Source organism: Cynocephalus volans, chromosome 9 (genome assembly GCF_027409185.1).
Source record: "Cynocephalus volans isolate mCynVol1 chromosome 9, mCynVol1.pri, whole genome shotgun sequence".
Taxonomy (NCBI): Eukaryota; Metazoa; Chordata; class Mammalia; order Dermoptera; family Cynocephalidae; genus Cynocephalus; species Cynocephalus volans.
The window spans coordinates 10701981-10979359 of record NC_084468.1 but is presented as its reverse complement, the minus strand read 5'-3'; the positions used below and the strand labels follow the sequence as shown (position 1 = coordinate 10979359).

Genomic DNA, 277379 nt, shown 5'->3' with positions numbered 1-277379 from the left:
AACCCGGGAGCCGGTTCCTAGGATTCCTTTTGTCCTCGCGGGCGTTGGTTGCAGAGTCTGGGAAGGGCCCCCAGTTGCACCCGCAGCCCATTTCCATCCCCGCCGTCACCTGCTGACACGTCTCCCTTTGCATCTCTCTCTGCTTTCGATTTTCGGGATGTTTCTGTAAGCGATCCGTTCTTTATTTCGTTCCAAAAATTACCTTAGTAAAAACTCTCGCTAAACGTCTGAAGCGATTAGGGGCGAGTCCCGCTGGGAGGGTCACCTGCGCGTTCACCACTGCCCGGTGCGAGTGGCGCTCTGCGGTGTCTCAAAGCGCTTCCACTCCGTCGATGACACGGCGTCGTCCACCGCACTGAAGGCCACCAGGGGAACAGAGGACAGGCAGGGCGAGGGTTATGCATTACCCCACCTTACAGATGCATGTGCTCAGCGGTGGCTCCAAGACTCCCCGGAATACCGCAGGGTCACCGGAGCGAAATGCTCCCCTCCACACGCCCCTGACGCCGGGTCCCCGGCGAGCGAGGACGAGTTAACGCCACACCGCAGGCTCCGAGGCCTCCAGGCCGCTGGCCCGAGCCGGGACACACCGAAAGCCAGGCCAGGGCTTCTTTCAATGTCACCTAGAGTGGAAAGGCCCATTTGCGCTGCCTCCACCCCAAGGCGGGATCTTTCCTGGCCTCAGGGCCTCCAGGCCTTGTCACCCCAATGGCCCTGGCCGGGAGTCCCGCAACCCCTGGGACCGGCAAGGGCGGACCGTGTAGACCAGCGCTTTGCAAAACGATTCCCGCTTCCGGAAACAGCGAAATGTGAAGGGAAAGGGCAAGGCCCTGGGGGAGTGCACAGCCCGCCCCCACCCCCGGCCCCGTCCAGCCGCCTTCCATGTGGTTCTTGCAATCATTTTGTTTCTTTTTGAAGTGTTTTAAAATTCCATTTTTAATTTTACAATTAATCATGGATGCATTTTCCTTGTAGAAAGTTGGAATATTTCTGATAATGCTGGAATCTCCTTCTTTCCTCTCCCCAGAGGTTGCTGCTTATTGGGGGTTTGGGGTGGGGGGTTCCACTGTTTTCCCCTTTCTGAAAATGGTACTTGTTTGTGGCTGCGCTCGAAGAGGGTGGATTGTTCTCGATCTTCGCGGATGTGGAGGCGAGCAAACCGGCAAGGTTCTTCCTGGAGCTGGGAGGAGGAAACTGACAAAGGTTCAGGGTTGCACCCGAGGAAGCGTCCTCGACCGCGGCGAGCCCCGTTAGTGGTGCTTCTTCCTCCGTCTCCTGCTCCCCGCTCCCCGCCTGGGCCGGCTCTGCGGGGCCAGATCGAGCCGCCCGGGGAGAAGCACTCGAATGAATTCAGTTTGATCCTTCTCGGGGCAGTTTCCCTCCGAGCCGCCGCGCTGCTTGCGTTGGCGCGAATGTCTTGAGGTCTGATGGCGGCTCCAGTCCGGCCTCCGAGGATTTCCCACCGCATTTCACCACCCAAGTCGGGTGTCTTTACCTGGATCTCCAGCCTCAGGCGCGGGTCTTGTTCGAAATTCTCAGTATTGCTTTTCCTTTCTTTTCTCCACTCTTAGCTACCCCAACTTTTTTTTTTTTTTTTTTTTTTTTTGCCTCCTTGAACTACGAAAAGCAGTCCCGCTCCTGCGCACCCTGCTCCCTGCTCCAGACGATCTTCGTTCGCTTACTCTCCTGCACCCCCGCACTGCGCTGAGCTCTCTCGGCCTCCTCCGTGCCTGGTGGCCAGAGCGGTCGCAGCTGCCGCCTGATCTCAGTGGATATTCGATCTCTTCAACTCGCTCAGTCCCTTCGGCCCTTAGCGAATCTTAAAGCTGGTCATGGGGCTCTCCGGTCAAACCCACCCACTTTACAGATGGGTAAACCAACGTGAGGGGAATGGCTGGCAAAGGGGGAGGAACATGTTGTGACCTGCCCTGAAGCAGCAAATCTGAGATCAATCGTCTGATAAAGGTCGGTGTGTGTGTGTGTGTGTGTGTGTGTGTGTGTGTGTGTGAGAGAGAGAGAGAGAGAGAGCGAGAGAGAGAGACAAGCACCTGGGCCTTCTGGCCTCACTTATCCCAAACTGAGTCTCATTCCAAGAGATTAGGTTTAAGGGGCTCTCGCTCTCCGCACGGAACACTGGATAAGCAGGGACAGAGCACGGGGAGTTGAGGTTGGGTCCATTTTCGAAAATAAATTTCTTCCAGGCTGCAGCGAATCCCAGTACCCTCTCTACTCCCCAACGCTGGAGAGGGTGACAGTGAATTTGACTTCATTGAGAAGGTCCAAAGTGGGTTCACAACCTGGCATATCGGGGCAGTTAAGTTGTGTCAGTGTCCAGAGCTCCAAGAGGCTAGGCCCGTGGAGGGTGGCATGTGGGGGCTTCTCAGGAATGGGGAATGCCCTGAAGTGTCCGGCTCCTGATTCCCTCCTCTCAGCCAGCCTAGAGCTTGTCAACGCCATAGGGTCGGAACCTCCTCCCAGGCCTGCAGACAGTCCGCCAAGCAGGGGTCCTGGGACTCTAACTTCCCAACTGGCCACCGGAGCTTGGTACTTACTAGTCAGGCTGACAATCCACGCTCTTCAACCCACATTCCGGAGGAAAATGTAGAATCTGGCCTTCCTCAGGCAAAAGCCACAGAGTTCAACTCACTTTACAGAAAGGCCCCTGCCATGAGGGAAGGCCACTCCTGACTGAGCATGAGCAAGGGAGAGAATCAGACATTTCCCCCAAACCCGGAAACTGGCAGAGAGCTCTCCTGGTCCCTAAAACACGAATCGGGGGCGTCCCCCCGGCGCTCTTTAGGGAAAGCGAGCCATGCACGCGCTGGGACCCAGGTCGCTGCCGGGCGCTGCAGGGTTTCAACCTCCAGGCCACCTAACTCATTCATCACCAATCATTTTAATTGAGCACCAAACAGAGCGGCGTGGGGACTGTAAGAGACGGGAGTAAATGCTCGGAAACTCTCTGAAAGTTGGAGATCGCTAAGGGCACTCGGGGCGCGCCTCTGCTGTAGAAGCCACTGCGGCTGGTGAAGGCTGTGCCCGAGAAGCTCCTAGCCCAAGGGAGGCCTGGAATAGCAACCAAACAATATGTAACAATTCTAATAATAACGATAACAACTGCATTCGTTTGTCTGGATTGTGACACATGAAGTATCCTTCCGGATCCTGTTCTGCTGTGGTTAGCTGAGGTTGCCGGTAGCCTAGTAGACATGACTTCCATTTTAAAGATGGGGAAACTGAGGTTTACGGAGGTGATGTGACTTTTTCACTGTCACAAGGCACTAAGAGGCCAAGTCAGGATCGTTAAAAGACCAGAAGTATATTTTAGGATTTGGCAACAAGATGGATTGTCCTTTAGCACTGGCATCCACTAGGTTTGGCTCTGGGATGGTTAAATAGAAAAGTGTGGGTGCTCTTTGAAAACCATTAAACACATAATTGGTATGAGCTTATTATTGTTGCCGTTATTATTATTATTATTATTATTACGAACTTCTGGGCAATACTGAGTTGGTTGACCTGAAACAGTCTGCCTGGAACTTCTATATCCTTCCAAGTGTCCTGTGGCCTGCTGAGCTTAGGGTCTCTCAGAGGTGTAGAGACTCAGGGCCTCTGCCAGTTTTCTGTCTCCTGATATAAATGTTTTAAAAATGAAGAAATGCCAAATCGGGGTTGCAAAAAATTATTGTGTTATATTGTAAATGGTTACATCATCTAATAAATTGGTTTTTTTCCCTGTAGTCACACATAGGAGTTATTCAACACAAATTGGGTTGTTCAAATCATTAAAGCATTTATGAAATAAGATTGATTCCCAGGGTCCTGCAAGCAGGGGTGGTCCAATACAGGGTAGAGGTTTAAGTTGAACTATGAACTTCTTTCAAGCCTGTTGGGTGTGTATTTGAGAATGGGCCTCCGCACGAAGGAAACGTCAAAAGTCAAAATCTGGGGCAATTCTCGAATGTGAGAACTGGGCAAACGGCCCCACAGCCCCGCAGCCCTCCCCAAGTCCTGTCGTTGCTGTTGCGGCTTTTTGCTTTGAGGCCCGAGGGAAAGGCAGGAACGTGGCTTCTGGCCCACCAGGAGCCGACCGACCCGGAATCCGCGGCCACCGCAAAGAGCACCTCTCTGTTCCTGTTGAAAAGTGTAGTTCAAAGGGAACACACAGTAGCTGTGGGGGTGAAGGTGTCACCTTCCCCGCAGCCCCCTGCGAGGGAAGCTCGCTCCAAGCGCACACATTTCCTGCGAGCTTGCGTGAGCGCGCGTGGCGAGCTCTCCAGGCTCCAGGCCAGCCCACCTCCGCTCTCCCTCCTGCAGGCACCGTCGTCCCCTCTCTCCATGCCCCCGCTCCCAGTCCCCGGTGCGTCCCACGGCTCTGTGGTTTGTGCGCCCTGCTGAGCTGAGAGCACGTAGTCTCTACACAGACCACGCAGTCTCCTGCGCGCTCCTGCCTCGATCCATGCTGTTTCTGCAACTCCAGCTTTAGGCTCCCGGAGTGAGGACCCAGCGCAGGGGTTCTGCGCAGACCCGGGGGCTTCTTGGTGAGTACTTCTTGTCCCCGTCCCAGTCCCCTCCTGTCACCACACTCCGACCTCCGCGCTGAGCCTCCCTCCCTAGGACCTGGGCGTGTGCCCAGGCTCTTGGAAGAGGATGCGGTAGGGAAGAGCTTCCCTGCGGCCGGCACACCGAGGATGGAAGGTGGTAGAATCGGTCTCAAGGGCCCTATAGGTCCACAGAGCAATGAGGCCTGCACTTCTCGGGCCTGGCACGGCTCTGCCACTGACCTGGTGAATCTTCGGCAATAAACTTCTCTGGGCGTCTATTAAACAAATAAACAAAAAACGTTCTAAGGCTCCTGGGGAACGTTTGGAGGCCACACTCACCTCTTAACTTGGAGTGGAGGTAAAGGACAAAGCATTTCCACTCTAACTAATGCGTTGTGCCCCTCCCGCATAGTTTTAGTCTTTATTTGCAAGGTAAGGGGATATTTAGATTTTAAAGATTTGGGTCGCCCCAAGTTGCTACCCTGCAGGCCTCCCCAGGAAGGTCATTATCTCTGGGCCTATTTTATCTGCTCTCCCGGGCTAGGGTGGTAAGCTGCTTTGGAAAGACCAACTTTTCCTAGCAGATGACTTCTCCCCACCCACCACGATGGGGGCGGGGACCTAAGGCTATTCCACCTCTATGGCCGCTCTGAGCTCCAGAGAGTCCTCTGTCCTTGGATGGAAAATAAGTTAAGAAAAAAAAAAATTAATGCCACAAGTGCTTTCTCGCCCATAGTCCACCAGAGAGCGAGGGTGGGAGGCTCGTTGTAAAACCAGAGCCAGTAAAGCTGCTCATTTTAATAAGCTTATTAACATTTTTCAATGGCTTCCCTTGTGTGGGCCAAGGCCTCCATGGGAGGCGCGGCAGAGCTGTGCCGCCGGGATTTTTGCGCACCGACATCCACAAACACAGGAGCCGCGGTGCCCTCTAGGCATAGGGGCCCTAGTGGGGTAGGTGTGCCTGGGCGGTGCCCACAGTACCAATTCAGGGATTCGGCGTCCCCCAAATGTTCAGCCTCGCTGTGCGCCGCCTGTGGGACTACAGACATCGGAGGTTACACGGCTGCGTGGGTTCAGAGGTCGCAGAGGAGCTCGGGTGACCATAGAAGTGGCCCTGGATTGTCCCTGCATCTCTGAGGGATCTGCAGGCCTGGGGGCTGTCTTCCTCTACCTCCTATTTGCTTGTGTTTTTGGAAAGGCCGTCAATGGATTTGATCCCCCAGAGGATTCAAAAAGTAAATAGTAAACCCTCCACTCCTGCACACGTGTAGCGTCTATTCCTACCAGTGTCGGGCAGCAGCTGTACTTCCTCTGTGCGCGTCCTGGACGGGGTGCAGAGCTGTCACCAGGGTGACTGACTTTTGGGAGTCCCTCTTCCCAGAAGGACCTGGGACCCTGCCCTTTCTCTTTCCGGGGAAGTTGAGAGATGCATCCTTCACCCCTGGTTGTATAGGAGAGGAAGATAGAGACACACCCACACAGAGATGATGAAAAGGGTAGAGAAGAGACGTGCAGGGACTCAGGGCAGATGAGAGAGAAAGCGGGCTGAAGGGAAGACGTGACTGACGGAATCCTCTGCCACCTTCAGGTCTCGGCTTGCAGGCTTTGGGCTGGATAAACCATCCTCCGAGTTTGCATTAAAAGTCTCTCCTGAGTAGGTCCCACTGTCCAGGTTCTTGTCACCTGGGCACAGTGATAAGTGCCAGTGGGCGCAGCGTCGTGCTCTGGCTCTGTCCAGCCTAGCATCTCCTGGGAAAACAAGGCTGGGAGCGCATGCACTCGCGGAGGCCCAGAGCCTAGCACGGGGCCTGTAGCTCTTTGACGACCAATGCATACTGGAGAGACTAATGAATAAGGTCCACTATTCTTCAGCATTGTCCATGTCTGTCCTCATCGCATCCTTTCCCACCTCGGGCTCCGAGTGCATGGAGACCCGTGCCAAGCTGGTGCGGCGGTTGCAGGGCTAGCGGGTGCCCTCCAGATCCGAGCTCTCGTTTTTGTTCTTCCGACTCGCTGGCTGTGGGTCCTGGGGCAAAGGCCGAGCGCAATAGCCAGGCTTGTCTCAAGGTCAAGTTCTCGGGCCTCAGCACTCAGGATTCTTTGTGACACCTCGACAGCCGGCTCCACCGCGAGCAAACCTTACAAACGTCCTATCACATCACGCTTGACAGTATTAAAATGCATTTTAACTTCCCCTGATCAGTTAAGGGCTGAAAAAACTAGGGCTCTGAAAAAACACTTTCCGTTTCGGATTCATATGGAAAAATGGTCCAATTTCGAAATTAACAGACGCTGTGATGTGCAGAGCCAGCTGGCCAGCAGAGCACAGAGACACGGGCTGTGTGGGAGGAGACACCTTGAAGAGGTGGCAGCAGTTGGTTTGGGGGGGGGCGCTGTGCCGAGGAGGGGCTCAGCCTTAGCAGATCCCTGCAGAGCGGCTTCGCCCAGACCCTTTGCTGGAGTGAGCAGGGCTCACGTGTCAGTGCTGGGCTGGGGTCGCTACTTTAAGGCAGTGCTGCTTGTTGGGATAGCTGCTTTCCAGAGATTGCCCTTGCTCTCTGGGTTCTCAGTGCAGGGCTTGGCACATAGTAAGTCCTCAAAAGTTTTTGGATGAAACATCCCTACTGTAGAGCCTCTTATGTTTCATGAACGGATTCTCTGCACCACTTCCTTTGAATCTCAGGGCAGGTAGTTCTGGTTCTATAAGTCAGAGGAGCGGGAGAAGCTGGTGACTCATCCAGGAGCGATCAGCTGGAAAAGCTGAACCCAGGACTCAGGCCTGAGGTTTTTTGAAGCTCCAAGAGGGAAGCCTGTGAGAGCTTCCTACTGAAAAATCCCCATGGGAACAGAATGGATCTGAAGCCACCCTTTCATGAAGACTTAGCTGGCACGTCTCTGCCGAAAACATGAATAATTAGTCCAGTAAAAATGGAATAGTGAAAGAAACGTCTGCTCCTCATGCAGTACACACCACTAAATGTCTAACTGGTAGTATGCTTTGCAAAGTTAAACAAGGACATGGACTATTTTTTAAAAATTTATCTATGGAGATGGTAAGGGGTAGACAGGGGATGTTGACTGATCATAGCCACTAAAACAGTGACAACAGTCAGCTTCCACTGGAAACCTTCAAAGCAACAGCTTCTGTGCATACTGCAACTGCAATTGTTATTATTAAATACGTTCACTAAACTTTAAAGGTTAAGGAAAGAAATACATGAGGGGGGAATTTGCTTTCCAGCGCATTCTTTCGGTCGAAAAGAATATGCAGGATTCCTTTAAAGTGATGCTTTCCTAAGATGTCTAATATTTATTTGATTTACAGTAATTGTTCTGCATGCAATGCTGCTCGGGGTGAGGCACTTCCTGGGCACGCTGGTCCTGCCTTCAGGATTCAGTCCCGAGGAGATGGCAACCACAGCACACGGTTTGTGACGACAGCCACAGGCTGTAGGGAAGAGAACTGGAGGCGTATCCTTTCGCACGTGCTCAGCGACCTGAAAACCTCAGCAGTGAGCTTCAACGGGAAGCATCAATGTAGAGATTTTTTAAAAAGAGAAACACTTTTGTGGAATCACTGTCTGTCCTCTTTCCTTCTTTTTTCCTTTTTCATTCATTTATCTGTCCAGATATTCATCAATAATAGTTGAATGCCCACTCTGGGCCACAGAGACAGAGGAGAAAGGCCCCGCCCTGGTGGAGTTGACCGTAGTGGGAGACACGGAGGACAGTGTCAAAAGAAAAACAAAGCTTTGCTGCGGGTTAGCGCAGGCGAGCACGGGACAGTGCTTGGGGGGTTAGCGAAGGAAGGTCACTGGAAAGCCAAACATTTGTGAGAGCGTCTTCAGTGCGCGCTGATCGCTCCCGCGTCGCTACCTCTCTGTCTTCATTTGTCTGTCTGGCAGAAGATCTCTATTCTGGGCTCAGTCTCTGTCCCTCCGTGTCCCCACGTTTAGGTCCCTCTCCGAGCCTTCCCTACTCTGCGTGTGCAAAAAGCAGGGCGGTGGGGACAGAAACCAGCCCCGGAGCTCTGAGTGCCGGCCGCTCCCTGTCCACACGCCCTCCCTCTCTTAGCGACGGGGCCTCTCTGCGAGGCCTGCGGGAGGGTCGCCGGGGGCGCTGAATGGACCGCAGGCCCAGGACCCAGGCTTCGGCGGGAGGCGGGGTCTGAGGCCCTGATCACTAGCGCTCGGAGGTGCTGGAAACGCCGAGACGTTTCCGGAAGGGACGGGTGAGGCTTTTCGCTGTGCCTGGGCAGCAACCCTCGAAGCCTGTGCGGGCCCATCGCTGGATCCTGGTACCCAGAGCTTTACTTAGCGCTAATCTAGTTCCCGCGCTGTGCTAACTGCTTTCCTTGGATTGTTTCATTCATTGCTCTCAGCAGCTCGATTCCTGTTACCCAACATTGGGGATCAAGGCTGCGATGCGGCTATTTTTGGCGGAGCTGGGGGGTTCGAACCTAGACTCTCTGGCTCTAACCTACCAGCGCTGGCCACACTGGCGTGGGTTCCCCAGCACAGAGCCTTGGCGATGCGATCCCGTGTACGGAGGAAAACACGAGGCCCGAAGAGAGTGACTAAATGAGCGTCAACGCTCTGTCAGGCACCGAGCCACACGTACTACGCTCGTTAGCTCATTTCGTTTTCACGAGCTCTCGGAGAGGCAGAATTCGCGGACCGGTAGGAACGACGAAGGAGAGCTGGGCGGGAGTGGGGTTGGTGGTCCAGGGCTGTGCAGGTCGGGATGGAAGCGTGGAGTTACGGTGTTGGAGGCAGGGCCAAGCTTGGCTCCCACTTCTGCTTCTTTCCAGCCTCTTGGAGCCTGGGCGACTTCCCTGACCCCTGATAATGGGGGTAAAGGAGATAATGGAGGTAAAGCCCTTCGCAGTTGGTACTTTAGCTTGGCACTGAGCTAGCTCTCAAAAGGTTATTAGACGACAATAAAAGGCTGGGTGGGAACCAGCCTTTCTAGACTCCCTGTCTTTCCCATCTGCAGAAGGAGGAGACTCTTCCCCCAATTCCCAGCTGGGGAGGCAGCAGAGGAGGGTGAATTGCCTTTTTGTCTCCAGGCAGGACCGAGGCAGCAGCCTGCAAAGCTTCTTAATCCTGAATCCATTTTCCATGTGCCAGTCCTTGGATACTAGTGACATCGTGGATTCTAGTGGGCTGGTAGCTGGGGCAGGCTCAGAGTGTCAGGATGGAGAACCCAGTGCCTTTTTCCTATCTGGGGTAATGGGGGAGGGGTGTATAAAGCCTACCAAGGCACATCAGTGGCTCTGAGGTCAACCCTCCCCATTTTTCAGAGATTCTGGGTTCTTTTCTACACTTGATCTTAGCCAAAAGGCCGAGAAGCGATGGGTTCTTTTCTCAGGGCTGCTCAACCCCAATCCCCCCTCCCACAACGCACTCAGTGCAGCCCCCATCACCTCACCAGAGTTCTCAGCTCGGATGGGAGTTTAGGAAGTGAAAGGGGGTCGCTCAGAGTCTGAGGCCTCTACTGCTCCGCGCTGACCCGACCTGATTTCGTTTAATCCTCAGGAGAACCCCATGAAGTGGGTGGGATTATACCTCTTTTATAGACCAGCGAGCAAAGTTCAGGAGGGTCAAGTGACTCGGGCAGGATCACACAGCTTGGAAGTGGTGAGCAGGGAACTAGCCCACGGGACTTCGAAGCCTGCAGCTACTGGCTGCGGCGCCTCCATTCCAACTGCTAGGGCGAGGACTGGCCTCGGGAGAGAATCGCACCGCGGGGGCGGCGGCGGGAGTATTAATTCTCCGGGCGGTTTCCGATTAAGAAAACACCCGACTCTGGCCCACCTCCTCCCCAGGGCCGCTGCTCGGCCTCCTGAAGGCGAGGCCTGTATATTTGTAGTTTGATTCCGCCCGTCAAGGCTAATTTCTCCCTACAACTTAATGGACTCGGCTTGACGTGCGTAATGATTCCTAATCACCAACGTTATTTTCGCTAGCGCGGAGACATGTTCCAGTTGTTGTGACAGATCGCGTTTCAGCCATAATGACGGAAAATTACCATTTCTAATTCTCCGGTTTTTGACACCTAAATCCACAGACCATATGTGGCGGCGGGAACTCTGGGCCGGGCGAAGCTGTCTTCCACCCCAGTGCTTCCACCCCAAGCCGTGCCCAAACGGGTGGAGGGGCCCTCCAGATGCACCCGACTTTGCTGGCTCTTCGGCCTCCCTCCAACACGAGGGGCCCCAACCATCGAAGGCGAAAACCAGAGCCTGGGAAGGTCCTCAGAGACTGACGCATCGTCAGGGACCCATTTTACAGATGGGGACACAGAGGTGCAACGAAGGTCGTGTAGCTTGTCCCAGATCTCATGGCTAGTGAGTAATTGGGGGGTAAGTTTTGCTCACACCGTTTCTGGATTTCCCAGCGGTGAGACTGTTTTGTCTTTCAGCCGGAGAGAGGGAGATCTGGCTTGTTATTTGCAAGCCTCGAAGCCATCAGCGAGGCAAGGCTTGTTAGGGAGCATTGACGACGCGCGTGGGCTAAGTGCAGAGGGAGAAATCGAGGCACAGAGAGGTTAAATAACTTGCCCAAGATCACAGCGTTCGTACGAGATGGAGTCGCGCCCAGAAGCTTTCTAGGGGACGCATCTCACCTTAATCTCTTTCACCAGACAAGGGTGGATTATTATGGCCACCTTAGGTGTAAGGAAACAAGCTAGTAGGTTGAGAGCAGAAGCCAAGATTCCCATGTCCACGTCCCCGCGTCTTGCCCGATTTAGAGTCCCAGGAGACCCAGCGAACCCTGTCTGCCAACATTCTCCTGTTTGTCTTGGGAATCGCTTCTTTGGCTCGCCCCTCGCTACACGCACCTCACGCTCGGCTCTGGGCGAGGCCCTGGAGACAGAAGTAAAGAGACATTGGGATTCTCAGTCCAGAGAAAACATCCTAATACCGACCCACGCACCTTATTCTTCGGGCGTAGAGAGGCCCACGAGGCCGGGGGAGTGTCAGCTCAGAATTTACCAACCCTGTCTATATGTCACAGAACCTCAGATCCTGCGTCTATAAAATTTTATGGGGCCTAAGAATGCCCATTTCCGAAGATGGTTGAGAGACCCATAGGCCTTGTGTCCCGGCACCCGGAAGGCACCAACCTTCTCTGGGACTCCACTCACGCAAACGGGGGACGCGGTTGCGCCACTCCTGCAGGGGCTGGTGGAGGAACGCTGCAGGTGCTAAGGCACGCGTGCCATCAGGCAAGGAAGCAGGACCAGGGCCCCCAGCTTCCCCAGAGGGTTCCAGTGTCGTCCTTGCAGAGTCCTTAGCAGGGGTGGGGCGAGCCGTCGGCCCTAGCTGCCTAGTCCACCCTGAGTTTGCGGACATGGCTCGGGTCTAAGAGCGCTTCTCCTTGCACGGAAGCAGGAGAGTCGACGAGACCAGGCGCCCAGTAGGGAAACTGAGAGCTGAAAAAGAAAAATGGCCCGCCGAAGTCTGAAAGCCAGGCTCGGCTCTCGGCTCCCCGTCTCTGCATCCGTGCCACTCGTGCTCCCGCCTGCCCGGGCGCACTTGGCGCCACGCTGCACCTCCCTCCCGGCGTCTGCCCCGCGCGCCACTCCCCGCGGGTCTTATAGTTGGGGACGTCCCTTACCGTCCCCGAGGTTTGCTGGGGACTACAGAGGTCACTGCCGCAGCCTCGATTGTTGATTCTGACCCAACGCCTTTGGGGACTCCTGTGCGGAGGTGGGCGGAGAAGATGTGGCGGAGTGCGCCAGGCAGTGTAAATGCTAAAGAATCTGGCTTCTCTGTAACACCTACCCTTCCCCGCCCCCAAAGTCGGGCTCTTGGGAATACTTATTTAAGTTGGAAGTTCCCACGGAGGGAGGCTGAAGACATTTAACTATCAGGACAGAAGCCTGTTTGGCTCATCTCCACGGCCAACTCTGAAGCAGAAGTGGGTCAGGTCGCTGCAATTTTGGGTTTTGGTTCCTCAATAAGTCAAAGTATAACAGGTTCCCAGCCACCTTCATCAACGGAAGGCGCAATTGGAAGGATGTTTGTTAAAGCGCTTTGTAACTGGCAAAGACTAGGGAAAGAACCGTCTGTGGATGTAGCTGCGTCACTGGTACCTATAAGAACATGTCCAAAAGCCCTGGAGCGCAGCCCCGATCTTCCTGCCATTCAGGTTCCAGGCACAAGTGGCAAACTTCAAACCTCCAAGAGTTTCTTGGGCTGCTCATTTTACCAATTTGGAGACTGTGGCCAAGCCCTGGGGCAGTGGCTCCTCTTCTTTAGGCTGCTTGAAGCTTTAGCTCAGCAGGAAAACTCCATTTTAAAAGACATCATTGTGAGTCAATTTTGGGGGAAAGAGATGTCAGATATTGGCCTCTGAGCAAAGGGATCCTCCATTGTTGTACCCAGTATAGAATCATTTGCAGCCAGACAACCTGGGAGTCAACCCCAACTTTGCCTTCTACTGATTGTATGACGCTGGGCCTCAGTTTGCTCATCTGTAAATTGGGGGTAGTAACAGAACCTATACCATAAGATTTTGTTGAGCACTACACAAGTTAAAACCCATAAATGGCTTAAAATAGTGCCTGGCATATAATAAGTACTCAAATACTGGTGCCTGGCATATAGTAAGCATTTAATACATGTTAGCTATTTTTCACGGACACCACAGCTCACCTGGGAAGGATTCTTAGGTCTTTGGCTGAGTTCATAGAAACAAATATGGGGCTACCATGGACCCATGGACCTGAAGGAGCCTTGCAGTGAGACGCTCTAAGTGCTATGTAGGATGGTGGTTTGGAGGGAGTCCACCCAGTCAGAAGTCTGATGCCAATTTTAGCTCTGCCACTTACTGACCAGGTAACCTTGAACTAATAGATGCTTCATCTCGGTACCTCTATTTCTTCTTGTGTAGAATGAGACTAGTAATATGCCTATGTCATAATGTTGTTATGAAGATTAAACAAATACATGTGAAACATTTAAAACCATACCTGGCACAAAGTGAGTGCTTTACATTTGCTTAAATAAGCATATATATGTGAAGCATTTATCTCAGTGCCTGCCACTCAGTAAGAACTCAGTATCATTGGTTTTTATTCCTTCTTAGTATATAAACTGCCTTTACAGACACTGTAGTATAGAGGAAGATGAGGTAAATGCTCTGGTAACTAGCTGTGATTGCTCAGAGACAAGGACTTTAGGGATGATCTGAGTTCAAGACTGACAAGACCACTCACTAGGTGGGTGGCCTTGCATCAGTCACAGCCTCTCTGAGCCAGTTACCATCTGTTCAAGGAGGATAATTTCCACTTACCTGAGGAGGCTCTGGAATTTCCCCATAGGAAGGGCTCTGGGACCTGCATGGGGGGACACTTGGAAGGTTGTCTTAAAGCTGTTCTGGCAGAGAAAGCTGATTCTTGACTTGGATTAAATATGTGCTTGTGATACGCTGGAGAAAGAACTGCAGGCCACGGTGCTTTGCTGCCCAGCTCACTCATAAAGGGCAAAATGCTATCTTAGTGTTTCTATTGTAATTCCCTAGGTCTGTGGGTGGGTCAGAAAAGCTGGCTTAGAGTCTGATTGGTAAATTGAGTGGGCCATTTGATACTCAGTCCTTCCTAAAATGCCAACAGAAGAGCAGAATTCATCTGGGGTTCACAAATGCCCCTTCTGGAAGGCAATCTTGATCCAACATCCTGACTACTTACTGCATCTTACAAACCACTCACTGTGTGCCAGCAACGTACTGAAGAGCCACAGGCTCAGGAGCTACGTTGTAGATTTAGATTTAGAGCATGTAAAATGACTGGAAAAATGGGAGCCCCTATTATTAGGTCAGATTATGAAAGCCTGAAAACAAAAGGACCTAAGAAGGACATTTCACTGAAAGACATCCTGTGACTGAGAGGCCTTTTCTGCAGCAATTTCCCATTCTATCCAAGGCTAGCCTAGGAATTAATTCAAGAAGTGGTGCGAGCAAAGGGCCTCTTGGCGCTTGCCTCCCTCCCGGCTGTCCGCCGCTCAGCGCCGGTGCTCGGGAAAGCTGGGTACAACTGCGGCCTCTCCCGGCCCCTCTGCGTCTGCACCGGTGCTTAGTTCTGGGACCCTTGAGTCTGCGTTGCGGGTGGGACGCACTGGAGCGCAGCCCTGATCTTCCTGCTATTCAGGTTCCAGGCACAAGTCTACGCCTTGGCTCGTAGCCTGGACACCGAGGCCTGGGAGAGCGAAGGGGCTGTCTGTGTTTTCGGCTTTCAGGGCCTGTTGGCAGGGGCTCATCCGCGGGAGCGCCCAGCGTGCCAACCCCTCCTCCTGTTCTTCACGTCTGCACCCCTTCCCTGTGGTCTGAAGGAAAGGCTGTTGGCAAGACTGGTGGACATCACGCGCAGTCTGAAGCAGGACAGTGAAAGTGACATTGATTGTTGAGCTCTCAATAGGGGCCAGCTACGGCGGCAAGCTATCCATGCCCATTAGATAATTTAGATTAGATAATCTATTCTATGGGTGACATATGTCACCCGCATTTTACAGTTGAGGGGACTGAGGTACAAAGGGCTGATTTCTCCGTGGCCCTACAGCCAACCAAGTGATGGGACCTAGATTTGAACGTCAGCCTGGCTGGAGAGCTCGCGTTTCTAACCACGCCTGTATCTTGACTTTCCTTGCGTTCCTGGGGCCCAAAACGGTGCCTGAGATTGGGTAGGCTTCTCTGAATATTTACAGAAAGAGGAGAAGGCATTGTTATCCGTTGGTGAAAAAGAGCATGCAGAGCGAAAATCGCTTGCTTGTTGGTACAGAGCGAGCAGGCACGATTGCTGGGCCAACTCCCACGTGTCCAAAGGGGAGAGGCCGGGAAGGAGCCCGAGGCCGCATTGGCCCATGTCTTCCCCCTGCTCTCAGGTGGAGGCGGGGACCGCAATCGCAATGGCCCTGGGTTACTAACAGAATACACCTTGTCTTCAATACCCGAGTCCTTCGGTTCTAAGCAGAGCGCTGGGTCTGTGAATCACAGGCGAAGAAAAACAGCCGCTTAATTCGAGCCCCGGCTCCTCGACGCTTTGAGGCCTCCTGGTCTGGCGGGCGGAGCACGCGGATTTAGTTTTATTTCTGGCACGCTCCATTCGCAAGGCCATCGCATGACTCAACATTGACTCTTTCTTCCCCTTCCCCAAACAAGGGACCCATCCAGAATGCAGAAGGCCGAGGCGCACCAGCCGGGGGTGTGGTGGTGCCCGGCGCAGCGGAACCGGCGGCGGCAGAGATGCTATCCGCATTCCCCGGCAGCGCGGGCAGGACCAGGCCGGGAGCACGGACGCCGCGTGGAGGCTGGAGTAGCCGGCGCTGGTGGGGTGCGTGTGTGAACGGCTTAGGCCGGCGTGGGTGGAGTGAGACTCTCGGGGGGCAGAGACTCAGCGCGAGTGGGATGAGACGGGGTGGGGGCTGAAGGCGGGGCGTGATTTGATTTGGGTCGTGGAGATCGTCTGGGGTTCCTACGAAGGCCACGTGGCCGCAGCTAAGAGCCAGGCCACGTCCTCCCACCTCCACGTCTCTCTCAGCAGGAGCAGCCCACTGTGAATCTGGCTGCACCTGGTCTCTGCCCGCCATGCTGGGCGCTCTGTGCCCGCTCCGGCAGCAACCGCAGCAGCAGCGCTCCCTGAACCGCCAGCCATCGAGAAGGGGGGCGGGGTAAGTGGGAGAGGAGTGAGACCAAGTACGCGGGACTGGGGAAGGGGGTCCCCCAAATCCTAGCATCACTTTGTCCTGCCTGATGCTGCTCTTGGGCGGACAGAACCCCAGCCACCCAGAGCCACTTCTTGTGTGGGGCTTTGGGTAGCCCCAACCCTCTTGGTGCTTCAGGTCCTTCCGACAAGACGGAGCTGATGTTGTCTACCTGGTTGCAAAGCTAAAGAGCGAAGAAGGCGCATTGAAAATGGAAAAGGTCCGTGCGGTGTCAGGGCCTAGCAAGCCACAAAGATCAGCATGTGTGAAAATTTAGTGGGGAGTGTTCTTGGTCTTAGTGGATGAGGTTGGGGCCCAGAGATCTGCGTTTTTACTTCTCGGGTGGTCCTGGTGCAGGTGGTTGGTGACCTCACAACAGTAAGAGGCCGAGAGCTGCAGGGCGTGTAGTAGGCAAGGGGAGTGGAACCTGGCCTCTGCTCGATCAATATGTTCTGGGAGTCACTGTGCAAGGGCACTGGGTACACAGGGATGGCCAGAGACCTGCTCTTAGGGAGGTGACCATTTAGCAGCTGGGCGTCAGACCTGGGACCAGGACTCTGCATTGAAGCCACTTCTCCGGCGAGGCCACCACACCGCGAAATCCGCACCGTCAATGTGCCGCCTCTGGCCCGGCTCCCAGGACCTCTCTCCGTCTCCGAGTGCCTTTCGTGTCCTCGAGTCTCCAGGAGCACGCTGTGCTGGGCCCTGGGCAGCGCTGGCGTCCCCAGATCCCCAGCAGGGGAGGGAGCCTCCGGGCGCCGCGGCTCTGCTGGGGCTCCCGAGCGCTTTGGCGAGCGTCTTCGCAGCCACCCAATCCGGGCGCGACCTTAAGAGCGGCGGCCAGGCCTCTGCCAGCTTGGGGAGTGGGTGGGTGGGAGGTGGTCACGCGGCCGGGGAGTGTGGGGGGTCGAGTATTGCCTCACTCGGGCCTTGCCACGGTTTGCCCCGAAGCACAGGATCCCGGCTGCGGCTGACGCGCGGAGAACCGAGGCGTCGCTTCCTGCCACCCTCGGCGGGGTCACGTCAGGCTTCCCAAGCCGCGGGGTTTGCGCCTGGCCTTGCTGCCAAGGAGAGCCACCTGCGGAGGCCACTGGCGAGTGCCGAGCCGAACCCACAGCTGGAACGTGCACCGCGGCAGTTCCCTTCCCCAAGCCTTTTCCTCGCGCGTCTGAAATGGAGCGAGGCTCCGCCTCTCCCTCGGGTAGAAGGTTATGGAGTTGTCAGGGATTCACAAGCAAACAGTGTTTGCTCTCCTTTACCTATCCAGGTGAATTATTTGCGGTGACTGCTAATTTCCTTCCCCAAAGAAAACCATGTCTTCCCATCTTTCCATCCTTTTTTCCCTCTTTAGCTTAAATGCTTATGAAAAATTGATGGAAAAACATCTTCAGTGGCCTTTGGATTCTCCTAGAAAAACAACCCAAACCCAGACCTCACTAGGAATAGTGAAAACGTTAAAATTCAACTCTTTATCCCAGACTTCTCTAGTTTTCAAACTGACAAACATGTTTGGACTTCAAAATGTCAAACTTGATGTCTGGCGGTTTTACAGAGATAACTTGAAGAATGACTGAAAATGTAGCCCTAAAATTTTAACTCTGATAAATTTGAAACTCTCCCTCTTTCCTTTTTCTTTGCTAAACCGTCTATTGGCTTGCTGAATGATCATGCCAGGATTAAAAGTTTGTTGTCAATATATTGGCAGTTTATAGGGGGAAAAAAAGGTGGAATATCGAACTCATGAAATTCAATAGGAATACCATTAGAATTTTCCCTTATTTGTCATTCCCCCTTGGTTTCTTTTACATGAAATTCCATATAAAATATAAACTATTTATATAAAAGTTTGCAGAGTGTAACATTAACCAAAAATACAAGGAATGAGACAATTAAAGAGCACATATAGGCATATTAATTAGCCCACCTTGCACATGCAGCTATATGTTCTACATGGCATTTTTCATTACTACATGAGCTATTAAATGTATAAAGTAGGTACATTTGTGGGCACATTAACACACTATGAGAACTTGAACTTGTTCATTTCCTGGCTTTTATGGGCCTGGTTGGGCTGTATGGGTGTGCTTTACACATGTTCACGTGCCCTGAACTCCCATTGACTTCTAGAGTCCCACCTCCATGGAGGGAGGCGGCAAGCAGAAAATGGCATTCAGTGTAAACTGGCCAAATCTACAGTGTCTGTTTATGCCTAAAGTTAACTGCATCCCACAGTGGCCCTGGCCTCAGGACAGAAGGAAGCTCTTGACTGCTCATGAAACTGGTCCAGGGTCCCTTTATTCAACCAGTCGTCCTTTCAGAGACTGAATGGCACGTTAGATATATTGGAAATATTTTTTCACCATTAGCTTGCCGGGGCTGTCCTCCCAACTTTGTTATGAATATGAAACCTAAATTGAAGCTGTCCTGCTCCCTTAACGGAGTACCCAGCTCTCTCCATTAATGTAAATGAGTTTCAAATAATTCTCACCTCCTCCTAAACAATGAACCACTGTGGCTTTCACCTTGAATTTCTATACTCTTTTATTCTCAATCATAAAAATGAAAATAATTCTAATTAGATCCCTAGAAATGGATTGCTTGGTAAAGAACAGGTAGCCTGACATAGAAATAAATAATCTTGGGTCCTGATGGGTGTTGTAATGTAAGAGAACTAATTTATATTACCTGTATTGGAAAAAAAATTGCTTATATGTTCAAGAGAACTTAAAAAAAAAACAAAACTGTACATTCCCCCACCTTTCGTATATATACTGTACTTTCTTAGTTGTTTTTTTTTTTTTTTTTTTTAATGTTTTTTAAGTAGGAATCTAGCAAAAAAGTAACACGTTTGAATCTGGAATTAGAAAAAGGAGCAAGGCTCTAGAATTCTACTCGACAGTAGGCTATGTAAGGAAAAGTTAAAGTCAACTTCAAGATGAATCTTGAAATAAATGTTAAAATACTGTTTGGTTTAAATGCTAGGGGCATAAGAAGAAAAATACCACATTTGTTTTAAGATGGCAAAGGACTTTGGAAAAAAGTGAAAAATGCCATGTGTCATTTTTATGTCCTTTTGACAGGAACAGATAACCAGATATTTTTGGAAGGAAAAAACCTGTCTTTTGTTTGTAGGAAAGCATATTTTAAATGATTTAGGTTTTCACATTTTATCTGGTGGTATAGGCAGTCTATGATGAATCAGTTGACATCTGAATTAAATATCGATGGGTAAAGTTTTAAAAGATGTTACTGGTCATTTTGGTCTAAAACTATTTTATTTAGTTTAAAAATTGTTAAATTAAACATGGAGGTAGCAGCTACCATAACTGAGTGCTTGTTATGTGCTAAGCACCATGCTTTGTGCCCTGCAAACATTATTTTGTTTCCTCCTTATGAAAGTCTTTGATACTCACACTAGTAGATGAGGAAATTGAGCCTTAGAGAATATGTGATTTGCTTACAGTCATAGATAGTAAATGGTAAAATTGAAATCAATTAACTTTAAGACCCAAATTTTAGCCAGTACTCTAAACTTCATCTCTCCATTCATATAAATAGCCATGTTTAACTGAACAGACACATTAATTCACAGAACATTGTATTAAAAAAAAAAGTTTACTAAATTAAAATTTAGTTGAAATGGTAGAACTGGCTATGAATTTAGACTTTGAGAAAAATTACCTGGCTTTCAAGAAGGTGGTCTTATTTGCTAGGCCCCAAATGTTTTACTTTACAGTTCTGTTTTGAAACGTTATTTTTTGGAACAAAACCAGTGGTAAGGTTTAGATGTGGAAATGCCAATATAAAAGACGAAATTCTGGAACTTTTTCAAGCTGTAAACCAGAGGGAGCTCAATTGGGGGAGTTTACATACATATCAATTTCATATCAGACAATTCATAAGTCTGATAGATTTTGTGTGGTCTCTCTATTGAAAATATACATTTTTAAACATTTGTTTGCTAAAAAGCGTAACTCTAAGGGCCAAATTCCCTGGCTTGTGTACTGAAGATATTCAGCATTTCAAGTGTTAAGAAGAGCTGAAAATTAATCCGAGAAAAATTCCTTCCATTTCCAAGTCTGCCAGTACAGGATTTTCAGAAAGGATAGTTGACCAAAGAAACTAAATTCCCTTTTACTATGCAGATGTCAAGAAACAGCATACTCTTCAAAGCAAAGCTATGAAACAAGAATTTTTTCTTCAATTTGAAATATATTTCCTGTTGGTGTTGATATCTAAATTAAGTTTGAGTTCCTTACAAAAGTTTTAGTTTCTTTATTCTTTGTTACTGTGTAGTACTGATTGTTTATAACCAAGGAACAACATTATGTAAAGGAAATTCAGAAGTTTGGCTGTAATCTCCAATTCTCTACAATTGAAAAAAGAGTAAACTGGAATTAACATACATGTCATTGAGTGTTGGAATTTAAAATTTGGAACTAATAGTCCCAATACTTAGAGATAGCAGAGTGTTTTGCAGTTGAAAATTCTTTATTTAGTAGTGTTTGTCAAATGTGGTGAATGCTGGTTGAGCAGGTTAATGTGCTGCCTTTTAAACAGGGAGCTATGCGACCAGCTTACCATCTGTAGGCACGCACTTGGAGTTGTTTTTCAGTGCTGGGAGAGCTAATGAAGGCCAATTTAAAGCAATTTTCTTGAAGACTGCTGCTCAGCCTTGTCTGACTTGTAATTCCAACATTCATGCCGAGCAGGAGAGAGTAGCAAGAGGTTAGTAAATACAATTATATTAATATTGATGTTATTTTAGTTACTTAGAGTTTGGTTATCTTGAAGGCAACCAGTCAGATTAATAGAGATCTGATATATTCAATGCATATATTATGCCTATGAGCTTATCATTTAAATAGACATTGAAACTAGATGTTTGAGGAAGAGTGAGTGTGAAAATAGAGTATTTAGACTGAACGTGCTCTGAGCTGATGAATGAGGGCAAAGGATCCTCTTTTTCAAGCCCAAACTGTAGTAGATGAGTCATTGGTATTTATCTTAGATACGTCACTACAATGTTTACTATAAAATTATTATGTTGTTAGTTTTTTTGAGAGGTGAAATTATTTTACTCTGTTATAGATATTATTTTTGTCCACATACTCTGAGCAGTGTGTACTTTTGAGAATGGATTTATTAACAGGGAAATCAAGTAGCTCAGGTTGGATGTAATGAACGTACGTTATTCATGTAGATGCTAGTTCAGTATCTTTGCACAGTGAAAACTCAGTAAGGTCCTTCTAGCTCAGTGACTTCATTATTGGGGGGGGGACCCAGAAAGGATGACTTTTACACATTCTTCTGTCATTTTGCAGCCTTTCAGCCATTTGCAGGTTTCACTTTTCATTTTAAAAACAATTTCATAGGCTTCTTTCCAGATTATTTAAGTTCACCTCTGGAAACTAAAAATAAAAAATGAGGCATAAATTGCTTTTGAAACTTAGAAAGGTACCTAAATTACTGAACATATTATTGCATGGGACTTAATTGGGTATAATATATTATACCTTCAATTCCCTTGAGAGGAAAATGAAAAAAAAAAAAAAAATTCTCTTAGGGGCAAAAGATTAAAAAAAAAAAAAAAAGATTTCAAAGACAATGACTAAAAGATAATTATACAAAAGAGGGTATTTCTTTTATTTGCTCTTATTTTTAATTATGTCATCTTGTCTAAGAAACAATAAAAAGTTTTAGGGAGAAAAGTTTAAAGATATCTAAGTTGCAATCAAAACTAATTTGTTGATATTTATAAGTTGTTTTGCAATTATTGCGTTGTAAAATGGAGATTATTTGGTTTATCAAAGACATTCTGTGGGACTTAACATACTGAAAATGAAATGAATGATAAATGCTAAATAAATTTTGACGTTTGAATAAATTACTTAATCTGTTTCTTCTCCAAAATTCTATTTATATCAACATATTACAACTTGCCCTTTTATAAAATGCCACAATTATAGAGATAATTTAAATGAAATTTAGAATGAGGCAATTTGAATTTTCAAGGTTACGTCAGTAATTTGCATTTGGGACATTAATTTATTTTTTCATATTTGAATAACGGCAAAAGTAAGGTTGAATTTTCCACCTTGGGCCTTTTTTCCCCAGTTTTTATTTTGACTTGAATATAAAACAAATGCATTCTAAAAATTAAAACTTTGAGGTTGGCATTCAAAATTTCTCTATTTAAAAAAATAGATATTTTATAAGTGTAGTAAGCATTTTTTCTGATGCTCATTTGAAAAAATACCTGATTTACATTGATAGCAAACAAGTAGAAGAGATTTTATTAAAGCTGGTCCTTATAAAGCTGTGAAAACACATCCTCTCTGAGTTTCTCTTTGTCTTTCCATTTACGTGGAGAATAGGAAGTGTGTATAATTTATTACTATTAAGGAACTTTATGAATGGTCTTTCTCATATTTCCCCCTTGGAGCCATTAGATAATCTGTTTTTGTAATAGTGAGTCAAACATTTAGTTTAATATTCTTTTTCAGAACAGCCCACATAATCATAGGATTATTAGACATCTCATAAATTTTAGAGGTGTCTTAAACCCATGCATGTTTATTCCTGTGCTGAGAGTTTCCTAAAGTTACAATCTTTAATTCTTGTTCTCAAAAGCAAACAAACAAAAAAATGTTACCCAAGATGCACATAAAACATGCATTAAAGGGGTTTCCTACTCTATGTTTTTTTATTATCCCTCTACCTTACCACCCACCAGTGCTGTGGATTTAAGAGAGTGGGCATAATTGAGTAAGTAAATTACCAAAAACCTGGGCAGCTGCTGCAGACACCTAGCAATAGGCTGTACCTTGGTTCTAATATTCTCGTATTAGCACATTACAACAACCAGAAAGAGGGTTCTTAATTACGCTTTGCTTTATGGGAGCACAATAAATTCCTTTTGTTGACCTTACTGCAAACTCAATAGCGTTTTTGTGCAGTGTTGAATTAAGAGATATCAAAAGTCACAGGTCGAAGGATTATTCTGAGTATTTAAGGAACGTGTAAGTAGGTAGTAATGGACCCCCAAAACAACCAAATCTGCTTGTCTGAATGCAAAAGCATCAGTTATTCAACATTTCAAACTGACAGCTTGTAAATGTAAATTTTATTAAATGCATAGCAATAAAAATTTGTAGGTTTCTGTCACTTTGAATTTTAGTGGCTTAAAATGAGGCCTCTAGCCTTTTAAATCACAGCAGGTAAAAGCAGAGCTCTCAAGCATTCAGCATTTAAAAAGTGGAACCTTTTTAGGTTTTCACTATGTGCATTTGCTCACATAATATCCTTTGCAAGATTAAAGCATGGATGTGTTATGTCACTAGCAGGCCTGCATTTTCCACTACCTTTATATCACAGCTCAGAAAATGTTTCTCTTACAACCCTGGATTGATTTAAAAGGAAATAAATATATTAAACAGATAAAAAGAAAAATATATTAAGAAAAAAATACACAGTATTATATAATATTTCACACCATGGATGAATTTGTACATTTTTAAAAAAACGTAGTCAAGCTCATTCTTATGAAGGTTATGGAAAATATAAAACCTATTGAAGTCATATAATATGCACAGAATGATAAAATGTTGTGGGGAATAAAGTTTTGGTTAAAATTTCATAAAGATTTCTAAAACATAGAAGGAAAATGAAAAACATGCATATATCAAGACTTAGTTTATTGGCCAGAATGATAGTTGGTTCTTCATTTAAGGAAAGTCCAATGCTAGATTTAAATAACAATTATTTCTCATGTTCTAACCCTGCTTAATAACAGAAGCGTTTCATTTCTGTATTTATTGTCCTAAAGAGAGGCGGTTTCAATTGATACCTGACAGTCTATGGCCATACCACCCTGAACGCGCCCAATCTCGTCAATTGATACCTGACAAATGTCAGAGTTTAAACACAGTAATTGAATATGCAGTTTGTCAAGTAATATTACTTTACCTTGGTGAATATTGTTGCTATAAATGACTTTTCTGATGAGACTTATAAGAAAGCCTTTGGCCACCTGCAGTTGTTAAATATCCCCCTGGCACTTTTTCTAAGAGTTGGAGTATTACCCCGTGTTTTGGCCACATTCCAGTTTGGGCTAATGGCATTCGTCCTCTCGAAGTTTCCTTTGCAATTTTAATTGGATTTGACCGCTTTCTTCACTTTAAGGAGCCTTCCCCCTGAAACATTCCCAATTCTGGCAGAAAGAGAGGAGACAATCATCCTTTCTTTGGTTAAATTTCTGGAGAATATTAAATGTTCTGTGCATTAGCAAAGTGAATTTCAACACTGTGCATTTATAAGTATTAGAGGGCTTTAGCATTGATAACTGTAAATATTATTTGGTGTATGCATAGACTCTTTCTTTAAAAGATTTCCTTTTAGGGTACATTACAAGATGATGTAAAGCAAGATGACGTAAAACTTTTTTAACTTCAGAAACTCAACAGCTAATTTTTAAAATGGTGGAAATCAAGTATGTCTTATAATAATTTATACATATTTAAAGAATATGATAACCAAGATAGTAATCATATTAAGGAGGCTAACTTTCCTTTCCATATTAAAAGTCAAAGTCCTCTCTCAAAGACTTGTATGAATCAGTTAATATCTATTTGAAACTACTACATTTTTTTTTAGTACTTCTTGCTATTGGTACATCTACTGAATTGCAAATTAATTATAGAGGACATATCACTCAAATAGTTCTTCAGGTTTCCTTAGCTAACACATTTTAATTTGTGAGGCAGTCACTTTTGGAATATTTCTATTTCTGGTTTCTCACTTTCCCCTATCACTTCTGGTTGAATCAGCTGCCAAGGTCAACTCCTTGTCTTGTTAGGATTACCAGTGTTTTGGTGGACCACTGTGGTAGGGAGGGAGGTGAAATAAAAATAGAGGAGTCGTCCTTAAAATCGTGAAATTTCAGAGCTCACATTTAGTCACCTTCCTTTAATCTACTTTATATTTATTCTTTTTATCTCAAATTACTTAGGTAATATGTAACTATTAAAAATGCATAAATTATATAAAGTACAATAATTTCCTCTTTCCTCCCTTGCCCTGCTCCCCACAGCAGTCCTAGATCCTTCCCAGTGGTGATTACTGAGGTTATATTGGTGTTGGTCCTTCCAGACACAAATACATTTTTATACATAGTTTTGTTTTGTGTGATTTATTTCATACATAAGGGAAATCATACTATACCTCTCATGCAACCTGCAGGGTTTTTTTTTTTTTTTGCCTTGTAATATTACTTAAAGAGCTTTCTATATTAGTTCATATAGATATACCTAATTCTTTTTAATTGAGGCATATAAGTTTGTACTATTAAGCATCTCCCCTCCATTGCTGAATGTTTCATTATTATAACGTTTCTTGCACGCCCCTCTTTATGTACATGTGGAATTATTGCTCTAGAATAAATAGCTGTGGACTGTGCTGCAGTTATCTTATTTTGTAATTGAGGCAACCAGGGTCCATAGAGATAAAGTGAGTTGTCCAAGGATACATAGTTTTGGCAATGCCAGGACCAAAGCCCAGGTCTCCCAACTTTTAGTTTACTGACCTATCTGTTTGATATGATTTATAGTGGCTACTCTGGTGCTCTGCTTATATCCTTTCTTCATTGTAAATGTAAATTCTCAAGGGCTGGGGCATCAGCTTCTGACAGCTCATAGCTGCATCCCTCACTGAGAATTGCTCTTGGCTGCAGGGCACTGCTTTGGCCAAGGTTATGTCCCCTTACACCTCCCAGAGGTTGTCCCATGATTAGTGACTAATTGATGCAGGAATACAAAGTTCTGGCTCCCTTGTATGAATTTGGGACAACTCTTCAGAGCCACCCCAGCTCCAGAGCACCTTGTAGGATGGGCTGAGGCCTCAGAGGCAACTGCATTCAGAGTCAGATTGTCGCTCTGCCCAATCCAGGCTTCATACAGGAATATCTCACAGGAGCACTCACCAATAAAACTTCTGCAAATGATTCTCTGGCCAGAGTCTTTCTACAGTGTAGGGGAGGAAAAAATCTTTTCCTTCTACCCTTCTAGGTTCTTGGCTGGACCCCTGTAACAAAAGACAGATTAATGAGAAAAAACCAAACAGAAGATTATTAACATGTATATCTCATCTACACATGGGAGAAACTCAGGGATGAGCAACTGAAAATGGTGACTGGAACTTGGGCTTAAATACCATCTTCAGGTAAAACAAAGGAAAAAGGGCACATAGTGGTAAGTTACAGGAAGGTGACCAGTAAAAGTATGATAAACAAGAGGAAGGCTTATTATGCATATTTAAATTGGTGCCTTCTCTATTCTTTTCTTTTTTGCTGTGAATAGCAGGATTTCATTCCTTTTCATGGCTACATAGCATTCTATTGTATGTGTGTGTGTGTGTGTGTGTGTGTGTGTGTATATATATATATATATATATACACCACATTTTCTTTCTTTTTTTAAAAAAAATTGAAACATATTAATTGTAAATATTTATGGGGTATAGGGTTATATTTCAATACATATATACAATGTGTAGTGATCAAATCGAGGTAATTAATAAATTCACCATCACAAAAAATGTATTATTTCTTTGTGATGAGAACACTTAAGCTCCTCTCTTTTAGCCATCTGACAACATACAATAAATCATTGTTGATGGTACCTTAGGTATTGATGAGTCTCTTGTGATTTATAGTCATTTTTCTCTTCCTGTCAAAGAGAGGGATACATCCTTACAAATGGCAATTTTCTTTATAATTGTAAGTTTCCTTTACAAAAGGATTGCTTATACTCTGTTCTCACAGTTTCTCCTGTGTATGCTATTCCTCAAAATAATCAGCTCAAAATAATTCTCAGGCCAAAGAGGTCTGTTTGAGGTGCCATATTCTGGTCTCCCAAAGCTATATTTTGGCATGCCATATTCTAGGAAACCCAAACCAAGACACCATATGGCTTCCCATATACCTTCCCCAAATGTGAATTTGGAAGTTCAGAGACAGAACAAGAAATGTTGTCCAAAACTGGGAGTGTCAATGGCGCAAGTAATTCCCGTAGACTTTACAGCCACTAATAAGAGCAATGGCATAGTTACTACTGGAAGAGGTTCAGAAAGAAAAGAAGGAATGAAAAGAGGGATGTAGAGATTAGGGCAACTGTTCTAAATCACTTTTAAGTAGAGAGAGGATAGACATGAAGGATAAATAAGTGAATAGATATACTAAGATGGAGAAACTGTATTCAGCAGAGCTCCTTTTAGGTATAGTACTATCTTCTAGGGATAACATAATTATAAGTGTGATGCTTTACTGTGAGGAAAATAGAACAGTTTAGTCAGGTCCCCTGCCTCAGGCCTGGTTGGGGGTGGTGCAGCACATTCTTTGTAAACAAGTCGTGTGTGGGTGGAGTTAGTGTGCATGCTTGCCAATGTATCTTTTTAGTTTTGTTGCTATTCTTGTGTGCTCTTCAGTTTGTGAAGCAGCTGGCTGGCCAGCAGAGAGCTCGTGTCTAAAAATAAAGGCTGTTTACTTTGCTGGCAGTTGCTCAGTTTTTCTTTGGACTTTGCCGGGAGCAGTGGAGTTTCTCTTTGGACTGGCTAGCTCTTAGATGTGTGTGTGCTGAATAAAGCTTACTATTCTTTCTTCAACCAAGGCTGCAAGGATCCTTTTTCTTGTTACCTAGCTTGTAGACCTGCATATGAAGGGTTTGTGACCCAGTCTGGACAATGGGCTTGAGGGGTCTGTGAGCTCCAGACCCAGCCATAGCTCTCCATTTACCATTCCCCATCCCTAAATACACACACACAGCCCCAGTACATGGATATAGGTTGGCACCAAGAGCGCAGGGAGGAAGTGTAGGACAGAGATGGAAAAATCTAAAGTTTTAAGGGAAATCAAGAAAAAGAAAAGAAAAAATAAAGGCAAGGTTAGCTGCATGCTGCATGGAAGAACAAGACCAAACGGAGAGACCCGGGTTACAAGGGAGGCTGAAACATAACCTTTGAAGGTCAAGAAAGTGCAAAAGGAGTTTTGTCAACTTGTTCCTGGTGCAGTGTGCAATTTAAACCATATTTCCCTCACTTTTTCTCAGATCATTGTCCTCTGCCACACATGACCCTGTCTAGTGACCCTGCCCCCCAGCTCGGTTGAGTAGCTCTGGAATGGACCCCTGAACCAAATTGAGCCAGCCACATTCTCTCAGTCAGTAATTTGGAATTGGGCTTTACTTGGAGATAGAAAATTTATTTCTGCATGCAATTGGAATTACAGTAATGTAAGCCTAGGAGCTGGGGCATGGCTGTCTTCCAGGATGGGAAAAGGAAGCAGAGAATACCAAACTAAATAGAGAGAGTAATATAAATTACATGCATAGAGTAAAAATTAATATGAGAGAGTACTCTCTGGCTTCCTTGTGCATGGCTATCTAGGTCCTACTCAACGTCCATTGTGAGGCTTAGCTCCATTCTTGTCCCTTGGTTCTGTAGAACACTCCTGTATCCTGGTAACAATTTACTAAGTCTAATTAAAGTTATCATCTAATACTTAAATAAAAAAGAGGTTTAACTAGGAATATTGGTATCAGGAGTTGATTTGCAAAAAATGGCCCCTTAAAGAAAATGTAGAATTGGCCCAGTTGAAGTAATATAAAATGGTAGTGAATAAGGAGGATTTCTCCAGAGTGGGACAGGAAAATAGCTTGATTTTGTTACTTTCAACCTTACAAATTTGACTAATCATGATTAGAGGGAGAAGAAGAAAACTGCCCAGAAGAAACCATTTAGCAAAATCCTATAAAGACCAATAGAAAAAAGTACTGGACATGGAAAGAAAAATCCAGTGTTTCTCCGGTAAAAGTGTTCAGGAAGTGAGTTTATGTCTTCAGATAAAGAAAATCTTAAGAAGTAAAGCAAATTTTATATTTTAATGTAATTGAATTATGAGCACAAATAAAGGAAAAATGCAAAATATAGAATGGTATGTGCAATATTGCGTTAAAAAAAAAATAGACAGATTTTGTGTTAGTTTTCTAGGGCTGTCATAACACAGTACCACAAACTAAGTGACTTACAAAAACATAAACTTGTTGTCTCACAGGTTTGAAGGTGAGAAATGTAAAATCAAGTTGTCTAAGAACCACACTCCCTCTGAAGGCTGTACAGAGAATCCATCCTTGCTTCTTCTGGCTTCTGAAAGCTCCAGGTGAACCTTGGCTTTTGTGGCAGCATAAACTCCAGTCTCTGCCTCTGATTCTAATGAATGTCTTCTCCCTGTGTCTCTGTGACTTCACATGGCATTCTCCTCTTTCTGCTTTTTATAAGGACACCAGTTATATTGAATTAAGGGCCCACCCTGATGACTTCATCTTAACTTTACAAAGATCCTATTTCTAAATAAGGCCACATTCACAGGTACCAGGGGTTAGAGCTTCGATAAACCTTTTTTGGGGTATGCAATTCAACCTGAAACAAATTGCATGTGAATATATGCTTCATTATTCAGTAGACAAATGTTTTTCACACTGTGGATTTTGTAGATCATATTTTCCAAAGAGTGCTGCAACCATGTCTCCAATCCTAGGTCCTCTTCTGCAGTGTGCTCTTGCCACTCTCACATTAATAGATGGAGCAAAATTCTCTTCCTCCTGAATCTGGGCCAGCCTTAGTGACTTGCTTGTAACTAGTAGAAGGCAGCAGAAGTGCTATCAGATGATTTCTGAGGCTCCCTCAGAAGAAACTTTGCAGCTTATGCCTAGGCCTTTAGAAATGCCTGCATTCTGGTCAAACCTCCGCAGGAGGCTTTTTCTGAGAACACAGCCCCTGTGCTGTGAGAAGCCCAAGACACACTGAGAGGCTACATGTACGTGTTCCCACTGACAGTCCCAGCTGAGCCAAGTCTTCAAGTTATTTTCGAACAGAATCCAGACATCGAGTGAAGAAGCCTCCAGAACATTTCAGACCCTTGGCATTTGTGTCATTTCCAATCATTTGAGTCTTCCTAGCTGTAGTGCCAGACATGACAAAGCAGTGACAAGCCACCTGTGCTGTGCTCTGCCCAAATTGCTGACCTATGGAATCCCTGACATAAGAAAATGGATGTCGTCTTTTGCCACTAGTTTGTGTAAATTTGTTATGTAGCAACAGTAATTTGAACAGTGGCTCACAACTCATTAACGGGTTTAAATTGAATTTTAGTGGGTCACTAAAAATTAAACTAAAAATTAAAAGTTTTGTATTTTATTGTCTTAGTCTGTTTTGTGTTGCTATACAGAATACAACAGACTAGGTAATTTATTATTATTATTATTATTTTTATTTTTAAATTTATTTTTTATTATACATATTTGTGGGTACAAACTTGGCTATCCAGAGTTATGTACAATGAGTAGTGGTGAAACCAGGATAGTTAGCTTATGCATCATTACAATATGTAACCATTCTTTGTGTCTGTAACCAGTTTCTCATTAACCCCCTTCCCTGGGTCCCTCCGCTCCCCCATTCCACCTCTAGTAACCACAGTTCTGTTCTCTCCTTCTAAAAGTTCAATGTATTATTGTAATTGATGTTTCTTTCTCTCTCTTTCTTTATTGTTTATTTGCTTATTTATGAATTCAGCTCTGACTTACGAGAAAGGACATGCAGTATTTCTCTCTCTGTACCTGGGTTGTTTCACTCAGCATTAATCCCATCATGAACTCTCATACCTAAGCACCTCCCACTAGGCTCCACATCTCTAGGCTGCATTGGGAATTAAGTTTCAACATGAGTTTTGGAGAAGACAAAAACATTCAAATCATAGCATCTAACTTTTGGGGTTTTATATAAAAATATAAACAGGATAAATTTGCTACTAAAAGTGATTACACTCGTTCACTGCAGTTTGGAAGGCTGTGATCCAAACATACAATTGTTCAAATGAAATAGCCAGTAGGAGAGTTGTGAAGGGAAATCCACAAACTCAAGGACAAATGTGTGAAAGATAATTTTTGCCAATGAAAAATAGAGAAAGAAGAATAACCATTTGTTGTGTGAACAGATTCCAGTTTGCATGGCTAGCTGGGGATAAGAGGAATTTGTTCGTGACAGATTACATGTAGGAACACTGGCAAAAGGGGGGGGAGTTAGGAGAGTGATTAAGAAGGAGGACTCTGAAGATAGACGGCTTGATTTGAATGCTTATTCTGCTACAAGTATTTTTATCCAGGTAACCATTATGAATCTAAAATTTAGTAATCTCATCTATAAAATAGGGATAATAGTGCCTATTTTATAGAGTTGTTAAGACATTAAATAAACTAACATGCATCACCTAGTCCATAATATGAGCTCACATGTAGATAAATTAAAAAGTAGAAAAATCAATGGTGTAGCTTAATTCTAAACAACTAAGAGAAATTATTTGAGAGAAATTAGAATTTTAAGACAGCTCTCAAGATTCCTACCCACACCCTGGTGTACACACTCTGTATGTGACTATTATGAGATAGTCACTTTCAGAATTAGGTTATGTTCTATGGTACAGTTGACCTTGAGAATAGGAGACTATTCAGGGTAGGCCTAACCTAATGAGATGAATTCTTATATAGGACTGGGCTCTTCTTAATGAAAGAAAATCGGAGCATAAGAGAGATTCAACACAAGAGGGATTCTCTTGTTGTTGGCTTTGAAGATGGAGGAAGCCAAACTGTAAGGGAAACAGATGGGAGAGTTGCCCCAAGCTGCTGGCCAGCAAGGAAATGAGGACCTGTTCTACAACCATGAAAAACTGAATCCTGCCACAACCACATATGCTTGTAAGAGGACACCAGGCTTCAGATAGGAGTGTAGCCTAGCCTCCACCTTGATTTTAGCCTTGTGAGACCCTGAGTAGAGAACTTAGCTATATTGTGAACAGACTTCTGATCAACAGGACTGTGAGCACATAAATGAATGTTGTTTTAAGCCACAAAGTTTGTGGTCTCTGGTACGCTCAGATGGAAAAATACTTCAGTTGTGTTTCATGACTGATGAGAACTTTGGAAGAAAGTGACTGTGTCCTTTCAGAATTTGTAATTTGGAGGTGATATTGGGCACGGCAGGCATCCTAGTTTAAAGAAAAACAAATGTTTAAAAATTCAAGATAAATTATTTATAATCCCATGATTTAAACTCTGAAAAAAAAAAAAGGGTTTCAAGAGGTAGGAGCTAGTCATGAAATTCTAGGGTGAAATTTTGGTAGTTCACTTGTGAATAATGCTAATAGGTATAAAAGAAACCCCTTTTAAAGTGACTATTTATATAGAGAACTTCCTGAGGACCTTAGATATAAAAATAACATATACAACAAACGATGGAAGTGGATCCATAATTAATGATAAATGTGAAATGAGCAGCATGAAATTGTAAGAATATGAGGAAGACTGCAGAATGGAAATTTGTTTCAAAATTTAAAAAGTTCTAAAAGTATGTTTTGGGGTAGAATCAAAAAAAGGAAAAACAAACCACCCAGTGAAGAGATGGTTTAAGGTTATGCCTTTATTTATTATGCCATTATTTCTCTGACTTATATGTTATTGTTGTCATGTATTTTAATTTTACTCTTTTAAACATCACAGGATATTATTATTTTCATCTTATATACTCAATGTTATTTATTTACCCACATAATTATCACTTTCTTGGCTCTCCTTACATGTCATTCCATATGGGACCACCTTTTCCCTGCCTTAAGTATATCCTTTAAAATTTCCTTTAGAGGTCTAATGGTTGTAAATAATTTTTTATTAGCCTGAAAATATCTTTATTTTATCTCCTCTCTTGTATAATATTTTCTCTGTCTTACGAAATCTAGCATGGCAGTTATTTTCTTGTAGAACATTGAAGAGTCCATTCCCTAGCCTGACTTTCATTCTGGTTATTGAGAAGTCAAGGGTTAGGATGCCAATCCTTTAATAATAATCTAACTTTAAGAAACTCTCTTTGTATCTGAGGTTCTTCATTTTCACATGATGTGTCTGTGTGGTAATTTCTTCTTATTTAACTTATTTGAGATTCATTGTGATTATTGAATCAGTGGATAAATGTCTTTAATCAGTTTTTGAAAAACTCTCACTCTTTATTACTGGAAATATTGCATCTGCCCTGTTTTCTCTTTCATTGTGTTTTGAAACTCAGATTTGTTAGACTTTTTCATTTTATTCTACATGTATCTTAACATTTATTTCATCTTTTTTCTTTCTGTGCTCCATTCTGGATACTGTCATTGGGATCATCTCCTAATTCACAAATTTTTTTTTTATCTGTATCAAATTTGTTGTGTTTTTAATATTAATTATTTTAATTTAATGTTAGGAATACCATTTCATTGTTTTATATCTGCTATGTTATTTTTAATAAATTCCTCTTCCCTGCAAATATATTTAAGGTTGCTTTTATTTCTAAACACAATAAGCACATTTTGTTCATAATCTGTGTTAATAATTTCATTGTATTAGTCATGTTAGATCTGTTCATTCTATCTGTGGCTTCAGCTGATGTCTTGCACAATGCCTTATTCCTTTGTGTTTAGATATATCTTTGTCTGTGAAATGCCCATTTTTCTTGGAAAATTAATTGTGGAGATTCTTTGCGGCACAGCGTAAATGTGCTTTCCTCTAGAGATGTTTGTTTTTGTTTCTTCCATGTGCCTAAGGGCACCAAGATTGGACATCCACTTTAGGCTAAATTCTTTGCTTAAATTTTATCAGTTATATAAGTGTCATGTCTTTCCCTATAGCATGCCTTTTAACTTTGTTTACCATGTGTTTTTTTAAAAATTGAACTAAAGTTTAGTTTTTAATTTTAGGTAAGCATTAACATTGTCATTTATAGCATTGTTTTTATCCCTTAAGATTGTCTTCTATACTTCAAGCTATGTGTTCTTTATTGTCATGTAGAATATTATAACGTTTTGATTTTTGTATCTGTAAATCATTTTCAGTTATATTGTGAGATAGAAAATGTATTTTTTTTTCCATGTGGGTATTCAGTAGTCCAAGCTCCATTTACTAAACACTTTTTACTGACTTGAAATACCATGTTACCATGTATGTATGAGTCTATTTCTGGGCTCTCTTAATTCTGTTTCTCTGGTGCCTTTATTTCTATACTGTCTTCCTGCCTTTTTCAAAATTATTTAATGGTCAAAATTCAGGATCGTCCTGTCAAACACTGCATTAAAACCTATTTGAAACTTTAATTGCAATTAAATTTATGCATATTTTATGTAGATTTGGGACTATTATACGGTAATAACTTTTTAGAAATATTGAGTCTTTCCATCTACGAATATAGTTCATATCTTCATCTATTTCTTCAATGATGTGTTACAGTTCTGTTTTTTTTTTTTTTTTTTTTTTTGCATTTAAGTTAGGTGCTTTTATTAACTCCATTTTACAAACGAAGAAGGAGCACAGAGGCATTAAATGACTTGTTGAAGGTTATCCAGTGAGTGTATTAGTCAGGGTTCTCCAGAGAGACAGAATCAATAGGATACGTTATAAATATATGAGAGGGGAAGAGATCTGTTGCAGAGGCAGAGTCACCGCATAGAGCTTTCACTAGAGCAATGCAGAGCAGAAATGTAGGATCAGAGTTGCAGCAGAAAAACCCCAACAGTGCCTAGTGGAGCTGTGAGAATAGGACCACCATGGAGACCCCAAACTTGTGGAGCTACCAGAGTGGAACACCAGACTAGAAGAGCTGAAGTGTGGCCTGAGACCAGGAAAGCCACAGGAGCAGAGCTGTCCAAGGATTTGGAGACCCAACCCCACACTAGTGTGCAGAGGACACAGAACATGGAATCAAGAATCAGGGTAGGTGATTTGCCAGCTGTTAGATTTATTGCCTGCCCTGCTGTGTTTTGGACTTGTTTAGGACCTGTTACCCCATTCTTTTGGCCTATTTCTCCCTTTTTGAATGGAAATATGTACCCTATGCTTGTCCTACCATTGTATCTTGGAAACACATAACTTGTTATTATTTCACAGTTGGGACTTTGTACTTTTGAGGTGAAACAAGTTAAGACTTTGGGGATGGAATGAATGTATTTGTATGTGAAAAGGACATTAATTTTTTGGGGGGGCCAGGGGTGGAATGCCTTGGATTGAGTGTCCTCCGAAAACTTGACCCCCACTATGACAGTGTTAAGAAGGTGGGAAATCTTATTACGGTGATTGAAAGGTGGATCTTGAAGAGATGATTAGATTCATCATGCCGTAATGAATGGATTGATAACGGTGGTCAGGGGTGTGGTTCTGAGGGCTTTAAAAGGAGAGCACTCGAGAACCTCTTTCTCTATTCCACCATTTTCTGCCATGTGAGACCCCTACATTGCTGTAGAGCCACAACCAAAGAAAACTCTCACCAGATGAGTTTCCCAGACTTTGGACTTCCCAGTCTCTGAAACTGTAAGCAATAAATTTCATTTTCTTAAAAATTGCCCAGTTCAGGTATTTTGTTATAGGCAACAAAAACTGACTAATACAGTGAGTGAGTGGGGTAGACAGGATCTGGGCCCAGCTGCCTCCTGCCTTGGAGACGTTCAGTGTGTTATAATTTTCTCCATAAAGTTTTTGAACATCTTTTGTTCCTTATTATCTTATAGTTTTTGTGTTTGTTTGTTAGTGGGATTTTTTTCTTTATGCTTTCTAGTTGATAGTTGATTTAGATGATGTTTAGAAATATCATTATTTATTTATTTTTTTAAATTTTGACTTTGTATCCAGCAACCCTAATGAATTCTTTTTAGGTCTAGGAGATATTCTTGTTTGTTCATTTGTTTGTTTTCCTATGTAGGCAATCATATCATCCAAGGGACAGTTTTGTCCTTTCCTTTCCAATGTTTATTCCTCTTACGGTGATGAATACAGAAGATAACAAAAGAATCCTTGCTTGCTTATTGCCAATTTAGGAATGCTTCAAAATTGTATGATTTAGTGTGATGTTGAAGGCTTTCATACCTTGTTACAGCAGGCCTAGGAAAGCCTAGTAAAGTAGGCATTCTTGTTTATTCTGGTTATTAATTTTCTATTTTACATTGCAAGCCTCTTCTATTAGTGTCCCTTGATTTTTAACTTTGACTGGAGTTAACTGTCATCTCTTTTCACACAACGAGAGTCCCATTGTTTTCTAAAATGTCTCCTATTTTTTTTCCAGAAATATTTGAATTTTTTTTTTTTTTTCTGAAATTAAGGGAAAGTTGGAGTCATAGTGGTCAGATGAAAAGGTATGCTTAGTTAGAGATACTTACAGTAGGGAAGTTAACATCGTCTCTTGGCATAAACACAAATCGACTTCATATTTGATTTAATATTATCGACAGTGTCAAATAAGGAAGAACTGCACCTTCATGTGGAAGGTGAACACAAAATTTCTATTATCCTAGAAGTATCAAGGAGGGAAAATAAATCTATAAGAGTTATGGAAGGGTAGCTGAAATCTATACATTCAACTAGTGCTCAGGTGAAAAATTCTGTGTGTTATGTGTGTGTTTTAAAGTGCCATTGTTTCTAGTCTTTAAGATGTAACCTTTTGTAATTCACTGTATTTTGTGTTTCTTAGTCTAATATATAACCTTATATTTATACATATTTCCCTTTAGAATAATTTTATCTACAAAATATCAAACAAATAATATGTTTCCACTAACTATTAATAGATGACTATTCAGTAGCTCAGAAATTAAGTGCTTGCCTAATAAACAAAAAATCATTTTCAAGATTTCTAAGATAGGTTTTTAGTTCTCAGTACTCTCTCTGAAAGCTTGGATATTTCCCTGCCATGGGTCACCAGCAGAAGACCTTCACATGTATTCACATCATTAGGTATTTTTCTCATTAACCAACAAGAATATTGATCTTTTGGGTGATGGTTTTGGAGGGGAGAAGCAGGAGTTTCTTAGCTTAGTGTGTCATACAGTGGAGCTCAGAGATAGGCATTTTTCCCTCAAGTACTTCAGCTGTGACCTGAACTACTGGAGTTCAGCTTCAACATAATTGCAGCACAGCAAGGAGCCCCTTCTGGAAACCAGCTGCTTGATCAGGGATTCATTTATCAGGGGGATTATGACTCCAAACATTTTTCTAGACTGTTGTGGCCATTTAAAGGGGGAAAAAAGAGGAGTCTGGGGAACTAATTAGGAAGGAGTGGCTCCCCTCAGAGTCTTGACCTTAACCCCACTGAGAAAGCATGGGATTTGCTTTACCTAAGTAAGGAAAGAACATAAATAGCTGGTAAAAATGCTTTGTGGTATGACTTTCAGCAAGTAATGAATTGGCCTAATACAGAGAGAAAGAGAAAAAGACAAAAAACATAAGAAAACCACCAAATACTTTTAAAGTAGCAATTAAATGCATCATTATGATGCATTATTTTTCACTTTCCTGGTTACAAGAAAATAAATTAATTTGAATCTGTGGTTAGCATATACAAAATACAATATGAAAAACATTTTTTTTTCAGTTTTTGGTAGGTTATTAAGTATTACCACAGTGAATCAAGGTGTTATTCTCTATCATTTTGCTTATTATATTGTGTTTTCTTTTAAATCTGCATTTTAATGTTTTTAGTTAGTTTTGGAAAATCTTCAGGCTTTGCCTTTTAGAATATTGCCTCTTCCATATCTTTTCTCTCCTCTCTTTCTCCAACTCTAGTTGTATGTCACATCTTCTCATCTAATTCTACATGTTTCATTTTTTCAAATGTCCTGATATATTTGTGTTATATTCTGGGTAATTTCATTATACTTATTTTCTAGTTACTGAGCTATTTTAAATGTACTGTATTATCTATTCACTAAAATTTTAATTTCAACTATTGTAATTTTCATTTCTAAAAGTTCTATTTAAAAAAAATCTCTTTAGTATTTGAGTCTTCAGTTTTGTGTTGGATGATATAAAATTTATCGTTTGTAAAAGTGCTAGAAGCAGAAATTTAGTCTCTTTTCAAGTCTATCTCTAAGTAAACTATAGAAAAAAAGAAAATGTAATAGCTAGGAAAATCAAATGAACAAAACTAACAAGTACTTGCATATCCTAGTACAGTTTCCAGAGCCCTTTAAAATACTTGTATTTAATTTGATCTTCATAGTACCCTTGTGAGGTGTTCACTCTTATTTCCAATTTATGGGTAACAAAACTGAGGTTAAGATGCCTCCCCAAGGCCTCCAACTTAGTAAGAAGATGAGCTGAAATTAAACCCATGTTTTGTGACTCTCATTATATTCATACACTTTCTAGTATATATATTTAAATAATTTTCTTGAATGTGCAATAGGGTAGTGGAGAGTTAAGTAATTAGGGAAAGGTTTTCTTCATTTCATTACCTAGAAATTAAACTTCCTTTGGAAAAAGCTAATTAGGCTCAGCCCAAGAAAACTCAAAATGTTTCCTGAGTAAATGACAATGGTTTTTTGAAATAATTTCTTTTTGCTACTTATTTTTTTCATTTCCATATTTCTTTACTTCCTGCTTTATTTTTTCTGTATTTCCACCCCTTTTTTCAGTGTCCTATGTTGTGTAAAGCAACTTATAAATTGCAGTATATAATAATTTACGATCTATTCCTTTTTACTTTTGTTGGATCACTATGGGGATGAAATTAGATAATGTCTGTCCAAGTATCTGGTTCATAATGGGTGCTCAAAAAAAAAAAAAAAGGATTTGGGAAATTGGAAATTATTTTATTTGTAAACGTAGCATAAATACTAATCAAATAAAGTAATAATTCATTTTTGTATTGCTCACAGCGAGTATCAGTCAGAGTTCTTCAGGGTTCTTTAGAGAAAAAGAACCACTAGTATGTGCTCGTGTGTGTGTGTGTGTGTGTGTGTGTGTGTGTGTGTGTGTGTGTGTGTGTAGAGAGAGAGATTTTAAAGAACTGGTTCATGTGATTGTGGGTGCTGGCAAATCTTAAATTTGTAGGGAAAGACAGCTGGCTGGAAACTCAGGGGGGATTTCTAGACTGTTGCAGTCTTGAGTCTTAGAACTTCTTCTTTTCCAGGAAACCTCAGTTTTTGAAAATTAACTGTCACACAGTATGAAGTATTAATCCACAGCTTCGTGTGTACTGTATTCAATGACTTTACTGAATTCAGTTAAATTTCTTTAGGAAAATGGTTCTCCCATATCACATCAAACTTTAATTTATCCATATTTAGTCATAAAGTTTACTCTTTCTTCCTTCACTCATCTTGCAAAAAAGATATTTGAAAAATATCACCATCACTGCTTAACTGTAGAGCTTGTCGTGGTGACTGCTTTGTCAACAAATCCCATTTTAATGTTTATGTTCTGATGTTCTTACTTGATATCAAAATGCAACACTTTAAATAATAGGCTGTAACACAGATTTAGTGTTATTCTAAGCACCGTATATGTACTGTTGATAAGCTTCATAACAATCCTATGAAGTACTATTACTATAATCTTCACTTTATAGATGAAGAAACTGAAACTCATAGAATTTAAATTATTTGTTCAAGATCATAAACATGACTATAAATGAAAATCAAATTTATTCAAATCTAGGCTGCTGCTTTAACCACTATGATTGAGCAGCTCTTTATGTTCTTATGAGACTTATTTTAGTAATAATGACTAAGGTACTGAGAAAGCTTTAAACACATTCTGAATCAAAACATTTGTATATCATAAAACTGAACTGCTCATATATTTGAGGAGAAATTGAGGCCTTTTGCATATGAACCCTTCTGTAATGAAGATTTAAGTATTAGAAATCAGTTTTTACACTACTTGCAATATTAATTTATTTCCTGGAATTTTTTAGTTTTAAAGTATGGTTTCTGAAATGTTTTTTATACAATATTAGTTCTATATATTAGTTAATATTACTTGGAAAAGGGGTTCATTGGTCAAATAAGTTTGGGAAATTTTGGTACTTTGGTATTTGGGTTACTTTTTCCAAGTAATATTTGGAAGTTTATGAAAAGGTCTAGAAAGATTGTTTATAGCAATATTGCTCAGAGTATGATACTCTCAAGTGCATGTCATTTTCCAAGAGTGGATTAGCTATAGCTATTTTCAAATTTCATTTAAACAGCAATTCATGGGACTAGTATCCCAAATAACTCACTTTTGGGAAATGCCATCCCAAAGGTTAAGATAATGCTTTATAATAGCATCTCTCTTGTCTGAATATCCTAAACCTAAATTTAACAACATAGGTAGACTGGAAACCCAGATGACACAGCTAATGAGTATCACAGGTAAAGCCATTAGGCAACAGAAGAGAGCTGTATAAAACAAGGTTTCAGAAGAGATCAAATAAAGAATATTATGCCTTGCAGAACATTTGTAGCACTGCCATCCCGTGGAATCTGGAAATGCAGAGTTTCTCTAAGATCACTGAATTCTCTATGCTGGTTCTTGATGGTCAGGAAAATTCACACCCTAAAAGCTCCCACAATCAAGGTTCAAATAATATTTTGCATTTTACCAAAACTCCTGTTTTTCAAGACGCTTCCACACATATTACCTTATTTAACCATGCTCGTCTCGCTGGTGAGTTGTGATAGGTCTGGTTTTCACAGCTGTAGAGGTGATTTGAGAACTCTCTTGCTCTACAGAATTTTGGTTTTGTCTGGAGCTATGCTTTAGGAATCAATGAAGCACATCCCCAAGCAATGAGGCAGAACTGTGGACAGCTGGGAAATTGCAGCTCACAAACCAGCCTGGGGTTCTGTTACAACCAAGAGCTTTTTCTTTTCAAACAAAGGCTTTTAGATGATTATGAAACTAACAGGTTTTGTATGTATCAGCAGAATACACTAATCACATGACAAAGTTCTCATCTGCCCACTGTGAAGAGGACTGTTGTTTTATTATTAGTTTTTTGTTATTGTTGACATATTTTTTCATCCTTTCTTTTCCAATTTCAATCAAATTTGTTCACTGTAAAAAATTCATAAAATACCCAAATGTGTAAGGATAGCTCTCTGTAATCTCACTACTATTAATAGCTATTTATTATTTGATTTTATTCTCTAGATTTAATTTTACTATGCATTTACTACCAACCATATGTGCATAGATTTATGATTTTAATATAATTAAAACATACAAAAAGTCACACAAATATGTATTTGTGTGTGTGTGTGTGTGTGTGTGTGTGTGTGTGTGTGTGTATGTGTGTATATATATATTTTGGTGGCTAGCCAGTACTGGGATGGAACACTGGACCTTGGTGTTATCAGCACCATGCTCTAACCAATTGAACTAACTGGTCAGCTACACAAATATTAAGTCTATAATTCTTAATTCTAAGAAAGTAGACATACCATGTGACCACCACCCATGTCAAGAAACAGAATCTTACCAGTACTCCAAAAGCATTCCCCCCAGAGGTACTGGAATCATTTTATTCCACTTTACTTACTATTTTCTCACCTTTACTAGTGATGAATAATAATGTTCAGATATTCTATTCCGTCCATCAGTGGCTTTAATACCTTTTTAATGTATATGAATCTGGAATTTTTTTGTTGATTTATTAAATATCTGTGTCCCTCCTTGTACTAGTTTCCTGTGGCTTTTGTAACAAATTACCATAAACTTGGTAGCTTAAACAACATAAGTTTATTCTCTCACAGTTCTGGAGGCCAGAAGTCCTAAATCATTGTCACTGGACTGAAATCAAGATGTTGGCAGGGCTGCATTCCCTCCAAAAGCTCCAGGAGAGAATTCGTTCTTTGCCTCTTCCAGCTTCTAGCGGCTGCCAGCATTCCTTGGTTGTAGTGGCATCACTGCAGTCTCTGTCTCTGAGGTTAAAGTACCTTTTTCTTTCCTGTCTGGGCCAAATCTCCTTCCACTTCTCTCTTTTAAGGATACATGTGATTGCATTGATGGTCCACTCAGATAATCCAGGACAATCTCTCCATCTCGATCTCCTTAACTTAATCAGATCTTAAAGATGCTTTTTCCAAATAATGTAACATTTACAGGTTCCAAGGATTAGGACCTGCTATCTTTGCATGGCCATTATCCATCCTGACACACCCCTCCACCACACTGTAAATTCCAAGGGAACAGAACCTTCCTATGTTTTCTTCACTTCTGTGTCCTTAGTGCTTAGAAGAGTTGTAAACAAGAATGCCTTGTACACAGCAGACATTCACTAAATTTTTGCCAAATTAATCATTAAGTATTAATGAATCAATTTGAACATTTTCCTTTAGAATGGAGAGTTTTTGTCTTTCTCTAGAAAATATACCTAATACCATTAGCTGGAATTTATAGTGAGAAACTTTGGCTCATCATCAGAGAAAATATTCTAATAATCAGGCCTATTCATCCATAGTCCAGGTTACTTCAAGAAGGAATAAACTCCTTGAATGTGGATGTACTCAAATAAAGTTTGGATGATCATTTCTTAGGGATGCTGGAAAAGATATTTTAAAATTAGGGTTCTCTGGAAATGTCTAGAATTCTTCTCTAACCCTTTTGTTTATTAATTTTAAGACATTCCTCTAGTTTGTGACCCTGCTATGGATATTGTACTCGAGAAAAAAAACATTTTTCTTTTTGGTGGTTCAGTCGTATTTCTCTTTAGAATGTCGAGTACTATAGTGGAAGCTCTCAATGCTAACACGGTCCTCCACACAAGAAGATTTGTTTTTCCTTTTAATTTACGAAAATGGCTCTAAGTTTTCAAATTCTAATTTTAAGCCTAGAAACTTGCGACAGATATATAACATTATAATTAAAATAGTGAAACTGACTTCTAGTTTTAAATAACAACACGGTCCTCCCGATGTGCCCATATCTAAATAAATATTGTTTCTCCATCAAAGCAGTCATTTCAGAAATTAATGATTGGAAAATGGGGAGTTTTTGCTAGATTTCCCTTTATGTGAAACCACCCATAAAAATATCAGTCCTGTGGCTTTAGCTAAATGTATTTTTTAGCCAAAGTAGTTGTGCCAAATGGGATGTTTTTGTTTGCATGTAATGGAATACATCACTAAAGAGTCTTGGTATTATTCAAAACCATAACAAGAAGCCTAGATGCTACTCGTAGGTAGTAGAAGGCTGTAGTACTTCCAAACACCACCTTCTCACCCAATAATGACAGCAAAGAAGGGAGGGGGAGGGCTCTCCTTCTTCATCTTTCCTTTTTTTCCTTTTAGATCGGAAGGAACATCTTTTCCAAATGTCTCCTGAAGGACACTGTCTTCTGTCTCATTAGTTGGGCGGGTCACATAGCCATCTCCATCAAGGAAGAGTGGAAAAGCAAATTTCTGGCATATTCACTCCCCTCATGGACAAAAAGGGGTTAAGTCTGTCCCAATAGAAACAGATTCCTCAAACTAACAATTACAAGGAACATTAAAAAGCCCTTTCAAATACTCTCTTTTAATCCTCATTAACAAATCCAGTGATGTAGAAAAATGGTAGTGGTGGTGTTGGGGGTGTGTGTGCAATGGGGAGCGATCTGGGAATACCTACTGGGTACCTGCTGTTGTGGACCAGCCCAATTTACAGAAGAAGAGACTGAGGCTGTACATAAGATACTTGACTAAGGTAACATGACTACAAAACAGCGATATTTCCAACATGGACCAGCATCTAATAGTGATGGTATGAGTGTGATAATTACTCTGGTTAATACTGAGTACTTATTACACGCCAGGCATTGTGATATCCATGCTACTTTACACCGATTATTTCATTTAATTCTCAACCTTATGAAGAAGGTAGTCTATTTTATAGATGAGGACACTGTGGCTCAAGATCACATATCTAGTAAGGACAGGTCTGTGATTACAACTCCGATGCTACCTCCAGGGCTGGGCACTTCTTTACACCGTCCTGCTTTCCTATTCTAATCCCCATATTTCTTAGAGGACAGCTGCGTCTGAGCCAAGCTTTTTGTGACTTAAGCTTCTGCATCTGTGAAGTGGTGATACTTTCACCTACGAAAGTACCAGCAGTAAAGGTGATAATCCATGTAAAGTGATGAGCAATGAGACAAACATAGCAGTCTGGCATCATTATGACATGACTTATCACACTATATTGTAATTTTCAGTTATGTCATTCATGACTGAGATCATCCGGGGCAGCAGGTTACACATTTTTTGGACTCAGGGCCCTTCTATACTTTAAAGAATTACTGTGGACTCCAAAGAGCTTATGTTTATGTGGGTTATACTCATCAGTGCTGCATTGAAATTAAAATTGAGAAATGTTTTAAAACAGAGTAGCAAGCTCCAATAGCTGCCAGAGTGATGACGTCATACACAAGTCTCTTCTGGGAAAACTGTATACTTGTGAGACAATGAACGTGGAAAAGGCAAACGAGGTGTCTGTATTATTATGACAATTGTTTTGATTTCATCCGGAGCCCCAGGGGTCCCCGGGCCACACTTTGAGAACTGCTGCCATCGGGTAAAGATCGTGTGCCAGGAGGCTGGCGCTCAGGAGCGCTTGATGAATGTTGTTCAGACGAGGAAACTGAGGCTTGGAGAAGTCAAAATGAGCAGCAGCGCCAGAGCTCCATCACACTCACGGCCACTACAGCGGCCTCCCAGCCCAGCAGCGCGGCCCTCCGCAACCGCCCCCACCTCTGCCCCGCTGCCCCTCTTCCCCGCGGGGGCTTTCCCGCGCGCGACCCACGGAGCCCACACCAGCTCCGGGGGCCCCTGCCCTGCGCTCGCCGCCTGGCAACCGGCGTCCCGGCGCCCAGAGACAGGCCCCGCCCCCTGCCTCGCCTCCGACGCCTGGCTTCCATGGCAACGGCGGCGCGCAGCCCAGGCGTCACCCCTCCGCCCCTTCGGTCTAAACCATTCGCTTCAGGGACCCTCTCACGGGAGGAGAGGAAACTAGGAAATTTGATAGAATGCCTGCGAGCTGTTCTGCTCCCATTTTTTCTACTTTGTACTATACACTTTCTTTTTACCTCTAGCCAATTACCTCTGTGAGGGCAGCGCAGAGCGTTACCTTTGCGGCTCGAACGCCCCTCCCCGCCCGGACCCGCGAGTGGTTCGCCTCGCCAGGGAGGCCGCGGTCAGCGCGGGTTGGCGCAGAGCAGGGGGCGCGCCCGAAGTGACGCGCATGGGGCGGGACGGAGCGCGGGGCGAGGGGAGCAGGCAAGATGGCGCCCGGCGATTGATTCTCCTCAGATCCCTCCAACGGCTGCTGAGACACCGGGGTGGGGGGTCCTGCCCCCACTGCCTCCCTTCCTCCTCGCCACCGTCCCCGGAGGCCTTCTCCTTCCCTTCTTCCCTCCACCTCGGGGGGTGGGCCTGGTTCCCGGGACACCATGTCGGACTCTGAGGAGGAGAGCCAGGACCGGCAACTGAAAATCGTCCTGCTGGGGGATGGCACCTCCGGGAAGGTCAGTCCTTGAGCGGGCCCGCCGTCCCAGGCCTGCAGGAACCGCGGCGCGGCCCCGGGCACCCCCCAGCCTCCTCCCCGCTGCCCGGCGTCGCCTCATTACCCCGAGCCCGGGGCCTCCAGGTCCAGGCCCTCCTGGTCGTGGCGTGGGGTCGGACACGAAGTGGGCTCTTGGTGGAGGCCGACGAGAGCTGTCCAGCTCCTCCTTAAGAAAACAAAAACAAAAACCAGCTTCCCAATTCCCTGCCTGGATTGCGAACTCCTTCAAGACTCGGGCTGGCATCGCCTCCCTCGGAAGCTTTCCAGCTTCTCGCCTGTCAGCACTGGCAGGGATCTATCTGCCAAGGCATTAGACCTCCTTTTAATTTATTTGTAGCTCAGGACACACCTTGCTCCCTTACCCACCCACCCCCCTTTACCGTTTCTGATGCCTCCACTGCAGAGTGAGCTCCCCAGAGCTTGGCTCTCGAGTCAGAGTCCCCGGATGAGTACTGGGGCTCCGTCACTTACTGGTGAGGTCATCGGAGGGCAAAGTGCTAACCCGTTTGTGCTACATACTTTATCGGGTGAATACATGTGTTGTCTGTCACATGGGTATTGATAGATGTCACGGCCAGGGGTGAAATGTAAAAATACACATTAAATGTGAAAATACACATAGAGATTTTGTGACGCTGTGTGCACTCAATAAACGTTAGTTGCTACTTTAGTGTGATACCTGTTCATATCTGCTTCCAGCCCAGCTCCTGTTAGTACAAGCATTCATTCAACAAGTGTTTATTGAGCTCCTGTTACGGGCGGGATGCTGAGGGAGAGCTGGCAGCATGGCAGAGGGCATGCCCACTGCCTTAAAATCTAGCCCTCGGTGAGAGTCGGTTGAATGAATGAATGAGTGCATGTGTGAGAATATCCGGTAGCCAGTCAGCCCCTTACCTCCTAGGCGGGGGATCTTATCACAAGGTTGTGGAACTTCTGGAATAGAATAAACACCGGCCGGTACTTGCTCTAGGGAGATGGTCCATAGCATCTTAAAGCGGCCTGTGAATCGGTTCCTTCTCCCCTTTTACCCTCAAGTAAAAGGAAGAACTACCGCCCGTGCTGCACTTGTCCTTTCTGTCAAAGACGTTAACACTCTCCTTGGGAGTATTGCTAAAGTTTGTCTCCTTTCTACTCCTCTCCCTTTTCCCAGCCAGTCTTTAGAAACGTAGGCTCTTAGTGCTGCCCGTTTCCCATTTTCGGCTTCACATTTCCGTATAACTGGTGTAGTTTGGACTCTGGTTTCTGTGGTGACGACTTGTCTTTGCGTCCTCCTTGGCAATTGGCACTGAACCGCTGTTCCTGCCTTTGGCTCTGAAATTTGAGTTTGTAAGCCCTCTGGGAAAGAGGTCATTCATATGCAAAATTTGGAGTATTCTGTTAATTTCTTTCTTGGATACTTTGTTATTGATTTTTATTGCTGAGGAAAACAACTCAATATGCTCTGACAACTCAATATGCTTTTCCCCAAAATGTTTAAATGTTGTTTTCTGAGGAAAACAACTCAGTATGCTCTTCCCCAAAATGTTTAAAGGTAATCAACCTTTAAACATTTTGGGGAAGAAAAGAACTTGGGGTCCCTTTTTAAAAAATGAAGTATTGTATGAACTTTTGTATACAAACTTTTTGAATGCGTGAATTGTTATAAATAAATCAGCATTGTTTCTAACATCTTTATTCAATAAAATTTTTAAGTTAGATTTTTATAGTTTTCTCATTATTTAGATTTTCTTTGGAAGGCTGCCTATATTTTCCCCCTAAATCTTATTGCATTCAGTTCATAATCAAGCTTATCTCCCATCTAAAATTATAACAACAGCATATAACACTAATACGTTTGTAAAAATACTTAAAAATTGTCCATTATCCTACATGCTATCATAATTCTTTGAACTTCTGTTCATTTTTCTTCCAGTATTTATCCGTTGTACATGTATTACTCAGTTGAAATTTGTTTATAATTTTGTATCTAGGTTTTTTAGTTAGCCCATCATGCATGTTTTCCCCTGTTGCTAATTTAGTGTGGATAATTATGGTTTTCATCTCTTTAAAATTCTGTCTAATGTACGACAAAGCATAATTTTACACTTCTGTATTGTTGAATTAGGACTATCATTCTGCTTTAAAGAATAACCGTGGTATTTTATATGGTGCACTTAGTCTTTGTCATCTTGACTAAATAATCTATTTTAAAACCATAGCAGCTTTTCCCCCCCCCAGAAATTTCCTGACACAAGCATCTGAAACCTAACCTTTTATTATTATGTCAAGCATTTTTTTCCCCTCCATACTCTATTCAGCTTTTAAATTATTGGCAGCTATCAGCATTCCCATTTTTTCCTTTACTGTCCTTTTCTTTTATGAACTCAGCCTTTCGTACTTATTTGTACTCTGATGTAATTCTTGGCCATTTTTTCTAGCATTAGTTTTTCCTGTTCATTCTACTGTGGGCATTTTTATAGACATAGACAGAAGCAATAGATTATTGAGATGACTACTAGCAGTTTCTCCAAAAGAAACTTAGCTCCTCCCTCTAATAACACGTGTTTCTATTTCTTTCCTGTTATGATTCATACTTTTGATTTTATTACCTGTTTTTTAAAGATTTTTTTAGGCAGAATATTCTTGGTATCTTTTTAGTGCTAGTAAATGTAGTATGGTTAAAAAATGTTAGTAGACATTTTTCAAACAAAAAAATAAAAAGAATCAGGTAAAAGTGTTTCAGGTGTGGCAGCTGGTTGTTTACTTCATAATTGTTTAAGAAGAGTATTTATGGAGTGACTTGAGAAATTACTGAATGTGAAAGGTGGCATGAAGGCTATCTAGATAATTGAAGAGTAAGGGCCCCCCCCCCATTAAGTTGACTCTCTGTTCAACTTTTACAGCAAGATGTTAGGAGATGATATTATTAGTACCCTTTTAATATTCTATGCGTTCCCAATGACGTATACTTTATACAGTTTATACTCTATTCCAGTTAAAAATCCTAGCTTTCTGTTTGCTTCAAAAGTTTGAGAGCAGGACTTTCAACATCTAGAAGTCCTGTTTCTAAGAAAAGACAGAATTTTTCTAAATATTCATTAATGTAAAATATTGAACTTTGAGAATCTTTAATGAAAGTGATACTTCTAATGACATTCTGCTGATGTTACATGTGCCTTGAGTTTCTCTTTGACTTTTCAGTGTTTTGAACGTCCATACATTAAGCATTTTGAAATACTTGTTAATAGTATAAGTGGTGAATGCTTACCTTTTTTATTCTGTTCTCTCAGTTTTGAGATTGTTACAGACTTCAGGGATGTAACAAATGTAGTAAGTTTATTTGTAAATGTCTAGCAGAACATCTTTCATATGGTAGTGTTCAATAAATACTTGACCAAATATCTTAGAAATTTATTACAAATGCTACGTATTTAAATATTTAAGAATTTGGAGTTAGGGTATGCAAATTGCTGTTTGTGTGAAAAGTATGGTTCCTGTGTAAAAGGAATTTTAGGACATCTTATTAAAAGAAATTGAAGTTTGGCCAAGTTTTCTTTTGCACTGCTGTACTTATGACATAACTAACTATAATAAGCTATCTTGGAAATTTTATCTTAGTTTTCATTATTTTCGGAATTGACATCTAATTTTAACTGTTTAAAATAAAAATTTTTTCCCTAATTGGGAGTTTGTCTTGAAGACCATGAAAGCAAAGCTGCCTTTCTCTCCTTTTGGGGGAAGTTTACAAGTAAGAAGAGTGCATTAAAAATGTTTAAGAAGTCTTTGAGTTATTGAGTTATTTCAGTTGTTAGCAGAATGTTTAATTATTCTTTTGTTTTGATAAGAAATAGTACTCTAAAAGAAAGCTCCAGAGTTTTTGAATAAAACTTTGAGTTTTTATTAAAAAAAAAGTAGATGTATAATCTGTTCTGGTATAATATCTTGTGACTTTTTATCTTTATATTTTTCAATGGAAAGTATTTATTTTGCATGCTTTATATTAATCTTAAAAATTCCAACTTCTTTATTTAAAAGATGCGTATTATCAGAGTCATTCTATTGAATCACTTTCATTTAACATCTTTAATATGAAGAAAAATTAGATACTGAAGGTATTTTTCATGTGGGAAAAAAGAAAAGAAACTTTATAAGCAGGTTTTCCCCTCCTTAATTTGTGCTTCTTATTATTAGCTAAGGGCACAGCTACCCTAAGAATATTTAACATCAATATGTATAATCAATTATATTTCAAATAAAAAAGAGTATTTAACCTCAGGGTTGAAACGTAGAGGTCTCTGGAATCTTTATGAACCGTTATGAAAGATACAGATATTTAATCATGTTTTAGTTTTTTCTGTTGATAATTCTCAAATTCTAACTTGCAGCAAGGAGAAGGAGCTTAGCAATCAGGGGATTTAAAGAGATCTAAGTGATTAGTCTGTTGTCCCTACTGATAGCTGGCTAGTGAAATTTACCTAGTGGTGTTAAGTCCCTCCTCTCCTTGTAACTGATTAGAACTGCTTAAAGTTGCCTGTTGGATTAATTGGAGTATAAATGTTAAGATTACTTAAGTTTTAGTAGTGGTCTTATGTTTATATTTATTAAGCAAATTAATTTTGATATTCTGTGCATCAATTTTTTAGACCTCCTTAGCTACGTGTTTTGCTCAAGAAACTTTTGGGAAACAGTACAAACAAACTATAGGACTGGATTTCTTTTTGAGAAGGATAACATTGCCAGGTAAGAGACTACAAAGTCTTAACATAGAAGATTGTATAAATCTTACAATTAGAGGCATAAGACAAATATATGTAAAATTAATTTTGGGACTGCTTTTGTATGAAAATATATGTAATCAGTAAGTTTATCTTAGGAAGGTTAACTTTCCTCAGCATCTACCATGAAGGCATATTGTCCATGGGTGTCAGAAAAAGTTTATACACGTTCTTACATACATACTCACTGTTTTTGGCCACTGTACATTTTTCAAGGATAAACAATAGTTGCTTATAAAATTCTAAAAAACTTTAAAATATTAAATGCTATACATTTGTCAACAGATATTGTATTAAGTAAATGTGAAAAGCTTGGGAAGGATTATTTTTTAAAATATTATTTTGATTAACCTAAGCTTCACTTTGTTTGGAATTTGGAAAAGAAGTATAATGTAGCTATGGAACTTCTGTGCTCTAATATGTGAATGCTGTTTTATGCAAGGCAGCATGAAATTGCTGGCATTTAATAGACCACTAAAATTTAGGGTCCCTAGGCACTCATAAAAATACAGTTTGAGCATTCAAGATGTTTCAGTTCACCATGCAAAGAAACTATTTAGATGCCAGTTGCAGGACATTTTGTGGGAAATACAGGGAAATAATAACAAAAAAAGAGTGGTTTATGTTTTAAGTTAGTTTCTGAACAATTAGGGCTTTAAAATGCTCTTTCTGTTCAATTTCAATGGTTAAATTATACGTTTAAAATATTTTATTAAAAGCAGTTTATCTTGATTGACTTTATAAACTGTCCATCGCTCTCCTCTATGTGTGGAAACACATTTGAATAAAATAGTTGCAAGTGTAATGTCAGATTCATATACTGGAATGTGAGTGATATAGTGAGAAAGGGTTTAATAAATTCCAATATTATTGAAATATGTTAACCTCTCAAACACCCCATCTATCAGACAACTCTCTATGAAAATTTTAGAGCAGCTAATGAAAACTTGGTAATTGGGAGTATTCTTCGTGTTTCATTAGCAATATACTTTGTTATATTTTGTAATTGTTTATATTCGACTACCAATGAAAAATAGGAGAAAAAAAAGAATCCCAATTTTTTTATTACTAAGTTTTTGTTCAGCAAGAGATTTAATGAGACACATATGTGTTTTTTGTTTGATTTATTTTATTTTGATGTAATCAGTACTGAAAATCTCATTTTTATTTTTCTCACCCTTATGGATAATCAGTGCTACATTCAAAATATTTACAGCAGTCAGTAGTAGAATACATGCACAAATCACATAATATACATGCTGAAAACTTATTTTTGCAATGCTTTTTTCAAAGATGCCAGTTGCTGTACACAGAGAACCTCAATATAGTATTTAACTATTAGGTATTTTGTTTTGGTGCTTAATTAGCAAAAGCATCATTTTTGTCTCATTTTTTAAAAATCTTTTTGATTTTTTTAGTTGAAAACCTTAAATAAAAGAGCAAGCACTCAAATATTAAAAACAAAGACTGTTTTTAGACATTCTGTATATGTGATATATGGGATGATTTCTGACCTATTGCACAGTAAAATTTTGATTACTTTGTGAAAAATATTTGGTATTCTTGAAATCCAAATTTCAAGAATTATATGTCAAGAATAAATTTCAAGAATAATATGTAGTATAATATTTTAGACTTAAAAAGTATTTATGCTAAAAAATGACATTAGGACATGTATACTCTTAATGAATGTATATTTTAATTTTCCTGATTAAGATTTTATTTTCATGGGCAGAGTTCCAGAAAAAAAAATTTCTATATTTTTTTAAAGGCAGTTGGTTTTCTGCTTCTTAATGGACTCAACATTATGGTAAAAATTTCAGTAAGAAAAGATTGTTTTAATATGTCTTGATTTTATATGTTTAGTAGATATATTAAGAAATGAGGTGAATAAATTACAGGGTTCATTGTATGTCCTTTATATACTATAAACCTAATTATAATTTATTGTAAGTGTCAAGTATAGCATGATTAATATTTGTATCATTTGCTAAATAAAACATTACAGACAGCATTTTTGAATTTATAGTAAAGCCGCATAGTAGGTGGTTCTAATATTTATTAGTAGTCTAGTAAGTCTTCTGACCAGGCAGATTGTTAGGGGTGTAAACCTCCTGTCCATCTATGCACATTCTCTTCATGCAAGTTTTCAAGGTCATTACTTTGCAAATACTCATCCATTTTAGTATGTTTCATGATCCGGTATGCTGTATAGTCTGGATGCAACCACTGTGCAGATTTTACTGCTTAAAACAGTGTATCTGTTAGTCAGAGATTCTGCTGATAGAGCTTCTTAAGAGCCTTAGTCAAAATACTTTCAGGAAGCTTGTGGGTACAGTCCAGTAAACAGCGTTCTACTGTGAAAAGGATTTCTAAGTCTTTAGTAGAAGAAGTGGGCAGACTTGTGTTTTTAGTTCCATCTTGACCATGCAGCACTTTAAGTAAGGTTAACCAAGGCACCAAGTGTACTTTCATAAGGTCACTGTTGAATCCTCTTGGTGGCTTTGATTCATACCAAAGACAACTTTACCTGTATTTTGTCACCTCATTTATTTTGTTTTTTTCCCTACATACATATAATTTCTTAGGAGGAGGAATTTTTTAGCGTTTTGCATTTGGGATTAGATTGCCAATAATTTTCTTAATGTTCTTTATATATTAGATGGATTCTTGATTTTTAAAAAGAATTTGTAATATTCATTATTTGAATATTATTAGATAGCTTTATAGGTATGTCATCTTGAAAATATACTAAAAGACCTTATATGTTTATGCCTGTAAAAACCAAAATGAATATTGATTTGAATCACAGCTTTGATTTTATTCTTCAAAAATCCACATTTTATTTTTAGTTTTATGTATTAATAAGCCGAAAATTCAAATGTGGCAGTTAAAAATGTATTTCTATATATATGAAATAACAATAAAGTTAATATTATTTGTTGAAGCTATAATGATTTTTTGGTTAATTTTAAAAAATCCTGTATTAGTGGATTATCAGTAATACATTATCATTTTTATTTCTGAGTCATTAGAATCTATTTATTAAAAAAAATCAAACAAGCAAACAAACAACAAACAATGTGTATTTGGAAAGGTATGGATTTAAAAAGTACCCTCAAAATATTAGCATAAACCTCTTAGATGGGAGACAATTGAGTAGATGATTTAGGGTCTTGAAATTATTGGGGTCAGAATTTGAAAACAGGTAATGACGATCATATTCCTGAAGTTATAGTTGAAGTGTTCACAACACCTAATTCAGATAGGATCTGAATATCAGAACTTAAAGAAAGAAAAAGAAAGGAGGAAATCTTTATATTTCTTGATGCGAGGTTTAGTCAGAGGATTATTGGCCATGAAGAAATGGGATTAAATACCTTCTAATAATTATTAAGTGTTGCCTAATGTCTTACTCTATAAAAATTAATATTGTTAAGCACTGTCTTTTGAAGTACACAAATGACTATAAAGAATTTTGCAAGTAAAATGGATAGACTACTGCCTGTTTATCTAGGGGCTTCTGAAACTATTTTATATACCTCTAGTGACGGCTAGCCCTTTCTTACCTGCTCAATTTGAGACGGCATTTTAGGAGAATGATTTCAGCTTTGATCTAAAAAAGTTTAGATTTTTAAGAATTTGGGTTTATACAAGTTGTTGGACAAATCTTAGTCTGTGACGTTTTGGTTTTCGAGTTCGCAGGGCTTTAAGAACATTTCGGTCATTACTCTGAGTATGTCTGTGGGAATGATGACGGGTGATAAACTTCAGTAGCTCTCATTAAGGCTAATGGAAGTTCCTCATGGAAATCCTCTGCACGGTGGCAGAAAGAGCAGACCTAAGTACGAATAATGGAAAGATTGTAATACAAGCCTATCAAAATTTTTAGTTAAGGGTAAAACTTTGCTGGTTAATCCAGTATCGTTTCTTTTCAGATGTGTAGTTAAATGGTGTGACTAATGTTCTCTAATTTTATTGTTATATTGGTATAAAAATCCATGTTTTTATATTCCTTTTTTGTTTTTGAAATGATATCTTTTTTTTCAGTTTAAAAGTTTTTACTTTTACCTTTTGTGATTTGCAGATCATTCAGAAGGTGCTAATTGGCACTTTGGACAAAACTACATAGTTTTATGAGGAGAAATAGTTTGAAACGTTAAACTAAAAAGCATGTCAGACATGGTCATTGACTTGTAGCTCAATCATTACTTGCATCGATAAAAGAGAATAGCTTATTGTGAATTAAATGTTTTGCAAAATTCACAAAAGAATTTTAAAGATTGCCTTTTAGTGGTTTAGAATGCTTTTATAATGCTTCTATGGGGAAGAAGAATAGTTATGCTATTTCATTAAGGCTTTGGAGCACATAAATTGTTGCAATGGATATAACTTCGAACAGGTATGAATGCATATTATTTAGTGATATACTGGTTATGTATCCTACATTAGTTCTGAACAGGGCTATCAAATGAGTTTATATTTTATGAGTTAAATTTGAAAATGTAATTTTTTGATTATGTTTTATTACTATTTTACGAGCATATAGTAGGTAACATTCAAATCAAAAAGTTTCATTTATTCGTGTTGAAATTATAGGTACATTTTTGTAGTCTGTTATTATTCTGTGAGTTTTAGAACCCATAGAGTTTAGAACCTATAGCAAAATTCATATGTGCAATTGCGTGGATTAGTATATAAAACTTTAATTGTTACTTTTAAAGTATATATTTTACTTCATGCACGTGTGCTTTTTTATACTATTCTCTGAAACAATTGTTTTTTTTAAGGCTTATGTTTATAAACCAAATCTTACTTTACTTTCTTTTGTTGTGAAGGAAATTGTAAATGTGGTTACGTGGAAATGAAGTAAAAGGATAAACCTGGATTCCCTACTATAATTTCTGACAACATTATTTTCGTAATTCCAAATGTCTGACCACAGGAGCCTGCAAAATAAAAGAAAATTTGGGTTCAGAGTTTATCATTGTGACCCAGGGTTCTGTGAAAGTATATTCAGTTGTTACATTGCTACTTAATTTTTTGTATTCTTATGTTTATATATTTTTTATATTCTAGGAAACTTGAATGTTACTCTTCAGGTTTGGGATATAGGAGGGCAGACAATAGGAGGCAAGATGTTGGATAAATATATCTATGGAGCACAGGTATGACAAGGATTATATGATTATTCCAATATTGAAAAGACTCCCCTTTCAAACATACACATACACCCACATACACTTACACATGTACATACACATTCTTTCTAACTTGAGTCTTATCTGATATGTAGAGAGACTAATTTTACATTTGTGCTCATTCTTTGGGTTCATTCTCTCCAGATTATGTTTGGAATGATTTGGGTGAGTGAGCTGGTGACAGTAATTGGTAAGAACTAGAAAACTCTTAACTTTCATATGCTACTTACGAGATCTTCAAAAAGTTCATGGAAAGATTTTTATTATTTTTTAATTCTGTTTTTCCATGAATTTTTTGAAATACCCTTATGTGTTATTAGGTATTATTGTCAGCAGTTGAATAAATGCAGTGAAAAATGATATTTTGATATTTACTAGCTGATTTGGTTAGTGACTACTTTCATATGAACTGAATGAAAAATATAGAAGAGGAAAATATAATTTAAAGTTTCAAGGACAAAAAGCATGTCTGTATATCTATATTTTTGTGCTATGAATTGGTCTACTAAATATTTATAGTTTTTTGTATTTAATAGATATATTGATATTTTGTATCAGATATCTAACTATGACTAATTATATGTATGAAGCAATGGAATAATGTAATATGATAATATATTTTCAGAAGAAAGTCTATGTATAGCAATGGAATAATGTAATATGATAATATATTTTCAGAAGAAAGTCTATGTATAGCAAGAAAAATCAGAGTCTGGCTGGTTAGCTCAGTTGGTTAGAGCTTGGTGTTACACCACCAAGGTTGAGGATTTGGATCCCCATACCAACCAACTGCAAAAAAATAAAAAGAAAAAAGAAAAAGCACTTGAATAGTTACATAAAAATGCTTTGGCAACATCAGTTTATATAGACAGAATTTACAAGTTTTTAGATAAAATTATTATACAAGTAGAAAATATGCATGATAGTAATACATGTAAAAAAAGTTAATTTCTCTCTGAACATGTTCAGTGAAGAATAATTGTCTTTTTAATGCTTTGGCAGATTGCTTTTGATTTAATGACAGAGACTTTAGAAATACAGTAATTCCATTGAATGTAATCATCTGATGAAGTAGCGTATATGGTATATAGCTAAATATGAAGTACCTGGTACTTACTGAGCTCTATGTAACACTCGATGTGCAGTTTTTATTTTTTTTATTTTTGCCTTTTTTCCTACTTTTAATTAGTGTGTATCTTCCACGTCATCACGAGACATTGCAAGGATAATACTCAGAATGTTTATTTAGTTCTTTATTGAAGTTTGGTGTTTTAAGTGGGAGAAGCATAACTTGGTTGTGTAGAACTATGTTGCTTTTAAGAAATGAATCCGTTGGGCAGAGATAGAGAATGTTAAACACTCCACCACGCAAAGGTTTGTTCTTAATCAATACCGTTGCCTTAATTTTGGATGAAAAATAGACTCTGATTTATTTATTTGTTTGTTTGTTTTTGGGTTTTTTTTTTTGGCAGCTGGCTGACATGGGATCTGAACTCTTAACCTTTGTATTACAAGGTGGTGCTCTAACCAATTGGGCTAACCGGACAGCCCCAGATTCTGATTTTTTTTGTAAAATATTCAGAGAAAGATACATGATGCTAATCTGGTTCTGAGCCATGTATAAAGGTCCTAGAGTTTTTTTATGTTACTGACATATAGATTTGGATCTTAAAAGTCTTTCTTGTTTGTCTTTTCTTCTGCGTTGTTCTTAGTCTCCTGCAAAACCTTTCTGCTCATGTTTAACATATTCATCTGTGATCGTATAATTTTGATATTTAATGCTTGTTCATTTTTCTCTTGAAAGGTACATCTCTGATGGTTGTGTCTGGCTTTTTTGTTTAATTTTTTCTGTTTTAAAGTGATTAGGTTTAAAGTGGATACTAAGCTAAAGAAAATTTGCTGGACAGAGATTTGTGGGAAGCCACAGTCCTTATTTCTTTCCTCTTGGCTCCATAAAATCTATTTTCAAGGCCACATATAGGATTTTTTGAAAAGAGAAAATTAGATTGGTCTAACTTCTAATGATATTTGACTGTAGGATTCAAATAGAATAGCTTTTAATGATTTATAGGTATAGTTAGATTTAGTGGAGGACAGGACAACTTTATACATCACAGGGTAAATAATCATATAAAATTCAATTAATACATTTTTCTTCACTTAAAAATTAGGGATATAATATAATGCTCATGAGTTGGATTCTGTTAATTTGATCTTATTTCAAATCAATTAAGATTTTATCATTTAATTTATTTAAATTATTTAAAATTTATTACTATTATAATAAAATTACTATTGATACGAAAGTCACATAATATGAAATTAACCATTCTAAAGTGTATAATCAGTGGCATTTAGTACATTCACAGTATTGTATAACCATCCCTTAAATCAGTTTTTGACAGTGTATATTTTATGTTATTACATAGCTGCTTACAATCAGCAGTCATTAATGGTAAGATTTATAGAAATTTCAAAAATTTCCATCATTTCTGAGAGTAATTGAGTTTAGGAAGATGTTTGTATTCTTTTCTAATGTGCTTCATTTCTTGAGAGAAAGTGAGTGTTAATTCTCTTTCTCAGAACTTGTCATTACAAGGCTTCTATCTTGAAGGTACCTTTTTTTTCTTTTTTGCTGATGCTTTATATTTTTTACATTTTACAGTTTCTGTGACTGTTTTAAGCATATGCCCTGTTTTATTAAACAACAGTGTGGTACAGTATTTCTGAGAAATTCATGAACATTTTTATGAAATTACCTTAGGAAACTGGGCATTCTCAGATGATGACATAAATTGATGATAATGTAATAAGTTTTTTCTGCTTTCCAGAGATTCTAAATTAAATGCTATGTAAAATACATAAAGTACATTTACCAGTAGTCTATTTTGTTAAAATATATATAAATTTTATATCCAGGCCAGAGAGCTCTGACTCATTATTTATTAGCATAATATGGACAAAATGTTACTTTTCAAAAACAATGCTTCCAAAAACATTCTAATAGCATTTTAATATATTTAGTGACATTAAATGATATAAACATATCATTATTCTTTGAGGTAGATCTGTATTACTTCTAGAGTTGTAGATGCTTTTATTTCCCAACTCATGAAGATTGTTGATTTTGGTACACATGCCAGGACAGAAATCTTTCACAAATAGTGTTTTACAAACTGTTATGAGGACATCAGTTTAGTGTATTATTTAGGATTTTGTTTTAGGTTCTCTAATTTCTGTATTGTGTGTAGAAAGAATTATCTTATACATGTCTACGTTATGAAATAGCAAATCTGATTTTTTTAAAGCATTTCTTAACATCTAGGAAGAAGCTTAATTGTATGCAGGGAGTTAATTTAAATACAAATAAAACTAATTATTTTACTCTCTTCACTTTTCCCCCCAGGAACATTAAACTTTAGTAATAGTCTATTGCTCAAAACCAAATTGAATTGACACCCAAAAAATAATCAGTGAGGTATTTTGACAAGAATAATTTCAAAGAATTGAAATATGTCCCAGTTAAATTTCTAGATTTTAAGTTAACTTAAACATTTTTTGGAGTTTTCAGAAAGATGTTATAGGCTATTTTTCATAGTGGTTAGGAGCAAATACACAGTGCATAGTGTTTAGTGCCCTGTAACCTGTGGCTAACAGAGGCTAATAACAAACCTCAGAGAAGGACTGGATGTTTCATTTTTGTAGCTCTTTCCATCCTGGAATCTAAGTGGTTTGCAAACACTGCCCCACTGAGCATAAACTCAATGAAATGTAGTCATTTGTGAGGTAGAACATAACTACTGTTGTGTGCCAGTGCCCCGCACAGATGAGCCTGCCTGGTAACCACCAACAGAAGGGTGCCTGTATGACAATTGGGGAGAGAACACATCTCAAAACTGTACTCCCTGAGACCCTCTGCTGTCTTTTACATTGAATTTTTTAGTTGGGTATTTGCCAATTTATAATTGATTGTATATATAGACCTCTTTTGCAGGAATGTTTCTTACAGGTTGTACATATACAGCAGGGTGTAGATGTTGTATGGCTATTGTATAATCTCCATGATTTAATTTATTTCTATATATAACTAAAAACTTAAGTAGATTATTTGTCTTGTAGATAAGCAAGAAAAAAATTACCTTTATTTGAGAGAACTTTTTAGTTTTGAGAAGGTTAAATCGTGTATGTACTGTGTTTAGCACCTATTAACTTGTACATGTTTCCATCAGTGCTTGTTCTTTTAAAACTCTATCAATCATTACTTTGAAAATGTTATCCATTTGATTTACTGACTTATTATGCTTAGTAGATATGGTGATAAGAGAAATAGATGAAAACAAGGTACTACATAAAGAAACCTTATATAATTACTAAATGTCTTGATGTTTACAAGGATAAGGGTTGATAGTATCTTCTCGAAACTGAAGGACAACAGAAGGGAAAAAGTGCAGTTAAGAAATAAAAAAAATGGAAGAAATTATAGTTGAAAAATTTGAAGATATAGAAGGACTTACCAAACTTGAAATCTGATTTCCAAAGGTTATGTCAAAAGTTTTGGAAAGAAGAGGAGCAGTTGGAAGGTAAATTGGGAAGAAGCACAACAGGGTGGTATGGGGATGAAGACCATAGGAGAAAGATAAATGGCAGATAGAGGAGTGATAACAACAAATATTTAGGACGTGAGGTATGGTGATGGGTTTAGAAGGCCGTGAGATTGCCATGAAAATTAGATCCAGGAGTCTTCAAGTATGGTTCTTAGACTGCAGTTGAGGCCAAAATGTGTTGTGTTTCTGAGGGAGTTGTACTTTCTTGTGGCTGGGAAGATTTTGATAGTTTTATGGAAGAAGTCAGAAGAGTTCTAGATTGATGTGATGAAAGACTCAGAGATTTGAGGGTGTTCCTATTATAGGCTCCCTAAGAGGTGAGCGAGTACTTAGAGGTCTGGTTTTTTTGCACGAGTGGTGGTGGGTAGAGGCCCTGGGAGTAAATAGTTTTGGTAATGTGTATCTTTCAAAGAATCAATCCATTTCATTTATATTAAAATATGTGGCCATAGAGTTGTTCATGTTATTATGCTTTTAATGTCTTTGAGATTAGTAGTGATGACCCTTCCTTCATTTCTGATATTGGTAATTTGTGTCTTTTTCTTTTTTCTTTGGTTAGTCTGGTTAGAGGTTTCTAATTTTTTGATCTTTTTAAGGAAACAACTTTTGGTTTTGTTGGTTTTGTCTATAGTTTTTCTCTTTTCAATTTTATTGATTTCTGCTCTAAATTTTATCATTATTTTCTTCTGCTTGCTTTATGCTGAAATTGCTCTTTTTCTCTAGTTTCCTACAGTGGAAGCTTAGATTATTGATCTTCTTTTCTAATATATGAACATAATGCTAAACATTTTTCTGTAAGCACTGCTTTTGCTGCATCCCACAAGTTTTGATAAGTTGTATTTTTATTAGTTCTAAATATTTTAAAATTTCTTTTGAGCCTGCTTTGATCCATGTTATTCAGAAGTATGTTGTTATTCTCCAAATATTTTGAGTTGTTCAGGCTATCTTTCTGTTATAGATTTCTGATTTAATTATATTGCAGTTTGAGAACATGCTTTGTATGATTTCTATTCTTATAAATTTGTTAAGGTATGTTTTATGGCCCAGAATGTAGTCTGTCTTGGTATTTCATGAAAGCTTGAGAAGAGTGTGTATTCTGATGTTACTGGATGGAGTGTTCTGTAAACGACAATTAGATGAAGTTGATCGTTAGTGTTGTTCAGGTAAACTGTATACGTACTGATTTTCTGTTTGCTTTATGTGTCAATTGATGAAAAAAGGGAATTGAAGTCTCCCAACTGTAATAGTGGATCTGTTGATTTGGAACTCCTTACAGTTCTATTAATTTTAGCCTCAGATATTTTGATGCTATTGTTAGGTGCGTAAACATTGAGGCTTGTTATGTTTTCTTGGAGAACGGACCTCTTTATCATTCTGCCAGTCTTTATACTTGATAATTTTGCTTATTATGAAGTCTGATTTGTCTGAAATTCATATGGCTACTCCAGCTTTGTTTTTATTAATGTTTTCATGGTATATTTGTAGCCCTTTACTTTTAATCTGTGTGTGAGTTTCCTGTAGGCAATGTATATTTTAGTCTCATTTTTAATCCACTCTGACAATCTTTGTCTTTCAATTGGTGTATTTAGATCATTCACATTTAAAGTGATTATTGATACATTTGAGTTAACATCTGTCATTCTTGTTTTCTATGCACTTGTTTTTTTCCCCCCTCACTTTTTCTGCCTTCTCTGGCTTTATCTGAGCATTTTATCTCCTCTCTTATGTCAAGTATACTTAAAAAAAACTTTTTTTTAGTGGTTTCTGTATAGTTTGCAATATACATTTTTAACTAATCTAAGTCTACCTTCAAATAACATTATATTGCTTCATGTGTAGTGCAGGTACCTCATAAAAGAATATTCTCAATTCACCTTCTGTTCCTTCCGGCATAGCTGTTATTCATCTCAATTATCCCTGTGCTATAATTAGCGAATACATTGTTACTATTTTTACTTTACACAGTTACATTTTAGATTAATTAACAATAAGAAAAATAAATGATTTATTTTACCATAATTTATTCCTTCTCTAATACTCTTTTTTTCTTTCTTTCCTTCCTTCCTTCGTTTCTTCCTTCGTTCCTTCTTTCTTTCATATTCTGTATGATTCCATTTTTTTAATTTTTAAATTTATAGTGGATTGACAATTTATAATTGTATATATTTATGGGGTACAAAGTGATGTTATGAATTATGACTACAATGTGGAGTAATTAATTCAAATAGTTAACATATTCATCACTCCAAATACTTATCATTTTTTTGTGTTGAGAACATCTGAAATTTACACTTTTAGTAATGTTGAAATGTACAGTACAATATTGTTAACTATATTCACCATCCTGGGCAATAGATCTAAAAAAAAGGAAACTGTACTCCTCCTGTCTAACTGAGATTTTATACTCTTTGACCATCATCTTGCTGTTCCCCCACCCCCCAGCTGCTGTAATCACCACTCTGCTGTCTGCTTCTATGAGTTCAACTGTTTCAGATTTCACATATAAGTGAGAAGATATGTATTTGTTTTTCTGTACCTGGCTTATTTCACTTAGCATAACATTTTCTAATTCTATGCATGTTGTTGCAAATGACAGAATTTACTTTTTTAAGGCTGAATAGTATTCCATTTGTATATGTACCACATTGTCTTTCTTTCTTTCTCTGTTGGTGAACACTTAGGTTGATTCCATAACTTGGCTATTGTGAGTAGTGCTGCAGTGAACATGGGATTGCAGACATCTCTTTGACAAATTGATTTCAAATCTTTTGGGTAAAGGAGTGGGTTTAATGGATCATATGGTAATTCAGTTTTTAGTTTTTTTGAGGAGGCTCCATACAGTTTTTCATAATGTCTGTACTAATTTATATTCTCACCAACAATGTACAGTGGTTCACTTTTGTTCATATCCTGGCCAACATTTGTTATCTTTTGTCTTTGATACTAACCATTCTGACAAGTGCGAGGTGTCTTCTGAGAAATGTCTCTTCAGGTCCCTTGCCCATTTTTTAATTGGGCTTTTTCTTTTTTTGCTGTTGGGTTGTTTGAGCTTCTTGTATATTTTGAATATTGGTCCCTTTATTGGATGTATTTTTTCCCAATCTATAGGTTGTCTCTGCACACTGTTAATTGTTTTTTTTTCCACCTGTGCAGAAGCTTTTTATTTATTTATTTAATTTTTATTTATTTTTATTGAAACATGATTGATTATGTATATCTGTGGGGTACAGCATTGAGTAACAATTCCTGTGTGCAATATATGTTGCTCAAATCAAGATAATTAAGGTATTCAGCATTACAAAATGTACTCTTTCTTTGTGGCCCTTTATCCATTTCTCGCTAACCCCTCATGGTCTCCCACTTTCCCACCTCTGGTAACTTCAGTTCTGTTTTCTCCTTTTGGAAGTTCAATGTATTATTGTGATTGTTATATCTTCCTTTTCTTTCTTTTTTTAAAATTTATTTGTTTATTTTTTTGGCTCCCATTTATGAGTGAGGACATGTGGTATTTCTCTTTCTGTGCCTAACTTATTTCATTTAACATAATTCTCTCTAAGTTCATCCATGTTGCTGCTAATGGCAGGATTTCGTTATTTTTTTTGTGGCAGAATAGTATTCCATTGAGTATATGTACCACATTTTCTTTATCCAAGCATCCGTCTATGGACATTTAGGTTGGTTCCAACTCTTGGCTAATGTAAATGGAGCTGTGATAAACATGGAAGTGCAGGTATCCCTTCGATATGATGATCCAGTCCTTTGGGTATACACCCAGCAGTGAGATTGCTGGATCATATGGCAGTTCTACCTGTAGTTGTTTGAGGATCCTCCATAAGTTTTCCATAATGGCTGCACTAATTTACAATCCCATCAACAGTGTAGGAGGGTTCCCCTTTTTCTGCCTCCTTGTCAGTGTTTGTTATTCTCTGTCATTTTCATTATAGCCACTCTAACAGGGTTGAGATGTTATTTCAGAGTGGTTTTGATTTGCATTTCCCTGATGCTTACTGATGTTCAGCAGTTTTCCATATGTCTATTGACCATTGGTATATCTTCCTCTGAGAAATGCCTATTCAGCTCCATTGTCCATTTTTTAGTTGGGTTACATGTATTTTTGTTGTTGAGTTCCTTGTATATTCTGGATAGTAATCACTTGTCAGATACATAGTTTGCAAATATTTTCTCCCATGCTGTAGGTTGTCTTTTTGCTCTGAGAATTGTTTCTTTTGTGCGGAAGCTTTTTATTTTTATTTTTATTTATTTATTTTTTGTCTTTTTGTGACTGGCCGCACCACGCTCAGCCAGTGAACACACCGGCCATCCCTATATAGGATCTGAACCTGCGGCGGGAGCACTGCTGCGCTCCCAGCGCTGCACTCTCCCGAGTGCGCCATGGGGTCAGCCCTGTGCAGAAGCTTTTTAATTTGATAGAATCCCATTTGTTTATTTTTTGTTTTGTTGCCTGTGCTTTTGGGGTCTTATTCATAAAGTCTTTGCCCAGTCCTACTTCCTGAACTGTTTCCCCTGGTTTTTTTTTTTTTTTTTTTTTTTAGGAATTTTATAGTTTCAGGTCTTATATTTAAGTCTTTAATCCATTTTGAGTTGATTTTGGTGTATGTTGAGTGATATGTGTGTACATTCATTCTTCTACATGTGGATGCTCAGTTATCCCAACACCATTTATTGAAGAGGCAGTCTTTTTACTGATGTGTGTTCTTGCTGACTTTGTCAAAGATCAGTATGCTGTAAGTATGTGGGTTGAATTCTGGGTTTTCTAATCTGTTCCATTGGTCTGAGTGTCTGTTTTTATGCCAGTGCCATGTTGTTTTGGTTACTATAGCTTTGTATTATAATTTGAAGTCAGTTGGTATTACATCACTGGCTTTATTTTTTTTTTTGCTCAAGATTGCTTTGGCTATTCGGGGCCATTCCATATTACTGCTAGGATTATTTTTTCTATTTCTGTGAAGAATGTCTTTGCTATTTTGATGGGGATTGCATTGAGTCTGTAGGTCACTTTGCGTAGGATGGACAATTTTACAGTGTTAATTCTTCCAATCCAAGAATGTGGAATGTCTTTCCATCTTTTTGTGTCCTCTTTAATTTCCTTCAACAGTGTTTTGTAGTTCTTGTACAGATTTTTCACTTACTTGATTAAGTTTATTCCTTGGTATTTTACTTTTTTGGTGACTATTGTCAGTTGACTTGCTTTCTGGGTTTCTTTTTCTGCTAGTTCATTATTGTAGTATAAAAAGACTACTGATTTTTGCATGTTGATTTTGTATCCTGCAACTTTACTGAAATTGTTTGTCAGTTCTAAGAGTTTTTGGTAGAGTCTAGGTTTTTCTATATATGGGATCACATCATCTGCAGACAGGGACAGTCTGACTTTATTTTTTCCAATCTAGATGCCCTTTATTTCTTTCTGTTGCCTGATTGCTCTGGCTAGTACTTCCAATACTTTGTTAAATAGGAGTGGTGAGAGTGGGCATCCTTGTCTTGTTCCTGTTCTTAAAGGAAAAGCTTTCAGCTTTTTCCCATTCAGGATGATATTGGTGGTGGATTTGTTGTATATGGCTTCTATTTTGTTATTTTCCTTCTGTAACTAATTTTTGGAAAGTCCTTATAATGAAGGGGTGTTGAATTTTGTCAAATGCTTTTTCTGTATCTATTGATATAATCATATGGTTCTTGTCCTTGATTGTGTTGATGTGATATATCACATTTATTGATTTGTGTATGTTGAACCATCATTGCATCCCTGGGATGGATCCCACTTCATCATGGTGTATAATTTGTTTGATTGATGTGTTACTGTATTCTGATTGCTGATATTTTGTTAAGGATTTTTGCATCTTTGTTCAACAAAGTTATCATCCTGTAGTTTGTTTTTTTGTTGTATCTTTGTCTGATTTTGTTATCATGGGGATGCTAGCCTCATAGAATGAGTTTGGGAGAATGGCCTTTGTTTTAATTTTTTGGAATTGTTTGAAGAGAATTGGTATTAATTCCTCTTTAAAGGTTTGACAGAATTCAGCAGTAAAGCCATCTGGTCCTGGGCTTTTCTTTGTTGGGTGACTGCTGATTACTGCTTCAGTCACATTGCTTGTATTGTTTTATTTAGTTTTTCTCCATCTTTATATTTCAGCCCTGGTAGTTTGCACAGGTCTAGAGATTTATCCATTTCCTCCAGGTTTTCAAATTTGTTGGCATATAGTCATTTATGGTAGTCTCTTTGTACATAAGAGGGACATGAGTTTTGGAGGGTCAGGGGTGGAATGATAGAGTTTGGATATATTGTCCCTTCAAAGTTCATGTAGAAATTTGATCCCCAATCAGTGGCTGTATTGGGAGCAGTTTGGGTTATGGGGGCAGATCCCTTGTGAATAGATTAACACCCTGGGTAGGATTTTGAGTGAGTTCTCACTGTTTGTTCGAGTGAGAGCTGGTTGTTTAAAGGACCTTGGCACATCCCCTCTCCCTCTCTCGCTCTCTTTTGCCATGTGATTTGTTTGTACTTGCCTGCTGCCCTGCTGCTTTCTGCCATGAGTAGAAGCAGCCTGAAGCCTGTGCCTGATGTAACTGTCCCAGAATCATAAACCAAATAAACTTCTTTTCTGTGTAAATTACCCAGTCTCAGGTATTTTGTTATAGCAACACAAAAATGTACTAGTGCAGTCTCTAATGATTCTTTGTATTTCTGTGGTATCAGGTGTAATGTCTCCTTTTTCATTTTTGATTTTTGTTATTTGGGTCATCTCTCTTCATTTTTTAGTTAGCCTAGTTCATGGTTTGTCTATTTTATTTACCTTCTCAAAACAATTTTTTGTTTCATCGAGTTTTTTTGTCTGTTTGTTTGTTTTTTTAGGTCTTACTTGGGTCTCTATTTCATGAAGTTCTATATTATTTCTTTTTGTCTACTGATTTGGAGTTTAGATTGTTCTTGTTTTTCTCTTTCTTTGAGGTGTAGCATTAGTATGTTTATTTGAAATCTTTCTATTCTTATGATGTAATGATGTGAGCATTTAGTATAATGAACTTCTCTCTTAGTATTGCTTTTGTTGTATCCCACAGGTTTTGGTATGATCCATCTTTATTTTCATTAGTTTCAAGAAATTTTTTGATTGCCTGTTTAATTTCTTCTTCCATTCAGGAGAATATTGTTTTTTTTCCATTTATAGTTCTCAGAATTTCACTTGTTATTGATTTCTAACTTTAATCCTTTGTGGTCTGAAAAGATATTTGAAATGATTTCAGTTTTTTAAAATTTGTTGAGACTTGATTTATGACCTAATGTGTGGTCTATCCTGGAGAATGTTCCATATGCTGTTGAGAAGAATATATATTCTGTAGTTGTCGGATGAAATGTTCTGTAGATATCTGAAAAGTCCAATTGGTCTAACCTGTAGTTTAAACCCTGTGTTTCTATGTTGATTTGTTGCCTAGGTGACCTGTTAAGTGTTGAGAGAGGGATGTTCAAGTTGTCAGCTATTATCATATTGGGATCTATGTCTATCTTTCTGTCTAATGGTCTTTGTTTTATATATGTTGGTGGCTCTGGTGTTGGGTGCATATGTACTTAAGATTGTTATGACTTCTTGCTGGATAGATCCATTTATCATTACACAATGGTCTTCTTTGTCTTTTTATGGTTTTTGGTTTAATGTCTGTTTTATCCAGTATAGGAATAGCTACCCCTGCTTGTTTTTGGTTTTCATTTGCATGGTGTATTAGGTGGAATTATGTCCCCCCAAAACTCACTGAAACTTGAATTGTGTCCCGCAGGTTTTATGTATTAGAAACTTGGTCCCCACTGTGACTGTTAAGAGGGTTGAAGTCCTATTATGGTAATCGAAAGGTGGAGCTTGAAGAGATGATTAGATTGTAGAACCATGCCATAGTGAATGGATTAAAAATGGTAGTCAGGGGCATGGTTCTAAGGGCTTTAAAAGAAGAGAGAAGAGAATCTCTGCTCTCTCTGCTTCCACCATCTTGCAATGTGAGATCCCTGGGTACTGTTGCCACCACTAGATGGACTTTGGACTTCCCAGCCTCAGAAACTGTAAGTAATACATTTTATTTTCTTTGTAAATCACCCAGTGTTAGGTATTTTGTTATATGCAACAGAAACAGGCCTATATAGATGGTGTATTTTTTTCCGTCCCTTCTCTTTTAGTCTGTATGTATCTTTAGAGGTGAAGTGAGTCTCTTGTAGACAGCATACAGTTGGGGCTAATTTTTATTCCAGTAAGTCAGTCTGTGTCTTTTGAGTGTGAAATTTAATCCATTTACATATAGTATTGTTATTGAAAGGTACTGTCTTACTCCTCGCCTTTAATTGCTTTTTATATGGTTGATTTAAATATATTTTGTTCCTTTCTTTTTCTTATATTGTTAGTCTTTGTTGTTGTTTTTTGATGTATGGTTTCTTTCTCTTTCTTGTTTGTACTATCTGATCCACTAATGGTGTTTGTGTTTTTTCATTTATTCATGGTGGTGGTTATTGTTGTTTGGATTCCAGATGCAGGACTCCCTTAAGGATTTCTTGTAGAGCTGGTTGTGTGGTGATGAACTCCCACAGGTTTTTTTTGGTCTGCAAAATACACTTTTTCCCCTTTCTTTCTGAATGATAGCCTTGGTGGGTATAGAATTCCTGGCTGACAGATTTTTTGTTTTAGTACATTTAATATATCATTCCATGTCTTCTTGTCTGTAGGATTTCTGCTGAGAAGTCTGCTGTTAGTTTTATGGTGACTCCCTTATAGGTGACTTGACACTTTTCTCTTGCTCTTTTTAGGATTCTCTCTTTGTCTTTGACTTTTGACAGTTTGACTACAGTGTGTCTTGGACAGGACCTTGTTGGATTGAATCTGTTAATCTGTTCGGAGATCTTTGAGCTCTGGGATCTGGAAGTCTGTATCTCTAATAATACTGGGAAGTTTTCTGCCTTTATTTCATTGAATATGTTCTCATTGCCTTTTCCTTCCTCCTTCACTTTCGGAACACTCATGATTTGGATGTGTGTGTGTGTGTGTGTGTGTGTGGTTAAGGTTGTCTGCTAGCTCTCAGATTTTCTTAATTTTTTTTTTTATTCTCTTTTCTTTTTATTTGTCTGCTTAGGTTATTAAAACAAAAGAAAAACTGTCTTTGAGAGCAGAAATTCTTTCTTCTGTTTCCTCTGGCCTTCTGCTTGTGCTCTCTGTTGTAGTTTTTATTTTGTTTTATGAGTCTTTCAGTTCCAGAAGTTCTGCTACATCCTTTTTTATAGTTTTATCTCTTTGTAAATTTTCCCCTTCATGTCCTGGATTGTTTTTCTAATTTCATTGTATTGTCTGGGACTTCTTGTTTCTCACTGAGTTTCAGTAAGATTGTTACTCAGAGTTCCTTTTCATATATTTTAAGATTTTCATGTTGTTTGGGGTCTGGTATTTGAGGATTATAGTTTCCTTTGGTAGTGTCATATTTTCTTTTCTGGTATTTCTAGTATCCCTGTGTTGATGTCTAGTCATCTGGTGAAGCAGTTTCTTTTTCTTTCATTCCGGGGTTCCCTTTGAAGAGAGAGACTCTATCCTGTAGAAGTGTTATATATTGCCCATTGGGTGGGGTGTTTTAGTTTTGATTCTGGGTAAACTCCATAGTTTAAGTAGTTCTGGGTAGACTCATTTGTTCCCATTAGACTCGGTAGTTCTGGGTAGTCTCAGTAGTTCCAAGGGGGGCCGGCAGGTAAGTCTGTGTCTGGGGCATGTGGACAGCTGTGGCACCTGAGGCTGCGTGGGCAACTGGGACCATGAGGGTGCCTGGGACTGTGTGGTGGCTGGATGTCTGGGGCCGTGTGGGTCGTTGCAGTGGCAGGGGCTGTGTGTGCAGCTGGATGACTATATCCATGCAGGTGGGCTGTGCCCTTGCAGGCAGGTGGAGCCATGCAGGCAACTGGGGAGTTGGGGCCACGTGAGTGGCTAGACGTTTGGGCCCACCTGGGTGCATGGGGCTGCACTGGTGGCCTTGTGGGTGGAGCTGTGTTGACAGCTGGATGGCTGGGCCAGTGTGGGTGGGTGGGGCCATGTGAGCAGCTCAGCAGTTGGGGTCACATGTGCAGTTAGATGGCTGGGCTTACATAGGTGGGAGGGGTCACATGTATGGCTGGGGCAGTGTGGGCCATGGGGGTAGCTAAATGGCTGGACTGATGCAGGCTGTTGGAGCTGCATGGGCAGTTGGGTAGTTGGGGCCACAAGATGGCAGTTGGTGGCTAGATGGCTGGGCCCAGGTGGGCAGGTCGGTGGGTCTGTGTGGATAGTCTGGGCTGCATGGTAGGATGAGTTGCACAGGATGGACTCCTGTGTGGGGAGTATGGCCACGACTTTGGGATTAGACAATGGCACAGGCTACTGCAGCAGTAGTGGGGGTAGTTGAGGCAGGAGCATGCTGAGGTTTACCACTGGGATGTTCTCATGTCCAAGTAGATTCTTTCTGTTGCAAAGGGGAATTCCTTCTGGAAGACCCTGGTCTTGCGAGCCATGGCATCAGCTGAAGCTGCATGCCTCTTTCTCTTCTATACCACCCTGCTTGGTTTTCATGCTCTATAGGGTTCTCACCAGGCTCTTGCTGCCCTCACACGCTCTCCCCCAAATGCACTTTCTCCCAGAAGCTTTTTAGTTTGATTTAATCCCATTTTTTCTTTTTGCTTTTGTCCCTGTGCTTTTGAGGTCAAATTCAAAAAATCATTGCCCAGACCAATGTTATATACTTTTCCTTATGTTTTCTTCTAGTAGTTTTACAGTTTCTGGTTTTACATTTATATCTTTAATTTATTTTGAGTTGATTTTTGTATATGGTGTGAGATGAAGGTCCAATTTTATTCTTCATGTCAATATCTAGTTTTCGCAGTACCATTTATTGAAGAGTGTATCCTTTTCCTATTGTGTATTCTTGGCACCTTGACTGTACATGCATGGTTCATTTCTGGGTTTTCCATTCTGTTTCATTCGTCCGTGTGTGTGTGTGTGTGTGTGTGTGTGTGTGTGTGTGTGTGTGTGTGTGTGTCAAGTACCATGCTGTTTTAATTACTATAGCTTTCTCTTATAGTTTGAAATCAGGTAGTAGGATGCTTCCAGTTTTGTTCTTTTTGCTTATGATTGCCTTGGTTATTTTTTTCTTTATTTATTTTTGGTACTTATTTTTTCTGATGTGAAACTTAGTTTCTGACCCATATTATTTTCCTTCTCCTTGATGGACCTCTTTTGATATTTCTTGCAGAGCAGTTTGCTAGCAATGAATTACCTCAGTTTTTATTTTTCTGAGAAAGTCTTTATTTCTCCTTCTCTTCTGAAAGATAGTTTTACTGGATATAGAATTCTAGATTGGTTGGTTTCTTTCTGTCGACACTTTAAATATTTCACTTCATTGTCTTATTTGTGTGATTTCTGATGTGAAATTTTAATAATTTTTATCCTTTTTTTTTTATATGGATAAGGCATTTTTCCCCTCCTAGCTTCTTTCAAGATTTTCTCTGTCTTTAGTACACTTTAAATACATGGTATGCCTAGGTATAGAATTTTGTTGGTATTTATCATATTTGGTGTTCTCTGAGATTCTTCTGAGATTCTTGGATATGGGCTTTGGTTTCTATAGTTAATTTTGACCATTTCTTGGCCAGTATTACTTCAAATATTTGTTTAGCTCAATTCTCTTTTCTTCTGGTATTCCAATTATGCGTATGATGCACCACTTGGAATTGTTTAACTGTTCTTTGATGGTCTGTTTATTATTATTATTATAATTATTATTATAATAATTATTATTATTATTATTTTTCATTTAAGTTTTGGAAGTTTCTATTTAACCATCTTCAAGCTCAAGGATTCTTTCCTAGGCTGTATCCAGTCTACCAATTTGTCCAACAATGGCATTCTTAATTTCTGCTACAGTATTTTTGATATCTAGCATTTTCTTTTTATTCCTTAGAGTTTCAGTCTCTCTGCTTACATTATCCACCTGTTCTTGCATATTGTCTACCTTTTGTATTAGAATCCTTAACATACTAGTTATAGTTATTTTAAATTCCTTGTCTGGTAATTGCAAAATCTGTGTTATATCTTCATCTGGTTCTGATGCTTGCATTCTCTCTTCAAACTGTCTTTTGGAATACTTGTCCTTTTTTACTGAAAGTTGGACATAATGTATTCAGTAATAAGGATTCAAGTAAATTGCCTTTAGTATGTATGAGGTTTTATGTTGATTTGGCCAAGGTTGTGGTGCATTTAATGTTTGTTGTAGCTGTAGGTACCAGAGGCATCAAATTTCTCTAGTGTTCTTGTTTTTCCTCACCTTCATTTTTGTATATTTAAAAAAAAAAAAAAAAAAGCAAAACAAAAAACCTTAGTTGAAGTGTGTGTCTGGCTGCTTTTAGCTGAAATCCACTGCTGTTGCACTGGAGCCTGCTGATGTGTTGGTAAAGTATGGGGGAGGGAAGCATTCTGTATTCTTAAAATATAGTATCCATCTTTTATTGGGACAATATTGCTGGGCTGTGACCTTCACAAGTGTTTCTTAGCTCTTCCCACTTACGTGAGAAAGAATGGCTAAAAGGGGCTGGAGTTGGAAACTTCTCCTTCCCATGTGATATATGACTCTGATTAAGCCTTTCTCTTAGAAACTATGCCTTTTTTATGGATAACACTCTGGGCATATTTCACAATGATTACTTTCTCCCTCCTCATGCCAGAGCCATGAGGGGATCTTTCTTGGCTCTTTAGCATGAGGATCTGGTAGAGTTCTTGGAGGTAAAATCCATGGAAGTGTGGAGGTGTCCCTGAGACTGGGCCCCTGGGAGTTTCCCACTGTCAAGTTAAACTACACAGTCAGCTTCCAGCAGTTTGCCAGAATTACCATTTAGGTGTTCCTATCATTTGCTGCCTCTAGTGGCTTCTGCTTCGTGTATGCAGATATGGGCTGTGACTCTCTAGTTGTCTATCTCTCCAGATATCAGGGTGGCAAGTTGCCCTGCAATTTCAGTTCTCTGATGAGTCCAAGAAAAGTCACTGAGACTTCCAAGTTCCTTACATGTTGGAGCCGAAATCACAGAAGTTCTAGAATTTCTTTTGTATCTTAATATTTTTGATTTTCTAATTTTTCCTTCTACGATTTTCACCACTGGTGAAAGGTCAAAACTGGTACTAATTATGATGGTAAGGGCAAAGACGAAATAATAGTTTTTACATTAAGTGATATTGAGAGTACAAACAGAGATGTTTGGGTTGGTAGATTGCTAGATTGGTGAATAGGAGTTTATCCTTCTATATTTTTTTACGAGTCCTGAAAGGTTCATAGGAATCATTGACTGGAAAATATTGGGACACATTGATTTACATCAGGGATTGGCAGACTTTTATTATACGGAGCTAGATAGTAAATATTTTAGGCTTTGCATGCCATATTATCTTTGTTTCAATTACTCATCTCTACAGTTGTAGCACAAAAGCAACCATTGATAGTTTTTAAACAAATGAGTGTGACTATGTTTCAGTAAAAGTTTATCTACAAATATAGAGTAGGGCTAAATTTTACCCATGGGCCAGTTTACCAACCTCTGGTTTAGATCAATGGATTTTAATTTTTGTTGCATATCTGCGATCTAGTACTGATTATCAATAGATGATGGCCATGTTTATTTGTAAGTATTTTATCATATTCAGATATTGTCACATTTTTGGGATGAAGATTTTCCTGTTTTAACAGAGGGTTCCAAAAATCTTAAGGCATCATAGTTCTAGGCTCTATTTATGAGTGTAAAACCAATCTCAAAAGAAGCCATGAGAATGCAATTCTTGTTCATTCAGAATAATAATAGCAACTAAAAAATCCCCTGCAATTGTGTAGTATGTTACTTTAAAAATAAGTCTACTTTTATTATTTCACTTTATCATGTAGGCATTTCAGGTATTTTAAATGTGAGATTATAGAAGCATTGTCCAAGATCAGTAGATGGTGGGTCCAGAACTGGAATCCAACAGCAACCTGACTTCCAGGGGAGAGCTCTTTTCAACAAACAATATATAAGTATCACTCATGGCAACTGGAGGTTGGCTCAGTCGATTGAAGATTAGCCTTCTTCAGAGGTCAGTTCTGGGGCTTTATTCTTAGTAAGGAAAGTGAGATTATGCTCATTATTTCAGATAATTCTTGTGTTGGGTGTTATTTCAAAGCACCTTGGAAGACAGACAGAAATAGATGTCTCGATTACCAAAATCGATCAGACAAGTGATTTTGCATAAAAATTATAGAATATTTAAACTGAAAGGAATCTTAGAGACTAACTCAAAGATCTCAATTTAAAGACAAGAAAACCAAGACCCAGAGAAGCTAGGTGACACAGGGCCCAGTGTGGTTAAATAGAAGATCATAGTATTGCAGGCCATAACAGCAGTAAGCTAGAGCTGGCTTGTTCTAGCTTCAGAGAGTCAATTGTTAAATTTTCAGCAATTTTTGTGAGTCAGATGTTGAATACATTCATGAATAAAAATTATATGTAAGGTACTATATGCTCAAAATGCATCACTTGCTAATTATTTTACTATATATTTCTGTTGTCTATGCTCTAGAGGTTATTTACATCTAGCATATCTGTATAGTGGAAATGCTATGTAATGGTGTCTTACCCAACTCTATGTTCAGTTTGATACTTCAAAATGGCCACAGGGGAGTATTTATATCACAGAAATTGGCAAACATTACAAATAATACTCCCACCTCTACCCCTGATGTGTTCTGAACCCTAAGCCAGTTAATTGATATTTACTAGCATATTACTGGCCATGCCTACTGTGTCATGTACTTGTCTATGTGTCTGGTTTTGCTTCAAGATGGTGAGCTCCTTGTGGTTTAGAGCTTATATCCCTAGCATCCAGCACAGTGCTTATAGTTGGCAGACAAATGTTTTTAGTCATTTAGTCCTTGACTCAAATCCTGGCTTCATCACTTACCTATCTATTTGCGTGACCTTGGTTACTTTGACCTCTGTTTAACAGTAAAATAGGAATAATAATACCAGCCTTTCATAATTGTTGTGAGGGTTAATGAAAAGATCTGGTGTCTGGTACATAGTAGGTGCAAAAAAAGTAGTTGACATTTATTACTATAGAAATAATGATAACAGGGTCCAGACTTATACTGTATGTAGAGCTTTGTATTAAGTGTTTGATAACAAACTGGATGAGAATCAAGAATGCGGTACTGTTATATTTTGTGTGTGTATACTTCTCCTTCCCCCACAAAATAATGGGATAAATTAAAAGGAATATGAGATATAAGAGGCAGGAAGTAATCCCTCTGTTATATTTGGCTTTGCTCAGACTCTTATTACAGACTCTTATCACATCCAGTTTTACATTGCTCATTTTAAAGAGGATGTCAAAAAACTATATGTGGGGTGCCCTGGGAAGAATCAACAACTATGATTAAAGGGATGGAAAATAGGCCCTTTGAGGCAAGTTTAAGGAACTGAGTTTGTTTACCCTGGAAAGGAGACAGTAAAGGGGTTACTTAACTATCTTCAAGTGTGAGAAGGATTATTATAAGGAGGATACTCTCAAGATGTTCTCCAAATGCACACAGGACCGAAAGAGGAAATCAACATTTTATTTAAAGAAAATTGTGTTAGACACTGAAATTGACTATCAAGGGATGTCATGGAATCTGCAGTTTTGAAAAAATAAAATTTAAAAAGTGGCAGCAGATGGTTATTTATTGAAAGGTTTAAATATTTGACCTCCTGAAAGTGAGAGGCAGGATTGTAGACCTTGCAGCCTTTTCCACTTCTGTGATGTGATTTTCTTATATTTACTGTAATTTACCAAGTATATCCCAGATATCTTATTGGGAAACCACTTACAATTTTGATAAAATTATATTTTAGCTTGCTTTGTATCTTAATTGCTGAATTTATCTTGAATGTAAACATTTAGTATTATCTGTCTGCTAGTAACTAATTTAAGTTGAAATCAGTTTGTATATAAAACACTCCACATTTGTATTTCTACACTCTACATGATGTATTTGAAGCATTACTCAAGATGATTTTTTTAATTAATGTATCTTTTTTAAGTAGTGCATTACAAATATTCTGTAACTCTTTTGTGACAGGGAATCCTCTTGGTATATGACATTACAAATTATCAAAGTTTTGAGAATTTAGAAGATTGGTATACTATGGTGAAGAAAGTGAGCGAGGAGTCAGAAACTGAGCCACTGGTTGCCTTGGTGGGCAATAAAAGTAAGTTATTACTGCTTATTATGTATAGTAGAGTTTAATAGTTGCTGTGGACTGAATGCTTGTGTTTCCCATCAATTAATATGTTGAAGCCCTAATCTCCAAAGGCATGGTATTTGGAGATGAACTTTTTTCTGCTGTTTGAGGATACAGCAACAAGGTGGCTGTCTGAATATCAGGAAGAGTACCCTCACCAAACACTGAATCTGCTGGCATCTTGATCTTAGACTTCCCAGTCTCCAGAACTGTGAGGAATGATGTTTGTTGTTTAGGCCACCAGTTCATGGCATTTTGTTATAGCAGCCCTAACTGAGAACTTACTAAGACATTTACCTATTCTGTAGTTTTTATTCCTGGAAAAAAGATTTGAGATTTTGAAACAGATTTTCTGGAGCAAGCAAATTGAGTAGAAAATTCCTAAGGGTGTGTATAATATTTTAAATAACTGTCTTGATGCGTGGTCTATCATAACCACTCTGCTGCTTTGGCCAGTTCCTGTGAAGATAAGTTAATTTCTGATACTGTATGTTTTGGCTTCTTGTGGTCCAAAGAAGCAGCATGGACTATGAAGAACAGCAGCACAGTTGCAGATTTTATGATATTTCATTGCAGATTCAACTGTGTCCCAGAGGTTTTGAGTGATACATTTCATTAAATGACACCCTATTCTAGGGAAGGAAGCATTGCCTACATGGAATTTTATATGCATTGTTCCTGACTCCCATCTATTATAAACTTCCTTTTCCAAATTTTTGGAGTTTGTTCTGAAATATAGATAGTCTTTTTTTTTTTTTTTTTTTTTTTTGAGAAAAAGTGTATTATATTAGAAGGAGGAATAGTCCTTGGTAAAAATAATGGATTAGTACTTTTTGAGATCTGTTATGATATGTAGTATATAAAAATCATAAAATGGAACTCAGTACATGACTGTTTTTTGGTTCATCCTCCTGGAATGCAGTAACCTGGAAAAGGAGACATTAATAAGGGGTTTCAAATATATGAAACATTATGATATGAAGTGATCTTCTCCAATTAATTTGAGGTCAGAAAAGGAGAAAATGAATTCCATTTATATCATGGAGGATTTAGGTCAAGACCTGTTTCTTGACTAAGAGGGCTGTTAAATCAACACTTATGTATATACTACCAAGAGAATTATCTTCTCCACAGGTCTTTAAAAAATAGTAAATTATTTCTCTGTAATTGTTTAGGAAAAAGTGCTTCCTGAAGGACCAAACCAAGATTTTTGCATTATATAGTTTTGCACACTGAGATGAGTATTTAATAAATCCAAGTCTTAATTTAAAATCATTACAAAATGGTTGTGAATGTCATTTTTTTTGAAGAGTTAAAAACACAAACATTATCGTACTCTCTAGAAAACAGTATTACATATCATACAATGTCAGAGTTTGGATAGAAATTGTAGAGTTTTTTAAGGTTTAGTTAAATTTTGCTTATCTGTTTTGTAAATAATTCATTTCTTTCTTTCTTTTTTTTTTGTGACCAGTAAGGGGATCGCAACCCGTGGCATGGTGTGGTCCGCACCACGCTCAGCCAGTGAGTGCACTGGCCATCCCTATATAGGATCCGAACCCATGGCCTTGGCGCTATCAGTGCCACACTCTCCCGAGTGAGCCACGGGGCCGGCCCAATAATTCATTTCAGTTGAGTGAATCTGATGCTTTTTAGTTCATTGAAAATCTCCCTGTACAAATCATAAGTTTTGATGAGCTTAAGTTCTATTTCTGGGTGCAGCTTTTCATTTTAGGAGATTATTTCTTAGTTGTCGTGTTACCAAAGCATTGGCTTATATTATGATTAGATTTGTGCTTTAAATTGGAGGTTACCTATCACCTTATGGGGAATTATAGAGTAGAGGAGGGAGGGGGGGTTGGATTTATTTTTGTCTTTCAGGGTATAATCTAACTACCATCTGGGGTAATGGTGTAGCGGTATATAATTATGTATATTATGTTACGTGTTTATGCTGTCCTATGAGGAATCCCCCATTGGTCACTGTCAAAGATAGAATGTCAGACTAGATGGGCTATTGGACTGGGCTGGTAGTGCCATGCCCAGGTTTTAAAAACAATTATTTATAAAAGTTATTTGATTTTATGCCAAAAATTAATACAGTGTTATGTTTGAGATTTAGTATCATAAAAGTCAAAAGTTTTTTTACTTTTGGTTTAGCTATGACCGCTTCTTGTGTGTGTTTGCAATACTCTCTTTCAGAATGAGATCATATAACAGAGTATGCAGAGATATAGAATGTTATATATGTAAAATGAAGAGGTTATAGATGAATATTTTCCTGGATATTATTTGTTGCACAATCTGTCACTGGCTTAGTTTCACATGATCATGTAATGAAAGATCCTTCTGTAGTTAGCCTATTAGGACTTTAACTCTGTCTCCTGAATATTTTATGATTTCTGTTTCCAAATTGATGTTATGTTAGTATAGTATAGTAGTACGTACTCGTTTTCTTTTGGGGAGATATAATTTTCTGAAAAAGCAATAAAATTAACAAAGACTTCACACACTGGTTAAAGGTAAAGCAAGAGTAACATGATGTAAAGACATCTGAAACAGGATTATTATGCTCATTATCTAGTCATCTTCTGCCTAAATCTGCTTTTTTTTTTTTTGCATCATTGTGTCCTATTCTTTGCAATTTAAATAGAAAGCATACTTTGAAAAGAAATATGTGTAGGCTGTGAAAATATTGGCAGCTGTAGCCAGCTTTCCGCCTAAGTTAGTAGGAGAGAGACAGAGGGTAATATACATTTCCTTATAAAGAGTGTGTGGGTATATGTGAGAGAGAATTGATTCCATACTAAGAGCTTATAATTAGTAAGTTTTAAGATCATTTACTTTTTATTTAAATATAGTAAACTCATAAATTTTGGCTGAAAATAGAGGATAGTCTGATATAAAGATGAATTATGGGTTTATTCTTATAAAAAAATGTTTTATTTTTAACTATTAAAAGTAACTACAGTAGGTTAATGAAATGGCCAGCAGGAGGGACTTGCTTTAATGAGATGGATAAGTTGATTGGTAATTAGTACATTAATTATTTCAATATACAATTCTTAAAAGTATACAATAATTAAAGCAAATTAATTTTATTCTACATTTTATTCAGAAAGGCTATCAGATACTAGTTAGTGTTATTTCTTTGCACTACTTAAGATATTAAATGAAGTACTGAGTAGTTGTTAAGATCACAGGACTTTGGATTTAGGTAGACTTTGCTTAAAAGCCCGGTTTCTTCACTTAATAGCAGCATGACATCAGATAAGTTACTTTACATCTTTAAGTCTCAATTTCCCTCATGTGAAAATGAGGGTAATAGTTTCTGCCTATACAGCTGGTTTAAAGATTAAATGAGATATTGCATGAAAAGCACTAAACATGTGGTCTTATGTATAATAGGTGCTCAATAACTATTAGTTATTATTATTAACCATGATAGCGTTTTAAAAGTGCTGTGTATGGGTAGCTTCAATTTGAATGATCACAATTTACAAATTAGTAGAGCTGAAATAGATGTTTTTTGAAGCTGGCCTGGAGAAAATGGTTCTAGGAGAATTTTCTTGTCACCAACTTATTCCTTGTTTTTTTTTTTCCAGATTGGTAGTTCTCGTATTATGTGTTGAGTGGGACCATTCATTCAACAAACATTTTTTTTTTTTGTCTTTTTTGTGACCAGCACTCAGCCAGTGAGTGCACCGGCCATTCCCATATAGGATCCAAACCCGCGGCGGGAGCGTCGCTGCACTCCCAGCACCACACTCTCCCGAGTGCGCTGCGGGCTCGGCCCTCAACAAACATTTTTGAGTGCCAGCTACGTGTATTAAGCCAACCATTATTAATTTGCTCAAAGGCTGAGCCAAGGAAAGTCCTTAAGGAGTGATTGGGACCTGCCAACCTAGGTTTTAGTTTTATTCTTTTTCTCTGCAATCTTCAAGTTTTCTGAAAACTTGACTGCCTTTCTTTTGCTCTTTCTGGTTGGTGAGATTACTAAATGCAGTTAATGTCCACATCTTCATGGAAGGACATACTTTTGCTTAGCGTGGTAAAAAATAAATTCCTGGTAGGTAAATTTCAAAATGGAGAAGATGGTAAGTCATTTACTATTCTGTGCATATTACAGATGTTTGCCTGAAATTTAATGATCTCTGTAGCCCCATGTGGAGCAAGATGTCTGAAATGCTACGTACAGATTCAGTCACATAATCACCCAGAAACAATTATATTGCTATATAAGGCAACTTTTGCATGGCAGAGAGCCAAATCTACCCATCCTAACTACCTGGTTTATTGGCTTCGAAAGTTTTGCTCTTCCAGCATTGGGGTACTCTCAGTTAATCAGGCTCTGCACTGCAGAGCCTAGAGGTTTTTAATTTATGTCCACCTAAAATCTTACCATGAGTGGAACTAGCCATGGCCTAGCATACCACCATCACCTCTCATGTAAACTGCTACAGCACGTTCTGAACTGGTCTTCCAGCTTTTAGCTTTGCTCTTCTATTATCCAGTTCCCAAACGGTAAATCATATTATATCTTCTGCTTAAAACCTTTTAGCACTTTCTCATCACACTTAGAATAAAATCCACACTCCTCATCCAAGTTCCCTACTCTCTAGGTGATGTGGTTTTTACCTGCCTCTCAGACTTCATCTTCTACATACTTCCTTGCCCACTCACTATATGTACAGGCAACATTTATGTTTTTTTCTGTTCTGGAAACATTCCAAGTTCATTTGTACCTTAGAGTTTCTTCTGCTTGAAATGCTTTTCCCTCTAATCTTTGCTTTTGGCTAGCTTCATTTTGCCATTCGCATCTCTTCTTAAATGTCATCTCCTTAAAGTTGCCTTCTTTGACCACTCAATGTAAAGGAGCTATCCATTTTCCTTTTCTTTCAGGTCATTATGCTTAAGTTATCTGCAACATCTCATTGCCATCAAATGTTTATTGTCTGTTTTTCCCCACTAAAATCTCAGCCCTATGAAATCTAAGGAACTCATCATTTAGAACAGTTGAATGAATGAATACCAAATGAATGAATAAAAAACCTTTTCATGAAGAATGCTGAAATTAGAAGTGTTTATGGTCCAAGATAGTATTCAGAAAAAGTGGTTTTCTTAATGAGGAAAAATGCATACGTAGATATAGGGAATCTATTAGATGGTCTTCAGGGCCAACTGGCTTACTGATTTTCATCCTGGTGAATAATGTCACAGGGAGTTTTTTAGGAAATAACATCATGGTTATATTATGCTAGATCATATTTGAAATAAAATGTCATAGATCTTATGTCATGATTGTAGGCTAAATAAATATAAAAGATTTAGAAAGTTTGCTTTTTTCCCTCACTTGTTACTTTTACATAATGTTAGAAAACTACAAATTTGACTTTTGATTTACATGGTTTTTAATTTTGTATTTAATTTAAAAAAATCATTAATCTTCACTGAAGTACAGTTTTAATTTTTCTTTCAGTGTTTCAGGCAAGGGTATAATTGAAATGAAATGAAAATTTAGGAATGTTAATGTTTTAGAAGTTTAATTTTAATTCAATCCATGTTTTATAACCACATGGTATTTTAATTTGTCATTCTGATATTTTTTTCTTTAATCTGTTATGCTTTCTACTATCTGATCCATCAGCTAGTTTCTCCCGTGACTAGCTAACATTCTCAGTTGGATAGATTGTAAACAGAATTAACAGGGGTTGCATAGAAGCTGCCCTCTTCCTGATTTATAGCTTCTTAGTTAGTAGAGGGGTAGTGGTTATCAGTAACTTGTATTGGGGGTAGGAATTATCACGCTCCAGTATAGAGTGGATGGATGAATGATTTCTACTCTTAAAGATATTAACCAGATCCTTCCCCAAATAAAGACTAATAACTCAGATTTTTAAACAATCTTCATGACAGATGAAGGCATAGAGAAGAGTGCATCAACACTAATTAACTATGTTGAGTGTATATTCTTCTTAACAGTGATTGATTGTTCTTGGAGTACTATCTCTGCCCAGGAAGTGATGTTTTACATTGGGAGGTTTAAAGGTTACATTTTTATGTACCCTGTAAGTTGGGTTCCCTGAACTCAGTGGAAATGTATTAGTAATACAAGTAAATTTCAAGTTGAAAATTTTACTGATGCTCTCAGTAAAACTTTCACAAAGCTTTTAAAAGACTATTCTTTTTTTTTTTCAGTAATAGAGGAGTATAAAAAATGTATGTTCAGTTTGAAAAATTTCGTTGGAATTTCCATGAAAGTACTTGCCTATTCTGTAACTCTTTTGAGTCTCCAAAAATTCGTATTTTTATCTGGAGAGTAGACATGTGAAACTATTAAGTAGGTAGCATTTAATTTGATTCTTAGTTTGAAGGATTCATATTAGCTTTTATGAAATTTATTACCTACAGTATTATACCAGAGGGAACAAGTCATTATTACCAATTTGTTTAAGAAACCTTATAATTTATAAAGCATAAACAAAACTTCTTTTGAGGATTTGAAAAGTTTATTATGTTTGTACATTTTAAACTAATGGGTCCAAAACTGTTCTATCTACTCTGAATCATTGAGTAGTATATGCATGTATTAAAACAACACACTGTACCCAACAGAAATAAGTATAAATAAAACTGAAAAACAAAACCAAAAGTATCCTGCCCTTTTCCTTATTTCTTTTTAATACTTTGCTTCTTTTTTGGTCTAGATAATAGTAATCCCAAAGTATCAAATCCAAGTGTCTTTTTCAGAGGGACCTAATATTTCCATTTTTGTTGCTGCCGCTGCTACTGCTGCTTCTTTTTAACTTTTTTTTCTCTTCACATGTAAATTTTTCAAGTAGAGCTATGATCATTTACTTACTGGAGGATATTGAGAGCATTTCTATATATTGAGTGAGAAAGTATTTTAATATATACACTTAAAGCTGTATTCTTATGTGAAACTTTATACTCCTACTATACTTTCAGTACGTGTTGGTAGCATTTCAAGTTAAATTGGTTAAGTAGTATCTTCAAATCAAATGCATAAACTTGCCTAAAGACTAGTGTTGGGGCTGACAGTTGTTGGGGAAGAAAATGTCAAATAGCTGTTATTTCATAATATTAGTTGAAAAGTAGTTTTCTTCTAATGGTTGTTGTAGTGATATTATTTTGTTATTTCATAGTTACTTTTTTAGATAGCCTACCTCAAATCATTTTGGCAGTACTGTAGTTAGCCTAAGAAGTATTAGGCTTTTTGGGCTTTTTTTGTGGGGGTGGGTGGTTTTGGGGGAGTTGTGTAAGCATTTCAATCGTAACAGTCTGTTTATGTGATTTCTATACATCTTTGTTGTGATTGAGGTTTATTAAATGCTAGGGAAAGAATAATCTATCTTATTTTTGTTTCTTTTATGGTGAATCTTTGATTTTAAATTTTTGGAAAAAAATTATTAAATATTAAATTAATATTAAATAAAAGTACACAGAGCTAGAAAAACATTTCTTTGTGAAAAGCTTTGAAATTTTTATTAAAATAATTTAAGCTCCTTTAATGATGTATTTTAATTTATATTTGCAGTGATTGTGGAACAAAGCCAATATAATTTAAAGGAACACTAAACTCAGGATCAGAAAACTTCAACTTTTTTCCTGGTGCTGTCATTTTATCTAGCGATGTGACCTTTAGTAAATTCTCTTAACCACTTAGGGTCATCCTTAGTCTAAAATGAGGGAATTGTACTGGGTAATACCCAAGCACCTTCCATTCCTTTATTTATTTATTTATTTATTTTAATTGAAGCATAATTGATTATACATATTTTGGGGGTACAGTGTTGACTATCTTTGTGTAGAATTTGTGATGATCAAGTCAATATTATTAGCATATTCATTGTTACAATTTGTAATTATTCTATGTTCCCCTTACCCAATATCTCCCTAACCCCCCTCTCACTTCCCTTTTACCACTGCTAGTCACCATAGATTTGTTCTCTACTGAAAGTTCAACATATTATTGTGGTCTTTCTCTTTTTTACTTTCCCTCCCACCCTCCCTTCCTGCTGCCTTCCTTCCTTTCTTCCTTCTTTTGTAACAACCACTTATGAGTGAGTACATGTGGTATTCCTCTTTCTGTGTCTGGTTTATTTCACTTAACATAATTTTCTCCAAGCTTATTCATGTTGCTGCAAATGGAAGAATTTTATTCTTTTTTATGGCTGAGGAGTTGTCCATTGTGTATATATGCCACATTTTCTTTATCCAGTCATCTGTTGATGGACATTTAGATTGGTTCCATATGTTGGCTGTTGTAAATAGAGCTGTGATGAACATGGGAGTGCAGGTGTCCCTTGGACATGATGATTTCCATTCCTTTGTATATACCCACAAATGAGATTGCTGGATCATATGGTAGTTCTGTCTGTAATGGTTTGAGAAACCTGTTTTCCACAGTGGTTGTACTATTTTATAGTCCCACCAACAGTGTAGAAGAGTTCCCCTTTCTCCACATCCTCACCAATATTTGTTAATCTCAGTCTTTTTAATAATGACCAGTCTAACGGGGGTGAGATGATATCTCTGTGTGGTTTTCATTTGCATTTCCCTGATGATTAGTGATGTTGAGCATTTTTTCATGTACCTGTTGGCCATTTGTATGTCTTCCTTTGAAAAATGTCTGTTCAGCTCCTTTGTCCATTTTTTAATTGGTAACTTGTTCTTATTTCACTGTGAAGTTGTTTGAGTTCCTTGAATATTTCGGATGTTAATCCCTTGTTGGATGTATAGTTTGCAAATATTTTCTCTCATTCTGTAGGTTGTTTTTTTAAAATTCTGTTGATTGTTTCCTTTGCTGTGCAGAAGCTTTTTAGCTTGTTATAATCCCACTTGTTTTATTTTTTCTTTCATTGCTTGTGCTTTTGTGGTTTTACTCATAAAGTCTTTGCCCAGTCCTATTTCCTAGAGTGTTTCCACTATGTTTCCTTTTAGTAGATTTACGGTTTCAGGTCTCATACTTAAGTCTTTAATTCATTTTGAGTTTATTTTGGTTATGGCAAGAGGTACAGGTCCAGTTTAATTCTTCTGCATATGGATGTCCAGTTTTCCCAGCACCATTTATTGAAGAGGCAGTTTTTTCCCCTGTGTATGTTCTTGTTACCTTTGTCAAAGAGACAGTTGGCTATAAGTATGTATGTCGATTTCTGGGTTTTCTATTCTGTTCCATTGGTCTACGTGTCTGTTTTTATGCCAGTACCATGCTGTTTTGGTTAATATAGCTTTGTAGTATAATTTCAAGTCAGATAGTGTTATACCTCTGGCTTTATTTATTTATTTATTTTTTTCTCAGGATTGTTTTGGCTAGTCATGATCTTTTTTTTACTCCATATGAATGTTAGGATTGTTTTTTCTATTTCTGTGAAGAATGTCCTTGGTATTTTGATGGGGATTGCATTGAATCTGTATATCACTTTGGGTAGTATGGACATTTTTACAATGTTAATTGTTCCGATTCAGGAACATGGAATGTCTTTCCATCTTTTTGTGTCTTCTTTAATTTCTTTCATTAGTGTTTTGTAGTTGTCATTGTAGAGATCTTTTTCCTCCTTGGTGAAGTCAATTACTAGGTATTTTATTTTTCTGGTGACTATCATAAATGGGCTTGCTTTCTTGATTTCTTTTTCTGCCAGTTCTTTATTGGAGTATAAAAAGACTACTGATTTTTGCATGTTGATTTTGTATCCTGCAGCATTACTGAGATTGTTTATCAGCTCTAAGAGTTTTTTTGTAGAATCTTTATATTTTTCTATATGTAGGATCATGTCATCTGCAAGCAGTGACATTTGACTTTGTCTTTTCAAAACTGGATGCCCTTTATTTCTTTCGCTTACCTGATTTCTCTGGCTAGTACTTCCAATACTTTGTTAAATAGGAGTGGTGAAAGTAGGCATCCTTCTTTTATTCCATTCAGGATGATATTGGCAATTGGTTTGTTATATATGGCTTTCATTGTGTTGAGATACTTCCTTTCAATACCTAATTTGCTAAGAGTCTTAATCAGGAAGGTATGTTGAATTATGTCAAATGCATTTTCTACATCTACTGAGATAATCATATGTTTTTTGTCCTTGATTTTGTTGATGTGGTGTATCACATTTATTGACCTGTGTAGGTTGAAGCATTATTGCATCCTTGGGATAAGTCTCATTTGATCATGATGTGTAATTTTTTTGATATGTTGCTACATTCTGATTGCTAATATTTTATTGAGGATTTTTCATCATATTCATCAGAGATATTGATCTGTAGTGTTCATTTTTTTGTTGTATCTCTTTCTGGTTTTTGTATCATGATGATGCTGGCCTCATTTGGGAGAATGACCTCTGTTTCAGATTTTTGGAATAGTTTGAAAAGAATTGGTATTAATTCCTCTTTGAAGGTTTGACAGAATTCAGCAATAAAGTCATCCAGTCCTAGGCTTTTCTTTGTTGGTAGACTGCTGATTGCTTCTTCAGTCTCATTGCTGTTATTGGTCTGTTCAGGTTTTTTCTTTCTTCTTGGTTCAGTCTTGGTAGTCTGTATGTGACCAAAATTTATTCATTTCCTCTGGATTTTCTTTGTATTTCTGTGGTTTGGTTGTAATGTTTCTTTTTTCATTTCTCATCCTTATTATTTGGTCTTCTCTCTCTCTCTCTCTCTTTTTTTTTTAAACCCATCTAATGGTTTGTCTATTTTGTTCATCTTCTCAAAAAATCTACTTTTCATTTCATTGATGTTTTGTATCATTTTTTGGGTCTCCATTTCATTTAGTTCTGCTGTGATCTTAATTATTTCTTTCCATCTCCTACTTTTAGGATTGAATTTTTCTTTTCTTCTCTTTGAGGTGTAAAGATTGTTTACTTGAAGTCTTTCTGTTCTTTTGATGTGTTTGTTGCAATAAACTTCCCTCTTAGTACTGCTTTTGCAGTATCCCCCACGTTTTGGTAAGATGTGTCTTTATTTTCTTTAATTTTTTGATTTCCTGTTTAATATTTTCTTGGACCCACAGATCATTCAGGAGCCTGTTTTTTAATTCCATGTATTTGTGTAGATTCCATAGTTTTGCTTGTTATTGCTTTCCAGTTTCAATCTGTCTGGTCTGCAAAGATACTTGAAATGGTTTACTTCAGTTCTTTAAAATTTGCTGAGACATGATGGTGACCTAACATGGTTTATCCTGGAGAATGTTCCATGTGCTCATAAGAAGAATATATATTCTGTGGTTGTTGGATGCAATGTTCTGTAGATATCTGCCAGGTCCAGTTTTTCTAAGGTATAGTTTAAATCCTGTATTTCTCTGTTGATTTGTTGCCTACATGATCTGCCTAATGCTGAGAGAGTGGTGTTCAGGTCCCCCCCTATTGTTGTATTAGGGCTTTCTCTTTCTTTTGGTCTAATAGTGTTTGTTTTATATATTTGGGTGCTCTGGTGTTGGGTGCATACATATTTATGATTGTTATGTCTTCTTGCAGGATAGATTCTTTTATTATTACATAGTGGTCTTCTTTGTCTGTCTTTATGGTTTTTGATTTCAAGTCTATTGTATCCAGTATAAGAATGGCTGCTGCTGCTTATTTTTGCTTTCTGTTTGCATGTTATCCTTTCACTTTTAGTCTGTATGTGTCTTTAGAGGTGAGATGACTTTCTTCAAGATAGCATATAGTTGAGTCTAGCTCTTCTAATCCAGTTAGTCAGTCTGTGTCTTTTGAATGAGGTGTTTAATCCATTTACATTTCAGGTTGTTATTGACAAGTATTGTCTTACTCCTGGCCTTTTATTGCTTTTAATTTTTTTTAGATGTTTTAAATATCTTTTGTTCCTTTCTTCTCCTTTTATTACATCTTCAATGTTTGTTGGTTTTTTGGAGGTCTTAAGATTAGTTTCTTTCTGTTTCTCATTTGCATTTTTGTTTTACCAGTGGGTTTTATTTTTTATTATGTATTCATGATAGTGATTATTATTTTTGGATTCCACATGCAGCACTCCCTTGAGAATTTCTTGCAGGGCTGATTGTGTGGTGGTGAACACCTGTAGCTTTTGTTTGTCTGGGAAATACACTATTTCTCCTTCATTTCTAAAGGATAGCCTTGCCAGGTATATTATTCTTGGCTGGCCTTTTTTGTTTTTTTTTTCCTTTAGCATTTTGAATATATCATCCTATTTTCTTCTGGCCTGTACAGTTTTAATTCAGAAGTCTTTTCTTTCAGTTTGATAGGGGCTCCCTTATAGGTAACTTGATGCTTTTCTCTTGCTGCTTTTAGAATTTTCTCTTTGTCTTTGGGCTTTGCCAGTTTGAGCCTCAGTGAGGATCTTTTTGGATTGTATCTGTTTGGGTATCTTTGAACTTCTTAGATCTGAAGGTTCATGTTTGTCCTTATACTTGGGAGGTTTTCCATTATTATTTCATTGGATACATTTTCCATGTCTTTTCCTTTTTCCTCCCCTTCTGGAATACCCATGATTTGGAAGTTTGTGCAGTTAAGGTTGTCTGCTAGCTCTCTTAGATTTTCTTTATTTTTAAAATTCTTTTTTTTTTTTTTGTCTGTCTGGGTTATTTTGCAAAGACTCTCTTAGAGATCTGAAATTCTTTCTACTACCTGCTGCTGAAGATATTAGTTGTGTTTTTATTTCATTGAATGAATCCTTCAGTTCCAGGAATTCTGCTACATTCTTTTTTAAGGTATTAATGTCTTCGTAAATTTCCTTCTTCATATCTTGGATATTTTTTTCTCATTTCATTGTGTTCTGTAGTTGAATCTTCTCTTATCTCTTTGAGTTTCTTTAAGATTACTGCTTATAATTCCTTTTCAGTCATTTCAAGGGTTTCCTGCTCTATGGGGTCTGCTATTTGAGAAGTACTGTATTCATTTGGGGTGTTATATTTTCTTGTTTATTCATATTTTCTTTATCTTTGTGTTGATGTCTGGTCATCTGGTAGAACAGTTGTTTCTTCTATTACTCTGGAGTGGGCTTTGAGGAGAAAGACTACCACCTCTACCTGCAGGCTCTGCTGGTGACTCTCCTTGTGTCAGTGAAGTCGAGTGTGCATTAGGCTGCCTGCAGGGTGGTCCTGGCTGCTACTGTGGCAATGAGCTGTCCTTGCAGTGACTCTGGTGGGCCACCTATGCAGAAGTTGTGTTTGTGGCACACTCTTTCCTTCTGTTCAGGCTGTGGGAAAGACTACCTGGGGCTTCCACCTGTGTCTCCTGTCATGAGATGTTCTCTTACTCCTGTTTGGGTGGTGCAGCCCTTTCTCAGGTTTACAATCTTTCTGTAATTGTTATTAGAGATCCAAGATTTATTAGAAGATCAGGGGCTGGTTGGTTAGCTCAGTTTTTTAGAGCATGGTGCTGATAACACCAAGGTCCATGGCTCCATCCCTGTACTTGCCAGCTGGAGGGCGAGTGGTGGCACTGCATATCCTGCAGTGGGAAGCAGGAGATGACTCCAGTGGGTGGAAGGGCACACGGGTTGTTGGAGCGAAGGGACGGGCTCTGTGTGCACTGAGCCATGATCTCCATTACTGACAGTGGCAGTGGCAGCAGTGCTGCACCTCTAGTACTCCTAAAATTTGATGACCCAAACTATGTTTCATTGTATGGTTGTTTAATTGCCATACAGTTTTAAGAGAGTTTAATTTTAAGTTCATGTGTTGTTTAAACTTTGTCTTCTTATCTTTGTAGAGATTTCTTTGGCTCATTTTATCATTTTATTGTTAGATTATTAAAAAACTAGTTTGTATATACATGGATAGGTGCATATACCTAATAAGAATAATAATAAACCTAGCTAAGATATATTGAATTCTTACTATTTGCCAGGCACATCTGGAAATATGGCCAACTTTGGAGTGTTCTTTGGAGCTGTAAAAATAGCATTTAAAAAAAAAAACTTAAAATTGTTCTTGAACTTAGAATTTAATTACTTTTCATTTTATGTGACATTGTTTTTTAAAAATTTAAAATGATTGTCCAGTTTTGCAGTGTAAATAAAGCAATTCAGCCAGTATTTTCTTGGTTTCTTTCTTATTTCTTCTCTCATTCATTTATTTATTGAATAAATATTCATTGAACACATACCAGTCTAGGTGTTAGGGATACAGAAGTGAACAGACAAAAATCCCTGCCCTCATCTAGCTGTGTCTCAATGGAGAAGACATGCAATAAATAAATAAGTAAAATATACAATATGTCAAATGGTGATAAGTACTGTAGAAATTGATGAAGCAGAAAAGAGTGACAAAAAAAGTCTTGGGAGATAGTGATATGATTTTAAATAGGATATTCAGGGAAAGTCTGTGATGATGATATTCAACCAAAAACAAAGGAAGAGAGAGAGTGAGCCACATAGTTACCTGGGAAATGAGTTATCCAAGCAGAGGGATACAATCGGTGAAAAGGCCTTGAGGTAGTGCTACCCCCCACCCCCAACGTGTAGCTGTATAGGTGATGAAGTTAAAGAGGGAAGGATCTAGGAAGAGGACAGATCAAGAAAGACTTTAAGGCCATTGTAAGGACTTTTGATTCCATGGGAGATGGAAAGCCACTGAGGCAGAGTGGAGTGATTTAACTTGTATTTAAGCAGAGTGAAGTGATTTAACTTGTATTTGGAAAGGATCACTACAGCTCTTATTATGAGAGTATGCTATAGTGGATAAAAGTGGAAACAGGAAGACCAGATAGGAGACTTTTGATATATAATACAGGCATGAAATAATGGTGGCATGGACCAGGGTGATAGCAATGGAAGTAGGGAGAAGTGATTGGCTTCTGGTATATTCTAAAGGTAGGCCTGATGGATTTTTTCATAAATTGATTATACAGGAGTGGGTAGAAGAAGCAACATACTGCCAAGATTTTTGGCCTAAGCTTCTGGAAGGCTGAAGTTCTATCTACTGAGATGAAGAAGACTGTGGGAGGAATAGGTTTTGGGCAAGGTTCCAAAGTTTGGTTTTTGACATAATAAGTTTGAGGCACTTATTAGGCATCTATGTGGAGAAGTTTAGTAGGCAGTTGGATATATGAGCCTGGAATTCACGGGCAAGATTCATTCCAGAGACAAAATCTGCGAGTCAACAGCATGTTGATGGTATGTAAAATCATGAGAGTGGGTGAACTTTACAAAAGGAGTGATTATAAAAAGAGCCATCCAAAGATTAAGCCTTGGGTTACACCCATGTTTACGAGTTTGGGGAAATGAAGAGAGATCAGCAAAAGAATTGAGATATGGCCTGCAGAGGTAGGAGAAAAATCATGAGAGTGAAGTATTCTGGAAGCCAAATATAAAGGTGTTTTAAGAAGGGGCTGATCGACAGATAAAGATGGAGAATGATTATTAGATTAAGCAGTGTAGAGGTAATTGGTGGTGGCCTAGGCAAAGAAATTCGTTGGAATTATGGGGGTGAGAGGTGTAGTGGTTCAAGGAGAATGGAAGGAGGTATCACAGTGAATAGAAGCAACATGTACAGTCATGTGTTGCTTAATGATGGGGATACATTCTGAGAAATGCATTATTAGGTAATTCCATCATTGTGCAAGCATCATAGATTGTACTTACACAAACCTAGATGGTACAGCCTACTACACACGTAGGCTACGTGGTATAGCCTATTGCTGCAGCCACACTTGGATATGTTGTCCATCGTTGACCAAAAGTTATGTGACACATGACTGTATATGTAATGCTGCTGTAAAAGGTAGTCAGTTGATAAACTGGTAGAGATGGTTCAGGACTCCTTTGGTGTTGTTTTTAAAGGATGGAAGATATTACAGTATGTTTTATACTGATGAGAATTATGAGAAAGGGAAAGGGTTGGGGGAGAGAGTAGGGAAGAATGCAAACACCTGATTATATAAAAAACACATGCCTTTTAAAATGTTTCGAACTTGTTCCATTTTTAGATATAGTTTCAAATGTGTCATGTCCATTCCTTACTCTGCAGTTTATTGCATTGATTCTGATTAATGGAGATAGTAGGATATGAGGGGTCTGTAAGAATTTTCCCAATTCCTAAATTGTTTATACAGGGTCCGAGGTAAATGATCAAATAGAAACAGACTGGGACAGAATGCTAGATAATTCCTCACCAGTTTTTCATAATTCTTAGCTGTTTTTTGCTTTTTAAATCATGTGACTCTTCTGAAAAAGTCACCTTTTTAGAGCAAATCTACCTCGCCACCCACACCCCACGCTTGGGGTCATCTACATGATGTGTTGTATAATTCAAGCTTCATGAAGACTGGTGCTTTCTGTCCTGTTTACTAGTGTTACTCTAGTTTCTAGCTGAGTCCCTGGTATGTAGAATGTGCTCAAATAAATATTCATTACATGAATGATAGAAAATTATTTTTTTACCTCAGTAAAAGATGAAACTACAGACCCTTTAGATGACAATGTGAGAATAATACTGTTCTTTTTCTACCTTTTGCATAGTTCTGAGCCCAGGTTTTTCATCCCCAAAAGGGGTTGAATAATAACAGTCTCTGTTGAAGATCAGTTTACCATAAATTTGTGGATTTATATCTGGGCTCTCCATTTTGTTCCATTTGTATGTGTGCTTGTTTTTATGCTGGTATGCTGTTTTGATCACTATAATTTTGTAGTATATTCTGAAATCAGGTAGTATGATAACTCCAGCTTTGTTGTTTTTGTTCAAGATTGTTTTGGCCATTTGGGGTCTTTTGTGGTTCCATGAGAATTTTAGGATATTTTTTTTTCTATATCTGTGAAAAATATCATTGGAATTTTGATAGGGATTGTGTTGAATCTGTAGGTTGCTTTGGATAGTATGGATGTTTTAACAATATTGATTTTTCTAATCTATAAGCATGGGGTATCTTTCCATTTATTTGTATCTTCTTTGATTTCTTTCATTAGTGTTTCTTAAACCACTGTTTTCAGTGTACAGGCCTTTCACCTCTTTAAATTTATTCCTTAGTATTTTATTTATTGATTTTTGGCTGCTATTGTAATTGGAATTGTTTTCTTTTCTTTTCTTCCTTTTTTTTGGATAGTTTGTTAGTTTACAGAAATGTTACCAATTTTTGCATTTTTTTTGTATCCAGTAACTTTATTGAATTTGTGCCCTGGTTCTAACAGTTTTTTGGTAGAGTCTTTAGAGTTTTATATATGTAAGATCATGTTATCTGCAAATAGAGACAATTTTACTTCTTGCTTTTCAATTTGGATGCTTTTTATTTCTTTTTCTTGCTTAATTGCTCTGGCTTGGAATTCCAGCATTATATTGAATAGAAGTGGCAAGACTGGGCATCCTTGTATTGTTACTGAGCTTAAAGGAAAATTTTTCATCTGTTCACCATTGAGTGTGATGTTAGCTGTGGGCTTGCCATATGTGGCCTTTATTATGTTGAGGTGCATTTTTTCTATACCTAATTCATTGAGAGTTTTTATCATGAAAGAATATTGAATTTGCTTTTTCTGCATATATTGCGATGATCGTATGACTTTTATCCTTTGCTCTGTTAATGTGGTATATCATGTTTATTGATTTGCATATATTGAACCATCCTTGCATCCCTGGGATAAATTCCACTTCAACATGGTGTATGACCTTTTAATATGCTGTTGAATTTGGTTTACTAGTATTTTGTTGAGGATTTTTTCATGTATGTTCATCAGGGTTGTTGGCCTCTAATTTTCTTTTCTTATAGTGTCTTTCTTTGCCTGGCTCTGGTATCAGAGTAATGCTGGCCTTGTAAAATGAGTTGGAAGTATTCCCCCCTATTTGACTTTGAGAGGGATTGAAGCTAATTCTTCTTTAAATATTTAGTAGTATTCACCAGTAAAGCTGTCAGGTCTTGGGCTTTTCTTTGGGGAGGTTTTTGATTACAGATTCAATCTTCTTACTCATTACTGGTCTGTTCAGATTTTCTATTTCTTCATGATTCAGTCTTAGATAGTTGTATGTTTATAGAAATTTATCCATTTCTTCTAGGTCATCCAGTTTATTGTTGTATAACAACAGTTCATAGTAGTCTCTTGTGTTCCTTTGCATTTCTGTGACATCAGTTATAGTGTATCCTCTTTCATTTATAATTTTATTTATTTGATACACAATCAGAGAAATGGCAGTCTCTTCAATAAATAGTGTTATATGTGTTCATTGCTATTGTCTTTCCCATTCTTTCTCAGATCCTCTCTTCTAATTATGGGTAATGGGAGGAGGGCCTGCTAAATACATATATTTTTTCCAGTGTAAGGATTTTAAAATATTTAAAAAATTTTGTAGAGTTTTGAGATACATAAATAATGATTACAATTTTGTTTCTAATCAGTGTTTGGAATCCAAACCTTTATTTAACTTATAGTTTAGCAGTATGTTTTTCTGAAGAGTTGTTTAAATTCAATTTTTGAAAGTGATATAATGTTGATACCTAATCTGAATGGTGAAAGCTGTTGTACTGTTCCCATGAATTTTTATCTCAAGTTTATTTTGCTATGTAGACATGTGCCTAATAAAGAAAAAAGATGCTGCGTAAACTAGCATTTGAGTTTGAATGTGCTTCTGTTTTTCGTTGAGGTATAAATGTTATTTCTGGCTGTGTTCTTTATACTTAGCTCTTCTTACAACAAATGGAAAGTCCTTAATTGTACCTAAGGGAATAGTTAATCCACAGTGGACATATGGTGGACAAAAGCTGAGTCTAGTAAATGAAATAAAATTATAAATGGTAAACATTTGAATGCCTACAGAGTCTGGCAGCTATAAAAGATAGAGTATTTGAGGTTTAGCAAATTTTTTGTGCAGCATAATTCTTTTTATTGAGCATGTTTGTGTTATACATGTATGTATATATATTTGATTCAAAGATGTGCTCTCAAGTTATGTATTTGTCTTTTTTTTATCTTCATTAAGCTTTCTGATGTGACTTTGATGTCAATAATAGAGGCTGATGATATCACATTTTTGGAAAGTTACTGCTCTTTTGATTGGGGGCAGTTAATTAGCATTAACCCAGAACAGCTCTTGGGCTTTGTGGATTTGAGCGTTATATGTGGTTGCACTGCTCCAGCAAAAGGTTAAGTATTAATGGAAAATGGTCACAGCCCTTTTACTTAAAGAAAACATGTTACTTGTAAGTTTTCTTTTGATTTTACTTTTACAGTTACATTGAATGTCTTCATTCATTTAGCCATCCATAAAGCAAATATTGTTGCACATGCAATGGATAATAAGTCTTTTTAGGACTACTTGTGAGGTATGTCACAGATCATTAACTGCAAGTAACCACCTGACTTGAGGGAAGCCTGGAAGCATCATTATAGTGAAATAAGCTTTTATTTAGGTATCACTGCAGCACATTGATTTATAGAAATGTCACCAATTGCTACTGTAAAAATATATCTTATTATCATTCAGGGAATGGTAGAGATTAACTGCCGTAGACTGTAAAAGATATATGACAAACAATGGAAAAAATAAGAATAAGTATTATTGTGTTCTGTGTTTTATTTAATAATTACTTTAAAAGAATTATTATGTGATTAAATTAGGCTAAATAAGGTTATTCTTTAAGATACTTTCAACTCTGTATGTAATTCTGTGAGTGAATATTTATTAAAGGCATGTTCTGAGTTTTTTCTTATTTGAAATACTTTAAAATTAAGCAGCATAGAAGGACAATAGCAAACTTTATGTAACTCTTTAACACAGTCAATGCATCAAGCACTAAGTTCTCTCTGTGAGTACACGGCTGCTTCCTAGGCACATATGTCATGAGTCCTGCCTTCAGGAGAATTGAAGTCTTGTTGTGGAAACAAGATGAGCATAATGGTTTTTGTCCATTATGTTTATCTTACTTCCACAACAAGACTTTAGTCTACAAAAGAAAGGCAAGATTTAATTTAGTGCTGTTTTGTCATAGGGAGGAAAAATTGTCAGCTAAGGATTAAGAGGAATGTGGAACTTAAACTGGGACTTTGCAAAATTAGTAGGGTTTGGATACATAAATGAAAGGACTGAATTTCAGGCAAAATGCTACATTTTAGACAGAGAGAACTCTAGCTTGAGGAAGTAACCACTTGAGCTAAAGCTCACCTGCAAAATGTTACATTTTAAAATAAGGCCTAGTTAGAGAGAACTAGACAAAACCCTGAATCCTTCTTAAATATTCGATCCATTAAATAGAGTCTATTGCCAGGAATTTACTGTTTCTTCATAGCTTTAATATAGCTATTGCGTTAATTTTGATTTTATTTGGGCTATGTTATTTAAGCTATATTATTGTAAAAATTAGATAATAGCACTTGAGCACATGGTACAATTTCTTTTTATTTTTTCAGTAGTGTTTATATAGATAGCCTGCTAATTTTTTTGTGGCCAATTCTGTGTTGTTAATGATGTCCTCTTTTATAAAGCATTTGTTATGTGCTAGGCATCATGCTAAGTGATCTCCCTTTGCAAGACTCAAGAAACTGAGTCTCAGAGAGTAACTTATCTATTGTTAATTAGCTAGTAAGATGGACCTATGATTTTAACCCAGCTCTGTTTTTCTCTGAAGCATGTCTACTGCTTTCCATTTTGTTACAGGTAGGTCTTGAGCCAATTCAAGGACGTTCTCTCCATTTGGAATTCAGTGTTGGCTCTTTTGCAACTAAAACAATCATGTGTATACATATACCATAATACAGAAAGATAGTAGAAAGCTAACTTTTGCTTTAGGAATGTAGTATTTACTATTCCTAAAGTCCCACTGAACCCAGAGTAATTCAGCCTGTTTGAAAGGAGATCCAGAATCCTTTTACACATTTATATCTCCAAAGAACTAATTTTAGAATTTCCTGAAATGTGAGTTTCACTTCTGTATTTTGGTGTTTGTTTCCATGCTAGAGAATCTAAATAACTGAAGAATATTAGAGCCTCCATTATTTTGATAATGCTGCTATAACAAAGTATTGCAGTCTGGGTGGCTTAACCAGCAGAAATTTATTTCTTTACAGTTCTGGAGACTAGAACTTCAAGATCAAGGTGTCAGCAGGCTTGGTTTCATTCTGAGGCCTCTCTCCTTGGCTCATAGATAGCAGTCTTCTCACTTTTGTCTTCACATGATCTTTCCTTCATGCATGTCTGTGTTTTAATATCTTCTTTCAATAAGGATAGTAGTCATAGTGGATTAGGGCCCATTCATATGACCTCATTTTACCTTAATTATCTCTTTAAAATGCCCTGTCTCCAAATATATTCACATTCTAAGGTACTGTGTGTTAGAATGTCATGTATTGAAATATAACTCTGTACCCCATAAATATTATAATCAATATGTTTCAATAATTCTTGTAATTAAAAGTTAAAAATAAAATATCTAGAATAACTAAATCCATAAAGACAGAAAATGGGTAAGAAGGGGAGGGAAAGGTAAGTGTCTGCTAATAGCTATAGGTTTTCTTTTTGGGGTGATAAAAATGTTCTGTAATTAGATCATGGTGATGGTTGCACAACCTAATGAATATCTGTTTGCTTGAATCTCCTGTGAAGCCCCTCTAGTGCATTTTTCATCTAAAAAGTGCTTGTTGGTTAATTCTATGATTTTTGTCATTCCTAAATCTGTTTCTTTGATTTTTAGCCTTGTTATTGCTCCTATTTTTGTTTCTTCACATGTGTAAATACTCTTTCATTGGGTCTTGGATATTTTACATTCTTGAGTCCTGAATTTTCTTATATTCTTTTGTACTTTGGCGGAAACTTAAAGTATTTGTGGCTTGATATTTCCAGCTTATTTTTATTGTTTGTTAGAGAGCCTGTACTCTAGGCCTTGTTTAGCCCCATTCCAAGGTGTTACTCTTCTCCTTTCTCCACTGAATGCCCTGGGCATTCAGTGAGCACTTTCTTCTCTCCCAGTTGAGTATCTACCAGGTGTGTTTGCATTCTGGGAATTTTTCTGGTCGCAGCTTCCTGGTTCTTCTTTGCACAGCATCATGGAGTTTTGCTGTATGCAGGTACAGTGTAGTAGTCAAGGACAGACTAAAGGAAACTCTTATAAAGATTTCAGGACCTTTTTCTCTTTGTAGATCCCTCCTTTCTGGTACTCTACTCCACAAAAATCCCAGGTGCTTTTCCTAATTTGAAACTGCAATCTCAGTGTCCTCTACTGAGCAAGCTCATCATACTCTTTTTGGGTTTTGCCTCTCTTTAGTATGGTGTAGAAAGTACCTCCAGGTAGAAAGTCAGAGTGAATGTAAAGCTCACCTTGTTTGTTTCTCACCTCTCAGGGATCATGTGTTTGTCCTGCCTTACATTTAGTGTCTGAAAATAATTGCTTTATATATTTTATACAATTTTCTAGTTTACAACAAGAGGAAAATCTTGTCCTAGTTATTCTGTCAATGCTGGAAGTAGTAATATTTTAAGAAGATTTTTAATTCTTCAAACGTTTTATATCTTAAAAATATTTTACGTCTTCAAATTTGCATATAAAATAAAATATAGACTATAACTACCAACATTTTGGGTTAGCTGTTTTCATGAAGAGAATTTTAAAAATTAGAAGCATTTAGAAAAGCTAAATAATAGATCAGTTCATTTTAGAATATCAGGTCTCTGGAGAATTCTGATTAGTTAGATTATGAGGCTACTGTACATGCAAAATAAAAAAATAAAAACCCACACAAACCAAGACTTTTTTTTTAGGGACTGGCCTTGAAAACCCAAGCCTCTAATGTAACATGTTGCAGCCTTGAAGTCAAATTACACTAGCCACAGGGTGAAAATATTCTCATTAGTTATAATCTTCAGAGTGAAATCTACCTAGAATAAAACTAAAAGTAAAATTTTTAAAGGTAAACCAAATGATTTATTAACACTGTTGAGTGAGTATAATTTCATCAGTATAGTAAGGTAGTATGTTTATTTAGCAAACATCCTTGAAATATATCTCTGTACCCCATAAATACATACAATCAATACGTGTCAAATAAATAAGTAAGTAAATACATGAAAACATCTGTTGAGGGCCTGTTATGTCCAGAAATCATGCTAAATACTGGGAATTAAAAAATAATAAGAAATGGTTTCTACCCTTAAGGACCTAATAGTTTTCAAGTTATAGTCATAAAACTATGGTGAAATTTGGATTTATAGGATTAAAAATGGACAGTGGTCATTTTATGGACAGATGGGGAAGGTGGGATGTTAAACAGTAAAGATAAAGGATACCATGTAAACAAAGTCAAAGTTATAGACATGGATGAAACATTGTTTGGGGTCACATGAAAGCATCTAATCTTTTTTTACATGGTTCTTGTTGAATCAATGGCTCCCTTCATGGTCCCCTCCTCAGATTTTCTTTTCCAAGATTGTGTTTTCATCAGTGCATGAATCCTGTCAGACTGGGTGAGACTAGGTGTTAACCTGAGATGAAGAAGAGGATGAATTCTCCTCTACCCTACCCTCTCCGTTTAGGCTTTTGCACTAAATATTTATGAAAGTTTCACAAGGATTTTGTCAAAAGATGGGAATGTCAGAGATGATCTCCAGGTTGAAACTAAGGAATTAGGCAAATTTTCCCCCTCTTCATTTTAAAACATTATCTCAAGTTTAAATCTACAGATATCTCCATATAAACTTGATAGTAATATGACAGTCATAAAACTTAAACTTATCAGTGTGGCATTTTAAATACTCCTTGCCTTTAACCTAAGCTTTTATTTCTTTTTCTTTCATATTTCACTGCTATAATAGAAGCAGGTATGGAGTGGGAGTGAAAGGAGGGAGTAGTACCTCTAAGTGCTAATCCTGTGAGGGTAGTCACTTTGTATTGTTTAGAGTTGATATAGCTCCACGTGTGATTGCTACAGAACTCTGTATACATGTGTTAAATTAAAACAAAACAAAACAGCCAGGATCTGTAAAAGCCAAGAACTCTACAGGAGGTTAAAAGTTTCTCTTAATCTTCCTATAATGCCAAGACCATCAAGATCTTGAAATAATGTATATGGGCCAAATTTGGCTTTCTCTAAGAATTCTTTCTTTTCAATTGAATGTGCAAACACACAGGTATGCGTGCATGTGCATGCGTGTGCACACACACTCATGGATACAGCTTTAATGTAGGATCTTGAGTCCTTTTCATGATGTTAGAAATTGATTTGCTGATTGAATTTGCTAATAGGGGAGTTTCTGAAACAGAAATATCTGTATTAAATGACTGTGAATGATTTCAGGAAAACAGCATTTGTTGAGATAGTTTTATATGAGATTCAGTTCTTAATTTTAGCATTATCCAAAGGAGTGTCTTTAATTCCAGAATCAATGGACTTCCTGCTGATATTCTTGATAAAATTGATATTGTAACTTCAAAGAATGCTTTAACAAGTACAGTCGGCCTTCTGTATCTGTGAGTTCCACAACCATGGATTCCAATAATCATAGATCAAAACTATTTTAAAAAATTGTATCTATACTGAACATGTTCATACATTTTTTCCATGTCATTATTACTTCAACAATACAGTAGAACAACTATTTTACATAGCAGTTACATTGTATTAGGTATCATGAGTAATCTAGAAATGATTTAAAGTGTATGGGAGGATGTGCATAAGTTATATGCAAATACTACACCATTTTATATCAGGGACTTGAGCATCTGTGGATTTTGGTATCTGTGGAAGTTCCTGGCACCACTTCCCCATGGATACTGAGGGATGACTGTACTACATTTCATTGTACTTCAAGAACATATCAAAAAATGTGTCTTGTCTGGTTTAGGTACCAAGAATGTGATATTTTAGAAGCCAAGTGAAGGGAATGTTCAAATGAGGGAGGAATCGATTATGTTAAATGCTGCCGATAGATAAATAAAAAGAGGATCAATAATTTACTGTTGGATTTAGCAACACACTATTGCTTATCTTTGTAAGAACAGTTTTGGTGAAGTGAGAACAAAAGCCAGATTGGAAGCAGTAAGTATAGATGACTCTTCTTAGGAATTTGTAATAAAGAAGGCAGAGAAATGGAAGGGGGGAAATGGAGTCAAGAGTTTTAAAATTGTTTTTGCTTTCATTTTTGAGATCTGAGAAATATGGTTTATGCTGATAGAAATGAATTAGTAGAGAAAGTAAAATTGATGATGTAGGAGAGAGAGATTAGAATTGCCAGAACGATGTCATTAAGTAGTTGAGAAGGGGATAGGATCTTTTGTACGAAAAGAGGTTTCCTTTCTAGGAAGAGGCAAGGAAGGATTCTTCCCTAGAGCCTCTGAACATGGCTCTGTCACCACCTCAATTTTTGACTTCTAGCCTCTGAAACTATGAGAGGATAAATTTTTGTTGTTTTAAGCCACCTAGTTTGTGGTACTTTGTTATGATAGCCCTAAAAACTAATACAGTCTCCAACTGAGAATGAGAATGGGGACAGGCTTGATGTTTTTATTTTTCATGGATATTAAAAAATTTTTTTTTCTTTCATCTAGGACTTCACGTAATGGCAAGCTTCCTTGACACTTTCGTTGGCTGATGGAATGTTTTTAGGCCTATTTTTAAAAGATAGATCATTCTGTTAGAGATTCCTGGCTTTATATTAGAGTCTTCATTATAGTATTCTCACCTTTTGCAGCTCCAAGCATTTTTTCAGATAGGTTTTAGAAAAGCCGACTGCAGTACTTAGAACTGATAGAAACCCCCTTCCTCTCTCCAGTGGGCCTTTGTAGAATCCACTTATGATTATTGCTCTGATTTTTTTCAACATTCTATTGTAAAAAAATATTGAACATGGAAAAGTTGAAAGATTTTTACAGTACACTCATACAGAACACTCGTATACTCACTGTTTAGAGCAGGAGTTGGCAAGCTTTTTCTGAAAAGGGCCAAATAGTAAATATTTTAGTCTTTGAAGTCCACACAGTATCTGTTGCACCTTAGTGCAAAAGCAGTCATGGACAATACCTAAATGAATGAGTATGGCTGTTTTTCAACAAATATTTAGACACTGAAATTTGAATTTTGAATTTCACATTTCACATGTCATGAATTATTCTTTTAATTTATTTTCAACTTTTTTAAAATGTAAAAACTGTTCTTAGTTCATGGGCCATACCAAAAGGATGTAGCAGGCCAGATTTGGCCCACAGGCTACTGTTTGCTGACTGATCTAGAGTCTACAATTAAAATACTGCTATGTTTGCTTTGTCACATATCTATCCGTCTATCCATTCTTCTATAACTCTAGCAGTGAAATGAAAAACTCACCAAATCGTACACAAATTTTTTGTATGTAAATTTTACCTTAAAAAAATCAAACTCTAAGTAATGATATGTACAATGAAGTTAAGTGTACTGTCTGCAGCTTATTTTCAAATGCATCAAAGACTAGAATCATACATACCATATTATTTTATTTATATGAACTTCTAGTAGAGGCCAAAATCTATGAAGTAAATAAGAGTGGGGGTAGGAAGAATTACATGAAAACCTTTTGGAGTAATGATAATATTCTATATCTATCTTCATCTGTCCATTCTTTTATCAGTTTATTTTCTGGCTTTAAATTTTCTCTGTATTGCTATTTCCTTATGAGTAATTTTTCTTTTAAACTTGGCTGTGTTGTTAAACAAGTCATTTAATTTTTTTTTTTTTGCAACGTGTGTGATTGCGATGGGAGTCAGGACATGTTTTTAAAAATCAGTCTGATAGTTTTTTGTTGTTGTTTTGTGTTTTTTTGACGATGATTGTGCCTTTTTTGGTGAAGCAGGCTTCATGAGGAGGATGAAGCGGAAAGAGTGGGTGGCCCCTTTGCCCGGCGGGCCGTGCTTCACAGGCTTATAGGTGATGGAGCACTCGCCCAGGTAGTGGCTGATCAACTCGGGCTTCATCTCCACCTGGTTGAAGGTCTTGCTGTTGTAGACGCCCACCATGCTGCCCATATCTCAGGCAGGATGATCATGTCCCGCAGATGAGTCTTCACCATCTCTGGCTTCTCCATGGGCGGCTCCTCCTACTTGGCCTTACACAGGAGCTTCAGCAGCCAGTGCTGCTTCCACCGAAGGCCACGGTTCAGGCGGGTACTGTACAACTGCTTCAATTGCTGTAGTGCACGTTGCGCCCCGGTCAAGGTCCACACCCGGTAGGTGAACTTGCAGAAGGTCCGCTGCTGCTTCTGCTCCACTTCCGCCTTCTTGTCTGTTCCTTGCAGACATCTCACAGTTTCTGTTGATGGACAGTCATATCTGCAGTTAATGATGGTTCTCGTCCATGCCTATAGCTTCCCTCTTACTTGTTTTTCTTGTCTTATTGAATCGTCTAAGACTCTTGAACAGTTTTGAATAATTACTGATACGAAGCAGGCTTATCTTCATCCTGACTTTGTAAGAATATCTTTTAATATTTTACTATTAGGTAAAAATTTTGCTATTGGCTTCTAATTGATATTCTTCATCAAGTTAAAGAAGTTTGTTTTCATTCTGGCTTATTAATCTGAGATAACTGGCCACCTATTAACCTATATATTAAGAATGTAAGTTGAATTTTATTTAATAAAGATGTATATGATGTTTTCCTCCGATTGCATATTCATAGTGGATCACATACAAAGATCTCCTAGTTTTAAACCAGCCTTGTAATTCCTGAATTAAACTCTCTATGGTTACAGCATATTTTCTTTTCATATACTATTAGATTCAATTTAATATTTCATTTATAATCCTTGCTTTTAAATGAGGTTGACTTGAAGTTTATGATTTTTGTGCCACCTTTGTCTGGATTTAGTACCAAGATTATGTCAGCTTTATAAATGAATTGGGAATTTCCCTTATGCTTCGGTGTGCTGAATTGATTGAAATGACATAGGAACTATCTGTTTTTGGAAGGTGTGGTATATAACTTGTTTGTAAAATTGTTAGGATTTTGGGTCCTCTTTCAGAGTTAGGTCTTTTACTACATGTTCCATATCCTCTTTGATATTGAAATTTGGTGCTCCTTTTTTGTTCCCAGTCAGTTTTGGTTATTTATATTTTCATGGATGATTTCATGTAATTTTTGAATTGTAAATGAGTAGGTTAAGAAGCTGGATGAGAATCTGATCTTCAATTAAACAATATATCTGTGTTCCCTTGGTAACCTGATGAGGTAGTATGTGTCAGCAACATTACTGCAAAGCATTTTTATGTTAAAAATGACTCACTCCTGGGCCGAGCCCGTGGCGCACTTGGTAGAGTGCTGCGCTGGGAGCGCGGCGACGCTCCCGCCGCGGGTTCGGATCCTATATAGGACTGACCGGTGCACTCACTGGCTGAGTGCCGGTCACGGAAAAAAAAAAAAAAAAAAAAAAAAAATGACTCCTGACTAGTAAGTTGCAGTTGGACTGGGAAGTACCAAAAACGAACTATAAATACTGATAAAAATCATAGCTTTTAGACTTCTCTGATTGTGGAGGCTCATGTACTTAGCTTATCATCTGTAGGGAATGTTACAAAAAATATTGGCTCCTGTGAACAGGGGGCTTCTAAACTAACCCTGTACCAATGTGTGACTTATATACTTGTATCTGGGCTGTCATTTGGGGAGAAGATAGCTCCTGGATTGCTGTGTAATCTGCAAGCATTCCTGCTGAGAGAAATACTTGATGCTGCCTTGCTGGAAGGCTGTATCTTGTCTTCTACTTTTCTGAATAGTCTTTTACTGAGTAGGACAAATGTGGCCTGTGGTAATTTTGTGGGTCTGAACATTTAGTTGAACCTATTAGCATCCCCTGGTAAGTATAACACAACTTTATTTGAATAAAGTTGTGTTTGGCATTCTTTTTTAAAAAATCTCTTCCACATCTGGTATTATATCTTTCTTTCTATTCCTAATTTACAGAGAATGCTCGTGTTTTTTTTTTTTATTTATAACTATCTTTTGGTTTTATTCATGATGTATACTTTTGAAAACATTTATTTTCTTTCTTAAAACATTCTGCTTTTTTCTCTATCAGTTTATTAATTAGTTTTGGGGGGAACTATTAAAGTGTGACAGGGGCCCAATAAATAGTACTCTTTTTCTTAAAGAAGGACTCTTAGTATCTTTATTCCTTTAGTTGTTGCACGTACAGAAATGTTCTTGACTTTAATTTGAGTAACATACTGGCTGGACATCAAATAATTTTGTTACACTTTATTTTCTTGAGAGTTCTGTGAGTCTGTGAATATTGGTATGCTGTCTTTAGTATAAAGTGTTAAGAAGGTGTCTGAGGCAAGTTCGTTTTTTTTTTAAATTATTGATTTAAACTTTGTCTGGATTCCTCAAAGCCCCGAAGACTCTTTTTTGAGTTTCAAGATAAGAGCAGTTGCATCATTTTCTTTTTTTTGGGGGGGGGGGGCAGGGAAGAGTGGAGGAGGTGGCTAAAATATACCCCAGTAATTGATTCAATCCTTGAATTTTTTATTGTAATTTTATTTTTTAGTTCCATTATTTTTTCTGCGACATTATGTGTATATTGGATCTTCTTTGCTTGTCTTCCATATCATTTTCTCTCTATTCCCTTTACACTCTTGTCGAGCTAGGGCTGGGTCTGGAGCTCACAGACCCAGACCCCTCAAGCCCATAGTCCATACTGGGTCACAAACCCTTCATGTGCAGGTGTATGAGCTAGGTAACTGGCAAAAAGGTCCTTGGAAGCATAGGTTCGAGAGCATGGCCACGGGCGGCAGAGGCAGTAAACACCAGCCAGTGGCGACACCGTGCACGTGCACTAACTCCACTCACACACAACTTACTTAGAAAGAATGCACTGCACCACCCCCAACCAGACCTAAGGCGAGGGGGCCTGATTAAATTATTCTATTTTCCCACAATTCTTTTTCATTTTTTTCCCCTTGTGGTTGCTTTTCTCAATTATGTCCTCTATGTCTCATATGTTTTCAGGAGTGTCTATTTTTGCTGCTTCCAATTTGGCTTGTATTTCTTCAACGTTTTTATTTTATTTTATTTTATTTTAGCTGTTTGCTCAGGTTTCATCACTTTGTTATCTTGCTATAACTTCTCTGCTTTCTTGTATCTCTGCTTTTTTGTTTTACAGAGGTGGCTGGTTGATAGTTTTAAAAATATGTGCTGATATTTGGTGACAACTTTTATTTGCTGCATAGCAACTTATTTCCTTTGAGTCTCTTTGTCTTTAGTGTTTTTCTTTATTCTATTTGCCTTTTTGTTGTGCCTTTGTATGAGGGTACTTCAGAAAGTTCATGGAAAAATAAAATTAAAAGATAATATGAATCTTTCCATGAACTTTTTGAAGACCCCTCATATAAAAACTGTGCTGGTTCCTTTATTATTATCATTATTATTATTTACTTTTGAGAAGTGAATTATTATTCAGTTTTAAGGGAGGTGAATTTTTCCTGCAACGATCATTCCTCCCTCCTTCCCTCTCTCTCTTAGAAAGTGTAAACTAAAAGAATGTATGTGTAAAACCAAGAAAGGATGACTATGGCTAAGAATTCAAAAACTGATAGAAGAGAGTTATCCAGAGTGCATGACACACAAAACAGTCCTTTGGAACATTTAGAACTCTGCAGGACTCTCTCAGTAACAGAAGGCTCTTAGGATAGAGAGGTAAAGACCATGTTCTAGGCTAAGAATAATTTTTCTTATGATAACAGGTTTGTTTGTGTGAGAATACATATTTTAATTTTTTCCCCACAGCCACAGATTGACATTGCATGGTTGCTTACAATGTGTAGTTCCCCACTTCCACTCCTACCCCCAGCTCTCTTGGATACATCAGCCCATTGCTTCCTGCAATTAGAACGAGTCTGTGTTAAGCCCTTCCTTTTCAGCTTTTTGATGCTTTGTTCATTGTGATCTAGGGAAACTCTTGCTGCCATCTGGATTGTTTGAATTCTAAGTGTTCCAAAGGACTGTTTTGTGTGTCATACACTCTGGATAACTCTCCGCTGTCAGGTTTTGAATTCTTAGCCGTAGGCATCCTTTCTTGGTTTTCCACACACACATTCTTTTAATTTACCTTTTCTGAATTTGCTCCCTTCTTCAACAAATTGTGGTGTGGGCGTTACAGATGTCCCTTAGGTATAGCAAAAGAGGTTTTTTTTGTTTTTTTTCTCTTTTCCTTTTTAAAAAAATTTGACCTTTAAATAGAAAACTAAACTATTTGAACTAACCCTGTCATCATAAAACAATGTCTTTTTGTCTCTCATAATCCATATAGTTTTATATTTTTAAAAACCTTTTTTTCATGTCTTTGCCTTTTAAGTGGCTTATTTAATTCATTTCATTAACTAGATCATAGTATATTTGATCTTATTTTTTCATATTATTTTGTCTAAAGAGTTTTCCTTTTTCTCCTCTTTCCCCTTCTTGTCTTTTGTAGATCAATGAATATTTTTTTTTAAAATTTTATTTTGTCGATATACATTGTGGTTGATTATTGTTGCCCCTTAATAAAACATCCCTCCCTCCTCCCGCTCCTCCCTCCCCCTCAACAATGTCCTTTCTGTTTGCTTGTCGTATCAACTTCAAGTAATTGTGGTTGTTATATCTTCTTCCCCCGGCACCCGGTTTGTGTGTGTGTGTGTGTGTGTGTGTGTGTGTGTGTGTGTGTGTGTGTGTGTGTGTGTGAATTTATATATTAATTTTTAGCTCCCACCAATAAGTGAGAACATGTAGTATTTCTCTTTCTGTGCCTGACTCGTTTCACTTAATATAATTCTCTCAGGGCCCATCCATGTTGTTGCAAATGGCAGTATTTCATTCGTTTTTATAGCTGAGTAGTATTCCATTGTGTAGATGTACCACATTTTCTGTATCCATTCATCCGATGATGGACATTTGGGCTGGTTCCAACTCTTGGCTATTGTAAAGAGTGCTGCAATGAACATTGGGGAACAGGTATACCTTCGACTTGATGATTTCCATTCCTCTGGGTATATTCCCAGCACTAGGATAGCTGGGTCATATGGTAGATCTATCTGCAATTGTTTGAGGAACCTCCATACCTTTTTCCATAGAGACTGCACCATTTTGCTGTCCCACCAACAATGTATGAGAGTTCCTTTTTCTCCGCAACCTCACCAGCATTTATTGTTCAGAGTCTTTTGGATTTTAGCCATCCTAACTGGGGTTAGATGGTATCTCAGTGTGGTTTTGATTTGCATTTCCCGGATGCTGAGTGATGTTGAGCATTTTTTCATATGTCTGTTGGTCATTTGTATATCTTCCTTAGAGAAATGCCTACTTAGCTCTTTTGCCCATTTTTTAATTGGGTTGCTTGTTTTCTTCTTGTACAGTTGTTTGAGTTCCTTATATATTCTGGATATTAATCGTTTGTCAGATGTATATTTTGCAAATATTTTCTCCCACTCTGTTGGTTGTCTTTTAACTCTGTTAATTGTTTCTTTTGCTGTGCAGAAGCTTTTTAGTTTGATATAATCCCATTTGTTTATTTTTCCTTTGGTTGCCCGTGCTTTTGGGGTCATATTCATGAAGTCTGTGCCCAGCCCTATTTCCTGAAGTGTTTCTCCTATGTTTTCTTTAAGAAGTTTTATTGTTTCAGGGTGTATATTTAAATCCTTAATCCATTTTGAGTTGATTTTAGTATACGGTGAGAGGTATGGATCTAGTTTCATTCTCCTGCAAATGGATATCCAGTTATCCCAGCACCATTTGCTGAAGAGGCAGTCCCTTCCCCAGTGAATAGGCTTGGTGCCTTTGTCAAAGATCAGATGGCAGTAAGTGTGTGGGTTGATTTCTGGATTCTCTATTCTATTCCATTGATCGGTGTGTCTGTTTTTATGCCAGTACCATACTGTTTGGGTTATTATAGCTTTGTAGTATAGCTTAAAGTCAGATAGTGTTATGCCTCCAGCTTTATTTTTTTTACTCAGCATTGCTTTGGCTATGTGTGGTCTTTTATTATTCCATATCAATGTCTGGATAGTTCTTTCCATTTCTGAGAAAAATGTCTTTGGAATTTTGATGGGGATTGCATTGAATTTGTATATCACTTTGGGTAGTATGGACATTTTCACTATGTTGATTCTTCCAGTCCAAGAGCATGGGATATCTTTCAATCTTCTTGTATCCTCTCTGATTTCTCTCAGCAGTGGTTTGTAGTTCTCATTATAGAGATTTTTCACATCCTTAGTTAACTCAATTCATAAGTATTTTATTTTTTTGGTGTGTATTGTAAATGGGCAGGCTTTCTTGATTTCTCGTTCTGCATGTTCACTAATGGAGAATAGAAATGCTACTGATTTTTGTGTGTTGATTTTGTATCCTGCTACTGTGCTGAAATCATTTATCAATTCCAAGAGTTTTTTTGTAGAGGTTTTAGGCTGTTCGATATATAGGATCATGTCATCTTTCCATGCCCTTTATTTCCTTCTCTTCTCTGATTGCTCTGGCTAGTACTTCCAACATTATGTTGTATAGGAGTGGTGAGAGTGGGCATCCTTGTCTAGCTCCTGTTCTTAAAGGAAAAGCTTTCAGCTTTTCCCCATTAGGATGATATTGGCAGTGGGTTTTTCATATATGGCTTTAATTATGTTGAGATACTTTCCCTCTGTACCTAACTTATAGAGGGTCTTTGTCATGAATGAGTGCTGAATTTTATCAAATGCTTTTTCAGCATCTATAGAGATGATCATATGGTCCTTGTGTTTGACTTTATTAATATGGTGTATGACATTTATTGATTTGCATATGTTGAACCAACCTTGCATCCCTGGGATGAATCCCACTTGATTGTGGTGAATAATTTTACATATGTGTTGCTGTATTCTGTTTGCTAGTATTTTAGTGAGGATTTTTGCATCTATATTCATCAAGGATATTGGCCTGTAGTTTTCTTTTTTAGTTGTGTCTTTACTTGGTTTTGGGATCAGGATGCTGTTTGCTTCATAGAATGAGTTTGGGAGATTTGCGTCTGTTCCAATCTGTCTAATATTGACAGTGGGGTGTTCAGGTCCCCTGCTATTATGGTATTAGTGTCGATTTCTTTCTTTAGGTCTAATAGAGTTTGTTTTATAAATCTGGCTGCTCCAACTTTGGGTGCGTACATATTTATGATTGTTATGTCTTCTTGATGCATCTGTCCTTTTATCATTAAGTAGTGTCCCTCATTTTCTCTTTTTATGGTTTTTAGTTTAACGTCTATCTTGTCAGATATAAGAATAGCTATACCAGCTCGTTTTTCTTTTCTGTTTGCATGGTAAATCTTTTTCCCTCCTTTCACTCTTAGTCTATGTGACTCTTTATGGGTGAGGTGGGTCTCTTGTAAACAGTATATTGTTGGGTCCCCCTTTTTATTCCAGTCAGCCAGTCTGTGTCTTTTGATTGGGGAATTTAAGCCTTTTACATTAAGAGTTGTTATTGAAAGGTGTTGATTTATTCCTAGCATTTTATTGGTTGTTTGGTTGTCTTAGGTGTCTTTTGTTCCTTGCTTTCTGATTTACTGTTTGGTTTCTGTGTTTCTTGGTTCCTTAGGTTGCAGATAGCGTTTTTGTTTGTTTGTTTTCTCTTCATGAATGCCATTTTTATTATACTAGTGGGTTTTGATTTTTCTTGGGTTTTTAGTGCAGTGGTAGTTATTTTTCAGGAACCATACCCAGTACTCCCTTGAGGATTTCTTGTAAGGGTGGTCTTGTGGTAGTGAACTCCCGCAGTTTTTGTTTGTCTGAGAAATGTACTATTTGCCCTTCATTTTGGAAGGATAGCCTTGCAGGGTACAGTATTCTTGGCTGGCAATCTTTGTCTTTTAGTATTCTGAATATATCATCCCATTCCTTTCTAGCTTTTAGGGTTTGTGATGAAAAGTCTGATGTTAGCCTGATTGGGGCTCCCTTATAGGTGATTTGACGCTTCTCTCTTGCAGTTTTTAAGATTCTCTGTTTGTCTCTGAGTTTTGCCAGTTTGACTATAACATGTCTTGGAGAAGGCCTTTTTGGGTTGAATACGTTTGGAGATCGTTGAGCTTCCTGGATCTGAAGATCTGTGATTTTTCGTATACCTGGGAAGTTTTCTGCCACTATTTTGTTGAATATGTTTTCAATGCAATCTCCTTTTTCCTCCTCTTCTGGAATACCCATGACTCGGATATTTGAGCGCTTAAGTTTGTCTGATATCTCTCTCAGATTTTCTTCAATATCTTTGATTCTTTTTTCTTTCTTTTTGTCTGCTTGTGTTATTTCAAACAGCCCATCTTCAAGTTCAGAGGTTCTCTCTCTTCAACTTCGACAAGCCTGCTGGTTAAACTCTCCATTGTGTTTTTTATTTCGCTGAATAACTTCTTCAGTTCAGCAAGTTCTGCTTCCTTTTTTTTTCAGGGCATTGATTTCTTTGTACATTTCCTCTTTCAGGTCCTGTATACTTTTCCTTGTTTCATCATGATGTCTAGCTGAGTTTTCTTGTATCTCATTCAGTTTCCTTAGAATTATCAATCGAAATTCCTTGTCAGTCATTTCAAGGGCTTCTTGTTCTATAGGATCTAGAGTTTGAGATTTATTAACTTTTGGTGGTGTACTTTCTTGATTTTTTGTATTTCTGGTATCTTTTTTTTGATGTTTATTCATTGTGGCAGGGGTTTTCACAGTCCACCGGTTTGAGACTATTGACTAACTAAGATGTTGCTGTGGTTGCCAATTTGGTATGGCTACCTCCGTGACTGCTCAGTTGGCCTCTAGTGCCTTGTGTGTGTGGTTGCCTCGGGTCTTGGGCCTCTCCAGGGAGCCACCTCTGTGGTCATCTTGGACTCTGCTGGGCTGCTGGATCATGGGGCGGTACCGCAGGGTGTGTGGTCTCTGCTAAGCTTCCATTTCCCATGCAGGACTTCTCCCTGTTCTGTGCGCACTGGCCTAGGCTGCTGGATCATGCAGTGGCGGCCCCACAGGGTGTGTGGTTTCTTTCGAGTCTCCACCTCCCTAGCCGGATGTCTCCCCACTCTGTGCGCAGTGGGCTGGGCTGGGACGTGTCTTCTGCAACCCTCGTCTATCAGCTGGGCCTTCAAGACCCTGCTCGGCACTGCCTCGCCCCGGAAGTCTACCAAGTTTCTGCTAGGCGCAGACGACTGGTCGCTCTGGGTGCCTTTGTAGCACTGTGTAGATCTTTCTCGGGACTTATCACCTTTCTCCTGGTATCGTGGTTATTTGTGTACTTGTCTTATCTCCCACACCAGAGCGTGAGCTCCTTGGGGGAGGAGCCCACAGCACACGGTTCACCTTTGAATACACCCGGCGTGGACCGAGTCCGGTGCCCGCCCGCAGTGAGCTCTCTGGCAGGTTCAAGTGAACTCGGGAACTCTCCGACCACACTTTTCCTAACCAGAAATCAGTTAGGTGTTTTCCGAACTGGTGGCCGCAGAGATGGTATCTGCCTCCAGGTAACAGGAAGTTTACCGGGGGCCGGACCGAGGGTGCTGTGGAGTGATAGTCAACCCAGCCCGTACTTCCTTGCCCTCCCGACACTGGCCGGAGACGCCCCACGCCACCAGCCCCACCAGAGAACCGCGGAGGGAGTGGGAGGGGAGGCCTGCCCGCTGGCCCCGGGAAGCCCCGCGCCAGGGCAAGCAAGTGGGAAGGCTCAGTGAGGAGTCGAGCCGGGCGAGAAGGACAGGCTTGGCCGAGCCGGGCCAGAGCCGCCACCACCTGAGAAAATGGAGGCAGCCCCGGGGCCGGTGCGTGGCCCGGTGGGGCAGGCGGAAGTCGGGTGGGTGTCCACCCCCCCCCCAGCAGTGCCAGGCCGGGGGTCACTTACGGGGCTGTGCCGGGCCAGGTGGCTCCCTCTCTGCCTCTGTGTTTTTGCTATCCCTGTCCTTGGCCGCCGCTGCCTCGGGCTGCTCACTCGGTCCTGCGGCGTGGCTCGGGCGCTCCCAGGAATCTTCTTTATGCCGGCCTGAAACCTCGAATCCTGAATAGGGCAGCTGGCCGCCTTCAGCGCGGCCCCGGCCTCCAGGATCCTGGCTGCATCAACAGCAGCCCTGGCACCATGTTCCCTGTTTAGAGACTCGCTTTTGCAGCTAAGAAACAGTTCTTTTCCTGCTCCATACTTCAAAGCTGTTGCCTGTAAACGAGGCAGCCTCTCCTGCCAAGGGCAAAGTGGCGGTCAGCCCCCACAACCAGCCACCAGCAGTGGTCCTCCCTTAAGAGACGGCAAGAGGAAGGTCCACAAGTTTCCCGGCTGCCTAAGGCCCAGTGGCCGCCTTTTCTACCTCAGCTACTCCGCGCCAACCGCCGCAGCCACCGCCATCTTAGGATCCACTGAACTCCTCAATGAACATTTTAAAAACGATTTTTCCCCCTAGAGATTTGGAAATTTTTCTTTCTAATTATATTCTTTATTTTCTAATTATAGTCAATCTAATTTTATTTTAAAACTATGTTTTATGTGATTACCCTTAAAAAATATTTAATATTAGTATTGAATTAATTAAATTTAATATATGACCTAGAATTTCTCTAACAACATAAACAATTAGTATCTATACCCTTCTACCCAAATAACACAAATATTTGTTTAGTTTTCCTTTTTCCTTTCTACTTCATCTTTAGATTTTCTTTTAATCTTAAATTTTTGTGTCAGATTATTGTTAAATTTACATTGGTTTTACTGTGTACTTTATTTCATAGTTACATATCACCACATTTTCCTGGTTTCCATTTTTTATCAGCTTTTCTTGCATTCAATGAATTTTCTAGTGGACCAACTCTTTGTTTCGCCTGAATATATCAGTTATTCATTTATTCACAAAAGTTTTATTAGGTAGTGTACCTTGCATCTTTGTTGTCTGAAAATTTGTTATTTTGCTGACATTTGAACAATAGTTTAGGTTATTTTTTGTTCAAAGTCCTTTTTCCCTTGTAACCTTGTAGTCATTATTCTGTTGTGTTTTGACATTTAATATTGAAAATGGAAAGTCTGATGCTAGTCTTGATAATCATTCCTTGTATTTTTTTCTTCTCATTGAGTTTATAGGATTTTTCTCTATTTCTTTGGAGTGTTGGAAATTTACTATGCTGTTTGGTTTTTTTTTTTTTTTTTTAACTAATACCTTGTAGTAGTTGGATGGTTAAGTCTTTAAAACTTACGTCTTTATTTCAGCTAAGGAAAATTTAGATGTATTTGTTTTATTATTTTTTTCTCTTTTCTCTCTTCCCAGGACCTCTGTTAGATAGATATTTGAGGTGCCTCATATGTTCTTTATAGCTCTTATCTTTCAAATATTTCTCTCTATTTGGATTTTATTTATTTTTTATGTCTGAAAGAACGTCTCAGTTTTTTCTTCTTGATCAATAAGATTTATCCCATATCCATTTTTTTATTTAGCCTTTCTCTTATTTATTTTATTCTGGAAATTATATTTTGAACTTCTAAGAACTCTTTCTTATTTTCCCCATATTCTTTTCCTTAACTTAGCTCGTTTTTGTTTTATTTTTACAATGTTGATCCTAAATCCACCACACACTTATGCTTGCATGTTTTTTTGTTTTTATTTTTTCTTTCTTTTATTTTCTTTACTGACTGTTTTCTTGAGGATCAGCAGCTCTATGGTCTTGCAGGGGCGTGCCTGGGGTCCTCTCGCAGACCCAGAAGGAGAAGGAGTCGACAGGATTACCCCCAGTGTTGGGATCGAGGGATCTCGGGGAAAAGTGAGCCTGCTGCCCTCCAACCCAGCCCCATGAAAGAGACACTCAGACACGGCAGGGGTTCTGTCAGGGCAGTTCCACTTTATTGCCGTTACACTGCAATTTATTTATATTAGGGGCTTTCCATGAACTAACCAATCAATTAAAGGATCACGCGGGCATGCATTTTGTACTAACATGTTGAGCATAGCGATCACGCAGGGTTCACGAGTGCGGAAATACTGGAGGACCAATAGAAACCTTTTGGAGCTATCTTGGGTTACGCCTCCCCTACTTCCCGTGGGCGCCATCTTCATCCTCCACCCATAGGCACCATGTGGCTCACAGATAATGTTTGCTCCTAAAAATGGGCCCAACATGGTCTCGTGTTTATATTATTGATTCTTTAAAATCTGTAGATGCTTATTCCTATTTAAATATGAAGATAGAATTGAATAGTATTAGTAGCCAATCTGGGTTTTAGAATTTATTACAAAGGCTGCTGTTGAATTTTCTTAGCAGTTCTTCCCTTGAATGTGAACCTTCTAAGTTCTTACCTTACCTTAGAAGTTCTTACCCAAATGCAAAATTCAGCACTTGCGATATATTCCACCCTGACCACAGAGTATTGGTAGCGTATTGGCAGTCAGGCTTCTAATATAGATAAGTAGACAGACAACAGGTTGGCAAACTGAGACCCCCCCTCTCCATTGTAGAAGTTAGGAAGGAATTACTTTGGATTGATTTATGGGATTTTACCACTCTGTCCAGCTGTCCACCTCTCTTCATACCTTTGTAGCAGCAAGGTTACGTAGGAGCACTGACCTGTTTCACTCTCTGGTGGCACTATACTAGGTTAACTTAGCTAAACTGGAAATACATTTTCCAAAATTTCCTTCTCTGTATTGTTCTGGTTAGCACTGGCCACAAGAGACATTTTGCACAAGGTTTGTAAGGAGAAAGTGCAGTGTCAGGCATACTTTTTGACTCTGTGAGGGTCAGTGCTAAGTAGCAGGCACTGTAGCGACTCTCACATCTTGGCACTGATTTGCTAGCTCACCTTGTAGGTGTGAGAAAGCATATGAACCAACAGTTCCTTTAGTTTCTGCCAGATCTCCCCTTCAGCTTCTCTGAATAATTGCCCTGCATGTTCAGCTCTCTAGTGAAGGTGCAAGTTTCTCCCATAGGTCAACCTTGTCATCATGGTTGGAGTTATTAAGAGACAGGTGTGAGTACCAGTTTGTCACTACTAGTGTCTATTGTTCTCAGGTTCTGGTTTGCTCTTGTGGATTTCAGTTGTCTTTATCGGATACAGCTTATTCTCAAAGGTTCTAATTTGTCCTTTCTCTTCTCCCATGCCCAGTTCCCTTCCTGACTACTTCTCTGGCTGATTTATAGTTACTTCAAGCTCAAAAACATATGTAGAAGCAACAGCCTCCTCCTACTGCTTGCCAGATCTCAGTTATGGAAGGTCTAACTTCTATAATAAATCTCACTCATAGTAGTTCTGCCTTTTTGATTGAACCCTAATTGATAGACTTTTCCTGTTTCCAGGGTTCATACTAGAAGCTTTGTATATTCAATCCCATCTTTAGGGGGCTATTTCTATCAGCTCATTTTATCTTCCAGAATTTTTTGTTTCTTTTTTACTCTTGGCACCTTTTCCTTTTTTTTTTAAAGTTTTTTTTTTTTTTTTTTTTTTTAGTGTTGCTATGTATTCTCATTTTTAGTATTTCATCTGGCTGATCAGTGGTATTTTGAACCTTAAGTAATAGTTTGGATTACAGAAATTCTTATTGTGCTTGAATATTAGCTTTAAAAACATTTAAACCGATGTAACAGTCTTTAAAAAAAATGTCAACTATCCTGATTTGATCATCATATATTGTATACAAACACTGATAGTAAAACTGATAAATGTATAATCAATTACGTTTCAATTGAAAAAAACAAAACTAAACAGTTGAAGTCTTTTTGCCATAAAGACTCATTTAACAGAACAGTGAGCTAATGCGTGTAAAAAGAAACCCAAAGAAGCTTTATATTTAAATGGCCTAGAGTGAGACAGAAATGTCATTTTAAATCAGTTCTATGGTAAAATCATAGCAAGAGATGTTTGACAACGAACATTCAGAAATATTTTCGCAGTATGCTACAGACACGTAATGTAGTGGGATCAGTTATAAAGTAATGTCTAAGAATTTTCTTTTTGGCAACTTTTAAGTTTGAGCACCTGTTTCAGTGACATGTGATGCTTCATGGAAATTGGTTTCAGTATCTTTTGTTTTCAGCATGATTATTTGCTATCAGAGGTAGTATTTTTTGCTTTTTGGAGGTGACTTTGATTTGTTGGAAATAGGCAGAATTGTTTGTAGCCATAAAGGTTAATGAATTCCGCTTTTGGCCCCAAATGAGATTTTATTATATGCTTTATTTTCTTCTGAAGAATTTATGTTTTAAAGACAATGTAATAAATAATTGTTGAATGGATTTATCCCAAAAGAGGAGGTTAAAAAATGTTATTAAATTTTAATTAAAAATACTATTTAAACATTGGTAACTTCATAACTCCTTAGAGGAGAAGATATGCTCATTTAAAAAATCACTTTTATTTCCATATATTTATATCATATGAAATATTAGCATAGAATATTATTTAAAATATATCACTTGTGTAATGCATTCTAAGGCATTGATGCAGTGGGAATTTTTCATGAATTGTTCTGTAAAATACATTTTTGAGAATTCTAAAATACGGAATGATCAGTACATATTCCATTTATAAAATCTGGAAAATATAGAAGCCTATGAAGAAAAAAAAATTCTCATAGTTCTGGCTCACAGAACCAACCACTTTTTTAACACGTGTGTATTCTTTCAGTCTTTTTCCAAACATAATTTTTTTTCACTTAAGGTTTTTAGGCCACATATTTTTTTCTTATTATGCAGAATTTTTTTAAAGCTTTCTTTTGAAGAGCTACCTCAGTTTATTTTTTATGATTATCTCTTTGTGATTATTTCTGAATTAAAAAATGACTTTTATAATATATTATGTGGGGGGAAAGTGAATCAGGAGTCAAACTTAAATGAATAATAAATCTCAGTAAATTGAGAAAATGAGAGAATTGACAAGGAAAGGAAAACTTTTGTTAGTACACTAAACTGAAAAGCTATAATGCTTATTCATTCTAAATTCTCATAGCACAGTCTTACTCTATTCTTCCAATAGTGACTATTCTAAAAAGTGGTAGAGTTTAGTAGTTCCCCTTTCATCGCTCTTACATGATTACAGTATTTATTAAGAAATTTATTATAATGCTTTATTTTCTTTATGAATTTTATCTATAAATACTGATTGTATTTCTGACATATAATGAGAAGGGAGTTATCAGTTTTTGTGATTAAAAGTTTTTATCTTGAAGTAGTTGTTAAAAGGAGTCTATTTTATGACACTCAGAAGGAAATGATTCATTAACATAACAGTTACCTATTCAACGAACTATAGTTTTCAATTGGATTTTCTGTAGTCTCTCTAATTTACTATATATTCCATATAGAATGACAGCTTTCTTTTAAATGTAAATTATATGTTTATTGTTTCAAGTTCACAGAACATATTGCACCCATAAAATATGGGGTTTAATTTCAAGTAAGAAGCAACATGTGCTAAATTGAATGTATTTCAAAAGGCAGAGTATCATTTAGTAACATACCCCGGTAAAAGAAAGACTGCTAGTTTTAAGTCAGATATTCTTTGATTGGGAATTTGGCTATGTGTATTTATTTCCTTCCAAGTCTGAAAATTTTCAGTTAATCTTTCAGCACAAGCCATTTACTTCTCAAATATGGGTTTAAATTCTCATTAGGAGACAGATACTCTACAGAAAAATGCTGGATCTTTTGAAAATGAATACCTGAATGTGGAGTTTTAAAAACCTTTAGGAGTGATTATTAAATCCTATTTTAGAATTTTGTGTAATTTTGGACTAACCAAAATGCACAGTGGCCAGTTCAGTCTTAACAGAAACAAAACAAAATCTAGGCATCTGGATACAAGCAGAAAACAGGTTAGTATTGTTAAAAACTTATCAACTGAATTTGTCCATTTTAGTTTCTGTAAAAAAGTACTTTTTGGTTTAAAACCAGATACCAAAGTTATATTGCAATTTTGTTTCCTTCATTTTTTCAACTTCTTCCCCACCACTGCCATTTATATCCATAGACTTATAATTTGCTATGCTAATATATTGAGACTATGAACTGAATTCTTTGTGGTAGAGATGTTTCAAACTTAGAATGTTTTCTAGGTTTGAAATTAAGCTTCCCTCTTTCTTCAGGATATCTTCTTTTTTTAAGCACTAAAGTTTACTGATCACTATTCTATGTTTTCATAAGACTTGGTGAAAATTGATTAAATTCTGTATTTAGTTTTAGGTTCAGGAATGAATTTTTTCTCTTTCAAAGAGGTTTTCTGTTTTGAATTATCTTTACTTGTGCCTTTTCCTTAAGTAGATTCATTATTTTTTTTAGAGGGAGAATTTTTTCTTTTTGGACAGTTGTCTTATTATTTATTTATTTCTTTGCTTATTGACATATTGGGCTAGCACCATCTTCTGAGGGTTTGCTACATTGCAGTTTAATATTAAAATCTAAGGGACATTTTATAATTGAGATAATGATTTTAGTTTTTATGGAAATTTTACTTTTTTAGAAATTAGTTCTATTAAAATGCATTTTGATGATTATACATAACGTCATGTGTTATTTAACAACAGGGATACGTTCTGAGAAATGAAATCTCAGGTGATTTTGTCATTGTGCAAACATCATAGAGTGTACTTACTTAGACAAACCTAGATGGTTTAGCTGACTACATACGTGGTTTATACGGTAGAGCCTTTTACTCCTAGGCTCCAAACCTGTACAACATGTTACTGTACTGAATAACATAGACAGTTTTAACACAATGGCAACAATATCACTAGGCAGTAGGAACTTTTCAGCTCCATTGTAATCTTCTGGGACCACCATTATATATGTGGTTGGCCACTGACCGAAACATATAGCACATGACTGTACATAACTACATGTTAGAACTTGACTTTGTTCTTATGTATTGTAAATATTTGCACACATTCAGTTTCCTTTTATATTTTAAAGTATGCGTTTATTCATTTACTCATTCACCAGTGTCTTTTATATACCAAGCACAATGGTAGGAGAGACAGTATGATAGTGTTCTTAGAGTGATTTACTTGTGCACAGGGGGACTTTACAGGATGAAGAGGTCAGAGAATATTTTACAGCAGAGGTAATATGTAAACAGAATCTTAAGGAATATTCTGGAGTGTGCCATAAAGAGAAAGATGAGAAAGGGCAGTCCAGGAAGAAGTAAAAGAATGAATAAAGCCATACAAATTAGAAAATAGTTGGGAATGTAAGGGGAACTTACAAAATTTTGCAGTTGGAGCATAGGGTACAAGGTAGGAAGAGATGAGAAACAGAGACAAAATGTCTCTTGCAGTCTGTATGTTATCATAAGAGCCACAGAAAGCCACTAAAGGCTTTTAAGCAGAAGAGTGATTTGAGCAGTAGTGTAGAGCAAAGGGCAGTAAAGTCTGGCCCTGTTTTTGTATGGCCCACTCTCCAAGAATAGTTTTTATATTTTTTAAGTGATTGGAAAAACAAATATTTGGAATTTTTTTTTTTTTTTTTTTTTTAAATAGCCTTTGGGTCAAAGTGGAAATCACAGAAAATTAAAAAATATTTTGAATTGAACAAAAATGAAAACACTCCCTTTCAATACTTACAGTATACAGCTAAAGCAGTGTTTAGAGGAATACACTTAGAATTATTAAATGCTTATATTTCAAAAAAAGTTCTCAAAATCAATGATCTAAGCTTCCACCTTAAGAAAATAGAAAATGAAAGACAAATTAAACCCAAAGCAAGCAGAAGAAAGGAAGAATAAAGGTAAGTAGGAATAAAAAAACAGGGTAGGGAAATCAATGAAACTAAAAATTGGTCCTTTGAAATGATTAATAAAATTGATGAACCTCTAGCCAAAATGACCATGAAAAGAGGAAAGAAGATAAAAATTACAGTATCAGGAATAAAAGAGGGAAAATCACTACAGATTCTTCAAGCATTAGAAGGAGTGTAAGGGATTATTATTAAAATTTTTGCTTTCATTAATTTGACAATTTAGATTAAATGAACAAATTCCTTTGAAGACAGAAACTACCAGAGTTTTCTCAAGAAGAAATAGGTAATCGAAATACTGCTATATTTAAGAGTAAAAAAAATTGAATTTATAATTTAAAATGTTCCCACAAAGAAAAGTACAGGTCCACATGATTTTACTGCTGAATTCTATCAAACGTATATGGAAGAAATAATATCAATTGTATGCAAACTCTTCCAGGAAATCAAAGATAATGGGGTACTTTCCAACTCATTTTATGACATGATTGTTAATCTGATGTTAAAACCAGATAAAGACAGTATAAGAAAACTACAGCCTAATACCTCTCATAAACGTGGATCAAACAAACCCTAACAAAATATTAACAGATTGAATTCAGCAGTATTTAAAATATTTATGACCAAGTGGTGTTTATTCTGGAATGTCAAGACTGATTTAATATTCAAAATCAATGTATGTAATGTACCATATCAATGGGCTAAGGAAGAAAAGCCATATGATGATCTTAATAGATGCATAAAAAGCATTTGATAAAATCCAACGTCCATTCATAATTAAAAAATCTCTCAGCAAACTAGAAGAAACTTCTTCAACTTGGTAAATGATCTGTATGAAAAACCTACAGTTAATATCATACTTAATGGTGGAAGATTGAATGCTTTCCACCTAAGGTTCGGTACAAGCCAAGGAAATCCACTTTCGCCACTCTTATTCAACACTATTCTTAAGGTCCTGGCTATTATGGAATAGCAAGAAAAAGGCATATAATACATACAGATTGAAAAAGAAATAGAACTACTGGATTCTCATATGATATGATTAGCTATATAGAAATCACTGTATTGAGAAAATTATACAACTTTAATATAGGGCATAAAAACATGAAAAGAAGACCTAATGAAAGATGGCAACTTATTACCATATTCCAGGATACAAAGACTCAATATTATAAAGATGTTAATTCTCAAATTGACTTATTGATTCAGCATAATTTCAGTCAAAAGCCTACATGGTATTTGTGTGTGTGTGGTGTTAAAGCAAGCTGAATCTAAAATGTATATGGAGGAATAGAGGGGCAAAAAGAGTCAATGTGCTCCTGAAATACAAGGTAAATAGCATTTGCCATGCCAGTTATCAAGATTTATTGTAAAGAGCTTTTTATAAAGACAATGTGGAATTCACCCAAGGAAACAATTGAGACACTGGAAACAAATCCTCACATAAATGGAGCTTTGATATTATAATGGAGATGGTATAGAAGATCTTTGGGAAAGAGGGAATGTTTAATAAGTAGTCCTGGGACAGCTATTTATTTTTATGAAGAAAAAGGAAAGGGATTCCTGTATTGCACCACATACAAAAATCAATTCCAAATGGATTAAAGACTGCAATATTAACGGCACAACTTTTTAGAAGAAGAAAAAATGAAAGAATATCTTTCCTATGTTGGAATGTGGAAGGATTTCTTAATCAAGATGTAATTGCTAGGGCCGACCCCGTGGCTCACTTGGGAGAGTGCGGTTCTGGGAGCGCAGTGGCGCTCCTGCCGCGGGTTCAGATCCTATATAGGGATGGCCAGTTCGCTCACTGGCTAAGCACGGTCACGAAAAAGGACAAAAAAAAAAAAAAAAAAAAAGATGTAATTGCTAAATTTAAATATTGAATATATCAATCACATAAGATAAACATGTTTGTTTCTATGAAATGGCACAGTAAAGAATTAGAAAAGACAAACACACCACTGGGAGTGGTGTGTGTTACACAAATAACTGACAAAAGATTAGTATACTCTTACAAATCTACAAGAAAAAGTCAACTCGTTAAAATAAATGGACATAAAACATAATAGTAATTTCACAGAAGAAGACAAATGGCCCAAAGACATATGAAAATAAGTGCAATCTCATCACAAATCAAGGAAATGCAAAATAAGACTTCAGTGACATACTTATGTTTGCTAGATTGGCATAAATAAACAAGCTTAAGAATAACAAGTGATAGAGATATAATGTGAATCTACAGGAACTCATATTTACTACTAGATGGATTAGAAAAAAACACTTTGAAAACAATTTGGCATTATTCTGTAAAGTTGAACATTCATAGACTTCGATTCAGCTGTTCTACTCTGCTGTATGTCTTAGAACATTAAACATGTTATCGGATGACATGTGCTAAGAATATTCACAGCTTCATTGTTGATAGCAGCTAACAGCTGAAAACAACTAAAGTGTCCATCAGTTGGAGAAAAGATGTGTGTATTGCGATAGATTCATATAAAGGTGTGTTATATGGCAATGAAAATGAATGAATTTCATTGGTATGACATGTATAGAACAATGTGTGAAACTGCCAGTCCCAGAAGTCTGCACGTATAAAGAGAAAGCAGTGTGGTACAGAGATTGCCTGGGGGTTGAGATTTGGCTCTACCACTTAGTAGATATGTGCGCTTACATAAGTCATTTGTCCTCTCTACTCCTTAGTTTTCTCATCTGTCAAATGATGGTGATTGTGAGGGTGAAATGATTTAATATGTACCTATAAAACAGTGTGGTGCTATGCAAGTGTAAGTATTTCTATTACTCTGAATTCTGTTGCTATTGGGCCAGTTTTCTTTTTACTCTTTACTTTTTATTGTTATTTTTAGATCATGTTCTATCACTCCTCCTCTCTCAATAGATATAATATATGGTCATTGTTGCTAATTGGAAAATAGGGGAAAATATAAAGAAGAATTAAATAATCATAATATAATTGTTCAATTGAGGCAGTTCTTACTGTGGCTTCTGTTCTTTGCAAGATGCCAGGTATGCTAGTGCCTAGGCAAGACAATTGCTGGTCTTTTTTTCATGCAAGTCTATGTAGGAGTAGTATAATTGCTTGGGCCTTATATCTATTATACTGAACTTTGCAAATAAACCTATATAGTATTGTATTAGTATGAAATTGTCCAATAAGAATTGCTATGAGCAGTGCCCAAAACATGAATTAAAATAAGAAAAAGCAGCTTATTAATTTTCCAGTTCCTTTAAGCTTTTGGCATGTGGGAAAATGCTAATTTTCATGATGGATTTATGCACAAATATTACAGAAAGCAACAAAAGTTGTAGAAAGCCACAAATAGAGAGCAATTTACCTACTAGTTAGTGATATGCCCTCATTTAGACCCATTATTTCATTTTTACCCTGAGGTTAAAGGAGAAGCAGTTATACATCTATCACCAGAAGGAACTTAGGTAATCTTAATTAATGGTGCTTAATCATTTGAGGATCCTCTTGATACTGGCTGCTGTTGGTGGTGGTTTGGTGACTCTACAAGAGTTAAGAGTATTCATTATAATCCCCTCAGAATCTTTATAGGTCAGTGTGTGGTTTTGTATGTGACCATACAATACAAACACAATGCAAATTGATTAGGCAAATCTTGCAGCAATATGTAGAATCTATAAAGCATTGGAGAATTGCTAGAAGCAAAGGAATTAACAAATGAGGACCTGGCAGAGTCAGGTGATAAATAATTGAAGAAAAAAATCTACAAAGTTCATGACATATCTAGATAGGTCAAAGAGCATAATTTGATGATTAAAGGATTAATTGAGGTCTTTGGGAAAAATGATGAAAACCACAAATAATTTTGCAACCGTACCTTTTCTTATGATCATATGAAAAATTAGGTCTGTACAAAAGAATGTCATATTATTATTTTAGTAGCAATTTTTAATATAATGAGATATACGTACAGATGAGTATGTAAAATATGAGTATAGTTTAAAGAATAACTATTCCCAGGTCGGGAAATATAGCATTGCCAGCACCCTAGAGGCCTACCAGGTACCTTTATCCACCCCTTTCTACCTTCAGAAGTAACTGTTATCCTTTGTCCTGATCTTTTCCTTGCCTTTTTTTTTCATTATCTGCATAAGCTTCACCAAGTAATATTTAATTTTGCCATTTAAAAATTTTATATAAATGCAGTTGTGTGTGTATATCACATTTGTGATATTCATTCTTATGTGTCATGAAACTGTAGTTCTTTAATTTTCAGTCCTGTGTAGTATTCCTGTAAAAATGAAGGAATAAATACTTGTATTATTTAGACACAATTGATACTTTATATTATTTTAAGATCCTAAAAATATTTTTTTCACTCAACAAATACTTTGTGAGTGGCAACTGTATTATGTGCTTTTTGTCCATTTGTTTGTTTTTGTTTTTAGCTGCATGTAACAAAAGAACCAAATAAACATAGCTTAAACAATAACAAGCTCATTATTTCAGAATATTTGACTTCATAAAATCTTAATTTCCTTGTCTCAAAAGCACCATGAAACGTTTAAAAGGAAAGTCCTAACTTGAGGGAAATGTTTGGAACATTCCTTATTATAGAAAGCACTTACACAAATTGATAAGATAAACACTTAAAATCCAGTGTAAAATGGAGAGGAAAGAAGAGACATTTCATGAAGAAATATAGAAACTGGTATACAGGAAAAATGTTAAATTGCACTGAGGTCTTTAAATTTATAATAGAAATTAATTTCTTAGATGACACTGTTTTTCTATATCTGTTTGTGGAACCCAGTGATTTTCAGGCGGTTTTATTTTGTCAGAAGGTTACTTTAAGAATCTACAAAGTCAAAGTCAAGTTCTGGCAATTTTTTATTTTCTTGTATTAGCAATTCTAATACGGCATGATTTACTATGTCATCATAGAAAGACAGCATTAGAGAGTGTACATGGCAGAGTAAAATTAAACACATGCTCACAATCAAATTAATGTATTTCATCTGTCTTCAACTAATAACAATCTGTCATGTTATCTATCTGAATAGGGGCATAAACAGTTTATTTTGTGTTTGGAGTAACTTCCTGGAGGTAGTTAATGTGACAAGTAGTTTGTTTGAATTGAGTATAACCAGATCAACACTCTAGATGTTTCCTTGATAACCTAAAAATTACTGTGAAAATCTGTACAAGTGCTATATTTATATTTTGCTTTTACTCCTTTTAAGTTAGACAGTGACATTTTTTTACAGTCGTTTCTCTGAGAATATTCTGTTCCTGCCATTATATATGAACTGAAGAGCAAAAATAGTTTATACTTTTAATAAAGCTTTCTTTACATTGACAGGGAGTTGACATTAATAATATAATTAATTAGCATCATATAATAGTTTCCCTTTTTTACAAACATGAGGTAACATTCTGGTTTGAATGAAAAGAGTCGTTCATTATAGAATGTATTCTTACAGCATGTTGAAAAATAAATATTTGGGAAAATAGGAACAATGTTGTGAAGTCTCAGGCTAATATAAAAATAATATAGATTCTTTTATAACGTGTTTTAGAATTTTAAAATTTTCCTTAAAATTTTATATCATTTAGTCTGATGAGTAGCTCTGATTATGGTATATTTGATGTATCTAGTTTTTTAAACTTATTTATTACATTTAATACTGTATCTTTGAAGACTATTCTGCCCATTGTTATCAGTAATCATATAGGTAGATGCAGTGAAGATCCTGAATAAGGAATCCTGAATGCTAGTAAACAAATAGGACTTAAAAAGAGAAGTTGTTATGTACTTGGCTAATTAGCATTAGTGTGTGTGGTTTAGAAGTCAAAATATATACATAATTTTAGGCACATCTAAATAAAATTTAATTAATTATTAAGGGAATTTTTCTTGTCATGTTTGGCTTAATCATGATGGATCATTTTTAAACACTATGTAATTTCACAACTTGTATGTACAGCTGCAAGTACTTTGTAAAGGACCTTATATAATCAAGTGCTAAGGCAAAGCATGTCATATTCTTCTATAATGCTTATAGGTTCAGTTTTGTGATTTATTGTTATTAGTTACTACTTTTAAAGTTCTGACAAGTAAATAACCAGCTATATAATAGTTCACTGTTTCTTATAATAGTGACCGTGTAAAGTTTGTATGTCTTTATTATTAATTAAAATTCTAAATAAAAGTTAGTCTGGTAAGTAATCATCCCCAGAGCTGATGCCCTTTCTTCTTTGAGAGACTGTAACAGGATTTAAATCATATAACATGGTCCTAATTCTGGTGCTACTGATGACTAACTTTGGGACTTTTGTTAAATCACTCTGAACCTCAGGTTTTTTAAAAAAATAAGTTTATTTATTTATTAATATTATTATTTTTTTACATTCTAAAATGTTGCAGAGCAGCTGGGGGGGAGGGGAGGAGAGAAAGGGGGAAGGAAATAGGGTGGGACATGGAGGAAGAGGGGGTGTGGTTGAGGCCTGTGACACTCCCTCATTCCTGCAGTGGATACAAGGGGGCTTCCAGCAGTGGCTAGGTCATTGCTGGGCTGGATGCAGATGTCAGGGGTGTGTGGCTGAAGCCCTTGGCACCTCACTGCCCCAGCTTGGGAGAACAGGGAGTTTTCAGTGGTGGCTTGGTGGTGGTTGGCGCTGGGCTGGTTACGGGTGTCAAGGGGCATGGCTGAGGCCCCTGGCCCTCCCTGCTCCTTGGCTTGGGAGCCCAGGGGGTTGCCAGTAATTCTAGGTTTTATAGGTGTTCTTTGGTGTGATGTAAGACCTTTATTAGTTAATGTCAAACTTTGTTTCTGATCTGTGGGTATTTTGTTTTTTCTTTCAGTTCTGTGTTGGATTATTTACTGTTCCCACCACTTAAACTCTGCACTGGAACTAATTTGTTTTCCTTTGCTTACTTCTAAAATGGAGGAACTTCCTGTGGGGACTGGCACTTGAGCCCTGTATTTGAGCTAAATTGCTGTTTTGCTGCTGATTCCCTGGGGAAGGCTTTTTGTGCAGCTCAGATTTTTTTTTTTTTTTTTTTTTTTTTTTTTTTTTGTCTTTTTCGTGACCGGCACTCAGCCAGTGAGTGCACCGGCCATTCCTATATAGGATCCGAACCCGCGGCGGGAGCGTCGCAGCGCTCCTAGCGCCGCACTCTACCAAGTGCGCCACGGGCTCGGCCCTGCAGCTCAGATTTTGATTGCTTACCTTGTATGTACTTCTGGATCTTGCGAGTTCCAGTACACCTGGGTTGTGTGGAAGCTCTGGTCTGGGCTTGAGACTTTTCAGCAAACTGCACTCCCTGTAGATCTGTATTTCTGACCAGTTTGCACTGAGTGGTCCTGCGCTGATTGGGGGGCAGATCAGCTGTCCATGTTGTGCCCCAGCGTTCCCCCAGTGGGCCCATCTCCCCCACTGCCCATACTCCAAACACTTCCCATGGGATGGGCCTTGTACTTGTCACTTGCAATGACTCACCAGCCTCTGAGTGGATCCTTTTTTCAGTTGTTTTGGCTCCTTGCTCCTATGTGGGTCCATGGCAACCCTGTTGGTGGTCTTGCTGGCCTGGGGCCCAAGGCCCTCTTCTCCCCTGCTGCCTCCAAGCAACTTCATCTGAAGGGCACAGCTGCAGCTTTTGCCAGCCCTTGTTTCCTGTGCTTACCAGCTCCAGCCTTGAAGTGACCAGGATTTGAAATGGTGGGAGTTATCCTTTCTTTCTCTCATCGTGGCTTCTCTCACCTTCATGAACTCCATAGGTCTCTCCGCCTCCTCACCTGAGCTCTAGCAGCCTCAGCTTGGCTATTGTTGCTTTTTAATAGTTGTAAATTTTTTGATTTGTGGGAGAGGATGACACTGGGGACCATCTGTTCTGCCATCTTGATTGGAAGGCTGAACCTCAGTTTTTTGTATGTGAAATTAGAATAATGCTTACCAATTCACTGAGGTTGTTATGAGGCTCCAAAGTTTGTAAATTCTGAAACAGGTTTTGCTGCTTTTCTTTTTGCCCTCCAATATCCTTTCTCTTCGTAGCAGAAAGTATAATTTTTTTCAAAATGCAAAGATCATATTGTGCCATTGGTTACAACCTTCCAATGACTTCCCATTGCTGTATTTGAATAATAACCTCATTATATTACAGATCTCCATTCTTGCTCATCATGCTTCTTTGTTTTCCTCAATCTTTTTTTTCTTCCAGGTTTCTGTTCTTGTTGTCTTAGTGACTGAAACATTTTTTTCCTTCAACTTTTTCTTGACTTGTTTAGCTTATTCTTATCCTTTAGCTCTCAGATCAAAGAGGACTTCCATGGCTTCCCTGTATAAAATTGTCATAACTGCCATACTGGTTCCTGTCCCTCTCTCCCACTCTGTTACTTTACATACTTTGTATCTGGTCACCTTTTTTCCCTCCCCATTTCAGATTATGATGATTGTTTTAATTGCTTCATTTATTTAAGCATTTACTTGTTTATCATTCTTTTCTTCTTACTAATGTAAAGGTAGGGATTATGTCTCTTTTGTTTCCCAATTTATTATTTGACACATATAATAAGTGCTCATATTTGCTTAATAAATTATTTGAAGGTGTTGCTTTACCTCTTTTAAAGAAGTCATGGAGCTATCTTTTTCTGTAACCTGTGATCTTCATAGCTATATAGTTAATCTGAATCCTCCTTAGGGTAATTAATGTGTAGGACTGTAATGACTTGTAGAAGGAAGAATAATCAGCTGCATGTGTGTAAGTATAAAACTTGCCATTTTCTGAAAGTTATGTTATAGATAATGGTAATTATGTATACAGTATAGCTGAACTGAAAAATGTCATATTCATGAAACCTATAGGAGTACAATATTTTTTATCATTTGTAGTTTTCTTTTGAGTACTTTCTGAATTTACGAAAAAGGAGTTGTCACTCTGTGTAGTCAGTGGAGGTGGTTTGACTCTAACAGTGAAGGCTTTCTAATATATGTCACCAATAAGGATTTTCTTTTTGTGCTGGCTGGTACAGGGATCCAAACCCTTGACCTTGGTGTTATCAGCACTGTGTTCCCCAAGTGAGCTAACAGCCAGCCTTTGGGCTTATATTTTTTTGCTCAGGTAGACTGGAATGTGTGAGGTAAGATGGGTGAAAAGTGTAGCTGCATAGATGATTACCTTTGTGCATGTAAACTTCTAAGCATCGCATGCCAGACAATCATGTGTAGGCCCTGCTGCTTTCACCAACTCTTGGAAGCCAGATTCTTTCAGATGCATTTGCACACATTCCTTTTGTAAGAAATGTACACCCTCTCTACTCTCAAGGCTTTCTAATTTTTCCTCATCCTTCAGTAGTTAGCTGAAGCAATACCTTCTTTGTGAGATCTTTACTGTCACCCCTAAGCAGTTTTAGAAATTTCCTTTTTCTATATTCCTGTTGTACCTTGTCTTACACAGATCTCTGCACAGTGTTGTCTGCACCACGCTCAGCCAGTGAGCGCGCCGGCCATCCCTATATAGGATCCGAACCCGCGGCCTCGGCTCTTCAGCGCCGCACTCTCCTGAGTGAGCCACGGGGCCAGCCCTGTCTTACACAGATCTCTATCACTCTTGGCCTCAAAATTCCATTGTATAGTATCTTTTTACATGTGTTCCCATTAGCCTTCCCAGAACTTAGCACTTAAAAGATAAATGAATAAATGAATGATAAATGAATAAATAAATGATAAATGAATAGAATAAATGAATGTAAGGGCAAACTGCTGTAATGCCAGCTAATACTTACTGAGTATGAGCCACTCATATAATATACTCTGTGCCTTACTATGTGCCAGTCATTGCTGTAGTGCTTTGTATGTATGTACTCATTTATCCATTACAGCAACCTTATGGGATAGATACTATTATTGCTCCCATTTTATAGATGAGAAAACTGAGAAAAAGAGACTTGTCCATGGTACCAGAGATAGTAACAAAACAAGTAATCAAACCCCAGGCATTTTGGCTCTGTAGGGTGCATGCTTTTTTGTTTTTAATTAATTAATCACTTTAATTGACAAATAAAATTATATATATTTATTGTGTACAATGTTATGTTTTGAAATATGTTGTAGAATGGCGTTACCTCACAAACTTTTTTTTTTATGGTGAGAACACTTAAATCTACTCTACTTGTAATTTTAAAGAATACAGTACATTGTTATAACAAGCCAAGATAACAAGTGCTGGTAAAGATGTAGAGAAAAGGGAACCCTTGCATGCTGTTGGAGAGTGCATTCTTGGCTACCATGTCCTACTTCCTCTCAAGATGAATCAGGGAATAATTGAAGAACCATAGCTGTATTCAGCCCAAGTTTCTTTTACATTTGCCTTAATGCAAACAATTGAAAAGTCAAGAGAGGTTATTTCTTGTATGGGACTAGTTTTTGTATGTAACCGTCATCCCTGGATCAGTAAAATAATAAAAATCCGCTCCTGGGATATGAAAAAACTTTACTGTGATGATGTTTTCTCTCTTTATGATGGTATTTGATATAATGTGATTTGTTTACTGTTTATTAAACACTATTTACTTCTTGTTACGCATCAGAAGCTGTCTTTATATCCTAATACACAGGCCACTTTATCCTGGAAGTTATCCAAGTGAATAAATTTTGAACTGTCACATAAACTTAGGGAGTTAGTGTTCCACTGGAATCAGCAGGGCCAAATGAAGGAAGTGACAGCTTTAGATTCAAAATTCTAAGTTGTTTTAGATTCACAGCTGTGAACCTCAAAGAAATCAAAACAAAATATTTTAAGAATCTATGGTACTAAAATTTTTCATTAAATTGCATGAGAGTAGCTGATTATAAGAGACTCTAGCTTTGGAAGGCTATGGTTTTTTTTTTTTATATACTGGTAAGAAACATAACAAAATTTACCATCTTAACCATTTTTAAATGTATAGTTCAGTATTAATATTTTCACTTTGTTATGAAACAACTCTCTACCACTTTTTCGTCCTGCAGATCTGAAACTCTGCCCACTAAACAACAACTTCACTTTTCCCTCTTCCCACAGCCCCTGGTAACCACCATTCTACATTCTGTTTCTATAAATTTAACTGCTTTAGTTACTTCATATAAGTGGAATCATACAGTATTTGTTTTTTGGTGACGGGCTTATTTCACATAGCATAATGTCCACAAGGTTCATCCATGTTGTAGCGAGTGACAAGATTTCCTAACTTTTTAAGGCTGAATAATATTCCATTGAATGTATATACCCCATTTTGTTTGTCCATTCATCCATTGGCGGACATTTGGGTTGCTTTCACCTTTTGGCTGTTTTGTGAATAGTACTGCTAAAAACATAGGTGGGCAAATACCTCTTGAAGATCCTGCTTTCAGTTCTTTTGGATATATACCCAGAAATGGGATTGCTGGATCGTATGGTAGTTCTGTTTTAATTTTTATTTATTTATTGAAACATAATTGATTGTATATATCTGTGGGGTACAGTGTTGAATACCTGTGCAATATGTGATGCTCAAATCAGGATAATTAGTATATTCAACATGGTAGTTCTATTTTTAATTTTCTGAGGAACTGCTATGCTGTTTTCCATAGTGGATGCACCATTTTACAATCCTGCCAACAGTGCACAAGTGTTCAGAATTCTCCACATCTTCCTCATCCTTGTTTATTTGATAATAACCATCCTAATTGGTGTGAGGTGATATTTCTTTGTGGATTTGATTTGCATTTCACTGATGACATATCATCTTTAAAGAAATGTCTATCCAAGTCCCTTGTCCATTTTCTAAATTGGGTTATTTGTTTTATTTGTTGTTACATTGTAGCAGTTTTTTGTATTTTTTTTTTTTTTTTTTGTCTTTTTCGTGACCGGCACTCAGCCAGTGAGTGCACCGGCCATTCCTATATAGGATCCGAACCCGTGGTGGGAGCGTCGCTGCGCTCCCAGCGCTGCACTCTCCCGAGTGCGCCACGGGCTCGGCCCAGTTTTTTGTATTTTCTAGATATTAATCCCTTATCAGATATATGATTTGCAAATATCCTTTCTCATTTTGTAGGTTATCCCTTCACTCTGTTGATTATGTGCTTTCATGCACAAAAGTTTTTAAGTTTGATGCAGTCCATGCATCTGTTTTTTGTTCTTGTTGCCTGTGATTTTTTTTTTTTTTTTTTTTTTTTAAAGATGACCGGTAAGGGGATCTTAACCCTTGACTTGGTGTTGTCAGCACCACGCTCACCCAGTGAGCAAACCAGCCATCCCTATATGGGATCCGAACCCGTGGCCTTGGTGTATCAGCACCGCACTCTCCCGAGTGAGCCACAGGCCGGCCCCTTGCCTGTGATTTTGGTGTCATATCCAAGAGATCATGGTCAGGTTTGATGTCCTGAAATATTCCCCCTGTGTTTTCTTCTAGGAGTTTTATAGTGTGGGGTCTTACAGTTAGGTTTTTAATCTGTTTTCAGTTAAGTTTTGTATATTGTGTAAGGTAAGGATCCAACTTCATTCTTTTGCATGTGGACATCTAGTGTCCCGACATCATTTGTTGAAGAGACTATCGTTTTCCCATTTAGTAGTGTTTTCTCTCTTGTTGAAGATTATTTTGACTACATATGTGAGATTTATTTCTCTCTATTTTATTTGGGAAGCTTCATGTTTAAGCAATAAAATGAAGCTCTCAATTAGCATTTCCTTTATGACTTATCTGACTCTTCAAGTAAATCTTGCTGTCTGAAAGCAGAGATGTTAGACTAGCACATCGTTTGTTAAAAGGTTTTAGAAAAGACTGAATGGTCATGATTGGTGAAAATTGACACTGGGAGTTCATGGGTAATGAAGTTCATAATTTGACTTGGGGAAAGGCAGGAAAGAAAACTGAGCAGTTCCCTCCCTTAACCATTTTTACATTAAGTGGCCAGTATCTTTTAGAAGCACATATACTTTCTGGCATTCATAAAGTAGTAATGCTGTCTTTTAGGATTGTATTTCCATTCCAGTCAAAGTAGCCACTACATCTTAATAAGATTTTTTTAAAAGGTGAACTCAAGATATCCTCAAGATAAACTCTTCCAAGTTGTGTTGGTCATAAACTGTAAATGTTTGTTAGGCTAAACACACATTTCCAAATTGCTGTTTGGAAAGTCAGTACCAACTGTCATCAATACTGGGTGTTCTCTCTCTCTCTCCCTCTCTCCCTCCCTCCCTCCCTCCCTCCCTCCCTCCCTCCCCCCACCTTTTTGCCAATTTGAAAGGTAAACTTCGTTTTTTTCTAGTTGAGTTTCTTTGTGTACTAGTGAGATTGAGCAATTTTTTCACAAGTTTACCTGACACTTTTTAAATGGCTTCTATGATAGCCTAATATTTTATAAAATATAATTATTAGTTACATTTCTGAGAAAATGTCACTTCTTACTGGATTTTTAATATTCCATGAAGCCCTGCAATGGGATTTTGTTGGTATCTCTTGCTGTAAACCCAAATTATAAAATATGAAATGTTATCACTTGTGTTAATAAAAGTAAACTTAAAATTGTACATATTACTCTTTTGAATGATTTCTAAGTTATATCAAAATTATTCTTAACCAAAATTCATTGCATTCTCTTAAGACTTCTATTTCATGTATCATGTGATTTTATAGCGATAGACTTGGCATCTCGATAACTTTTTTTTTTCCATTTTATAGTCTAGGTCAGATAACACTGTGGTGAGCCAAGGATTTTTATTTTTTTCCCTCCACAATTAGTCTTGACAGCAAATAAAAATTTGGATTTTCTTTCTGTAAATAATGCAGTCTTAAATTTTTCTCATCTTCATGTTTTTTTAATTATCATTTATGTTGGCTGAACAAGAAAACCCAGGATATTTATGTCATTGCTTTATCTCCTGAATACATTTCCTGTACAGTTCTGTCCTCCCCAGTTTCTATTCTCTCTTAACTTCTGAGACCCTACCACTGACTCTTCAGGAGTTTACAAATAAGATATCAGTAAAATTCCTATATCCTTGGTATCTTCCTCAAACAAAAGTTTTTAACCTTCTTGCTCTATCTCCTGGCATTCCTATAAGGACATTCCTGTCTTCTCCTGAAGCTCTGACAGGTGTTGATTTTTCCTTGCTATATCTACCATACCACTAGGACTGGAGGTAGGGTAAGTGCCCTTATTGTAACATATTGCTCGTTCCATATCATTCTCCTTCGTTTCCCTAAAAACCCTTAGATTTGAATGTCAAGCCATCAGCTTATACTTCCTGCTACTTATACTTTTGGAGTTTTCAACTGAGCCTTGAATTTCTTGAAGATATTGGCTCTTGGGTCACACAGTATCTCCCTTACTATTGCTGTCACAATTCTTGGTGATTTCAATATCCATATAAATTATCCTTCTAATACCTTGGCCTCTCAGTTCCTTTCTCCAGTCATCTTGCCCCTGTCCCCACATGTAGTTATTCCAAAGACCTAGTCATTGCCAGTTTCTGTACCCTCTCCCATAATGTCAATATCAATTAAACACACCCCAGTCTCTGTCTGTTATTTCTTGTCTTTTCAGCTCACTTCCTTAGTACCTAATTCCAGTAATTTTTAAACTGGGACAAGACCTTATAATCAGTTAATCTTATCAGGTTTTCATTTTCCTCAACCTCCTTACGCATCTTAGATTTTATGCTCCGTCATTAAAATTCCTCCTTGTTTTGCTATCTTCAATTTACCTATCACTTTTTAGTTATTGTACATGGTTGGGAAAAACCTTAGCTCTACTTAAATGCAAATCCTTATCTGCTCAGCACCTTCATGCATGCAGCTGAATGTGGCTGGAACAAAACCTACAACATGCTGCATCTATTTTAAATCCAGGTTAACTGTCTTCAGGTGAATTCTCTGTATCTTTCACATTCATGTCAAATCAATTAGCATATCCTATTCACTTATTTATTTTTGATTATATATATTTATGGGGTACAGAGTTGACTATCAATATTTGTGTATGGTATGTGATGATCAAATCAATAGTATTAGAATATTCATCATTAAAAATCATAATTATTATTTGTGTCTTTTACCCAATTACTCCCTACCATTCTCTCCCTTCCACTTTCCCACCTCTTATAACTATAGGTCTGTTTTCTCCTTCTGAAAGGTCAGTGTTTAATTGTGGTCTTTCTTTCTTTCTTTTCTTTCCTTCCTCCCTTCCTTTCCTTCCTTTCCTTCCTTTCTTTCCCTTCCTTTCTTTTCTTTCTTTTTTAGCTCCTACATATGAGTGAGGACATACAGTATTCTCTTTCTGTGCCTGGCTTCTCTCACTTAAGGCAATTTTCTCCAAGCTCATTTGTATTGCTGTGAATGGCAGAATTTCCTTCTTTTTAATGGCTGAGTAGTATTCCATTGCATATATGTACCACATTTTCCTTATCCAGTTATCTGTTGATGAAGATTTAGATTTGTTCCACATCTTGGCTATTGTAAATAGAGCTGTGATGAACATGGGCATGCAAGTATCATTTGACATGATGATTTCCATTCCTTTGGGTATATACTCAGAAGTGGGATTGCTGGATCATATGGTAGTTCTGTCTGTAGTTGTTTGAGAAACCTCCATACTGTCTTCCATAATGGCTTTACTAATTTACAGTCCCACCAACAGTATAGAAGGTTCCCTTTTCTCCACATCCTCAGCAGCACTTGTTTTCCCAGTCTTTTTTATAATGGCCAGTCTAACTGGGGTGAAGTGATGTCTCAGTGTGGTTTTGATTTGCATTTCCATGATGATTAATGATGTTGCACATTTTTCATGTACCTATTGGCCATTTGTATGTCTACCTTTGAAAAATGTCTATTCAGCTCCTTTGTCCATTTTTTAATTGGATTATTATTATTATTTTATTATTATTATTATTTTTTACTGTGAAGTTGTCTGAGTTCCTTGTATATTTTGGATATTAATACCTTGTCAGATGTATAGTTTGCAGATATTTTCTCCCATTCTTTAGGTTGTCTTTCATTCTGTTCATTGTGTCTTTTGCTGTGCAGAAGCTTTTTAGTTTGATGTAATTCCATTTTGTTGCTTGTGCTTTTGGGATCTGTTTCATAAAGTCTCTGCCTGGTCCTACTTCCTAGAGTGTTTCCACTATGTTTTCTTTTAGTAGATTTATGGTTTCAGGTCTTATACTTAAGTCTTTAATCCATTTTGGTTGATTTTGGTATATGGTGAGAGATATGGATCTAGTTTCATTCTTCTACACATGGATATCCAGTTTTCCCAGCACCAAACCAGTGTATGTTCTTGGTGCCTTTGTTGAAGATCAGTTGACTGTAAGTATCTGGGTTGATTTGTGGGTTTTTTGAGAGGATAAACAAAATAGACAAGCCATTGGCCAGACAGACTAAAAAAGGAGAAGACCCAAATAACAAAAATCAGAAATGAAAAAGGAGACATTACAACTCATACCACAGAAATACAAAGGACCATTAGAGACTATTATGAACAACTATATGGCAACAAACTTGAAAACCTGGAGGAAATGGATGTTTTTGGACACGTACAAACTGCCAAGACTGAACCAAGAAGAAATACAAAACCTGAATACACCAATAACAAGCAACAAGATTGATGCAATAATTAACAGTCTCTCAACAATTTAAAGTCCAGGACCACATGGCTTCACTGCTGAATTCTACCAAATATTTAAAGAAGAATTAACACCAATCCTTTTCAAACTATTCCAAGAAATTAAAACTGAGGCCATTCTCCTAAATTCATTCTATGAAGCCAGCATCCCCCTCATACCAAAATCAGGCAAAGACACAACAAAAAAAGAAAAAGAAGAAAAAAAAAAAAAAAAAAAAAACTACAGGCCAATATCCTTGATGAACATAGACACAAAAATCCTCAACGAGATATTAGTAAACAGAATAAAACAGCACATCAAAAAGATTATACACCGTGATCAAGTGGGACTCATCCCAGGGATATAAGGATGGTTCACATTCACAAGTCAATAAATGTGATAAACCACATCAGCAAAAGCAAGGTCAAAAACTATGTGATTATCTCAATAGCCTCAGAAAAAGCATTTGGCAAAATTCATCATCCCTTCATGATAAAGACCCTCAACAAATTAAGTATAGAAGGAAAATATCTCAACACAGTAAAAGCTATATGTGACAGATCCACCACCAATATCATCCTGAATGGGGAAAAGCTGAAAGCTTTTCTTTTAAGAACAGGCAGAAGACAAGGATGCCCACTTTCACCAGTTATATTCAATATATAGTATTGGAAGTATTAGCCACAGCAGTCAGGCAAGAGAAAGAAATAAAGGGCATACACATTGGAAAAGATGAAGTCAAATTGTCACTGTTCATAAGTGACATGATCCTAGATATAGAAAACCCCATAACCTCTTTCAAAAAACTCCTAGAGCTCATAAACAAATTCAGTAGAGTTTCAGGATACAAAATCAATACAGAAAATCAGTAACGTGATTATACACCAACAATGACCAAGCAGGGGAAAAAAAAAAAAATCGAGAAAACAAGCCCATTTACAGTAACTACCCAAAGAATAAAATACTCTGAGAGAACTAAAAAACTCTGCTGAAAGAAATTAAAGAGGATGCTAAAACATGGAAGGACATTTCTTGTTCATGGATTGTAATAATTAACGTTGTGAAAATGTCCATACTACCCAAAGCACTGTAAAGATTCACTGGAATCCCCATCAAAAGATCAATGATATTCTTCACAGAAATGGAAAAAAAAATCCTAAAATTCATATGGAACAACAAAAGACCCTGAATAGCCAAAGCAATCTTGAGAAAAAATAAATAAATAAAACCAGAGACATTATACTACCTTACTTCAAACTATGCTACAAATCTATAGTAACCAAAACAGCACAGTACTGGCATAAAAACAGACACATGGACCAATGGAACAGAATAGAGGAGCTAGAAATCCTGTACACTTTTTATTCCAAAAATATATCAAGTATCTTTCCTATTTTTACCATCTCTATTGGTTCCAACTACCATCATCTCTTCTCTTTCCTAGATTTTTACAGCAGTCTCTTAACTGGCTTCTCTGCTTTACATTTGGCCTTTTGTAGTTTAATTTCAACAATGCAGCCAATATGAACTGTTTAAAATGTAGGTCAGATTGCCTTTTTTTTTTTTTTTTTTCCTTTCTTTTTGCTCAAAATCCTCCAATAACTTCCCATCTCTCTTATGGTAGCCTGTGCACCCTATGTGATCCGGTCCCTGACTTATTTCTCTAACCTTGTTTTCTACTGTTTCTCTCTGTCTTTTCAGCCATTCTGGCCTCCTGGCTTTTCTTTAAATCTACTAAACATAATCCTGCTCTTGGGCCTTTGTACTTGCAGTTCCCTCTGCTTGGAAGGCTTTCCCCAGATTTCCTTGCTCTTAGCCTTCTTAAGGTCTTTGCCTATTTAAAATAGTATTTACCTTCACACACCCTTTATTTTTCTCCGTAAGTTCTATTAGCATTTACCCTACTATATGCAAGGGTACTTCAAAAAGTTTATGGAAAGATTCATATTATTTTTTTAATTCTAGTTTTCCATGAACTTTTTGAAGTACCCTCATACTTTACTGCTTATTTTCTTTTCCTTCATTAAAGATGTAAGCTCATTGTTATATCTGTAACACCCAGGATAGTGCCTGTCCATAATAGGCACTCAAATATTTGTTGAACAAGTGACTGATCAACAAAGCAGTTATCCGTTGAAATGTTAGGCACGTTTTTAAGTATGGTATAGTAGTGTTGAAGTAAAATTAATTGCATTATACAGTATTAATGCCCTTGTCTTTCAGTTGCTTAGATATTACAGGGATATATACTAATATTCACGTTTCATGAATTTGAGAAATGAGCATGGATTCAAATGAGCACTGATATCAAGAAATTTTAATTCCATTTTGAAAAATAAAATGTAAAACCTAGAAAAATGACATGGTTAACTGAAGAACATAAGGAAACTAAATTATTATTAACAGTAAGGGTGTTATCATACGTGTGATAGATGGGTACTGAATAAAAATTTTAAGGATGCTCTTAATAATAGAAGAAAAGAAAGATTTTACCAGTGTCTAACTATAACTTTATCTTCATAAATTACGTCTCTGGATTTCTTAGAATGATGTACTCTAGTGTCTTAGTCTATTAGTGCTGCCATAACAAAATATCTGAGACTGGGTAGTACATAAACAACAGAAATTTATTTTTCACAGTTTTGGAGTATGGGAAGTTCAACACTGAGGCACTGGCAGGTCTGCTGTCTGGTGAGAGAGAAGGGTCTCTGCTGCTTTTATTTATATTTTTGGCGGCTGGCCAGTATGGGCATCCAAACCTATGACCTAGGTGTTATAAAATCTGTGCTCCAACCAGCTGAGCTAACTGGCCAGCCACTATCTCTGCTTCTAAAATGACACCTTGAATGCTGTACATGGTGGAAGGCAGAGGGCAGAAGGCAAAAGGAGATGAAACCCTGTGTTCTCATGTGGTGCAAGAGCGGAAGAGAGCAAATCCACTCCTCAAGCCTTTTATAAGGGCACTATTCCTATCTATGAAGACTCAGCCATCATGACTTAATCGGTTTCTAAAGGCCTCACCTCTTAACATTAGCATATTGGTGATTAAATTTCAACATATGAAATTTTGGGGGATGCTTTTAGACCATAGAACTAGTGACTGAGCCCTCTTAGATGCTGCCTACTGAATTTTAACACAACAGAGGAAAACTTCGTAGGGAAGTGCTGTGAAGGGCTTTTCTTTTATACCTGCTCTCATTGTTGAGAATCTCAGATGTTATTTAAAATACTTTTTATGATTCTTAAGGTTCTTTTGTGATCACAAAACTAGTGATGGTGACTCTTCAAGGGACTGGATTTGTGTATTTTTCATCTTTGTGTTCTTACTGCCTGCCACAATACCTGGCATATAATAGATGCTTAATAGATGTTTGTTGAATAAATGATTTTTTTCCAATTAAGCAGTCTCTTCATGGCTATCTTATTAGGAAAAATTTTTGTTTGGAAGGTAAATCCTCAAAGATATAGATAAACTTATGTGATAGTTGGGGAGTTGGGAGAAGGGGGAAAGGAAAAAAAGAGAAAACTGCAATGACAGACTATTTCATTAGAAAAGACAAATGCACACGTACATTGAATGACACAACTTCATGTTTTTAATTGGATAGTGACTTCACTGGGGATTTTTCCTAGTGCCATGATTTGTTCTCAACTCTTGTTAAATTAAGAAAGTATTTTAGCTTCAATATTATGATAAACTAGATGTATAAATGTCAGTGCTAATAGCATAGTATTTTATTCTTCCACAAATTGATGCCTGTGGTATCTGGACATTTTTCGGGCTGTTCTTGTAAATAAGGTCTCAGTAATGTTTATGGAACAGCAACTTGTGGCCAGAAGAGAAAAAAACTCCGTATTTCCCAAGGTAAGCAATATAAATGGGGCTCAGGAACCCCTCACTAGATCAAAAATCTCCTAGAGAAAGATCTCTTGAAACTACAAACTAAAGACCTTCAATATAATTTTAAATAAAGCCTTTTATGTAGTATGAGAGCATTTTTTAGTTGATAATCAATTGCCACTATTATGAAGGCTTACTAGATTTGCAAATTTACAAGCTTTTACAAGTCAGTTGGGTCCCTTCCGCAGGAAATCAGTTTAAGGTTTTTTTTTCCCTATATTGACTCAAAGAGGCTAGTTGTCCTTAAATCCTATGAATATATTTGCCTTATAATTTGACGGCATTGAGTCAACATCCTTATAGGGTCCGTAGTGTTATAAAAAGAGAAACTGTTCAATAAAGAATCACAGTTGAAAAAATAGACTGTGCTGGATAAAACCAGTATTGGATATGAGTTCTGTGCTTTGCTTTAAAGCACCTACAACTATTCAAGGAAATATGTCCTTTCCCATTACTCTCAAAATGGATTCTTTAGATTTGGAAAGCAGCTGAACTATATCTTTGTGAAATTAAATCATGACTGTAAATAAATTAATGTAAATATGCAATGTAATAGTGATCTCTTTTAGCAGAAAATTATGTATTTGTGTTGACATTAAAGTTTATAGAGATTATAGAACTATTCTAATTATAAAAGTAATTAAACTGTTTCAAAGCAAATATGCTTGGGTAAGTATTCCTCACCTTCAATTTATCACCATGTTTAAATATGCTATACTAAGATATTTTTTGAGCATTTTTTGTGTCTGATCCTGTGTAGACAATAATAGTGATAGCTCATTTTTTTTTTGAACACTTATGTGCCAGCCATTGTGCACTATACATGGATTAATTCTCTAGGAACTCTATATATGATAGGTATGTTTATTATTCCCAGTTACAGATAAGGAAACTGAGCCATGAAGAGATAAAATAAATTGTCCAAGATTACACAGCTAGTGTCTAAGCTGGGACATAATATTGAAAAGTAAGTCAAACTTAAATATTAAAAAATGCTTTGATTGACTCTAACATTGAATTGTATTCTCTCTTTAACACCTGTCTAGTTGATTTGGAGCATATGCGAACAGTAAAACCTGAAAAACACTTACGATTTTGCCAGGAAAATGGCTTTAGTAGCCACTTTGTCTCAGCCAAGACAGGAGATTCTGTAAGTAAAATAATTAATTCTGCATGCTGTAAGTGTTGTTTTACTTTCATTTACTAACTTTCATAGGAGGTATACTTCCATTAGTTAACTTTTTTTTTTTTTTCGTGACCGGTACTCAGCCAGTGAGTGCACCGGCCATTCCTATATAGGATCCGAACCCGTGGCGGGAGCGTCGCAGCGCTCCCAGCGCCGCACTCTACCAAGTGCGCCACGGGCTCGGCCCCATTAGTTAACTTTTTGAGCAAACTAATTCCTATTGAGGACATAAAATATCTTACACATAATATGTTTATTCTGGTTATATTGCTTTTAATAGTTCATTTAACATAACTTTATGGTTATTTTAAGGAATTTAAAAATGAAGAGAATTAAAAAGAATATAAATCTCCCATAATCCCAGGATCCAGGGATGATCATTTTTACTTCATATGATTCCTTCTAGTTTTCTTTTTCTGATGTTCACAAATACTAGTGCTGCTGTTTCTTGCAGATTGTATTTTTTGGGTGCATACTTTGTAACAGGCACTGTACAACTCTGATTATCTCCATTTTATAGATGAGTCTTAGGTTATGTAATGGGGTCCAGGTTACACAGCTAATAAATGGTGGACATAGGGTTTTTCAATCCAAGTAGTGACACTCCAGGGCTCACCATCTTAACCGCAATAAATATTTATTTTAAAAAATTAAAATAATATAGAAATAATTTTGTGTTTTAGTTTTTTACTTAATATTTTTATTTGTTGGAAATTTTCCCATGTTATTTAGTATTACTATAGATTTAATAATTCATTAAATAAATGTTCAAAAATTTATTCAACCATTTCCCTATTGTCAGACATGTAGGTACTTTCTAAATTTTAGACGTATTGTTCTAATGTAAAATTTTGTTCATAAGTTTTTGATATTTTGATTATTTATTTTAGATAGATTCCTTGAAAGGGGATTGAAACCTATTGCAAAATTACCAACCTAAAGGCTAAATTAATTTAACTATCACCAGCATTGTATGATTGCCATACTGCTGTATTCATTTTAAAATTCAGGATTTATTTATTTATTTTTAAATCTTTGTTAAATTAATAGCCAAAAAAAGAACTTTACTATTTAAATTTGAATTTCTTTGATTATAATTGAATTTGAAATTTAAAGAACTTTATTTGCTATTCATTTTCTGCTTAGTTCCTTTTGATAATTTTTTATTGCTTTTAAAAAATTTCTATGACCATTTTTATGTCAGGGATAACAGCCATTTGTCTTAGTGTTTTCAAATATTTCCCTCTGCTCACTTTTTTGACTGTTTTCTTGACATTTTTTTAACCAAAAGAAGTTTGAAATTTTTCTGTGGTTTAATCTTTTAATGTTTTTCTTATATGATATCCTCCACAGTTTTTATGCCTAGGATAAATATTCAATTATCTAAAGGGTGCTTAATCTTTTTTGTGGTGAGAGTCATTTAAAAATCAGCCTCTTGGAACCCTTTTCCCCAGGATAATGTGAACATGGACACATACCCACACATTCTATTTTTAAAAATACAGTATCAATACTTCTTGATAAACTCATTGATTGCTTGGGCTACCTCACTTGTCTTCCCAGAAGTTTTTTGCCACTTGAGAATGTTTTTAATATCCAGTATTTTACTGTGTGTTTAACCACTTAATGTTTCTTGTGTACTTTTATTTAACCACAGTTAAAAACCTCATTGTTTTCCTTTTAAATGCTACTTAAAAATGGTCTGTTCTTGTGGAATCACAAGAAGACTTACTCCAGGTTACTTCCCCTCATTGCCTGAGGAGTTGAGGTCTAGGCTTTCTCAGTACTACCTCTGTTATAATTCTTAGTGATTTCAGTATCCTTGTTTATTCTCCACTCCTCCTCAGCCTCTTCCTCCTGTGCATATCACAGATCTTGTCATTGCAGGTCACTGCAACCCCTCTGTCTCAATACCAGACATCCTAATCACTAACCACCAACCATCCTCTGTCTTCCCAGCTCATACCCCTGAGTTAACCAATCATTCTTCAACCATAGTAGGACCTGCCATACATTGATCCTAACACCTTTTCAAAATCCCTGACCTTCTCGTATGTCCTCATTTTCCTCTCTTCTTAACTTAAATCTCAGGAAAAATTAAAATCATTGCCATTTATACGCCCTCAATTCTGTTTCCCCTCTTTCACTTCGCAAGACTCACTTGGCTAAACCTTAATTCTAGTTTAAACCAAGCTTAAAGTTTTCTTTGGCTACATTCATGAACACAACCAGAAAAAATGCAGAGGCATGCTGGAGGTTTCACTTTAAATTCATAATCACTAACCTCAAGAGGACCCTTAATGCTGTTCAGTAATTATACTATATGTCCCTAGTCTGTCATCTCTCCATCTATCATCTCTCCCCTCCCGTCATCTCTACATAAATGATTGTTTCATAATTTCTCTTCTTTCTTCAGATGTTCAAAACATCCTCCCCTGTTCGCTTAGCTGATATCCTTGTTTCCTATTTTGTAAGAAATTTGAAACAAACAGAAGACAACTTCTACATACTCCTGCCCCCACATCTACCCTTACAACCCACAAGCCTTCTGCCCCATATCTATCCCTGTATTTTCTATCTTTTCTGTGGTTACTATGTGTTCTATGCCCCCAGCTAGGTGAGCTTCTCCATCATGCAGTTACCACATTTCTCTTTGCTTAATAATTCAAGGATGTTGCCTTAGCAATTCCCTCTCTTTCCTGCATCATCACTTATTTTTCTGTCTACTGGATAATTCTATCAGCATACAAAATATTATGACTTCTCTTATATTAAAAACAAGAAAAAAATTCTTGATCCCATATTTTTATCTAACTATGGCCTTATTTCTTTCCTCCACTTTCCAGTGGAATGTCTTGAAAGAGTTGTCTCCAGTTCCTCTCCTCCTATTTTTTTCTTGAAGAGTTACAATAGACTTTTGTCCCCAATATTTTACCCAAACTGCTATTATCAAAGTTACCAGTTACCTCCTCTTTGCTGAATCCAATAGTCAGTTCTTAGTCATCTTCTTACTTAATTTAGTGGCAGCATATAAAATATTTGATCACTCTCTTCTCTTTGAAATATTTTCTTTACTTAGCTTCTAAGATACTACACCACCTGGTTTTCTTCTTACCTTACTAACTACTCTCTCAGTCTACTTTGCTAATTTCTTCTCATCTCTCCAGCCTCTGAATATTGGAGTGCTCAAGGGCTCAGTCCTTGAATATCTCTTTTTCTAAACTTATTCTCTTAGGGACTTGATTTATAGCCTCATGGCTTTGCTAAGAACACTTACCTGAACTCCAGGCTCATATATCCAACTGCCTGCTTAGCATCTCCACTTAGATGTCAATAGGGTATCCAATTTAACACATCCAGAACTGAGCTATTAATATTCCCTCCTCAAATCTCTCACTATCTTCCACACTTCAATAAATGACAGATTTATTCCATCAGTTGCTCAGGCTAAGAAAATTTTGGCGTCATCTTTGACTCCTCTCTCTCGCAACCCACATCTGTCTGTCACCAAGTCCTGTTGGCTCTACTTTCAAAACATATCCAGAACCTGGTGATTGTTTCTTACCATCTCCATTCCTACCACTTTGGTTCAGCCTCCATAATCTCTTGCATTTGTCTCCTTGCTGATTTCTCTTTTTGTATTTTTGATCTTCTATAGTGAATGCTCAATACAACAACCACCTCAGTCTGTTTAAAATAAAAGTCACATCAGGCTACCCTCCTATCATAGCTTCCATTTCACTCAAAGTAAACACTGATGTTTTTCCAGTAGCTACCAGATCCCACATGATTTGTATACCCTTCATCTCTTTGCTCATCTTCTTTTAAAATCCTTCTCCTTCTCTCCATTCCACAACACTGGCTTTCCTGTTGTTCTTTGAACATTGACTGTCAGTGAACTAAAATATAGTATGCTTTTTGGTTACAAATGCATAAGCCTTTCAAGGATATGTATCTCTTTTTTCTATTATAAATCAAAATTAAATTAGTAAAGTTGTGATAAATATTCAGTTAGGAATTATGAGTAGGGATAAGAAGTTGGTAGGATGCTTATAAAGCAAAGATAAACTATACTACAGTAAATGTCAGGAATGAAACTCTTAGAAATCATAGTGGACCTGGCATGAGCTATGTGTGAAAGCCTGTTTATAGAAAAGTATTTGTAGATTTTTGTTTAACTATAATGGACTATATTGCTTCTTTACTCTGAACTGATAAGATATAGTAAAGAGTATCAAACTGTTTTACTCGAGAGATATTTAGAGTTTGTTGAAAAGTTGGTAAGAGAGCCACCAGATTTTTAGAAGTTTGGAAAGTAAGACCTTTTAAGATAGGCTAAAGCCAGGCCAAAAGACCAACATAGAATTGGCAGTAAAAAAAAAAACAAGGTAGTATAGATTTTTTTTTTCTTTTTTTTCTTTGGAAGAGTAGCGGTAATTGTCATGTTAAATCTTTAAAAATGTATGTTTTTAGAGATAAATGTAAATTTAGACTAATTCAGTGAATTGCATGAATTTTCAAATTATAGTTTAATCATTAAAAAATTATAACATTTATAATGTTGCTATATTTGACAAATAAAGTTATTTTTGGAATCACCTGCTACATTGTATTTTTTGCAATTCTTACTGTTTATCATTTTTTAGAAGGTTCAATTTATTTGAAGGTAACTTAAGCATGCCTGTTTTAAATCATTTAAATTTATTTTTGTTATGTAGGTCTTCCTGTGTTTTCAGAAAGTTGCTGCTGAAATCCTTGGAATCAAATTAAACAAAGCAGAAATAGAACAGTCACAGGTGATTATCTTGAACTTTGTATTTAAAAAACTAATGGGTTTCTTAAAAGACATTCATTTTCACTCATGAATCCTTTCCCGTTTATGCATTCTTTGTACATATATACCTGAAGCCTTGTAAATAGATTGTGTGTATGAATCAGTGTTTATTGCAAAAGATGAACAATGTTAACTTTTTGCCAAATTATGATAAGCTTGAAACCTCATTTTGTCCCTTTTGTTGGAAAAAAAAAGGATTAATAAAAGACATGTCAGTGGTTAATTAATGGGTTAAGGTGCTGACCATATTGTTTCATACACCTTTATTTAAGTTCTCTCAGGGCTATTCCGTTTATCTTTAAAGCATCTTCCATTGTAATGATATTGGTTCTTGATGTTATTTTATTAATTTAGTAGTTTTACTAATTATTGAGGATTTCTGAGTTATTTCACTATTCCGAGACAATTCTCTTAGACTAGGAAATAAATGTGAATACCAGCAGTCAAGAACTTAAAAATACCACTATAATTGCATGCTAATTCACATGTTTGATAGAATGAAAGAGCAAGAGCCTACAGTTTAAAGTTAAGATTTAGAAGTGATTTGGTTAGAATTAACACACTAATTACATTTTTCCTCAATTTCCTCCACGCCACCCATACCCCATTCAGCTAAAAACATGTAATTATCTTTTCTCATCCTTAAATTTTTTAAAAAATTATTTTTGAGTTCTGTGACTTATTCTCATGGTCACTCTTAGTGTATGTATGTGTTTTAAAGCAGTTAGAGCAAATATCAATTGAAAATTGTATACCGATGTGGCTGTTTCTATGACTTGATCAAAGTATTTTAACTCTGGAAATTTGCTACTTTTATTTATTTATTGATAATATTTATTTCTTTATTGTAACATAGTTGATTGTAAATATCTGTGGAGTACAGAGTTGAGTATCACTACCTGTGTGTAATTTGTGATGCTCCAATCAGGATAATTAATATATTCAACATTGTATAATGTAATCGTTTTTCATAGCCCTCACTTATCCCCGTCTCCCTCCCACTTTCCCACCTCTGGTAACCTCAGTTCTGTTCTCTCCTTTTGAAAGTTCAACGTATTATTGTGATTGTTATATCTTTCTTTCTTTCTTTTTTTAAATTCATTCATTTATTTTTTAGCTCCCACTTATGAGTAAGGACATGTGGTATTTCTCTTTCTGTACCTGGTTTATTTCATGTAACATAATTTTCTCTAAGTTCATTCCATTCTTTTTTATGGTAGAGTAGTATTCCATTGTGTAAATATACCACATTTTCCTTATCTAGTCATCCATTGATGGACATTTAGGCTGGTTCCACATCTTGGCTATTATAAATAGAGCTACAATAAACATGGGGGTGGAGGTATCCCTTCGACATGATGGTTTCCATTCCTTTGGATATATACCCAGCAGTGAAATTGCTGAATCATGTGGTAGTTCTATGTGTACTTTTTTGAGGAACTTCCATGAATTTTTCATAATGGCTGCATCAGTTACAGTCCCACTAGCAGTGAAGATGGGTTCCCCTTTCTCTGCATCCTCATCAACATTTATTGTTCTGTGTCTTTTTGATATTAGCCAGTCTTACTGGGATGAGATGATATCTCAATCTGGTTTTGATTTGCATTTCCCTGATGCCGAGGGATGTAGAACATTTTTTCATCTGTATGTTGGCCACTTGTATGTCTTCCTTTTAGAAATGCCTAGTTTTCTTTTTCTGCTAGTTTATTGTTGGAGTATAAAAGCACTGTTAATTTTTGCATATTGATTTTGTATCCTGCAACTTTACTGAAATCGTTTATCAACTCTAAGAGTTTTTTGGTAGAGTCTAGGCTTTTGGTATATAAGCTCATGTCTTCTGCTGAGAGACAATTTTACTTCATCTTTTCCAATCTGATACTCTTTATTTCTTTCTCTTGCCTGATTGCTCTGGCTAGTACTTCCAATACTATGTTAAATACGAGTGGTGAGAGTGGGCATCCTTGTTTTCTTCCTATTGCTATGGGAAAAACTTTCAGATTTTCCCCATTCAGTATGATATTGACAGTGAGTTTGTTGGAGAAGCTTTATCAACATTCTTAGTTCTCTTGTCACAGAGTAACTAAGTACTATTTTGACTTTAGAGATGAGCTTCACCTCCAGGCATATTTTAACTGATGAGATATTGAATGTGTTAACTACACAGCACTCTACCCTCCTAGTATACCCCGCCTTGTTTATTATGCTTTGAGATTTAATTCTGTCTTCAGTTTGTTTGTGGAGTTTACTTTAATTTATTCCATTGAAGGTGAATTCAAACTACTGGAGCCCTCCTCTATTATGTTTGTCGGAATTCTTTGTGTATAGCTGGAAACCTTGTTATCCTTTCCTGAACCTGATGAATTTAGTGCCTTTGCCAATTAAATGATTGGAGTTCACAATTGATATTTTTCAGTGGAAAAATTTTGGAAAGTTCATTGAAAAGACAAGGAAGTTCAGATAGTATACAAATATTGCATGTTTTTTGTGTTTTTCTTATGACACTTAAAATATTCTTGAGGGGATTTGAAGTAGTGTTTGAATGTACTTTGTATTGTTTTATAGAGAAGGAGTTAAATGGCAGGCTCACTGTTACATGGAAATTGACATAATTAGTTTGTTACATAAATATTTATGATGAGGTTTTAGTCTTATTTCCATTTACTTATTATTTAAAGGATTCTGCTATTTTAGTTCCAACCTACATTGCTCCTGTTTGGGAATCTTGTAAAATGAGTTATCATCATAGTTTGCAAGCTTTGCAAGAAAGAAAAGGAGGAGAGAGAAAAGAAAGTAAATGTAGTATGTTAATCAAGCAAACATATTTTGAGGGTCTACTTTATGCCAGAGATTCACACTAGAATCTGGGGATATAGAGATAAGATAAAGTTCCTTTTCTCAAGGAGCTTCTAGAATAAATGGATCAGGCATGCTTTTCAACAATTAGGTACACTATAGATACATTTTTCACAATTTCCAATTTAGTTAATAGTTTCATTTGCATCATTAATACAGTCTTCCCTTTCTTCTCCTAGCTGTTCACCTCTAAGGTAGTGTGAAAATTGGGACTGTTGCTAACAAGCATTCTACTTTCCCAGGTTATTCAGATTTTTGTTTGTTTGTTTGCTTGTTTGTAAAGTAGTCAAACCTTTAGGGGAAAAAATAAATTTACAACTGCTGTTCTCTAGGAAGTCCAGCATTCAGCTCTTTAATAATGCATTACATAATTTGTGAAGAAAATACATAGTCCTGTATCTTGTCTCTTTCAGTCTGAATTGCAAGATTTTGCCATATATACTTGCTGTTAAGAGTTCTTAATACATTTTTGAGCCTTGATATTTTTACTTGGCAGTTAATAAACTATGAATTTATGTTTGATTTAAACTGGGTATGCATTAGTTTCTTAGTACTCCAAATTTCTGTCATATCTGAGATATTCACTAAACTTGCTAAAAATATATATTCCTTATTTTCCCCTCAGATTATTTTTATACTATTTATGAGTTTCTAACATAGGGCCTGGCACATAGTAGGCACACTTAAGATTTTAGTTCAGTCTTAGCATGTAATTGTACAACACAAGAGCCCGTTTTACCCCTGATGCTAAGGGCCCTCCCTGCTGTTCAGTTTTATCTCAATATTGACCTTCCTTAAGGAGCCCTCAGATGGTCACCACTCCTGCCCAAGATGTGACGGCCAGATCCATACTGGCAGCATTCCCATTATCACAAATTGCGATTGTACCCCGTGCCCCCACCCAATTATCCCAACCTCCCTCACCATCCCCCTTTCCCCCACTCCACTTTGTATCCCTAGGTGTGCTCTGTCCCTCTGCAACTCCAACACACCACTGTGGTCTTTCTTTCCTTCCTTCTTTCTCTCTTAGATCCCACTTATGAGTGAGTACATGTGGTATCTATCCCTCTGTGCTTTGATTTTTTCACTCAACATAAATTTCTCCAAGCTCATCCATATATTTACAAATGGGAGAATTTCATTCTTTTTTATGGCACAGTAGTATTCCATGGTGTATATGTACCACATTTTCCTTATCCAATCATCCATCAATGGACATTTAGGTTGGTTCCATATCTTGGCTATTGTAAACAGAACTGTGATGAACATGGGTGTGTAGGTATTCCTTCGACATGATGATTTCCAATCATTTGGGTATATACCCAAAAGTGAGATTGCTGGATTGTATGGAAGATCTATGTGTAGTTGTTTGAGAAAACTCCATACTGTTTTCCATAGTGGTTGTACTAATTTACATTCCCACCAACAGTGAAGGAGCATTCCCTTCTCTCCACACCCATGCCAGCATTTGTTATTCTCCATCTTTATTATTATAGCCAGTCTAACTGGGGTGAGGTGATATCTCAATGTGGTTTTAACTTCCATTTCCCTGATGACTATTGAGGTTGAGCATTTTTTCATGTACCTGTTAGCCATTTGTATGTCTTCCTTTGAAAAATGTTTATTCAGTTCCTTTTCCCATTTTTAAATTGGGTTATTTGTTCTTTTACTGTATAATTGCTTGAGTTCCTTGTATATTCTGGATATTAATCCCTTGTCAGATGCATAGTTAGCAAAAATTTTCTCCCACTCTGTAAGTTGTCCTTACACTCTGTTGATTGTTTCCTTGGCTATGCAGAAGCTTTTGAGTTTGATATAGTCATATTTATTTATTTTTTCTTTTGTTGCCTGTGCTTTAGGGCTCATATTCATAAAGTCAGTGCTCAGACCTAGTTCCTGAAGTGTTTCACCTATATTTTCCGTTAGTAATTTTACAGTTTCAGGTCTTATACTTGTCTTTAATCATTTTGAGTTTATTTTAGTATATGGTGAGAGATGCATATCTAGTTTCATTCTTCTGCATATGGATATTCAGTTTTCCCAGCACAACTTATTGAAGAGACAGTCTCTTCCCCAAGTTGTCTTTTTGTTGCCTTTGTCAAATATCAGATGTCTGTAAGCCTGAGGGGTGATTTTTGGGTTCTCTATTCTGCTCTAGTGGTCTGAGTGTCTATTTTTATGCCAATACCATGCTGTGTTGGTTACTATAGCTTTGTGGTATAATTTGAAGTCAGGTAGTGATATGCCTCCAGCTTTATTTTTTTGCTCAGGATTGCTTTGGCTATTTGGGGTCTTTTGTTGTTCCATATGAATTTCAGATTGTTTTTTTCCATTTCTGTGAAGAATGTCATTAGTATTTTGATGGGGATTGCATTGAATCTGTAGATCACTTTGGATAGTATAGACCTTTTCACAATGTTAATTCTTCCAATCCAAGAGCATGGAATGTCTTTCTTTTTGTGTCTTCTTTAATTTCTTTCAGTAGTGGTTTGTAGTACTCATTGTAGGGATCTTTCATCTCCTTGGTTAAATTGATTTCTAGGTAATTTATTTATTTTTGTGACTATTGTAAATGGACTTACTTTCTTGATTTCTCTTTCTGTTAGTTCATTATTGGAGAATATAAATGCAACTGATTTGGGGGCTTTTATTTTGTATCCTGCAATGTTACTGAAATTATTAACCAGCTCTATGAGTTTTCTGATAGAGTCTTTAGGTTTTTCTATACATAGTATCATGTGATCTGCAAATAGGGACAGTTTGACTTCATCTTTTCCAATCTGGATTCCCTTTATTTCTTTCTACTGCCTGATTGCTCTGGCTATTACCTCCAATACTATATTAAATAGAAGTGGTGAGAGTGGGCAACCTTGTCTTGTTCCTGTTAAGGGAAAAGCCTTCAGTTTTTCCCCATTCAGAATGATACTGGCAGTGGGCTTGTTATAGATGGCTTTCATTGTGTTGAGATACTTTCCTTCTAGACCTAATTTGTTGAGAGTCTTTATCATGAAGGGATGTTAAATTTTGTCAGATGCTTTTTCAGTGTCTATTGAGATAATCATATGGTTTTTGCTCTTGAGTTTGTTGATGTGATGTTTCACATTTATTGACTTTTGTATGTTGAACCATCCTTGCATCCCTGGGATGAATCCCACTTGATCATGGTATATATATATTTTTAATATGTTGCTCTATTTTGATTGCTAATATTTTGTAAAGGATTTTTGCATCTATGTTCATCAAAGATTATCGGCCTGTAATTTTCTTTTTTTGTTGTGTCTTTATCTGGTTTTGGTATCAGAGTTATGTTGGCCTCATAGAATGAGTTTGGGAGAGTGGCTTCTATTCCAGTTTTTTGGAATAGTTTGAGGGTAATTGGTATTAATTTCTCTTTAGATGCTTAATAGAATTCAGCTGTAAAGCCATCCATACCTGGGCTTTTCTTTGTTGGAAGACTGCTGATTACTGCTTCAATCTCATTGCAGTTTTTCTGTCTCTTCTCGGTTCAGTCTGGGTAGTATGTATGTGTCCAGAAACTTATCTGACCCCTGGGGGTCTCGGCTCACCTCAGCAGCTGCTGCAGCTATGAGTGCTTCCCTCCAGAGCCTAAGACTGAATCCCAGTGCCACACAGGCCTTGGCTCACCTCGGCACCTGCTGTGGCTGTGGATGCTTCCCTCTGGGGCCTATGACTGAGCCCTGGTGCCACGTGGGTCTTGGCTCACCTTGGCGGCTGTGGGAGCTTCCCTCCAGGGCCTAAGACTGAGCCCTGGTGCCACGTGGGACACTGTACAAGGATTTCTTTCTTATCCTGAACACCACTTATTTTACTTGAAGAACATATTTACTAATTTTGTACATACCATTCTAACCCTCAGATGTCAAGCATTGCTTAATGGATTTCCATATCATATTCCATTTTTTTCTTTTTCTTATTCACCTTTAAAATTTATTTTTCTATAAAATTTTAAAACCAAGTGGGACCTTAGAGACCATGTAGGTAAACCTTGTATTTTATATATTAGGAGATTGTGAAGACTGAAGAGGTGAAATAACTTGTTCAAAGTTATGAATGTTACTAGCAGCATATAATGGCCCATTATATATACATACATACATACATACATCATATATACATACATATATATATATATATATATATGGAAAAGGAGGAGTAGCTTTTTTAAGCCCCAACTATGTACAAAGTGTTATGCTTTTTAACATGCTATATGCATGCTTTAGATGGTAATCTGCAATCTTGTTACACTTGAATATATATCAATCAGAATGTTCTTTAATAGTTTTCTGTTTTCCATGTTAGTTTCTTATGCAGTATTTATCTAAATGTCTACAATACCTAAAATAGTGATTGGCTTTGAATGAGTTATAGTGACATATGTTTTAGCCTTCAGGGTATGTTTACATCATATCCTGGACATGACAAACTATGGCTTTTACAGAGGTAAATATGTTACTCCCATCTGGATTAAAGCACAATTGGCACAATTGACCAAACTTACCTTTAGTGTCTCCCCAAGATCCCATCTATACTCCTTATACCTTTTCACCACAACTCCTAACTTGCTTTCTTGTTTCCACTCTGGAGAACTATCACTTCCATTTCCAGTATCCACTTGCAAATGCTATTTGACAAAATCAGAGTTGAGCTCCTTTCCTTTTAGGGCTGCTTCATTATTTTCACATCATTGACTAATAGCAGAGTATAATTGAGTGTACTTTGTGCTCCAAAAATAAAGCTTGGTGTTTTGTAGGTAAAATTTTTTCCTGAAAATATCAGTAAATGGCTTGTAAACAGGCTAACTATGGTGAAACCACATACTATGAACTACATGACATTGAAATTGTTTTTCTTTTCACAGAAAGTAAAGTTTTGAATCTGCAGAGCTTTGGTTATGGCTTTCAGTTGAGAAACACTGTACACAGCTTTATGTAAAACAGTCAAGGCCTCTGAGAAAGATGCTGCCTTGTTAATTCTTCATTAATTTGATGAAAATAGATGATGAAAACCCAATTCATTTATGTTTGTCAGTGCTTTGACCAAAATGTCTTGAGCACAGGTCAGTAACCTGGTTGTGTTTATAGGATAGGGTTTAAGCCAACATTTTCTTGGATTAATGAGTTGCTTACTGATTATGAAAAGTCCTTCCCTTCACTGTAAGGCATAGTTCGGTATGAAGTGGTCAGGAGGTTTGGAGAGGTCAGATAACGTCATACAACATTTCACTGATGCACCCCCCTCATACCTCATTTGGCAGTTGGTAATGCTTCTGTTGATAGCAGCATGCTGAGTGCCTAGTAAATCATGAATCTTGTCCAAAAGTCAATACTTGCTAGAGAACTGAAGCAGAACCCACCCAAGGAGAATACATTCCTATACCTTAGCATCCTTTCATTTGCTCTCATTTATTGAACTTTATTTATAAATGTCATCACAAACAGCATTCCATATTAATTTATTTTTTTGTATATGTTAATAAATTAGTAGTTGCTTTATGAAGGAAGGATTTTCTGAAATATAAACAACCATATAGAAAAGCCACCATAGTTTCAAATCTAAAAAAATTGGGGAGCATAGTATCTTGGTCATACATGTTTGTCCCATGTGGTCTTCTTGTCCTAAGGTTTATAGCAATTAAATACATGACAATGTATTTTTGATTCTTTATTTAGCAAAGCAGATATTTGAAAGCAACAGCTGTTGTACTTAAATACTATATTTTGTGATTTTTTTTTTTTTTAATGTGACCCACAACTGCATTTTGAACTTGTTTTTTTTCTATATGGAATTTGGAAGCATGGAAGTTACGGTTGGGAGACATGGGGGAGTGACCATCAAAAGGAAGTCTTGGACAAGTAATAAATATTATTCAATATAAAAAATACAAATGTCATATAGCTTCCTCTGATTTCTTCATTCCACTTTCCACCTTCAAAGATAATTACTCCTCTGTGTTCATACAGCATAAGTTCAGTAGTAAAGCAGTTAACTTTTATGCAAATTAGTTCTATACGTGTTTCTCTTCCTATTAGTTCACAGCAACTTACGAATAGATCCTGTGTAATTCATCCATACATTTTCAGTGTAGAGTGACTGTCAAAGGAAATGAAATTAATATTTTTACTGCACTTTAGCATAGAAAAGCCCCATCATTCTCCATAGTCTTCTGAAATACTGGGCATTATATATGTTATATGTAATTATAATATCAAAAATAGAACTCACAATTTGGGAAGTTCAGTGGACATATCTATTTCAATAATTAAATGGAATTGTAAAGAATAATGTTTCTTTGATCTTTGTTCCTTTTCTTTCCTTTTCTATGAGTACATTCTGCTATTTTATGACATGTTTAAATTTATGTGTTAATTTCCTTTTTCTACTTCTGTGTTTCCTTCTATTTTCAGTCATTGAACATAGTTTCCGTTTTGTCTTTTTAAAAAAATTTCATTCTTTCCTCTTTGTCTTGCTTACATTGTATGGAATTGACAGCATATTGTCAGGGCAGAAATAGTGAAGTACCCAGAAGAAGATAATCAACATACCAGCTCTGCTCAGAGTAGAATCTGTGCAGTACAGTAGTACAGGTATTAATGGATAAATTGTTGCAATTTGGAGGGGTGGGAGGGGAGAACCAGTGAATGCTATTTTGTTCTTTATTTCTTATGAATAGGGAAGTTCAGATGATTATTGTATATTATTGGAGATTAACATTGCAGAAGTCCTATTTCAGATCTTTGAAAAATTGGTCCTTTGCCAGGAGACTTATGAATTAAATAAGAAATTAAGAACAAATTAAAATAACATGTCAGTTACTTTCAAACATATTTCTCTTTATGGTTGTGTTTATTATAGGTGCAGTGAAGTGGAGAATTGAGGCAGTTATTTCATTATTCATTCCTTGCTATTTTTCCTGAAATAGCCTAGTAATTGAAAGAGCATTTTAAAAATTAGCCTTGAATTACCCTTCTTTGTCTGCTTATGTGTGCAGACTTAGTAAAAGAGTTGAAAACAGTAAAGGATTTGTTTTAACTTAAATTATTACTTAGAGATGAATATTAGGGCATATTGCTAAATTTATTGTTTCGGTAGAGGAAAAGAGAGAAGAGTTAAAAGTGTCTTTCGGTTTAAATTATTTCAAAAACATGAATATGAAGTAATTTTCTAAATTTCTCATATACCATATTATGTTAGAGTTGTTTTTCATAACCTAACAGTGAGCTGTTTGGAAGTAAATTACAGATTTGTGAGGAAAGTTTTAAAAATTTGGTTGTTCAAAACATTTCTGAGTCTTCTTTATTTGTGAGTCCTCCTAAACATTTGTATCTCTTCTCACTGACTCACAAACTGCTGTAAACATTCTAAGAAAAGTCATGCTAAGTGTAATGGCTTATGGAAATACTAATAAATAGAGACATTTTTTACTTTGAAATGATGAAGTCTTATCCACAAATTAAAATATGTATGAATGACTAATTTTAGTTCCTTTGTTTTAAATTATAAAGAGGGTTTAATTCTTTATATTGATTTATCAGTTTTTTATGAGGCTTGTGATAACCTCAAGTTAATATCATAAAACCAGGGAAGACTCACTGAACTGAACTGAATTGTCATTGCCTCCTTTAAAACAAACAACCCCCCCCCCCCGTTAGTTTGTTCTGTTGATTCTTTTAATATCAACTCCCGTTTCATTTATGATGTCTGTCATCAGGAGTTCACCGAAGTTCAGAAAATAAGAATATACTTAAGGAGCTCTTTCTAAATGTTCTGATGTCTTGATAATAACTTTGTTTTCTTTTATGACAGAGGGTGGTGAAGGCAGATATTGTAAACTACAACCAGGAACCTATGTCAAGAACTGTTAACCCTCCTAGAAGCTCTATGTGTGCAGTTCAGTGAGCACATTTTTCTTTTGTATTGATAGTTCTGGCTGCCCTTCACCCCTGAGTGGGCCCAGGACTTCTAGGAACTTGTTTTATCAGTGACCATCTCTGTAGTTCAGTTAACACTTTCCAACTAACTCCCTTCATTATTAAGTGTTGCCTCACAGTGCAGGCAGCTCCTTGGACTGGAAAGAATTCAACTTCAGGACCACACACTTTGAATTCAAAATGGAAGGCCCATTCTCTGGAATTAGACTGCTTTATTGAAAAGGAATGATGGTTCTCTTTATGTCCTTGCTTCTTTCTTCTATGATGCAAAGTTTTTTAACCAAATATGAAAGCTATGCGAGTCTTGATCGTCAGCCAGGTTTTTTGCCACAGCAAAGGTTTCATTCTCTTATCTGGACTCATATATGTCAAAGTATACTTTAAAGTGTAAACATTGAAACAACTCATATATTTTACGTATAGATACTTAAGGAGACATTCTTTTGCTATCTATTGTGAGTGAAAATATATAAAGCTGTATCTAACTGAAAATGTTTGAAATAAGGCTGTAATAGAAATATTTTTTCATTTTTTAGAAAGGGATATAAATTGTTTATATTGTAGTTTGCAACTCACAAAGTAGTGAGTATTCAATATTGTATTTTTATTACTGTATCATGGTCATTATGTAATGTGTATATTCAGCTTAGATGGCTTTATGAATTTTGATAAATGTTCAGCTGATGCCCCACGTGGAATGTCTCTTATAGACTGCATAAGAGTACTCCCAGGATGAGTTATGACATACTGTTGGATCATTGTGGATCAGACTGTACCTGATGTTCAGATGTTTTTTTCTCATAAATAAACTTATTTAAATTAATTACTTTTTTGAATTTTCTTTCAGCCATTTTCTTTTTTGTTACCAAAAAACAAAGTGTATTTGTTTTTTTGTTTGTTTGTTTTTGTTTTTGTTTTAATTTATTTTTTATTACACATACATATGGGGTACAACGTTGATTTTCAATAATTGTGTACAATGTGTGGTGGTTAGATCAGTATAGTTAGCTTATTCATCATTATAGTACGCAATCATTCTTTGTGTCCATTGACCAATTCCTCATTAGCCACCCGCCATCTCCTTTTCCACCTCTAGTTTTCTAAAAGTTCAGTGTATTACTGTGATTGTTGTTTCTTTCTTTCTATCTCTCTTTGTTGTTCATTTGTTTATTTATGGATTCAGTTCCCAGTTATGAGTGAGAACATGCTGTATTTCTTTTTTTGTACCTGGGTTGTTTCATTTAGGATAATTTTCTCCAGGCTCATCCATGTTGTTGCAAATGGTAGAATTTCATTCTTTTTTATGGCTGAGTAGCATTCCATGATGTATATATACCACAATTTCCTTATCCAGTCATCCATAGATGGACATTTAGGTTGGTTCCATTGCCTAGCTATTGTAAATAGAGCTGCAGTAAACATGGGAGTGAGATATCCCTTCGACCTGATGTTTTCCAATTCTCTGGATATATCCCCAGGAGTGGGATTGCTGGATCATTTGAAGTTCTATCTGTAGTTGTTTAAGGAACCTCCATGCTGTTCTCCATAATGGCTGTACTAATTTACAGCCCCACCAACAGTGCAGGAGGGTTCCTCTCTCTCCACATCCTCGCCAGCGTTTGTTATTCTCTGTCTTTTTTATAACAGCCAGTCTGATTGGGGCGAGGTGATATCTCAAAGTGGTTTTGATTTGCATTTCCCTTTTGATTAATGATGTTGAGCATTTTTTCATATACTTGTTGGCCATTTGTATGTCTTCCTTTGAGAAATGTCTATTCAGCTCCTTTGCCCATTTTTAAATTGGATTATTTGTTTTTTTGCTATAAAGTTGTCTGAGCTTTTTGTATATTCTGGATATTAATCCCTTGTCAGATGCATATTTTGCAAATATTTTCTCCCATTCTGTAGGATGTCTTTTCACTTGATTGTTTCCTTTGCTGCACAGAAGCTTTTTAGTTTGATATAATCCCATTTGTTTATTTTTTCTTTTGTTGCCTGTGCTTTTGGGGTGTTAATCAAAAAGTCATTGCCCATTCCTAAATCCTTTTACTTCTATTTTTTTTTTCATGAACTTTTTGAAGCACCCTTGTAAATAGCAAGATGATGCTGATCTATTGCATTACCAATGATTTTGAATTATTTTATTTCACCAAAACTATCTGTTATTTTCTCATTGAATGGTTTATAAAAGTTATACATTTAGAACTTACAATGTAAATTAATCCCAATAAAATACTGCTCATATCTATGTGTAGATATTAGGCTTTTATATGATATTTATTTGAAAATAATATTTATCTGCTATAAAAATGCTTGAAAACCACTGCTCTGAGTGGTGGATTACCATTGGAGAATGTTTTTTGTTTTTTGGGGGGGAGAGGCCTTGACTGAATGCTGTTTTATTTTTTATTTATTTATTGTTTTTATTTTAACTTCTCAATATACATTGTAGTTGATTTTCATGACCCTTTACCTGTTCCTCTTTCCTCCCTCCCTTTCTCCCCCCCGCCCCAACTACATCATATCTGTTCACTTGTCTTAACAAGTTTAAGGAATTGTTGTGATTGTTGTGTCCTCTTCTCCCCCCACCCTTTGTTTGTGTGTTTGTTTATTTTTAGCTCCCACAAATAAGTGAGAACATGTGGTATTTCTCTTTCTGTGCCTGACTTGTTTCACTTAATATGATTTTCTCTAAGTCCATCCATGTTGTTGTGAATCGTAGTATTTCATTCTTTTTTTTTATAGCAGAGTAAAATTCCATTGTGTAGATATTCCACAGTTTCCTTATCCACTCATCTGATGATGGACATTTGTGCTGGTTCCAACTCTTGGCTGTTGTACATAGTACTGCAATAAACATTGGAGTACAGGTATCACTTCAGCATGATGATTTCCATTCCTCTGGGTATATTCCCAGCAGTGGAATAGCTGGGTCACATGGTTACAGTTACAATATCGTAATTGTTTGAGGAACACTATACCATTGGAAAATGGTATGAACAAAGTGTATTTGGATGCAAAATCAGTGATGCTGTGACATTTAATATACAGTCAGTCACTTAGAGTTGTTAGGTTATTTTTTTGGACTGATTAAAACCCAGACTTCATAGCATTTCAGGTGCTCTGTATCAACTACCTCCTACCTGTGCACTCTACTGTTCACTCCTCACCTGTGCAGATAGAGCTGTGGGCTCTTTTCCTGCTTGCTTTGTGATGCTCTGCTATCCTGTCTTTGCTCACACATCCTTTTTCTGGGAATTCCTCCCCCTGCTCCAAATATTTACCCCCTGCCAGCAGCCTCCAGGCACCATTAGGACAGGGCTGTACTTGTTCATGGTTGTGTTGTGTTTTCTGTGCTAAGGCACAGTGCCTGGCATCTTGGGCACTCCATATTCACTACATTGAAACAGGAACAAATGCCACCCCTCCATAGTGTCAGTCTTCATCTCCACAGCTGAAAGTTCCACGTCAGTATCTCTCTGATGGCCACTACTCCTTCCTGCCTTGAATTACAGTTATTTGTGTCCCTGTCTTTTATTGTTAAATAAGCTACGAGCTCATTGAAGGGCAGATCTGGGTTTCTTTTCCCTCCTGTCCCTCAGTCTACCTAGCAGAGTGCCTTTCTCATAGGAAATTTGCCACAAGTGTGTGCAGAAATTTTGCATACCTAATTTTAGAGCTGTAAGGGATTTTAGAAAACTTGTTATTTTACATCCTTGTTTGGTTAAGGAAATCGAAGTGTGGAGAGAAAAACTAACTTGCCAGAAGTCACAGAATCACAGAGCTAGACCTTACAGATCTTCTGTCTCTAGGACAAGAAATTAAAAAAATAATAATAATTTAAAATTTTTAATTTAAAAAAGATTTAAAAGATTGTGACTGTGTACTCACTAGGCAGTGGATCCCACCTTTCTCTACTTTGATTTCTTTATTTTTAATTGTATAACAATTTAGCAGCCTTTTAAGCTCTTCAAAGTGATAAGCCCTTCAAGCTAGTTGTTTATCATTCCTTTCAGCATTTTCCTAATATACACAAGTCAGTTTGCTAGGGCCTTTAGGAGAGTATAAAGTTGGATAAATGAGATCTCAACCCTCAAGGACTTTACAATTTAGTAGGAGAGATGTTTGTTGTTGCTGCTATTTTAAAAGCTATGATTGATTGAAGCCTACTATTAAACTAAACTTGCCCAAGGTTTTACACTCACTGAGGGGTGAGGCCATGCTCTTTTTGGTCATTTTGTAGTGTTTTTATATCTATGTGAAAACTTAAAGATTTTCAAAAGTTTTTTTTTTTTTTTCTTTTCTAATACAAATACTGTACTATAAAGTATGACAACACACATTGTTAGGTTGAGTGCTGGGGGCATTCAGAGGAGGCAAAGAGAAATTGCAGAAAGCCTGTGACGAGACTGAAATTCTTTAATTGTGTTTTTGTAAAGTTATAGCACTGAATGGGACTGAGCAGGGAGCAGGGAAGAGAATGGGCTTTGTAGGCTTGCTCTGTCCTGGACATTGCCAGGTACTTGTCACATGAACTGTTTTCACACCAGTCTGAGAGGGCAAGTATTGTCCCCTTTCGTAGAGGAAACCTAAACCGAGAGAAAGTGATTATATAAAGTCCCTCATTGAGTAAGTGGTGGAGCCAGGAGTCACACAAAATGTTTCTGAGATAGAACAGCCTAGGCTGATATTGGTTTTAGGCTGTTTTCCATTTGTGAAGGTCACACAAGTGACATTCTTCTTGGGAGTTGAACAGGTCAAGGTTTAAGTTGTTCTGAGAAGTGGTAATGGGCCTGTGTTGGTTTGTCCACCCTTTCACACCGACCACCTTGACCAGGTGTCCAGAGGGGCTGGTGTTTGCAAGTTTGTCTTCTGATCAGTGAGGTGAAGACAGAAATTCTCCCCCTGACCCCTGCCTGCCTTCGGGCTCTCCCAACTAAACAGGACCAGCTATTGAGAGTCTTTTGGCTCAGAGAAAGCAGGCACAATGAACATGCAGTACAGCAATGGCCAAAGCAGATTTTTGAATTCCGTATTACAATTTTTCCCATGCCTCAGGTTTTATTTTTGAAATAAGAACGTAGGATTCATGCTTATTTTACTTTGTTACCTCTCCTGTCTACAGTTTTTAATTTAAAAAATTATAAGTCTTTCCATCTAGTTTTAGGCACTTTGTCTCCTGAAGATGCGTGCTATAAAGTTTCAAACACATTGTGGTCACTTCTGCTCACTGAGCTTTTGAAAAACAAAAGTCTTCAACCAGAATTGGTCATTGCACACTGCTTTTCAAATGCACCCTCTATTATGTGTGGCAAACCGCTCTGCAGTGGTTTTTGGAGTGGCCCAAAGAACCCCTGTGATTGCTTTGTTATTCCTGGAGGAGGTAAGCCAGGGCCCTTTAAAGTTGATCACTGAAATAATGTGATGGAGCATAATAATTTGTGTATCGTTTAAAAATAGAACAGTTGTTTGGGCTTAATCGTGCTAATGATTGCTGTAACATTGGCTGTCCTCAACAACAGTAGCAAGATTCAAAGGAAACTGAACTGCAGACCTGTTATCATTATGGTAGACATCTGTCAGTCGCCTCCCCAGCATCCATGTTACCACTTCTCCCAACATCAATTTCCTGATTTCCTGATGGAGCCCTCCTCGATTTCAGCCACTCATAGCTCTAGGAGTGGATCCTCATTGGTTTAAACCCACTAGGATATTAATCCCCCCTTGCCTCCGTGGTTGGCTCAGAAATGAACTGGTAACTCTATCAGAGCTAATGAACTGGAGGTGACACTTGCTGAGGTTTCTGAAAGAGGAAAGAAAAGAATAAATGTTTCTGTCCTGGAAGTTTCCAGAAGGCTGTTTGCCGACTGAACTAGAATGAGAAAGGATGTAGCTTTCAGTGACGTTGGCAGCCATCTTGAGGCCACAGAGGGGGAGCCTACCCTGGGACAGCTGACAGCAAGGAAGCAGATGTGGAAAGTGGGGAGGCTCCGAGTCCCTGCCACTGTGATCGAGCCCTGGATCAAGCCATGGCTTGGATTGTTTAACAGCATGAGTCGATTGTCCTTTATCATTTAGGCTAATGTTAGTTTATTTTATTTTTTGGTTGTATGTACCAGGACCTTTGCTTGGCACCAAAGACAGATGAACATGTTCTATGTTTTGCCTTCCAATCTTAGTCTAGACACATGCATAACTCATCAAAATGTAATCAGATTGTTGCATGCTTCAATAAAACTGTAAAACAATATAAAAAGATATGGCTTAGCAGTAAGTGTGGAAAAAGAATAAGGATTTCAGATTAACATGAAACAGGGTCAACAGTGTAACATAATTGCCCTCAAACATTAATGTAATCTTAGGCTACTGTTTTAGTCTGTTTTGTGTTGCTATAACAGAATACCTGAAACTGGGTGATTTATAAAGAAAATGAAATTTATTACAATTTCTGAGGCTGGGAAGTCCAAAGTGACCCAGTGGTCTCACTTTGCAAGATGGTGGAAGCAGAGAGAGCAAGACAGACTCTCCTCTTCTTTTAAAGCCCTCAGAACCATGTCCTTGACCACCATTTTTAATCCATTCAGTACTGCACGGTCCTACAATCCAATCAGCTCTTCAAGGCTCCACCTTTCAATTACCATAATAGGATTTCCCACCCTCTTTACAGTCACAGAGAGGGCTAGGTTTTTAATACATTAAACATGGGAGATACAATTCAAGCTTTGGTGAGTTTTGGGGGAACATAATTCAATCCACTACAGCTACATTAATGCAAAGAGTATCTGTTCTCTTCTGAGTAGATGTGTGTGTACGAATAACCTGGGGAAATCTTGATTCCTTAGTTCTGGGATGGGTTTGAGGTTCTGCATTTATAACAAGCCCTCACATGATGCTAATGCTGCTGGCTTTTCAGTTACACTTTGAATTGCAAGGGATTAAACCATGCCTGCAGTATTTTTCTCCTTATGGATGCCTCTCTTTGAGAGGAAAACAGGGAACATTCTGATTATGGGGAGGGGAGTCAATGTCATATGGAACAGTTGAAGGAAAACAGTATGCTTAATTTGGAAAACAGAAGGCCTCAGAGAGACTGAGATAGCAGTCTTCAAATAGGTAAGAGAGTATGTGTTAGAAAAAGATTATATTTGTACTATAGGAGCTATAGTACCCCCAAACAGGAATGGGTAAGTAGAACCTATGGGAGATTTGGATCCAGCCTAAGAAAGAACGTTACAAACATTTGCTTCCCAAAGATGAAAGGGATTGTATCATGTTACAGGGTAGCAAATTCATATGCCTTCAGAGGCTAGGTAGGTAAGAGTGTAAGACCATAGGGACCAGTGGTAATTAATGTTAGGAGAGGTTATATGCTCTGTCCTACAGCCATTCCAATCCAGTTTTTAAAGTTATGTTGGCCAATTAAAACCTATGCATGGATAAGGCCACTCTCAGAACATTTGTGCCAGTTGAACAACAACAACAAAAAATGTTCTTTTCTCAAGTCACTTTACTTCCCTCCCAGAAAATTGTCTTGCGATTTTTATTTTGTTATAACAAGATATTTTACTGCCTTGAAAAATGAGTCATAAATCTACAACACTGGTAGCCCTATGGACAGGCTGGATTCAGCCTTCTGGGGGCCCAATTTCAACCCTTGTGACTGTAAACCTTAGTCTCTGGGTGTAAAGCTGTTGAAATTAGGAGAGAAAATCATTTGTTGAACTTTTTCAGAGAGCAGAATCATCATGTTCAGGCTAGGCCCCTGGAATATGGGATGCACAGAGCCAGTGTCTGCCCTTAGGGAGCCCCCAGGCTGGAGCAGGAAGCAGACAAATGAGACAGGCATCATGGCATCCTGGGTATCAGGAGAAAATCTTTCCATGGTAAATGTGGTGTGCAGGGTGCTGGGAGCAGATCAGTTCTGCTTAAATGGGGTTGAGGGGGTGGTCAGAACCAATTTGATAGGGAAAGTGAGGCACTATAGCACCCCTCCCCCGCAAATAAAACCCTCACCTTGGGAAGTGAGCCTTTCAGTAGAGCAGGGCCTTTTTGGCTGAGCTCAGAACCGCATACATTCCATTCTGTCTAGCCCTTCATCACGTCAATTTTCTAAGCTGGAGAGCTGGAAAACAAAAGGAAAGGCAGGCTATTTGTTTTAAAGTCCTGCTTCCAAGTCATATTGAATGTTCTTAGGCCTCCCACACTGTGGATTGAAGTAGACTCAGAGCTGTAGGTTGGACTGAGAGAGGCAGATATCATCCCCACTGCCTGTATACCAGATCATTTAGCCACCCTCACCTAGGCCTTTCAACTAAGCTCCCTTAATCCTTAATTGACCTGGAATTCACAGGTTGCACATGGATATGATTCCTAGACACCGTGTCTCTCAGGCCCCTTCTCCTTTTCCACTACTGCTGCCCTCATCCCCTGATGCCTGCTTCCTTCAGAGACCTCCACAGTCTGCTGCACACACAATAGTGAGAAAGAACTTGACCCAAGGTTTTGAGTTAAGTCACTCTCTCACTCAAAACCCCTCAATGGCTCCCTTTGGCCTTCCAACAAAGGAAAATGAGTTCCTCAGCCTGACATTCAGAATCCTCTCACAGTTTCTCTACCCTTCCTTCTAAAACATCTGTTTATCTTCAACTCTGGTGAGTACTTTGTCCTAGCAAGTGGTCCCTCACCTCTGTGTCTTTACTGGGATTTCCTTCAGGGAAAGAGGGACCCTGAAGAGGCAAGTTAGAAAACCTGTTTCTTCTGGCTCAAAATCCTACTGCCTGTATGGCTGGTCAACTACTTAAGCTCCCTGGGCTCAGCTGCCTCACCTGAAAAACCAGAGGACTGGACCAGAGTAGGGATCTGGGGCCCATTTGTTGAGTGAGGTCATCATCTCCATGCTTCTTACGGATGCAGTATAGGTATCCTGAACTCTTTGTAAACATTTTCTCATTTGATGTATGTGGTAGCCTTCAGGATGGCACCTATGATCCTCACCTCCTGGCATTCCCACTTTTGTGCTATCCCACTCACATTAAATCAGAGCTAACCCCTGACCCATAGAATACCGCAGATGGTGTGTGATTTCCAAGGTGAAGTCGTAAAAGCCATTACAACTTCCACTTTGGTCCCTTGAGTTGCTCCTGGGAGAAGCCAGACACCACCCCTGAGGACACTTCAGCAGCTATGTGGAGGAGGGCCTTGTAGAGAAGACATCCCACCAACAGTCACCACCAACTTGCTAGTCCTTTGGTACATCCAGCATGGAAACAAACCCTCTAGCCCCAGTCAGGCCTTCAGATGACTGCAGCCCTGGCTTTTCATGTGACTGCAGCCTTATGGAAGACCCCGGGCTAGAAGCACCCAGCCAAGCTGCCCCTAAATGCCTGACCCACAGCAACTATGAGAGAGAATAAATCATTATTGTTGTTTCAAGTCCCTAAGTCTTGCGGTAATTCGCTTCATAACAATAGATAACTACTACAATGGGTATTTGTATTATCTCTGACAGATGAGGAAATTGAGACTCAGGGCAGTTTAATAAGCCATCCAAGGTTGTAGAGCTGGTGAGTTGGGAGCTGGTGAGTAGAGCTGGGACAGGGGTGCAAACCCAGGCTGCCTGGCTCAGAAGCCTGACTTCTTAACCATTGTGCTTCTCTCCCCACTCCTGAGTGTCCCTGTGCCCGATTCATAGTAGGTGTTTATAAACAGTTTCAAATGAATGAACAGACTATTTTCATGACTAAATATAGAAATAAATTACATGAGCATATATTCCCAAGGGAATCCTGTAAAAATAAAGGATGGATATTTACAATCACCATTAAATCGGGTTGGGATTCCTTATTGCCTAGGACTAATTTCTTCAAAAATATTAATCTCCAAATCAAAGTAACTATCATTTGTTCTGGTTATATAAATATTGTAAAATAATACAGAGAAAAATAAAGAAGTTAAAATCAACTTCTCCCCTGTTTATTATTATTGTTGACATTTTGGCAAGGAGCCATCTTCCAGATATCACTCTATGCATAAATACACATATCCAGAAAATATACTAATGTGTAATTACATTTTATTAAATAACTAACTTGAAATTTGTTTTTTTCACTAAGTGATATTATAAACATTTTCCTACATCCATAAGCGTAAATACACATCATCATCATCAATGACTTTATGGTTTTCAAGTGTATAGTTGTATGATTATTTCATCATTCTCCCTTCTGTGAACATTTGTTTTTTTCCCCCAAGTTCTCACCAAGTTACAAGTTTATTGTAAACTATAATTTGTTAAACATCCTGTGTATATCTTTCTATATTTGTCTTTATATACTTGCTCTCAGGAAAAATTCCTAGAAATAGAATGGCTGGTTCAAAAGGTATTTTGAAAATATATTATAATTTCATAAATTTTGCCAAACTGCCCTTCAAAAATATTGTCATAACTTATCTTGCTAATCACAAATGAAAGTGTCCACTTCCCTGTGACCTTGCCAACACTCAAAACAGTAAATTCCTCATGGAAATTTAGTTGATGTGCTGACATGCCTAGTCTGCTACACTGCGTTGATGAGGACTGACTTTCATCAACAGTCCTGAGCAAAGGCAGATATGATCTCCGTGTGGTGGTGACGATCCACGCCTAGAGGGAAGTTTTCCTGGTGCCTCTATTTTGGTCCTAACATATTTTAATAATGTCAGATTGTTTCTTATACACCCAGTAAATATCCTTAGAAGCCTTTCATTCAAAATTATTTATTCTACCTTGAATTGTATAAAGTCACAGCACACAAGTGGCTTATTAAAACAAAAGTCACTAACCACCCATATAAGGAGCCTTTGTTTTCTTTACATTTCTTTCCCTTCCTCTGAAGTCCGCCTGGCAGTTACTCTCCCCTCTTGCACCCCCTTACTTGGACATCATGTCTCCTCTCTCACAGCTCCGCCATACCAATTGCAGCCATGAGGCCACTTGTCCCCTTCTCCTGTAGAACATGAACTCTCTAAGATCAAGAACCTGGTGCCTGGCACCAAAGGTGCATCCAATAAAGGTTTATTAAATGAGTGAAACCTACCTATCTTGTAGGCTGTTGTGAGTAACTAAACAGCCTGTGGGGTGGGCTGGGAAGAGCTCTGTCCTGGAGACTGAAAGCTGACGGACTAACTAAAATTGTCTTCTTTTTAAAAAACTGTATTTATTATTAGCACGTTCATTCTTACAAATCATGATATTTCTTTATGCCCTTTGCCTGACATCACTTTCCAAGCCCCCTCCCTCCCTCTCCCCATCTCTGGTATCCTTAAGTTTGTTCTCTTCTTCTGAAAGTTCAAAGTATTGTTGTGGTCTTTTCTTTCTTTCTTTCCTTCATTCCTTCCTTTTCCCCTCTTTCTCCCCCTCCCTCCCTTCCTTCCTAGCAGCCAGTAACTAACCTTGTTTTAGACTCTGACCAGCTTGGTGACCATGGACAAGTTCTTACACCTCTGTCAGGCTCCATTTCTTTATCTGGAGTGAGTTTGTTGAGTGATATCAGTGGTTCCCAAACCTGGTTGATCATCAAAATTACCTGGGAAGCTTAAAAAATAACTGATTCTGGGGCTCCAGGCCAGATGCAGGGCCCTGGATTCTATTTGGGAACCACTGGACTAACTCATCTCTCTCTGTATTTTCCTCTCCTTCATTTGACCAAGCATATTGCCAGCTGTGAGCTTTAGTTTGCAAATCTGTAAAATGGGAGTGATAACCATGCTGACTCCCCTGAGAACTTCATGAGGGTGAGATGAGGCTCTAATTATGGGGATGAGGTGGGGAAGGAACCTCAAAAGCCTAACAATTCTGAACAAGTATGTAAACTATTGATCTGTCTGCTTTTTTTCAGTGCAACTTGTAGTGCAGTGCAGTTACTAATTATGGGTTTGATTATGGGTTGGTAAACCCCTGCCCAGGCCCTGTGTTTTGCTTCTCCCACTAGCAGTCCAGATTCCCTTGAAATCCCCTCATTTGCTGAAATCTGCTCTAACTTGGTTGTGGGGGATTTCTTTCTCCAGCTTCCCAGAGACCCTTGGCTCCTGAGTCAACTTAACCATTTCCTTTCACTCCACCCCCACGCCCTGTTCTGTCCCTTACTCTGATCCTCTGACTTATTCTCAAATTTGTCTTTCTAATTGGCAGGTGGCCCACTAATAGGTTGGCTAAGTGCCCTACGTTGGGTTGAGATGTAGGGATGATGCTGTAAAAAGCTGCCAGAAAGCTGAGCAAACCAAGATGTGGGTGCTGTCTTATTACTCCTTCCACAACCAAGTATGGAAGGGGCCTCATCCAGCTTTGTTTTGGTGCTATCTTTGGAGGCCCACCCCTGAAGACAGCTGAAGATGAGGGACAGAAGAGGGAAGACAGAGGGAAGGGATCCAGGGTTTATGGAGTAGCTACTATGCACCAGGCACCACGCTAGACACTTGGCACGTCTCTTTAACAGCAGCCAATCTTTATAGCACACCTACTTTGCCATGCAGTTTACACAGGCTATCTGTTTTAACCCTCATCTCAGGCCTGCAGTGGGAGTCATGATTCTCATCATATGGCTCAGGAAGCTGAGACGTGGTGCAGTGAAATGTCTTATCCAAGGTCACAAGATCTGGAAGAGGCAGAATCAGAACTTGAACTCTCCTCTTAACTAACTCCGGAGTCCAAGAGTGGTGCTTATTCAGGCTTCAACCTAGAATGGGATTTCTTTTAAGTTTTTGGAGCCAAAATTATTTTAATTTTATGGCAAGGAAAAATGTAAACTTACATTTTCAGCAGACCAGAGATGATAAAGTATGCATTTGTCAAATAAAATTCTTTACTGTGATAAAGTAAATCGTTCCTTGGCCTTGTAAAAAATTAGGGCTCACTTGAACTGTTTTCACTTCGGTCTTTGCTAATATTTCTGTTATCTCCATCAGGGATTACAATGATGAATGCCTTTTATTCGCATCGTTAAGCACTTCAGTGAATGTGTGAACACACAGAGCTTCATAAGTCATAGGGAAATGAAACAACATGGTCTCCTGGAAAAGGAGAAATAACTGAGAGTCAGACTGATTGGGGTTAGCATCCTGTCTCTGCCACTCACGAGCCATGCAACCTTGGTCAAATTCCTTTGCTTCTCTGGGTCTCAGTTTCCTAATGTGTAAAACATTGACAATAATACTTAGCCCACCGGGTAATTTTAAGGATGGAATGAGATGTCATGCTTATAGCACTTTGCACAGTCTCTGGCATGAAGTGAGTGCATAATAAATGTCATGGTTATTATTGGAATAGCTTTCAGGGTAACTGGCTATTTAATGACAGTGCCCAGGGCTCATTGCACTTAAAGTTCTTTGGGCAACAAGACTGGGTCTAGGCCTTACTGCCTGGTGGGCCCCAGCTGCTGGTGCATTTATGCTTACGTTAGAAATAGCTCAGGCAGTAGGCAGGTGAAACTTATTAGTGGCTATTTCTGTTGAGACTCTTGGCTGCAAGTAACAGAATATCCAACTTAACATGTCTTAAACAATTTAAGAATATTAATCACCTCTCACAAGAAACATTCTCAGGGTAAGGTTATTCCAGGGTTGTTTAATTAAGTTGCCCAAAGGTACCACCAAATTCTCATATTTTTTCTTTTCTTCTCTGCTATCTATCCTAAGCCTGTGGTTGTTAAGCATCTGTCTCATGGTCCCAAGATGGCTTCAGTAACTCCAGGTATCACATCTTTAGATCACAAAATTCAAAGATCAGAAAGAGGAAAGAGGGCCCACCCTATTCTCAGGTCTCTTTTCAACAAAGAGGAAAATTTTCCCCAAAGCCCCATCTCCCTTTTCTTGGCCAGAATTTTATCAAATGCTCATCTCAGACCAGTGGTAAGGAAAATGGTTAGGGCCAGTGATTCCTAACTCTAGCTGAGAACAAATTTGGGAGCCTTTAAAATACATATAATGTCTAGGTTCTACCTTTAGAGGTGGATTTAATTGGGCTTACTTGGGCCCCTGTTACACATACACATGCCTGTGCATGCATGCGTGTGTGTGCGTGTGTATGTGCATGTGTATGTGTGTATACTCCAGGACCTCTGATGAGCGTATGCGGTTGAGAATCATTGGTTTAGACTGTCCAAGTTTTACCCCTGGTAGAAGGAGCATTTTAGCCTTCACTAAAGTACGTGCCACAGGATGTCTGAACCAAATTAAAGTTCTAGAAAGGAGAGCATGGTCATTGGGTAGACATCCAAAAGAATCCAACACAGATACAGTTATAGGGAGCCAGGGAAGCTCCAGAAAGAAGGAATGGGGCAGGAGTGCATAACCCTTCTCACTTGAGACCCTGTACTCCAGAGTGAAGGGGACCCCCTGCCTTCTGAAATGCCTTCTGGTCAACCAGCACCAGAATCAGTGCAGCTGCTTATTATTGAAAATGCAGCCACTTCCTGGGCTGAGCTACAGAGAGCCATTCTCTCTCAATCTTTGGGAATTTGTACTTTCAATAATTTCAGTAGTTGATTGAACAGTTATGCTCCTTGGTGATTGAAAATAACTGCCTAATGGATTTCACTGTCAGTCCCATCTACCACAAGGGTTCTGGAAATGATAACACCTCCTTTTTCTAGAAAAGTTAGGATAGCTGGAATAGTTCATATGGTATTGTGAAAAAAACTCATATTAAAATCTGACAGACCTGAGTCTGAATTCCAGTTCTAGCACCTATAAACTGCATCACTGTGGTGAACTTAATCTCTCTGAGCCTCCATTTTCTTATCCACACAATGAAGAGAGTTACCTGTCTCTTAGAGAAGATTTGAGGCTAAATAAGATCAAGGAAGTGAGAGCAGCTGGCAGGATTAGGGCACAGTGCATGCTAGTTAATGTCTCTGGATTAGCAGATTTTCCTAGTCCAGATCAGAAAATATAACCAGGCCCGCCCTGAGTCCTTTTGGCCTGCCCAACGTGGTTGTGACCTGAACACTTGGCTGCACCAACAACGGTAAAGTTCCTCTGTGTTGTTTGGACAGGAGCCTGGGTGCAGAATTGTTTAGAACATAGGCAGGGTTGGATGGAAGTTTTTCTATCACTATTTGGGAAAGAGTGAAGTGTTGAGTTCTGGCTGGATTCTGAGGAGCCCGCAGAGCCCATGCTTAACTTTTTAATGGAAGCTCTGGAAGCTCTGGGCATGGCCAGCCTCCTCTGTCAACCTGGTGGCCTCTTTATCTGCCTACCGTCCAGGAAAGGAGTGAAGTGTAAACTAACAGTTCATGTAAATGGGCTGTCAGGTCACTGAACCAATATGTTACAGTTAATCTGTTAAAAACAGCAAGTCCCCCACCCCAACCCCCAGTTGTAAACATCCCCTTGATAAGCACTTTATAGCATATACAACCTTGGAAAATAAATGGCATCTCACCACCTGCCCTGAACTCACTGTTCTCCTGTGCTTGTCCAGGTGGCCTCCCAATTCAGTTCAGTCCAGCCCCATCCAATTCATGGGCACCCACCTGAGCCAAGCTCTGAACTGCTCCTGGGGTGTGGATTAGGGGTTCCCAGGGAGGAGCAGGAGAGGACCTCCAGCTTTAAGAGGCTTAAAGATGGGAGAAGAGGTAACTCCAGGATACCGTCTGATGAAAGGGCCTTGATCATGGACCGAAAAGTCAGGCAACCCTGGGCTTGGATCCTGTTCTAAAGCTCAATACGGCACAGCTTGGGTAAGTTAATGAGTCACATACTTTATGTGTTTAACCCCTATAGATTAACTCCACACACTTGGTTAAAAAGGCTGAGAAGGAGAGAGACCACCGTAAATGGTGTGGGTGATTTTGCCTACTAACCTTTTCAGTGGACACGTACGTGGTGTGAGAGGTGGGAGATATAGAGCTGGGTTGTCTAAGACGCTTTGGTGCTCTCGTGCCATGAGAATCTCATTGTGTTGTATATGATTTAAGCATTCAGGGCACATGTAGTTGACTATAGGACTTTTTGCCTTGCTTGCTAAGCTTCAAAATTCAAGCCCTGTGTAAGATGGGTTTCCATTCTATCTACCCTACATGGTGGTGGCACATCCTAGGCCATATTATGTTATTTTTCCTTCCCAAATGGGAGGCTCCTTGAGGAAAGAATCTGGTTCTCCTCCAGTGTTTTGGTATCCCCACTACCCTTCTCTTCCAGAACCTAGCACAGAGCCCTACACTTAACAAATAGTAAAATTAGCTCTTGGTGCATATAGTGGACCTTTCTGTACCCCTACCTCATCCTTAAATGGAAGCAGAGGCAGGAACATTCCAATGTGATTCACCTTCTCTAGCCAACTTGGTCAGCTCAGGGACAATTCTTTCTCTAAGATTACTGAATTTAAGTATAAAACAGTGTCGTGGAAATGAAGGATGGAGACAGCGTTTTTATGGCATTCAAACCCTTGATTATCTTGGAGTCTGAATAAGTGTCTGTCCTTGCCAGCATCCTTGTGAGAAACTCATGTGCTTACCTATGCTAGTTTGCATTAGGTTTCAGTCACTGCAACCAAAGTAGTCTAAGCGGTACAATAGATTAGAAAATGGTCCCATGTCACTTGGATCAAGGGTTCAAAATAGGCTCATTGACAGATTCTCACAGGCTGTCCCGCCTTAGGAATGAACCCTGTCGAGAGATTCTGGAGTGACCGTAAAGCTGAAGCGATTAGTTGATAGTCTTAGGCTGAGGCCATCACTGCTTGAGCCCAAACTGACAGAGGTATACTCCATAGATGCAGATCCCTCAGGTCAGCTGGTTAGGATGCACTGGTTATGTGTCCTCAGACATTACTAAGGGATCTGATGAAATGTAGAGACTGTTAGCTTTGCTTTGCCGGGAAGGCTTTTCCTCAAGGCTGACACATGAAGGGAAGTGAAGGGGCTTGACCTCGGTGCTTTCGTTCATTACAACCTAGACAGCATAGCGCTCCTACCCTACTGCTTTCAGAAAAACTACAACTATTTTGGGAGGTAGTATGGGCCTGACTGTCGGAAGACCTGAATTCTAATTTACTATGTGATTACAAACAATTTGCTTCACTTCTCTAGTCCTCCATTTCTTGGTTTTTAACATGAGGGCATTCGATCAGGAATGGAACATAGTGGGGTTTTTTTTCTTTTACTTTTTTAAAAATTGGGACATAGTTGATTGTACATATCTGTGGGATACAGCATTGAATATCAATACGACTGTGCAATATATGATGTTCATATCAGGATGACTAGTATATTCATTATTATACAAAGTAATTGATTTTCATGGCCCTTTACTAATTCCTCCCTTTCTTTCCTCTCTCTCCCCCTTTCCCACCTCCAGCAACCTCAGCTCTGTTCTCTTCTCTTAAAAAGTTTAATGTATTGCTGGGATTGTTGTATCTTTTCTTTTTTTTTTCTTTGTTTGTGTATTTATTTATTAGCTCCCACATATAAGTGCAGTATTTCTCTTTCTATGCCTGGCTTATTTCACTTAACATAATTTTCTCTAAGTTCATCCATGTTGCTGTGAAAGGCAGAATTTCATTCTTTCTTATGGCAGACTAGTATTCTATTGTATAAATATACCTCATTTTCCTTATCCACTCATCTAATGATGGGCATTTAGGGTGGCTCCAACTCTTAGCTGTTGTAAATAGAGCTACAATAAACATTGGAGTACAGGTTAACCTTTGACATGATGATTTCCATCCCTGTGGATATATACCCAGCAGTGGGATTGCTGGGTCGTATGACAGTTCTATCTGTAATTGTTTGAGGAACCTCCATACCATTTTCCATAATGGCTGCACCATTTTACAGTCCCACAAACAGTGTAGAAGAGTTCCCCTTTCTCTGCATCCTCACCAGCATTTGTTATTCTCTGCCTTTTTGATAAAAACCAGTCCAATTGGAGTGAGATGATATCTCAGTGTGGTTTTGATTTGCATTTCCTGGATGCTGAGTGATGTTGAGCATTTTTTCATGTGTCTGTTGGCCATTTGTATGTCTTCCTTTGTGAAATGACTGTTCATCTCCTTTGCCCATTTTTTAATAGGGTTACTTTTTCTGTTTTTTGTTTTTTACTTTTAAGTTGTCTGAATTCCTTGTATATTCTGGATTCTGCACAGTAAAAGAAACAATTAAGAAAGCGAAAATGCAACCAAGAGAATGGGAAAAAATGTTTGCAAAATTTGCATCCAACAAAGGATTAATAACCAGAATATACTAGGAATATAGTTTTGTCTTGCTTGCCCTCACACTTGCCAGCTAACTCCACTTCTACCTTCCCTCCCAAATTACCTTATAGTGTTCAGTACACAAACTCAGGAGCACAAGGAATTTACTTTCATTTTCCTACAATGAATTTAATTTTTGCCTCAAGACCTAAGTGGTCTATCCTACCTTTCCCCAGGGTCATGAACAAGTTCTGGAAGCTTTTTAAAGAGGATGGTCCATTTGGTCTTTACTGTCATCTGTCCTCACTAACATCGGCAGAGACAGCTCCCATTATCCTGTCTTGTCCTCAGTCATTGGTCTGAGTATCTTGAGGTGTCTCATTGCCATGTGTAAGAGCTCCTCAGCTCTGGAGCTCCGTCCTTTACACCTGGGTCATTCTTGGGCACATGTGTTTTATTATGATGCTACCAAGGCAGAGTAGGGCTTGAAGAAATCAGTGGGGTGTCTCAGCTCTGATTGCTGAGACATCCTCACTACTATTTCTATTTTGGAATCTTGATGCCACCATAGATCTCCCCTTCCCTCAGATCCAACAAAGTGGTCTTGGAATTAATTGTCTCCTTGAGACTCATCCCAGGGATCAAACACAAAGTCTTTTCTGCAGAGACAACGCACATCTCTGCACTCTTCACTTTCCTTCTGACTCACTGCAATTTCCTAAATTGAAAAATTGAAGAATCTTTATCATGTGTGCATGTGTGTGTAATTTCTCTTGCTTATTTTGTTTTCTCCTAAATCTATTATCTGTGCTCTGAATTCTATCCATTCCTGTTACAACCTAGGATCTTAAAACTGAAAACGTAAAGAGAAACTCTCTTTTTCTTTGCTTTTTGTTCTACATCACAACCCTAAAGTAATGGGCACAGACTGGTACTGCGCTTCGTGGAATGTAAGGAAGACAGACACATTTGTAAAAAGGAATGCCAGAGCAAAAATCCAGTTAATATTTCAAAATATTATCCCACAATACAAGAAAATGAAATGTGTTTGGTGCCCTCTACCCATTCACATTAGTCAGTGTTCTCAGTTGCAAACAACAGAATCCACTCTCAGTGGTTTAAACAGAAAAGGCATTAATTGCTTTGCTGTCAGAGGGCCAGAGAACCATGCTCAGGGATAATGCAAGCAGGAACAACACGCAAATCGTACCCCTCTGAGGTTTGCAGGTGCAATCCTGTGGTAGTAGGGCCCAGAACCCACAGCTGACACCATACATGATGAATGTGGGGCACTATTGCTAAGACCTCTGCCACTGTGCTACAAGTGTCTCTATCACATGCTGCTATTCTCACCCTCAAATTGATTCTGCATGGCCCTCCTTCCTCTCATCGTTCCCTTCTGGGTTGATGGAACTGAGGTTACATGCTCACTTCCTGACTAAGGAAGTCTCGGAAGGCAAGCTTTCTGTTTTTGAGCTTGGGGACATGGGACTCATAATGTAGGAGATTACCAGGAATTAGGAAGAATATTGAAAAGATGTTTAGTGACATTAATAGTAAATGTCATAATGCTCTTATTTGCAGCAAGGCTCAAATATTTAACCTGCTCTAGAGAGATTTCCCTGCACAAGGCTGCATCCTATCTCTTTCTCTCCAATTTGTTACAGCCTTTACTGTCTGACACTATGAGATTCCATTCTTTCTTACTGTTCTCTGATTAGGTCTGTAACACTTTGGCAAACTAGCATAATCAGTGTGCTGACTCTAAAACAAAAGACAACTTGAGACAAACTTGGAATGCCTGCTAACTCTGCTGGCTTGTATAGCATAAGCAGGGCAAAATATGTTCCTGACTGTGACAGTGTTGCTTTTGCAAAGAGATACAGTGTTATCTTTTCTTTGTTCCTTCCATGTGCTAGCCACTTTTATAATTATGAAAGCCATTTATTAAACATGGCCTATTTCAATATACTTTTTTAGGCACTTAGAATAATCACACAGGTAATAATATCCCCATTGTACAAATGAGGTAATGAAGATACAGGTAGTTAAGGAACTTATTCAGGGTCTCACAGAGTCTGTAAATGACCACATCCAAATGCAAACCCCAGGCTGCTAAACTCTAAAGCCAATATATAGATATGTAGATATAGTCATATACTTGTATAGGTATGATAGTATGTACATACACACACATACGTGATGCATTTTTTATTTAATTTTCCAGTCAGCGAAGTAGGTTTTATTATATCATTCTACAAACGCAGAGAGTTAAGTTGTTTTTCCGTAGTTGTCTTGCCCTAATAAGAATACTTGGAGATTTTAACCCAGTTCTCATTCTAATCTTTGGGTTCAATCACTAAAATCTCTGTCTATTACATTTTCAGAATTAGGTGAGACCTTAGGCAGAGTGTTGAATGGAACATATGCTAACTTTAGGGCTGGCTGACACCTCTGCCACCTGTCCTATGGTGAGGATGGAAGCTTTCCTGTTCGTTGGCCAGAGTTCTTTGGACATATCAGCTGAAAGCCTGTATTCATGCCAGGGGCAGCCGTCGCTTTCTCCTGGGGAAGGGCTGTGAAGGAAAAGGTGAGGAGTAAATAGTGAGGCAGAAGGGGGAGGTCCCATCATGTGTAACTTGAAGGATGAGAGAAAGATTTTTAGCACAGGGAACTGCCATGTGAAACTTTGATTCTTGGATAAATTAAATAGAAGAATGAGAATTATTTACCTATGGAAAAACTTGGCTATCATCAAGTCAGTTCTATTATGTGTTAACACAATCACAGTTAGTATTAATATTTTAATTCTAGAAGATTTTCTGAAATTTCTTTGAAAACAATTGTAACTCTTGCATTTGTAATCTCCCATCCTTTTCATTTAGCATCATTTTATACTGCCTTTCTTTACATGGCCACATAGTTTCCTCATTGTTATTTTTCATGAGTACAAAATGTTTCCTTGGGTAGATACGTCATAATTACACTCAATGTCTCTATTTTTGGACATAGAGGATTTTGCCAACTTTTCAGCTGTAGTAAATCATGCAGCTTCCATCCTACATGCTTACCCATGAGTCTCCATGCCTAGCCTACGTTTTCTCAGTGTCTCAGACCATTCTCCCCACTTACATTTCCAGTCTCCTGCTCGAGTAGGTAATCCCGTTTCTGTCCTATATTTTCAACTCTTTAACACTTCGAAGGGTTTTCTGTCCTAAAATATCACCCGCTTACCCTGAATTCCCTCACTATTCCCTAGAGTCCTTCTCCTCAAGTCCATGTTACAGCTCAGGGTACTGTGGCTCTTGTCTTCTCCATCCCACTGGAATCGCTCTTACAAAGGCCCCAGAGGGCTCTCTGGACCTTTCTCGGGGTGTACCTTAGGACTTGGCATCTCCATCTGATGCCTGTGTGTCCCTGTTTCCTTGGCCTCTGTCCCCTCCATCCTCTCTGTGTCCTCAGTCCTTATCTCCTTGCATTCATTTGTTCTCACATTTCTTACATGTTGATTCTGTTCCTGACTCTTTTCTTCTCACCCTAGAGAATTTCCCTCTCTGGGGTTTCATTCATTCTCAGTTTTGGCCACTCTCAGTATATTAGTCAGGGTTCTCCAGAACAGAACCACTAGGATATCTATATCTGAATCTATATCCATATATATATATATCTATCATCTATATCTATATATCATCTATACCTATATCGAATGACATATAAGGGGAGATTTATTATGGGAATTGGCTCACGTGGTTATGGAGGACAAGAAGTCCCATGATATGCCATCTGCAAGCTGGAGAATCAGAAAAGTCAGTGGCGTAATTCTGTCCAAGGCTGAAGGCTTGAGAAACTGGGAGGTGGCTACTGTACGTCCTGGAGTCAAAGGCCTGAGAACCAGAAGCTCCAGTGTCTGAAGGCAGGAGGAGATGAATGTCCCAGCTCAAGAAGAGAGAGTGAATTTTCTTTCCTCTGCTTGTTGCTTTTTCAGGGTCCTCGATGGATTTCCCCACTTACATTAGTGTATTATTCCTTTTCTGTTGCTTCTAACGAAATACATGGAACTGGGTACTTTGTAAAGAAAATGAAATTTATTGCTTACAGTTTCTGAGGCTGGGAAGTCCAAAGTCCGGGGAACACAGATGGTGAAGGTCTTGATGGTGGTGACAGTGATGGCAGGGTATCACATTGTGAAAATGGTGGAGCAGAGAGAGACAGAGAGATAGCAGAGGGAGTGAGAGAGAATCTCCTCTCTCAGAAACCTCCTGCACTGCTGGTGGGACTGTAAATTAGTACAGCCATTACGGAGAACAGCATGGAATTTCCTTAAACAGCTACAGATAGAACTTCCATTTGACCCGGCAATCCCACTCTCGGGGATATATCCAGAGGATTGGAAAACATTAGGTCAAAGGGATACCTGCACTCCCATGTTTATTGCAGCTCTATTTATAGCAGCCAGTCAATGGAACCAACCTAAATGTCCATCAATGGATGACTGGATGAGGAAATTGTGGTGTATATATACACAATGGAATATTACTCAGCCATAAAAAAGAATGAAATTCTACCATTTACAGCAACTTGGATGAGCCTGGAGAAAATTATCCTAAGTGAAACAACCCAGGTACAGAAAGAGAAATACTGCATGTTCTCACTCATAACTGGGAGCTGTATCCATAAATAAACAAATGAACAATTAAGAGAGACAGAGAGAAAGAAAGAAAGAGACAACAATCACAGTAATACATTGAACTTTTAAAAAACTAGAAGTGGAAAAGGGGAGGGGTCAGAGGGGGGAGGGAGGAGGTATAATAAGAATTTGGTCAATGGACACAAAGAATGATTGCATTTCGTAATGATGAATAAGCCAACTATACTGATCTATCCACCACACGTTCTACACAATTATTGAAAATCAACGTTGTACCCCACACCAAAAAAGAATCTCCTCTCTCTTCTTTTAAAGCCCTCAGAACCATGCCATGGCCGCCATTTTTAATCCATCACTGCATCATGGTCCTACAATCTAATCACCTCCCCAAGGCTCCATCTTTCAATTACCATAGTAGGATTTCCTCCCACCCTCTTAACACTGTCACGGTGAGGGTCAAGTTTTGGGGGGACACTCAATCCAAGGCAATTGGCGAGGGTGATCTTTTTTATTTAGTCTACTGATTCAATTGCTAATCTCTTCCAGAAACATCCTCACAGACACATCCAGAAATAATGTTTTACCAGCTATCTGGTCATCCTTTAACTCAGCCAAGTTGAAACTTAAGATTAACCATCACACTTAGTAAGTGACTAACTCCCAAAACCTCTACTTCTACCTCTAACCCTTCTCCTTAGCTTTATTCAGGCTTCCATCCTTCTATTTTATGAATACTTGTTAAGATCCTTTTGTGTGCCAGGATTTTCTCTAGATTGGAATTAAAGATGAACCAAGCATGGTCCTCCATGAAGACTCACATGTCCACTTGCTGTTGGACATCTCCACTTGGATAACACACAACAACTTACGTTGAACCTCATCCTATAACTCTTCTTCCACCCAGACTTGTTCCTCTACCTATTCTTAATTAATGGTACCACCGTCCAGCTAGTTTCCCATTCCAGAAACTCAGGGGCTATCCTAGACAAGCTCTAACCTCAATCCCTATGTGCTATGAGTCTGTCAATGAGTATTTCTGAATCTGCATGCTGACCCTCTCCCCTTCCACCATTCTCCATCCTTGGCTCTCATCTCCTGCCTATTCTTTGGCCGTAATCTCTTAATGGATCTCAGGGCCTCTAGGATGGTTCCTAAACACAACCATGGCTATGCCACACCCAGATTAAAACTTCCTGTGGCTTCTCATTGCATATGTCATAAAGTCCAGGTACCCTAGTATGATATCCAGGTTCCCTCTAGGTCCTGGCCCTTGCTTACTGCCTTAGTTACTTTTCTGCCATTCCGTATCTTACACTTGATGTTTCGTTACACCAAACTGTTGTTGCTCAGTATGTGCATTATTCCCTTTGCATCCTTACCCCTACCCTACTTTCTCACTTATCCAGTTCCATTTTCCCTTTAAGCCTAACCTCAGGCATCATCTCCCACAGAAAGCTTTGCCCAGTCTCTCCCTCCCAATCTCACTGGCTTAGACACCCCCAGCCTCTGTGCAGTCCTAGCAGCCTGCACATGTCTGTTTCACTACACACATCAAGTTGTTTATCTGTTCACATGTCTGGCTTCCTTAGGAATTCAAATAAATGTTTAATAAATTAATTTTTAAAACCCTATGTATGTGCTTAGCAATTCTATATTAGTTGCTGATCATTCTAGTTCAGGATAATTTCTGGGGTTTCCCATCATAAAGCCAGAGAAGAAGTGTGTTTGCAGGATTATCCAAAGTTCCCCAATTAGACAAAGAACTGGGATTTCACCTTTGACCTCCTGACCTCCCGTCCCAGGCACTGACTTTAAGACCACAGCAAAGCTCCCAGAATTTCAAGGCACTGGACAAACTCTCTGCCCCACAGATTAATTTTAGAGTCATTGAAATTCTGCCAACTCTGGGGGTAATGATTGGGAGCCAGGCTGACAACCAGCAAAGGAGGAAATTACTCTCTGTCTATTTCAAGATGAGAGAGCTGTAACCACGGTGCCTCCCCCAGTGATGCTGTTCAAAAAAACATAAATTTAATACTTTTATGAAACTCAATCTTCTAACCATAAGTGTTCCAGGGCTCTCTTTGATGTTCAGGAAAAACAGCCTGGTGCCAATGTATTTGAACATATGGTGAGGATGCCTCCTACACATGAGCTGAGCATTTGGGGTCCCCAACTCTCTCAAAGAGTTACCTTTTGTTTAAATGACTTGACAAATATTTATTCAGTGCCTGCCACGTTCAACACACATTGTGTTGCTGAAGAATGAACACAGATTTCTGAATCAGACGGAAGTGTGTTCACATCCTATCTTGGCCCTCAACTGGCCACAGATCATTGGCACACCCCTTGATCCCTCAAAGCACTGGCTTCCTCATCTGTGAAACGGGATTGTGACACTTACCCTTCAGGAATGTAATAAGGACTATGTGAGGTAGAATAAGAAAGAGCTTGCCTTGCACAGTGCCTGGTACCTAAATGTTTATTTAAAAGAGAAACTGGGAGAATCCAGTTCCATATAAATATACTCTGAGTTGACAAGATGTTGTAGCTCTTACTACAAGTAGCATGCCCAACAAGAGGACTTTAAAAAACATTATGGATGCGTCAGAGATGTATTTGGCTGCAAAAACACAAAGCCAGTGGCAAATCAGTAAATGTTTAATGATGGACTCTCTGGAGAAAAATAAAGCACCGATTGTAGTGTTTGCTGGTTTCCACGGTGTAAACTCTCCCACCGTAGCTGATTTCAAGCTACCAATGTGAGGTCACCGAATGTGCAGTTGGGAGGATACATAGTATCCAGAACAGTATATACTGCAATATATAGTAACAGTTTGGGGGACGTCTAGTATCTACACCATTCAGACACAGTAGATTCATATCAACCTGAGAACATAGATGAGTACATTTTGTAAAATATTTAGGAATTGATGAGTTTTGAGTATTTGTTACCTTTACTTTAAATATAATTTATTTCATTGTAAGATTCTACAGCTTAAATTTTTTTTTTTTTAATTTTTTTTTATTTTGTCGATATACATTGTGGCTGATTAGTGCTCCCCATCACCAAAACCTCCCTCCCTTCTCCCTCCCCCCCTCCCCCCCAACAATGTCCTTTCTGTTTGCTTGTCGTATCAACTTCAAATAATTGTAGTTGTTATATCTTCTTCCCCCCCCGGTTTGTGTGTGTGTGTGTGTGTGTGTGTGTGTGAATTTATATATTAATTTTTAGCTCCCACCAATAAGTGAGAACATGTGGTATTTCTCTTTCTGTGCCTGACTTGTTTCACTTAATATAATTCAGGTATACCTGTTTCCCAATGTTTATCGCAGCACTCTTTACAATAGCCAAGAGTTGGAACCAGCCCAAATGCCCATCATCGGATGAGGGGATACGGAAAATGTGGTACATCTACACAATGGAATACTACTCAGCTATAAAAACGAATGAAATACTGCCATTTGCAACAACATGGATGGACCTTGAGAGAATTACAGCTTAAATTTTAATAATGTGTGTTTAACAGCTAGCTTACAAAGTTCCTGAAAATTTAACTATTTCATTTTATAAGCTGGTATGAGTAGGTTCCAGCACACTACTGCACAAAGTCCTGCTATAGTGACTTACACAGAGTGTGTTTTCTTTGTCTCATGGGACAAGAGGTTCAGAAATGGGCAGCCCTGGGCTGGTGGCTCAGTGAAGTCACCAGTGACCCAGACTTTCTGCTCTGCCATCCAGGGCATGAAGGCTTCATGCTCACGTGTGCTGCTTCAAGACTGCAAGATGATTGCTACACCGCCAGACTCCATATCCACATTCCATGTAGCAAGAAGGGGGATGGAGAGAAAGGGTGAAGTGTGTTTATTCGGCAGGAGACTCTATATTAGTTTCTATTGCTGCTGTAGTAAATTACCACAAAATGTAACACAGAAACAACGGCAACTAAAAGCAACACAAATTTATTATCTTACAGTTCTGGAGATCAGAAGTCTGAAGTGGCTCTCACTGGATTGAAGTCAAGGTGTCAGCAGGGCTGAGCTCCTTTGTGGAGGCTCCCGGGGAGAATCTGTCCCTTGCCTTTACCAGCTTCTAGAAGCCACCCATGTTCCTTGGCTTATGAAACTATCCCATCTTCAAGGCCAGTGATGGCAGGTTGAGTCCTTCTCATATCACAGCACTCTGCGTTTGTTGACACATCTCTTTCTCTGACTCTCCTGCCTTCCTCTTTCACTTATACAGACCCTGTGATTACAATCCAGGATGATCTCCCCATCTCAAAATTCTTACCTTAGTCCCATCTGCCAAGTCCCTTTTGCCAGGGAAGGTCCCATAGTCCCAGGTTCCAGGGACTAGGATGTGAACAACTTTGGGAGTCGTTGCTCTGCCTACCATAGGCACTCTGCCCAGGGACTGTTTCCTATATCTCACTGGTGGGAGCTGGACTGTCCCAAGGCTGCCCCTAATGCTATGGCAGGCTGGGAGGTCAAGTTTAGTTAATTTGCAACAATGCAGAAAGTGTAACTAAGTTAGTAGGGGCTGGAAATGACAGTTGGGTTGGCCATCCCACAGTGGCTGCCACTCTGGGAAATAATGAGTAATCAGCCAAGTGGGTCTATACCTCTGCTGCTTGACTCAGTGGGTTATTTCTTAAAAGTAGACTATTATGTGTGTGTGTGTGCTTGAAGTTGATACGACAAGCAAACAGAAAGGACATTGTTGGGGGGGAGGTGGGGAGGGGGGGAGGGAGAAGGGAGAGAGGTTTTGGTGATGGGGAGCAATAATCAGCCACAATGTATATCGACAAAATAAAACTTAATAAAAAAAAAAAAGTAGACTATTATATTAAATCGGTAGTTCGTGCGTTTATTGTATTAAGGATCATTGCACACGTGTACCTCCTTGCTTGCCCTCCCCTCCCCTTCTCTCTTTTCTACTCTCCTTCAAGTTTCCCAGCCTGTCTTCTGGCATGTAGCAGATCCAGGGATCCAGGAAATGGTTTCTGTGCTCACTTTTGTGTCTGACACAGGGTGGGTGAGAGGTTGTACACTATTCCTTTCAAATTACAGAGAAAGGAATAGGATGCAGAATTTGGGGCAATTGTCATCATCAATTCAGTTAATCATGTTGAAAAATTTATCCCACATGGCTCTTCTGTCCATTCTTCTATTGGTGAGGTATTGTAATGGGAGAGGACAGTGGGTAGGGGTCTAGGCAACGACAGGCATCCAAGAGTCAGATATTTTGCCTTAGAGAGCAGAGTTGCCCACAGGGAGGAAGGACTGTAAGGAGCAGGCTGACAAGGTAGCTTCTGCCTGGCTTTGTCATGGTACTTGCATTCTTCCGCATTACAGGAAATATGACATAGAAAAGTTTGTAATTGGAAGACCTATTGATTCCCACCTTGTCCACTGTAAAGAAAATAGAATCCGGGAGAAAACAGTCTTGTGGTGTCACTCAGTCTCCAGTAGGTCAGCAGTGAAAAGTGGAACAAGAGAAAGCCATATGAAATTTTTCATATTCCATGAAAGCATTGACAATATCCAGTATGTCACTCAATGACCCTTTTATATGGTGAGAAATTTCAGAATTTACTACCCACAAAAGCTTTGCTTCCCTTAGAGATTTATAGGCTGGGAACTGAGAAGCCACATCTAGAAAGATAGGTTGAGCCACAGAAAACAGAAGGCAATTCGTACACACTTGACATCTCTGTATAGTGCTGAGGTTGGACGACGCCTGGAAAGAGTTTTCAGGGAAGAGATATTATAGAACAAAAACTTCCCTTTTGAGTCTCTCTAAAAAAGGCTTCATTACCATATACCATATGGAGTGGTCTGGTTTTTTAAAAAAATTTTGCTACTTCTTCTTTTTGTAAACCACACGTGCTGCATTATGAAGTCAGCATGTATGAGATAGAGCCGAGCAGCTTAAGGAGTTGGTTGACAAGACACCTGCCCCCCTCACACCCCAGTAGGCTCCGAACCTCTAATGGCTCCTTCAGCCACTCGAGATGGCAGGGGATTAATGTTTTGACATGGATGTCCAATTTTTCTTTGTCCCTTCCTGTTCTCTGTCACACGGTGGTAGTCTGGGATGCACAGGATCATGTGAATCTGCTTAGTCACATCTGCAAATGAGAGCCATCAAGTGTAAACTTTATTCATCAGGGTGATTTAAGCCATGTCTTGGTGACAGGGCATCCATCTTAACAAATGGTGTAGGACTGGCAAAAGCCTAGATATATGAAAATTGTCCAGAGGCATGTGAAAAGTAGGAAAAATACAGATTTTTTATTATAAGAAAATATATATCACATAAAATTTACCATTTTAACAATTTTTAAGTGTACAGTTTAGTGGTGTTAAGAACACTCACGTTGTTGTTCAACCATCAGCCCTATCCATCTGCAGAACTTTTCCAGTTTCCCAAACTGAAAGTCTGTCCCTGTTAAACAATAGCTCTCCATTTCCCTTCCATTGGCCCCTGGAAAGCACCTTTCTACTTTCTGTCTCTAGAAATTTAATTACTCTAGACTCCTCCTGTAAGTGGAATTATACCATATTTGTTCTTTTGCGTCTGGTTTATGTCACTAAGCATACTTTCTTCAAGGTTCATTCATTTGTAACATACATCAAACTCCCTTTCCTTTTTGTGGCTGAATAATATTCCATTGTACGTATATACCATATTTCGTCAGTCAATTCATTGGCTGTGAAGTGGTATCTCATGGTGGTTCTGATTCACATTTCCTTCATGCGTAGTGATGCTGAACATGTTTTCTTATGCTTACTGGCCATTCGTAATCTTCTTCAGAGAAGCGTCTGTTCATGCCCTTTGCCCATTTTTTAACTGGATTATTTGCTTTTTGTTGTGAGTTGTATAAAGTACAGATTCTTGGATTACAGACCAAGTAACAGCAATAACCATTGCTTTTAGAGTATTCAGTCACCAGCAAATGGGCCTGCTCACCTTCCCTCATTTCAAGCCCAAGGTTTTTAAGTGTCATTTACATCAATTTGCGTCTGAAATATTCCAATCTCATTTCACCACCTTGGCAATCACTGGGTGTTTTAGTCCAAAGGCATCCATGGAAAAGGTGTAGCATCTGTTTAGAAATAGGGAATCCAGAGAGAGGAGAGTTGAAAATCTGGCAGCTGGTCTCAGTTTGAATCTCTAATGTCGATTTAGGCAGAGGGCCTGAAATGCTAGAACCCAACCCGAGATTTCCATGTTCTAATTATCTTCTGACCACTGCTGGGCAAAGCTCCACTTGGCCTACCTTATTGGCACTCCTGCTCCCCAGGCCATACCATTTTGAGGGAAAATAGGGTGGCTCTCTGCATAAAATGCCATGGAATATGAAAAATAAAACAGTTTCCTCACCAGGAGGAAACTCCCGACTTCCTCAAGTACCCCTCAAAGCCTTCCAAATGGTTCTGAGAATCCCAAGAAGCAGGTACGTCTTGCGTGCTCTAGGAACTTGTTCTGTTGGAGCTGTGTGGCTCTGGCAATGTGATTTCTGAGCCTGTCAAAGCTTTCACCAGGGCTAATGACATTCACCAGCACCTACGTGAAGGCAGCTGAAACTGGCCACGAATTCACCATGTTCAACTGTTGCCTAGGCTGTTGGCTTCAAGGTTGCGGACACATTGCACTCAACTTCCCTCATTCTTCTAACTCATGTTTGCTTTTTTATAGCAGTCCCCTTACCACAAATCAGGCCTGAGCCCTGGTTATAGGACCTGGGTGCTGTCTGACTGATAGCATGAGCTGTCCCTAGGCCCTCCCTACTGACGTGATCACATCGCTCTCTGACTAAACTTGTAAAAGGGAGCACATTCTCTTTAGGATGAGTTTTCCCAGCCAGGCTACTCTAATTTCTCTCCCTTATTAAAACATATCCTGTTGGGGCCCCACTGTTTCTCCATTGTTGCCAGCTGTGACTAAATCTCAGGATGGGTAAAGATCAGGATCAGACTGAGATTCCATTACATTATTTTGAACAGAAAAACATTGTATTTCAGTTTCAGTTATTCATCCACTCATTTTTCTCTTGAGATCAGTCTAATGCAAAGGCACTTTTATTATTTTAAATTGCAAGATCTAAATTTTATTTCTCCATTGAAAATATTCCCATTAATTGGGGCATTTTATTTTGCTCTGTTTTTTAATAGGTTTATATATATGCATATTAACACATTCATTTCTCACCCTCCCAAGGAGCTTGTTGAACCTAAAGAATTTAATTGAGATGGGAGTCTTCCTGGAATAGGTCAAAGAATAGACATTAAAGTGTAATGTGATACATTTATTATTCTGCGAAGCTTCTCTGCATACTATTCTAATAAACTCCTCAGGTGGAGAAGAAACCAAAGCTAGTCTGGATATCACTGGAACTCACAGGTGGGGGATGGGAAATGTGCTGTGTTCATGAAAGAAATCTTCCCTTTTTTTGGCTTGACTTTAAATTATCTACCATATGATACAGCTCTTCCATTACTGGGTATATACACAAAGGGATGGAAATCATCATGTTGTAGGGATACCTGCACTCCCGTGTTTATTGCAGCTGTATTTACAATAGCCAAAAAATGGAACCAGCCTAGATGTCCATCGATGGACAACTGGATAAGGAAAATGTGGTATATATACACAATGGAATACTACCCAGCCATAAAAAGAGAATGAAATTCTGCTATTCACAGCAACATGAGTGAGCTTGTAGAAAATTATGTTAAGTTAAATAGTGCAGGCACAGAAAGAGAAATACTGCATGTCCTCACTCACAAGTGGGAGCTAAAAAAAAAATAAAGAAAGAAAGAAAGAAAAAAGAACAATCACAATAATATGTTGAACTTTCAGAAGGAGAGAACAGAACTGTGGTTACTAGAGGTAAGAAATGGGGAGGGGCTTAGGGAGATATTGGATAAGGGTCACAAAGAATGATTATGTTTTGTAATGATGAATAAGGATGCTAATTATTGTGATTTGATCATTACATACTGTACATAAATACTGATAGTCAATTCTGTACCCCACAAATATGTATAATCAATTATGTTTCAATAATAAAATAATTTGTACAACGATTGAAAATGGGAGGAATGGTTATGGTTAATTTAACAGAGCTATTAGCGAAAGAACCCTTAGAAATCTGTTCAAACTTTTCATTATGAAAATAGGAAAACTTCTCAAATGGGTAAAACCACTTTCTGAAACTCAAGTCATAAGCCAAGTGTCACTTATTCATCTGTGGCCAGATAATTCTATGCAGACAGTTCTGAATCATAGTTATGATCCTCAGACTGTTTGTTAATGGTTGTTACTGACTAGCAATGGCTTTTGGTATTTACCTTTCCAGGGCCTAACATCTTTAAGTGTAAAAGAAGCATGATGTATAGAAAGAAGGTTTTGATGGTAAAAATTAGCTCTCCTCTAAGGCCATCTGGGAAACTTGAGGGACAGGGGCTCTTTACCTAAGGTCCTTGTAGGGCTTACCCTCTGATATTATATGCATCAAGATCTTGAAGTTATACAAATTATTTTAAGCATGGGTAAGTATGTTTGTTTTCTTTAGGGAGAGGATCTGTTTAATCATGGACTCTCTTAGTTGGATAAGACAACCTGGAGCATCAAAGTAATTTATTGGTTTATTTTCCAGGAGCTTATACCCAAGGCCCTAACAGTTTCCAGAGTGGCTGAGTCTGTTTGTTCTCTTTCTCTCCTTCTCTGCCTCTCAACTCAGCTTGCCTCTGACTTCATTTTTATTTGGGATTCTTTTTTACTTTGTGCATATAAAGGCTACCAAGATGACCCCATAGTCACACCTCCCAGCTTAGTACCACCCATTGGTAAGAAAACGACTCTCAATCCCCTACGTGGGTCAAAGAACAGGTCACATAACCTTCACCATTCACAGGGACTAGGGCATTGAGCCATTCTGGTTGAACAGCCTGGGACACCTCTGCACCCCATCCCCAAACATTGATATGGACAGTCTTACGGAAACACTTGGAGTGGGGGAGGAGTACCCCAAAGGCACCAGGAGAAGGGTCCTGGGAAAGCATGTGGAACAGATAAAGCTATAGCAAACAGGACACTGTGGGGTCCACCATTCACCAGATTCTCAAAGGATCTGTGATCAGAAAGGCCGAGAAGGTGTTCTTAGGAGCAAGGACCATATTATGGATTTCCTAGTATATTACATTAAACACCCTCCTAGTCTAACTCAGTTATTTACCAGAAACACTTTTTTTTTTCACTTCATCCACACGTGTGCTCTGAATGCTCACTCTGCAATTCACATGTGTTTGTGAGTTCAGCTGTTCTTTAGGAGACACACTGCATTTGGGTGCACTTCATCTGCACAGTCTACTGAACAGGCATGTTGTCAGTCTACTCGGAACAAATGAAAACAATTCTGTTCTCTGTAAAACATAATTTGTATGTAGTATGACTTTATCATGGCCTGCACTTCTGTGAATGTGCATCCTTGAATAATTGCCACAGTTTTCATCAATCAGCACTCAGGAGAGTCCTAATCCAGGGAGATCTCAAACCCATAGTCGATTCTTCTTAGCCTCAATCTCAGCACCTGGGACTCTACTGTCACGGTGCGTGCGCCACGCATGGGCTTAGAGCCTCCATAGGATGACAAGAACACTCAGCTTGTTTTGTCTTCCTTTTTGGAATTAAAGGAAATGATATCTCTGGCCATTTTTAAAGGGGGAGTAATCTCTTTCCAGGAGTAATAAAAAAGGACTCCCAGGAGAATAGAAACTGGACAGTGCTTTGCGTAGACAGGGCCTGTAAGGAGAATGGAACCAGACTTCATTGTTAAATACTCCACTGAGGCTTTTTTTGATGGCACCTTAGGGTCCATTAGGAGGGATGTTAGATGCCAGGGGCCAGGGTGTCCTGTGTGGGAGGGATGAGATGAGAGGCGAGATAGGATGAGAGGATGGAACTGCAAGGAGGAGAGGAAAAACTAGGAGAGGGCCAGAATGTTACATGTGCTAGTTCCAGCAATCTCGTCTGAGAGGGAACAGTGCTGGATCACTAGCCCGCCAGCTGACTATGCCCTGGGGAACTAAGTTCTGCTGCTGGGAGAATTCTACCTGCTGGCTTCCCTCAAGACCACTGTAAGATTTAGGGGACCTGTGGACACCTGTACTATAGCACTCGACTTTGGGTGCTAAACTGAACATACTGGCAGATCTATCCTGAGCTGGAATAGTGGGGAAGGGATTCCACTATTACCATAAGTAACCTTTATCAATTAAAAATCATGGTGAGTAGACTGTGCATGAGAGTTTATAGTCAATGTCAGCACCATTTTTACCCATCTGGGGTGAAAACTATTTGTTCTGCCCTTAATCACAGGGGCTAGAGCCTGGGAATGACATTTCCCAGAATTCCCTTGCAGCAAGTTTCCAGATTAGATTTCACCAATGTCAGGCACTAAGCTGCAATTTAGAAGGTGAGCAGAGGCAGAATCAATATTATTGCTTCTCTGGCAGTGGTGGGCAGTTGTGTGGTTTTTGGCAAATGTGAGGCTTTGCAGTGGCCTCCAGGTGTTGTGCAATGAGATGGTAACTACCTGTCTCATTGCTGCTGGCAGTTGTCATCATCAGTGGTCGATCTGTGACTCCTTTGACTTCCCAATTCTCTAAAAGCTGGTGGTGAATCTGAGAGCTGGAGGGAGCTTTCCTGAGCCCTCTTATCAGCTCTTCCTCATGCTTTGTTAGCACCTGTTTCCCCTCCTGTTTGCAATACTCAGAGTGTATTTATCTGGCTGATGCCTGCCTTGTACTAATAAGGGTGCACATATGCAAACATGTCTAAGAGTAAGAGAGAATGTGAAAAATCAAATTTTTCAAAAAGACCAAAGTCGGAAATGAGCTTTGGAAGAATACAACCTGCCATAACTATTGCTTGAAATAAGGCAGTTATTTGGGGACATAGAGCCTATCAGAATTTCTGGGTAGTGGCTATTTTATTTGAAAGTGCGTATTTAATATTGTAACATAATTTTATGTTTGGAAAACTAACAGAACAAAACAATGCAGCTGAGGATATTGTTTTGTTAATGCAATTTCCTGAAAGTAAAGCTCAACCAAATCTTAGTTTATGGTGTTGCTTGGAAGACAGAAGTGATTCTTAAGGGTTTGAAGAGGAGGAATTTCAGAATCTGCATTGGGCTTGGGTTGCTCCCTTAGTGCTTTCAGGCCTATGTTCAAATGTTATCTTGTCAGCAGGGTCCTCCTTGAGCACGTTTCCAGCAGCACCCGCCCCTCTTTGCAGCAGGCACTGCCCCTCAGCTCCATCTGTCCTCATGGCGCTCAGCACCGTCTGATACATTGCAGAGTTACAGTTTACTGTTTCACTTTAACTATTTGTCTGTCCCCACTGAATTCCAGGAAGGTAGATACATTTGTCTGTTGTGTTCATTGCTACATTCTCAGTGTCTAAACTGTACGTGGCCCCTGGATGGTACTTAATAAATATTTGTACAATAATTGAACTGCACTGCCCTGACATAACTAGTTAATAGTTTGTTTTCTTTCCTTCTTCATATATATGTCCACATGTGTATATACATACACATATACACACACACACATATATAACCTAAATCTGTAGAGAGGGATCTAAGAGTCTTGTTTTTTATTTTTATTTTCTTTCCCACTTAGCCTGAAAGAATGCATCTCAGTGGAAAAAGAAAATGAACATGCACAATTTTTTTCAAGGACTGTGGATGTGGTGGGGATGGGTAAGAGTAGGTAGCATGGCATCTACCACTTGGTTAGTCTTTGGGCTCTTCTCCTTGCTAGGGACTCAGGCCAGTGTCTGAAAAGAGAAAGATGCAACAATAAAAAAGAAATAAAGACTGTGAAGCAATGAAATATCAGAAAGGAGCCATTTTATGAAACAAAGCCATGTAGGTAGTGGATATTTCTTCTACCTTAGAAAGCAGCAGCCTGGTTTCCCCGGGCTGGAAGGAGGCTACAGGGGCCTGACCAGGAGACAGCATCCTGCATCTGGAGCAGGAAGGACAGAAGGTGTCACCTGAGCAGGCCCAGCAGAAGTCGACATGTCAGGCTCCATCCCACAGCCAAGAGGACTGTGTTTCCAAACAACAGCCTGTGTGTTCTCAGGCACACTGGGGACACCCCGTGGAGACTTTCTGAGCACGTTGGGAGGAATTTAGAAGGCAGGGGCTCCTGCAGAGCATGACAGCCCTATTTTCTCACTATTCTTGTGTACCCTATTTTCTCAGGCTGGGTGGCCTGAGAAGCCACAGGTGATACCTCTGCTGCTGCTGCTACTTCTACTGCAGTGGTGGCAGGTGCTGTGATGGCTACCTGCCTGCTGTCACCCCCTGTTCTCCCACTACTGTGCCACTATAACAACTGTTCGTATGGCTACTGCTCCTTCGGAGAACACATCCTGTTAACTAGGTTTCTGGTTCTCTTTAAAGGTCTTTGTCAAAGTGGTATTGTTTGGCTCTCATTCAGTGGTAAACACAAACCATAACCGGATGTCTGAAATTTTAAAGCAACACTTGCTGACTGAACTATCACCCAAATGATCTAGAGCATCACTGTGCAGTATGGTAGGCACTGGCCATGTGAGGCTGTTGAACACTTGAAATGTGGCCAGTGTGATGTGAGACTGAATTTTAAAGTTTATTCAGTATTGATTAATATGAATTTAAAATTTTAGTAGCCACATGTGGTAGTGCAGATCTAGAATATACTTATGTACTTTTTAAAAGACTATCATTTAAAATAAAATATGAAATTTAAAAGACAACTTGACTCGTCTTGATGGACAGTGGTGTGGATGACATCTGGCTGGAGCCCTTTGCTCTCACTGCACTCACCACATGAAGGTTTCCATGACTGGCCCTTGACATTTAGGAAAGGGGTGCTTTTGTCTCATCCCAGTAAAGGGATAGGCTTCTTTGCAAGTTAAGAAAGTGGCTACAGGATATAGAGGTCTGTATTAGTCAGGGTTCTGCAGAGAAACAGAATAGGACACATACATACATGCACACGCACGAAGAGATTTATTATGGGAATTGGCCCATGTGATTATGGAGGCTGAGAAATCCCATGATCTGCTATTTGCCAGCAGGAGACCCTGGAAAACCAGTGGTATAATTCTAGTCTGAGTCCTATATAAGGTTCATTCCAAGTGCAGGAGAAGACCGATGTCCCAGCTCAAGCAGACAGGCAAATCCCTCTTTCCTCCACCTTTTTGTCCTTTTCAGGTCCTCAACAGATTTCCTGATGCCAGCCCAAATGGATAAGGGCAGTCTTCTTTACTGATCTATCAATCTAAATGTCAGTTTCATGTGGAAACACCCACACAGACACACTCAGAAATAATGTTTAATCTAGGCACCTGTGGCACAGTTAAGTTGACAGAAAATTAAACTTCATGCTATCCGTCAAGTGTCAGCGGTGCAGATTCAGTTTCTAAACCTCAGAGACTGAAGACAAGACCCTGGACTGGGATGCATTCCAGAGGAGATGCCCCATGAGTGCCACCAACTGACTGGCTGCCTCTTATGTCACCTTGTCCCCACTGCCTATAACAGTTTTTTCAAAATCAGTGGTACTCAGTGTAGCTAAGAAGACAGGTATGGCATATTGAATTAACACTTTGGATGATGCACTGTGCTAAATGTCTTACTATGTGTCATTTTATTTTTATTTAATTCAACTTTGCATGAGCAGCATTTTTATTATTATTTTGTACATGAATAAACTGAGCCTCTCTCCTCTGATCCCACAGCTAGAATGGGACCCTTAGCCTTGAAATCAGTGCTCTGTTTTCCAAAGACAGAGCTCTTCCTCTATGCCATCAAAGCTGCACTCGAAGCAGCTTAATGAAGGACAGGAAATTTAGCTTGACACACTTGCATTGAAGTGAAAGAGCTCTCCTTAAGCAACAAAGAATTGACCAGGGTATTTCCCCCAAAGCATATGTCCTCTTGGATTTTGGCTTTTATTTTATAGAGTATATGTTTAAAATGAAATTCCCTTCAGAGTCTTCTTGTGAGCACTTTTGTTGTCTTTGAGAAATTTATCAAAAGATACTTGTTTTTACCAGGATCTTGTTTACAAAGAAACACATTGTTGTTCACAGAGGCTCTCCAGTTGCAGGACTGGGAAGCAACCAAGCTGTTTTCTAGATGATCTAAATGAGTGGAAGCTGGTCCTCTGGGCACACAGGTTACATATGGTCTTGGGCTTGCTCAGCTGTTGGAATGCCAGAGCCATGATGGTGCCTTTTGCAGCTGTCCAATAAAAGAGACACAAGCCAGATATTCGATTTGACTAAAGATAAGGCAACAGAGCAACTAACGTTTCCCCAGCAGTCACAGCCCCAGGAATTGTGGGTGGGGGATTGACAATAAGCAGAGGATGCTGTTGAGAAGAGGCATTCCCAGAGCATCCCATGTAATGTCTTTGTTTTGAGGATGTGCTCAGGTTACCTTGGTCTTCAGTCTGGGGAGAAACCCTTTTTTGATATTCTGTATGTGATTGCACTCCTTTGAGCTTCCTTTGAACAGATTCTGGATAGCGCCCTTGGAAGTGCTTCTGACAGATTTTACTCAGTAGCTACTTGGATCTGAGAGGAATTTTCTTTATTTACCAAGATAAATTTTCTTTATTTTTCTGTCCTTTGTAGCAGAGTGGGGTGTGGTGAGAAAAGTGTGGGGTTTGGAGTCAGGCAGACCTGGTGTCCATCCTGCCAATGCCCCTGCTTAGTCATGAGACCTTAGGGAAGTCATCCCCTGCCCCAGCTTTACTGAGGTGCAATTGACAAATAAAACTCGATGTTATACATTTAAGGTGTACAAAATGATGATTTGGTGTAGAGGATTAAATTATGTCCTCCCCCAAACTCACTGAAGCTTAAATTGTGCCCCCAAAGTTTTATGTGTTAGAAACTTAGCCTCCACTGTGACTGTTAAGAGAGAGGGAAGTCCTATTATGGTAGTTGAAAGGTGGAGCCTTGAAGAGGTGATTGGATTGTAGGACCATTGCTGTAGTGAATGGATTAAAAATGGTTGTCAGGGGTGTGGTTCTGAGGGCTTTAAAAGAAGAGGAGGGTCTCTCTCTCTCTCTCTTTCTGCTCTCTCTGCTCCAGCATTTCACAATGTGATAACCTGTCATCACTGTCACCACCACCAAGACCCTCACTAGACATGTTCCCTGGACCATGGACTTCCCAGCCTCCAAAACTGTAAGCAATAAATTTCATTTTCTTTATGAAACACCCAGTTCTGTGTATTTTGTTATAAGCAACAGAAACGGACTAATACATTTGATATATGTATACATTGTGAAATGGTTACCACAATCAAATGAATTAAAATATCCATCACCTCAAATAGTCACCATTTTGGGGGTTTGTGTGGTGAGAATGCTTAAGGTCTATTCTCTTAGCAAATTTCAAGTATGCAATACAGCATTATTAACTGTAGCTACCAGGCTGTACATTAGATCCCCAGAACTTATTCATCTTTTAATGCAAATGGAAAAGTAATTTCTGGATGGACATTTGTAGTAGAGGCTTCTGGTGTCACCCACATCTGGTTCTGAGCCCATGGGGAGGGTCACTCCTCCTCATTCACTTTGTCATTAGGTGGCACCATATGACTAGTCCTGGCCAATGGGCTGTGAGCACAGGAGAGCCATGTCACCTCCAGGCTAAAGCCTTTAACCACCAGTGTATGACCCTCTTGTGCTCTCTTCCACTACTGTGCCCTGTGGAAGCACCTTGTGAGATGGAGTTTCCCCAAGATTGAGGCAGGATGACTGTCTCAGCCACTGCAGGATGCCATCTGCCTGGAGTCACCTGAATCTACAATGGATTTGTGTGTGAGTGTTGGGGGCAGGGGGGAAGAAGCTAATGAGATATGAGGGTTTTTGTTACTAAAGCATAATATTGCTTATTTTGATGAATGCAACATCTTTTTTCTTTTCTGCACAATGACAATAATAAAAAAAGGTTAGGTGTCATGTCCTACAGCACATCCAGGTTGGTATTGAGCCCTTGATGGACACGATCTCTTTCAACCTCAACATCACTTTGCAAGTAGGGGTATTTTTACTTGGAGGAGCTATTTCGTAGAAGAAATTAGATAATAGTATGTTGGAGATTTTCGCCTGGCATGACCAACATCCCAGCTCTAGGTGGAGGAAATGGCTACATTGAATCCTGGGCGGGCCATTTAGTAGTAAAAATATTTCAGTATGGCAATTTTACCTTTGGAAAATGAGAACAAATTCCTTTTGTATAATATACCATAGAAAGAAAAGTTAGGTAAAATCTCTTCGGCTGATGAAAATAGATGTAATATTTGTAAAAATCGCTGACATTTATTGGAGGTTTGCTGTGAACCAGGCACTATTATGATCATTTTGTAAGCTCTTCTGTTGTAGACACCATTATTATCACCATTTATCACGTGAGGAAGCAGCCTCAGAAAAGTCAAGGAACTTGCTTAAGGCCTCACAACAGGTATTAGGCTCTTCCTGTTGCCTTGGCTGCAGTGCTCCTCACATGTATTGCAGGTATCCATGTAGATAGCAGATATCCATGTTGTTTGCCATCACACTTTTCTCAGGACTCTGTTCAAATATCACCTTGTAAGGGAGATCTTCTCTGATGAACCTATATAATGTAGTACCCCTGGCCACCCTCTATCTGTCTCCTTGTTAATATCTTCTCTACCTTTTATCACCTTCTGAAAGTTTACGTATTTGTTTCCTGCCTGTCTTTCCCATCTAGATCACTTGCCAGTGTCTCCGCAGCTTACATACCATTCCAGATCGCCACTATTTGTCCTCTGGATTAGCACACTAGCTTAGAACACCTGCTTGGGTTCTTCCATTCCTCCACTTTTCAGAGTTAGTTCTCAATATGAGTCAGAGATATCCTTTTAAATTAGAATTTTAAAATTTAGAACATTAGCTCTGTTTAAAGCCTTCTGTTTGCTTTCCATTAGTTTGAAAATAAAAGACAACAGCCTTATAATGAACAACACATTCCTTTTTGCCTGGGCTCTATTTTTGCTCTCACTTCATTTTCCGATTATTGTTCCCTCCCCCACTGTCCTCTCGCCACCTGGTTTACTTGTTCCTATGACACAGTGGTTCTTAAACTTCTGGGGTTCAGGATTTCTTTACACTCTGAAAACTGATCGAGGGCCCTAAAGAGCTTTTGTCTATGTGAATGATACATATCAACAGTTCCCATATTGGAAATTAGAACTGAGAAGTTTTTAAAACACTGCAGCACATAAGCACAAGTTCATTAGCTGTCCTAGTGCTGATGCCATCACATGTCACATGGCCTCTGAAAAACTCGATGATCCTTTCGTGAGAGAATAAGAATGAAAATGTCAGTATTATTAAGAAAAAGATTTGACCTTGCAGACTCTCTGAGAGGGTCTTTGGAAACCCACGGGATCCCCAAATCATAATTTGAGAGCCACCGTTGTACTATTTCGAGTCTGTATCCACCTTAGGGCCTTTGCACAGGCTGTTCTCTCCACCTGTAATGCTCTTCCAGATATTTTCATCTCCCACTTCCTCAGCACCTTCAAATCTTTGCTACCTTTCCTAATGAAGCCTAAACTGACCACCCCATTTAAATTGCAATTTCTACCCCCACCCCATGGCCACTCAAATTATTCTGCTCTATTTTTTCCCACAGCACCTATTACCTTCGAATATTATATTATTTATTTATTTACACTAATATTATATAGTCTACTTATTTACTATCTGACCTCCTCTGTTAAAGCATGAGTTTCATGATGGATTGTTTTGTTCATAGATATATTCCCAGCATCTAGAACAATATCTGGCATGTAGTAGGTACTCAACAAACATTTCTGGGAAAAAAGGAAGGAAGGAAGGAAGAAAATGAGGAAGAATGGGAGAAAGAAAGAGAAAAAGAGAAAAAACTCCATGAAATCAGGCATTTTGTAAAATATTTAATTTTTAATTGATGAATAATAATTGTACGTATTTATGGGATACAATGTAATGTTTTGATATATGTGTACATTGTGGAATGATTAAATCAAGGTAATTACCATAATCATCAGTTCACTCACTTTTTCTTTTGTGGCGAGGCATTTAAAATCTACTCCTTTACCAATTTTTAAATATACGATACATTATTGTTAACTATGGTCACCATGTGGTGCAATAGATCACTGAAACTTATTCTTCCAGACACTTTGCTTTATTCATTGCTGCTAGCCCCAGTGTCTAGAACAATTCCATGAACGTAAGGGTGAATAAATAAATAAATGAATGAATAAAGTGGAAATTCAGTATTTTTATATTGCCAGAACCCATACCCATAACCTCTAGATCGTAGAGATGATTCAGGAGTCCTTACTGGACCATGCCACACTAGTGGCAGGATGGAATACAAGGGTTTGTGTGCTTTCATCGTATTTATTTAGGTATTTATTTATTTATTTATTATCAAAAGGAGCATACATTGAAAGACGATGAAAAACTCTAACAGCTGCAGAAGGCCTCGCAGGCAGCCTGGAGCCCAGCGTGCTCATTCCTCCTTCCCACTCTCTTTCTTCTTTCCCAGTGATCTTGGTACTAAGAGGGCCGGCATTCCACGGTGTTCAGGCCTCTTGTGAAAGGAATATCTATGAAGGCTGATCAGTTGGACAAATTGTCTTGTGTATGAAAACCCACTGCTAAATGCCCATCAAAGCTGGCCTGAGAACTGCAGTTTGAAGAGGCTTTGGGGAGTGGAGAGCATGTCACTGCCGATCAGAGCTGGTCCCCTTCATGACTTGTGTCAACAGCTCACCTCCCTCCACCTCCCAAGGGCATTTGTGCCAGACACCAGTGGCAACCAGTGGGTGCAGGAGTGCAGTCTCTCCAGTTGTTAGCAATCATCAAGCAGATGTACCAGGTTGGCCCTGCCACTTCCACACACGTTAGGTGCTAATGACAAGGACCCTTTGAAAAAGAGCTCATTTAAATGCCGTTAGATCTTAACTTTGATGATCCTTAGATTTTGATATTTATCTTGATTAATTCTGCACATTCCTCTTTAGAGTCATTCTCATAAGTCCTTATCCATGTTCATTAACTCATTTCCTAAGCTACCCATTAAGAAAAGGCATATCTACTAAGTGGCACACATTGTCCAAGGTGCTGTCCTAGGTGCTGTGAATTATACTTGCATCCTTCATTCAGGGAAGGGACAATTTGGAAGAAAGACTAAGTGAGACTTGTACCTAAATAAGGATGGAGGATCAGTGTTTCTCTTGCTGCTGCTAGTTAGCACTACATGGGACCTTACTTTGTGTCAGGATCTGGTCTAAGGCTTTGCATTACATTAATATTGTACATTAATACATATATTAATTACTTCTTTAATGCTTACGATAATTCAACCGGGCAAGTACCATTATTATATCCATTTTACAGATGAAGATACTGAGAACCGACAAGTTAAGTTAATTGTTCAAGGCTACAGAGCTAGTGAGCAGTGGAGAGATTTCCAGCCAGGACCCAGAGACTTGGATGCTTAACTACCAAAAGAAGAGATGAAAGACTATAATTCCACCAGAGAGTCCAGTCAGAGGACAGACGTGGCTGCTGGGGTGGCCAGGTGTGGAGAGCAATTCTCAGAGACAGCAGGTCTCTGTGACCTGGGCAGAAGCACAGAGGGCAGCTGTTCACTCTTGCTCTTCTCATGTGAAAATGTTGACTGAGCTTGGGTCCCAGGTGATAAATGCAGAACTCATAGACTCACATAAGCATGGACAGGAGTTCAAACCATGGTGAGAGTTGGCAGTTGGAAGGTAAATAGAGTCCTGACTGGTCAGCGGGACTCATTAGCTTCCCTTTGGCCCACTTTTTGTGACATGCGCTTCAGTCTTAGAAACAGCAATTTCCTCTGATTAGGATGAAGACTGCTCTTTGTATTCTTTAAGTTACACAGAGAGTTTCAGGAAATTTAACAGTCCAATGCAATAAGACCTGAGATGATTAGTTCTTATTTTGCAACATAATGCAAGAAGTGTAGAAATGAATTCCACATATTGATAATCATTCTCAATTCTTGACAACTTTTTAAAAAGGTGCCAAAAATTAATTACATGGTAGTAGTAGTATATGTAAACAGAACTATTCAAATCAAAGTTTAGAGAGAGTGGAGACCACTGCAGTGTCAAAATACACTACAACTTCGTATTATTTTGGGGGAGACGATTGCTCTGTCATTTTGGATGTGCCCTAATCCTTTAGGAGAACAAGTGATAGAAGTGCTACATTTGCCATTCATAGAGTTAATGACTTTTTTTAAAAATAAAAGAATGTGTATTTTCAGGGTGTAGTTTCTGTATGCATGAAGTCAAGATAGGAAGGAACAGGAGCAAGGAGTAAATGCCATTGAGTAAAGGACCAGCATTTTTTACTCTGCCATATTCATATAAAGGTTATATGAGGGTACTTCAAAAAGTTGGTGGAAAAATTGAGGTAAAAGACGATATGAATCCTTCCATGAAGTTTTTGAAGACCCCTTGCATATACTTTGCTTCAATTTAATTCTCATCACAATCTTTGTCTGTGGTTCGTTTACTTATTCAGCAAATATTTCTTGAGCATCTATGTGTCAGGTACTATTCTAAGCAGTTGGGAAATACCGGTGAGAGCAAAAAGATCCTTACCTCCTGTGTGCTTTCATTCTGGTGTGTGTTGACATGGTGGGGAAAGACAGACAATAAACAATAAGCATAGGAATAAGTAAACAATACAGCATGTTAAGAAGGTGGGAAAAGAAAAAAGTAAGGTAGGTTAAAGGGATCAGGAGTCCTCTCAGTAGAAGAGGACGAATGGGTTGCACTATAAACATGGTCATTGGGGTAGGACTTACTGAGAAGATGACATTACAGCAACAATTTAAAACAGATGAGGAGGTGATGATTTGAGTATCTATGGAGGAGCATTCCAGGCAGAGAGAACAGCCAGTGCAATGGCCCTGATGAGGGAGAGTGACTGCAACCTTCAAGCAGCAGCAAGGAGGCTGATGTAGTCTTGTACCCCTTAACAATGTTTGCATTAATGACGACTGCCTGTGCAGTGGGATCGGGGCAATAAGCTATATGTGTCCTAGGTGTGTGGTAGGCTGTACCATCCAGGTTTGTGTAAGCACACCCCGTGATGTTTGCTCAGTGACAAAATCACCTAATGATGCATTTCTCAGAATGTTTCCCAGCCGTTAAGCAATGCATGACTGTAGTTAGAGTGCAGTGAGCAAGAGGAACAGTCCAAGGTGAAGCCAGGGAAATGACAGGGTGTGTGGGCAGAGCGGGAGAGGGGCAGGTTATACAGGCAGTTTGAGGCCATTGAAAGGTCTTTGACTTTTACTCTAAGTTAAATGAAAAGCCACTAAAGGTTGTGAGCAGAAGAGTGACATAATCTGATCTGTGACATTTTTGGAGACATACTATTTTACAACGGTAAAATGCATAGGTCTTAATAGTATCATTTGCTAAGTTTTAAAAAAATTTGAAATCCATGACACTGTCACCCAAGTTAAGGTATACATTTCCCTCACTCTTGACATTTCTCTCATGACCCTTGCTATGGTCTAAATGTTTGTGTCCCCCCAAAATTCATCTGTGAAACCTTAATCACCCAATGCAATAGTATTAAGAGGTGGGACCTTTCAGAGGTGATTAGGTCATGGGGTAGGAGTTCTTTTATAAGGAACTTGTGCCCTTATAAAAGAAGCTTGAGGGAACGTGATTGCCCTTTTGGCCATGTGAAGTCACAGAAGTCATCATCTATGAAGAACAGGCCCTCACCAGACATCGAATCTGTTGGTGCCTGGGTCTTGGATTTCCCAGCCTGCAGAACTGTGAGCAATACTTTCTGATGTCTATGAATTACACAGTCTAAGATATTTTGTTACAGTAAAAGGAATGAACTAAGATAATGGTTTATTACTTTTATTATTTTATATGTTTATTATTTCCTTCTATTTTCTTTGGGTTTGATTTACTCTTGTAGAGGTGGTAGCATAAATCAGGGGTTGGCACACATTTTCTGTAAAGGACTAGTAAATATTTTAGGTAAATATTAGTAAATTTTTATTAGCAAATATTTTAGGCTTTGGTGGCCAATACATTCTTGGTCACAGCTGCTCAGCTGTGCCATTGTAGCACAAAGCAGTCACAGACAGTGTTATCAAGTGAGCATAGCTGTGTTCCAATGAAACCATTAACAAAACAGGCAGCAGAAAAGATTTGATCTGCTCGCCATTTTGCTGACTCCTGTATCAGATCATTGGTTTTAAATCTTCCTTCTTTTTTACTTTTGCTATTATATTTTTCAGTTCTAAAATTTCTATTTGATTCTTCTTTCTTTCTTTATTTCCTAAATGAGGCGGTCAATGTTTACATTTATTTCAAGACAGATTGTAATTGCTCATAAAATCATTTTTATAATGGCCACTTTAAAATCTTGGTCATATAATTTTATCATCTGTGCCATCTTGGTGTGGGCATCTGTTGATTGTATTTTTTTCATTCAAGTTGAGATTTTGCTGGTTCTTGGAATAGCAAGTGATTTTCAATTGAGACCTGGATGTCTTTGGTATTATGTCATGAGAATCTGGATCCTGTTTAAATCTTCTGTTATAGTCAGCTTCCTCTGATACCACTCTGGTGGGAGAGAAGAGGCACCACCTTATTACCCCCAAGTGGAGGTGGAAGTCTAGGTTCCCCGCTGGCCTCTGCTGATACCACCGCGGCTGGCTGAGTCAGTGTTTTTTAAGGTTTACTGCTGCCCAGGTGACATCCAGTGACACTGCAGAGTAGCCTCGTTACTGCTGGGCAGTAGGGAGTCCTGCCTGTCGCTAGAGAGTGGGTGGAAGTTCAGGCTCCTGGAGCTCATCCAGCAAGGATGAACTTCCCAGCTCTCCACTTTACCTTCTCTGACACCACCCTGGTATTGGTGTCTTGTGACACAGCAGTGAGGGTGGAAGTTTAGGCCTGTCTCCACTCTGCCTCTGCTGCTGGTGGTAGGAGTGGGACCACAGTTTTGTTGCTCTGTTTGGCTGGAATAAAGCAGTCATTGTATAAAAGTTTTCTGTCTTGTGAGGCTGCATCTTACCTGGTCTTTGGCTGGTTTTTGTCTGCATGTCTAGGAATTTGGGGCATTGGCTTCTCAGCACCCAGTCTGAGATATATGAGGCAAATTGAAAAGCTGGGGAACTCAGGGATGTGTCGTTCCTTGGGTGCTGAGGTCTCTAGCTACTCTGCCTTCTCTCCCCCTTTCAGAGACTCCTCCTCCTTGTTTTTCTTTGTTTATAACATCCAGGGGTTTTAGCTGTACTTAGTGGGAGGAATAGGGAAAAGTACATGTACTACACCTTAAAAGAATGGATTTAACATATACATTTAATACCATATATTTCCCTCTAAGGACTGTTTTAGCTGAATCCTATAAATTTTGATATTTTATGTTTTTTATTATCATTTGGATGGAAATATTTTCCTATCTTCCTTTCATCTCTTCCTTTCATCTTGTGGATTATCTAGAAATAATTTACAAATATTTGAGAATTTTTTTGATATTGTTTGTTATTTATTTATAATTTAATTCCAATGTAGTCTAAGAACATACTTATTTCATTATTTTACTTCATTTGAATTTGTTGAGATTAGTTTTATGGTCCTGCTTGCGATCTATTTTAGTTAATGTTCCACGTGTACTTGATGTACTGGATTTAGTAAATGCCAATTAGGTCAAATCAGTTACCAATGTTGTTCAACAAATTAAACATTCAAATTTAAAGTATATGGATGATGAAATGTTGGTTTTTATCCAGGAGAATTGGAATACATTGACTTTGAAGCAATTTGCACAGTGGTTGAGGGGATTGAAGGTCTCTGGAATGTGTCACCTCTCAGTTGCCAGGAGGCTTTCTCTACCAGTGCTTCCTTGCTTGGCAATCCCAGCACCCAGTCAATGATGAAATTCAATCCCCTTAGCCCACCTCCATGCTTCCATGTGACCACTTACCTGGACATCTTCAGCCCTCATTACCCACCCTGCTCAGAGACCCCTCTCCTGTTCTTTATGATAACTCACAGACTATTTTGTCTGCCTGGAGGGATATAGTCACCAGAGAATACTTGGTCTTCAAAAGCTTGTTCAGCAGAGTCTTCTATGATGCTCCCTATGCAGAATGAATCCTTGTTTCACTATTTTCCCTGGAATCATATATAAATATCCTATTAAAAATCTCCAGTGGATAAGCCAATAAAGTCTCCACTGTGAGCTGGGCACTGTGCTAGGGGCTTGGACTCACAGGTGAATGATACTCGGTTCCCACTCTGAAGGAGCTTGAAGGCTGGTCTTCCTACTACACTGTAATGGAGTTTTCAGTATACATGGCTCTCTCTTGCTAGACTGCCTCCTGCTACCCCTAATGAGGACAGAGCTATCCATTCTGGTATTTCTGTTCTGAGCATCTAGCATCAGACATGACACATAATAGGGGCTTAAATGTTGACAAACTAAGTTATGCTAAGAATAGGACCTTCACTCTTGGAGCTTGTTACCATCAGCGGTGGATGGAGAGGCAATGGATGTGATGAGATCCTAGCCACGCTGTTTATACCCTCAGGCATTAAAAGTAGTTCCTCTATTTTCTAGAATTATACTTAAAATCATGCACTAAAGGGACTTATCTCAGAGATTAGTTAATTAATCCAATATTTCTAAAGATATGCGTATGTTAGTGTGAGGGAATACACGGTGATTTTTTGGTGGTAGATGTATAAATTTTTTAATAGCTGTGTATATTGAAAGTACATTAGAAAAATATACACAGCATACCCATGATTTCCCAGATATTATTGTTTAAGAAGTGTATAAGTATAAAGACAAACATTATATGATCATGTTTTTTTAAAAAATAGGTAATATGAAGGAATGGTAAAAATCATGAAGCTGGTTCAGGAATGAGAACAGTTTTCTTGTTTTGCAGAGCAAGCAGGGAAGAGTTTTGCTCAAGGTCTCACAGCTCAAGAGTGGCCGAGTAGGAACTGGTCTCCAACCACACCACCCTGTTCTCCAGTTGGAGAAATTTCTGAGTCATGTTCCTAGCTCCAGGTGGCTGTGGAGAAGGACAGACTGGAGAGTAGGAATTTGGGTGTGGGCACCAGGTGGCCTGTTTGGAGCTGTAGAAGAGTGTGGGAAAGAAAGAGGAAACCAAAGGGAACAGAGAGGGCTGGGGTGTGATAATAAGCCTTCAGTTCAGTCTGGGCGACCGCCATTGGTGGGTGGCCTCTTTCCTGCTTAATGCTTGTCTCTGCCGGGCTGGGGTGGAAGTTTTGCTTCAAGAGAGGCTGCTGCCCTTAGCTGCATGTTCATGCCAGTGGACCTTCATACCAGAAGTGGTCCAAGTGAGGAATTTTTTTTTTTTTTTCATTTATATCCAGACAGTGTCTCTTTTTAATTTTGTTGTACCATGTTGTACTCTGATGTCTTTGGATTGGAGGTGTGTTTTCATCCTGCTGGGGAAACTTTTCTTTGGGGATTGGATTGGAAGGGATAGAAGAAAAGAATCTCTCTGTCCTTCTATTTGCTGCGCCCCACCCACCCCTGCCAAAGACTGCAGTGAAGAACAAACTTGGCTCTACTCAGAATGAGTTCTTGAGAGAAATCTGACCTCATCTGCAGAAGGATCTGTGGGTGTATTAGTCCATTTCTGTTGCTTTTAACAAAATACCTGGATCTGGGTAATTTTTAAGCAAATGAAATGTATAGCTTACAGTTTCAGAGGCTGGGAAATCCAAAGTCCAGGGAACACATCTGGTGAAGCCTTGTTGGTCGTGACAGTGATACAGGGGTCTCACACAGCAGAATGGAGGAGCAGAGAGAGAGAAGGAGGGAAGGTGCCAGGCTCCTTTTAACAACCAGCCTTCATGGGAACTAATGGAGTGAGAACTCACTTATTACCCACCTCCCCACTACCACACTTGGGGGGATATTAACCTATTCATGAGGGATCTACCCCTAACACCCAAATAACTCCAACAGCTCCCAACACTGCCATATTGGGAATCAGATTTGGACATGAGCTTTGGGGGAACATCATATGCAAACTCTATCAGTGGGTTATCTTTGTGCTCATATTGGCTGGCTCTCCTTGGAATGAATGTTGTATTGATTTCCTTGGAAAGTTATCTTCTTGCATGGTTGGATCTTTTAAGCCAGGATTCAATGAAGAAAAACCTGACCTCCAGGCTTTCACCAGAAAGCTTTGTTTTTTCATTTGTTCAACAAATACATATAGAGCATCTGTGTGTCAGGTGCTTATCCTGGGCCCTACGGATATGAGGAAGAAAAAGTGGGCAAGATCCCTGCCCTGGTATGTTCTAGTGAGGAGACACCAATATATGGTAAATGCATGGATAAAGTGTGTACAGGTTATGATCAGTGCCTCAAAGGAGGGCCATTAGAGATGACTGGAGGGTGATGGATAGGCCTATTTTAGAGGCTGGGGCAGGGCCAACTGTAGGTTGTGACCTGCAGAACAAGGAGGCAGCAGCCACAGGAAAAGTTCAAAATAGACCCTTCTTAGCAACATGTTCAAGTATGAGGGGTTGGAGCAGGGACAGAGAGTGACAGTTTTTCCAAAGGCTGGTGTGGCTGGAGTATGTGTGTGTGTGTGTGTGGGGGGGGGGTGCTTAATGGTGGGAGGGGGACCCTGGAGTGCTAGAAAGGAGCCAGTTTGTGCTGGTCCCTGAAAGGCATGCTAAGGAGGTAAGACTCTTCTTGGAATAGCGACAGGAAGCCATGGAAAAGCTCCACACCAGGGGTCAATGTCAGTGCTCACAAAAGAGGAGGCAAGTAACATAGTCCTGTCGAGTCCCACTCAATCTCAAACATCAGAAGGATGGATAGAAGCTGTGTCATTCTGTCCTCTCTGTCCTGCTGGATTTTGAGTAATATTTCCATCTTTTATAGAGATACTCTCTAACGATAGCCTTGTAGACCTCATTATACATAATGAATCTGGTTGAAGATAGAAAGCTTTGAAATAACTCCAGTGAGAAATTTCCTTTATGGTCCAATACTGAGGAAAAAAAAATTCTGTCTTTTGAAGAACAAATGGCCTTCTTAACCAGTTTGCTGTTCTGCTGTAGCCCAGGCCAGAGTTCCTTCCATTTTCTGGCTTTCCCAATTCCCATCCTTGTAGGTCCAGGGAGGTCTCAAGTCCTACATGAGCTCTTCCAGGTTGCTGCTCCCTTCCAAAGCCCTGCCACTCTTCTGGCCAGCACTGTGTTGCTTAGTCCTGGACTGAGCCCTGACTTGCATATTTCTTAAATTATTTCTTGTGTGTTAGTCTTCCCTCTCTAATTAGAGTATATTTTTAAAGTCAGAGACCAGAACTTAATAAAACTACCATTGACTGAGTGCCTATTCAGTGCTAAGCCTTCATAAAAATTTGCTTCCCAATGCTCACAACTAACCTATGAGAGAGGGATTGTTTCTATTTTATAGACAAGAAAACTGAGGCTTGGATGTTGACTGTAAGTGTGACCAGAGTGCAAGTGGGTAGAGCCAGGATTCACACCCTGTCTGGCTCCAATGCCTGTTTCCCTGGGGTCTCACTACTCCTTATACTTCTGAGCCTCTAAGAGCTGTCCCTTTTGTCACCATGGGACCTACCTACTCTCTGTGGCTTGAAACTCTTCCAACAGAGAGTAGTTTTTCATTTAGGGTAAAAAACTAAATTTTAATGCAAATAACTCTCCAAAAAGTCACATTCTACACTTCAACATAGAGTTATCAGGCACATTAATGGGGACTGGGTCTCATCTCAGATCTGGATCTGGGGAGAATAAAGAGGTGAATGACACATGGTCTCTGTCCCCAAGAAGCCCACAGTCAAGGGCTCAGAGTAGATTCTTTCATGAGCATCTGCTTTAGGGATAGTGGGAAGGGCACTGCCCTTGTTAAAGTGGGAGAGAGACAAGGGAAGGTGGAGAAGATGCTGTTCTAGGCCCGGGTTGTTCTTTAGTCCATTTAGGAAAGACTCATTGAGTGTCTGCTGCCTACAGGCATTGTTCCTGGCATGGGAGATGGTAGTGAGCAACATGTACTCATCGTCATGGAGCTGGTGGTCTGGAGTGGACAGAGAGATCATGAACAAATGATTAAATCAACTATAATATGTGTTAGGAGGTGATATATAGTGGAGGAAAATAAAGCAGAGAAGGTGTGGGTAGTGTGTGTGTGTGTATGTGTGTATGTGTGTGTGCATGTGCTTGTGCATGTGAGTGTTTGGGGGTGTGGGGCAGCAACTTTAAGTTCGGGAAGGGCTTTTTAGGAGAGTATTTGAGTAAAGACCTGAAGGAGGTGAGAAAGTGAGCCGTGGGTCTCTCTGGAGGAAGAGCATTCCAGGGAGAGGGAAGAGATGGTGCAAAGGGCCTGAAGTAAGTGTGTGCCTGGTGTGTTGCAAACAGAGAGTAGTGGGGGGCAAGGGACAGATGAGTGCCAGATGGCTCAGAGCCCCTGGTAGCACCTGGTCAGGAGTTTGGTTTTTACTCAGAGAGTGATTGGGAGTCTCAGAAGGCTATGAGTGGAGGAGGAACATGAGATGACTTACACTTTAACAGCTTCACTGTAGCTTCTGGGGTGAGAATGGGCCTAAGAGGGTGCCATGAAGTGAATTGTGTCCCCCTAAAATTCATATGTTGAAGACCTAACTTCCAGTGTGATGGTATTTGGAGGTGGGGTCTTAGGGAGGTGATTAGTGTTAGATGAGGTCATGAGAGTGAGCTTCCATGATGGAATTAGTGTCCTTATAGAAAGAGGAAGAAGGAACAGAGCTCCCTCTCTCTCTGCCATGTGAGGATGAAGGGAGAAGGTGGCTGTCTATAAACCAAGATCAGAGCTCCCACCAGGGACCAAATCTGTCGTCGCCTTCATCTTCGGTGTCCCGGCCTCCAAAATTGTGAGAAATAAAATATCTGTTATCTAAGCCACACATGGTAATTTATGGCTCATTTATGGGCATGTTAAGTTTGGACCCCTATTTGCCATTCCAAGCAAAGATGTCCAGTGGGCCGGGGGTATATTAGTGCAGAATCAATGGGAAGATCCAGACCAGAGACAGGAATCTATGCTAGGATTGCAGCACCCAGCATTTGGGACATTTACACACTCTGAGCCTTACTTTCTTCATCTGTAAAATGGACATAATATTATCTTTAATGGTAGAGAAAATCAGGGAAAATAGAAAGGACAGATGGGTGTGATAATGCTTGAAAAGGGTCATGTATGGCACAGATGCAGAAGGTTGATATTTCCCCAACTGACCACTTAACACAGAAGACATGCATAGATAGTTTAAGGCTGTGCTTTTCAAAGTGCACCCCAGATTCTTCCTACATTAGAATCATCCACAAGAAATGCAGATTCTTGTCCCATTTAGACCTTTAGAACCAGAATTTCTATTGATAGTGCTCAGTGGAATGGGCTGGTTTAGTGATCGAAATGGAAGCTCTCTGATGGCCAAGTTCTGTCAGTAGGGGATTAGCCTAGGGTGATTGTGCTAGAAGTACAAATTTGATCCATCTCATTCCATTCAGCCCCAGGCCTGGGAAGGTGACCCGGGATGTCCTTCTGCAAGATCAGCCTTTCTTTGTTCTCACCAGTCCCTGCCCTCTCTCTACTAAGTCCTCCTCATCACCACGTTGGTGGCAATTGATCTATAATGGACATGTTTTTATTATAGTAGTGGTACCACTTTCTGCAGAAAAGAGCAATCCAATTTTGTTAATGAAAGTCATGTGTTGAGACAGGGTTGGATGGGAATTTCTGGGTCTGGTTTGGCCCTGGCTCAAAACCTTCTGGGAAAACACAAACTTTCAGGGCCACACCCAGAAAGTCCCATTTACCTCTGTCAGGCCCATCTGCTTTGCATTAGAGAAATAATAACAGCCCTCTACCAGTGCCCTTTCATAAATATAAAATATGCAATAAAATGGTTATTAGAAGGTAATCAATGGTGCTTATGTTTCCTTTTGTGAGGACATTGATGGTGGATTCACCATAATCCCATCAGTTGCTGGGTCTGCAGGAGATCTTTTCTGTGTGGCTGGCCAACACCCATTCTGCTCCTTGGCCCTTGGTAGGTCAGAGGGCAGGGCCCCTGATTCCGTCCTACACGAGGGAAGCCTCTCTGTGGCTCTTCACACTGGAGAGCAGTCAGAAATTGACTCCAGGAATCGCACAAGGGAAAACCACACCTACTCAATAGCTTTAAGGTTGGAACTAAATGAACTAACATTAATAAAGGGTTTAGACCCAAAGTGCATCAACAGCAAGGCCTTATTTCCCCTTTCCTCACCTCTCCATCTTTCTTTGTTTGAATATTTTAGGGCTACTTGTAGAATATTAAGAAAATTAAGGGCACTTTTCCCCCCACTGAGGAATCTCACATGATTTTCCCTTTTCCTCCCAAAGCATTAATTGGAGGCCCCTCACAGTTCATAACTTGATCAAGTTAGATAACCTATAGAGGCCGGCAGGGCCTGGCCTACAGTATATGCTACTTTATAAAGCTGTGTTAGATTTTGTGTCTTTTAATTATTATTATTTAATTTGATTTAAAAAATAATGACATTTATCTTTATCAAAATAAGAACATGTGTTTTTTTTTCCACTTTGGTCTTTTTCAGTACCCAGCATGGTATCGAGTACATAGTAGAGATTAATAAAAGTTTGTTGATTGGTCAGTGAGGGCAGCATCACTGTGCTGGGTACAGGAGAAATTCATGTGGTAATGGTAGCTAACATCTTTTGAGAACTTACTTCTTGCTATTAACCCTTTAATCCTCACAATAGTCCTAGGAGTGTCTCAGATTCACAAATGAAGGAATGGAGGAGGTCTGAGTATGGCACCTTGCTCTTAGTCACTGCAACAGAGCTGTCTGATGAATAAATGAGGCCCAGTCCCTCCTCTCAAAGGATTTCCCATCAAATGGAGGTCAGGGCTGGAGTGGAACAGATGGACGAGTAGATACGTAAGTCGATGTGTGCCCATCACACATCAGGTTCAGTGGGATAGAAGGCTGGAGAGGCAGGCAGGGGCCAGATTCTGAGAGCCCAGAATGCTGAGGGAAAGCTCGGCTCAGCTGGCCTTCTGGAAATTCTATGGAATGAGGCCCACAGCCTTCAGAGATCTCTTCTTTGTTTGCAAACAATGGACTGCATTCCTCCCTTCTGAAGTCAATTGGCACAGGTAAGGGAGTTAACTGGGCCCCACGCTGGAATGACAGACTCAGAAAGCAGCATGCCTTGGAAGCTGTGGTTAGGTTCCCACCCAATGCACTATCCTGGGAGAACATCACTCATCTTTGTTTACACACTCTCAGTGTTGAAGACCTCACTATTTCACCAGATGGCCCATTCCATTGCTGGGCAGCTCCAGTGCATTAGACCATTTCTGTTGCTTATAACAAAACATTTGGAACTGGGTAATTTATAAAGAAAATGAAATTTATTGCTTACATTTTCAGAGGCTGGGAAGTCCAAAGTCCAGGGAATACATTTGGTGAAGGCCTTGGTGGTGGCAACAGTGACCCAGGGGTTTCAGATGGCAGAAAATGGCAGAGCAGAGAGACAGAGAGTTCCTTATGCACTCTCTTTTAAAGACCTTAGAACCATGCCCATGGCCACCATTATTAATCCTTTTACTAAGGCATGGTCCAACAATCTAATCATCTCTTCAAGGCCCCACTTTTCAATTACCACAATAAGATATCCCACCCTCAGTTGTTAAGATGGGAATTAAGCTTCTAATCTATAAACTTTGGGGACACAATTCAATCAGTACATAATTCAATCAGCATCTAGTGTTGAGATGAAATAATTTTCTTCCCAAAATTGACATAGGGTGTTCTGCCTTTTTCCGTGTGTCAGCAGTTTCTGGGTTCTCTGAGGCAAGTCTTCTGCAAGACAACATTTACAGATCCTTCAATTGTTTTTTGCAAGCCATGGTTTCTAGACTTCATTCATCCTTTTACTCATTCGACAAACAAACACTGGGCTTGATATTGGGGAGATGAAGGTAGTTTAGATCTTGGCTCTGCCCTCAAAGAATTCACAATATTGAGGAGAGAAAGAGACATAAAAGCAAAGGTCCCTGAGACAGTCTGGTGGGAGCTATAATGGATGCCCTAACAAGGTCCCACAGGAGCACAGAGGGGAAAACCCATCTTCCAGAGGTGTGAGCTTCTGGGCTACTCTAATGAGAGTTCCCTGTGATTCCTGTCTTATTTCACCTCCATTCTTCTCTCTACATCCTCTCCCTGGATGTCATCACAAAAACCAATGGCTTCAAGAAACACATGTGTGCACATAAACTCCAAAATCCCTGTCCCTAGTTCAAATGCTTCCCCTGAACTCCAGACCTGGCTGTCCATGTACCTCCTGGATCCCACCACTGGCAGTCCCAAAGTCACATCCAGCTCATTACATCATCAACCGAATTCGTGGCCTTTCTTCCAAAACATTCTCAGAGAGGTTAAGGCAACTTGCTTCTCATTACTCAGGTAACAATGACCACATTCAAACCCAGGACTATCAAAGTTCCAACTTGTTCTCCCTCTTGCCACAGGCTTTGAGACAGGAAATGGGAAAGAACGTGCCCAGTCTTTCACTCTTGTTTTGTCCTTTTTCTGTGGTGCCCTCTTCAAGTGAGCTCCATTCAATATTTTGGTGCCCCTTTCTGGGAGGCTTTTGTCTCAGTAAGGAAACCAGTGCTGATGGCATCCCCTTCCCTGAGGCCTTTACACTTGAAGCCTGAGCTTTTCCGTGTGATTCATGACAGCAGAAAGATGCATTCTCTGTGAACAGAGGTCCTCTCACCCCTCACTAGCTACTCAGTTCTATCACACTTTCCATAAGAGACTGATCAGTTTTATTTTTCATTGTATCTCTAGGATCTGGAGTAGCACGTTGCTTATAATTGATTCTCAACATCTGCTTACTGGTTGAACAAATAGTGTCTCTATACCAGGCCAGAATATTTTTCTTGAAACTGAATACACTTAAAGGTTAGCTTTAGAAGGCTGAGTTTGAAAATCAGGCCAAAGATTCACAATGCAATTTAATTCAATATCAATTTATTGAGCAATAACAGTGTACGAGGCATGATGCTGGGTACTGGGATTTCAGCCAGAATAAGACACCACCACAGGCTTCAGGCAGTTCATTGGAGATGAAGGTAGAAAGTGGCAGGAGGAATGTGACAGAAGACCCTGATGGTGTGGCAGTGTTATTGGTGCTAGCATAGGGCAGAGGAGAGAGCAACTAACCCTACAGGTATGAGGGGATGGGGCTGGGGTAGCAAGGTTCAGCTCCACAGGCCCTGAGATCCTCAGCTAACTGTCCAACGACCGGAGATGCCTTTCTCCATCTCTCTTCGGTGGAGGTGAAACTTCCTCTAACACCTTAAAGAGAAGTGAAATCTCAAACTAGAATACTTTAAAATGAAACAGGTATGAGAAACAGAGTCCCGTGGATTTCCAACTTCCTTTTTGTAGCCAAAACGTCAACCTAAATCTCACCAGGACACCCACTTTGTAAAATGGATCCAACCAGAATTTCTCTGACAGCTTGAAAACCATGATCTAGGCCAGCGCTCTCATGTTTCAGGTGAGGAAAATGAGGACCAAAGCCCCAGAGCACACGAGCAAAGTTGCAAGGCCGCAGAGTCTGGGTCTTAGGTCCGTGCTCTGCGCCGTGGGTGTGGGTGACTCAGGCTGGGAAGCTGTCGGACAGGCCTGCGCTGAGATTAACCATCAGGTGGGGGAAGCAATTATATTTTGCACAGGCGAGATCCGCTCGTCCCATTCTCCCTCCCTGCAGGCTATGTCAAAACACCAGGGCAGGATCCTGCTTCTTCTCACATTTTAAAAACATACAGTGGACTTGTGTTTACAATACCACAAAGGGATATGACGCGTAACAGCAGAGCACACCGCCCCGGGAAAGAGCCACCCTGTCCTCACCGTGGCTCTCTCCGTCCTAGCCCACAGAGCTCTCCTCTAGGCTCCAATTCAGAGAGTTTGCCAGGGGATGTTTCTGAGCTTCAGGACTTAAACAATGTTATACACTGTGCAAACAAACAGTGCCCGCAAAGATCCGACCCTTGGATCAGAGCCGCGTCTGTCTGGCTCACTCAGCTTGGGATTCTTGCAGCGGGGAAAACAGATTAGGCTTCAGAATCCCAGTTCCAGACCCTGTTTTTCTGCTTCTGTGGGACTTATAGGTGAGCTTTTTAGCTCTTGTGGCCTCAGTTTCCCCGACTGAAAAATGGCAGAAGCTATGTAGCTTTGAGCTCATCCGTTGGTTTCTATACTTGTGTATGTGTTGCAGCGAAATTTCTTTTTGAAGGGAATCTTACAGGCAAACTCAAAATATAAAATAGATGACAGCCAAGGTGTCTGCTGAAGACCATCTCTTTTGCTGAGGGAGCTCTTTGAGCTATCTCTGTGGATTCCTAGTGTCCTCAGGATGTGGTTGAATACCACATGGCTACAGGTCCTTTCAGATGCTTTCTGGTTCAAACACTGTGTGATCCCATAACTGTACTGTAAATGCTAAGTCACAGTTGTTGCAAAAATAGGTGTGTGTGTGTGTGTGTGTGAGTGAGAGATGTATAGATAGATTACAGATCACAGCTGGGCATTTTATTTTATATTGATCAGGACATTGTATTTTTAACTTATTTTTCCTTGATTATAAGGGTAAGAGATATTCATTCTTTGAACTGAAATTTCGATGAAGCACAAATCATGAAATCCTGCTCCTCTGAATTTAAATTATATCGAGAGACTGGTCTGCCACTTACAAGTCTTTCTGGGTTGAATGAGCACAGTTCAAAAGACAGGTGGGTGAGGCCACTTGGCTTTGCTGGTTGGAAGATGTCAGTACCTCTCATCTGTGCACCTCTTACAGTGACGAATCATGCCTGTGTACTGTGACCCACTTGATCCTCAAAACCAAAAGGAAAAGAAAAGTGGTAAGAGCAGTATGTCCCAGAGATGAAGAGAAGATGCCCCAAATCACATGGTGAAGGTGGGAGGAGCCAGCAGCGGACCCCCTCAGGGGGTTTCCATCTGAGAAAACAAACTCTTCCCTTGTTGCCGAAGAGTGGAGATTCCTTTTCTTATCTTCATCTCTCTTTTACTTTTGCAGAAATACTGGTTAGGAGATTTGCGTCTCCATCCTGGGCATTGATTACCATCCCACCCCAAAGTCATCCCTGTGCCAGTCCCCTTCCCCCTCCCCCATTCCCCAGCTTACGTTTCAGACTCAGAGTCCAGGAGGAGAATGACTTTGATAATCGAGTTCACCGCAGGGTGAATGATCAGTGTGGTCATTGCCACGCAGTGTCAATACCTCCCTCTTTAGTGGTGCCATACTGTACTGCAGGGGGTGTGAAGCCAAGAACAGCATCTCCCAGACGCTTTGCAGCTGGAGCTCTGGGGATGATTCAGATTCAGTTAGCGGGCGCACTTGCTTGAGATTTGGCAGGTGAAAGTGAGGCAGCAGCTCCCCATACTGCAGTTGTTGGTAAATCACATACGTAACCACAAAACTTTCTACGCCCCTTTATAGCTTGCACACAAACCCTTTGAGGTTATTTCCTTGAACAGCCACCCCCCTGCCATACACATGAACCTGCTGAGCTTTCTCAGTTTCACTTAGTTCCCAAGCTGTAAAATGGAAATGAGAAGAATACCTACTTCCTAGGGGTTTTGAAAGTGAAATCGATGGTGTGTAGGAAGTACTCAGCACATGCTTGGCACAGCAGAGGGGCTGAGAGACTTGGTTCCTTTGCTATTTCTTACTCTGCTCCAGGCCTTGACACAGCTTATGTGGACAGCAATACAGACCCTGCCTTGAAGTAAACTTAAAGCCAACATTAGAACACTGTTCCCCAAACTTTTCCACAGAACACCTATTCCCATCCACTCAGATACTAGGGTTCTAAGCACACAGTTTGGGAAACACTACCTAAGCATATTATTCCTTGAGAGAACCTTAGAGATCTTTGAGTTTACAGTCCCCAACTGTAGGGACACTGAGACTCTGAAAGGGAAAAATGACCCCCTTAAGATTATCTGGGAAGTGATTTGCAGGAGAATCTTGGTCTCTCAATTTTAAGGTCAGGAGGAAAAGTTACTAAATCTCTCTGAGCCTCAATTTTCCTACCTGTATAATGGTTATAATAATGCCTATTCTTTCTACCATATGTGGGACAAGTAACAATATAACACTACTTGTGATAGTGCTTTGGAATCATATACATGTGTAGAGAGAGAGAGAGAAGAGATACACACACAGACATTTGGAAAGGATTTATGTGAAGGGTAGGCATTATTAATGATCAGTATTTGATTGATTAATGGATTAATTAATGAAACGTTTGTTTTGCACCTGCCATGTTCTAGTGACTATTCTCAGCGCTGAGTGTGTAGTGCAGAACAAGACAGACATGGTGGCTACCCTCATGGAGCTTACCATCTGAGCAAGCTGGAGCTGGATGGCAGGCAGGGAGACACACAGAGAACAAATAAACAAATGGATAAACAAGAGAACATTGGAAAGTGATATGTGCTCTGAAGAAGTAAAGTAGGGTGTTTCAATCAAGAGCGACGAGGGCTATTTTAGACTGCTTGGTCATGGCGGCCTCTCTGAGAAGGGGACCTTCTACTGGCCTTGGATGACCAGAAGGCAGTGGGCAGGAGGGCCTGGGAGCAGAGCTGTTCAGGCAGATAGAAAGCTGGAACAGAGGCTGTAGGTGAGATGGGGGTTCCAGCTGAGGTCCTACAGAGAAGGAGGTCCACATCCTCGGAGGCCAGAGTTCAGGGCAAGCCTTGTGGAGGACGGAAAACCAGGAGCAGTTTGGAGCTCTAATCCTGGCTCTGCTGCAAAAGTAGCTGGATCACCTTGGACATGCCATATCACAGCCCCTGCCTCAGTTTCCTTATCTGTCAATTAGGAACATAAATCCTGCCATTACTTAGAGGTATGCTATGAGAGGGGCACAGCCTAGAAGTGACCTGCCCTCAAACACCTCTGCTTCTTCATGTGTTATTACTGAAGTCCGGCTGCAGGGATGAGGGGTCCCTAGCCCATCTGCCTGCACACACAATGCAAGGCCTGTGCTGGCCCCATGGACAACAGGCACAGGAGAGAGGTCTGCTTTTTCTTTTCGTGGACTCCAGCCTTCAAAGCCTTTGGACTGAGTGCCAACAATAATTCATCAGGAACGCTTTACAACTCAGCATTACAAAACCTGTTAGGAGACAGATTGCCCACAGGACGGCCTTCGAGAAGGAAACATGTTCAGGGCTGGTGACCTCAAGATGATTAATGATTTTTAACAGGGTGAACTCTGTCCTCGCCTCCCATGTGCTGTGTGTGCACTCCCTCCCTCACCCAGCGTGTTTGCAGGGCGGGGGTAAGGGGGAGGGGGAGAGACTAAGCATGGGGGAAGGGGGGATCTTGCAGGCGAAGCCCACTGATCATAAGGAAAATGCGAGAACAAGAGCCTTGTGTCAGAAAGGCAGGAATGTCTTATTGTTATTATTTTGCTTTTGTTTTTTGCAAACATGGCGATGCAGGTTTTATATTTTAAAATATGTGCAATGTGTCTCAGTCCTCAATGAGCTCATTCCTTTTATGCATTTTGCACAGTGCTCTGCACCTTCAGCCATCGAACTTAATATCGTCACCTTTCCCATCTCCGTGGACCAAAACCTCACTTTATTTGAATACAGGATGTAGTGGAAAAGGAAATCATGATTTTATTTTTTGATTTTCAAAGTCATGGTAACTTGATTTCTACCTTGTTAGATGAAAAAAAATTTACCATAATGTTATATTCTGTTTTAACAAACCAAAAACATAGTTACTCAAAGAGAAATTTCTGTTCTTTCCCTGTATTCTTCTTTAGTCCCACACCCCTAGAGCATCAGTGTCAAACCATTGCAATCCTTGATAGTATGTATTTGTGTTAAACTGGAGTGATGTCCTCAAAAATGATCCTGCAGAACATGATGTTAAGCTGCAAAGAGAAAATAATGGCAGGCCTTTCCAATTTTGTGGGAAAAGAAAATTTATGATGATGGGAATAATAGCTAATATTTATTGACTATTTAGGTTAAAGGTACGCTTCTGTTCTAGTGCCTTACATGCGTTATTTAATCCTCATGACAACCATCGGAGGAACTTACCAATATTATCTCCACTTTACAGATGAAAAAACTGAGTTATGGAGTAAGCTTGGAAGTGGTAGAACCAGGATTGGAGTCCAGGAGGCTCATGCTTAGCCCCCAGGCTCTGCTGATGAACTTTGGCTAATTTTAAATCTTTCTCCTGTAATCTTTGCAAAAATTCTGTTGGCTTTTCTGAGTGTCTGCTTACAATTTCTTACAGGCAGCAAAGTAAATGGAAAGGTAGCAAGTGATCAACGAAAGATGAAGTTCAGTCCCTCATGCCCACTGTGACAGCTGTTCCCTCTATGGGTCCTTGTTCTGATTGAGACTTTATGCCATTAACATGTATTTTTCTGCTCCTGGAACTGTTCCAAGTGGTTATGATTAACTGCATAACCACTTCTTGGTATCTTGCCTGACTTTCAGGTACTCCAGCGACACCTGAACATATTTGAGAACCTCTGAACTTGACCCTGAGGTCTTGCATGAGTGTGTAAAGCTCACCTGTCAACATGCATCTTGTGATTATGTTATATAAACAGACAAAAGATCAACTTACAGCAAAGTATTTAAGAGCACAAGCTTTAGATTTAAGACCTTGTTATAATTATGCCGCTTCTGTACAGCAATCATGTGACCTTAGGCTTCAGCTTCTCACCTGTACCTGGGGGATAATAGCACCATTTACTTCACAGGGTTGGAATCAACATTATTCTAAATAATGTCCATAAGTAAAACATTTAACACAGTGCCTGGCACGTAGTGAGGACCTAAAGCACGGTAGCTGTGTTAATGGAAACAGTAATTTATTATATCTACTCAAATACTTTTTCTCGTCTTCACTAATTCATGTGGAAGACTCCTCACCTGAACTATATTGATAGTTTCACACTAGACTGGCTTGATGGTAATGCCTTTTTAAAGTTTTACAGAACCCGATGAGAGTCAGCATGCATGATGGAAAAGGAAAAGGAAAAAGAGAACCGGATAACTTCTACAACACATCATCTGTATAATTTTTAAGTGAGGAGTCAGAATCCAGGAGCGAGTTCTGGCACAGATTGTCCCTCACAGCCCAGGAAGGAACCAGCACTGCCAACACCCTGACAGGTCACTCCACACATTGGCCAGATCCTGTCAAATGACCTGTTTAGGTGGGAACTTTAGTATATTTATTGTATAAAAGGTGTTTGTTCTTAAAAAAAACTTACCAGGCCAGGCCACCCTTTGGAGGATGCAGAAGTTCAATTGAAGTCTCAGACATGCCCACAGGGTCTCTCTGGAATAAAGTGCTTGGGACAAATAAGAGTTTCAATTAGGTTTTAATGGTTTTGGGGGAACAAAGACCTAACCAGACTACTCTGGTAATGGGAGGTTTATTTTAAAGAACTCACGGAGAACAGACTTTCACAGGAATCCAAGTTTAGCCAAACCAGCAAGATGTTCTGACTGCACAGTCCTGTCAGTAAATGTTTTTGAGCCTTCACTCAAATATACGTGTGTGTGTTTATGCACTTAACTATAAATTATGTACTATCACAATGTACAAATGTGGCTATTATCATTAGCTAATATCTCAAGGCGCAATACCCGTGGGTGAAGTTCACCATTAATGACAGAGGACCTAACTCTATGTTTCAGATAGTCCGATTAGTTTCCTGGGGCTTCCATAAGAGAACCACAGATTGGAAAGTTTAAACAACAGAAATCTATCGTCTCACAGTCTGGCAGCTAGAAGTCTGAAATCAAGGTGTGGGAAGGGTTGGTTCCTTCCGAGGGCTGTGAGGGAGAGTCTCACTCCTAGCTTTTGGTGACCTCAGGCACTCCTTGGCTTGTAGATGGCTATCTTCTCCCACATCTTCATATCGTCTCCTCTCTGCATGTTTGCCTCTGTGTTCAAATTTCCTCTCTCTGTAAGGACATTAGCCATATTGGATTAGGACTTACTCTAGTTACTTTGTTTTAAGTTGATTAAAACCTATAAAAACCTTATTCCCAGACATAGTCACATTCTGAAGTACTGGAGGTTAGGACTTCAACATTTTTGGGGTGACACAATTTAACCTATAACAGTCCTCTTGGCATTTTCAAAAATGTTTGGCTGACTTTCTGCATATCTCCTTAAATTGTGATGGTTTTTCTCTTTCCAATGTGGCTCATGGAGAGTTTGTGTCACACCGGCATTCCCCTGTTGCTTGCCTGTGCTCATAATATTATTTGGTGTGTCCTTTCTCTGGGGGAAGCTTCCTAAGTCCATTTTGTGAGAGTTGGTTTAGCTATCACTAGATAATATAACCTGTAAGTCACTTAGCTGGGCACTCCAAGACCACAGTCCGTCACAGTCCACCTCAGTTGGATGAATGAGCGAGGGGCAGCCCTGCTATGCTGGGGAACTTCCCTCCACCTTTTAAATACTTCTCATCCCTAATGTTCTAAATACTTCACATGCTTTGGCCATCGGACATGTGCACCTAGTAAGGGTAGCAGTGACAACCTGTAGATTAAGTAGTAGTAAAGTGTAATTTTTGTCTTACTTTGATGTAAAATGGAAGAGAAGTAGAAATGCACTGATCTATCAGCATTTGCATCTTTGTGTGGTTCCCTTCTGTTCCCACTTTGCCTGAGGTGGCATCTGGGACTGTTTTGATATGGCAAAAGTGATGCTGTACTGGTTTCAATTACAGCTGTTAATTGAGCCTGGCAGCTTCGACATCCTCCCCCTTGGGAGGCTTTTTTTCCCAAACCTATCTGCCATCAGTGAAGCAGCCCAAGCAGCCGTGTAGAGCTGCCCATGGGGAAGAGAACTGAGGCCCCCCAGCCCACAGCCCTAGCTGAGCTTCCACTGGAGCCTCCAGATGACTGTCGCCTCCTCAGGGCCCAGTCAATACCCTGTGGAACAAAAGAGCCACCCAGTCAACTTGTAACTCACAGGAGATAATACATTCTTGCCCGAAGCCACTCAGTTTCATGGTGGTTTGTTCCTTAGTGATAGAAAACTGAAATAGGACCAAGGGACCTTTGCTAGCTCTGCCAATCCTCCTCTCCCCTTCTTCTCATCCTGTGTTTTAATCAGTCTCAGTGACATATCAGTCTGTCAAGTCAGCCTTAGGTCCTTTTTACTTGGTTCCTTTGTTGCCCTGGAATGTCCTGTCTTCCCTTCTCTATAGAGAAAGTTTCTATGCCCCAAGACGAACCTCAGCAGAGACTCATGAGCAGGAAAGATACAGAGACAAGACAAGGACACAGAGAGAGAGGGACCAGGGAGAGGGACAAAGAGAGAAAGAGACAGAAACAGATGGGGAGGCAGTGCATCAAGATGTGTACATTAAATGTGTGTGATCTTTTTGTATGTTGATTATACTTCAGTAAAGCTAAAAAAGGATCACAGATCACAATGTAACATGCAACAACTTTTAAAGAAAACAGAGAAAATCTTTAGGATCTGGGGTTTGTGATTTGTTTTTAACTACAACACCAAAAGCATCATCTCTGGAAGAAAAAATTGATGAGTCAAACTTTATTAAAATTAAAAACTTCTCTGAAAGAGAGAGAGGCAGAGACAGAGAGAAGAGAGAGAGAGACAGAGACAGAGACAAGAGAGACAGACAGAGATTAATAGAGGGAGGACAGACATGACTATGGAGAGGGAGAAGCAGAGATGGAAGGACTGAAAGATGTAGCAAGACAGGAACTGAGGGAAAAAACAGGGCTGGACAGGCAGACAGCCACAGACACAGAAACGCTGCAACCGAGAGCTGGGATGAAAGAGCTAGAGAGGAATAGGTGTCCAGATCTCGAGTTGACTCAGACACAGAGAGATGGAGACAGTGGCCAGCCAGAGAGGCAGGGGACGGTATGGTGGTGAGCAGAGAACATTCATGGAAGGCACATGAGAGGACCCATGTTGACCATGTCCAAGTGCATGTTTGAGCAAGAACGTGTTCCCAGACATGCAGTCAGGCAACAGGCTCGTACTGAAACATTTCTTTCCTAGTTACATTCCCCAAATTTAGTAATATTTAAAAATGATGAAAAAAAATCATTTGCATAGCAATTTATGATTTATAAATCTCTCGTATAGACAATATTCTCACCACTGCTTCACCCAATCAAGTAGCAATTATTAAAGCCCTTTAATTAGATTTTTAATGCCCATTTTACTTATGAGAAACCAAGGCTCAGAGAGGCTAAGCACTTTATGTCCAGGTGGCCTAACTAGGAAACAGCTGAGCAGAGATGATGAAAACCCACACTGTTTGGACCCTTAGTGCAGGTCACAGGTGGCTGTTCCATGCTCCCTCAGTCCATGGTCAGGCCTTTAGTGAGCTGCTGTATAAGGGAATGTGAACAGTTTAATGCACCAGCAGTCATTAACCACTGACTGTGCAAAGGTACGGGGGTGTGGTGATTTGGTGATAATCAAGATTCAGATTATGCTTCAGTTGGGAAGACTAGACTAATAGAAATGCACAAAAGTGACTTAGCTGTCCCTTGGGGATTTAGATAGACTTAGTTTGAACACCTGATTTTTTGGTGGTAAGAGTCCTCCTTGCAATTTCTGCAAATTCTTGATCATCTTCCTCATGGCGTCCTCTCTTTCTCCTATGGCAACTGTATACTGTCTTGGATGGGTTCTAGGCCAGTTGGGAAACAGACCCGGCCCCTTTTCCATTTTTTTTAATCCAAAAAATCTTCTCACTTTTGTAAATTTTGTGAGTTCAATAACTTGAATAAAGATTTGAGAGCAAAGGACAAGAATTCTATCTCAGCACCCAGCTTCCCCCACCTCATGGGCTTCACACCTTAAGCTCTATGTCTTCCGAATTCCCCACTCCAGACATGTCTATACCCCACTGCACATGGAACCCGGGAAACGAGATTCAAAGTCCCTTCATTTGAAGCTCAACCTCACCCAGCTGCCTAGCTTTCCCCAGATCTCCTGAAATGAGGGGAATACATTTTCCCATATTCCATGACACGTGAAACAATCGGAGACCCAGCAAGGTGCCAGTTGTGAGCTGGCTCTGAGGCAGAAGCAAAGGTGAGGGTGGTGGGAGCCGTCAGGGGGGAGCTGGAGGAGATGGAACTGGAGATGCTCCAGGAAAGCTCCAGGGTCTCAGAAAGAAGTGGAATGTGCTCCTCACAATGTGCAGGGACAACACCCAACCCAGCCCCTTCTCTCTCTGCATCTAGTTGACCTGGAGAGCAGGGTAGGAGCTGCCACATTCATTTGGCCCTGGGCCAGTGACCCTTCCCTTTCTGAGCAGTTGGAAAGCTATGAAGCCTGCATTTGTCTATCTGGGGAGGCTGGATTCTCACTTTAAGTGTTTACTTTGTTAGAAGAAAGAATTTGCTCTAACTTTCACTTTCAGGACTAAGAAATCAGCCTCTCCCCAAACTGAGACAGAAAGGCAGAGGTGTTTGCAACGCGTCTGCTTCCAGCTGCCTTTTGGAGTAGCTCACCTTATGTACGACCGACGGCTTAACGTTTACCAAATGCAACAATGCGTGCAGCCCTGAAAGGAAAACACAACAGCTGCCTCGCTGTCTCCAGGGCCTCCTCCCCGGGAGGATGTGATCTCACTCGGGGACACGTGAAGTCCGTGGGCATGTCTGCCTTCTGTGTGCAGCCTCAGTGAGTTTTTCATGAACATGTGTGAAAAATGTTCCAGGAATATGTCCGGAGGCTTTCCACTGACTTCTGCTAACACAGGTGTTATGTCTTTTGGCCCGGGACAAATCCACAAGTTTACATTTTTATTTTTCAGTCATTCACTTTGATACATGCCTAAATATTCACCAGTCCCAAGTGAATTTTTGTAGTAAGAACCCAGAAAAGAGAGGAAGGGAGACGTGCAGGCAAGAGCGCTGGGTTAGAGCCTGCAGACCGGGGTCCTGGGCTCCACCCCTGGCCTCCTCCTACAGGTAATGACTCCAGCAGCTTGATTTCGTTGAACCTCCACGTCCACATCTGTGAAATGTCTATAGTCATGATCCCTCTCTTGACTTTACAGGTTCATGATGCTGATGAACTTGAGAGTGCTTTGAAAACTTTAATATACAAGATAAATGATAATTACTTATTGAGCACTGTGCTTTGGGCCAGGCAGTGTGGGAGGCATTCTGCAGAGGTACTGAGTTGAGTCTCCCCAACAACCACATGAGGCAGGTACTTTAGTCCTATTTTATAGAGAAGGAAACTGAATCATGAGATTAAATAAATTATCCAAGAGCTCACATCTTGCTGGGAAAATGTAAGCCTCGTAATTCCTTAGCACAGCAGTCTGTAATCTTTCTGTCTCTTATTCCTTTCGTTCCTCCTGTTTTTCTTATTTTCCTCTTTTTCACCTTCTCCTTCGCTTCCTCTGTCTCTTCCCTCCCTGTTCTTATTTGTTCTCTCCCCTCTTCCTTCTATTCCTTTTTACTTTTTCTCTTCTTCCTCCTCCTTTTTCTCTCTTTTCTCCTTCTCCTCCTTCATCTTCTCCTTGGTCGTCTTCTCTTTGTGGAAATTGTACAGTTAATGACTGCGAGGAAAGTGGAGTCAGTATAGTTGGGCCCCCTCTCCTCAGATCCGCCTGGTTATGACTCAGCACATCCATTGTAAACAAGTCACGTGGCATAATGTCAGTGCACATGTGTGCCCCTGTACTTCTTGGCTTGTGCTACCATTGTGTACTCTAGGTGTGGAACACAGAGGCTCTGAACCACTGGCCTGCAGAGTGTGCATTGGAATACAATTTGTCTATCCTGTTTTCGGCTGCCAGAACCTTTTTTCAACTACCTGACTCATGGCGGGAAGAGGGATCTGTGATCCAGCCCAACAATGACTATTCATCAAATACTTCCTGCCATGGTAAATTTGTACTTTCTTGTCCCTTTTTGAAATTAGCTGCAGACATGTGACTTGCTTTGGCTATTAAAATTTGAATGGAAGTGACACGTGTTGCTTCTAGGCAGAAACTAGAAACTAGAATATCCTTCTAGGCAGAACCTAGAATATCTGGGACAGGATTTTCCACACTCGCTTTCCACATTTGCACACATGTATCTAGTTGAGGTATCAATTTGGATGGCTGAGTGATTGGGATTACAGAGCCACCCTCCCCCACCCCTCATTATCTACCTATGTGGGTGTTGTGCATAAGGGTAAAACAAGTGTGTGTTTGTGTGTTTAAACCTCTGAGATTTGGGGTTGTTTGTTACTGCAGCATAACTGAGGCTGTCCCTACTGCTCTGGGAAGCAAACTTGTTTGGACAAGTATTAAAAGGGCAAATAGTAGGGCCGGCCCCATGGCGCACTTGGGAGAGTGCAGCGCTTGGGAGCGCAGCAGTGCTCCCACCGTGGGTTCGGATCCTACATAGGGATGACCCAGTGCGCTCACTGGCTGAGCGTGGTGCGGGCAACACCAAGCCAAGGGTTGATCCCCTTACCGGTCACAACAAAGACAAAAAAAAAAAAAAAAAAAAGGGCAAATAGCAGGTTGTAACAGGAATAGTGCTGATTGGAGAGGATTTTCCAAATGTGGGTAACATTGTCCACTTATGTGGTGAACTTGTGCATCTCAGCTTATTGTACTAGAAAACAAAGAGGTGGAGTAGAGTGTGATTTCTCAGTTATGTTCAGGAGACACTGCTCTTAGAAGTCATGGTATTCCTAGCAGAATTCAGGAACTATTGATGCTTTAAATGTAAAAAAAACCTGTTCATTACCATTTGCTAAGTCTCATACCATCTAAAATTAGATAAAGACAAGAGGCAAGTATATTAATGTTATTTAAGAAAAATGCTTTTTAGAAATACTTAATTTAATGATTTTCTATGTGTTTTTTAAAATTCTTCCTTAGCAACCCCCACTACCTACAAATGAGGAAGATTTTATGATTTTGGCACAGATGCCAGCATTCTGTGGATGTGTGAATCAAGAGGCTCTAGACTATGTCAATGCCTTCCTCTTCTGCTATAATGCCATAGAATTCTGCATCTGTGAATCTCAAATTTTTCTGAGCACCTTTTTCATGAAAAAAAAAAAAGCCACTTGTAGCTAATAAGGTGATAGTTGTCTGTAGTGCTAGAGCTGGGTCTGAAGCTCACAGACCCCTCAAGCCTGTTGTCCAGACTGGGTCACAAACCCTTCACACAGGTCTATGAGCTGGGTAACTGGAAAAAGGGTCCTTGGAGTCTTGGTTGAAGAAAGAGTAGTCTTTATTTAGCACACACACATTTCAGAGCTAGGCAGTCCAAAGAGAAACTCAAAAACTCAACTGCTACAAGCAAAGTCCAAAGAAAAACTGAGAAGCTGCCAGCAAAGTAAACATGCTCTGTTTGTAGAAGTGAGCTCTTGGCCAGCCAGCTGCTGCTTCACAAACTGAAGCACACACAATAGCATCAAAACTAAAAAAGATACATTGGTGCGCATGCACACTAACTCCACCCACACACAACTTGTTTACAAAGAATGTGCTGCACCTCCCCCAACTGAGCCCTAGGTGAGGGGGCCTGACTAAACTATTTTATTTTCCTCACTATCCATCCGTTCAGGGTCCCTTGCTGTACAATCTACATGTTCAGAATCTTCCACAATGTTCTCTTAGTGAGGATAAATGATCCTTACATTCAAATAACCTATTGTCTGTTCAATATATCTTAAGTCTGGTCCTTAAGGTTTGTCCTGTAATTCTGTCTTTTCAACTATTAGCCGCACGTGTCTGGTTAGTAGTCATCATTGGTGTGATTTTCCATGGGAATCCTGTAGTTATACTGATGGGAAGTTCAATGCATATTTAGTAGGCTGACACATTGATCACACCACTCTGGTGCAATGCCTGCAGCCAGAACACTATAGGCGAAAAGACAGAGGGGTTGTTGGTACTAATAGGGGAAGTTCTCATCCCTCTGGTAAGATACATGCCAATTTGCCATCCTGAGAAAGGATGGCTGCAGGAATAGGTATCTTACCTGGTTTGGGGCCCCACAAGGCCATACAAGCAGAAGACCAGTAACTCTCTGACTTTGGCCGTGGTCCCACAAGATCCGCGTGCCACCATGTCAGGGGCACTCTCACATGAGTTATCTGTCCATTAGGGGCACCCATCTGCTCATCAGGAGCACACCCATCAGGCGCATTTTTTCTCAGGTTTATGTGGCACCTGGCAAGCCATCGACCACCTGGTCTTGCAGCCAGCATGCTGCATTCTCCAATGTAACCACCCAGCCACATCAGCTGCTGGAGCTCTCTCCAGCCACCTTATCTTAGCCAGCACATCAGCTTCATCATTGCCAATTCAATGTGAGGCCTCCAGCCCTTGCCTGCTGCCAAAATATGAGAACCTTGGCCTGCTCCCTAATCGAAATGGAACATTTCATCTGCCTCCTCAGGAGCAAACAAAAAGTCCTTTAAATCCACTGAGCATACCTTGCTACCTGTTTCTGGACGTTTTGTGAAATGCTGTTCAGGGTGCAATTGCTGCCACAAGGCAAACAGGACTGCATTTGGTTTCTGGTCAATTTTCTTACTATCAACCCCTGCTGCAAGCAAGTCAAGCCAAATCTGCTTATGGCTAGTCTTTCTTGGTCCTTTCAGGATAAAATCCCAAGTATTTCTTGGGGGTTTGGTCTTGGCCACCTTTTGGACCCCTTTTGCTTGTCTTCTATCCTCTACTTTACCCAGGCTGGCTATCGTGGTCATTACCTCATGTATAGGATGACCAATGTATGGAGTCAGTATGGCCATCCATGACCCAAAGGACATTGATGGGGCATTTCGCAGCACTATGTCTCTCATGCTGCCTGTAAAATTTTCATCATCCAGGCCACAGGTGTTCACATTAAACATGGACTGCCACATCCCTAGCTCCCGAATTATTTGTACTAACTCAGCATACGTTTGCCATTTACTAACAATCTTGGGCAGTTCTCCATCATTTGCCCAAAACGGTTCGGGCAGCTGCACTCACCCATTCCATGAAGGAGTGATTACCTGGCCCTTGTGCGTATCTATGGCTATTCTGTAGCCTCTGCCTCAGGGACGGGTGCATGGTGATGGAGACCAACTTTTCCATCTCCTCACCAGAGCACAACACACTATCCACCCCTAGGTCTCATAACCACAGTAGCCAAGCAGCCAGAGGCTCCCCCTGTTTCTGCTGGAACTGTCTCCCCAAGTCCACTAATTCAACCACGGTATATGGGACGTAGGTGGTGAATTGGGTCACCTGCAGATTGCCCACTGGTTGTCCACCCGGTCCGATAGGCTGCTCGTGCTTCATTTTCTGATGCATGACAGGTCGTGCCTGGAGATGCATGTTCTCCCCCAACTCACCACTGGGTTCATCATCCTCCCCAGTGTGAGAAGCAGGAGTGGCCAGTCACTGCACATCATCCTCCCGGACATTCATCTGTGCTTCCAACAACTCTGCTTTCTTCAAATCTCGATCAGTTTGCAGCATAGTGAGCGGTAGCCAGGCTCCAATCAGCAGAAAAGTGGCCACCGGGCACTACACGCTCAGAGACAACCACACTTCCTCCACCTCCCAAGGGGTTCTCCACTGTAGTACCTTGTCCATGCTGCCTTGCAGTATAGTGAACAGCAACCAGATCCTAGTCAACAGGAAAGTGTCCATAGGGCACAGCATATTCAAACTAGCCACATTTCCTCCTTCTTCCAAAGGCTTTTGGCTCCTGTACCTGCTCAGAAGCCTGCTACGACTATGCCAATTGTAGAGCTAGGGCTGGGTCTGAAGCTCACAGACTCCTCAAGCCTGTTGTCCGGACTGGATCACAAACCCTTCACACAGGTCTATGAGCTGGGTAATTGGAAAAAGGGTCCTTGGAGCCTTGGTTGAAGAAAGAGTAGTCTTTATTTAGTGCATACATGTCTCAGAGCTAGGCAGTCCAAAGAGAAGCTCAGAAACTCAACTGCTACCAGCAAAGTCCAAAAAAACCTGAGAAGCTGCCAGCAAAGTAAACACGCTCTATTTTTAGATGTGAGCTCTCTGCTGCCCAACTGCTGCTTCACAAATTGAAGAACACACAATAGCATCAAAACTAAAAAAGATACATTGGTGCGCATGTGTACTAACTCCACCCACACACAACTTGTTTACAAGGAATGTGCAGCACCACCCCCAACTGGACCCGAGGCGAGGGGTCCTGTCTAAACTATTCTATTTTCCTCACAGTGTCTAAAAAAATTGACTCTGGACCCTTGCAAAAAAATGGTAAACTAGCAGGTTAAGAAACTGGGAGGAAAGCCAATGTGATTTTAGGCAGATTGAATGAGGAGATAGGTGTGATTTGAAGTGGAGAGAGGGCACTGCTGGTTCCAGGTCTTCTCCATGTCTCTTACATTGGCCACTTCTGTCTCTTATCTCAACCATTGTCTACTCTTGTCTGAACTGTTTACATAACTTCCCCCAAAGTATCCCTGCTGCCCAGAGCTGGAGCCAGGGTGAGGCAAGGCAGACACCCAAGATGGCACATTTAAGGAGGTGCCCACTCTCACGTGTTGACTGTACACTTCCATGGCCGTGAGAGTGAGAGCCTCCTTAAAGTTTTGCACTTGAGGCCTCGCTGGCCTCCCCTAGTCCTGCCTCTGCTGCTGCCAGGCCCGCCCCTCCCCTCCTTCTCCATACCATAGCCAGACTGGCGATTCTAAAATATGAACCTGATGATGTTGCTTCTTGCTTAATAAAATCCTCAAATGCTCACTATGTTTAGGATGAAGTTACACTTTCTTGTTCATTCATCAATTCATTGCATTTTTGATGAACTTACATATTTATTTAACACCTATAGATCCAGGCAGTGTGCTAGGTGCTGGAAACTGAATGCTGATGAAGACCAGAAATGTTCCTGTCCTCCTGCTGCTGGCATTCCACTGGGGAAGACAGAACACTGTGAACAACTAGTAATGCAAAGAAGTGATCAACTCTGACACCTGCTGTGAAAGAAACAAACAAGGACTGAGGTGTAGAATGGGCAAGGGCTGGGTGCTACAGTTTGAATGTTTTTCCTCTCCAAAACTCATGTTAAAATTTAATTGCCATTGTGACGGCATTGAAAGGCACATTTTTAAAGAGATATTTAGGTCTTAAGGGCTCCACCCTTGTGAATGGACTAATGCCCTTATTGCAGGAGTGGGTCTGTTATTGTGGGAGTGGGTTCACACCCTCTTTCTCTCTGTCTTGCTTGCTTTCTCTCTCTTTCTCTTTGTACTTCTGTTGTGTGATGACTTTTGCCATGTTATAATGTAGCAAGAAGGTCCTTGCCAGAGCTGGCACCTTGATGTTGAACTTCCCAGCCTCCAGAACTGTGAGAAATAAATTTCTGTTCATTATAAATTTCTCAGTCTGTAATATTTTGTTATAGCAGGACCTACATTAGATGGAGTGGACAATGAAGGTTTCCTTGAGGAAGTGACAGTTAAACAGACTGGAAGGTTGTGTATCCAGATCTCTGAGTGGTGGGGGAAATGAATTCCAGGTAGAGGGAACAGCCTGGGTGAAGATCCTGGGGTGGGAGTGGGCTTGGCTTGTTCAAGGAACGAAATGGAGATCAGTGCATTTGGTGTGTTGTGGAAAGATGGGAGACAGGAGCCAGGGCCAGGCCATAAGAAGGGCTTCAGATTTTACTCAAAGGTTAGTGAAGAAACACTGAAGAATCTTATGCAGAGGACTAACATGTTTAGATTGATATTTAAAAAATATTATTTCATCTGCTATGTAGACCATAAAGTGGAAGGAACATGGATTGAACAGAGAAGACCAGCAAGAGGCCACAGCAATATGTGAGGCAAGAGATGCTGGTCGTCTGGACCTGGGTGAAGGCAGTGGGGATAGAAGAGGACAAACGCAGTATGTATTTTGGTGAAACAATGGACCTTGATTATTTGGATGTGTGTGTACATGTGCGCATGAGCGGGGAAGGCACTGGTGGGAAAATGGGAGGGTGATCATACACTCCTTGCATAAACCCTCACACCAAAGAAAATGAAAAACTGGACAGACTGTAAGAAAACAATGTGCGTACACTAAACACCAGGCCGTGCAGGACAGTGGTCCCTGAGAGTGGGGAAACATGTGAGATGAGCTGTGATCTTCCCTGGAGAGACTGTCCAGGATGTGGGTTGGAGATGGGGGAGCCAGGCAGTCTGGTGATCTCCCTAGTTGAGATGACATAGCTGGGAGTCCTGGGAGACCAAGGTGAACAGAACTTGTGTTGGAGAGGAGAGCGTTGCGTGCGGAGGGTGGTGTTGAGCTGCAGTGAACCCAGCTGGCCTCAGGGCTACCTCTGCTCCCGCTGACCCAGGCAGTGGTTTGGTATCTGTTGCAGCTCTGGGCAGCGAGCACAGCTTTCTCAGCCTCCTTTCGTGGGTGGAAGATTCCTGCTCAGCTCCAGGTTTCACACATTGAGCCTGGCCCTGGCCTCCATCACACTCCAAGGGCCTTCTTCCATCTCAGTTGTGAACTCCTGGCTGCCCCTGCTGGCTTTTCGCCCAGGGCCTCACAGGCCCCACTTTCTGTCCCACTTACTGCTGGGTGTTTCTCTTCCATGTGTGTCCTGAAGAGGTATATGCCGTGTTTTGAAATATGGTTATGTCTGTAAAAGTTGTTTGTATTATATCTCTTATCTTTTACAGAAGGGTGAGTGTTTAAATATTAATTCATTGTCTCTTGACTGGAAAGTAATAGAACAATCTCAGTCTTTTCCTGGATCTCATACCAGTGTTTTGATCTTCTTTCTTGACATGGGGTCTTTCTTTGGCTTTTGTGACACCACTTTTCCCAGTTTTCTCTCACCTCGCTGGACCATCTCCATCTCTTTGTGGAGTGCTCCAGAGACCCACCCTTGGCAATAGTCTCTCATCCAATTCCATTGCTACAGGTGCCGTGTCACTGCTACAGACTCCAGCTGAGGCCACCCCACTTGTATGCTCATTAGGCACCCCCAACTCAACATATCTAAGATCATAACCTATAACTCTCCCCCCAAACATGCTCCTTCACCTATACTCTCTAGTGTGGTAAATGGCACCTCATAAAATCATATATTTAAGCCTGAGTGCTATCATAGATTCCTCCTTTTAAAAAATAAATCTGGCACGTCTAATAAATTGATGTCTCATTGGCTTTTCTCCTATAACCTATATATATTTCCGCCTGTTGGCTATTGTGTTGGTGATAGCTTTGGATTGGATTCAAAGAAATAGAATAGTAGTCTGGAGACAAAAAACAACAAAACAGTTTAAAATTATTTAAAATTATTTACTTAAACCCTTAATGAATCTTCTAAAGAACCAAAAAGAAGTCCCATTCATGAGGCACAGCAAGCTTTGAAGTCTGCTTGTCTCACTTTTGTCTCTCTGTTTCTATCTTTATCTATAGCTACATAGCGAGTGAGCGATCAATCTACCTCTCCGTCCTACACCTGAGCAGCTCTTGTTTCTTTTTCCCTGAGAAACCCCAAAACTCTTCACACCCATCCTGCTACTGTCCTCAAACCCAAGGATCTTTTTGTCCCAGCCTACTCTTTTGTTGTTTTGGGATTTATTCTGGACTCTTTCTGATATAAAGCAATTCCATGACCTTTTGCAGCTCTCAGATTTTCCCCTAATTCCTACCTCTTTTACCACCACAAAAGACTAAGCGTTGAGTAGATTCACAGACATGTCTTTGGAGACGAGGGAGGGTTTTGAAGAGGAAGAATGCATTGATTTCAAATTTAATATTTTCCTTTACTTACTGCCAAAGCCCACTTAAATTTCTTTCACATCCATTCCCTTCTCTCCATTTCAGCTGTAATAGTTATATCCCAGTGTCAAGAACTGTGAAGGGACTGAGATTTTTCCTGAATTGTACGTGAACAAGCAAGACTGTCACAGTTTCATGGAGGCCGGTAGAAGACACAAGACCCATGGGTGAAAGACAAAGAACGATGTATTGCCCACAGCAATAGCAGTTGCCAGAGTGTCAGCACTATTGTGTCATTTTCCTTAGACCCATTTCCCACAGGATAATGCAAAGAGAGCGAGAGACACCTGCACACATAGTGAAATGCATTACAGAAGAGGTATTCTGAGCTGAGGGGACCAAAGTCTTTTATAACGTGGAGTAAGCACGCCTACTCTTTGCAGGGCAGGGAGGGTTCGACACTATCACTATCTCCCATAGCTGTAAGCAAACTTTCCCTTTGTTGTGGAGGGAGACGCTGTTTCTTATCTTCTGATGCTGTTCAGTATACAAAGATCCTTGAAGAGATAATCTGGGACAGAGGGCAGTCAGAGCCTCATTCACAAGAGATGGAAAATCAGAAGAGACTCAAGGAGAATTTTCTCCCCTTACCTCCTCTGGACAGTTAACATTATCGTTGGAATATTATAATATCTGCCCAACTGTCCTGCTTGCTCCTGACCTTACTCTTTTCCACCCCATCCTCCATCTGCTGCAAGGGTAATTTTTCACAATGTAAATGGGGTCATGCAACTACCATTGCTTACAATTATTCAATGACTACTTGCTTCCTATAAGTTAATTTCCGTAGTATGCCACACAAAATATTTTCTGATTTTTTTTTTTTTTGTCTTTTCAGCTTTCCCTCCCATCCTCTGCTGAAAATGTATGGCATTAACAAAACAATTATAATCTTGCATTTAATATTGTAGTAATAACTTCTGGAACTACCTCCACATGGAAAGCAATTTACAAATTCATGGGCCTGAGATGGCCTTTATAAACTACTGTCTAAACTTATATACTCTTCTTGTTGAAGTGCATCTCAAATTCTACTTCTTCTTTTTGTGTGTGAATATGTGTATTTTTGTGTGTGTTAATGACTGAAGAAAAGGAAATTTAAAAAAAACAAAAAGAATTCTTCCGTAAGCCCCAACATAGAAATATATGCTCTATTTATTTATCTTTTTTTCCTGCAAGTATCTAGGCCTTGCATAGATCAACTTCAGTTGAGCTTGTCTCCTGTCTGATTCTAACAATGACCTCTTGCTCTGATTTGCAACTGGGGTTTGAAATTCCCTCTCTCATATTCATACACTGTCCCTTCAGGGGCTTTGCATTTTCTTCCAGTCTGAGCTCTTTTAGACAAATGTCAGTTTTTCATCATTAGCCTTGTGAGAATTTCTGAAAATAAATAAACAGTTTGGAGAAGGAAACCCACTCCGGGGGTGGAGAATATGAGTCAGTGCCACGACTGGGGGTCGAGGGGAGACAATGAACTTCTGGCTTATACTTTGGGTCTCTTGCCTTGAGACTGGAAGCTGGTAGTGGCCTTGGAGCACTGCTCTCTGACACCTTCCCTGGAATAGAAGTCCATGCAAAGGAAAGAGATGATAGAGCAAATTTTATGAGGACCATTTATGATATATTGAAATCTATAGATGATCTTCACAGTGACTTGACATTTATGCAATTTATGAAGAATTGCAACATTTCATATCTGCTGCCGCAGGGAAAAGCCAGGCCTCCTCTGACCAGGGCCTAACTGTGCTGCTTCCTTATTTGTCATTATGACCCCTCAAGGATTTATCCCTCCTGCTACTTACTGACTGCACGAGGTCGGGTGAGTCACTGCATGAGTCTCAGCTTCCTATCCATAAAATGGGAATAACAATACAATGAAATTTTTGTGAAAATTTAAATAAAATAAACAGTGTTTTATGGAAGAGTATTTTAAGCTTCAAAATGCTATAAAAGACTAGGAATTTGTATTCTTTAACTCCTGAAGGTCAAACATTCCCTCTTATACTGCTCTGGTTTGAACTCTGTCTCTAGCAGATTCATATACACAGAACAATAGTCATGAATGTTTACAAAATAGTATATATTTTTTCCCGTTAACTGTGGGAAGATGTTGGTCAAAGTGTACAAAGTTTCTGTTAGTAGATCTGGGGATTTATTGTATATCATGGTGACAGTAATTAATAATAATGTATCAAATACTTAGAAATTGCTGAGAGTAGATTTTAAATGTTCTTATCACAAAAAAAACTATAGGAGGTGATGGATATGTTACATAACTTGATTTAATCATTCCTCATTGTATGTATATATCAAAACATCAAGTTTTACATCATAAATATATACAATTTTTCATTTGTCAATTAAAAAAACAAGAACTAAAAAATAAAAATGCAATTAAAATAAAAGTTTTGCTATTTTTAAAAACTATAGACAATTTCAGAAAACTGTGAGTAGTCTTAATTCCAGTCCTTGACCTAGAGTGATGTGAAATTGAACAATTCACTGCCCAGACTTCACCCCTAACTAGACTATGGTGTTTTCAAGGGCTTCGTCTTCTTTTCCATCCCCAAGTTCAGCACAGTGAGCAGCAGGTAGATTGTCAGTACATACTTGTTTAAAAAAGCGAATGGGCCTCGAAAGTGGGAGAGAAACCTGTATCTATAACTCTCCCTTCTAGGATGGACTGTATTTGTTGGGAGAAACATTTAAATAAGGCCTGGAAATGGTGGCTGGGCCAGAGATGCTTGTAGGAGAAATTTGAGCAGGCACTGTCTTCTCTGGGTAGAAGGTGTTGTGGGAGGTGGGGGCTTGTACATGAAGAGAGGCCAGGGAGGTCACATAGAGGATGGAAAAGCTGAGAGAGAGAGCTTTGCTGGAACACTTGGAGAATATGGCCCTTTCGTGGAACACTGCTGTGCATTGCATGATCTGACCTCCTTCCTAGGGCTCCACCAACTTTCAGATAACATACCTACAAAGGCATGCACTGCTCGCTGTGACTGGGTTTCTTGTGGAGTCTGGCACAGAAGCTGATATCTGCATCAAGTTGTAGCCAGAGTCAAAGCAGAAACAGCATGCACGGGTGAAGAGACAGTGAGCATCTGTGTTTTACAGTGTACAGATGAAGAGAACAAGGGTCAGGGGGTCTTTATGACGGTCTGCCAATAAGGAGCTAAGAGATTGACTTGAGACTCTCAGTAAGCTTGGAATGAGATGAGATGGAAAAACAAGCTCACTCAATTCTGTTCCTTTATAACTGACATGGCTTCTGGCCACAACACAGCGTTATGTTGAGGCTCAGATGTGGTGTCAGCTACAGAGGGGAACATGAGTGGGTGCAAATGGTCCCACATGAGTGGGCAGAAGATGGTCAACAAGAAAGCCACTGTTTCTCAGAAAGGGAATGAACATCTCTCTCTCTCTCCTTGCAGTACAAGAAGTAACACAGAATTGTTGTCATATGCACAGTGAGGCAGAATTTTCTGCTAGAACTGAATACCAGGATGTTTCTTCTTATGCCTCCCCCTGCTACACCACAGGGATGAACAGAGAGGTCACCCTCATGTTACAGGTAACGGCGGCAGAAGGTGTGTTTGTGGTGTGCCTACTGGAGGATAATGGGTGTCCCCGAATTTTGTCACTACAGGGAGCTGTGCTATAGCTAGTAGGAAAGCAATAGTGAGAACCATAAAAATACATTAAACAAAACCAAACAAAACCAGGTAGAAAAACTAAGCAATTTGAGACAAAGAGGCTGAGAATTCTCATCAATTAGCACTTCAGTCCCAGAGTGAGGAAATGTCTGTTCCTATGCAGACTGGGTTAAACACAGGTTACCATGGGACCATGAGGGGACATAGGCAGTATCAGAGTGGCAAAAAAGGTACAGACACTCTACAGAATCCGATCAGAAAGTCAGGGACTATGTCAAACCTCCTCTGTCCTCTTGTGATTCTCAATTTGGGGTAGCAGTGGAATAAGTGTCAGAACTTTCAAGAAGACTATTAAGTAACTTCTGTCTCCCCACGCTTGGCAGATCTTAATGGCTTTTTCTCCTGTGACATCTCCTTTGTCCCCCTCTTCTCTTCTTATCTCACCTAGTTGAAAATTACTACCTGCAAAAGAGCTATTACTAGCAGGCATGTGTTTTGTTTGTAACAGGATGGTGGCATGAAAGTCTGAGAACTCATGGACTTTTTGAACTGTGTATAGACATCATTTTATACCACATGTATTGAGATTTGCAAAGAGTTCTTTATTCCATGGTTTCAGTTATTCTCAAATAACTCCTATCATCAGGTATAAAACGACTCCTATCAGGTATAAATATCTTAACTGACTCCTGGAGCTAAGTATCTTGTCTCCAGGGTGGGCAAACGAGGTAAGCAGCTTCTGCGCTGGACAGAATCACACCTGAGCAAGGCTAACTCTTGTCGCGGTGCTCTCTGTATTACAAAAACACCTTTGTAAACCCCAAAACGCCATTCACATGTAATTGGAAATTATTTCTGCCCGGCCCCAACAGCCTTCTACACTCAATAAGTCACTGCATTCACAGTGGTCTCTTTATGAAATTCCCCGTTCCCCTATTTATGAGTATGTAACTTGATACAGCTTTTTGGTGCCTTCTTTGTCTGTAGGTAAATAGCTCAGGGGGAATTTACAAGCCCTTCCCCCATTCTACAAAAATAACCCTCACCACCCTGGGAGTCTTGGACTGGAACTTATCTAGTGCCTTCACATCTTTTATTTCTGAACCTGGCAGCACCCCTGTGGGAAAAGTAGGATAATGCCCATTTTATAGGTGAAGAAACTGAGGCCGGGAGAGACCCAGCTACTTGTCCACAGGCTTTAAACTGAGGCCCATTGACACCCTAATGCTCTGTAGCCGTGACACTGTCAGCTCCCCTGAGGTCAGGGAGGAGACCCGTCTCCTTCCCCGCTGCAACTTCAGAGCTGTGTGTGGAGCCGCGCTCGTAACTCCCGCGGAACGAATGAATGAGTGAAGGGACGAATGAATGAGTAGGGATCAGCTGCAGTGTCAGATCCCGCGGCGCCCACCCCGGTGTCTGGCATGGAGTGATGCTCAAGGATGTTTGCAGCGAGGACAGGCGAATGAACGAATGAGGGGGCGCCTCCGTGAGGGTCGCACATGGGGGCTGGAGGTTCTGCGATCAGGGGACGTGACTTTGTCCCACTGTCGACTGTTCCCGGCTGCGGGGCCTGGGAGCCTGTGCGCTCAGCTGGCCATCAAGGCTGCAGGAACACACCTGTCAGAAACACCATTCCTCTACAGAAAGCAGACCTGGAATGTGACTGGAGCCTCCCAGGAGGACCCCCCCACCCCATCTTCGTGGGGCCATATATGGGAATCTCCTACCCCACGGGCCAGCAGTAGAGAGTCTGCTCTGTCCCTCCCTGGGAAGCGGCATCTCCGCTCTCCATCCCCGAGGCCGAGGGGCCTTATTTATTGTCGCCTGCCTCAGAGCGTTCTCAAATCCCAGGGAGGCCTCGCTGCTCTGCTCCGGACCTTCAGAGGACTGTTGATAGCCATCTCCTGTCCCCATTAATCAGCTGCTCCGTGCATTCGAAATGTCCCCCCGTTTGCGCGGCGAGGCTGGAACTTTGTCCTTGCACTGGCATTGCCACTCCACGCGGGAGGGCTGAAGAAAGACATCTTCTTCTTTTGTCCTGGCTGTTCTTCCTGTCTCTGGAACAAGCTCGTTTTGTTCAGAGAACAGCCGCTGCGTTTGGATCCACTCCCACTGCCCAGGGTTTGGCTTTGGCTCTCCCATTTTCTGGACGGTTGATGACTCAGTTTCTTTGACTCTAAAACGAAGACCCCAAGACCTGCCCTGCCCGCCAGGCTGGATGTCAGTTTTGGCTTGCATTAGTCCTGCTTCCAAGACACATTGCCAAAGTGGCTTTTTGTTTAAGCTTTTCTTGTCGTTTCCATTTCTTTCCCCCCTAAAGCCTAATCCGGGTGAATGAAAAGAAAACAAATAAAAAATAGAAAGCAAAACAAATAATTGATGCTAATTGAAGATCGATGTATGTGATAATCACCCACTGTCAAACTTAATAATAAGCCAACCCCCAAAGCCCCTTGCTCATTCTTTGTTTCTCCATGGCGGGATGAGAGGCAGTTAACACCACTCACACCTACTATGTGCTCAACATATTAGCCCCTTTGGGCACGAGCTCTCACTTTACGCTCAGAGCCATGCCGTGGGCAGCACAATAATTCTGTTGTGCAGCAACGGAAACCAACGCTCGGGAAGCCAGTGAGTTTCTGGATTTCACGCTTTTAGTACACGTGGGAGTGGGGGTGCACTCACATCTCCCTAACTTCAAAGGTACAGCTTTTATCTCTGCCTCATTCATCTTTCCAGAAAGAAATGGCCACTGGAACGTATGCATGGCCCAGTATTGTGAGTACCATTAGTCCTGATGTCCAAGGAAATCTTGGATGCAAAACTACCATACAGTGTTTTGAAAGAGGATTAAGTTATGTGATTTATCACATTGCCCAAAGGAAGTTTCTGTATATTTCAAAGGAGAAAGTGCTGAGTGTATGCCTAATGTGTAAGCTTGTGATTTGGTGGAATTAATATTAATATAAAATACAATTAATAGAAATAAATATTAAGTATGATATTAAAGTTAATAATAATGTTAATGAGCGCCTACAATGTGTTTTCTCTCATCTAGATTTGTAGTAATGATCAATTTTCTATTTTTATTTTAATTTTTCCCTGTTTAATTGTTTTAAAGTCCAGTCGTCATGAGATTTCACCCCTAAATATTCTGGTATGCATCTCTAAGAGCAACGAATTTTTAAATATAATTATAGTGCCATTAGGAGGCATAAAAGAAAATTCTGATGCATAAAGATCAAGACATGTAGACTATACTTGGGGCTCTGGAGCATTTTTTCTTCTATGGACTGATGTAAGGAGCTTCAGTTTTGGAGGGTGAATTCCCTAAGTGCTAAGTTAAGAGGGGAAGGAGACAGTGTTCAGAGGCAGCATGTGCTGACTGCAGCCTCCAGGTAGCACCTGTATTTGACAATTTGCATTTTTCATCCCCCCTCACTCACATTATCTCACTCAAAGTGCAGAGAATTTTTAGGCCCCCTATACCCATGGGAATCTGGAGGCATAGCTGGATGTAGTTTACTTCAAACTTGAAATTCGTTTTAAGAATCCTGTTTATCTTTTTAAAAAAAATGACTTCTGCTTCATAACTTCTCCATGTGTTTTAATACATATTCATGAATTTGTTTGCTCATGCAACAAATATTTATTGAGAACAAAGTATGCCCAAGCATTGATACCTGTTAGTGAAAAAGTCAGACCTAGGAGGTACGTGTTTTCATTGTGAGGCACAATGCTTGTGTGTTAGCTGATGGTGGTTCTCAGTCTAGTGTGCAGAGAATACAATTCACTAGGCATTCATTACACACCTATTGTGTGCTGGACTTCAGTGGGACTTCGAAGATGAATAAGGTAGGTTCCTGAGCTCTGAGGAAGGAAAATATGCAGCAAATTAATCATACCATACTGTTATGAGGATCTTTAGTGTTCATGACCTCCAGCCCTGCATTCCATAAGGATCCATTGTCATTCATTCATTCATTAATCCATTCATTCAACATGTATTTATTGAAAACCTTCATTTTAGGTGCTGGAGATGATAAACAAGATAGACTGAGTCCCTATCTTACCTTCTAACATGGAATCATAATGAACCCTTTTGATAGAACTTAGATTTATTTGCCCAGTGGCTTACAGTTCAAAATGCTTTTACATACATATCTAATTTTAATCCCCTATTCCATAGAATAGGCAAGGCAAGCCTGCTTATTCCAATTTTACAAGAGAGGAAATTGAAGTTTTGAGAAATTAAAAGGTTTGTGGATAAAGCAACAGACCTGGCATTTCAAGGAATTGCTCTTTTTTTCCATGACATGAACACACATTTCTGGAGTACCTGGGCTATGTGTAGCACTAGGCTTTGCCCAAACAGGTAGGCTACTGAATAGATAGATGTAGTCCTGACTCATACCCTGAGATGTAGACTCTTAATAAAGCCAACAGAGAGCATTAATTCTCTCCTTCTCTTTTTCCCTCTGTCTGTCTGTTCCTTCCCTGTCTTCCTCTTCTCCATGAATAGCACCACAATTCACCAACTTGACCAAACCAACATTCTTGGATTAGCCTTGGTTTCTCTCTTACCACATTTATCCCCAGATCTTGTCAACTCAACTTTCAAAGTATTTTCTGAATGTCTCCATTGTTCTCCATCTTCACCATGATCTTCATGGTCGAATCCCCCTTTTCTTCCATCTGGACCTCTGTGCTACCTTCAAAGAGATGTCTTGCTCCTGTCCTTGCCTTCCAAAGAGCAGATCCAGCCAATTTTGAAAAAACTGAAATCATGATGCTTCTCTGTTTATCATCTTCTAATGAACTCAATTCTTCTTGGAACAAAATCCTACCTTTTTCCCCTGGCCTCCAAGGCACTGCAAAATCTGGTTTCTTCCTTCCTCACACTCACCTCCTCTCACCCCCTCCTCACCCTGAGAGCCCAGCTGCATTCTCATCCAGCCACAGTGGTGATCTTTCCATTCCAGGGGACACCTGCACTGATTCCTATTTCAGGGCCTTTGCACAGGCTGTTTCCTCTGCCTGGTGGCGCTCTTTCCCTTGGTTTTCACATTGGTCAGGCCCTTCTAATCAGTTGATTTTCAGATTAAATGTCACTTCTTTGAGCACCCTATCTAAATTGGCTTCTGATGCTTTATCACAGCACCCTATTTTAATGTTCTGCAATGTACCTATCACTATCTGATATTCCTTCTTGTTTATTTGCTTGTCTCCCTAAGGTCTGTGTTCGCTAATAGAAGGTAAACTCCAGTAGAGCTAGATTATTGTCAATGTTCTTTATTTCTGTACCTTCAATATCCAGAACAATAGTAAATGCTCAGTAAATATTCTTTGAAAGAACTGAAGAATTCAGGCCTGTTGCTCTCCAAATTCTAATAAACTTTACCAGCTCATTGCTCAAAGCAGTTAGTTGTAGAATATGATCAGGTTAGAGCCCGTGGGCATAAATCTCTGGAACTGGTAAAGGAGCACGGCTGGGAGGTCAAAGTGCTAATCCTCCAAGTAAGTGAAGTCTGAACCCAGTGACTGCTCTCTTGGCCAACCTTGTCTTGCAGAGACTCTTAGGTAATAAATATCCAACGAGGGCCCACTTCAGGCTCAGTGGTTTCAAGTTTGCTATCTTATATTCATGCAATAACTCTGTGACATGAAATTTAGCCACTGTATAGTAGAGGCAAGAAATGATACTCAGAGAGGCAAGTTAACTTACTTACAAGGTTACATGTGTAATGAGAGCCAGAGCTGGGATTCAAACCCAAGGCTACTTCACCTTCTCAGTCATCATCTTTCTGCTGTCCTGCCCTGAAAGCCCAAGACACACTAGACAGCAGGCCTTTCCAAGATTAAAGGAAGAAACATGCCAGTGATACATCGGAGTGGCGTGAGTGGAGGAATGATCTGAGACTACTCTCCATTCGAGTGTTGTTTTTATTTAAAAAAAAGCAACTTCACTATGAGGTTTGGAAGGGCCTTCCTCAGAGAGAGCTCAATTATAAGGGTGCCACATTCAAAATTCAAGAATGCCTGATTTGTGCTTTTTTAAACAGTAAAAGGAGCTCTGAAACATATTAAATTTTTATGAGGTGTGTTGCTGACTAAAAATTTTTTTGAGCAAATAATCATACAAAAAGAGTAGACCACATACTTAAAATTAAAACCTCCAAATAAGAAAAATATTTATTAAATAAACTTACACCAAGCCACAGTGACCTTTGAGTGGGCTTTCTCCCTGAAATATTGAACCAATTCAATTCATGGAATAATTTTGATGAACAAATTGATGGGTCATCATTAGAGAATGACAACGTGGGAGGTGTGGTCTATTGTACAGTGAGAGAATCCTGGGCTCTGAGCACTAAGAGCTGGTGAATCTGATCCCATCACTAACTGTGTGACCTTGGGAAGCCAGATAACCTCTCTGGGCTACAGTTTGACCATCTTTAAAATGGAGATAGAGGTATATACCTTCATCGCCTCTTCTGGTCATTATGAAAATCAAATGACTAATGAATATGAAAGTACTTCGAAAGGTGTAAAATATTTATTTATAATATTAATAGAGCTAATTATTCCAACAATACTAATAAGTAGACTTATTTGCAATGGCCAAAAGATGGAGGCTTTTATTCTTAGAAACCTTATTCCTTATCCTTTCCATGTAGTCTATTTCCAAGAGCTTTCAAGTCATTCACACTAGAATATTTCATATTTATTGTTTTATGGACTCTGCCACAAATCTTGTCTATTCTCTTGGGTGTAGATATGCATCAGACTTCTAAAAATATTTCTTGTCTCCAGTTTTTTTTCCCTCCAGGCCATCCTGTTATCTTTATGTCATTCACCACCACAAAAATATTTGATAGTGCCATACTGACCATCGAAAATAACCCACCTACTATATAAACTTTCAATTTGATCTCCTCAGTTCCCCATCATTCAATCTAACTTGGCTCCAGCTAGATGGACCTGTTATTTATCCTCTGCATACTCATTATATTTTCTCACTGCTCTAGTCTGAATATGTGTGTTCTTCTTCCAAATTCATATATTGAAATCCTAACCCTGAAGGTGATGGTATTAGGAGGTGGGGCTTTGGGAAGTGATTAGATCATGATAGTGAAGACCTCATTAATGAGATTAGTGCCCTTTGCAAAAGGACCCCAGAGAGCTGTCTTGCTTCTTCCACCGTGTGAGGACACAGCTAAAACATGCCATTTATGAACCAGAAAGTGGGTCCTCCTCAGATACTGAATCTGCCAGCACCTTGATCTTGAACTTTCCAGCCTAACCATGAGCAATAAATTCTTTTGTTTATAAGCTCACTAGTCTATGTCATTTTGCTATAGTAGCCCAAATAGAAAAAGACACCTATCTTCTTCTTTTTTTTAAAAGATAATTTATTATACATATATGTGAGGTACAAATTAGACTGTCAATAGTTGTGTGCAGTGCGTGATGGTCAGAACAGGATAGTTAGCTTATTCATCACTATAATACGTAATCAATACGTAATCATTCTTTGTGTCTGTTAACCAATTTGTCATTAAGTCAATTTCTCATTTGTCTCAATTTCTCCCTCTCTCCCTCCCCTCCCCTTTTTCACACCCATCTTCTAATTTTCGGATTTGTGCTCCTCTTCCTGGACATGGTCTCCTTTCTCCTAAATGTCCAACTCAGTCTGAAAGGCCCAGCCTGAGGCCATGTTTTCACTGTAGTTCTTTCCTTCTTTCATGATTCTTATCATTTCTGATTTAACACATTTTCCTAGATGGAGCTCATTTATCTAGGCTATTGAGAGGATGGGCAATCAGACTCTTTCTCAAAGTTTCCCTAAATTTATTTTTTATGGCAGCTTTTTTCAAGTCTTCGACACAGCTCACAGTGAGGAATATATTTTACATTGAGCCTCAACACACACGCACATGCACACATGCTTACAAAAATTGAAGAAGCAATAATTACCTTTATTATGTATAATAAACTCTGGTATTTTATTCTATTCTTATCCCTCACTTAAAAATTCTAGTTGTAACCTGCTATGTTGATTTCCAGTCCACCACTAGATTGCAACCTGCAGTTTAAAAAACTCTAATTTACAATATTAATTTCATGTACAAAATTAATTAAGGCCTGGCTCCTGATATTCAAATTTAAGCTTCTGGAACTTAAATAAGAAAAATGCAAGAAAATAAATAACACTTTTTTCCTCCCAAGCTTTGGTTTTACATTGGCAAGCCTTGGCTTTCAAGACCATTTTCTAGTCTATGAGTTAATAAAAATTTATTTAGAAACTCCATTCACTACTTTGGTCACCTCCTGTGGCAATGGATACCACTGATTCACAAAAGTAGCCTCAGTTACTCTGAATAACTTGTCATAATATCCTATATTATGTCAGAATATCTTTTTGTCGCATACTCATTGCTAGTGCTGGAATTCGAGAAGTTCGTACAAAAAACATTTTTCTTTCCTGACCAGATTATAAACCAGTTGAAAAGTAGAGGCAGGAATCAGGTGGGAAAAGGTCCAAATATCATCTTCCTTCTTGGCAAAGTTGTTGGAGAATGTGGTTTAGGAGTGAGAGCCCAATAAGCTTGCTAAAGTGCCCACTCTGAATGAAATTTACTCCCCCAAGAAAACCCCAGCATCATTCATTCCCCCAAAGTAGATTTATTGCTTCAGTAGAAATTTATGACATTTATAATTGCCTGTATTCAACAATCCTAGAGTTCCCCTACCTCTGAGATTTTCTTTTATATATGTGAGATCATAAAAATATTTCTTCCTTTATCAGGTAGAATTGGGGTTTTCTGTTACTTGCAGCCCAAAGCATCAAAACAGGACATGTTAGCTTAGGGCTGAGACAGCAGTGTGAGCAAATTTTTGATATCACTTAATGCTATATTGAATAGAAAATAAGGGAAACTTTTTCTTGATTAACCTGATATCAGGTATTACCCTGACTTAATGAGTTCTAAATTATTTAGTTGCTGCATTATTTTAAAAATATAAACATTAGATGGCAATCCGTCTGAGCAACTAGAAATATCTGAATCCTATCTCAAGTTATTGCCACCACTCTTAATAAGGTTTCTAAAAGGAAAATATGCACAAAGAATAATTATAAAGAAGATTCCAATTTAAGAACTCTGGAAGGTAAGGGTAGGCCATATAGAACACTGATCTTTTTCTAAGCTGGTTAGGCTTCAGCCTAAAGCAGGGAACCACAGTTATTCCATTTCACTGTACCAAATATCCAGCCCAGATCTCAGATCTTTGCACTCTGGTCCCATGAACAGAAAATATAGAAGAGAGAGGATGGATGGTCTGCCCTGGAGAAAGGCCTAAGTTAGCTTGTGACTTCTGTTGTGTAAACAGAAAAATAAGATAAAAGGCAAACCTATTTGAAAGATTTCCTAATAAAATAATCTTACTTTCTGAGGTAAATCCATTAACAAATCCTGTTGGTTCTTCAAAAGGCAGCCAGAATATTCTGATATATTCTCAGCATCTCCACTGCTCCACCATGATCCTGACCACCATTAACTCCTGCCTGAAATATAACAATAGCCTCCAAATTGCCCCAGTGCTTTTGCCCTTGCCCCTAAAATCTATTCTACGTTGAGAATCCAGAGTGATTCTTTTAAATTAAAATATGTCAGATTATGCCTCTCCTCTGCTCAAAATCCTCCCATGACTCCTGTCTCACTTGGAGCAAAAGCCACAGCCCTTCCAATGGTTTGTAAGTCTCCACTTGAGCTGCCTGCCATCACCTCTCTGTTGTCATCTCTTACTATTATCTCCTTGATCACTACAGCTGCATTATGCTTCTTGAGCACACCAGGCACACTTTCATAAGGTTGTTCTTTCCCCAGCCTTGGATAGTTTGCTCACGTGCATGTGGTGGTCATTACTCTGCCAAGTATTCAAGGTAGACCCTTTGAAGATCTCCAGAGTTTTCTGTCTGAACAGCTCTGTCCTCTCTGGTACTCTTTCCTGAAAACTCTAGCTGCATTGGTCTCCCCAGACTCTGAGCATCACCTTCTCAAATCAGAGAGTATGCTGGGCTCTGCCTGTGTTTCTTCTCCCTGCCCCCCATGTCTGGAAACTCTCTCCAAGCAGTAAGCTCATTGAGTTCGTTTCCTGTCTCTCAGGGATCACTGTCATTCATCACCAGTGACTTGAAAACCATTGTTTCATATACTTTGTTCAGATTTTTAGTTGTTTTAAGTGGAAGGGTAAATCTGGTTCCTGTTACTCCATCTTGGCTGGAAGTAGAACCTTTCAGCACTTCTTAATTCTCTTTCCTGCTTTAGGTTTTTCTACAATATTTATCGACATCTGACACATTCTCTATGTTACCTATTTATTTAGTTACTGTCTGTCTTTCCCCCCACTAGAATATAATTCTACAAGGAATCTGTATTTGCTCATAGATGTATGTCTGGACCTAGATCAGGGGCTGGAACACTGTAGGTACTTGGTAGTTATGTGTCAAATGAATTACTGTAGACAGTGCCAGTATCAGGAAGAATTTTCCCAGGATCATCAAGCTGTGATTCAACTTCTACAAGAAATTCCCAATGTCGGCAGGGTCTGTGCCTGTGGGCTGGACACTCAGTGGCAAGAGTCTATCACCTCCTCAGTCAACACCTTTCTTTGTGGAACACTTTTTCATTCCTCTTGCCATCTCCCATAAAGGGCTTTGCTTACCCAACACTCCTTAGCTGGATCACAACTCTGAGAAGCATGGATGGAGGGTTTTAAGTTTCTTTTCAAAATATAATCATTTTACAACCAAGCATATATGTGTATGTGTTTCTTCTCTACACCCAACCCTGAGCAGCTGCTACTTAATCCTCATCTCTTTCTTTGTGTAAAACATGAATGTAAAGGCCTTTTTAGCTCATAAGGGTGGAAGTTCAGGTGGGAATGAATCCAAGGGAAACTTTGGACTCACTCAGCAGGGGTGGGCCAGCTAAATAACAGCACCTTTCCCCACAGACTTTCCCTTGTCATAGCTCTGTGCAAGAATTTCCCATCTGTCAGCTGGTCCATCCAGCAGTTACTCACTTGAGTAACCTAAGTTAAGTGTCTGTATGTGTGTGTGTGTGTTAATTGGAATGTGTGGAGGTTTTTGTGACAATTTTTCTCTATTTTAATTTCTATCTGGGTTTCATTTTGATTTTCATCTTGGTCTCAGGGCTTTTGTACTGACAGTCTTTTTCCTTTCATGTTTTATTGGCTCTCTGTCATCCTTTGGGTCTCAGCTTAAATATTTCCTTTGTAGAGAGAAATTTCCTTTCCAAACTGATTAATGAAGACTTCTCCTGTTTCCATAGTTTCATCATTGACTCTTTGCAGTCACAGCCTTCTGAAATGATCCAGTTTGTGTATTTGTTTACTTAATTATTGTCAGTTTTCTTATCTGAGTGTGAGATCCATAGGGAGGGTAACTTTGCTGGTCTTGCTCTCTTTCCTTTCCCCTGTGCCCTGCATAGGACCTGACACACAGTACGTGCTTAGCAAATAGGTACTGAACTTGTTAATTAATTGACTCACTAGGAGAACAAGGGATGCAAATACTAGTGCGAGAGTGCAGAATTTACACGAAGTGGAATATTTATGCATGGCTGGGGTGAGTGGCGAGGGTAGAGTGAAACTTCAGGCCACATCAAGAGGCCCTTGTATGCCCTGCCATAGTCATAACTGGACTTTATCCCCAAGGTGATATGGATTTGTCAAAGAACTTGAGCAGGGGAAGACACAACCAGATTTGTGTTTCAAAATGAACAATCTAGCTATAGAGTGATGAATAAATTAGAAGAGAATAAGGCTTGCTGCAGAGGGACTAGTTTGGACAGTGTTAGAGTAATCTGGGTAACAGATGATAAAATGCCTGAGTAAGAACGATGACAATGAAAGTGGAGAAATATAAAAAAGCCCTGAGAGAAAAACAAAATGCCTTGATTGAAAGTGAGCAATGAAGAAACTGGAATAGGAAGGAATAGAAGGAGTAGCCAGAAACATAAGTGGTCAAGCAGAGGCAAGAAACACTGATATAAGATGAGTTGGGTTGGGCTTCCGTGAAAATGAAAACGGTGGAATAAGGACGTCTGAAGATCCTTTCCTCCACAAAAGCAAGAAGAAAATTGGCAAAAGTGTCAGAATCAACTCTTTCAAAACTGTATAAGTGAACCAAAGGCTTGGAGAAAGCTAGGAAGCATCTATTTAAAACAACACCACCAGCAACAACAAAAAACAGCTGAATCTCTTGATATGAACAGTTGGTATGAACAGTGAAGTTATAATTTTCTTTATGCTCATCTCATCATTTCCAGCTTCATAGCAGCGTTGAAAACTAACAGCCTGTATCCACAATGAAAACCAGATACTTGGCAGCCACTAAAGGAAACACAACAGAGTCAGAATTCTTTCAAAGCCCCATTTCTAGAGACCTGTCACTATTTGACCCATCTGGTGGCTCTCTGGAAGACTCCATTTACAAGGTGGTCTTATTTAACTGATTTAGAGCTCACCTAGTAAGGACAGCTTTTTTCTTAGAGGCATTTATTGAAAATACCCACGGGCAGTTTTTTAATATCATGGCTGCCTGAGGTAGTGGATAACTTTGGGGGCAAATAATAGCTTAAAATAAAAAACTGGAGAATGACATGTCCATATGGGGCTCTAAAGAGCTTTAACAAATTCCTGAGAATCTAAAAAACCATGTGAATATTTTGCGATGTGTGAATGCTCAGAAAAGACATGAGAAGGTTCTAAGCTCTCACCAGTGGCTGACTTTGAGGCTCTAGGGGCAACCGAATGCTAAGACAGAGTTTTTAACTGTCAAGCCAAGTGTTGAAAGCATGGCATGCACACAAAACCCCTTGTCAAAGACAGGGAGACTTATTGGTTTAAGGCATTTAAGAAAATCTCTATCCAATTATTAGCTGACCACTAAGTTAACAAAGCAGAGACTTCAGTGTTGACACATTTTAAAGAATATAAATTTTACAATAACAACAACAACAAACAGCAGCAACAACAAATCTTTGTTTGGGGGGAATACAGAATTGCCACATTATTTAAAATGTTCATTGATAAAAATTTATGAGATATGCAAAGAAACAAGGAAGTATGACCCTTACACAGGAAAAAAAGGATTCATTAAAAACCATCTCTGAGAAAGACCAGTTGTTAAATTTACTGGACAAAGACTTTAAATCAGCTATTTAAAATATATTCAATGAACTAAAGGTAAACACATCTAAAGAACTAAAGGAGAGCATAAGAATGATGTCTCAACAAATGGAGAATATCAGTAAGATAAAAAATTATAAAAAAACAACCAAATAGAAACCCTGAAGTTGAAAATGGCAATAACTAAAATTAAAAATCACTATAGGGGCTCTTGAACAGTCAGGAGGAAGAATATGCAAACTTGAAAGCAGGTAATTAAAATTATTTGATGTGAGGAATGGAAAGTAAAAAGAAATGAACATAGTCTGAGTAACTTGTGGGTCACCATCAAGCTTACCAACATAATAATGGTTAAAAACTTCCAGAATGTGATATAAAAATTAATGTACATATCCAAGAAGCTCAATAAACTCTGAGTATGATAAACTCAGAGATTCACTCTTAGACATATTGCAATAAAAAAACAAAGAGAGAATCTTAGAAAGCTGATCAAGATGTCAGAATAGATATTTCTCAGAGTCACTCTCTCCCATAATTGATCAATGTACAACTATTAAAAAGCAAAAACTGCCAACCTGGGACCAGTGGAGCTTGGATGCAGAGGAGGAGAGACCCACAGAGTTTGTGAAGGTGGTAGAAGCCATGATGAGAGACAGAAGGGACTGCCTTAACTGTTTTGAGCCACAGCCATTTCAGGGCCAGCCCTGGTGATAGCATGGAGCAGGAGTTGATAAAGGCCACAGCTGTGCCCTTTATGTGAAGTTGCTTGGAGTCTTAAAGGGAGAAGAAGGCCTTGGTGTACACTGTACAAGCCCTCAGGTCAGTGAAACCACTATTGGGGTTCCCATGGATCCACCTAAAAGCCAGGAGCTGCAGCTGACTGCAAATAGGTGTCACCCAGAAGCCCATGTGTCATCATAAGGGACTGGTGCACAGTCCACCCCATGGGAAGTGTTTGTAGTGTGGGCAAAAGCTGGCCTGCTGGGGCACATTGGGGCACAGAGTAGACAGCTAATCTACCTTCCAATTGACACAGGCCCACTCAGTTGAGACTGGTCAGAGAGACAGAATTGTAGGGAGTGAAGTTTGCTGGAAAGACTCAGTCCTGGGCCAGAATTTCCACACAGCCCAGGTGTATCTGACTTCACAAGACCTGGGAGTGATTCAAAGGTCAACAATTGAAACCTGAGCTGCACAAAAGCCTTCCCCAGAGAATCAGCAGCAAAGCAGTAATTTAGGCCAACCACAGAGTTCAAGTGCTGTCCCCAAAGGAAGTGCCCTTATTTTGGAATTAACCAAAGGAGAACAAATTAGTTCCAGTGAAGAATTTAAGTTGTGTTGGTAGATAATAATCCAACATAGAAGTGAAATAAAAAAATCACAGATCAGAAACAAAGCAAAGATATAAACCAGTAAAGGTCTAACACTACCAAGAACACCTGTAAAACCTAGAAGAGGTAGCAGTGTCCTCAAATTCCCAGACATCAATGTAAAGACACAAAGATCAAGAAAGAACAGAGAAATATGACACCATCAAAGTAAACAAACCAAGCACCAACATTGGACCCAGGGGAATAGTAGATTTATGAAATGTATAACAGACAATTCAGAATAACTCTCTCAAGAATGATCAGGAACTCACAGGAAAATAGATAGAAACTTAAATGATATTGGGAGAGCAATTCAGGAGCAGAATGAGAAACTTGACAAAGGAATTGAATCAATTAAAAAAAATAGAAATTCTAGAAATTAAAAAAAAATACATTATCTGAACTGAACACTCATTAGAAAGCTCCAACAGCAGACTTGATCAAACTGAAGAAAGAATCAGTGAGGTCAAAGATAAAACATATGAAATTTTCAAATCAGAGGATCAAAAAGAATAAGAAAAAATGAACCAGAAATATAGCAAATATGGGGCTCCCTCAAGTGAAGCTACCTCTGCATAACTGGCATACCTGAAGGAGGAGAAAAGAAAAAGATGTAGAAAACATATTCAAGGAAATAATGGCTGAAAATTTCCCTAGTATGGAGAAAGATGACAGCATGTATTTGCAGGAATCTCAGAGGTTGCTAATAAAATTCAATTCAAGGAGGAACACCTCAAGGCTCATCATTACCAAATTATCAAAAACCAAAGACAAAGAAAGGATACCAAATGCATCAAGAGAAAATAAACACACAACATTCAGCATAGCCCTAATATGTCTCTCAGCAGATTTCTCAGTAGAAATCCTATAGGCCAGAAGAGAATGGGATAATATATTCAGAGTGCTGAGGGGAAAAGGCTGTCAGTCAAGAATACTCTATACAGCAAAACTAACCTTCAAATATGGAGGAGAAATAAAATCTTTCCCAGAGAAACAAAAGCTAAGAGAATTTGTCAACAATAGATCTGCCTTACGAGAAATGCTAAAGAGTTCTTTAATCTGAAAGAAGATGATGCTAAGAAGCTGCAAGAAAAGATTTGAAGGTGCATAACTCATTAGTAAAGAAAGTTTACAGACAACTTCAGAATAATCCAATGTCAGAAGCGGGGTGAATTAACTGCTTACATCCTTTGTATGAAGACAAAAGGACAAACCTAACAAGGCAACAACAAATACAACAATCATATAAAATATAGGCAATATTAAAAGAACATAACGTGAAGCAACAAAATGTCAAAAACTGGGAGGGAATGATGCCAAAGCATAGAGTTGGCTTTGGTTCTTTCTTTTTTCTTGTATATTAAAGTTAAGTTGTTATTAGTCAATTTGTTATAACTAACATGGTTTTTGTAAGCCTCATGGTAACTATAACACAAAAACATATGAGACATCCTGAAAATAAGATTAAGAAATCAAAACACACTGCTAGAGAAAACCACTCAATCATAAAGGAAGACAATAAGATCAGGAAAAAGAAAAAAAGAATGATCAAAAAATAACAGAAAAAGTAACAAAATGACAGTAACAAATCCCTGTGTATCAACAATAACTCTAAATGTAAATGGATTAAATGCCCCAATTAAAATACACACAGTAGCTCAATGGATTATAAAACAAGAATCAACAATATGCTGCCTACAAGTAACTCAATTCACCTATAAAGGCACACACTGACTGAAAGTGAAGTGATAAAAAAGATATCTCATGCAAATTGAAAAGAGAAAAGAACCAGAACAGCTATACTTAGATAAAATAGACTTTAAGTCAAGGGAAGTAAAAAAAAGATAAGGAACATAATTATATAATCATCAAGGGATCAATTCAACAAGAGGATAAAACAATTCTAAATATATACTCACCCAATTCTGGAGCACATGGTTATATAAAGTAATTACTATTTGGCTTAATGGGAGAAATAGATTCTAGCACAATAATAGCTGGGAAGTTTAACACCCCACTATCAGCAAAGGACGGATCATCCAGACAGAAAATCAACCAGGAAACATCAGAATTAATCTCTACTCTAGGCCAATGGAACCTAATGGACATATATAGGACATTTCATCCAACAGCTGCAGAATACGCATTCTTCTTAGAACATTCTCTAGAATAGACCATATATTAGGTCACAATACAAGCCTGAAAAAATTAAGAAAAAAACCATGAAATCATATCAACTACCTTGTCCAATCACAGTGGAATAAAACTAGAAATCAAAAACAAAACAGACACTGAAAACCATACAAATACATAGAAATTAAACAACATGCACCTAAACAATGGATGGATCAAAGAAGAAATAAAAAAAATAAATAAAAAACTTCCTGGAGACAAATGAAAATGAAAACACAACATACCAGAACCTATGGAATACAGCCAAAACAGTCATAAGAGGGAAGTTTATAACAATAAATGCCTACATCAAAAAAGAAGAAAAACTTCAAATAAACAAGATAATATTATACCTCAAGGAACTAGAAAAACAAGAATAAACCAATTACAAAATCAGTACAGGAAAATAAGTAATAAAGATCAGAGCAGAAATAAAAGAATTAGAGATTAAAAAAAATACAAAAGATTGATGAAAACACAGAGCTGGTTTTTCAAAAAGATAAACAAAATCCATAAACCTTTAGCTGGACTAATGAATATAAAAAGAGAGAAGACTCAAGTAAATAAAATCAGAAATCAAAAAGGAAGCATTACAACTGATACCACAGAAATACAAAGAATTGCAAAGAATGATTATGTTTTGTAATAATGAATATGCTAATTATCCTAATTTGATCATCACATATTGTACACAAATATTGATAGTCAACTCTGTACTCCACAAATATGTATAATCAATTATGTTTCAATAAAAAAATAAAAATAATAAGAAAAAAAGAGATACAAAGGAACGTAAGAGACTACCATAAACAACTATATGCAAACAAACTGGAAAACCAAGAAGAAATGGATAAATCCCTGGACACATGCAACTTACCAAGGTTGCATCATGAAGAACTAGAAAACCTAAACAGACAAATAATGAGTAGTGAGATTGAATCAGTAATAAAAAGTCTCCCAACAAAGAAAATTCCAGGACCAGAAGACTTTACTGCTGAATTCTACTGAACATTTGGAGAAGAATTAATACTAATTCTTCTCAAACTCTTCTGAAAAATTGAAGAGGAGGGAATACTTCCAAACTCATTCTATGAGGCCAATGTTAACCTTATTCCAAAACTGGAAAAAGACATAACAAAAAAATAAAACTACAGATCAGTATCCCTAATGAACACAGATGCAAAGATCCTCAACAAAATGCTAATAAACAGAATCCGACAACACATTAAAAAGATCATTCACCATGATCAAGTGAGATTCATCCCAAGGATGTAAGGATGGTTCAGCATATAGAAATCAATACATGTGATACACTACATCAACAGAATGAAGGAAAACAACAACAACAACAATGAACAAATGATCATTCTAACAGATGCAGTAAAAGTATTTGATAAAATCCAACACCCTTCATGATAAAAACATCTAAAAAACTGGGTATAGAAGGAATGTACCTCAACACACTGAAAGCCAAATATTCCAAGCCCACAGCTAATATCATACTGAAAGGACAATTACAGCCTTTTCCTCTAAGATCTGGAACAAAACAAGGATGCCCACTCGTTCCATCCTCATTCCCACTGGAAGTTCTAGCCAGCACAATAAGGCAAGGGAAAGAAATAAAGGGCATCCACACTAGGAAGGAGGAAGTCAAATTATCCTTATTTGCAGATGACATGATTATATATATATGGAAATCCCTAAAGATACCACTAAAAAGTTACAAGAACTAATAAGTGAATTTGGTAAAGTGGCAAGATACAAAATCAACACACAAAAATTAGTAGCCTTCCTATATACCAGTAACAAAATAGCTGAAGAAGAAATCAAGAAAATAATCCAATTCACAATAGGAACCAACAAAATTGAAATCATTAGGTTTTAACCAATGTAATGAAAGACATCTATAATGAAAACTATAAAACACTAGTGAAAAAAAATTGAAGAAGACAAAAATAAATGGAAAAATATCCCATGTTCATGGGTTGGTAGAATTTACATCATGAAAATGCCAATATTACCCAAAGAAATCTACACATTTAATGCAATCCCTATCAAAATAACATGATGTTCTTCACAGAAATGGAAAAAATGATCTTAACATTTTTATAGAACCATACAAAACCCTGTATAACTACAGTATTGTTGAACAAAATGAACAAAGTTGGAGGGATCACATTTCTGGACTTCGAAATATACTATAAAGCTGTAATAACAAAAGCAGCACAGTACTGGCATAAAAATAGACCAATAGACCAATGGAACAGAATAGACAGCCCAGAAACAAACCCACACATTTACAGCCAAATGATTTTTGACAAAGGAGCCAAGAATATACACTGGGGAAAGGACAGCCTCTTCAATGAATAGTGCTGTGAAAACTGGATATCCACATACAGAAGAATAAAACTAGACACCCATCTATCACCGTGCACAAAAATCAACTTAAAATGGATTAAAGACCTGAATTTAAGACCCCAAACTATGAAACTACTAAGAGAAAACATAAAGGAAATGCTTCACAAAATGGGAGTGGGCAATGCTTTTTTGGAGAAGACCACAGAGGCACAGGCAACTAAAGCCAAAATACACAAATGGGACTACATCGAACTAAAAAGCTTCTGCCCAGTAAGGAACACTATCCATAAAGTGAAGAGATAACCTACAGAATGAGAGAAAGTGTCTGCAAACTACACATCAGACAAGTGGCTAATATCCAGAATATATACGGAACTCAACAACAACAAAAAACCAAATAACTCAATTATAAAATGGACAAAGAGGAACAGAAGGAAAATTATCACATGACCTCACTCATAAGTGGGAGCAGAGAAAGAAAGAAGGAAAGAAAGACCACAGTGGTGTGTTGGACTTGCAGTAGGAGAGAACAGACCTAGGGTTACCAGGATGGGATGGGGAGGGGGAAGGGGAAAGGGGATCGGGAGAGTTTGGGTGGAGGACACAGGAAAGAATTGCAATTTGAGGTGGTGGGCATGCTGATAGTATATCTGATCATCACATCTTGGGCACAGGTACTGATGGTCAGCTCTGTACCCCATGAATATGTGTAACAATAAAAAGAAAAAAAAATTAAAAATTGGCAAAGGATCTGAATAGACATTTCTTAAAAGAAGACATACAAATGGCTAACAAGCACATGAAAAAGTTCTCAAAATTACTAATCATCAGGGAAATGCAAATCAAAACCATAATCTCACCCTAGTTAGAGTGGCTATTATCAACAAGATAGAGAATAAGAAACAAACAACAAATCCTGGTGAGGATGTGGAGAAAAGAGAACCCTCCTGTATTGTTGGTGGGAACGTAAATTGGTACAGCCATTGTGGAAAACAGTTTGTGGGTTCCTCAGGGAACTAAAAATAGATCTCCCTTACAATCCAACTATCTCACTACTGGGTATATATCCAGAGGAAATGAAGTCAATACATCAAAAAGACACCTGCACACCCATGTTCATTGCAGTGCTATTCACAATAGCCAAGAAATGGAATCAACCTAAAAACCCATCAATGAATTAATTGATTAAAAAGCTGGAATACTATTCAGCTATAAAAAGAAATGATGTCCTATCATTTACAGAAATATGGATGGAACTGGAAACCATCATGTTAAGTGAAGTAAGTCAGGCACAGAAAGACAAATACTGCATGGTCTCACTCATATGTGGAATCTTAAAAGAAAAAAAAAAAGAAAAAGTGGTTCTCTTAGAAGTAGAGAGGAGAATAATGGTTACCAGAGTCTGGGAGGGGAGGAAGGAGGAGAAGGTGAACTAATGGGTACAAAACTACGCTGTCTCCCCTAAGTGAATCATTGTGCAGTATATAAACATATTGAAACAACACATTGTATTCCACAAAAATAAATATAAATAAAATTGAAAAGAAAAAAGAGAGGATCATGAAAGCAGTAAGAGAAAAGTGAATGATCATGTACAAGTACACTTCAATAAGATTAACAGCTGACCTTTCATCAGAAACCACAGAATCCAGAAGGCCATTGGATGAATTAGTCCAAGTGCGGAAAGAAAATACTATCATCCAAGAATTCTATATTCTATATTAAGCACGACTACCCTCCAAAAATAAAAATGAAATTAAGAAACTACAAGATAAATGAAAACAAAAAATTTGTCAGTGGTAGACCTTTAGTATAATAAATACTACAGGAATCATTTAGGCTGAAATAAAGTACACTACAGAGAATCTTTAATCAGCATGAAGAAGTAAAGAACATAAGTAAAAGCAACTGCATAGGTAAATATAAAAGACAGTATAAATGTAATTGGGTTTGTAGCTATTTTTTTCTCCTTTCTGACTTAAAAGATAACTGCATAAAGCAGTAGTTCAAATCTGTTTTGATGGGCTTACCATATACAAAGACATAATTTGTATGACAATAACAGCACAAAGAAGGGGTGAGGAAGCAAAGTTTTATATACTATTAAAATTAAATTGATATTAATTTGAGCCAGATTGTTATAAATTAAAATGTGTATTGTAATGACCAGAACAGCACTAAAAAATAATTGAAAAAAGTTAGTGGAAGTAAGAAGGGAATTAAAATAAACTAAAAAATACCTATTTACTACAAAAGAATGCAATGATTTAAGTATAAACAAAAAAGACATAATATATGGAAACCAAACAGCAAAATGGCAGATATAAATCCTACCTAATCAGTAATTACCTTAAATGTAAATGTACTAAACATTCCAATTAAAAGGCAGAGATTGGCAGAACAAATAAAAAACTATACAACTATATGTTGTCTACAAGAGATACTTAAATTCAAAGACACACATAAGTTGAACCTAAAAAGACTGAAGAAGTTATACCATGCAAACAGTAACCGTGAAAGAGTTGAGTGGCTCTACTAATATCAGACAAAAAATCTGCTACAATAGACAAGTAAGGACTGTATATATTGATAAAAGGGTCAATTTACCAAGAAGATATAACAGTTATAAACATACAATCAAAGTAAACCTAACAACAGTGTCCCAAAATGCATGAGGCAAAAACTGACAGAATTGAAGGAAGATACAGGCAATTCACTTACAATAGTTGGAGATGTCGATATCTCAGTTTGAATTATGAATAGAACTGGGAAGAAGACCAACAGGAATAGAATACTTGATCAACATTATATATCAAATAGATCTTATAGACATCTAGAGCACACTCCACCCAACAATTGCAAAATAAAATGTCTGAAGTACGAAATCAGGTAGAAAATGTATAAGGAGCTGGGACTTAAAAACTAGAGAATGAAAAACATGGAGCCAGGACAGATTTAAACTAAAGGGCATATGTAAAAGGCAAAGTGTGTTCACATACTTGTGTCTTCATACCTTAATGACAGTCAGCTGAGTTTTCTGACATGCCTGTCTTTCATCAGGATACAACCCTCAACTTAGTCATGATATTTTCTTTTCCCTCACAGGTAAACTCAGGTGTTACACATTCTACTCTCATTTCCAATCGTACCAAGGGGTGAGCTTGCCAAATTGTTGAGACTTTAGAAGGCTGAAGACAAATGGTTCAGAGATAGCAGAGATGGAAGCATGCATGAGATTACTGGTCAGTGCTGGAGAGGATGGCCCTGGAGCTGGCAGTCAGGGAATGGTACCTTCTAAATAACCTGACTTGTATTTAAAGCATAGGTTCTCTAATCATTGCAGTATGCAGGTGCAGCACTGTCCATTCTTATAAATGCCTGAGTATTTCAGTACAGCGGTTAAGTGCTCAGCTTTGGCTGTAGAAGCACATGTAGGAGTACATATTTATCTAATTCTGCCACAACAAGCGTGTTATATCATACAGCTTAATTTCCTTAGGCCTTAGCATCTTCATTTGTAGTGATGACAGTGTCTGTATCATAGGGTTGTTGTGATAATTAAATAAAATAATAATGTGAACTCCTCAGCCCATTGCTTTGTGGATAAAAAGTTAATATCCAGCACTTGGCAAATTAAATGTTCTTCAAAGGAAAACAATGTCATTAGACTGGAATTTAGAACTTTGTCCAGGGGAAGTAATTATTTTAACTTAGGTATTACTTTTTTTTCTGGTAAGTTATTACACTAGATCAAGATCTATTTAAAAAGAAATCCTATTGTCCCAACATCTCCCCAAGGAGTCATTCCTCCCTGCCAATGTAGTCCATGTAGCAGAGGCATGAAATGGTTAAGCAGGAAAAACCCTGACCTACTCTATGAAGGGAGAGAGTTTATTAATATTTCACAGGAAATATCAAGTCACCCCGCTTCCAGCCAATGGAGCAAATCCATTTCTACATTGCACCCTCCCCCCATCTGACCATTTTGCAAAAAGTTGTCAAATATAAAACTGGCCTTTTATTGCTATAGCAAAGCAGCTTAGAGAAAAGCACAAGCTGAAGCTGAAAATATGACCTTGACTCAGGAAAGGAAGTGGCAGATCACAACTGTGTGGGGCCCTAAGAGGGTTAACAAAGCCTGGAGGTAGATGAAAAATCCAGAGGGGATCAGAGCAGGGAGTCTTTCCTTAGTCTGTTCAGCTCAGGACTTCAATGCTTCTATGCAAGATAGAACTACAAACTGATTGTTTTTCTGTGAATACAAGCTTAGGCTGTCACTCAGACAAACGCAGCTAGTTTTCATTTTAAAGCATGATGGTTACTTCTTTTGAATTAACTCAGTTGTTATAAGTTTCCAAGTTAAAGACCCCTCCAGGTATTGTTCTATAGAGATGCCTGAGCTGCTTGAACATAACTGTCTATTTCAGTCAACATTTTGGTGCCCAGGGTGAGCAAAATCAGGTGGGTAGTGGTTTTCAGAGTCCCTCTTTAGCCAGTTTACTTCTGCTTGATGACAGCAGGGGGCTCATTTTCCTGCGCACCCCCTGCTTCCTCCATTGTAAAATGAGAAACCCCAAACAGATGATTTTTTAAGGTACCCTGGTCCTAGGAGCCTCTGATTCTGCCGTAATAGTGACATAAACCCCTAATCCCTGCCCAGTAGTGAATCTGAGCAGCAAAAAACGCAATGTCAAGTGTGTTTCTTCGTCCTGGGGGAAGGGAACTCAATTTCCTAGTGACCTCATACAGCCTGGCCATGGAGAGAAGGAGTAAGGAGTAAAAGGTGATAGGCGTAAGATTTACGTTGATATATTAGGTGAGGGTTATTGGCCACGGCCCACCCTTTCAGCAGGGTTAGAAGCTGCTGGAAGGTATTTGACCAGTTACAACATATACATGTGAGAAGGAGCCTCCTATTGGGAACTTCTCCAAAGTTTAATAAAGCTGTGCTTTGCTCCCTCTGATCTTGGCCCAGCGTCAGGTAAGTCCCACAACTTCTACCACCTTATAAACACTGAGATGGGCTATGAGAAAGGACTACAGAGGCTCTATTTAGAGGCTTAGGTCAGCAAGTAGGCAGAAAAATGTCAAAACCACTAATCTAATTTATTGATGGCCTTAATGGGAGTATATAGGAAAAAATTCTGCCTTGCACTGCAAATATTGCTTTAGCACCTTCATCTAGAGTACCCCAAAGCTAAGAAATTGCACAATGAAGATGCAGTGTTACTGCCAGATGCAGGCAGAGGCTGGAAACGAAGGGAAGAAAGCATAGGGGAGCTTGGGCGAGGGTATGTCTTTCTCCTTTTCTTTTTTCTCTATTTCTTTCCCTCCATCCCTCCCTCTCTTTCTTCCTTACTTCCTTTTTTCTTTTCTTCCTTCTTCTATCCCACTTTTCTTTCTTCCTTTCTCTCTTTTTTTCTTTTTCTCAGACATAATTTGAGTGTTGACCACATGTCATGGTACTTTGTTAGAAATTGGAAATAGAGAGATTAAAAATGCAAGTCTTGCCATTGATTTATTAAAAGAATTGTATTGAGAACCTAAGTAATGAATGATGAACAACACCTACTTCCTACCCATAAAAAAATCTCTCAGTTTAGTTTAACCAGCAATGCACAATGTCATAGATAAATGGGTAAAATTTCATAGGAATAGAGGAAGCAACAACTCAGTCTCCTAGGACAATAGGGAATAGTTAACCAACACGGTGACATTTGAACTCGCTGAAGGTTGACTTGGAGATTTCCACGTGGAGGTGTGAGAGAAAGGCTTTCTGGGTATGTGGTATTGTATGAAAACACAAAAGAAGATTATAGTTATGGGGAATGGTATGTTCTTTAGTCTCATCGAACCATAGGGCTAGGAGGAGAAGGTAGGAATTGTTAAAAGATGAAGCTGGTGAGATCAGTTGGTGTGAGATCATGGAGAGTCTTCCCATTAAGTTCTTCAGAATTTATTCTGTCTGAAAGAGACCATGAGGAGCACTGAAGCAGGGATGGGTAAGGTGGGGTCTTGGTTTGCTTTGCATGTAACAAAGATCATTCTGATGATCGGTGGTGGAGGGAAGCCAGGAGATCAGTTGGAAAGCTGCTGCAATAATGTGTGAGGACAGGGGTTGTGGGTGCCAAGCAAGACTGTGCTGAAGGGGCAACACTCCAGGTCCAGAAGGGGAAATAGATTTTGTGGTGGACTGATTGAATTGTGTCCCCCAAAGTCCATCTATTGGAAGCTTAATTCTCACTGTAACTGTTGAGGGTGGGAAATTATGGTAATTGAAAGGTGGGGCCTTGAAGAGGTGATTGGATTGTAGGACCATACCTCAGTGGATGGATTAATAATGATGTAAGAGGTATGGTTCTGAGGGCTTTAAAAGGGGAGTGTGTGAGACTCTCTCTCTGCTGCACTATCGTCCAATATGATACTATGAATCACTGAAGTCATCACCAAAGGAAGCTCTCATCAGATGTGTTCTCTGGACTTTGGACTTCCCAGCCTCTGAAACTATAAGCAGTAAACTTTCTTTCTTTATAAATTACCCAGTTCCAGGTATTTGTTATAAGCAACAGAAATGGACTAATACAGATGTAGACCTAATCAATAGAGTTTGGAGTAACTACATAGAATTAAAATGAAGGCAAGTGGCACAGTCATCCCCAATATTGAGGTCCTTCTCAAGCCACTCCTGGTGAGCAGAAGCCTCCATAAAAGCAGCAGCAAAGTGACAACTGCTGATAAGTCTTGGACAAATCTCAACATGGTGGATACCCTGGAAGTTCCGAAAAATGTAAAATTCAGTTGACTAGCAAACAGATTAATAATGAATATCTCTTTTCTGGCATGAGTGGAGTTGCTGTGGCTCCCTCAAGCCATTCTTACAGAAACACATGGAACAAAATAAAATCGACATTTTCTCCTTTGTCTTGGAGGTTAATATTATTGGAAAAGGACAGAGAAAAGGTCTGTATGTCTCAGCTGACCTCCTCAGCCAGCTGGGCTTGTAAGCCTCAGGCCTCAGTTTTCCCATGTGTTTGAATGATCAGCAACCCTAGGTTCTAGTCCTGGCTATGCTACTGAAGAAGTCGTATGGCTATGGGTGTGTTACCTTCCCTGTTGGGACTAGTCTATAACGAGAGAGGGTTGTTATAGGTGACCTTTTAGATATTCTCTGAAATACTCTTTGTCACCTTGGGCCTAGCCTGGCATGCACTGGTAATCCCTATAAGAGTTTGTTGAATGAAGAAATAAGTGAATGCAGCAGGGTGCCTTGGAAGGATCACATGAAAGGAGTAAAGTGCTCTATCACACAGCTCTAGGGCAGCTTCCCTAGTGGCAGTTCCTTAAGGTTTATGGTCTGTTTTCACGGCAACATTCTTTAATGGGGAGAGAGGAGGTGAGAGAAGAGTTTAGTCCTGAATCATGGCAATGAACACACTGAAATCTGATCTTCTCTGCTGAGTGTGGAGTTGTTCCCGGGTGTCAGCCTGCAGTACTGGGTCATCGACCAGCTGCAATGCTGCACAAGTTGTATTTTCTTCCTTGCAACATTTGGTAGAACATTTCAGGCTGGGGTGGGGGTTGGGGGAGGATTATCTGAACCAGATGTGTGAGGGCCATCCTCTGACACAAGTGAGGAATTGGTTTTAAGTGATTATCCATGTGACCAGTCTGGGAACACTCACCTCTCTGGGCTGCTACCCCCAACTAGAGAAGAAGCATGAATTGTTGAGGACTGCATGCATGGGTGTACCAGTGCTGGGAGATTATTTCCAGAAGAAGCTCCATGAGCCAAGTAAAAATGGCTGCATGAGATGCCTGGGCAGATGGGTCTGGGATGATTCTGAAGAAATCTAGAGCCAGTATGGCTGAGGAATTAAAAACTTCTCTGTGTGCACAGAACAGCACAGACTTAGAGGAAAGTCACTGTCTGGGGGAACAAGTGATGGGCTCTGGATTGTCCTGCCAGAAACAACTACTGAGGGTCATCCTGGATGCTGGACAAGCCAGCTGAGGGGTGTGGCTACATGGCAGTCAAAGACCAGCTGCCCTGTCATCCCCTTACCCCCACATAGTCCTCATTGTCTTGGTCCTATGTCCACCTCAATTTGTGTGTAAGACACCAGGCAGAGAGTGGTGGAAAGTCCCATATTGACTATGAGCCTCATGATGTGAATAAGGGCTCAGAATAAAAATTACATTGAATTCTAGAAAAGAAAGACACATTTCTTGCATACATGGGTTTATGTTCTGTGATTTATTTCTACAACCAAATGAGTAAAATGAAGTGACAGGGTCGTAGAGGCTGGACGTCCCATTGGGGTGCCACAGAGACATAAGGGATGAGTGGTGATTCTCCTACAAGGGGCAGGAAACGTGTCATAGACAAGGCAAAGATCGAGACTGAAAGATGGCTCCAGCTAAGCTTTTAACCACAGGCCAATAAAAATCTGCCCTTTTCACATTTGTTTTAAACCTCACAAGGCTAAATACACAGAGGATGACTTTGAATCTCAATGACAGATTTTGGCTTCTGCGGGTAAGAATACAAAGGCATTTTTCTGTGAGTCTCCATTCCCTCCGTCCTCTCTGGCCAAAGCTCCAGCAGGTCCCCATTTCCTTGTGCTCTATGGGAGGAGGTATGAGATATTTCACTGGAGAAGGAGGGTTTTTTGAGGGAGGGTATTATTCAACCCGAGCTGTCCTGGTTGGGCCCCTGTTGGTCTGGTTGCCATCTATTTTAGTCAGCTTGGGCTGCTGTATACCATAGAATGGGTGGTTTAAACAACAGAAATTTGTTTCTCACAGGATCAAGGCTCTGGCCTATTTGGTTCCTGGTGAGGGCTCTCTTCCTGGTTTGTGCATGGCCACCTTCTCACTGTGTCCTCACATGGCTTTTTCTCAGTGCTTGAGGAGAGAAACTGAGCAAGTTTTGGTGTCTCTTTCTCTTCTTGTAAGAACACTAATTCTATCAAATCAGAGATCTACCCTTAGGACCTTGTTTAATCTTAATTACTTTCACTGAAGGCCCTGTTTCCAAATATGGTCACATTATGGGTTAGGGCTTCAACATATGAATTTTGAGGGGACACATACATTCAGTCTATAGTACTATCCCTCTGTCTATGCCTGAAATACAGGGTGCCAGGGGCTGGGTGGAGAGGGGAGGTGCTGGAATTTTCTTTCTCCATCCCCAGCAGGCAGGACCACCGTTTGCAAGCATGGCCACCTTTGTTTTTTTCACTAACACCTTTTTCAAAGGCATTCTGAGCCCTTTCTATGTGTAGAGCACTATGCTAAATTCATAATATTTGTTAACTTTTTAAATCCTCACAACTGTCTCACACTGAAGACACCATTAGTACTCAAATCAAACAGGTGAGAAATCTGAGATACAGAAAGGTTAATGATCATGTAACACTTATTTTGCAACAGGCCCTGTGCTAAGCACAGTATTTGGGTTAATGCATTTAATCCTCATAATAGCCCTAGGAAGTTGTTACGAAAAATTATCCAACACTTGGAAATAAGACAAAGGTAGGATAGCATGCTGTTTTCAAGGTACACTCAGTATAAAGTCACTCTAATAAGCCCTCCGTGGTAGGCACAGTAATGGCTCTTCAAATACTGTATGTCAATGTCCTAATCTCTGGATCTTGTGAATTTGTTGCATTACATGGTAAAAGGGACTGCAGATGTAATAAAGGTTATCGAATTTGAGATAAGGAGATTATCCTGGACAGTGAGGGTGGGCACAATCTGATCACTTGGGCCCTTAAAGGCAGAGAACTTTTTCCAGCTGGTGTCACTCAGAGAGAGACAGCAGAAAGGGAAGTCAGAAGTTTGAAGGGTAAGAGGAGCATGACCTGTGTTGCTGGAGAGGACCACATGCACAGCAGGAGAATGAATGGACGCAGCCTCTAGGAGTAAGGCCAGCGAGGAAGCAGGGACCACACTCCTGTAGCTTATCCTAACGGGGCTTGGAGATGCTTTTTATCCTAGAGTCTCTTGATAAGAGCTCATCTGACTGACACTTTGTTTTGGTCTTGGGAAACTTGGAGCAGAGAAGCCCAGCCTTGGGGTTTTCTCATAATTCCATGCTGCTTTCAAGCCAGAATAGCCAGGTGACACTTGAGAAGTCTGTCCCTTTCTCTTGGAGTTTCTAATACCACATTATTCTCTTGAAGAAGGACCACTATGAAATTGACTTCCCCTTAAAAAGAGAATTGATTTGTTAAGGATATGGATATCTTTTCTTTCTTTCTTTTTCTTTCAATTGAAAAATAAAAGTCATATGTATTTTCTGCGTACAATGTAATGTTTTGATATATGTACACATTGTGGAGTGATTAAATCAAGTTAATTAACATATCCATCATCTTACATACCTATCTTTTTTGTGCATGGTGAGAACATTTAAAATCTACTCTCCTGGCAATTTCCAAGCATACAATGTGTTATTATTAACTACCTTCACCATGCTATACAATGGATTTCCAGAACTTATTCATCCTGTTTAACTGAAACTTTGTACCTTTGACCAATGTCTCTCTATTCCTCCCCCTGCCCCGCCTCCCTCCACCAGCTCCTGGTAACCATCATTTTACTCTCGCTTTTATGAGTTCCACTTTTTTAGATTCCACATATAAGTGAGATCTTCAATATTTGTCTTTCTGTGCCTGTCTTATTTCACATAGCATCATGTCCTCCAGGTTCATTCATGTTGTCACAAATGACAAGATTTCCTTCTTTTTAAAGGCAGAATAGTATTCTGTTGAGTATATATACCACATTTTCTTTATCTGTTCATCTATTGGTGGACTCTTAAGTTGATTCCATATCTCGGCTAATGCTGACATGAACATGGGAGTGCAGATATCTCTTTCTCATACTGATTTCATTTCCTTGGATATATACCCAGTAATGGGACTGCTGGCTCATATGGTAGTTCTATTTTGAATTTTTGAGAAACCTCCTTACTGTTTTCCATAATGACTGTAGTAATCTACATTCCCACCAACAGTGTGTAAGGGTCCACATCTTTACCAGCATGTGTTACCTTTTGTCTTTTTGAAAAAGCTATTTTAACAGGAGTGACGAAATAGCTTGTGGTTTTGATTTTCATTTCCTAATGTTTAGTAATGTTGAAACTTTTTTTTATATACCTGTTGGCCATTTGTATGTCTTCTTTTGAGAAATGTCTATTCAGCTCCTTTGCCCACTTTCTATTTGTGTTATTTGTTTTTTTACTACTGAGTTGTTTGAATTTCTTATATATTTCTTATATATAACTCCTTATCGGATGTATGGTTTGCAAAAGTTCTGTCCCATTCCATAGGTTATCTCTTCACTGTGCTGGTTGCTTCCTTTGCTGAGCAGAGCATTTTAGTTTTATGCAATCCCATTTGTCTATTTTTGCTTTTGCTTCCTGTGTTTGTTTCCTGTGTTCTGTAATCCGATCACCTCTCAAGCCCCACCTTTCAATATGATAGTCAGATTTTCCACCCTCTTAACACTGTTACAGTGGGGATCATGTTTCCAACACATGAACTTTGTGGGACACATTTGACCCATATTGGGGTACAAAATGGAACAGACACCTTCACTGCCCCCAAGGATCTCAAGATCTGAGGGTCAGGGAAAGGGATTTTTGTTATTGAGAGCTTATTTCTGATGTAGTAACTCTGATATAACTGTTCAATAAATTTATATAAATGACAATTTTCAGTGGACTGGTGCATTAAAGTGATTTTTCGCTGCTCATGTTTTGTTTGATAATTTACAATCTCTTGGTTAGATTATGGCCTGTGATGTTGGGGGGATGCAGGTAGTTCTTTTCTTTTTTTAACTATTAGAAGTGTCCATTTATAGAAAAGTTTTGAAGAGAATTTTATTCACACAGCAAAGATTTCATAATTATAGAGAGATGTGGTATTTTATTCATGGGCCCAAGAAGTACATCACTAAATCTATATAATTCTGGAAGGTTTATAAATTCTTTATCACAAGACCATTCAAAGTACATTCAAAGGCAATATGACTTAGTAGTTAAGATGTTGGTTTTGGTAATTTTGGCTGTGCTGTTTATTAAATAGTCACTTTTGATAAGTTGTTTAACTTTCTCGACTGTCGATTTTATTATCTGTAAAATGGGGATAATAATGCATTCCTTTCAGGGTTACTGTAAAGATTAAGTGACAATATGTAGGAAAGAACTTAGCACTGTGCTTAGCACATCATAAGCACTTCTTAATGGCAATGCCAGTGATTATTATTTTATTATCTCTTCACTTCTCATCCCTAACTTAGTTAACACAGCACTTTCCAGGATTTACCATGCACAAGAGTCATCTGCAGTTCTTGTTATAATGCAGTCTCTGATTCAGCTGGTCCTGAGTGGGGACTAAGAGTCTGCATTTCTAACCAGCTTCCAAGTGACCCCCAGAAGCTTTGTGGCTCCATGAACCTTTAAGAAGTAAAGTGACAAAATGTGATCTTACATAGTGTGCATGGTCCACCATTTTCTGTTCCTTTGCTGCAGAAGGTGAAAATATAATACTTGGGATGGAAACACTAATTGAAATATCACCATTTCAGAGTTTTCTTAGACTGACCTAAAAACAGCATTGGAAATTTAAGCGCCAATTTTCTGTCTGTTTTGCCAGGGTAAACCTTTCACTTTTTGCTGTTAGAAATCTTTCTCGGTTATGTGGTGCATCGAATCTTTGTTTCTCCCCATGTCCCCTGTTTGTCCCCTTCCTACCACCCTTATCGTCTTCAGAAGAGGTCAGTGGCTTCTGATAGACTTGTATCAGACCAACTCAGTTAGGACCCATAGGCCTGGCATCATGTCCAGCATCAGGCTGATACCACTTTTCAGAGTAAATACATTATTTTATTTTTGGTAAAATGCTTTTCAGATGAAAATGAAAATTACAATGGGAAATTGCAACTGGCAAGGGAAAAGAGCCATTTTGGGTAATATCTTTCATAATTGGAGTAATTTTGACCAACTCAGACATTGTAGAATTCCCACATGTCCCCTCCCTCACTCCCCCCTCTCCCAAGAGGTCAGGGAAGGGGGCTCTCTACAAGGCAAATCCTAAGCTGTTCTCCCCTCTCTGGCCCACAGAAATGATGTTGAATTTCACGGCAGTCAAGCTTACTGCTCTCAACGAACGTGTTTTATTCCACCCCTGGTGAGCAATTACAGGTTTTACGGCTTAAGCCAGGAGCAGGGTAGAGCCTGGGCTGGGGAGTTGGGCATGGTATTCAATCCCAGCTTCAGTTTTGGTTTTTACATTGATGTAAAATATGCACTATATTCTCTGTCCCAGAACAAATTGATCAATATCTGAAGTTTAAAATAGAGCAGATTTCTTTTGCTCTCCTGTTTCATATTGGGGGCAGTTACAAAAATGGTTTTTACTTTTAGGATATTGGGTTGCCTTGTGATATCAAACATGATTGAGGGTTGGTTCTCTTACAGCCTTTCGTAACGTCAGTGTGCGGTGTGTGTGTGTACGTGTAGGCCTGTGTGAGGATGTGAGCCTGCCACAGCCGCTCTCCTGGGTTCATGCAGCTGAAGCCGTTCTTCAGTCATCTTAGGTCTCCAGGACGCTCGTGTGGAGGCTTATCTTTTGGAGCAGCAGATCACGGATAGTTACTTGTTCCTGGAAGAGGATGGGTGGTGTGAGCAAGGGCTTTGGAAACAAGTGCACCTGAGTTTGAATCCCAGCTTTACTACTGTCATGCTGCAGGTGACAAGGCTGGGTGAAGCAAGAGAGGGTAGAAAGATGTAAATTTTAAGGTAGTCTCACTGTCAGATGATGACCCTGGGAGTGTGTGCCTCCTTAAATTTTGCTCTCAAGTGTCTGGCTTTCCTTACACCAGTCTGGTCTGGTGGTGGTGTGTGACCTTGGGCAAGTCACTTCCCTCTTTGAGTCTGTTTCCTCATCTGTAAAATGCTGGTAATAAAAACCATTTAATAGGATTGCCATGAAGCTGAAATGAAAGAATATTTATACATTTCTTGACACACTGCCTGGGACTATGACCACTAAATGGTAACTGATGGAGTTTGGATGTGTTGTCCCCTCCAAAACTCATTTGGAAATTTGATCTCCAATGTGGCAGTGTTGGAAACTGATTGAGTCATGGGGGCAGATCCCTGATGAACGGATTAATGCTTTCCTTGGGGGAGGGCGGATTAATGAATGAGTTCTCCCTCTATTAGTTCACGTGAGAGCTCATTGCTTAAAAGGACCCCGGCACCTTCTCTCTCTCTCTCTCTTGCTTCCTCTCTATTGCTTCCTCCCTCCATGTGATCTGCTTGTACCCACCGGCTGCTGCCACTTTTGGTCATGAGTAGAAGCAGCCTGATGCCCACGCCAGATGCAGCTGTCCCAGAATCGTAAGCCAAATAAACCTCTTTCCTTTATAAATTACCCAGTCTCAGGTGTTTCTGTTATAGCAACACAAAATGGACTAAAATAGAAGATCGGTATTGAGGAGTGGGGTGTTGCTATACAGATACCTGAAAATGTGGATGCAGCTTTGGAACTGGGTAATGGGCAAAGGTTGGAGGAGTTTGGAGGACTTAGAAGACAGAAAGACGAGGGAAAGTATGGAATGTCTTAGAGACTTATGTGGTGGTGAGCAGAATGCGGATAGAAATGTGGACAGCAAAGGCCATGCAGATGATGAAGTCTCAGATAGAAATGAGGAACTTATTGGGAATCGGACAAAAGATCACCCTTACACCATAGCAAGGAATCTGGCTGCATTGTGTCCATGCCCTTGGACTTTGTGGAAGGTGGGACTTAACAGTTGTGAATCAGAGCATTTGGCAGAAGAAATTTCTCAACAGCAGAGCATTAAGGAAGCTGCATTGTTGTTTTTAAGAGCCTACTCTGAGTTATGGCGGCAAAGACATGATGTAAAGCCAGAAATTAAAAGGGATGCAGAGAGTAAAGTTTTGGAATATTTGCAGCCTGGCCATGTGGTAGAAAAGCAGAGAGCATGCAATGGTGTAGCCCAGTGACCATTAGCTAAGAAGATTAGTACAAAGGAAAGGGATTATCAAGAGAAGGAGAAAAGGGCCCTGAAGGCATTGCAGAAGCCTCTGAGGCCAACCCTTCCATTTCAGGCCCAAAGTCCTAGGGAGACAGAATGGTTTTGGGGAACAGGCCTGAGGCACCCTCCGTGGGCTTGCTGCCCAGGGCCACCTCGAGAAGCTGCTTCCAGCACCAGCACCTCAGCTGCTTTGGCTGCTCCAGCTGTGGCAAGATTGGCTCCAGGTGTGGCTGGACCTGCAGCTTTGGAAGATACAAGCCAGAAGTCTTGGCGGTGTCCACATGGTGTTAGGTCTGCAGGCTCACAGAATGCCAGAGCTGGGAAGGCTTGGGAACCTCCACCTAGATTTCAAAGTATGTATGGAAAAGTCTGGGGGCCCAGGAAGAGATCTGTCACAGGGGTAGAGTCACCGAAGACAGCCTTCGCTAGAGCAATGCTGAGCAGAAATGTGGGGTCAGAGTTGCAGCAGAGAAACCCCAACAGCACCATGCCTAGTGGAGCCATGAGAGTGGGACCGCCATGGAGACCCCAGACCTGTGGAGCTACCAGAGCGGAACACCAGCCTGGGAGAGGTGAAGTGTGGCCCGAGACCAGGAAAGCCATAGGAGCTGGAGCCATAGGAGCTGGACCCAACCGCAATACCAGTGTGTAGAGCCAGTCGAACATGGAATCAAGGTACCTGATTCGCCAGCCTTGAGATTTAATGCCTGCCCTGCTGGGTTTCAGACTTGTCTGGGACCTGTTTTTCCTTTCGTCTGGCCTATTCCTCTCTTTGGAATGAGAATGTGTACCCAATGCCTGTTCCACCATTGTATCTTGGCAGTAGATAAATTTGATTTTGTTTTTCTGGTTCACAGCTTGAAGGACTTTTGCTTTTGGCCTCAGATGAGACTTTGGACTTTGGGCTTTTAAGTTGGTGCTGGAGCAAGCTAAGACTTTTGGGACTGTTGGGATAGAATTATTCTACTTTGTATGTGAGAGTGACATGAGTTTTGGGGGTCCAGAAGCGGAATGATGGAGTTTGGATGTGTTGTCCCCTCCAAAACTCATGTGGAAATTTGATCTCCAATGTGGCAGTGTTGGAAACTGATTGAGTCATGGGGGCAGATCCCTCATGAATGGATTAGTGCTCTCCCTGGGGGACGGGGGATTAATGAGTGAGTTCTCGCTCTGTTAGTTCCCATGAGAGCTCGTTGCTTAAAAGGACCCTGGCACCTTCTCTCTCTCTCTCTCTCTCTCTCTCTTGCTTCCTCTGTCTTGTTTCCTCTCTCAGGTATTCTGTTATAGCAACACAAACGGACTAAAACAGTAACTTTAATTCATTTTAACTAATCCATTGGTGGGCATCTTGGCCAAACCCCCTTTAGGATGCTAGCGTTAGTCCTCTTTGTCCTTAGGAGGAAAAAAAGAATCGAGGAATATGTACAAGTGCTTTTATTCAGGACATTTCTTTTTTCAAGTTATTTCTTCTTTAGGGAATAATTTATTTTAAAACTAGTTGTACAAATTTCACTTTTCTCACAATTAGAGTATAAAGTGTTGCACTAGCAAAACCAGGAATGAAATCTGTGTGTGTGTATAAAGTTACAGGCAGGGCAGAGCCTGAGGCTCCCCTGAGAGCGAGCACTTCATTTGCAGGAGACCGAGTGTCTCACCCAGAGAGCGCAGCGCCCCTCGGTACGGGATGGGCGTGCAGAGCGCCTGCGGGCCCCGGTCTGGATGGACCCAGGAGGCTTTGCCTGCTCGATCCACCGCGCCTCGTCACTGTGATCACTCACTTAGCACACACTCACAACAGCTTAAATTTCTACTCCAACAGCCGTGCACTTTCTCCTGCCTTATTTCCATTTTTTTTTTTTTCTGGTGGGAAGCTGACCAAGGCATTCATGGTGGGGATGAAGAGGGAAATCTGTTACAATGCTGGTGTGGTAAGATGAGAAGCTCCGAGGGGCTCAATTCTCCCAATTGATATTCTTGCCATGTTACTTGGAAGGAAAAAAAAGCCTCATGATTTTTTAAACTCCCACTTTTTACAGTTAACTAGAGAACGACCAGGTACCACTGATTCCACTAGACACCCTTTCTCCTCTTTTGTGTATTGCTTCGAACTTGGTTGCTAAGGGACAGTGATAATGATCGAGTTATATTCTTGACCTCCTACTTCACATGAATGTCCTTTGGCCATCAGTGTAGGACTTCTTCATCGCAGCTTCTTAATCTATAGAACAGGAGAGTTGATTTCTTGACTGTCTTTTGTAGGATAAACCAGTTCCGAGGCCACCGTGCGTGTGCGCGTGCGCGTGCGCGTGCGTGTGTGTGTGTGTGGGGGGGGGGAGGCTGTCCTCTAGACTTGGCTGCTATAGTAAGTCTACATTCATTGCTTGAGTCACAAGCTGTGTCTTCAGTTCTAGGCTAATCATCGCTTAGGGAGTGTCAGGACAATTTCGCCCCTCTCTAGTCCTGTTTCCATGACAGACGTTGCTAATCAATCACTGCATTTTCTGCTAAGCCTGGATCCTTGCATTCCGGAGCCTGAGAGAGCTCCTACAGATTAATCAGAGTCGTTTTATAGGATGGAACCTCTTCACTATCCCAAGCCTATATAAAGGGGAAGGAGGAAACTTCCTTGATCTGGAAAAACTTAGAAACTATTTTGACAGGTAAGACCTCTGTGAAATGACTTGAGTAGGATCCAAAGAAATGCATAACAAATAAAAAAGACTTGGGAGATTGTGGGGCATAGACGAAAATCCCTATCAAGATTCAGAGAAAGCCCATCTGATCTGGAAGATGTCACTTAGGTGGGCAGCCTAACCGGAACCTTTCAGGAGGTATTGAAGGAGCAGCAGAGATGAACTCCCAGACAGGGAGAGCTGTAGCAGGAAAGCCTGTGTTGGGATGAGTGTGAGGCTGATAGTGGTCATTTACTACGGTTAAGGTAGAAAATGAATGTCACTTAACTTAAAAATGCATAAGTTAGATTAATCAATTATACAGATGGAAATTTAGAGCGGGGCATCTGGGATAGACTAATATAGTACGAAGGTCAGGGGGTCTTAAGTTAGAACTGAAGGAAAGCTGGGAAGATATAAGAGTGACTTCTAAGTATCAGATGCTGTCCTGGGCAATGTACATATGTTATTTAATTCATTGATTTGTTCATCAGATATTTGACTGCCTATATATGCCCTGTGCCAGGTCTAGGGACACAACCAGAACAAGGTAGAGGTCTTTCTCCGAGACTGTCTTAGTCTAGTGAGGTGGGTAGACTCATACGCTGGTGACTCTACGCAACACATATATTGCACTTATATGTAGCTGGAATGGCAGAAGTATGAAGGCTTGGAATACGGAAATATAATCTCCTCTTATCCTCCCACCAGCTCCATGGAGTAAATATCACCATTCCCATTTTACAGATAAGGAAACCTGGGCTTGGAGAGTTGAGAACTATCCAAGGCCACATGTTAATCAGTCACTGCTGGGAACTAACCCTCACCTGAAGCTCTTTCCTAAAGTGGATGGCTCTAATTCTTAAGTAGGACTTGTATTCAGGCCTGGCTTTGTTATAAGCAAGCCAAGACAGCTAGAACATATCATTTCACCTCTGTGGGCTTCAGTTTCCCCCTTCGTAAGCTAGGGAACTGAGATGTGATAGTATCCAAGGCTCCTTCACTTTCTTATGTGGGATGACTTGCCTGTGCTCGTCAGCTTAGCACTGACATCGAGGAGATATCACCGGCTGTTCCTTCTATTGTACAAACAATTTCTCTCTGCTCCAACACCTGAGAGGTACATCTCATAATGGAAAGACAGTTGTCTTTGGTGAGGGGTCCAATTCAGACTCATTTATTTTCTAGTCTTGCTTTAATGATGTGTAAGTTGGAGTTAAAAATACCTGCTTGTAGGGCTGGGAAATAAAAGAGAAGTAGTTTAAGCTGTTTTTGAGCTATAGCTTTTTAATGCAATGTTTCTCTTTTGTACATTCTGTCCTTTTTTTTTTTTTTGACTGGGGATTTGCCCTAATTGAGGGCTTTTGTTTTAGAATTTGGCATCTCTGCGCTTTGAGAATTGGAGCTTTTTAACAAAAGCACACAATATGCCACAGGTGGCTCAGGTCAAATGATTCAGACTTTTCTTTCAGGATTCAGGTTGTAAATGGGGGTGTAGATTAATCGTAACAAGGTGTCAGCAAAGGTTTCACAAATAAATATGACAA

At 39.2% G+C, this 277379-nt stretch overlaps 1 protein-coding gene and 1 pseudogene across 4 annotated transcripts; one reads left to right on the top strand and one right to left on the bottom strand.

Annotated features, from left to right (window-relative positions):
* The first annotated feature begins 45371 nt into the window (after window positions 1-45371).
* On the top strand, window positions 45372-232905 carry RAB28 (RAB28, member RAS oncogene family). 4 transcript variants are annotated; one of them, XM_063107989.1, is made up of 8 exons: window positions 45372-45627; window positions 50288-50384; window positions 55499-55587; window positions 76362-76491; window positions 142640-142743; window positions 147498-147575; window positions 227249-227420; window positions 232361-232905. In XM_063107989.1, exons 1-8 carry the CDS (start codon window positions 45553-45555, stop codon window positions 232390-232392), a joined length of 777 nt encoding a protein of 258 aa, XP_062964059.1. In that variant the 5' UTR covers window positions 45372-45552; the 3' UTR covers window positions 232393-232905. The 4 variants fall into 4 exon arrangements, with proteins under 4 accessions (XP_062964059.1, XP_062964061.1, XP_062964062.1 ...); XM_063107991.1 differs by lacking the exons at window positions 227249-227420; window positions 232361-232905 and adding exons at window positions 156977-157071; window positions 158291-158376; XM_063107992.1 differs by lacking the exon at window positions 227249-227420.
* On the bottom strand, window positions 101960-103844 carry LOC134386304 (small ribosomal subunit protein uS19-like; annotated as a pseudogene).
* Window positions 232906-277379: the final 44474 nt, after the last annotated feature.

Excerpts from the sequence above, each read along its gene's own strand:
- RAB28 (XM_063107989.1), top strand. The coding sequence starts at position 45,553 with ATGTCGGACTCTGAGGAGGAGAGCCAGGACCGGCAACTGAAAATCGTC. Across the intron at positions 50,385-55,498 it reads GAGAAGGATAACATTGCCAG|GAAACTTGAATGTTACTCTT; the intron begins GTAAGAGACTAC and ends TTTATATTCTAG. Across the intron at positions 76,492-142,639 it reads TGCCTTGGTGGGCAATAAAA|TTGATTTGGAGCATATGCGA; the intron begins GTAAGTTATTAC and ends ACACCTGTCTAG.